Here is a 212,872-nt window from a genome sequence, read left to right on the forward strand (position 1 = left end):
AAATGTGGTACATGCTAAGTATAGCATATAGGTGATAACGATATGATAGGCTGCAGATCTGCAGGCTGAAAGAGCATAGCTTGTGCTCTGGAATATCGGATTTGCTCTCTGGCTATTATACTATCTTGTCTGGGAAGAGCTTCTAGTGGCTGCCAGTTTGTCAAGTCTTTTACACAGACAAGTATTTCCTCCTGTTCCTCCAGTATCAGAATTCTTCCTGTTTCTCCTATCTCCCTGGTTTTCCAAGACAAAAAGACCTGCATTTGCCCCAGATAGATAGGACCTCACACACGGTACATTTGGTCAGAGGACAGTAACAGATTTTCTGTTAATGGCATAATAATTCTGTAGCTGTGCAAGACTAGAGTAGAAGAGATCCCTGTACTTGAAGTGGGACATTCCTATCCCTCGGGTGAAAGGGTGTGAGGTGCTGAACCTCAGCAGTTCAGTTTGTCTTAAGCAGGTGACAATTGCTATGTCATGTTTGTAAAGCTTTTGTGACTCACTTCATTTTACTTTGGATAGTTGGTCTCACTGGGGAGGAGGAAGAGCCCGGGGACACTACAGTTGTTAGATCACATCATGAGTTTAGACACCTAATTTACAGGTCTAATTGCCTCCTGACAGTTAGGCGTCTGTCTTTAAAAGCCTTGGTTTGCGTCTTGGTTCAGGTCAGATGCCTGAAGTAGCCAATGGGAATAACGCATCCTGTCAGGGTCAATGAGAGTCTGAAGGGAACAGAAAACCGAAAATAATCTCTAAAGCATTTGTCGAAACTACTTCCATAACAGCTTGTGTATGTAGAATACCTACCAGAAAGGTCTAGCCTTTCTGGTTTTCATCCAGAGTGAGCTGTGAAAGCAGCTAGTGGCCTCATTCCCTCTCTTGTTACCTGCCTCAGTAAGTCCTAGGTGGCTGCTAGCTCACTTCATGTAAAATAAGCCAGTCTTGTACCTAGCTCCCATCTGTCAGGTAAGAAGAAAAAGCTTCTCAATCTGCTTTTGGACTTCTCTCTCCACTATCCACTGTGCTAGCACAACCAGCTCTGCTCTGAAAGGCTTTTACTTCTGACCAGAGGGAAACAAAACATAACTTTGTTCTTAGTTATGAACACTGTCCTTGTTTTTAGTAACGACTTTAGTTGTCATCTGGCATACTGGAAGTATTTGAAATGCTTACGTTATTTTCCTTAGATGATAGACAGCCTCCTTTTGAATCTCAGTGTTGTGATTTGGTCTTTAATTTCACTTTAAACTGAGACTTCTCTACTTCACAGTGTTCCTGTGAGACCAGCTCATAGTGTCCTACTCCAAAGAAATCTTCAATCTTCTGTCATGTTTTTACCACTATGTTCTTCAGAAACACAGCTTAGTCCATTAGACAGTGCACTTGCAGTCAAACCATACTAGTATGGTAATCCCAAGTGGAAAGAAGCCTGTGACTGGCCTGACATGATAATGATTGGAAAAAACAAGTTGCACTATAATGGCAAGGTGTAGTAGTAACTTGTGGAACGCACAGGAAGAAACACAGTAAATTCATCATTGCGTGAAGTCTTTCAGTTGAGCTTGGATGTCTGTATAAAAACTCTGCTAAAGTTTAGTTGCTCATAACTGGCTCTGATAAAGGTCACATACATAGCAGGAATAACTGTGTGCTGTGCAGGAATAACTTCTGCACTGCAAAAAATTCATGGTGAGATGAAAATTCTGAGGCCTTTTTTTAATAGATAAAGTCAAACTAGATGAATGTGTAGGTATCTTCTAGGCTTCAACTGTTACGGCAAAGGTGCTGTAAAATGTAAATAAAGGGGCTTTGTAGAGCTGATAGCTCACTGATGATCACTAGAGCTGCTCCACAAACTGCCTTATGCTATACTTCCTGACCTGATATAATGCTGTGTGTGTAGATGTGTCTAGGTCAGAGTGTCCACTCAGGTCAGGTACACTGGTACAGTTCTGAATCTTCCACTGGTGGCCATACTTTATCTAATGTAAATCTGAGCATATCTTGGCCCACTGTGTTCAGTGCAGACAGCAGAATTCAGAATCACATATAACTAAGGATATTATTAGGATTAACAAAATGTCCATTTTTTGTAACAAAAATAGGCTTAAGAAAAGAATAAATTATGTTGGGAGAAAAGAGGCCTGTGTTTCTCTGCCATGCATCACTCAAGCTATTTACAAATAACTATTTTGGATGTACCTATAATGCAAAATGTGTAAGTATTTCTGTGAAAGAGGTGGTAAGCAGCAATAGATGTGTGTTTAAGAAGCCTCTGCTTACAAATACAGTAGTGAATGAAAAAACAAAAACCTCTCTGTTAAGGAAGGTGAACCTTAACAGGTTCAGCAGGCCAGGCAGTAGTGATTGACAGAAGGACACAGAGCTCTTACTGCATGATGGCTGGAGATATCAGGCTTCTTCTTGCCTGGGAGCTACAAATATTATCTATAACTGAGATTAAAATGACAAAAGAAAGATGATACTACTTTTCCTTGCTAATGTTATCAAGACAAGTTGAATGAACTAAGCTGAGCAAACTAAGCAGCATGGCCTGTTGCGTAGTTATTTGTCTTACTCTGGCTGCTATTCCATCCTCGTGATATCTGCTTCTCTCATAGTTTAAGACTATAGGCTATTTATTTTGCAATACACAAACATCATCTCTATCATTTGTTCCTCAATAGCTGAGTCCAAAACATGTTACTGAGGTCCAGGCAGGAGGCAAGAACTTTTGACATGAGGCTTTCTCACTCATTCTGTCAGTCAGGATTTTGTATTCTGACTGCTTGACATTTACTGCTTTGCCATACTTGGAACAGAGTGTACTTGTTGGAAGGGGCAAGGGGCATTGGTCCTTTCCTTTATGCTCTCTGTGGGCCTGTTTTTCTATTTTTCCATGGTGACAGCAAGAGGAAATTGAAGCTAGGTGTAGTAAATATGGCTGATACGCTGGGAAACAGCTGTTGAGGAAAGAGTCATATATGGTGACAACATCTGGGTAGCGTACAAGGGTTTGACAAAAAAAGTAGCAATGAAAAGGCTTGAAAGGGGCTTCCATGCAGTCAAGAGAAACACCCTGGAAGCCCACTGCGCATGCTGTCAGTTTGCATTTTGACTGTACTGAAGGCAATGCAGAGTCAGAACGGAGCTGCTTCATCTCAAAGCTCAAGTACATGAATAAACACACAGCTTTTTAAGCTGACAGCTTCATGAATGGGAGGACAGCAGGAGGGTGAGGGACTGAATGAGTGCCCAATGCAATGTAAAAGGATGACACTGGATTTGAAAAGAATAATCAGGAGGTGAATAAGTTGTTCAGTAAAGGATAAAGTACAAGCTGGGTGAGGAATATTGATGTCTAAATACAGTCAGCATGTTGCCCTAGGGGACACTTTCTTCTTGACTTTTGAAAATAGCATCAGTGCTGACTGCAGCTGGAGTCTCACTTCTTGTAAATGACTTCAGTCATAACAGAATTAGTGTGACCACAGCTTCACAGTGCGTGAGATTATGGTTGTCATTTAAGAGGCTCCTATTGAGCATCCAGTACCCTTCACGGCTAAGTTAACCAGGTTTGCTGGACACCTATGGTTATTTTAATTAGCTCCACTTGTGAGCTAATTAAGTGAGTTTTTTACAGCTGCAGTGTGTTATGTTAACCAACTTGCTCTAAGAGCACAAGTTGGGTTCATTCTTAAAAAGGTGAGGAAGGCTTTGCTTTGGTGCCCTGCATTCCCTAGGAATGTTGTGGTGGTGGCCCCCTCCCACAGAACCTCTGGACTATATACATGTCTGCTGCTCAGGGTATTATTATCAACGCGCCTGTTCCCTACTGACTATAAATGTTACTGCCTCTTTGGAAAACGTAGCTTTGTTCTGCTCCTGAGCACTGTTCAAATTCTTCTAGTCCTTTAGCAGATTGACTGTTTACTTTGCTTTCCAGCCACAGCCCAGGAGTGAAAAGGGCAGAGCGAAGAGGCTAGGGAAGAAGGGGAAGCACTGCTTGTGTAGCATCTAGTGTAGAGCTGAAATCACTGTGCTGTTATGTGTTTCTATTGCTGCAGGAGGAAAATACAGGGAATTCCCTAGCTGACCTTGCTGGTACTTTATATATGAGAAAATGAGATATTTCCCAGCTGATATTACCACAGAAGCCTTTGGGAGACCTGCAGCATACCTCTTAGATGCAGTGGTGCCTGGAAGTGGGTGCAGGCAGGTAAACCAATGTTTTGGAGGCGGTTGCTAGCTCTTACACAGGACAGGCCTGGGTGAGATCAGGAAAGCACAAACTTATAAGGATTTCTCACTTGTTTTGGAGCAGTCTACAGACATCTGCTAGAAAGAGGATCTGCCTAGCACGATATTCTGTGTTGGGAAACACCCTGAGAGAGTGAGGGAAGGAGAGTGAGCAGGCAGGCACGCATGAAAGAGAAAGCAGATGAAAAGATACATGGTTTAAAGACAAATCAGTTTTGTCTCCTTTTTTTCTTTTATACATGGTCTTTTTTTATGTCTGGCTTGTTTGTCATGTAAGTGTAGCTTTGCTTATATTTTTTAAGCTATCTTTCATATCTTCATTTCATATTAAGAACAAAATGTTTGTATCTTCCAAGGAATTTAGGCACTTCACTTGGAAGGATATGGGTCATTTCTGCTAAAATTACTGTAAAATAATAAAAGGAGAGAGGGAAAAAAGGAGGTTTGTTTCTGCCAGGAAGAAAACTAGGAGGGCTGAATGTGCTTTTCATTCCATGCCTCTCCTGCAAAGCCCATTACTGTATATCTAGATCTAGTTTTGTTTGGTTTTACTCGTTCTACCACTAATGCTGTTATATGGGCACTCCTTGTATGTTGAGGAAAGTGCCTTTTGTTTGGGGCCTGAAGAGTTAAAAGATACTACCCTTGCAGGTCTGGGAAAAGAGGGGGGGGGGAAAGGGTCAATAATCCCTGCTGACTGCAAACCAGTTTGGCAGCCTTCACCCTACAAAGGCTGCTTTTCTTCAGTTTAACTTCTGAAAGACATTTGCATTCAGGCAATTGCTTTCCTCTGTTGTCATATCTGCTGCATAGCAAAACATTCAGTACTTCCCCATTTATATTGGTTCTTTACAGCAACTGTGGAAAAACACAGCCTTGACAACTAATTCCAATTCTAAAATTGGACAGAAATGCTGTCTGATAATCTCAACCAGGGATTGCTAAGAAGAGGTGGAAGGCTACTAGGTAGGATCCAAAGAAAAATTTCAGAGAAGCAGTGCAGTAAAGGGTTATATGATACTGCACACCTGTTCTTTATATTTCCCTTTTTTACAGTATCCAATGCACTGTGAGTGATCTTTATGTTTGAGCAGGAACCCTGTTTATGCCAAAGAGGTGTCAATGATATAAAAGTCAATTTTTAGCATATGTCATACTATGCAAATTACTTAGTAGGGAATGCTACATAAGTGCTCAGTTTCCTAAAAGTGGCATTAGCTTTAAAAGGAATGTGAATTACAGTATAGAGGCCTCTTAACTTCCAAACTCTGCAGATTACTTCATTAAACTGTCTGCAGGCACTGTAAGAAGCCCAGATCTGTGCTGAGATTACCTTTCTGTAAAAGATTCTGTGCCTTTTTTGAAGCAATCTGTTTCAGTTCATTTTCTAAGCCTATTTTTCATGGATTTCAGCAAATGCTGGGGAAGGGAAGAAATCACATTTTTATCATAATTCAGATGATCTTTTGCCAAATTTGGAGTCTCACTCATTTACAGCTCTGTAGGCCACTGATCTTGCATTTTATAAGCAGATATAAGTCTATTGGAGCTGCCACTGATTTCCTACAAGAAATACTTTAGACTGTTTTGCAGCATTTCAGTCATCTCTGAATGTAGTTTAGCCATCAGAAATTAATAATAATTAATAATGCAAATCTATAGGATTATGCTCTCTGGATCCTATTATTGGGAGCTAAGTCACAAATTCTTTTAAGGGATCCTGGCAAAGGTAGGAAAAAAAAAAAGTGCGTGCTGTAAATCACCAGCAATTTAAAATTAGAACCACCTTTTTTTTTTTTTTTTAAGAAAAATTCTAAAGGTCTCTGCACTTTTGCTTTTTTGTGCATTTTGATTTAAAGAGAACTAACACATTCCTTCCTCTAATTTATTGTTATGATACAGTATTCACCTCATTTTTAAGTGTGTGAATGGCATTTCTGGACAGTTATTTCCTTCCCCCCCCCACACACACACACTGACACTCATGTGGTTTGGTTATGTCAGACAGCAACTTTTTCTTGCTTAGAGCCTGTAGCTTTTAATAGAAATCAGGCAAGCTAGAGTTAGTGCAATTAGTTCAGCTAAGGGTTTGATTCACTCTCACAAGCTATACACCCCTGTAGTCTTAACACACAGTATCTAGAAGGAAGCTAGAGACTGTGGAAGATTCATCCTTAGTCCATCTTTTACTCATTTAGATCTTTGTTTTAAGCCATTTGGGGCATCTATCTGCCAGGCTAGCACTAGAACAGCAGGCAAGCTTGGTAGGGGAAGGCACTGGACCACATTAAGATCTAATCTGTTGTTTGCACTTATACTCAGCAGTTAAAATTTGTTAGCATGATCAGGTGTCAGAGCCCATAAAACTAAAAACAAATCAGATGCTATTTTTTTAAAAACTTCCATAATAAAGTTTATTATGTTAATATAATTAAAAATATTATAAAATATTAAAATATTCTGCATAGCAGAAAAATGATGCCAGGGCTTTAAACCCCCAGGTTTGTGCAAACAGTTTTTGTAAACATAAGTTGTCAAGTGTTCAAGTTCCATCCCAAAATACAGTAAGTTGCTACAAAAATAAGTTTGCTCACTGTCAAACATGGTTAAAAACCCAGGATGCTGGATTTCTTATATCTCTCTCATGCGTGCATACCTCTGTACAGTTAATGCTGTATTTATATCTGAAATGGGAAGGATTTCAGATAGTCCTTTAAAACTGGATTGAGAGGGATCTGGCTTAAGTTTTCCCTTCCAAAAGTTTTCACGATGCTCTTCCGGCAGAGTTCCTGCAAAGGCTGCACACGGACTTTGCGCAGGGGGGTAACCAGTACCTTCCTAGGGGAGCTTATGTAATGTTCCAGCAGCTTGAAAAGACAGTCAAAACTCTCTTTGCTGCCATCCAGGCTGAAGCGCCCAGTCTGAAAGTTTATTCGGATGCTGGTGGGCCCAGTCGCAGTCTTAACACTGATGGCAAAGAAGCAGTTCTTCTGCGTGCTGTCCCTGATGAGGAAGGTGCCCTCAGGCTCAGACTTCAGCTTCTCATGGGCAGCATTGACAGTCAGTGGTCCCCAGTAGAAGCCGCAGGCGTCCAGCAGGGTGCTCGCCCGCGTGATGCTACTGAAATCCGCCTGCGAGCGGAAGGTTCGGAAGTGCGTGTTGCTCTGCGCCTGCACAGTGCTAGGCCGGCCGGGGCCGTGGTAGACTCGAGCCTGTGAACGATCCCGTGCTGGAGGGTCAAGTAGACGTCTCGGGTCTGCTGCAACTGCATTATCTGCTGACACCTTGCTGTGCGCTACCATCCTACAGACTAGGCAAGCGGATGTGGTCTTCCATAGCGTCAGTGGCTACGGCGGGGCAGCTTTCCAGTGGCTATTCTGAAATACCAAAGAGACACAATGTTAGATCACCTGGAAGAAGCCACTGCAATATCTGAATGATCAAGTCTTCCATTCATATCCATTCTGACCATTATAAAATGATAAAATATTCATTTGCCAACCTACACAGGGCAAAAAAAAAAAAAATGCTCACTTTCTGACAAGATCAACAGTCTATTACTATTGCAAAATCCAAAGCTCCAAAAATATTCAGCAGGAATTATTAACCACATTAGCTGCAAAGGCTAATGTGATTTCCCTGCTACAAGCCATAGAAATGTATCAGCATTGAGAATGAGTCAAATGGCAGCATCATCTTATTGAGAAGTTATCTTGTACTCACTCCAACTGCTTTGCAAGTTTTTAGAGAACAAAGCAACAAGGTTTTAAGATCCAGTTACCAATATCCTTCCAGCTCCCTCTTTCCCTTCCCCCGACTCAACACAGATGTCTGAACTCAGAGAGCACAGTTGTTTGGTACCTTGTGTGAAAAGGCGAAAGTGGGTAAAGGAAACAAACCTGCAGCTGGGTGCAAGCTGCCAGATAACCAAGGATGAGAAGGTGACGTGAATAGGTGCCACTGTGCAATTACGTGCATCTTGGAAGGGCAGCCTGTTACATGGCCAGTTTACACAGCAATCCTGAAACTACTGTCTCTCCTCTAAATCTGAGGCTCTGTCATAAAAGGCAATTTCCTATTCCCCCAACTTTCCCTGGGGATAGCAATGCTACAACCTCAGTAGCTTACACAAATCAACCTCTATGAACCCTTAAGCATTACTCCTCCATCTTTCTCTTTTTGTATTACATGCACTTTAAGTGGCCCAATCTAAATTGCTTCCTATTGATATATCTTTCAGTACGAGGGACTAAATTCATCCCTCGTGTTACTTCAAAGGAATTAGCAGTGCTGCTCCAGGAATGAGTTTGGCCTGAAATGTCTACCTCTGACAGTGTGGTTCGATATGTCTCCGCTGGCTGCCCTGACCTTACTGGCAAGCATAGATTTTAGGATTTATCCCTATAGTCAGATATAGATCTGCAGCAGCAGCTTGTTGAGAAACCTTGAAGTATTCTCAGAAATGAATCTCTCAGCCATCTTATGGTTCAGAGTAACATGCTAATGCAGATTTCAAAGAAAGTACCTATCTGGATTCCTGTCTGTGCTAATTTAATGTGTTGACATTTGGTTTCACTTAAGGTCATATTACCTCCTGGAGTGGCAAATAGGTTTGTACAATCCTTATGCTAGCAAATAATAGGCTGAAAGTAGCACTGGGCTTTCTTTACCCAGCAGATGGAAACTGATGTCAGTTTTTCCAATTACTGGGCCAGGATTATTGCTCAGCATTGAAAGTATAAAAACAGAATTTCAGGGCATGCCGGCAAGAAAAAGCCACTAAGCTCGGGATCTGAGAATCGCAAGCTCCTCAGCCCAAGCCGTCCATGACCGAAGAGGAGCTGGCTGCGCCCGGCACACGCGGGCACGCCAGGCTCGGCGCCGGCGCCGCGGACGAGGCGCCTCGTCCCGCGGGAGCGGGGCCGGCGCTGCCCGCTCTGCCTCCCGTCCGCGGAGGCGAGCGGAGCCGCGCACAGCCACTGCTGCGGGTGCGCTCTGTTAGGCTTTCAGCTATTCTATACCAGGCGCGAAGGGCTCCGTCTTAAACAGGAATATAGAGCCGAAGGGGGAGGAGCGGGGAAAAAAAAAAAAAAAAAAAAAACTCAAAAAAGGCACCATGCTCTTGCACAGCAGGCAGGGCAGGCTCCGGAATCCGACCTCTCTCGCAGCTGCGGCGGGTGTCGGCGCACGCCGCGGCTTGCGAGGACCCCGTTAGCGAGAGAGCAGCCCTTACCTTCGCCCTCAGCGCCGCGGGTAGCGCCGTCGGCGGGGCGCGCTGCATGCAGGCGGGCCGGCGCGGCGCGGCTAGTGCTGGCCGCGGCTCGTGCTGGCCGCGGCGGGCGCCTGAGCATCCTCCGCGCGGGGGCCCTGCCTGGCGCCGGCGCTGCGCGGGGCTGCGCCGCGCCCGGGCGGCACCTCCAGCGCTCTGGGGCCGCTCATCGCCTCTGCTTTCTATTTAACGCGTTGGCAGCGCTTTTCTGCGCGCCGGCTCCTCCCCTGCTTTCTCCGAAAACACGTGGCCGCCGCTTCACTTTCGCTTTCCGAATGAGTCACGGCCGCGCCGCGCCGCGGCCCCGGCCCCGGCCCCGGCCCCGGCCCCGCTAGGGCTGTTGGTGCAGGGTCAGGCTGGAGCGGCAGGCGGTGCTGGCGGGGCAGGTGGGGCGCGGGCGGCTCCGGCCGCGGGGAGAGGCTGGAGGCAGAGCGAGCGGGCAGCCAGCGCGGGGCGTTTCGGCGTGAAGAGAGCTGCTCTCCTCAGGGCTGGCGCGGACGGGACAGGTGAGAGGGCTGCACGCGTGACTGTGAGGTGCCCGAGAAGGGGAGCAGGTTTAGAGGCACCACGATGGACTGTGTAGACTCTCAGTTGGTTTTCCAGTTCTCAAAGCAGAATTTCCGTGGGGTTTTCTACAAGGCAACCAGATTTAAAAGTAACTGTTCAGCCCTCCCCCGCCACCTCCAGCTGCTTTGGTGCAATCTTGAAAGAACTTGCCAGCAGCCAGGGCAGGAGGCTGGAGATGCTGCCCGGAGACAGACTGGCACATCTCTAGCACCAAACCCGTGTCGCCTGTGCTTCCTTAAGCAGGCGCCAGTGAAGTGTGTTTTCATCCCAAGAGGCTGTTTCTTGTAATAACCGACACCTGTTTAAAAGGCCAAGAAGTCTTTGTTCTGTCCTGCAGAAAGCCAAGTGCCCCACCGCGCTCCTCTTGCTGTAACTTGCCTTCTTAGGTGTGTGCAAGCAACACGGATACATCACGAAGTAGTCAGCTTTCTCCTTGGTCTAGAATCGGTACGGGGCATTTATGCCTTCCACAGCACGTGTGGTTCGGGATATGCAGTATGAAAGAATGGTTTCACAGTTAGGGTGCTTTAAATTATGAGTGTAAAGAGGATGGTTTTCCCCTTTAACAGTCAAAATGATGTTTTGTAACAGTGAAAAGGATATGTTTCTGTCAGACAGTTAAGGGATGGGCCAGAAAGGGCTTGTCCTTTCATCCTTTGGGATGAAACCGAGGGAATGTATTTCTGGCGCAGAGTGTGAACATTTCTTTCAAAATCCACTGTGTTCACAGACTGAATTAACCTCACGGTGACACAGTGCTGTGCAGTGCCGGCTGCCCGTGTCGGCTGTGCAGCTCTGGAAATTCTTGATGATGCGTCAGCCGCTGAGATTGGCCACTGCTGTCGGGTGAGGTACAGTTATCGGGAACTTGGAGACACTGAGCTAGGCAAGCATTTAAAGAATTGGCTTAGCAATTCCCTTCATTTGTACTCAAAAGTCTTTTTTAAAGAATTTCTGAGCAATTGGGCTTAATGCAGGATTTTCACGAGCAAGTGGGTGAGGGAAGCTCAGCTGCTTTTCTGTGTAAAACAAAAGCATTAGGGAATGGTGGAACTGAAACTTGCTTTAGAATTAGAGCGTGCAATAGCGAGCAACGTTTCTCCATTATTTGCTTTAGCATAATGAACGTCATGAAACTAGTAGATTTGAGGACTGCTTTGTATAAGGCGCTGTTCAGACATGAGGCAGAAATTCTCCATGTCCTTCAGGCCTTAAAGCCTATTCATGCAAGACAAAGGATTCCTCTTCCTTTCACCCTCCCAAAAAAAGAAAGATATGTGAAGTGCCTCAACTGTGTCACAATAAGATAAACCAGAGCCAAAAATACAGGTCAGATTTTCTAAATCCTAGACATGCCTAGGCATTCAGCCAAACTACCTTCCTGCTACTAGAGAATTTGATTCTCCCGTCGCCATGGCCTTGAGTATTATTATTTTCTGTCTGGGCAGAGTGGAGCACTTGCGAGCACCATAACGCAGCACAACATGACAAGTGTTTCTTAAGTGATGTTAAGGTTGGCTGCAGGTTGTCCTCTTGCCATATGACTCTTTCTACTGTAAGATCATGGGGGAAAGCTCCTCCTGGTGCACATGCAGATTGGCTACCAGGTGACCAGGAGTCGGTCCAAAAAGTCTTCTTCATTCAGCAGGAATATAATAATAATGTTTAGCTGCAAAGCTTTGGCACTTGGCAGAGATCAAGTGAGTAGGTGAGATTGTTGTCACGGGAGAGTGGTGGGAGTGAGCCTGGCAAGTGGACAGGGAAAGCCAACGGAATTAGGCTGCTGCTTACGAAGTTTGACATCATCGTTACATGAACTGCGAGGGGAATTGTCTGGAATTCTCCATAAGGGGCCTCAGAAAGGCTTGCCTGATAGAAATGGGGATTAATTGTAATTCGTGACAGAGACCAGTACAGCGGGTAAAGATTTTCCAGTAGGGAGAGTTAGCATCTCAGACTTGAGGACCCTAAAAGCTTTCTTTCTTGATGTGTCCTCAGTTTTTCTAATTACATTTCTTTTTGCAAAACCCCTCATCCTTCTAATTTCTTTCTTACCTCACTCCCTCTTCTTAAAACTCCCATAAGCTAGGTCTCAGAAAGAGGTTTGTGCCAGTGTTTAGCGATTGCTGCTATCCAGTAGAGGGCAGTGCGTAAATTCAGAGCAAGCACGGAGTTGTTGGGCAGCGTCAATGCAAGAGGAAGGTCTCCACAGTAAAGTTTGAAACCCTTCTGCAAATTCATATGAGTCTGGTGTATGTTCTTCACTTAACTCAGTGAGCAGTTATTACATGGAGGTGAGTTATTACATGTTACATTACACATTACCTTATGACATTAAGGTGAATTTGGTACTTATGAGAGCCTGTTTCATAAATAAAGCCTTCCTTGTGATGCTCTTCCACCTTCTTTTTTTTACCCCTCTTTGCAAAATATCATTTCACATAGAGAAACAAACCCTGTTCCCCTCCTTCACTGCTTATGGTCTCATAAAAGAAAGGCAAAGTTTGAGGAGAAAGAAGGGAACTGGGATGCACTATCCCTTACCCCTCTTTTCGTATGGCTGGAAAGTGGGCACTTCTGAGCAGATGGATCATATCAGCAAAGCTCCTAAGCTTCCCGTTAAGAAGAAACTCAGCTTGCCCTTTTTTTAATCGAAGCCCTTACCCCTATTTCATAAACATTGGCTTGGAAAATGAAAGAGAAATCAGAGGAATCTCCTGAAATTTCTGCAGCAGGAGCAAGACTTACTCACTGGTTAGAAATGGGGAATGGTTAGAGGGAAGAGTCACACCAGACAGCAGCTTGGGGGAAAAAAAAACATGGATCTGAAGATGGTTTTGAAGGTGGGGGAATATTATATCTGTATTGGTGATACATATGATATTTCCCTGGTTTGTTTTTGCTTTTAAAAAACATTCCTTACCATACTAGCACCAAGGTAATGCAGGCAGAGCTTCCCTTATTTATGCTCCAAGCCTTACTTCACCCCATGAAACCACCAAGGGTGAGGATCTTATGATACCACATATGGTATTTCCCGGTATAAATTCCCATATGGGACACTCCACACCCTACTGAATTCCCCCACCTCCCCCCAAAGGTAACAATCTTCTGAGGAAAAAAAAACCCTAAAAACATGAAACAATTAGAAAATCATCAGGCACTCCACATTTCAGCTTGACTCCTTATTTTTGAGAATTGAAGTAGGCACTGATTTCATTATGAAGCTGAATTAATCAGCATGCCAGTGTGTCATTGGAATAACATTTTGTTCAGAGTTTCATATAGCAAATGTAGGAATTAATATGTGAATGTTAAATCAGCTGAATTGTGTTATTTTTATAAAGTCACTTGTCACTGAGTAATTAACATCTTTTCCAAGCCTTGTAAATTGCTATTTTCTTTATTCAAGAATACTTTATGCTATTTTCCTTTATTCAGGTAAATAAGGTCACCTATGTTGTTATTAGTGTTTTGAGGTTAGGGCCTGACATGAGCTGGTGTTGTAAATGATAGCCCTTACATGAAAGGGCTCCTTATCTGAACTGACCAGATAAGCAGTACCTTTTTTAGATATGGGGAACTGAAGCACAGCGCGATTCAGTGATTTGCTTAGAGTCACAGTGAGAGAGTCTGCAGAAGGGCTAGGAACGGAACAGAGCTGAATTCAGGTCTTCAGAGCCCCATACTAGAAACTTAACCACAATACCATCCTTCCTGTTTTAGTGGGTTTTGTTTTCTTCTCCAGAATCTAAATTTTCATTTAAATGAAACCCCTGAAATCGGAATTCTTTGATTTTGCAAGTAAATTAGACACCACATTGTTTTTGAGTCTGCTTTCAGATGCACTGAAACCAGCAGCACCAAGATAAGTGTGAATGTCTGTCACCCGCCTTAACTAGGTATTAAGGTCAGAGCTTGAAGTATTTAAATGGGACGTGCTTGAAAGATGCAGCTCTTGCGGCTGGACATTTCCCTACCTGTCCCTTATCTGTCCACGTCTACATTAAGTGATGATAAAGCAAGCCTGATAAATACACCTTAATGCTTTTACTATTTTACTCCTAGGCAGAATGGCTATAAAAATGAGTTGCTTTACACTGATATTAAAGACTATGCCAGGTATCTCTGATGAATGATGTGTTTATTAGTTTCTCTGTGGCACAGATGCTGCTGCATAGATAAGTTATTATGCCAAGGGCAAAATATAGTTTGAGATGTCACTAATCCTTTACCAAGTGTTGAGTATTGCACTTAGAGGCAGATGAGGGCTAGCCAGTCAGTACAGAACTCGTAATTTATGTCTGGACTGGAATTTGTGCTGTTCTGCAGATATTGCTCAATTCAGATTCTATCCAGCTGTAGATGATAGAAGTTGGTATTTTTGCCTTCTGAAAAGGATTACTATGAATGTTAGTCATGAGAATGTGCACATATTTGCTAACTAGGATGACAAGCTATGGCTTTTCAAGTTAAACTGATGAAGCTTAACTAGCTACTGGAATTCATTAAGAGCTGAGCTTCTCTCTCTCCCATAAGTTCGTTTGAGTATTCCCGAGGAATTGTGTAGGAGAGAGAAACTGTTATGCTTCAAGGCATAAGTCATAAATGAACTGCCTGAGGCTATGAAGAAAGTTTCTTTCTAAACTGACTAGTCTGGAATTGTTTATTTAAAAAGATGCGAACTCCTTTGTCTAGAGCAGCTGATGTTGGCATCTTTGAGCCCAGACGAAACGGAGCTGCCTGGTCTTCAGTGGAAGCTCCCGTGTGGATATTAACTAAGCCAAATCAAGATTCATGTTAGTCTCCTGAATTCAAATGCTAAACCATTAACCATACAAAAATGCAGTTTGAGTTTTCTACATTTCAGTAGTTTAGACATCCTTCTTAGTAATTAGTTGAGTGGAAAAAAAAAAAAGAAAAAAAGAAAGGAAAGCCTCAACTGTTGGTAAAAGCACTGTGAGAGTGCAGCCTGCACTATGGTTTTTGTATGGATAGGAGGTCTGCATTGCCTGGTTTTGTGCATGTGCCTGCATGCTCCGCAACTGGGAGGACCTTTAGATCCCTCATGGTATCGTCGGTGCTAATGGCAGAGGTAGCAGCCTGCCTGTTGTACTAGAGAATCGCTGTTACAAATCTTGGACTGCATATTTTAAAGCAGAACTATGAAGGCAGTTTGGCTTCCAGATGCATTGACTGGACTGCACAGGTCTCCCTGCTGGCTGGAGGGCCACGTGTCTTGCATTTCAGAACTGGGCGCCAGTCTGACTGCAGTTTAGCTTCCAGGGCCCCAAGCGGGTCCCCTCTGAGCGAGGCAGCACGAGTGCCTTCACAGCACCTCTGCCTCCCCGCAACATGCTCCCTCACTGCTGAAGCAGCGTTCCCCGTTTCTTCAGTTCCCCCTCCTCACACCTCCCAGAAATTCAGATTACAAGCCCCCACCTGTGGAGGGGTGAAAAAAATTCTGAGTAGTGAAATTGAGTGGAGAACCGAACAAAACATCAGTTAATAATCCAAAAGACCTCTCATATCTTCATAAAACTGTTTAATGGTATCTTTACCATCTTCTTACGCTTTTCCATTGTTACAGTCGTTTTCTAGATCTCCCCTCTGCTGTCAATACTTGTTCAATTTGTGCCCTGCATTAGCTATGTGATTACAGATTTGGATTTGCTGCTGCAGGTGGGTGGTTTTGATGCCTTTTCTTGCACTCCCATGATCTCATCTATTCAACCACATGCAAATGATGAATGATGAGCTTCTGCTAAAGTAATTCAAAGCTTGTGGAATCAACGTCTGATGTGTTTCAGTCATAGGCATAATCAACACATTAGGAGGTTTTCTTATGGCTGGGGTGTGGTGAAACGAATGACTCAAAAATTCCCTTACCTTTGGTTTTCAGGCCACAGAAAGAGATTAAAATTCAGTCTGAATGTGACCAAATGGACCCAATCTCAACTTTATTTCTCTGAATATAGAGAGCCTCAACAGCCCAAATTAAAAGGAAAAAAAGGGGCTTGTTCCAAAAGTGAACAAGGACAGAAATAGTGCTGCAACAGGAGGCAGGAGTGACACAAAGAAAGCTGAAAGACTGGCATCTGATGGCATAGGGGGAGCAGCATCTTGCAGCTTCTCATCTAAATTTAGGTGGGAAATCATTTTTTTTTCACAATGCGCTGATACAGTTTCAGATGACTTGGATGGATTTTTAATACTAGAAATCAGCAAGAGTTAATCTGAATAAATCACTCTTAAATTTAGCCTTAAGAAAACATCTTTTGTGTTCTTTCCTATTGTAATATGTATTGACCTTCATATTCCTGCTGTGATTGCTATCCATCTTAAGTAATTGCCTGTTCTTTTTACAGTCAGATTCTAATCTCAAGATCATAAACCACCCAAGCTCTCTAATGATGATGAAATATTAAGGATCTAGGATTCTGCAATATCTAATGACTCATATACTCAGCAGATAGGAACTAGAGAACATTCATCTCTTATTCTACTCTACAGATTGATGCTATATAGATGTTATTATTGTCTTATGGCTTTGGCTAGTCCTATAACTTTTATCTACAAAGATCTAGGAAAGAACTAGGTAATATGAATTTAATCTCTTATTTTTTTGAAGTATTTAGTGCAAAATTAACTAGACTTCTGCTCTTCCCTTCTGTCCTGAAGATGGTAGGTCCACTCAGCAGTCTCTTTCAGGATAGAAATATTAACTGCACACTTGCCAAGAAAAAGGAAACAAAAAACTGATTGTTCCAGTAGAATGAATGGATTTTTCTTAAGACATTTTTCCCCTCCAGATTTATTGCAAACCCTGGCCAATTTTACATGTGAACTCAAGAAGCTGCATTTGGAGTGGGCTAGCTATCCCATGTTCCAACTCCAGCAGAATTTCTAGGAATTGGGAGAATACACTGACAATTTCTGACTTAAGATAGAAGTCCTTTTAAATGGAGACTTTTTGACAGCTGTAATTAAAGTGATAAATTGTAAACATCATCCAAAGATATTAAAGTATTCTCGAACGTTTGGAAGGATCTATATTAGTTAGATACAGACCTCGCCACACATGCTTTTGGATTAATTAAGAAGAAATATTACATTATGTAAAATTACTGCAGCTTAGCATGCAGGCCTTGATGTCCCCTATCAGTAAATTAAGTAATTGAGAATATGAAAGTGGGAAGAGTGCCCAGCTTGGAGGACTTTCTCTTGGAGTTCAGTAGACCTCTCACTGGATTCCTGCTGCCCAGAGATTTGATGAGTGTGATGACTCACTTTCAAAGGGCAGCTTTCTCCTCTGACGCTTTTAGAAACCTTTTGATCAGTTATCTTAAACTGTAAAGAAATGCTATGTTGCATTTCAATTGCAGATCTGTTTCAGTTAATAACAATGTCAAAATACTGGCGACATTCCTGATGATGAGCCTAGCACAAGTTTTAGGCTCTGTCACATACCTAAATTGACTTGAGCTTGTCAAGATGACCTTCAAAAATTTACTAAACATGTTAGTAGTGAAATGTGATGATTTCAAACCATAAATCATTCTAACACAAGCTTTACTCACAGAATAAGACTTTTGATAAGGTGACTGGAGCTACTCTTACAGCTGGAAAGTCTGGATTTGTACCTGTGTCTAGTTGTTGTTCCAGCTATCCTGTTCTGATTCAGTCTCTCATAACACGATTTTCGGTGGGGCTTGCTTACTGTCACTTTCCCCAGTGGTGCCCAAGAAGGGTGACCATTGTTTCCATGGCTTCCTGAGTTTACCTGTAAATAGAATGATTCATATTTTCCTGATGGTAGAGCCCTTTCAACATAAATTAAAGCCTTCAGGTGATTGCTGCTTTCATCTATATCCAAGTTGAAGCTACCCAATTAGATTTGTCTAATCACCAATTTAAAAATTCGGATGAACAGATGGGCAATAAATTCTAAAAAAAAAAAAAAAAAAAAAAAAAAAAAAAAGGAACAGATACACTTTTTCAGATGTTGAGTAATGGGTCTTTTTCCCTCAAGAATTTTTATGGGCAAACAGATGCTATTAAGCACCTAATACAATAATATCAAGAAATACCAATAAGCTGATGAATGTTTATTTAAATCCTGTGCTCTCTCTAATGATTACTGATACAAATAGAGTAGTAGTCTCACTAGGGAAAGATTAACACCCTAACAGGGGGTACGGATTTTCAAGTTAGTCAGTGAGGGCTCTGTCCCTTTATAGTGCTTATACAATGCTATTACTTACACACAGAAAAGGTGGATTATATTAAAAATACTCCAGTATCATCTGTACTCATTGCTTATGCTTTGGTCAGGAGGAAATCTTTAATGGGTTTATAATTATTTGCTAAAATTTGGAAGCAACTTCATCAGTTCCCCTTGAAAGGTTATAACAGTAGTAAAATGCCTGTGATCCTAGGATGTTTCTCAGGATTTTTTTCTCCTGGTTGAATGAGGTAAATATTTTACCCTGTAGTGTGCGTTGAGTCCCCCAAGAGAATTTGAAGAAGAGGGATAGTGTAGTGGTTATCACATCTGCTTTACGTGCTGAAGGTCCTGGGTTCAAGCACCAGTGGAACCAGCACCAGGAAATCTTTGGGAGGCTAGACTAGACGATCTCCAGAGGTCTTTTCCAACCTTACTGCTTCTGTGAATAGCAATGATTCTGTGAAGTTGCTGCGTGTGCTGTGGGACTGGCCAGTGGCCAAGCAGCTATGGAAGGAAGCAGGGTTGTGAGTCCAGCATCCAACTACTGGGGGTGATGGTTTGGGAAGGCTCCCCAAAGAGATGCACTTATCCTAGTGGAAAAGTAGGTTTGCACCCAGAATAGAGCAGTGGGGTTCAGATCTCAGCAATAAAAAAAGTCCTGTGTTCCCCTGGCAGCCGTGCTGGGGAAGCGGCTCCGAGGCCGGAGGAGGGCCTTGTCTGGTCCAAGCAGTGGAAAAAAACCAGTGTCCCCACGCATTGCTTGCTTACGGATCTATACTAAAAATAGCTCACCACTGATAAGTCTGCAGCATACAGCGGCATGGTGTGCCAGCAGGAAGGCACTTTTCACATGCTGCACTTTTTCCTCATCTATTTCTTTATGCAATTCAATAAAAAAACTTAATCAGATACACACACGCACACACACACAAAAGGCATTTACTTTCAGTGGCTCCGTTTATCATCAAAGTTGGTTCTATTTCCTGAAATTGGTTTCTGATCCCCCTGAAAGACTGTGGGCTTTTTTTTTTTTTTTTTTTTTTAAAAAAAAGTTAATTTCAGGGAAACTGAACAACATACGTGAAACTCTAAAATATCAACTGCACTGATAAACTGCGGTATGAAGAGTGTTGCTCATGTGACCTGCCTCCAGTTCCCTGAATTCCAGTGAATTCCCTGTTTCCACTAACAGGCAGTGGACAGATCGCAGTGTGGTTGGTTTCTGCTAGTCGTGTGCCAGCCTGCGGTTGTGGTGGTGGCAGAGGGGTAGGCGGAGAGATCTGGTGGGGAGGGAAACACTAGCCGCCTCCTTGAGACCTGGGAGGTAAAGTTATCGGTTTTACAACTTTTCACTCATTGAGTTGGGTCAAATCCCACATGAAACCTCTTCATGTGACAGACGCTGTGTGCAAAATACCGAGAACAGTAGAGCCTGCAAAGTTTTGGCATCTAGCTAGCGTCTTGTGATTCATTGAGCGATCGTTCTCTGTCCTGCGTGTGAGCTCGCAAGTGTGTGCCGGAGAGGAAACACTAGGGCTGAATCTGTCAGAAAGAAATGAGCCACAACCACAGCTTTGTGCAGCGTTAAAAAAAAAAAAAAGAAAGAAAGAAAGAAAGAAAGGAGAGAGAGAGAGAGAGAGAGAAAGCAATCTCCAGCATCCAAACCTGCTGACTTAGATTTTTCAGGCAATTATTGCTTTGTAGCAAAAGACTGACACATGCTGTTGGGCTGAGCTGGATACTTGTACTGGGTATTTGGAAACAGATTTAGGAGACTTCCCTCTGTCAACCTCACTCATGCATTAGCTTAGGGAGGCTGCGGGTGTAGCTGGCAGCTTCCCACAAGCCCCGGGGGCTGACTCTGATTTGCATAAACCTTTTTTGCATATTGTTATATACAGAGAGCAGTGGGTCCTACTGCGGCATATTCCCGTATTTATATGTCCGCCCAGAAGGTGAAATCCCAGCCGCTCTTCCCAGGTGCAGCAGCTCTGCAGATGGGCGCGTGGGGGAGACGAGGGGAGTAGGGAGACGCCACGCGGAGGGTCGGTTGGTCCTGTCAAGGTGCACTCCCTTGGTGTTGCTACTCCTAAGAGCGCTTCATGAAGGGAGACCAGTCCTGGACACTGTGCAGGAGAGTTTAGTGCAGGCACGAAGCTGTGCAGAGACCCCCACCATTGGTGCAGACAGTAATTACCCTGTTTCCTCTCCTGTTCTCTTCATTGGCAGTCCACACTTCAGTGTACTTCAGTGTAGCACATACTGTAGCTTTCCTCCTGACCTGCGCACAGGGCACACAGGCTGCAACAATGTTACGTGGCTACAAAGCCAAGAACTGAAAAATTGGGCAATATCAGATTTACATTTGCATATGCAACCTGGAATCTGCCCACTCACACATCTGTGCACTGAATGACACGAGGATGCTGGTGAAATGCGTGATCTTTACTCTTTTAAAAACTAAGACAAAATTTGCAGGAAGCAGCGAAGAAGGCCCTTTCTAACTTATAGGGGTTGGAATTTGCAAACAATAACCTTTTAAACCTAGTTTTATGTAGATAATTCTGTATTTTACAAAAAAGAAAGGTATAAAAGAAATTTTACTAGACTTCCAGCATGTTTTTGATATTAACTTGTTGCTTTAGTTATATTAATTACAGAGAAAGCTAATATGAAGCATGTGAGAGAGCAGGTCCCCAGGTGCTGAATTTAGACAGTCATGAGTTAAGGCAGGGTGGACAGGCAAAAGTATGGTCCTCCCACTTCCCCTCGATCCCTGAGCTCCTGCCTTACTTACTTGACTAATGGTGAGACACTGGAATCATTCACATTTTGAAAATAAACACTTTTATACTACTGCAGCTCTCCATGCTGGTAAGATATGCAATGACAACATACTAGTTTCTAAACAGATACAGTTCAGAGGTGCAAAAACTGCGTGCAGGCCAGTTATGACTCAGCCAAATGCAAGTAGATTGAGAAAAGGTAGTCTTGTGCTGGGGTGGAAGGATAGAAGAAGCAGTATTTCTGCCATCCACCAAAATTGAAGTGGCTATACAGAAACTCATGAAAATTCAACTGTGAAAGTATGAGGCCTTTCGGAAAGTGTCTCTGTGCAAGTGCATCCACAGCATCTACGCTGATAAAAATCATCTACTGAGCTGAGTCTAATGGCATAGTTGAAATGGAGCGCTAAATAAAGTGGTAGGCGGTTTCCTGCTAAAACTCCCTTGCATGTCCAAGAACCCACTGTGACTCAACTGTTGCAGTCACTGGGAACTCGGTGCAGACACCCTCTTCTAGTTGGGTATTTTTACTTCTCTTTTTGCACCATCTCAGGAGGGGCTCCATTCATCCCTAAAGGAACTAAATTGACAATATGACCCATTATTTTTGGTTGTCTTAAGGTAATGCTCGTAAGGTAGACCAACAGGACTGTTTGGACCTGGCAAAGAGTTTGATTGCTGGTGACCTTTGCCTGCAGAACAGTCTGTCATCTTGGATCTTTGTCAGACTTTCCCTTGGATGTTCTTGGGGCTTATCTTCTGACATACTTTATTGGGCTCTTACCTGTGCATCGTGGTGGCCTAGAAATCGCATTTTCAATGCTTTCATTTCATGTGCAACAAGACTCAAGCATGATTTTATTGTTATCTTAATGTATATGTGTGTGAATATGCGAAGTGGTAGGAGACAATCAAGTCTGGTTACAATCCATTTTCTAATGCAACTCCTGTTCCATGAAAGAACTAGCGTCTTTGGAAAGATTAATTGATGTAGAAGAAGCTGTGTCCTCAGAAAAGTAACAATGCCTATTAATTTTTAGGTCAGCAGCGTTTAAGCCCCACTTACCCTACAGTATTTGTTTTGAAGCTGTCAAATGCCATCTCCTTACTCCTGTGGGCTCATAATTTCAGTAAATCCTTCATCATGAAGGTAACGTTTTCCTTACCCAACCTTGAACCTCATTGGTAGTTGTCTCTCTGTGCCTAAAGTTCTATACCCATAAAGCTTTAATCTTGGCACTGGCAATTAATAACCAAATAAAGCTAGTGAGAGTTTCACAGGTTTCCAGGACCTGAGCTGAGATATTCTGGGATATTCTGTTCATTTTCCCTTTTTGTCCTGTGCTGTACGTATTCTGTTGCTTCTTTCTTTCATCTTTCATTTCTAGCCTGTCTCCTCTCCTGCAGTTCAGATTCTTTTTTCCCTATTCTTTTTTGTTGTACTCATCTTATGATAATCTTGGCTCATTCTTTCGTTCCTTCTTATATAACACTCCTGGAACTTCATTCCCATCTTCCTCTATGTGAATAAATCAGGCTTAAAACTTACTCTACACTTTGCTTTTCTCTGCTTTCCAGCCTGCTGTTTTCTAATCACTTCCTGTAAATTCTATTTAATATCTCTTTTAGTTTCAAGGTGTTCTCTGTCTTTTGCTTTCTCTCTGTCTCTGTGATATTAAACATACTATAGTCACTCTTATTCTGAGAATTAAGTCTGTCTTCTCCTCCAGAGTTTTCAGTTTAGCTTCTGACAGCTTATCTGTGGTTCCCTGTTAGTGAACTTCTTTTATGGGAAGTTCAGCCTCCTTGTATTTTGACTCAGGCCATTAACATCAAACTAGCTTCTTTTTTCTTTTTATCTTGTAAATTCCCATAAATACCCACCTTTCTCCTGCTTGCTCTTCCCCAGTCCTTTCCAGCACCCATGGGGCAGTGCTCTGCATGCGGCTCTTTCCCCTCAGACAAGGCCCCCCCCCACCCTTTCCTGCTCTCGCAGCTTTGGGCAGGGGAAGCTTTTGGCGAGCGTTGAAGCCTCCCCACTTCAGGAGCAGGAGCCAGGGTTTTTTCAGATGCGCCCCTGCAGTGGGATGCCCGGCGGCTGATGCTCGGAAGGAGCTCAGGGTGCTGCAGAGGCCGAGGGGAGCAGCAGCAGCACGGCTGAGGGCCCCGAGCGGCGAAGGAAGCCAGGAGCCAACCTGGGGCTGGCCTGGGCTGGCAGCCGGGCTGGGTTGCTCAGGGCGGCTGGTTCAGGGACGCATGGTGGAGGGCTGGATACTTTGTGAGGAGCTTTGAGGTGACAGAGGGGAGAGGCTATGGGGTGGGTTTGGAGAAGTGGGGAAACTGATATGGGGCCAGTGGAGCAGAAGAGCTGGGGAACTGAAAACTCCAGCGGGAAGCATTGGCCGTGTGATGTGGATGAGGGGCTTCACATGGAGGGCTGGGGGTTGCATCGGCAAGGGTAGGACCTTCACTGGGACCCTGCTGGGCAACTGAGCGCGCACCCGGGGTTGCTGCATTCCCTTCCTCCCTGTAAGCTGCTACAACCCTCACATTCCATCCTCCTCCTTCCATCAGAAATATGGTGCGCAGCCCATCCGTCTCCAACAGAAACTTTGACAACCTGATACCCACACTAAGCCATCGTTTTATTCCAACACGTGGCCACAATTCTCCTGCTCTTTCCCATGTGCTCCCTTCGAAGTGGTGCAGCAGGTGGCCCTCGCGCCCCCAGGCTCTGCCTCCCGCCAGCAGCTCGGTGGCATGGGAGGAGGGAGAGCAGCCGGGCCGGCGCGGGGCGCTGCCCGCCGCCCACGCGCACCACCACGCCTGCCGCATGGGCCGCCCTGAGTCATTTGCGCCTTCTGCTATATCTGACATGAATTTCGTTTTAACTTGCTGTGGGACCTCATTTTCAGTATTTCCTTCACCACAAACTGGAGCTATGGGGGTGAAAATAATTATGTCTGTCAGAATTGGTGGTAGCATTGGCCGCTCAGTCTCCGTGCGGATGAAGGGGTTGGCTTTGGATGAGCCCTGTGCAGTGGCGTTCCGGTGCCCGCACAGGGAGCATCGTGCCATTCGTCACAAGTAATAACGAAAGCAAGCATCCTCCCCAGCTAGTCAGCCGTGCTGCTGCCTGCATTTTTGTTTTGAGAGAGTGGAAACATAGCAGGGAAACAGTTCTTGGGGCACAAGTCCAATTCACCACGGATCAGAGGGATTACACCAGAGGACTAGCCAGCCCGTTTTAATTTCAGCAGAAAGCCGCAGCGTTCTTTTATCTTAACACCGTGAGCACCGTAACATTAACTTCAAACGCGCTTCTTTACAGCACCACCTTGCATGACACCCACTTGTTGGGTCTCGCCCATACTGTGAGGTTGCCGGTGGCTCTCGTGGCCATCCAGCTTTATGGTTGCTAGTTGAAACTACAAAGTGGCCTAAAATAAATGGCTAAGTGTGGTGTAAGCTCCCAGACCCACCTGTATGAGCTTTTGGGTACATAGACCTATGGTGGCTTGGAAAACTTTCCCCTGGGAGTTTATTTTCTTCTCTGTTTTTTCCCTTACATGTATTTAAGTAGTTTATAGGGACACGTTTAATAGGAAATACAACTCAGATTTTCAACGGAATTGGGAGCAAAACCTTTTTCACTTGTGCCCTGTGCCTGTCAGGTGTAACTGAAAGGGCTTTCAGCTGAAACAGAAAAGCCACACTGAGAAGTAAAGGAAACAGAGATAGAAGGAAGCTACTCAGTTTGAATTGTGACTGTTTATATTTGTAGCTCTAGTTTGTAGGAAGTTTTGTTTTTATGTATAATACTTTGCAAGTTCCTATAAAAGTCGGTTTAATTATAGTATTACTCAATTTCCAAAGAAATCGTTTCGTTTTCTGTTTAGAAAACTTAATGCCAAGCACCCTCTGCTGGATGGAAAAATTGTTTTCCCTTCCTGCTGAAGACATCTAGTAAAAGTGTTCCAGTTTATTATTATCTGTTATTATCTGCCATGAGCTGGGTTTTATAGAAAAGTTAGGATGATAGCTGAAAATATGTTCAAATTCCTAAATTTGAATGGATGTTCAGTCAGTTTCTTGAAGATATATCCCGTCACCCAATTATGTTGTCATCTAAGTTTTTCTCAGGAATGTCCAACCTCTTCACCCCAACTCTATCTCATATTGTTTCAGCTACATCTTTTGTCAGCGACCTCGTTGCATGCAACTAGGCTGTATTTGCGTAATGTCTATACAGAAAATAATCAAAATCTGAATCCAAGAAATACAAAAGGCTTTAAAAGGAAATTCAAACTTTGAAGATCTACTTCACATGTCTTTAAAGTATGACAAGGGAGGTTCGCTAGGGAAAAGACAATGCTAAGTGCTGTTCAAACTGTGCTTGTCATCTGTGCATGTCAAAGCCTTTTGCAGAGACAAGCTTTATTTTTACAGATTGGCAAACGGGCCCAGTGAAGAAAGACTCCACTAGCTAGGGCACTGAACTAGGATTACACAGACATGGATTTAAGCCCTGCTCTGAAGCAGCCTGCCTACTGACCTTGTACTAATTAATAAGGCTAAAAAACAAAAAAGAAGAAAGGTGCTGCAACACTGAGCATTCCCTCATGAAATTTTGAAACTTCTGAGACCCATGCAGGACCCATTTTTATGGGCCTCTGTGGGGCACACTGAGAGCTGAGTTTCTGTGAAAGGAAATCCAAAGTATCTGGCAAGCTATGCAAACAGCCAATGCGGAATTATTGTCTATAGAGGTATATCTAGAACTTTATCCTCCTCTTGAGCTTAAGCATGCTAATCAAAGTGTTAGAAGTGTTACGTTATTCAGAAATTGGTCTTTGAACAATGGCAGTCTTCAGTCTTTAAAAAATGGAGCGAGCTGAGAGTCACTGGGTAGCTGATGATCGCTTAGACAACCTCTTCAGTATATGAAAAACTGAGATGCGTGTCCCTTTTAGCATGGAGGTGTGTGTCAAACTTAGCTTCCTCCCTTTTCTGGAGGGTGTCCTAACCACTAAACAGAGCTTTCCTCTCGTGTACAGGGAGGGAGGAACATTCGTTAGCTCAGAGAGACTTGGCAGCTGAGCAGCTAGAGCTATTCCCCCCTCTGAGTGGGAAACACTGGTTTCTAGTGTCTCTTCTGAGTGCTCTTATATATTTTACATTAAACAGTTATTAGATGAACTACATAGGTGGTATTTTAAGCTATGCCAGAATTCAGTGCCTCATGTCTCTCAAATCAATGCCCCAAGCACCTCCTTGAGACCCCTCCTGTGCCAGGAAGGGATTTAAGCTTGAATTTCTCACATTCCCAAGTGATCTCACTGGTAAACTATTGCCTAAACCTGGACAGAATTGAAAAAGATGATGATACACCTTAAAAGTAAATGTCTCTAATGAAGTCTGAAAGGATGTGAATTTTTTTCAAAGCTCCATTTTTCATTCAGTTTGAATGATGACAATTGTCTATAAAAATCAAACTCAGGCAAAACTGAAGGAAGGAAAAACATGCTAAATTGGTGTTATATGTTAAAAAATACATTTTAAGGTAATTATATTTCAGGTGAAAATGTAAAATAATTAAAATTTCCCAGAATACACTGTAAATACAGCTTGTATTGTATCTTGGTAACATTTAATGAATATTTAATCTTGGCTGTAATTGCCAATAAATGCTAAAATTAACAAGAAGTTTGGACCTGAAAGAAGCCTAGTCTTAAGTTCTAGAGAAGTTAGAAAAGCAACCTTCAGTGCAGAATTTATGCCTAGTCTCTTCACTGAGCCAAGGCAAATGGGTAAATACAAGTAGTCTGAGTTTTCCCGTATGCAACATTTTGTTACTATGCCACATTTCCTGTCTACTGAAATGTGCAGCCGCATTGCCTCACAAGTTTAAGTGATCTGTTGCTTTGTAATTGCAGTGGAGTAAAAGCTGTTCCCTTTCTTTTTTATTGAAGAGGTTTTATTGCAGGCTATATGCACCTTGAAGGAAGAAGAAAAAAAAGCAGGAAGTAACTTTGGTCAGAGCAGTGAGTAATCAGAGACAGCTCTAACAGTAGGTTTTCTTTCTCCTGAGATACATTTGGCCTGAGGCATTTGGCCAAACTAGATAAATGTCTGAGCTCTCAAGATCTTCAAACCAGATGGCTCATCCCACTTTCACAGGAACCTCCTGCTTCTATGGTCAGAGCTATCCTGCTTCCGTGGAGGCTAACTTGTGCTGAAATGCACATTTATATGGAGCTGCAACACTAAGATAGGATTTTTGAGATATCAAGATGAGCTGCTCTATATTAATTTATAGCTTATGTAACAGTGTGAATGAAAACCAGCTGAATTAAAACCATGATGGAAACTCATCCTTCAGTATGTACCTGAATGACAGATGGCTATAGGGAAGGATTAAAGCATCTGTCCATAACTTTACTAATGAAACAATAAGCCAAGGCAGCAATAGATCATTCCCTACTCGTGTACCAGGAATTTAACTTGGCTTGTTGCAAGATCACAGACTATAAAATGTAGTTAGAGATCATTCAAACTATGACTTGCAAAACGCAAGGACTGCTTTGAACTCAGTAACAGAAACTTAATCTTTTCCCACTGTTCAGCAGTAAGAACATTACAGCCCACTAACAGCCTTTTTTATCAGTTAGTGACTTTACAAGCACTCTTTATCAACCTTACCAGTTTGCAACATTCAGTAGCTATGTGATTACAGAAGTTGTAGTGGAGGGAGTTCTGTTGGTTTAAAGCTGGGAAATGCAGCCTTTATGAGAAGGCAGTGCATCTATCTGTTTTACAAGTCACAAGATGAATGAGAAGGATTCGGCAACCACTTTCACTTCTGTTTCCTCTGGATGGAATTTTTATTTCCCCCAGCTGATTATGTGTCCAGCCAGAATTCATGGTAGTAGTATGACATTCATCAGAAAGAGAAGGGAAAGTAGACACAACCAAGAGGAGAGGGAACATTACTGAATACTTTCAGCTTTGAGTAAAATGTGTTGCTATATAAATGCACACTCCTATGATGGTGAACTTTAGGGATTTTCTTAATAAGGACTGTCCCTCCTAGTCTTGATTTTGCAAGTTACTTACAACTTTTACTTTGGCTGATACCAAGAAAAGCTTAAAGCACGTAGCATTTCTCAGAAGGCACTACAAACCTCTTAGACCAGAGCTCAAGACAGAAAAATGCATAGACTGAGAGAGAACAGTGCTTTTTTTGCAGGTAGCCTATGTTGTAATTTAACTGGACAGCCAAAGTATGCTGCATCTCACCTATATACCTGAATGTTTGATTTTACCAAGACAGGGGGAGCAGTGGAAATGGGAAGGAGTAACTGAGGCCAGCCTACTCCCATCTGAAAGATGTCTGCCCTGAACTAGGAATTCTTTTATCAATGTGGTTAACCGTAGTTAACCATCTTGGATGGAGGAAAACGAGGGCACCAGAGGATATTTTTGTCATCACCCAGATGTTCACTGATTTGGCAAAGATGAGTGAGAAAGCGAATGCATCACCTGAGAGAGTGTGGATACCATACCTGACCGGAGCTGCCACCTTTTGGGTCCTCTGGTGGGTCCTGGAGCACCTTGTGTTCAGGGGTGAACCAGCCCCCCCCCGAGCTCCTGACATGGGAGGACCTCCTCCAAGGTACCAAAATGCAGCCAAATTGGTGGGCTCCGTCAAACAATGGCCTGAACCAGAAGATCATAGTTCTCTTTCTCTTAAAATCTATGAAAACAATGAAAGCAATAATACCCAATCTGTTGGTAATGTTTGCTAGTAATCAGTTTGCTAGTGATCACTGTGTTACATTTTAAAAGACTACAGATAAGATCTGGTTCAAGTACAGAGATCTGTAGTCAAGAAAAAGAAACTGCTGTATCCCTTTCACTTTCACCTTGCAGTTTCCTGTAAATGAGGCTGTAACTGGCAACGGAGCTCCAGCGCTCCAGCCAGGTTTGCCTTGCAAATCCGAGATTGTGTGCTGGCCTTTTCCATTCTGAGGTGTCTATTTCTTGAAATTCATATCAGCTCAGACAGAGCCACGGATCTTCAAATGTCCCTGTACAGGACTGTAAATTATTTGAATTTAAGTGGTTGATGTTTGGGACATCAAAACTGCAAAGCTGAAAGCAAAAATGTGTGCATGTTTTTGTGCCTGCTGTGCACAACCACTTCATGTTATTTGACATTTCCATGAATCTTAAGAGACTGGCTATACTCCAGTCTCCTACATGGCTCTTAAATTATTCACAGTTCCTATTGTGGATACTGTTGGCTTTCATAGCAGTGTGCACCACTGCAAGCCTGTTCCTCAGGTTCTGAAAGTAAGGCCTGCTGGTTTTGTGCTTATCATTTTTTGCTGCTTTTCATGACAAGCCAGAAGCTTGCCAAGTTACTGGTTTCAATAATTTTGAATCCTTGAAGAAACATCCTGGTTTTTGATTGTCCTAGAATTTCAAGTCTAAGTTTTTTTGTTCGGTTTAAAAGACTGCTGTATAAAAAGCTACATTTAAAAATAGCTGTTAGGTTGCACAACTATGTATGTTTTAGCCATCCAGCAAAACAAAACTCAAAACATATTTTGAATGCCATTTACTAATAATTATTTACATTTATTCAGGTAATTTTTTGTATTACAGTCCTAATCACAAGCATAATAGAAAGGTCACATTACACATACATTAGAAGTGAATTTAATATTTTCCTTTGGAGTGGGTCCTTTTCACAATTATTTCTTATGTTCCTCTGATTCATTTTGTTTTCCTATTTAGTTCATAAGACAAGGTCTAGATTCTCACTGGAATGAGCTAATGAACATCTTTTAGCACTAGTAGACATATATTCCTTAACAGAAACTGAGTACCAGCCCCCAAATTCCTGTCTCTGGATAATGTATATAATACAGTACTTATGGATCAATTATCAGTGACAGTTGTTCAAGACCTAGAATGCTGGCAATGAAAAGCTAACCTTCATTCCATCAAGTTCATATTTGACCCTGCTTATTCTGGACTTAGTGGAAAGACATGATTCTTAATCAGTCTGGAGAGCTTCAGAAAAATGTTTAATATCTGTATACAGCATACAAACTAGGACTTAGGATTAAAATCACTTAAATCAAGAAATGGAGGCAATTTGCAACATTTTAATGTCAAAATATATCTTAAAATGTGACATTTCCACATGAATCATAGAGGTCTTCTAAGCTGAACTGATGAGATGTCTCCTAGTTGGCTCATGCAGAAGTGTGTGCTTTGATTTTTTTCTAATAAATCAAACCCAGAAAGAAGCCTGAGATTGTAAAAGCATATTTCAGCAATTATACATTATATCTTCTCATTTAGCAAGAATTCCCTGAGTTTATTTACCATTTTTTATCTTCCAGCAGACATACTGAGAGATACATGGGCCTTGTATAGCCCTATACACTAATGCAGCTTTCATCCAAAATTAACACTATTGTGTTATTACAACATTTGTTCATCCATGCCAGTAATCAAGTGGATGATCTGCTAATTATATCTCTTAAAGTAATAAATACATTCTAAATTTGTAACTACCTGCATTTTTGAACAATGCTTTACATGATATGCACCAAACATGTAAGGAAGTGAAAAACAAGCTAATATAGGCCCCAGTCCATCTGAATACATAAAAATATGCAAGGGGGTTTAATGAGTAGATTTAATCAAAAGTTTTACTGCTGTTTATTTCCTCGTTTTCATATTTGAGCTTTTCCAGTCATTCAGCTGTTCCTTCTAAATTCATGCTCTGCTTTCCTGCTACAGAGAAGTGCTGGACAAAGTCATGCCTTCAGCTTTGATGCTGTCTTTTGCTTTCTGAAGCTACACCAGTGCCTTTCTGGTCAGCACTGAGCAGCTCTCTTCGCAGACAAGGCCATTTCTGCTCTTCTTTCTAGTGCTACCCTTAACACTGGTGACTCAGGAGACAGTCACTTCTGTGTCCTTTCTATCAAGCATCCACAGGCAAGCATGTGGGCAAAATTTTAGTCAGAGGCTTTCATAGAAAATAAATACAGACGTTTTACATGGAGATTGTCTGATCTCAAAATAAAATGTGATTACTCTAAAAGGAGTTTATATAGTTCTCCTTTCCTTACCGTGTCTTGTGACTTAAATGATATTCCAAGTTGATGTTCTATAGATCACGTAAAAAATAGTTTTATTCAACAATTCAGGAAGGGAATATGGGTACAAAACATTGACTGAAGCATTTGTAGTAGTGAAGAATATTTACTTTTTATACAATTTCTCAGTGATTAGGAAAGAGAGAAATATGCCAGCTGATTGGTCTGCGTGACTGCTTGACCTGTAGCTGCCACCGTAGCTGCTATGTACTCAATGCCTGTCTGCTGAAGACTCTGCAAAATACTCCTTTGCATCACAGCAGAGATGTAGGCTTCCTCGTCTCTTGCTCCCTATGAGTCCTTGCAGGCTCACTTCCACCTTTCCTCCTCAAATAGCTTGATGTTTGTCTTAACCTTCCAAAAGTTTTTTCCTGAATTAATGTAGGTGTGTGCTGAGTGTGAGATTAGTATAAAATTCCTGAGTTATTTTACTAAAACTTTGAACTCCTTTTAATTCGGTTCTAATATTTTGTTAATTTTAAGTTAATTTGACTGATGGTGTTGTCATGGCTTCAGTTTAAACAACAGGAGGCTTATAGGGAGAGATTGTACTTTGGCTGGACCTGAAAAAGATGATGACTGCTTGCAAATTTGACTATTAGTAAAAGGTCTTACCTCTCTGTACTAACCACTATACATTTATTTCATGCATGTTAGAACAGATCTTGAATACAGCAGTGCTGATGCATGCTCTGAAATGAGTGCAACTCTTAATGGCCTTTATGTACTTTTTTCTAGTATTTGATGCCTCAGAATTTAATTTTTTGAAAATGAAATGCCATTCTTCTGCCTGCTCCTCTTTGGGAGAATGATTCTATTCTCACTGCCACTGGATAAACTGGATGCTGCTGATGCTAATCAAAGTACAGTTATGTAAAGCCAGCTGCAATCAAGGGAGTCTTGGTGCTTGTCTGTATCCCCCTATGCTGGTTACGGTGGCTCTTCTTGCTAGGCTTCTCCTAAACAACCAATTCTTGTATGAAGTGAAATGTAGCCAGAAAGCTTGACTCGCTAAAGCCTACTAGCTACTGGCTTCACTTCAGTCAATATGAAAGATTTAACATTTTGGATGCCATTCATATTTTCTGTTTAAAAAGAGTTCTTTTTTGTTGTTGTTGTTGCTGATACAGGAGTTTGAATCAGTTCATCTGGAAGCCAGCTTTACAGACTACATCCAGAGCAGCACAAACACTGGTAAAATAAATCTACGATTAATTCTCCTTTTTATTCCTTTAATTGTGTCATAGTTATATTCCATAGAACACAAATTTATTTCATTACATACCAGCATATGTATAGCGTGGAAAAGACTAAATAGGTGACTCCCACTTCTGCAGAAAGTGACTGGAGCTCTGTAAGCATTTCCTCTAAATATTCTCTGTAAACGGAATGAGTCAGCTAAGTTGCGGAGTATCTCACAGTTCTCACAGCCTGTAGGCTACCAGTATCTCAACAGTTCTCACAGCCTGTAGGCTACCATGTGGAAGGGGTGTATGGTAACTGAGAGGGACAAAGGAGGAAAGGGGCCTGAATGCTGCACTGGATATCATTCATGTCAGAGTTGGTTCATTTTACCTTAGAGTGACTTTCATAGTTTTGGTAGCCCATCATTTGATAGCTATTATTACTCTTACTGTTGTTATTATTACTTGTATTGCTCACTTTTACCTGCCTTGTTCAAGGAACTTTTAAAATTTCACTTATTCAGAGCTACCCTTTAACTAAAACTTTGGCAGGTTTCACCTGGAGCTTTCATGTTTCAACATATGACTTGCCAGGTTCCAAGTCTTTTAAAATGGCTGGCAGAACATACATACATAGCATCTATATGTCAGACTAATCAGTCCTGAAGCAGAAATTACATGGAGCAGAAGTTCAGATTAGGGAGGCAAATATGTCTGACTTTCATCCCATTAATTTCTATCTGTTAACCCATTAACTTAAAATAACGAATTAAAAATCAATGAAGAGAAAGCCAGAAAATTCCCCTGAAGGATGAGAATGTTTTCCCCAGATTTGGTGTGTCCACATTGCATCTTTTGTACGGTACACAACAAACACCAGGAAGCTACTGCATTTTGTAATCTTGTCATTGTTTTGTATAGTTCAGTATGTCTTGTGCAATGTAAGAAAATACACATAAACCAGGATGGAGCTCCTAAAGGAGAAACTTTGCAGTTCCTCATCTGTGCCACAGGCATTCCTCCAATTAAGTCTCAGATGGTTACCAGGAAAAGGAAGATGGTTTGTTTCAGATCCTTTTTCTCATTTAGAGTAATGCATTTTTATACAAATGCATTGTATAAAATCTTATCATGCTTCTGTCATACTTAGCTCCTATATGCTGCTTCCTTTTACTGCAGAAGGATATAAAAGATGCAGTCATGTTACTTCATTGTTTATTCTGTGACTGTGCGCAGCCAGTGTCTGCATGGGCTAATAATGCTTTGCAGGACCTCCCAGTAGGACGCAGAGGTGGAGGGCTGCAGGGCCTGGGTTCCTCATGCCCAAAGCCTTACAGTTTCAGGGTTGCCATGGAAAGCATTTCTCTAGTACCTGTTTTACATCTGTGGGCCTGTTTTGATCTGTGTATTTATCAGCTCCATTATATGCTTCATAGTTTTCCTTCAGTTCATCTGTGGAGCATCCAGGTAGTCCTGTTTCTAACACAAATATTCAAAAATGCTAAGTTCTTAATTACTTGGATTCCAAATCTAAAAAATAAAAAATAAACAAACAAAAAAGAAAGCCTGTCCAAAGTCTAGTTGGTGACTTTGGGGTATTAGGGAAGAGAAAGAAATAAACTCAAGGTGCTTTTCTGCACACATTAAACAGTGGGCTAGGACAGAGCTGTTTAAAAACTCTTTGGAGGTAGAGTGAAAGACTAAAAATCTCACAACTTTTGCCCAAGGCAAAGAAGGATTTCCTTATTGTGTAAAACCAGCCTTTTCCTTTTAGCAAAGATTGGGAACAGAGAATTGCTTTCATTTTAAGCAGTGCAGTCGGTTAAAAGTGAGAGGGTAACAAGGTATGAACTGGACAGAAAAGTGTTCATGGTGCTGCTTCTTTGGCAATAGCTTTTTGTGGAAATCTTGGGTCAAATTCTTTTCTAAGTTCACTTGACATCATACAAACAAAATTGCTGGAGTAAGTGAGGGAGAACTTGGCTCCTGCTACATATTGAACTATCTCATCTTATCCACACCTTGTCTGATTTTTTTTAAACTCCTGCCATAACTGCATCATCCTCTCTCAGGTGCATGTTAGTGAGAGAAATAATGTCCTTGAAGAGTGGTTCAAAGACTGGCACACATGGCAGTAGCTGGCAGAAGACTGCTCTCTTCTTTTTAATCTGCACAACCCGAAATCTCTCTCCAATCTGAATATGCACTCAAATTTAATCTAGTGTAATTTACAACTTGTCGCTGCCTCTCCCGACTATATGCTGAGTTTCCTCTGCTACCATTAGCTTGGGATATGTTCTCTGTAGGATCAGCTCCAGGAAACACTTTCTCTGGAGGTATCATAGTTTTCGCTTAGCTACAAAATGTGTCTCCACATTGACCCAGGCAGTACTTTGATAAGAACTTTGTAAATAGTTCAGTATAACAGCTTTTTACCAAAGAGAAAGGATTTTCTGGTTATGGGGAAAAAATGCTTGGTTTAGCTTACCATCACTTCTGCTCTTCTGACGTGATTTCTCTAGGGAAAATCTTTAAAAGGGACCTTCAGTCTCTCCTGCAGATTACACTCGCCTAGGGGTCTTGCCATCATCTACAAACTTAATGGTTTAATAAGGATTAGGGCTCTCCTATTATACAGTAACAAATAGAAATACAATACTTTTATCAATATTTGGCACATTTAATTTTTTTTTATGTGAAACGAAATATTGATGCTGTCAAGTCACTGTAGCTTAGGGGCATAAATTACAAATGTTCTCCTCCTGTAAGCCTAGCTCAAATTTTGCATTCATATACAGTAACTATCTAATGTCTTTCTATTCCTGTAAGCCATACAATTTGATTGCCAGATTACCTGATTCTGTATCGAAATGGCTGTGCTTGGATGTCAGTGTTTTTATTGTTATTACCAATATTAGCTTTTATCCTTACTGTAAATGGTAGCAAAAAGTTAACTGCTTCCTTACACTATAAAAGCAAACAGGGCCCATTTAGAGAATGTCTCTAAACAGAAAATCTCTATGGAAAAAAAAAAAAGATATTCTGAGTACACAATTCATAATATATGATGAGTGAGTAGGGGGAAAAAAGGATTTTGGATCTATTTTGCTGCCCGAAACAAACTTTTTTTTTTTTTTTTTTTTTTAATAAAGTAACTAGCTATTTTAAATAGAGCACAAAATCTGCTTTAAATAAGAATGATTGCAGGAATGTCAGTTCCATATGTATTTTTATTGATGTTAACCTTTGCATGTAACAAAAATGGTGAAACTGAAGAATCAGTTCCCTTGGTTTTCGTGATTCTGTTACTTTTCTTTGTTCCATTTGCCTGCCTTTCCATTAGCTTATTTCTTGGCTTATTTTCTAAATGAAATATCAACCCACCCACCCAAAGGAAACCACAGCATTTCAGGGATTTCAAATTGAGGCAAAGTGAATTAGCCTGTCTGTAATATAAACAGATGCAAAAGAAAACAAATGCTTAAAGGCCTTGGAATTAAAGGCGGTGCTTCCAGCCTGAGGGCTGCCCCTGCTTTCAGTGTGTTATGATCATGATTTCCATGTAAGTATATACAAAAAAAAAAAAAAAAAAAAAAAAATCTTGAAAGCATCGCTGAGAAAATCAGCATGCATATTAGCTTGCTCTTTTCTCATGAAACTAGAGGATTTAAATCAGCTAAACAGTAGATAATGGAAATGATTATTTTTCTTGCTAAGCAGTGAAGAAATGCCTTGAGAAAAGACCTTGGATGGCCCCAGCAGCCTTGGCGGAGGCGAGCTTTACACTAACGTAGCCTGGGCTGGGGGCAAGTCTCCAGGGAGTCTTCACGCAAACAAAGCTGAGACACAGCAAGGGAAATCTCCTGCTCAAACCAAGTCACTGAATCGGATTTATACTAGCTTTTGCGTGAAAAGGAGTAATTCCTGACTTAAATTAGGGTGAAATGTGAACCAGGTAGCATAAAACGCTGGAGAGGCTTTTAATAAAATAATCAGTGGAAAAGGGGTGTATGTTGGTCTGGAGATAGTTGTGAAGTAGTTGAATGAATTACAGATTGTTTATTCAGCAAGTCTCAAACTATGGCTACTGCAGTATCTACACATAGGTGGTTTGCTGGGAGCAGGTGAATTATCCAGTATTGGCTTTTCCTGTTTGTAATTTGCATCAAAGATTAGCTAACCTCTATTACTTCCTTATTTTTCCATAGAAGCAATTCTTGCTTTTAACAGAGAAAGTTAAGTAGATGAGCTGATTATGTGCATCAGTGCACAGTTCATAGGAAGGGAGTATCTGCGTTACTATCTCCTTTGATTAGATGCGTGCTTGCTGACTGAGCCTTTCACCAGTGCTGTCAGTGAGCAGCTCTGGCCACTGCCAGAAACGCCACCGAGCGTTTTACCGGGGAACGCTACCGTTTATGCGTAAATAAAAGCGAGCGAAGAGGATACCGTCAAATAACCACAACAAAGACAGCACTTTCCCTCTATTGACTTTAGGGTAACTCAGGAGACTGCGGCCCGGAGCCTTCCTCGCTGCGGCGCCGCTCCCGTGAGGCGGCGCGCGCGGCGACCGTTACGGCCGTTGGCGGCTGCTGGCGCCAACGACGTCTCGCGGGGCGGGGCGCGCGCCGCTCCCCGCCCTCCGCCCGCCCCCGGCGGCGGCAGCATGGCGGGCGAGGCGCTGGGGCCGCCCGTGGAGGCGCTGGGGCCGCCCGTGAAGGTGCTGGCTGCCCAGCTGCGGGGCGCCGAGCGGGGCGCCGGCGGGACGTGGCAGCTGGGCCGCGCGGAGGCGGGCCGGGCCCCGCTGCGCTTGCGGGCTGTGTGGATGCAGGGCACTGTGCTGGAGGTGGAGCGCGGCGGCGGCGGCTCGGCCCGGCTGGAGGACGCCAGCGGCACCTTCACGGTGCTGGGGGTGGAGGAGGTGCCCAAGGGGCGGCCCTGCCTCAGCGCAGGTACCGGCTGGCGGGAAGAGGCAGGGGACGCCGGGGGTCCCGGACGAGGCCCCCCCCCGGCGTTGTGGGGATCCCCCCGGAGGTATGCCCCCCCCCGGGCATTGGGGCCCCCTCGGCGTTGTGCCCCCCACCTCGGGTGTTGCAGGCCCTCCTTGCACATTGTGCGTCTCCCTCCCCAGGGAGGGAACGGGCCAAAAACGGGCCATTGAGGCCCCCACAGAGGCATGGGACGCCCCCCCCCATGTGGCACACACACAGATGTGGCATGCTTAGGGGGTGCAGGGACACAGATGCTTACACACACACACTGCAGTGTGTGCCCGGGGTGTGTAGGCACCCTTGCGCACACACTTGGGATGAGGATGGCTCAGGGAATTCTGTGCTCTCCATGGGGCAGGAGCGTACGAATGGGCACGGAGGTAGGTAGGGTGCCCTATGCGGGGTGCATGCATCTGTTCCATTTTGTAATAGGCGCTTGCACCACGCTTCTTGTGGATATGCCTACAGGCTGGAGGCAGGAGACTCCTATGGCCTGTGTGCCACTGGGAACATACATGCTGGGAATGCTCCTCCAGCTTCCTCTGTGCCTGTTGCACATGGTGAGCTTCTGGGGCCACACTGGGCTCGCACAGCTGCAGACAGGCTGTGCTCACAGGTAGCCCTTGCTCAGAGAGGCGGCATCCTGGAAAGGCCATGCTGCTGTAGTGGTGCTAGAGCGAGCAGCATGTGCTAGGGAAGGGGGACGTGTGGGTAGTTACTAGTAATGAGACTTGTGTTGTCCTCACATGTGAGCTATAGTAAGGGTAGGGCCTGTTCTCAGGTCTCCAAAGTGGCAGGAAAAGTTTAATTGAGCTGGAGTACTTAGCCTGCGTTGTGAGGCCGGGACCAGAGTTCGCCTTTCTTTTCTTCCTTCACCAGCGCTGTTAAGTGAAGTAAAATGGAGCAAGTTCTGGACTGCAGCATCCAAGGAGTTCAGATGCCAAATACTCACTTTCCTTAACTTTCAGTGGTCTAAATCCACTCTTTCTCCACTCCTGTAATATAAGGAGAAGCTGTTGGCTGTATGTAGAAAATCTACTATGTACTGATGCATTTGTGGGTGTTCACCTAAGATCAGTCTAGTACTTCCTATGTTACTTGGGCTTAGATGCTTCTGGGATAAATCCTCTGCATATATTTATGGGTAGGAGTTGTTTTCAGCCATATATATAATGATCGGTTAGAAGTAGAAAGGTTTGGTAGTCTGTAACATTATAAGTAAATATATGATAAACTAGTCTTAGCCACACAGATAACAACGTCTTTTCCTCAAATTTCGTGCTAAGCAGTCTTAGTTCCTTCTATGAGCTTTCTTGCAAATATTGACATCTTTACTTCCAACTATTTAACTACTTGTTTTTAAATATTTTGCATTCTTCCTTAAAAAAAGAAAGAAAGAAAATACACCAGTTAATTTCATGGTATTTTGTTTGTTTTTCAGGGAAGTATGTAATGGTGATGGGTCTGGTGAGGTCCTGCAATCCTGAACCTCTTCTTCGAGCAATAAAGATGACTGATCTTTCTGAAAATCCAGTGCATAAGAATATGTGGAGCCTTGAAGTAGAGGATTTGCACAGAGTCATGCCCTAGAAGCTTTTTCTTCTGCCCGAAAGAATTGGAAATGTGATTTTTTGCTTAGTTATTATGCAGAGAATTGGGCTGTTCTGAGTATATGTGGTTTCAAATGTAGACTGAGAATGATGGATTTTAAAAATATATAATGTCTGTTTAAAGAAAAATGGTATAACTAATTAGAGCCCAAACAACAACCACTTACCTTGGAGTAAACGTCAGAGAGAAGTCAGGCTCAGAGTTAGGCTGAGACCTGTGCACGGGTGGTAGTGTTCATGATGTCCATGTCCTGTTTCACAATCTCTTCTTATACCAGCAGATTAAATCATATTGCTCAAATAAACATTAATTTGCTTCATTCCAGGTAACATATCTGTGTTGCCATGAATATTACATGTTTTTACATATGTTGATGTTTCTAGGATCATGAGTTTAAACGTAGTCACTCTTACAGTGATGCATTCTTGGCAGCAAAAGCTGCACAGAACTTACTTACATTACGAGGGTGAACTTGATGGAACTATGTGAACTCGAACTACATGGAATGAAGGCAGAATGTGTTTGAGTCCATTTAGACTGTGGTTGGAAATAACTTGGTCCGTGTTTTTTCTTTCTGTAATAACCATGACAGTATCAGACTTGTAAGACAGGTGTCTGTTTCTGATTGTAGGCATAGCCTTGTATTAAATACCTGTCTGGTTTCTGTGTTTCTGAAATACTGAAAGTGGTACAATAATAACCCACGTGTTCCAGTGAAGTGAAATGAAGTGAAAAGATGTGATGCAGAATTCCTTGGAACAGGTCCTCCAGGTTCAAGATGCAAATACTTTTACCATCTCACAAAATAAGATTACCAAGTCTAAGTGCACTTCTCTATATGAACGTTTCCTTTCTTGTTCCAGTGTATGCTATTTTTAGTCATTTAAGTAGTTATTAAATTTATTTATTTTTACATTTTTTTTACCTCTTCCTGTAAAAAGTAATGCTATGAAATCAAAACAAGCTCTCTGGAAAAAAGCAGAACTGATATTACTCTTATTTTCCAAACATTATGTTTCTCTGAAGAGAATTTGAGTCCTAAGTAAAGCACTGCATTATCCACGTGGTATAACTTTGTAGTTTCGAAGAAGGAGATTAGCAATCCAGTTAGGATGTATATTAGCTCTTGCATATATGAAGGGAAAATTTCCTCTAATTCTGTCCTATACAATTAATTTAAGACAAGATTAGGGTAGTGATAATTACATTAAAATTGTGGGATTGTTTTCAGATCATATGGAAATTAATTACTATCTTTAAGTAGACCTTTAGGTGAGAGCTTTAAAGATTAAGTATTCATTTTTGGATTTTTTTTTTTAAACAGGTACAAATTTCCATCGTTGAGTTTAGCATTCCAAACCAGGCAACCTCTGAGGCAGATGTACAATGGAAATCCTGTGCTATGAGGCCTTGATGATGAGATGCCAAGACAAATGTACCTACAGAATTTTGACATTATGGTAGTATTGGGCAAAAATCTATTTGTGGATTCCTGTAGCCTTTCAGAAACAATCCATGCTGTCAGCATATTGGCTGACAACCATGTTTAGCTGGCAGTAGGTAGCTACTCTTCCATCTGAATGCTTCTCAGGCCAGGAACCTGAAGTTCATTCCAAACCAAGTTCACCTTGGCATGCATTCTAGCTAGGCAGGAAAATCCTGGAAATAAGAGCTAAAAGCCCTTTCGCATCTGTGGTGGTGTCAGTAAATCTACAGCAGAATTAACTATGGTTTATAGCCTTGTTATAGTTAGTTAATATACAAGGCAGCAGTTACAAGGCATGGATTAATCTGCTGTTAATCCATCTGGGAATGATGGCTATTCACATAATGCATCTTGAAAGTTATGTTTCCTGAGGGTTGATTAAATATTGCTGATTTGGATTTGTGGAGGATTTCTCTGCATCCTTTACCACATTCTGTTATCCAGAGGCTCATGCGTCAGTTAAACTTTGTGTGTTTGGGGTTTTTGTGTTTCGTTTTTTTTTTTTTAATTTTCCTGATCGGTTGTTAACATACCGGTCCAATGCTGTTACTTAACTGTAAACAAGATCTAGAGCTCTTCATTGTTTGATTTGGGGTGTTTCATAACTGTATTTCTATCCATATAAATCCAAACATAAATTCTGATTGCAACCGCTGGAAGATTTTGCATACTTGATCCGTCTGAAGCTATAAATGTTGTTTGGCAGTTGATCAGAAGAAATCTGTTGCTTAACTTCTAAAAGGTCTGCAATTACAAACAGTAGTGCAATAGCTTTTATTGTTTTAAAGCCAAGATTAGATGCTTTTATGACAGTTCACAGTAAAAAGTGCTTTTCTAGGAACTCAAAACTAAAACAAGTTCTTAGCAAAGCTGAATGTCTAGCTGCTAAATAAATGACTTCTAGCGATTTCTTGACTTGGAGTTTAACTGGGCTTTAGCTATTGAGCGGCTGATGATTAGGCTGTGTGTTGCTCTGATGGCACTTACATCACCTAGGTTTATGGCTATAACTGAAATGCCTAGTCTCTGGGTTTTGTCTCGGGTGGAGAGTGACAGGTTCGCTCTTGGCACAGCCTGTAACAGCTCTGTAAAGAAGCTGTTTGTTTGGAACTGCACTGCTTTTTCTGGGTGGTGTGGATTCTCCCTGTTCCCAGTCTCAAACCTGTGTCTCAAGCAGGGAGGTGCCGGTGTCAAAGCTTGGTCTTTCTTGCTCTAAAATGCTTGGTTGTTTGGACTTTTTGAAGAGGGTGGAAAAATGCCTATGGATTGCAGGAAGGCTTCTGTTTGCACTGCATCAACGGTTTGCGGTATAAACATTTGCATGGTATATGTAAACAGCTGTGAACCTTGTAGTATATGAGCTAAATAAAAGCAATGTTAATAGTGACTTGTAGGTACTAGAAATAACACTTGGAAAAGTGACTAACCACTGTATTCTCTTGCAAGGCTGGTTGCTATGCTGTGTGCCTGTGTGTGTGAACCATGATGGGCATGAGTTACAGACGCAGAAGTTCCTGGGTTCTGATGAGCCAGGATGCACGATCTGAGGAGCCACTTATATTGTCTACATATTAGTAGATCCTAACTATTGGGCTATTTCTTAAATCGATTTTTCTGCTTTCTCGTAAGATATAGTTTGTATACTGCATTACCTTTATTATTTGAAGCATAACTATTTCAGTCGTTTAGAGAGTGAGCTCTTGAGTCAAGCTGTCCTGAAACATGCAACATTATCGGTAGTTGCATGCTACAAGTTTGGTCCAGATAAAGCCAGGGTAGTGCAGCAAAAATGACTATTTCAAAGCACTGAAACTGAAGATTTGAACTGAGAAAGGACTCAGTCAAATTCTCCCATGGGAATCCTTCCTAGAGGATCATATCCATGAAGAATCCCAAGGAAATTTTATTTGGTTTAGGAGATGCTTTTTTTTTGCTCTATATATCTCTTGGCATGCTCGCCTGTAAGATTGTTGGCATTGAGAATGATAGCCAGTCTTCAGGGACTTACTTACTACTTACAGAATGTGTATTTGTATTTTTGCTTCCTCACATAATCATCTTCTCTCCTTAAAGACTTGTCTGGTGGTGTAAGTGCCCTTACCCTCTAGCTATCATCTTGATGCTGTTACTGCAGGGGTGTATTATTTCCATTTTTGAATTTCCACGTGATTGATTAAGCTGTACTTTGGATGGTTTGCTCGTTTCACTAGAGGTTTAACAAAGTTCATTTCAATAATTACTTGCTCTGTGACAAACTACTGCCTGTTTGTTGTTAGTTATTTATTTTAGGAAACAGGCATGAAAAATAGATTGCCTTTCTTACCATTAGCAGCAGAGGCCCTCTGGCATGTGAGGACTTGGCTGGTAAGGCAAAAGTGCAGGGTGGGAGGAGAGACAAAACAAAATCCCTTTTAAAGCCAAGCTTCTAATGCTCTATTCAAATTAGGAACAAGATACTGGAACACCCCTCCCTCCCCCCCCCCCCAAATCATTAATCTGTTAGTCCTGGTCTGTATAAATGGTGCTTTGTACGGGCTTTGGCTACCAGGTTAATGCAACGTTTATTGTTGATTTGGTTAGGTGGGTGCTTGCTTGGGGACATGAGGGATGGCGTTTTCCATTGAACTAGGTGCTGTCACCACCTGCTGGTCATTCAGCCACATTAATAAGTAAGTAAGTAATCTGTACCAACACTGACTAACACGGATCTGCTGTGAAGTTTGGGGACTAGATGTGGTATGGAGCGCCTGTTTGATTTTTTGCATCTCTTAATGGAGATCTAGACAAAACTTTCATTTGAATAATGGGATGGTTTAGAGGCCTCTACCAATAGCTGGACACAATATTTGTAATTTAAAGTGTTTATTGGTGTTTAAATGGCTGTTTAATCACCTGTGGTATTTTAAATGCAGTCTCTTGTGTGCCACAGTAATGCCAGACTCATCCAGCGCCCCAATAGCTGCCTTCAATTCAGTGTTACTGGCTGCAGTTAGCATATAAAACAAGCTCCGCTTCTCTTTTCCATATTTGCACTGCAATTAGCATTAGCAATGCTTCTCAGTGTCTTGCTCTATTTGTTGACATGTCACTTTGTCCTTGTAACTTACTTAACTGTCAAAAGTTCCCCCCCCACCCCAAAGGTGTTTGGAATGAATGAATGGATTTAGTTATTTATTTATTTCTCCCCAAGGGAAAAACAATTGTCTGATTGTATCAGTGACACTAGCCAGGCTCTGCAAGTGTTGCTATAACTTGCTTGTCTGCATGAAGCACCTGGGAATCTCGTATGCCAGCAGAGACATGAGGCTGTCCTAGAGCTTCATCTGCTGAGCGAAGGCTCCCATCTGAAGCACGCTGTAGGAGTTACTCTGTGGAATGGTTTCTCTGCTAACGTTGTGAGTTAATTTTTCTTCTTAGTGCATGCTGCTGCTTCTGGATATCTATGCTGTCTGTTTGCAACTGCTTTATATAATCACAGCTGGTGAAGTGATTATTAAAACATCCATGTAAGCGGTTGGACAAGCTGTAATCAAGAGGAACTGTTGCTACTAATTAGCACTGGGCGATTTTGCACATATTATGCATAGGAGAACCAACCTTGTGGGGCCTCTTCTGGAAAAGCAGAGGGGGGCTGTGTTTATGCTTTAAAGGCATAGCGCTTATCAAATCTGGTGCTTTTCTGGTCTGGCAGCTCCAGCCAGACTTGCGATTGGTAACTATTTGCAAATGTAGGTGCGGTCCAGGTTGTAGCCATGAGATAATGTGACAATGGATGACTTGGTTCTTACCTTTGGAATGCAGTAAATTAGTCTGTACTTATGGTACAAAACCAAATAGTAATCTGTACTGCCAAATGCTAGGAAAACTTAATACCCACTGGATGTTTTGGACTCTGTGTATGTGCCAGCATCGTGTTCTTTTTTGCATGCTGGGGCTTCAGCTGTAATACAAGGAAAGTGTCAGAGTGTGTTTAATTTTCTGCTATTAGCTTATGTTCACTGTACTGTGAACATACTAGTGCTGGAACCAGCAGCAGCATAGACAATGTTATGTGCCTAAAAGCAGCATACTCAAGATAACTGAGGCCAGCTGGTATTTCTGTCTCTATGCAGAGGAGTTTTTCATGAGAGCTCAGACACTTCTAATTCTGTAGATCAGGACAACTTTATTGTTACAAATTATCAGTAAAAATGCATACAGTGTAAAAACAAGGAAGTAAAATTATCAACACGTAACAGTTCAGAACTCTATTATTTCAATGTATGCATATTCTTATGCAAAGGTATGAAGGATTTTGTTATGTTAAATTTCTCTGAGGAATAAGCACATTCCTGGTACTGTGTGGGGAAAAGTGTGTCTCATTTATGCATTTTTTTTGATTAGTATACTTAAAATATGGAGAGTAACAGCTGAGACACTTTCACCTAAGGTATTTATAGATACACTACTGTAAGACTACCTTATGAGTAAGATAGGTATATGTCCTAACATATAAACTGACTTCTGAGAAGATAACAGCCTAAAGACATGAAGGAAGAATGTGAAACTGGTGAAGAGATACCAAGAAGGCTGTTTTTCTTAACGGTGTGCATACTGATAAGGGAAAAATCAACTAGGATAGAATAAGAAAACGATTAAATGCTTTATTTACATTTTTTAGCCATCTCATTCTTATCTTGGCCTGCCTACATATTGGGGCACTTCTTTGGAAAAAGGTCAGTTTCTCCAGAATTTACTGTTAAGTGAGTTTCAGTTCTGGAGAACAAGACAGCATTTTTGTGCAGGTTTAAAGGCAATATGCTGCTTTCACAAACCAGCCATTTACACTAATATGAGATGGAAAAGGTTTTTTTTTTTTGATCTTTCAAATGTACTCGTTATGGCTTAATGCTTGTGAGGAAGCAATCCTGCAACTGAATGGGAGAGGTTGTAGGGTATTTTTTTGTTTGTTTTTAAGTAGTTGATATTCTCCTGTTTGGTTTCTTTTGACTGATTACAGTTTCTTGTCATTGTACTGAAATCACTGCTCTGGTCTCACGGTTTTTCTGGGTGAAAAGCTTTCTTTCATATGCTTCATATTCATAGTCATAACACTTAAATTCATTAACAGTTGAACTGGTTTCTCTACTGTTGCTTCTAGCTGGTCTACCCAAATGGTTAGTTTATTTTGGATGCTGGAAGGGCTTTCATCTTCAGGGCTGGTATCTGCTATTCAGAATAAACTCAAACTGAAATGAAGAAGAGATGAAATCTAAGTAAGTGTTTAATAAGCTCTTAAAGGATTAAAAATAACAAGAGACATGTAGTACAAAGGAAATCTATAAAAGGGAAAAATAGTATCAGACATTATTATGACACTGTCACAAAGCTGGGGAAAAAAGTACTGCAGAATTTTAGCTGCAAGTATTATTGCTGTTAGTGTGGTTAACTGAGCTTGTGATCTTCTACAGTTCCAAAACCCTTTCCTCAGAAATGGGTAATGTAAACTAGAAGCATTAGTTGATTTCATTCTTGTTTGAAAGTATATAAATTTGAAAATACATGGATCTCATTTAAAATGAAAAAAGGTACAAAAATATGTTACTGTTCATATACTTTATATACAGTTTATATAATATGAATTGCTGATTATTATATGAAACCAAATAAATTATTCAGACAAAAAAAGATTGAAAACAAAAATGGTATCTGAAAAGTAGAATTCAAGAGGACAATTATTTTATACACTTCCAGTGCCTCTTCTACAAAGCTAATTAGGAGGAAATAAGAAAGTCATTAGGGAACATGAATCAGGGAGGTTATTGTGTCCCTCTGAGTGAATACCAGAAAGGATAAGAAAAACAGAGGAGGAGAAGGAGGAAGAATTCCAGGAATAGAATCATTTTTGCTTATGTCTATAGTGAGTTTTATTATCTGATTTCCTCATATGATACTGAGTAATAACCATACATGGTAATAGAGCAGTGCAAATATTCAGAAAAAGAAATGGAAAATTACCATTGAGGAGGAATTTCCACAGGGACAAAATTTCGGTTGCACAAGTGAACAAATGCTGCTGCTAAGCTGCAGGCAGCTTTCAACTCATTTGATTCACAGGTGTCATACAGACACATGCTGTAGAATGGTTCGGGGTCCACCTTAAATACAAAGCAGTTTTGTTTTGGTGTTTGGTATACAGAGTAAAAGTATGCCTCTCTTCTGCCCGCCAGACTCTCCCTTGACGTGAGAACAGAAAAATCTCACCAGTCAAGAACTGAAAAGGAGGTCTCAGTTCGTTTGTTGATTTTTTCCTGCCAACTCCCCCACCCCAGGTCTCCCTTGTTAAAATATTCACAGAGCATCTCAATTCACTAGCTGATTTTCAGGTTTTTACTTGTTTTTCCAAATTGTAGACTCATATGCTAAAGAGTATTGTGAAGTCATGCCACTATTTTGTAGCTCTCAGGGACCCTACTTTATGGTGATAGACACTTTTTTTTAGTTCTAGATTATTCTGATTAAAGTTATCTACAACTAAACTTTATCCTCTCAATAATTAATGCATACAGCTCTGAAATACGGTGTCTGGGCATTCAGATAGTTCACTGGTGACCCCAGTTATACTTACAACTTTGAAGCAGTTCCTAAGAAGAGAGTGAGCTTTTTCAAAAAGCACTTCACAGACACTTTGCTTAGCTGTCCTGGTACATGGCTGCACTTTCTTCTGTATGAGACTGCACTTGTTCACCTGAGAAAACAGAATCAAGCAACTTTTTTTTTAACATCACAGTGCACGCTCAAGAGTGAGACAGTTTGGAAGAAGATACCGGCAGCTCACTGCACTGCTCTGTGTAACATTTATTCATTAAGATTGAGAAGTGCCTTGCAGTCTTCATAAATGAAACAAAGTATCTGTCTTGCTTATAAATATTACATATTACAGACATTGTTTCCTTTTTCTATTGATTTTGTTATTCATTAAAGGATTTTGGTGGGTGGCTGCTGACACAGTAAGTAGTTGGCTTGCAATCTTTGAGTTTATAAATGATAAATTAAAGTTGTGCTTTTACTAGAACTTTCTGTTGGAGAAAAATTCTGTATATCCTTATTAGGACATTAATATGCAATATATAACAAGAAGGCTTTAAGAATAAAAACGTCCGTACAACTACAAGCATTTCTGGTAAATGAAATGTGAATGAATTTTGTTGTACATGGTTTAGGTCAGGTCCTTTACCTTTCCAGTTAAGAGCTAATAATAAGAAATATTAATAGAATCAGCAATAAGCAGCATTTGCTAAAGTTTGTTATGATTTATTTTGACTGAACACTGCTTTTAAGATGTTGTATCAGATCAGTTTTTTTTTTTTTTTTTTTAGATCAGTCATGTCTTTAGATGCCAAAGCACTGAATTTAGAAGACCTATTAGAAAAATGTAAACTCAAGTTACTGAAATGTAATTAAGGAAAAAATTTTAATTGCCAGTTTAACTTCCCACATAACCCTCTTCCTGAAGGGATCAGACATTTGCAAAGTTCCTTATTAACTTCATTTTGTACAGCAACTGGTTTTGTAACACTAGAACTTCACTGATTCTATTTGCAAGGTCAATTTATGATGTAGGCTAAATAGTAATAAACTCCCAGTAGTGACTTTCCAGTCTGAGTTTGTAATTCAATGCAAGATTACTCCTACAAGGCAGAAGGATTGACTGCTTTTACTTCAAGCTTAGATACTTGGCCAGATTTAACTTGATTGCTTTCTTACTTTCTGTAGTACATACATTTTGTGGTAAAAATTCTGTTCAGGAAAGACACTTGCAAGCATCCAGTTTATCAGCACAGGTGAATATACTGGCTATTTAAACTAGTAAACTATTTCTGGATTATCATCCCTTCCTACCTCTTTAGAAAAGTTTCTAAGACTTGGTAATAGTTCCTGACTTGGTACATTTGTATTTCTGGCCATTGCTTTAATGATGTATGACAACAGTACATTATCAGCAAGTCAATCTTCTTAATACTTTTTTTCTGAACAAGATATGACTGCAAGCAGCACAGAGTTCAGCTAGTGTCATCTATAAATTCTTCTTGGCGGTGCGCAGCACTGCGAAGATGCTGTGTGGCACACAATGAAATGTACTGCTCGATAGTGGAAGCACAGCCGTTAGGACATCAGCCACTTAAAGAAGGTCATCTGTGCCTCCCCCGCTTGTTTACGATGGTGAGTTTCTTAGGTATTACTTTTAATTGATTTTTATTTCTAGTACAACTTCTCCTTTGGTTCTTTGGTTCAGGTGATTGCATTTTACCACTAGATAGAATGAAAGAAGGTAGTAATGTATTAGAAGTTAATATCTGTAGCAATTAAGAAAGCTATACTAGCAGTCAGTCACATCACGATCCCATCCCATCGCTCACAAAAACATAATCTGGAAAATCACTAGATGCAACTCTCCAACAACAAGGAAGAGTACAAGAAACTTGAAGCTATCATCGTTCTTAGGTAAAGTACTGATTTTTTTCTTTGTAGTAAAGTTTCAAATTATGTTTCAAGGGATTTAGAGGAATAAATACTTATCATCAACACAGCTTGAAAGCACAGTAAGGTTACATTCTGAGTTTGTTCAACTGTATTCACCAACTGCTGTGTACATGTGCACATTTTTGTGTTTAGATTATCTTCCTGTGATTGATAAATTCCATTAATTAAGTTTTAGTGTCTCTGAAGCAAAGAAGCTTATAACATTACTGCTAATTTAAGATAGCTGTAAGAAGTCCTTTTATGCTACCTCATAACTGAATCAGTTACTGCTAACTCTCCAAAAAATCTTGGCACTCAGTGGTTTGTGGATGGAGAACAGAATGTGTGGATGAAAAGCAGAAAGACAAAAAAGTTGATTAAGAGGCTCAGCAGATCCAGCTACAACAAACAGCTCTGAGGATCGCTTTGAGAGCAGTCATGCAATAAAGTATGGCCTGGTGGACAGACATGAGGACTTGTCCAGGACTTAGAGGGACATAACCACATGCTTCCACATTCCAGAAAGAGGACTGTTTTTAGTAGGAATCTGTCACAGATGCTTGATTCCACCATCAGTTTCTCCTAATAGTAGAAACAACCCTTGTGCTGTTTCTAAGCTTACCACTTAGGCCAAAAATCCTTACTAACACCCTCAGGGAATTATTCTCGTTTTGCTTTTTGAAAAAATGTACAACTTTCTCCCTAGTTAAGGCAGGAAAACAAAGTATATAGAGTATGCAATATCTAGCTTTAATTCATCTAGGTAAGCCAAAATAGTAGGTCTCATGTTGTCCTTTGTGCTCCAGCACCATAGGTAACCTGCATGGAAAGAAGCCCCTCAGATTGTTACCTGCCAGCTCTGTGTGAATTCTTGTACGTTGTCAGTGAAGGAATGATTAGGAAGTATCCATTCATTCCTTGCTTCATTATCATTGGTACCAAAAAGCCCAGCTGAAATACCTGGAATGGAATTAAAATGAGGTAAGGTAGGAGTGGTCACAAGTAGACACAGGGAAATTTTAGATGCTATTTCTGGACTCTGATTATTCCTCGCAGCAGAGCTGAACTGTAAATCCAGAACAAGGAAACTATGCCCAGGCATACATTATGGATCTTTCTAAAACTGCAGGGGCAGTTGGTTGTTCATTTGTGTCTTCGGATGAGATAAATGAGTATATATTCTCTGCTAGATTCAGTGGTATGAGTTTTAGAACAGTTTGGGGCACTTAGAGCTGTTTCAAGCATACCAGAAAAAGCTGAAGCTTTTAGGCCTCAGTCTTTCATGTCTTTTTAGGTTTGACAAGCTAAATCTACTACACAGCAGTGATTCTCAGACAGGATTGAACTGACTGTATTACATCTATGCTCTAGTTCCAGCTGCTTTAGTGCATTGAAACTACAGTAATCTAGATAAACACTTGCTGCTCTTACGGGACTGCTGTATAATTGTGCTGTTTGACAATAACTGAGAACACATGGTGCCATTTCCCAGGTATGTATAAACAAAAGTGGGAAAAAGAAGTGAGGGACAACCCACATGATAGAACTAAAGGTGGTAGAATTCAGAGGTACAGAAAAAACAACTGCCAGCTGGCAAAGCTGCATGACTGATACTCACCATGGTGCCATCCAGCCAGAGTGACAGTACAGAGATCATACTGAAAGTCGCAAGAGATGGAAACTCCGTTCTGATCAGACATTTCTATTTTGTTGGTTTCACTCCTTGAATCAGTGGTATTCTTTTCAAGAGATCGATCCATTCCTTGGCAGTTCTGTTCCATAAAGGAGAAGTTATGTATCTTGGATATCTGTATTAAAATGAAAATGCAATTTCAAATATTCCAAGTATGCCACAGTGAAAGTTACTATTTCTGGTTATGAACTAGCTCAGTGTAGGTTTGCAGGTTGGCTCGTGTCAATTTTGCCCATCCCAGAGTTAGGGAATGAGAACTGGGTTATAGGATACCCTGAAAGAGCAGGGAAGCACAAAGCCTCCCAGATCTGCTGTGGTTATGGGTCCAGTTTATCCACTGTATTTTTGCTACTGCCATTCTCTTGGACCATGTAACAGGAAAGCTGAAAGGTTCATTGAGCTTCTCTTATTTTGAGGAAGTAGAGAGAAAAGCAGCAGCCCCTGAGTTACATTTTTTTTTTGGGGGGGGGAAGTTATTTTATGATATGTTACTAGGATTCACTTATTATAGTAAGTGAGCTGTTCTGATCTATGTTTGGAGTTTTTAATACTTTGAAGAATGCTTTTTTTGGGGGGGGGTCAAAGATAATTTCTGGTCTGGAAAGGAAGAATGTTTGACTGTTCCCTCTTACCTTCAGTCTTGGGTAGATATTGATCACAGTCTGGTTCATCTCCACATACAGTGATCTTGAGTTATTAATTTCCTGGTTTAGTATTACAGTGAAAGTATTGTGAACAAAATCCTTGGCAAGGAGCACACTGCACTTTGATTCCAAATCATAAATTTTTCCATCAAAAGTCACAAGATGCTTGTTCCCTATTAACATAGCATGATCTAGATAAAGATATTTCAAGGGAAACATCAGTGAACTGACCACAGAGCAGGAAGTGTTAGGCTACTACTCGCTTGCTGTAATATGAACAGCTACTGATTGGCTTATTCCTAAAATAATTTTCCAAGCTATCAGCACATTTTTAGTTAGTTATGAGTTGCTCTGCAACAGAAACTCCTCCAGAAAGGGAATAATCCAATAATTTATTTTCCATTGTAGATCAGCCTGAGTATCCTAAAACTTTGGGAAATATAAATCAGGATTCAAAGCTCCTCTTGATTTACAGTCATGTTACTTGATACTCTTTCCCACTGCCCCTAAATATACATTATACATTGCTATTCAGAAAAGAGTATGAGTATTAAGCGTCTCCAAAAAAATATCCTCTCAAACTAGATAATCTCACATAGTTACACTGCAAAAGCACTGCAGATATACTTTGACTATTTGGTCACTAGGAACTGCTCTCAGTGCCCTCCACTGTGTCTCCTTACTGGAAAGAAGCCATCAAGAATGTCTCTTTCTGGAAGGTCCATTATCTACAAAGTGACAGTTGGGACTGAGCACACTTAGCATTAGCAGTGCTCTTCAGGTAATACTGATTCTGAAGGGCTAAGCTTTCTCTCCCTGGTCCACAGCAGTAATTTCAGCAATTTCAAAGTGCGACAGCCTTCATGGCAAAACTCAGATATTTGGTGAGCCAAAAGGTATGACTGGCATTGAACAATGACACCAAACTACAAGAGGATATAAACAAGACAGATAAATTCCACCTGCTGGTTTCCAGCCTCAACATAGGGAAGTATAAAGTGTTCGAAAAGTTGAATTAATATTAACTAGAGTGTTTCTAACAGTCAGCTTTAACCAAAGTAGGACTATTCTACATATGATTACCATTTATAGGAAATACTAGAGATGAAGCTTATAGACAAATGACTAATTAGCAACCATCTTTATGAAACTACTATTTCAGATCAGCTTGTGGAATTTAGAACTAAGTAGAAATAGACTCCGCTACAAAACAACACTCTGAAAGGGCTTACGTTCAAAGGGACTCTCCATCATCCTCCGTTTGAATCTATAATACTCTGCAACTATGTTGATGTTATAGAGGTCTTTGAGAGGTCTCATTAGCTTTTCTTCAATGAGATAGTTAGTAATATTTGCCAGGTCCAGAGAGTGGTCTGCTTTAGGAAGTACTGGCAGTTTTACTGTCACTGAACAGTTCCTATGGAATACAAACAAAACAGCACATGCTCTTACCTGCTGAACTGATTCACAATACAGTTGCTATATTATTAGAAATGTGGAAGTGAAATATTCACCAGAACTGCAGTTTTGTTAGAGCTGCAAAATAAAGTTGTACCATGGCTAAGAGCTCAAAAAAAAAAAAAAACAAAAAAAAAAACAAAAAAAAAAAACAAAAAACCATGTCATGTACGGCCATGTTAATTACAGTTAGTGTTACTCTGCTGCTGAATATCTACTTCTGAAATGCAGGCTATCCTGATAGCTTACCAAAATGAACATTACAGTGTGAATGCTGTGTGCCAAAAGCAACGAATGGTTGCTGTCTGGAACAGAATAAAAATATGAGCATATCCATTTAGACCACTACACAGCAACAGAGTTCCTCCAAAAAATAAAAATTACCTAATTACCTGGCTGAAAAATGGTAAAGGTTGAGTAGGGACTTCCGTATCTTGCGCACAGCTCTAGAAAGTGTGGCTTCTGCCCACCTGAGCATCTGATGTGTGGTCTATCAAACAACAAGAAAAGCAGATTACAAAACTGACTCTTAAATGACCTTATAACAGAGTTCATACTTGACAGGGCGTTTTAATGCAACATTCAGCAAAACACCACTTTAGTCTCCCTTGCCTTTGACAACTGCCTGACAGGTACCATCTTGTCATTTAGAGGTTACCATCCAGATAGAGACATTAGTCACACAGTGGTTCTGTGCATCATGTAGTGCACACAAATACATCCTTCCTAAAATAACACTAAAGTGTACCAGTGCTTCACTGAACTAATGATGTACTCCACTAGCATGCAAAGGATTGAGATCTGTGTCAATATAAATTAGTGTCATGATAAATCTTTTAAGCTCCTCATTTCAACTAGAGGAGCCCAATCCTATTTGTACGCTATTAATTGTCATCACCATCCCTCCTGTCGGTGGAAGAAAAGCAGAAACTATGTGAATGACTGGTCGCTGCTGTTGTGATTTCAATTAGAACTAGCAAAGCAGCTCCTCTAGTTGGAAAAGTACTGCTGTCAAAACAGGTCAAATTTTTCAAGAGTAATATATTTGCTGTGCACATTATCTTTTATGTGGAAAAATTCATTTTCATTTAAAAATTATTGCAAGTATTTTTTTACTGATCTATGTTTTACCTGAGAGCACATGGGAGTATTTGGCTGTGCACAGCAGCACAGAATAGACAAAGCCTGAATTAGAAGCCCTCATGAATGGTCTTGGAAAAAAAGGAAAGGAAGCTAGTAGCATTAATTCCCGTCAAAGTACGCAGGGTAAAACAACACATTTGGTGTGAAATCTTAATAAAGGTTTCTATCCATTTCTCTAGCTAGGTCTATCTATAGATCTATCTATCTAGCTATCCAGAGTTCACAGCTGAGACTTGAATTTGTAGGCCTTTTTCTTTAAACCACAAAAAACGAAGCCATGATGTACAGATGTATACCAACCATATCCAGGCCTGCTTTCACAACCTGTATTGCCACCTGGATTGGTTCCATTAGCCAAACATCTTTCACAACCCTTGGCACAAATGCCTGGACTTTCTTCATGTACTCTTCTGTTTTCTCATGCCAAACCTCATCCAATGGCTTCAAGGTTATGTCATAGTAGGCACCCTTCAAAGTTGCTAATGGCTCTGAGGCAAAACACATTAGAGTTAAAAAAAAAAAAAAAAAAAAAAAAAAAAAAAAAAAAAAAAAAAACACCACTTTAGATAATGTTACAAAGATAATGTTACTTTTTTTTTTTTTTTCCCCTCCTCCTCTTCCTCCCAGTTTCCAGCATGAGTGAAGGACAGAAGCTTTATCTTCACGGAAGCTAGGCACATTTCACAGCTGTGCCTTTGGACACAGTGTTATGGAAAAAAATGAAACAGAGGCATTTAGCCACAGTTCTGATCCACTCAATGCCATCTACTAACTACATGTACAGTGCTGCTTTCTGAAATAAATGTAAAGAATGCTTTGTAATATGCTACCATTGGAGCTGCACAGCCCAGCCTGCACCTGACCAAGGAATAATGGGACAGTTTAGTCACAACTAATCTCAAACACAGTCAAACAACTAACTCTCATTTTTGGCAAGAATCTATTTGTAATCTGTGATGCAAAATCAGGTTTTACTCTTGCTGTGAGAATGGAAGGTAACTGCTAATTATAGTCAACCATATTTCTAAATGGTTTTCATATGGACTATAATCCATCTGAGTGGTGAATTACTGGCCACACTGTAACAGTGTGTGTGAAATCTGGCTAACAGAAACATTCAAAACTCAAGAATGGCTCTGAACAGCCCTTTGGAAAGAAACGCTTGCCTGGGAACTGTTAGCAGGAATGTTTCAGCATAGGAATCAGTGCTTTGTTCTCATCTGATGGAGCCCAGACTCCTAAGGCAAAGACAATTCCTCAATTATTTCATTAGAAGGGTAGTCACACTGAAGTTACTTAGAGGCTCACTGCATGAAAGTTCCCTCTCTGTAAATAGTAAGAGCTAAGAGTTTAGATCAACACTTTTTGCTAGATCAAAATAGAAACATTTATGTTGTTCAGCATCTTTTATACTCAGTTTGCTTTCTCCTGCGAACTCCTGATGGATTTTGCTTACTTTGCAATTCGTTCTGCATTTGCTGGACAATGTCTTGAATTTTATCCAGGTAAAGTGGGAGCTTGCTTCTCAATATCTGCCTGATTCCACTCTGCTTCCACACCTGTGCAACAGCTCTACCCACACTGTGGAGGAATCCTGCTGCTTCTTGCAAGGCTATCAAAGGCCAGCTAGCTGCTTCAAACAGGAAATCAACTTGCTGCATCTACAGTGGTGTCCAAACAAGAAGAAATATCAAAATATGTAGTGATCACAAACAGATCTTTACGATATGTTTTTCCTTTGACTTTGATTAGTTCTTCAAAGATGCCATGTTTTTACTCTAGAGCTCAAAACATTCCCATTATTCCTTGTTCTTTTTTGACTGATATTTAAATTGATACTGAGAACTATCAGCTTTACTATAAATAAAGGTAGGTTTGGTAACATCAGGTCTTTAAAAGCAGAGTTCACCTCAGGATTTGGTCAGAGGTACAGCATTTTTAATGTGCCTTTTGCCTATACATGAACTGCAGGTGAACAAAGGATTAACCATTTAAATGTCTGAGTAAATTAGACAACTTCATATAACATAAATGATTCGTAATTAACACTGGATGAGCATCTCATGGTGCTTGCACAGATGCTGTGTGATGCCACACTACTTTTCTAAAATGTTGACAGCAGACTGCTAATTACTTACTGATCTTCTGAGTCTCCAAACATATCCATCAAACTTCTTCATCTTTTCCAGCAGTCTGGCTTTTAAAAGGCTCCCAATTTCATTAAGTTTGTACTATAAGAAGATGAACAAAAATCTGGATTTTATGATTTAGAATTGCTTGTGCTGGGTCCAAAACACTGCTAGTTTACACTAGCTCAAATGCCAGCAAAGATCCCTGGTGACCTCCCATTTCTTGGGGGAAATGACCTTTGCATCATTCATTGGTTAGAAATGGGAACAGAAGAGTCTAAGGATGAAAGACTGTGAAAACCCTCCACCAGGGAGTGAATGTGTGGAACCCTATTAGAAGAAGTACAAGCACATTCCTGACTTCTAATCCTAGCTTTGTAACCAACATGGCAAATTACTACCCCTCTCACTCTACTTAATCTCTTTAGAGAACAGAAACTTTAGGAGAGGGTCCCATATTTTCTTAGCTGTCTAGGTGTGGCTGAACTTTTTAATTATCACTATAGTATCTTTTCATACTTGCTTGCTTTTCAAGCAAAAGATTAAGAATTGCAAAAATCCTCCTATTTCCCTGGTTACTCACCAAAACTCAAAAATGAAATCCATCTGGAAGGTGCTCCGTGAAACTTGTAAAAATTAAATAATATTCTGGAGAAGTCACACTGCAATTAGCTGCCACTGAAGGGTCTCACCTCAGCTTTAAGAATTGGATCCCCACAGCCATAAGCCAAGAAACTCAAGCTTCCATTGACAGCTGTTAGGGTCAGTTGTCCCATTTTTTCTTGCCTTTCACCATTAATGTTGAGATAGGTATTAACAGTAGCCATCTGTTGCCCATCGGTACAAGCACTGACTTCCATTCCTTCCTCCAAATCCCCTTGGAGAGTGAAAAAGAAATCTTAATTTACAGGAATAACAATAACAGACATTGTTTGAAAGTCCTTTTTAAAAATTACTTAGGTGTTCAGTTAGCGTCTGTAAGAGTTATGTGTCTGTAGAGAAAATCAAGAGGAGATAAATCAGAAAAAATAGATTAGCTTTGTTATTTGTTCTTTTCCATGTGGCTTGCAAATGCTTTAGAAATACAGGTTTACTACTGCACAGAAAACAGTGAATTAATAGAAGGCAAAATGATTGTCTAAGCTGCACAATTGGCAGGCTTTTCTTCTACTTCAGTGTTTCGCTGCTCTTAGTTGCTAAAGTTTCAATACCATAAATGAAAGCAAGCATTTTAGTCACTCACTCATTCATCACACACCTATCATAGTTGTGTGAACACTAATGAGTGTAAGCTGAAATGGCTGGAGAAGCGTCCACAGAATCTAGGTGTAGAGTTGAGTGAGATCATTCCTACAGCCTTCAGCAATTTACAAACTAATAGTCTTAATCTCATACAGATCACAAGACTGCAAGTAAGGACATGAGCCTGAGAGAAAGTCCACAGGCAGAAATGAAATGACAATCCATAATTGAACCTAGTACTGAGATCACTGCCAGAATGAGTTTGAGACAACTGTCATACCACCAAATCTGTGTGGTTTGCATGTAAATCTCAGGTAGTCAATAGGCAGGAGCACTTGTAAGAGCGGGTCTCACTTCCCCAACTTTAAGATGGCTAAATTTAAGTGATATGAATCCTGTCTCTGATCACCATCTGTTACAATCCTTATCTGACCAGTAATCATACAAAACTCTCTACCAAACTGACCTTTGTAACAATTTTTAAACTTCAGATTCACTGGTAGCATCATCCAAAAAGCCTTGAATCACCATGACACTGAGATACCTTGGCACTACAGTGTCTTTTCTCACAGAGCCTTTCCTCCTGCCTCTTCATATCAATGACAGCTCTAAAGGAGGTACCTACCTTTCAAATACCCCATGTAGTACTGAAGACATTCCTTTCCTTTAGAAGCAGCTACTTTTACTTTCTCTTTCTGATCAATAATCCCCTCCACCAGGATTTGGCTCTGAACAGCTGAGGAAGAAGTAGTTCCTGTCAGGCCCAGCCAAATATCTTCAAAAGCTTTTAACTGCAGCCATAAAGGAAAAACGCATTTATTCAAAGCCATCACACAGAATTAAAGCAGTCATATTCAGAGATGATGCCAGAAATATCAGTGCTTCCTACAGAAGGATAAGTGGGTGAAGGAGATGTTTTCCAGCACTTGTGCTCTATACAGGAGTCGCAGTGTTGAGAGAGGCATACTACTGAGAGAGGCATGAGCAGTAGGATGACTGGCTCAAGAGCTGAGTGACTAGGTAGCACAAGGGAATCACAGAAACAGCCAGGCTTGTGGACAGTCTTTTAATAGTAGCAATGAAAGAAATACAATCTAACAGTCAGTTCCCTAGGAAGCTATTAATTCATGCCATTCATTCCAAAACAAGAAATACACAAAGCCCAAGTAAAGCAACTCATACTTCTTTCATCTCCCTTCCTTTTAAGGAGAGAGGGGGAAAAATCCAGTACTTGTCTTATCCTGTAATGCTTGGGAATAACTGTTTAAATCTTCATTTTTTTTAAGGGACATTCTATTGTTTCAGTTAATTATGACTGACTGCCCACATTCCTTCTCATTAAGTTTGGATGGCATTGATCACACCACTCTTCCATCCCACTCTCATTGCCACCATCAGCTCCTCTACCTTACTCATTTCACAGGAAATTAAGAACAAAGGCAAAACAAAAGAACAGAGAGAAAAAGGAAGAGATTCATCTCTGTACATTCATCATTTCAGCTGTTCTGCGCCCTTTTCAGAATGGCCAGTTCTTTTTTTTTTTCTTTTTTTTTCTGGTAAATAACACTTTCTTTGAATCTCCTATTTTATTTCGCTTTATTTTTTGCTGTCGTGCCTTTACATGCCTCACCAGTTATGCTGAAGAAGGTGAGCTAGAAAAAGAGAGCCTCTGAAAAACTGCATATATCCCGTTGATAAATGGTTACTGCATCTGTCACTGAATTCTGCAGATAACTAATGGTGGTGCGTTCCTTTCTCTCTTGAACATACTGCATATACAATGAGTTACTGTTACTGTAAAAACAAATTTTCTACAGCAATCTGAAACATTTCCTTGTGTAGCCTGTACTTTCCTTGTTTTATAAGTCACTGCCTGCACCTGATCAGTTCAGAGACTAGATGGCAGTATGCCTTCAAAAGAAAAGAAAATGCTAACAAAGTAAGAAACTCACTTCAATCTCCACATAATAGTTCTTCATATCAGTTGTGCTCTTATTTTTTAAGGATACTGCAATCAACCCATCATGTTTTCCATGATGAGCAACGTGGAATCTGCTCTCTGATTGCAAAACAGTATCTCCTTTGTTGAGCTGATGTCTTCCAGAGAAAGTAATTACCTATATATGAAAAAAGGTGCTAAAACTTAATTCTTCCACAGAAACAAGCTCTGGACAAAATAGTAAGAGGTTCTATAAAGCTGTTGACACACTCTGTGGTTTAGCATAGCACATTCAGTAACTATAGCCTAAGACAAGATGAACAGGTGACCTACGATTATATTCTATTAAGACAAGTCAAATTAATTTTTCCTTATGCTTCTCAACTACTCTAGCCAGAATTCTGATACATGCCTTTGAACAAAAGGATTCAAGGAATACTGACGCACCTAATTTTAAAGTGACATGAATGTACATTTTTCCCATTAAACACAGGAAATAACATACCCTGATCTTGGAGAAAATTTTCATTAGCATCAGAATTTGGTTGCTCTTTCTCATTACTAAGAGGGCCCTGCCTGCTCTGACAGTAAACAAGACAGCCAACTGAGAGGAGTTTTAGCCACTTGGAACTGGAATGAGACCATGTTGGTTACCAGAACAAAGTTCTATGGTTCTTGTGAATATCTACATTAAACCCTTGGGTCAAATTTGCATATAAGGAAACTTGTGGAAGGGTCTTCAGTTTGTGTGTGTAATCTAAAAATAAATGGCAACTACAGGGTTACACTAAGGTTTGAATGTCCATGGCTATTAGCAGAACAGGCAAAAAAAGAGTAAAAACTTTTACCTAAAGGGAAAGGAAAGCACTTTTATTCACCTCTAATTTCCTTTCTGATCACCTTTGAGACTGTTTTGGTATTCTCCAGAAATATGAAATTAAAAGACCTTTGAGAGAGGAATAAAAAAGAAAGAACACGGAGGAAGTGGGAATGTTTACAACCATAACAGGGCCTATAGAAAAAGACGTAACAGTACAGTGCCAAATGTGATCTTTCTTCTCCAATCAATTGACATTGTTTATTTATATTTTTTTTAAGTCAGAGAAGAATGCAAATCCTTGTGAAAAGTTGCAGCTGAGAAAAACTCAGTGTCTAAACCAGTAATTAAATTAAATTTGAAATAGATTTAATACGTTCATGAGACACTTACAGTTGGGAGTTCGAAGCATCCAAAGTTAATATAATAGGCCAGCCAGGATGAGTAGTTTGTTTCTATTTTACCCAGGATATTCTGTTTAGTGCACAAAGTCAGGAAAATATTTTCCAAAGTGGCTTCTAACTGAAATGTATCAGGGTACAAGAATCTGTTTCTCTGCAATATACCAAGAAAATAAAGTTTAGATAAGACAGCAGAACCATAGACCCCTCCTGCCCCCCCCCCCCCCCCAGCTCTCAATTTCATCTTGTCCCCTGTAGCTTTAAGGTTTAAAGATAAAACTTCTACTTGGCAACTGTTACTGGGCCCCACTCTGCAGAGTCACCTCAAAGGTCTTGCAAATTTAAGGCAAAAATGAGGCTTCTATTTCATAACAACTTATTCATTCTTAATTATTCTACATTTATCTTTCTTCCTATGCAAAGAGAAATACATAAAAGGTCATCATCTGCAAAATGACATAGTGGTATTTCATAAAAGAAGGGGCTTTACAGAAGCTGTCTTAAAATCTATTCAAAATTGTATTTAATAAAGAAATTCACATCTATCAAGAACAGATTCTGTAAAAAAATAGGGTGAATTAGCAGATACAACAGCCTTTTTTTTTTACCTTGTAAGTCAAATTGTGTTTGAATTTTTTGTCATCCCAGTTCAGATCTAGATACTCATTGAACAACACTGCTGTTTGCTCCAGAGACGCACATGCATTAAAGTATCCCATACTTAATACTCTCTGAAGCTGGAAGAGGGTGGGAAAAAAGGACATACATATTAATAGTTTTCTAAAAAGTTAGTTCAGTATTATTAAATTTTTAAAGTATATTTATGTGCAAAAATACATCCTTGTGAAAACCACAGAAAGGTCTCTAAAAGACTGCATCAGTCTCTACAGAGAAACTTAAGAGATTGATGATTCTGTTCTTGAGGAGACTGCATCCTAAATACAAATGTATCTGGCAACATGAAGGAGAGTTCTTTAGGTTTTATTTTTCTTCCTCCAAAACAAGGGAAAAGAAGTTGTCAAGTAAAACGTTTTCCTATGATAACAGATAGAAAAAAAATTCCAATCTGCAAGTCTGAGGGACAGGAAGTTAGCTATACCCAACCCTTCTTAGAATCCAAGACTCATACCTGACCTGAAGAGAGCATCATACAAGCATCCCAGGCAGTGATATTCATCTCTGATTTATCTTCCAAGGTCAAAGTGATGTTAGCAGGCTGCCCACCATTCCACATGAGCTGCACCTAAAACCATAAGAAATGGGATTTCTCCAGTGAAGAAGGCACAGAAATAGCAGAACCTGCAGAATGTGCTAGCAGTTGCTGGATTAACATGCAAGTGTCTTGTCCCAGCAATGCAAATGCTACATTATATATACAATGTTCAGAAAGAAAATACTCTATATTCTTTGATTTTGAAGGCTAATTTCTGTAGTTCTTCTTCCTTTTTTCCCAATATATGCTTTGCAAGCATACCTGACAACTGTGTTTTAAAGCCTTTCTGGTTTCACACAGTATTTTCCCATTTGTGTTGCAAATTTCTATAAAGTCCTAAAATATAGTTTTGCGCTACATGAGGATCAAAGAATTTCCGGCCTTTTTTTTTTGTAGAACAGAAGTTTGTTCATCCCTTTGTGGACAGTACTGTCCTTACTAATTTCTGGGTAGATACCTGTGTTCTTCTGGCTTCTTACCACCCGAAGTGGGTCAGTGCTAAAAGTGCAAGCCAGATGTCATCATCTAACAACAATTTGTAGAGTTATGCTTGAGAAAAGCATATGCGAATGCTTAGAAAATAAACACTGCTGGTGTTTTGGACACCAGGAAATAGCAGCACTTGGTGTTCTTTAAATTTTCCAGATGATAATCCGGTTGTGTAGTTCTTCGGGATGAAAGGTACACTAGCAGTAAACACTGCATCACAGGTTAGTATCTTGCGCCCTTTCTCACTGTCTCACCTGCTGGTCGTACTTTCTGCCTCTTCTTCTCAAGAGGGAATTGACCTCCAGTTGCCTCAAACTGAAATTAAATGGGTGGGCAACAGCAGCTCTGCAGCTTATATGCTCTCTTCCAAACCTCAATGATGATGATGCTGATACCTGATCAATATCAACAGATGTAAAAATAACATGAGAAACCTCTCACATACTGACATTTACATGCAGCAAGATTTTTCTCTATCTTTTCCTCAAATGAAAAATGTGCTTAATGAAGTAATTTCTTAAAGAAGCTAGACAAATTAATGTTCAAATAAGGACATTCTTGCTACTTGAATTTCCCATATGGCTACAGCTTGAAGCAAAACTTCCATCTATCTTTTACTAAGATTGTGAACCATGCCAAAGTTTCATGAGACTTAATTTTGCTCCCATCTTCAGGCACTTTCAGGAGCTCTACTGCTGCAGAGCACTTAGTCAAAGCATGCTAAGTTTAAGCACAAGAACAAACATTTGCAGAATCAGGAATTAAATTTTATAATGCTGCTGGAAGGTATTATATGTCACTTGAAAATGACTGCCTACATTTTAATGTAAATAGTTATGTTTACTATTTCTAAGTCAAATTTTGAATTATAGCACTTTGTAAACAAAGTATTTAAGGAAGTCAGATTCTTTTCAGAGGTAAAGTTATGTTTCTCTATGATCAACACATTTTATGCATTACCTTTTCTTTCATTCAGAAAATAATGTAGTATTTCACCAGGGTGCTGTTTAGAGCCTTCGTACTCCTGTATTTCATACATATATTTAAAGTAGGCACCATTTGTTACAAGTCAGTGAGCTCACCAGTTTGATCACATTCGAAAATCACTTTAACCAAAGTTTTCCTAAGTCTACCTGCATTTTTATTATTTTTATTTTAAAATAATAATGCTTACTTACTTAAAAAAAAAGTTTTCCTGTAACATCAGTTTTTTGCCAAAGGTATTATTTTCACTGACAAAGGAGAATGAAAAAAAGAAAGGCAAAAGAGCTTTGATTAAATCAGTAATGCAACAATGTTGAAAATGCTTAGCGCTTGTCTGTGTCACTCTTCCATGTGGGTGCATACAGCATGTATCCATGCAAGAAGTAAGTTCTTCATGCACATCAGCCTCACACTAGTGTCAGTGCGTGTAATTCAAAGTCCTGCTATGAATTCCTTAGAACTTGCTCTGCTGCCTTAAATTTTATTTCTTTTTCCCAGTCTGTTTTAAACAGACCGTTCTTTTTTTTATGCTGTTCTTTCCATCTGCTTTCAAATGCTGCCTTTTTAGAGCCCTTCACAGGGCAGAGAATGTCCATAATTCAGTGCTCTGAACCGTATGTATTTAGCTGCTTTTGGCTACGCAGCAGCATGTGGGGTTGCTGCATGCAAAGTAGTATGGCATTAATAATACTTCCAACAAGAATATGCACTGCTTATCTTTCATAGTCATCGTATCCTATGCATCCAAGAGAGAGGACATTTTGCCTCCTACTTCAGTTCCTTGACTTGCTTAACGCCTTTAAAAGAAAAACACCACTGGACAGTTACCATAATTGTCCTGACATACATTTCTTTTGAGCTGCCATACCTACCTGGTCTTTGTCATTCCAGACAAGAGTTAGATCATCCTGGTGACTCTGTGCTGAATGCTCCATATATATGCTGAGCCTGGTATGCCAAGGGAAAGGGATGGAGAGAGGATGGAAAAGCTCCACTAGAAGGAAAAAAAAATCTAAGTTTGACTGCTCATTTTCTGATAAAGAGAAAGGCACAGGACTTGCTCGCACCAGGAGCAGGGCAACAGTTGGTTCCCAGAGAGCAAGAATGTAGTATGTCTTGGCTTTCACACACACACGCACAACCACACCAACACACATAAGACTTTAGTGTGCTGACTTCTGCTGAAGAAATGCAGCGGGAAAAAGAAGAGTTCTCTACTTACCAGTAAATCACTGTTTACATGCAATAATCGAAAGATCTGTCTACACCTAAAGAAACCTGCAACAAGAATAGCCAGGGAAGTCGTCTTTATGAAGCTTAAACAACCTTAGACTGGAAGAGGGATGTTTTAACACTCTTGAAAAGTAAGTGCACTTATTTTCTATATTTTCAGATAACAGCCTCAGCATAAAGGTTTAGAACCTCAAGACAGCAGCAAGCATGGCCAGTGCTCCCTGCAGCTCCCAGCTATACTAAGGTAACAGAATTTACTATAGTTTCTGAAAAAAGTCTCAGAACCAGCAGAGAGCAAAACAACAAAAATTAAATTTAAATTAGGAGAAAAAAAGAAAAACAGAGAAACAAAAATGAAATACTTTGACTCTCCAAATTCAAAAGGTCAATATTCAGAAAAAAATGGCAGGTGGGATGTGCCTCTTTATACTTATTTTAAGCTTTACATGCCATGTCCACAAAGCACAAATGGCATTTTTAACAGCCAAAGTTCACAGTGAATTTGAAGCAAATAAGATCTTATAAGGACTGGACTGAAACCACTTGAATATGCATTTTAAAATCAGATTTATGTGGCTCTGTTTATTTTATAGTTTGCTATCAGCACTTGCAAGAGAGTTTAGAAACCTACCACTAACTTTATGTCCTCCAGGTAACTTTGGGAAGAATCCACTGTAGGTGCCTGTTACCTTTACCTCTTTGCCATCCCAAAGAGCAATATGTCTCAGTATACGTGTCCCATTACTTTTTTGGTAAACTGTCATGAACATGAGCTGCCTTGGAAGACTTTTTAACTGAAAATAAAAGAAGGGAAACACATTAAATCCTAAATCTTCTGAAAAGTTTAAAATCTAAATGCGTAATTTTGGTACTGTGCACTCTTAAGTGTTCCATCTATAGAAATGCATGTATAAAGCTCTAATACAATGACACCCTAATGCTTAACTGAAGCATGCAATCACTGCTTTTGTATAAGCAGCCATGCGTTTCTCTTTGCCTTCATTTCTACAGAAAGTCATCTGCTCAAAGAATGGAAAGCAAAAGGCAGAGTATGCTCTTTACAATATTTGGCTTCATTTATTATGTATTTGGTTCTGTAGCTCACTGAGTAGTATTATAATATTCTCCTTACTACAGCAACAGCACCAGCATTAAAGAAAAATCCAGTATACATTACAAATGATAATAGATATTGTTACCTCTTTTCTTCCTTATTTATAAAGAAAAGTATGTGGCAACTGCATAATAAAATTTCACAGTAGCTCAGTTTTTAATACATTATTTTCCTCTATTTCCTATATATTTATGTATACAATGCTCTGTCTATAAAAGCACACACAAATATCAAACAACAGTTAATGCTGCTGGACACCCAACTAATCAACATTCAAAAAGTTTGGTCCTGCTACTGGAGAAATCAAGGGCAAAGCACCTAATAGGCAGCTGGAGCTGGATTTGACCTTCATGGTTTGGCAGCATCCTGAATACTGCCTCTCACAGCTTGACTTTTGCCATTTGAGCTGATGGTACCAACCTGAGGCATTGTGTGCATCATTTCAATGATGGTAGTATAGCTAGTCCCAATAAAACTCAGCTTAGTTGTAAAATTGAAATCTTTTTTTTCCATCCTGAGGAAGAATTTGCCTTCTGCTTCACTTGCATCATAATTTACCTTTTGAAGTTCCCATTTAATTAAAAATGAGAGAAAGAGAGAAAGAGAGCACATAAGAAATGCATTTGTTTGTATGAGCACTTACTGCAGGCCTAACAGTGTGCTGCATTTGACTGACAAATGACCCCATTCATCTTCCTTGCCCAACCTTCCTTCTGTATACTGCTCCACCACACAAAGTGACTATCCAGAACTGTCTTCTACCCAGTCCCTCTTTACTTAGTACCTAGAATAATTAAACACATCCTTGGAATGACTCTAATAGATCTCATTATTTATGTAGATGCACTGAAGTAGAGTCAAATAGAACAAATCCCCTGCAGTAGCTTCTGAATGCTAGCAACTCTGGAAAGCATCAACATCCTCAACAGCAACACCAAGATCAGAGCTGCTAGTACTGGAAATAATGCAGCTCAACTTCTACAGTATTAGGTGAGGCTAATGTGTAGTGATGTATGCAATGGATAACTTGCACATAGTTACCTTGGAAGAAAGTCCTGCTGCACTGGGGAAGTACTGTAGAAAAAAGGGAAGATTCTGGAAGGCTTTTAAAATCAGCTCTTCACTAAAGGGAAGAAACATATTGTTTGTTCAGCAATATTTCAGAAACTCCACTCTCACTGACAACGTAAGTTCAGCTCAGTAGTTTCCAAGCCTCCACTCTATGGAGTTACAAACAGCAGCTCCTTCCTCTGAACATTTGCTTAACCAGCTCAGGCTTTTGCATGCCCACATGCAGAGGCAAAGGAGACCGAACAGCAGCGCCCTCTCTGACCTCAGTGGAAAGTCTGTCTATGTATTCCTAGGATAGCATGTGGCCCACTAGGTCAGAAAGTACTCAGACTATCATAGTAGACACCTCCGATTTTTAGAAGCAAGATTTGTATTTTGGAATCTATAACTTCACACACATTGTAATGGTTTCCATGTTTAGAATTCACAATTATTAGATATTTTAACAGAATTTGAAAGACTTTTCATGCAATGATCTTTTGCTGTATCTTATTTATGAAGTATCCAAAATACCCTTTCAAGTGTATAACTCTGAAAATATCACACATCTTAAACACCTTTAAAAGCCTACAATTTTGCGTATACTCTATCCAGTCTTTCTGTTTAGACATACGTTATTGAATAGTAATACCTTTGAAATAAATAATTATTGAAAAGTATTCATCCTTCCTTAAACAATCCCCCAAACTTTCAGAATACAGAAAGAATCAGGAAAATTAGCACAGTAGGTACAGCCATACTTATAGCAATTTAGAAAGTTGAATGTCCCTCCATTCTTTTCACATGGGTCAACTGTGCTAAAAGTACATGATTGGATTTAAACACCTGTATGGAATTAAGGCACTTTCTTACGTACTTGGATGGCTCAGACCTTGAGTTTTCTAGATCCTTTCACTGTCCTATGGCATAGTCCAGTAGAGGCAGGCAAAAAGACAACCATACCCGAAACTGCTGGGGGCAAGACAGGAAGCTTTTGCAGCTCTTCACAGATTTCCTCCAGTACACAGACTGTGTGACATGACTGTGCGCTTAATCAAGGATTTAGTAGCTGATTCACCAGTGCTTTGGCAAAGAAAAAATAACTTCTTCCATACAATCTCAGCAGCCTAGTGATATTTTTACAATGTTGAAAATGACCCTCTTACCCTTGCTGGTCATTTTTCCTATTGATGGTTAAGGAAAAGCTTGTGTTTTGTTCACTTGTCAGCCACAGAGCTCCTGTAATTTCATTTTCAGTCAGGACTTCATGAATTGCCATCTGTGGGGGAGGAAAAAAGTCACAGGCCATAGCTTCTACCCAGCATCTCACCTAACTTGAGCCCAATTACTTGACTGACTAAAAACCACCATTTTGACTGAAGTTTATCTTCCAGACAGACATGCCTTCTAGACTTAATCCAAAAGCATCAACAGATATCCTTTTTTTTTTTTTCTGTGAGTGTGTTTCCATAGCTACTCAGTTACACTGCTGTCAAATATTAGCCATACTTTCAATGTGTCCTTGTCTGGTTTAAGTCTAGAGCCCCTAGAGTCTCCCGCACTAAATTAAAGAGCCATTTAATACCTACTATTCTCTTTCATACGCTGTATTGAAATCACCTTTCCTCTGCTTTTTGATAAAATTGAGCTGCACAAATCTTCCAGTCTAAGGTATCTTCTTATTCCCACAGCTGCTGGCTCATCAGGTTTTATCCTGAAACTGCTAAACAAGCCCTCTAGGAGCATGAGCATCCTCTCCCACTTAGACATCAACACGTTGTGTTTACCAAAGTCAGTGGGAACAGTGGTCTTAAGCCCCATGCTAACATTCATACCTTGCACTTGAGTAACAGAATTATCATCTCTAGTCTGTTTTTCTCATTGGAACATTTAGAGGATAAAAAGACATTTCACCAAAGACTAAGGTAGGAGAACTAGGGGGTTGTATGTCATTTTTTTCCAATAAAATACTGACATTAAATATTCATTTCAAACACTGACACATAATTTGCAGGTTTAACAGTGATCTAATATTTATTTTCAGAAGAGTCTACCTTTATGCTTGTATCCTAGCTACAAATCCTCTTATTTCAAGAAAAGATAATAAATGACTTGGATGTGCTGTCCTGTGTACTACCTGCCAAGAGAGAATGAGATATTTCAACTAATACTTCTTCCCAAGAGATGAACAGGTGCAACCTTTGTTGACCCCACTGCATATTTTGGGAATACAAAATAGTTCTGTTTATTAGACTGTATGCATTGAGAGACAGTGAAGCAAAACTTTTGACATGTACTTTACAAATGGTTTAACCAAGCCATGAAGGAAAGCTGTTTTCTACCAAAAGTCCTTTCTACTTTACTAGCAACCTGTACCAGCTAGTAAACGACCATCAGAACTCACAGTAAATGAGCTCCTTTCTGAAGTGATTAACCATGAGAAAACAGAGATTTCAGAAACATCCTGAATTTGCTCAGAAACAGACCATTAGCTGTATACTTAAGTTAAACAAAGATACACTAAGCCAACTGCCCTCTCATCTACACTTGTATAAACCCAGTATAATTTCACTGGAGATCCTAATAGAACTATTGCATATTGTAATTTGGCTGACATCTATAACCAAAGCACAACAAAACATCTGTGGTTTATTACCTTAAAGAAGAAGGGAAGTCCCAGATGCCTGAGAAGTGATATTGAATGCTTCACCTCTGCCATGAATTCAAATGTACCATACAGTTCAAAGTCTGCATCAACATCCATATTCACAGTTATATCTTTGTCATCATACTGGACTTCACAGGTAGTCTTGGCTTTGTTTTCTAAATGGAAACGACAAAATGGGGCCAGTCTGTAGGGTCTTTTATAAGGCATTTCAATACTGCTTGCATCAAACCAAAACCTCAACTGAAAAATCAAAAATGAAATTCAAAATCTCATTCAAGTTGACATAGTTGCAGTCTGTTGTTTTAAGAGTTGAAGTAAAATTCAGGACTTTTTGGATATCCTTGAATATATCAAGCCTTGAGTTAACAGAGCGTTTGTACTCATGTATAACTGTTAAGTGACAAGTCAGTTCCTGACAGTAGTGTTCTGTGCTAGATGCTCAGAACGTCATAGCCATTTCCTCTAGAGAGGAATTCTGAGCCTCTTTCAACCTCTAACGACTCCCTCAGTCTCAGTGACAGCAACCAAGACTGCTCAAACAACATGACTTAAGGCCTTCCTTCACATTTTGCTACCAACTTTCCATATCTGAAAAAGGAAAAAATACAGATTGGTAAGAAATAAAAATAAGACAGAAGATCTGACACCCAAAAAATTGTTAGGGAGAAGACAAAGTCATGGGTGTGTAAATGGTCATACACTGACTACTTCAGTGGCTGTCCTGAAACACGACCAGTAAGCGCTTATTAAGCCTTTGCTTTTGATGCAGGTACCATCCTAATATATCCTTTGAGAAGCATCAGTGTCCATCATGTCACCATTTCTGTTGCTGGGGCATCCTTATTAAGCCCCATCAGGAGATCATGTTACTGATAAATTACCACTCTTTTATAGTCTGTCAGAAACTTTTCAAGGTACCACACTGGTAAACGGTATTGGTGGATTTTGAGACTTCTGTGGTTTTTTTATGATACAAATCAAAGCATGCCATGAACCAGATTAAGCACTTGCTCAATATTTGCCAGACAATGGACAAATGTATGAGTAAATATAGTTAGCTTTAAAGAACATGCACATACACACAGAAAGCGACGATCTTATCTTTCATATCTTTAACTCCTGCAAAATTATTTAAAATTATTTTCAATAACCACTTAAAATTACACTGGGATTCACACTTTTTATGCTCTATAACAAGTTTCATTGTGTGATGCTGAACTACACAGTTCCTTAGTTCGTGCAGCTAAGTATCCTGGGGATCACCTATTTTAGTAGGTGTCATAACTCAAAAAAATCTTTTCTGAAACCTAACTAACAACATACGAAGTATAAGAATGACAGTTTTATTTGCAGACAATGAAAAATTGTTCCTTTTAAAGTACTACCAGCAAAGCTTAGCAAATCAGTTTGTAGCTGTTAAAGAAACAGCTGAAACATCCTCACAGAGCTAGTACGTAACAGGAACTGCAAAAGGAACAGCACGTACCTACCTAATTTCTGTAAACTCAGAATCAGATTGATTGTCTTAGGGTAGCCAGATGCCTGTAACGTCTCGCTGTTATGTACACTTTGGCAAAAAATTTCTATTTGGTTACCAATATAATAAGAGTTTATTATGTATGTGACTGATGTTTCTCCAGCTGCAATGCGCATACGTCTTTCTCGAGTAGCATTTCTTCCTTGAAAAAACACATCTATCTAAAACAAGACAGGAAGATTTATGGCTTTGAAATACCATTTAAGTACTATTTAATTTCAAAACAGATGACAAATGGAAATGAGTTTTCTCTAGTCTATGCTTATTTCAAAAATCCATCCATTAACAAAAAAACTTAGCCTTTCATAATTCATCTCTGACTTTCTAATTTCAAATCCAGAATGGAATGGATCAGAATGGAACGACGTCATTCAAAAATTAGGCAGTTAATAAATTCTTAGTATTTTAGTAGGTGATGTTTTAGCCATCCATTGTTTGTAAATATCAGGAGAAAACTTCATCTTTCATTCTCTACCTTACACAATGGTAGTCCTTATTCAAGTTATGGGCTGTTACACTATAAAAAAGGACAGTAATTTTCATTTTCTTAAAAATAAAAAACTACCTGTAAAGATGTTGGTACTCTGGCTTGTCGCAACCATGGCCAAGTATGCTGAAAATTCCCAGTTATGTCAGTACTTGTTTCAGACTTCTGGATTTGTCCTTCAAGAACCATCAGGTAATCACCATAATGCACTTTAATATTTAAATGCTTGATTGCTTTCAGGTTCAAGATAGTCTGTGTGATACAATGATAATTTGTGAAAGGGCACCTTTGTAAAAAGAAAAACTATTGTTATTCAGAGTTCTTTCTTTGGTTTGGGGTGTTTCAGCTCAAAGATGTGTAAATGAAGGTCCAGTAAAAACTTGTGTCATATTATTTTGTAACATAACACAGTTAGTGTTGAAGAAAGCTCCCATTTTTTTTTAATTTCCACAATTTAACAAGTATTCTCCAGTATGTCCTTACCTTAACCCTATTCAGGTGGATAAATGGTTAATAAAGAGCTAATGTTGTGCTGTAGGCTTGTATTTGTCAAATATATAAATATGCTAGACAATCATTCTGAATGTAAACCCTGAAATTTTAATACCATTTTAATAGCATTCACCTCCATCTAGTTGATAGCATGGCACACTGCAGACCTATCAGACAGACTAGGTATATTAGCTAAAATGCACTGCCCCCCTTGCGCAACACATACGGCAAAAGCTCAGGTGTGGCCTTGGCTCTCCACAGATCAGCAGCCAACCTGCAGCCTGCTCTTCCTATAAAACTTCTGGTTCAAGAAGCTATTCCCTGAATCTCTCAAGAATAAATCTAGCTTCTGGGCTCCTCTCCACCTTGAATTTTAGATAAGAAAAAAAAAAAAAGAGGGGAGAGGGTAAACAGAGAGAGAAAAGGAGCAGGAAGGGGAAAAAAAAAGGAAAAAAGATAGTAACTGTCATTAAACCAGGAGCAGACATTCTGACTTATGTATATTGGGAAGATATCTGAATTCACAAAAACCTTATTCCATCAAGAGCCTAAGCAGCAACCTGCTTGACCACCTCAGTACCTCCCTTAGAGGCTGTCTTCCCCAACTTCTTGCTGCTTCCGATGGGTTACAGAGGTCAAGAATATAATCTGCATGGCAAGAAAGCAACTGGTTTGTCACTGTCCAGTAGAGAGTGACATTTCATTTTACCACTGAAACATGTTATCCCAGATCATTCAAATACACGTGTACATGTAGGTACAGTCTGCAAATATCCCAGACCATTCATCTGCACAGAAAACTACAGTTAAAAGTCTTGCACATCCAAAATGGGACTGCAGTGGACTTTCATAATGAATAGTCCACCATACTTCAAATTATGCAGAAGGACAGAAGACACCGCTGCTCTTTGTGGCAATTGAAATAAAGGTATGGAAGGCCCAACTTAGAGCACAGATAAGGAACAGCATAGGACTGGAGAAGATTATGAATGAGAAAGCAGCTGAGACTGTGTATCAATTCAGACACCTTAATCAGAAGAAAGGCACGTTATTGAACATTAGCTCGTATTTTAAATTGTGAAGAACAAACTTTGCTGCTTGTACCTGCTAGGTCAGGTAGAAAATAATTTGTGGTTATGGTTTGCTTTATTTTGGCAGCGTTTAACAGCATCAAGCTTTTTTTCCTGTGTAAATCTTGACTTTTAAGTGAAGCAAAATTGTAAGGCAACTTTGAAGTCTGCGCTGTGACTTGATGCGAGATGGTATAACACAAGTGAAAACATGAGAAAGATGCCAAAGTTAACAACTGAATGAGTAGAATTCTACTTACTTTGACAAGGAGACAACAATTTCTCCTACATAACAAGCGCTGTACAAAGTCCTATCTATACCCTCTGTTCTTTCCCATTCAACTTCTACAGTTTCTGCTTGTTTAATGGCTTGTTTCTAGACCACATGCCCATCTCCTCTGTCATTGTTTGATAACTTACCTGCAACTCAATCCTGTCTTCTATTTGCAGCGTCTTCAGTGCTTCTATGTTATGAGTAAGTTTGTAGCTAAGAGATATACTATCCAACTTCCGGACAAGGCTCAGTTCTTCTGTAATCTGTTTAGTCCAAATAAAATATGACAGAGCTCAACTGTGACATCTCTCTGATATTGACACTGTTCTGATTAACTTTAGGTACTGTTTCTATCACATTAAATTACTAAAACTTCAAAAAACGTGACGTACACAAAAGTTAGTTCTTCACTACACATCTCTGTACTGTAAAAGGGAGTATGCCGCACCAAGGGAAGATACTTGAAAAGTACAGGTTTGATACAGTTTACAAATGGAAATCACAGATCACTGTTGCTAACAAATTTGTTGCTAGAAGGGATTATGCAGTAGGAGTGATTGAAAGATACATGAGAGTTGGTAGTTCAGTACCCGTAAGGCCTGTCCAACACTCAGTGAAATCAAAGAAAGTCAATTCTTAACCGGACTAGGTACCAGTTTGGGGTGATGACTTGGTGAAATTTCTGCTGAATTTCACACCCTTAATAAATTAGACTTTTTGTTTTAAGACTCTTGATTGATTTCCACACTGAAGACATTTCTTCAATGGTCTCATGCAATTCTGCACTGAGCATGTGTACACAGCACACAGTTCAGTTAGTCTTATCCTTCTTTTAATTAAGGCCTTTAAAACCAAACCAACACCCGCACAGTACTCCTATAAGGGCCTCATGGCTATTCCAAATGGAAAAACAACGATTACCAAATCCATTAGCTCGCTCTAATCTCTCTCTCACATCTTACTAATACAGAGGAGACTTACTTGCTTGTTGTTCACCGAGAACTGAATAAATTTTTTATAGAGGTCATCATTTTTTTCTGATACCACATCAACTGATGTCCTTGTAGGAATGCCAATGTCAGTGGCTCCTTGAATGTTATGGGCTAGTACTGCATCCAGCTCCTGTCTTTCCTGTTAATATTTCATAACACATACAGCAGTGTGTGTGTAGATCCCAAAGCTTGCAGCCACACACAGTTTGAACAGAAACTCAGCAAATCCATCTATCCTAAATTAAAACTAATACATTAACTAAAATTTAAACTAACTAAATTAAAACTAATTAAATCCAATTGCACTGAATTTAGTGGAGTTACATCATGGGAAAAAGTAGAAAATAATCAAGCATAGGACAGACAGGATACAAAGCACATCTTTCAGCCAGAAGCAAAAATGTGCAACTGTCTCCTTCTGGTGGCAACAGACAGCTGGCAGGTGTCTGTTTTCTACAGCATGGAAATACCCAGAAATTACCCGCTATGGCAAGCAAGTGAACACTGAACATGAAGAAGCTACTTCTGCATGTACTCTTTCTTTCTGCACGGATAACAAGAGAAGTCAAATTTGTAATTGGCAATAGGAGAGCAAGAGACTCAAAGCCTTTGTTGTGGTGTTGTCCTAATAAAGAAACAAACAGCAGTGCCTCACTTAATCACTGCCTGCTAGTTTGCTCTGTAAATCACAGAAATTGCTCTGTAACCCACAATTTTTTCTTTATGTGCATTGCTATACACTTCCATGGTGACTGAATTGCATTATATTGATAGGATCTGTAGTATATCGAGCAAAATCAGCATTTGTGCTTTTGGATGTCATATTATGTTTGCCATGTAATATACTGAACACCAAATAGTACAAAATAAAAAAAAATACATGCATACCAAGAACAGAACAAGGAAATGATTCAAGAAGTGCCACGGTCTGTATCCTATTATCCTATAAATCTGTTTTACTACACATTACAGGTGCCACATTCTCAAAGATCTATCTTTTATTCTGGCATTTATTATTAAAGCTTATCTATTTGTTCCCAGTAAAATAGTTTACAGTATGTCACCCAGCACTTCATACACTCATTCTAACAATCTGTAAGATACTTACATCAGTGGCTTTTAGTATAAGGAGTCCTTGCAATTTATTTTCATCAGCAATGATCAACACCTGTGAATCTATGTTCGTTTTATCTATCAAAACATAGCCTGAACCATCAATTTTTACTGGTGCTCCAGCATCCTGCAGAAATGGAAAGAAAAGAAAACTTCTACATTTATCCACAAATATGCTTATTTATGCACAAATATGCAAATATACAGCTGAAAATTGTATTGCTAGTAAGTAGCTATAATAGCATCTGGTTATAAAACTAGCATATCAGGCAGGATGTCCATATAATGTTTCATGAGATTATTTTCTGAAAGTTTATACAATTTTTCTCTTTTGCATTTTAAAGTTGTCTGACGTATTTTTGATGTATCGGTCAGCATAAATAGAACATAGGCTAACTTGGCAGCTTTTCTTGCCTAACTGAAGAGCCAATTAATTTGCTACGCTTTGCATTGCTCCAGTGATGCAAGGCATCCACAAACCCTGAGAAACCAGACAGTAAGGGTAGGTTTATTACAGCAGTTTTATTCTGTAAGAGTCTTCTCTTTGTATATTCAGTTATATCCTGACTCATACATTGAACAGATCATTCTGTGATAACACCTCTCTAAACTTTCCCCATACACACGTCTCCTGTCCTTTCCATCTTCTGCCTATATAGCAGTGACTGGTGGGATGTGAAGAAGCCTAGGCTCAATGATACAAGCAGTTCAGACAGCAATATAGATTTTCAGTAAGATTCAGTGCTCAATTAAGGTAAATTTACAACTGCTATTTCAGGAAATTCTGCTGCAGAAATTCTACCCTTCGCCCATTTACTGTTAGGCCTGGAAAAATAAACTACCAGGCAAGAACTAAGGTAAGAACTGTCATCTTTCTCTCCTCCATTAGGGGGTAAAAAAAGTGCAGCATGTCACACCACCCGAAAGAGGTCTCAGCACACCACCTTTCGTTACTTGGAGAGCTTTGAAACCAGTCTTGCTCCCCAGCTCACAGAGCTCCTCCCAGGCACCTGCACTACGGTTTCCTTCGGAGATGAGGACTCCCAGGACCACCACAGCCAACCAGGTGTCCCAACTGTCCCAGAGCCACAGCTTCATTTCCTTTGCTTTAAATAGAAATGAGACTGTGCTGCAGATGACAGATCATTTCTGTGTTGCTTATCAGATCTTTCTCCACAGAGCTCCAGAGACTTGTTTTCTTTTCCTTTTCTGAACAGTGCTATTATTTCATTACTCTTCATATCGATTGCAATTCAGACTTCAAGTCTGTAGCAAGATCCCACCAGACCCAGAAGCTAAATCTCATTAATGGAACTGGAAATGTTACCTCATGGTGCATGAACAGGCAATATATATGATAGGGTTCAGCTCTGGGGCAACTGTGTAGACAGTATGTGCAAGAATTGTCATTGAGAAAAGGCTCATCAGTCCAAACCAGCTCGTTTGAAATGTCATTTTTGTTTTTTCAGTCAAATCCCCCAGATATTTCTGAACTCAGGTTGTACAGGAAATTGTAATTGCTGTTTAATGCTGCCTTTCTCTGTATTTTAAGTAATGTTTTTCTTACATTACGTATCAGTTTGTTAGCAATTTCAATTTTCTGTAAGGCTGAATGGAAATTTCCTGAAATGAAGATTATCCATTTAAATTATATTTTCATTTTGTTTCACAGTTTGCTTGATGTATTTTTAAACTATTTTGTGGTTTGTCAGAACAGCTGAGAAATTGCAATTGCAGTTCCCAAAGAGAGCTCTGAATACACATTATCTCTGAAGATTAAAGCTCAGCAGATTTCTCAACTGGCCCTTTTAAAGAATACATCAAAATACTTCACAGTAATCCCACTTGAATAGTACAGACTGGTACAAGTCCACTGACCTCAGGTATTGATTTGGCTTATACCATATAACAGTACATTGAATGACTGGCTCCAAATGTAAGATACAACATAAAAAAGAAGAGAACACTTTTCTAAGATCTGACTGCTACCATCGAAATCATCAGACTATTTTCTTTTGACTTCAGTAGATGTAATGGTAAGATCCCAGTTTAGAATTAAACATAGCATGTCAAGAGTAAAGCAAAAGATTCTTTCAAATACCTGAATTGTTTGGCATTTGTTTTCTATAAACATTTTCCACTGAAGCTTCTTTTCAGAGTAGAAATCCCCGTTCATCTGAAGCTCACAAGCACCTAAACTCAATCCTATGTCAATATGATACTTTAACTCCTTTCGTGCCATGACAGATAGCTTATTTTCCCTTGGAATTTCTTTCAGTTGAGGGAATTCATGTCTGAATTGAACTTCAAGAGTCATCTTTGGCTTGCACTCTGTTCTTACTTCGAGATGGGCAACCTTGCCATCTGTTTCAAGGACGCAGAGAAGTCCTGCTTGGCAGCTGTCTTTCTGAATATATCCTGTGAGCCGTGACTGAGCTGGAATACCGAGATCCTAGCAAGATATTTAAAAAACCCTTTAGATTATACATACACATTGAGAGGTTTTCTTCACCTCTTAGCACATGCGAAATGAGATTTTATGCTACATCAGCAAACACAGGGCCTGCAGTCTCAGCACTGCCATTTTTCTCTCTCCCAGCAGCAAGGTGGCAATTTTGCCTGAATAATGCTTGAGAGAAGATTTTAGGACTGCCCTACAGAATTTACAGCTTCTTTTCCTATAAGAACTTTTAAGTTTACAAAACACGAAACCTGTATTTCTTCAGAATGGCAACGATTATTGAACATTGTTTGCTTCATTCAGACCGCACCTATCTTAATTTTCAGAATACACGAAGCCCCCCAAAATAATAGCCTCAACAGACTTTCTTGTAGCTGATGGTCTGAGGAAATGTGGGGTTTTTTGGTAAAATATTAAAAATTCAAGCCTGCCTTGTGTAGCATTCTAAATGAAATGTTACCTCCCTTTTTTTTCAAAATATTTGTGAAAACACTGAAAATTTTATTATTTTTTGCATTTCAGTGGTTTTCATGACGGATGACAACACAATCACGCACATTTTCCTGTCATTTTTATATTATCTTGTAGTTGAAGAAATTAAAATTGAGAAGTTAAATGGAAAAAGAAATGCATACGAACATCTGGAAATAACCCCAAACTCACAGAAGTCGTTCCCTCTAATGAAGCAAGTGAAATTAGACAGGAAAATAAAGCAAATTTCACAGCTTCTACTTTGATAAAATGAAAGAAAATACTTTTTGAGAAATGTTTCAAACTAAAACCTGCTGATGAGCCATAGAACAGCAAGGGCAGTCTCAGTTTGCCAAGATGACAACCAGCAGGGACTTTAAAACTAATCTCAGTCTATACTAACATCTGTGAACCACAAGATCCGTACTGTCTGCTGTAAGACACCTATCAGTAGAGTGACCGTCTAAAACTCAACATGGTTATTTTAGCTAAATCCCCACAAGGCCTTCATTTTTCTCAAATCTTTCTTTAAAAGCCTCAAATAACTACCTGTAGATGTTGACACAATGTTTCTGTTTCCAGTGTCCATTCAGCTTTATTCTGAATACAGAGACCTCCTCTAGCCTTAAGGTTGCATTTGCCAACCTGCAGCGACAAAACACCTTTAGTGGTGGCGTCTGTGGCTGCAGAGAACAGGACAGAGTTTTCAAAAGGCAGCCCAAGCTCCTCAAGCCAGGGAACTGAATGCCTTAGTATTCCTTGGAATGTGTAATCATGCTCACAGGAAGTGTCTATCTGCGTATTAGCTGTTTTGTCATCACATTGGAGGTTCATCAATAAGCCAATGTTGCAGATGTTCTGTTTGAATGAGCCCTCAAAGGCTACTGCATGAGGCAGTCCCACCGTCTGCAACAGAAAAGATTATACTATTTAAAGTACATAAGGTTAAACAATTGTCTTCCTAATTTGTTTTGAACAAAGCATTTCTTCTTTCAGAACCTATATACTTTTGGAAAGGACCACTTGAGACAGCTTGTTTCACAGAGTAATCAGAAATGATCCTGAGAATAAACTGTATGAAAAAATATCCTAGAAAATCCTTTTAATAAAAACCACAGAAAGAAAAAATTTTAATCCCAAAGGAAATCTCCAAAGTTTCAAACAGAAAGGATTCACTTTTCATTAGATTTTAGGACCAAATATTATTTTATTAAAAAAATTAAGGCATTAAGCAACTATTTTATGGCTACAGCAGTAATGTGTCACATTATTACTCCAATTTTGCATTTTAAGTATCGTATTTTTGCAAATGTTTTGACTTGTTGATCTGGCAGAACCCCTTTAATAATGAAAAATATCCTTACCATAAATAAAACTGCCAGGACAGAGTCCTCTGTGACTCATAGTGATAAGAAATACAAAGACTATGGTATCACATAGAAAACCATCTAGACTGTTACCTCTAGACTGACACACTTGTTTCTAACAGTAAGTATCCATTCTGTATCCGTTTCGTTGCTTGCCAGGCTCACTTCTCCATCCGCTTTTAAACTGCAGTGTCCAAGGACAATCTCAAGCATGCCTTTATACTTGTCACTTCTCATGGCTGACACCTTCACTTGGTTCTCTTTGGCAACACCCAGAGACTGAAGCTGGGGCAAGGAATGCTTAAAGTCAAGCTCCAAATGAGGCTGCAGGTTGAATGTGGCATAGAGTTGCAGGTAGGCAAATATCTCATTAAAAGAAACGTGTCCGAAGAACTTGACAGTAGAGTTGCCAGTAAACATTGACCCATTCAGTAAAACTTTTGCTGGAGACTGTAAAATTACAGAAAAATTGTTGTCAGGCTTGCTCCTCTGTCAGGCCACATACTGTTTTTAGAATCATTTCCCTACTGCAATAACATGCTTATTCTCAAAAAAAATTTGAATAAACAAATAAATTGCTACTATGAGTGCAAGAGGAAAAACATTTAGTATCCATCCTATATATGCATAAATGCCTACAGAAACGGAGAGAAGAGCCCAAAATCTTCTTTTGTAGTTCTATAATAAAAACAACAGCAACTGCCCCCAACTGTTAAAACTATTACTAATAATAAAAAAGCAACTGCTATTGCTTTTATTATCACCACTTTTCTTTTTCCTATACACAAATAGAGCTCTAGCATGTGAATGTGTTAAATTCCCCACAGACTTCAGCAGGAAGGACCAGTGTTATGTAGACTGGACCCACATTACATGAGGGAACTGGAATCTATTTGTGTTTTTTGCCACTGAAACGTATTTGAGAATTGCAATCACTAGCATTACTGCTTGTTTAAAGACAAACAGTGATCTTCTCTAATGTCACTCACAGGAAATATGTTTTTACATTCTTGAGAAAACGTCAGATTATAAGGTTTATCTTTCTGGAACAGTTCAAGTGTCACAGGGACTTTCACAAACAAATGATTAGTAAGAAAGAGCAGGAAATTGATTAAGTAAATCATGCAATTGATACTGACAACACTGGAAAAAAAACACCACCAGCATCAAACTTACACTAAGTTAATATGGCTCAGTGGCTAGTTCCAGTCAAATTTTTTTTTTTTTTTTTTTTTTTTTGCATAAGTAGTCCGCATTTTCAATTTGACTGACTTTCCAACCATAGCATAGTTAATGTACATCTACAGGGAAATCATATTCTAGAAACTAACTGTCCATCAGTTTGTGTATTTATGGAACAGACAAGATTCCCAGCTTGCGCCTCCTATGCTCCCATGTCCAGGTCATTTCAGGTTGGTTGCACAACAGCAAAACAAGATCATTTATACTGAGTTCAAGTCTAACTGGCAGAAGATGCAGTTTGGAGGCGTCAGTTAAGGAAAGTGTTTGCCTTTGGTCTCATGTAACCTGTTATCTCATGGGATCATTAGTTTTAGACTAGGTGCAAACTCTTTCATTGAGCACTGAATCAATCCAACTTGCCTACTTGTTGTAGGACATGTGAATACCACCTTTAAAATTGCACCTGTTGGGCCTGTAAACACCTCTTAGCTGTGCTTATGTTTTGCACTTGGTGCATAGTTGTGCATTAAGGATGTAAATCCGTATCACCCAAATACAAGTTTGGCTGAAAGTTCACACTCAGAATAAAAATTCTATTGCCTGCTAGTGAAACTGAATGCTACCTTCCTCATGAACTTGTCTTGTTTTTGATGTACAAGCAATTTGATTCAGTTGAATTTGGAGATATTAATGGAGTGAAAATATCTGAAGATTTGTACACAATTTCCTGCAAATTCAAACTCATTTCTACATCTCTGCCACCTTGCAGTAGAGTCCCTCAGTGGTAATTAAGATAGTATGCTGTCGACAGCAAAGTTTAAGAACAAAGTCTGTACCTCATAATGATGACTTGCAATGTCTCCATTGCAAAGGCCAGAAAATTGTTTGTAGATGGATTCTCCACTGCAAGTAATCTGTTGGCGTATTAACATAGCACATTCAAGACATGGAAAAAAGCAGATGACTAAAATAAAAAATAAAGATCTAAATGGCTGCTTTCAAGAGAAAGAGCAGGAAAGTGTTAAAATATAGCCTTAAGTTTAAAGGTTAGAGATCAGTCTCAAAAAGATTAAAAAAATTTTAGTGGATCTGAGGCCAAATCATGTCTCTAGTCTTACATTATTATCCAAAATATTATCAGGATAAACAAAGAGAAGAATAGGTTCAAACAGTAGGAAAATGTCACTTGCTAGACAGATTTCTGATGCTCTAGCTTTTGATTTAGGCAGGAGACAGTGGTACTTCCTATGTTTAACACAGGATCAGCATCTGCTGTCACAAGTAGATGCTCTGCATTTTAAATGTCATCAGCTGTGCCCAGTGCTGCAGACTGCTAAGTCCCTGGGGATGGCTGCTGGCTGTACAAAAACTACTGCCATTATTATCCATTCTCCAGTTTATATTACTGCACCCAAAACCAGCTAACTTTTCCACCTGCAAACCCCATTTGAGCAAGATGGAAAACAACTGTACATTATCATGGCTGGACAAGCACCCTTTTGGATATGCACTCTCCAGTTTCATGCCATACATGTTTGCTACCTGCCACGTTTTGTTTATCAATAAAGAGCAGGTTTTCAAGCAGTTTCTAGGTTTTCTGTGCCGGTCTTGTTTCGAAAAAAATCTCTCCCTTTTGATCTCCTAGCTTGCTCTCAAGATGCTAATTTGAACAATTGAGAATGAAGAAAGTGACGTCAAATACATCATATAATAGGATTTCTGCTAACCTGTATGGCCTGTGGGACAATGCTTATCAGTGCTCCTATATCATGATTAAGTGACAGTGAAATTTCCATAGCACCAATAGTGGTTTTCTTCTCTATTTTGACTTTGAACTGTTCCTCCTCCATCATGGTTGTTATACCTGCAGCAATCCCCTTGCTGAAATTCTGAGTAAAAAAGAAGCCAAATAAAGGAAAGACACAAATGACAATCTCCCAGTTACAGTTAGTAAAGGCAGAATCTGTTTCATAATGCTGGAACCTGACACCCTGAGTCACAGCAGCAGCACTAGTAGAAGAGAAGTGCAAATTTTTCAATGTGGCTTCATTTCAAAGACATATTTTCCTGTCATGCTAGACCTCCTGAATGCTCTGTACCAACACTGGACCAGCAAACATGATCAATGATGTTCCTGTGCTTTGAGATTTCCAAAGAGAAAGCTATGTTAAACATTCCTTGGCTATTTAGCAGATATCCAAGGGATGATACTGTAACTAGCAAAATCAAGTACAAGACACAACACAGTGCCTAGGCTCACGGACACTTAGATTTCATATGCTAAGCCTGCCTGTCCGTTTCTCATTTACTGAGGAAAAATAAAATTGGACAAGACTACCATCCTTAACTGGTAAGGCGCTTAATTTAAATCAGAACTGAATGCAGCATCTTTTTTAGTCTAGATTTAGTTCCAAGACTTCAGACAACTGGCACATGGTACAACTAGAAGCCACAAAGACACCTTTCTTTTGTATAGCCGTTTAGCGCATCTCAAAAATGCAGCCACCTTTTGAGTGAAGTGCATCCTGCGACAGCAAAGAAGAATAACCTAAAGAGATGAGAAATAGTTCTGTCGGAAATTAAATAATCACAGGCAGAACTTTTCTTACCTGGTAATAGCCAGCTGCTTCCACAATGAAGGGGATTCCAAGTTTCTTTATCTTTGAGTTGTTATGCTGTAAACTCACAGATAGCTGGGATTTAGGATGTTCTACAGACAGTCTCTGACCTTCAAACACAGCAGTAATCCTTTCACTGCCAGTCTGTAAGGCTATGGTAATGGTGTGATTTGCTGTGACATGGTCACACATGGCAATGAAAATGCCATCCAAGGGCAATCCTAACAACAGGGAAGGAAGTAAAATCAAGACAATGATATTGCTGGGTTGCCACTGTCTGTAAAATACATAAAAGTGACAGATTAAAGAGAGTGCTTCTATCACTTTTTATAACAGGAGACAGCACTTTCTGCTGTGTACTTACAGAAGCGAGAACATTTCCTACTACATGAAAATCATTAAGAATGACTTAAATTAACTGTCATATGCATCATGGAAGTCAAAGATTATTCCTTTCTTAATAAAGGATATATGGCAGTGTGTATTGTGTGCAACTCCAGCAATCGGCTGTTAGAAAGTTTCAAAACAGACTTCTTAGATCCAACGGAACAAAAGGCAATTTGCCCATCTAAAATTATTGATAACTTCAGTTCACAGAAGCCCTTGGTTTTGCTTATGAAAAAAACACTTGGAATATTTTACTCTTCAGAGTGACTTATTCAATGACATTCAAGAAATGTTTCAATTATGGTCCAAATCAAAAAAAGGTATAAAAATATGCTCAGAGAAACTGATCAGCATGCACTGATCAATATGCAGAGATAAAGATGTACAAGAGAAAAATAATTTATTTTGAAGCAGTTCAAGTATTTTTAAAATAGTTCTGAATCCATTGTATTGTATTGTCTTAATGATATTAAAATGAATGTTGCTGAAGTTAAGACCAGATCATATTGTGTTCTGGTGTGAGCAAATGCACCTTCCACAGGTCTGTACCCGTTTAGACAAATTCACCCCTATTTTGTTACACCGTATGTTGATCAAGTCAGAGTTTTCTTCATACCTGCATTTTTTAAAGAGCTGATATTATGTGTGAAAGTCCCACTGACTCTGATGTATTCATGACTCATGACACTGGAAAAATCTACAGAAAGGACTTTCTCATCCACCAGGAAACTAGCTAAACCTCTTTTGATCTCTTTACTCAGCTCCAGATGTCCTTTCAGTCTTGCCTCCATTGGCATTGCCTTACTGCCATTCTGAAACATAGCAAAAGTGACACTGTGTACGCTGGAATTCCCAAACGCATTTCTGTTCCTGAGATGGAGTCCATACAGTGCTTTGTTGATCATCACATTGATATTACCTGTAATAGTCAAAAATGATTACTGCAGAGAGTCATTTGGGACAGAAATGACCAGGATTTGATGAACAACATACAAATTAATCATTAATTTAATACTAGGAAGAAGTATATGCATTTCCACTGATTATAATAGATAATTTTGCCTAATCCAGATAGAAAATTGGTTCATTGTTTACAGAACAGTCTCTCTTAACTAGAAGTGCCTGTGCTGAGAACAAACTAAATAATAGCATTTACGGCAGCTGTTTCTTTTTATTTTCCAAGTTGTTTGTGCCTTTAGACCAGGACTAAGTATAGTGCACTGTCTTCTGAAGGCAAATTTACAGAGGGATTATGACCTTCCACAAAGGCTCCCTGTACTACTCCAGGATCACAGAATTGGTAAGGTTGGAAGGGACCTCCGGAGATCATCTAGTCCAACCCTCAAACGAGTGGCCTGTAAAAGGATCGAACCCATGACCTTGGCATTATTAGCCCCACGCTCTAACCAACTGAGCTAAACCTAACCCCCATAAACCATCCCTTGGAGCTCAGAAGTGACATGCTCTACTCCATGGAGCCACTCGCAAAGGCAAGCTCCTCGAATATGCTGCCACCCCACATTTCAGAAGGCTTGCATAAGAAACAAAAAAAACACCAGTTATTTTCCTCGATCAAAAAACTAACAAATAAAAGATGCACCTGCAATGAAAATGGTAGCTTACTCAAATATGTCTTTACCCCAGTGATCAATGGCTCGTCTGGCAGACTAAACGCATCCTTTTGTATTAAATGCACTTCTGAAAGGAATACACTATGATTAAAAAGCCTCCTTGGATAGCTGAAGAATTAGCAGCAAAAAACAAAGTAAAAAAGTACCATCATGTATGTTGCTTTTGCACTTCAGTAATCCATTCAGAGAAAGAAGCTGAGGTATAGCCTTTAATCCAGTAAATGTGTGTTGGACTTTTCCATTTATGGACAAGCCAAGACCATCTTTCTGCTCTCTGGCTCCCATGAAATCCACATGAAGCCTATTTTCATTCAGCTTTATTTCAGAAGATATCAAAAGACTAAAAAGAGAGAAAAACTGCCAGTAAAGTCATCTTAGCATCGCTGAATTCATGTTAGTCTCGCTGTCAACCTGCAGCAAAATCATCCCATTTATTTGGTAATGTTCAGCTTGCATTTAGACAAAAGAGAAGGAGATTTTTACCAGAGATCTGTACAGTAAGAGGAGACTTTTGCCTAAATGAGAAAAAGTTAGTCATCAGAAGTCTAGCACATACAGCTGGGAGAAATCAGAAAAGAAAAAAGGTCAGACTATCTGAGACTCACTGTTTCTGCTCACATTGCACCCAGAGTAGTTTCTAGGGTGATTGTTTCTGCAGCTACCTGAGAGCTTATGTTTGGATGGTTCTTCTGCACCTGTTTCTGTTACTATGCACTGTTAGTCAGGAACAGGATGTCAGAAGAAATGGATGCACTCCAATGACTTCTATATAAGGAATGGCTAAGGGAAGGGATCTTTGGAGACTGTCCAGTCCACCCCACCCCACCCAAAACAGGGTCAGCTAGAGTGAGTTACTCAAGACTGTGTCTGGTAAGGCTTTGAGTATCTCTAAGGATGGAGACTCTACAGTCTCTCTGGGCAACCTGTTCCAGTGTTTGGTCACCCTTACAGTAAGAAAGTTTTATTTTTTATGTTTAAACAGAATTCTTACATTTCAATTTGTGACCAAGTGTCTCCTTTGCTGCAGATACTTGTGTTAGAGAAGAATAAGGAACAAAGTCTATAAAGTGGCAAGTTCCATTTAAATGACAAGGGCTTAAACTTTAAAATGTTATAAAGCAGTGAAGATTTAGTATCTTAAAAAAAAATAAGAGAGTGTATTTTGAAGGTAAAATAAGGGTTTTCTAAACTAAGCATGGTAGGCCCAACTTTCCTCTCACACCTGTTAACTAAGATTTTCACTTCTCTACCTCAATGGAAACATTTTGCCCATTAACTGGAACTGCATTGACTCCGGTTCTGTCAAGAATGCCTGATGGAGGAAAGCGATCACTCTAACAACTCTGGCATTCCTCCTCTTTTCATTGTTCGTATCAACCTCCAGCATCAGCACATTCCTTCCACTAGAATGAATGTAGAGAGATCCATTGAGGTTGCTCTCACCATAACTCTTCAAGGCTGCTTGGACCTACACACAGAGAAAATAAGAACAGGATATTAATAATCTCAAAACATAAGGTAAAATAGTGAAACATCAGTTTGAGGAATAAGATTATAGACAATGATGAGGATATTGTGAACCCACTAGGAAACTTAAATTTTATTATTACAAATAAAATGAATCAATTTTTTGCCTCAGATAGGATCTCTTTTCCTGGCTGCTGATGAATCGCTCATTTGAAATGCTCCTAAAAATAATTTACTGAACAAATACTCTCAAAATTTCAGTTTCCCCAGGCAAACACTGTTAGATTTTCACAACTGCACACTTACATCCAATAAACAAGCCAGCAGAATGTTTGATAAACTCCTAAGAAACAATGTTTAAACATCTTTAGTGTCATTCACTTCACAGAAACCTATTTGCCAGATGCTTTTCTTTCCTTGGCTAGGAAAATGCATTTGTATTTAAGTGGAAAAATTTAAAAAAAAAGAAAAGATTTTCTAATCCATATTATTATCTTCAGCACCCACTCCTGGGACACTGGATACACCACAAACTAGAGGGGCAGTATGAACTTAAAATCTTGACAATACATCACTGCCAGTGATAAATGAAATCACAGCCATTAGAGACTGAACAGACCTGCCAGATCACATAATCCAGCCCTTTGCAACATGGGATAAAGCTAATCCTAGAGAAAGAGCCTTTTGAATTGGTAATAAAGGCTAAAGACAAAACATGATTTTGCCTAGAAGTTCATCACCAAGATAGAGCTTTCAACAACTACACTGGTGAATTATTTTCCATGAGAAAATCCTTTTTTCTGCATCACACATAGGGAGCTGGGATGCATGCTATGCAATAGGACATTCCTGTATTTACAGCTTCAAGACCACGTATTTCTCCAGAACAAGACAAAAGGGAAATGCGACAATAAAACACTGTTCTAAATTACTGCATGAAGGAGGCACCTTGTTTTGATTATCCAGAACAGACAAAAATGAATGAATACATTTAACTCTTCTCAGAATTTTTAAAACTTTACCATTATTCTTCAGTGTAAAAGAAGAGAATTACAATCAAAATGCAACTCCCCTTTCTCTCCAAAATTCAAAATGTTTCCCCAAAACCCAAATGAACCACATCGTTCATTACACTAGCAGAATCAAGGAATATAAATTTCTAAAAAAATGAGCAGGCACAGAAGTAATCCAGCTAGCATGTTATTCATCATCCTTCTTTTCCTAGATCCAATTCATGGTTTTTCTATCCTCTTTTATAAATAGGTTGACTGAAAACAACCTTCTCAAAGTCCTGAAATAAGGTTTCAACTCATATGCACCTCAGCTGTAACTGCATTCAGGCCAAGAGTCAAGACCTTCAAATCTTATTCTAAAGCACTGGTTATATGGTTGGTCCAACCCAGTGGCTTCAAACAGCTCTGCCAAAGCCAGCCTATTTGTACCACGACTGGGAACAGCAGAGTGGTGCATTCAAACAGCCATCTCTCCAAAGCAAAAGGACATGTTCAGAGGTTAAATGATCTGTTCATGCTAGAACACTCCAAATCTCAAAAGATTCAACTCAAATGGTTAACATTATGGCTGCTAAACTGAAGAACCATGCTGAAAAAAAATTCACTTTATTTTGTTAACTGATTAAGAGATCATGGACTGATTGCTATTGTACTTTCAAGAGGTGGCTCCAGTTAATTACTCAGAATAACTGGATAGTTAAGTTCCTTAAGATATGTCTATGTTTTGCTCAATCAATAAAGGTATAATTATACTGAATGTATAGGTAGAAAGAGAGTATATCCCAGCTAATTTTAATTTAATAGCTTTTACGTGAAGGACTGTGGAAAATTTCAACTGATAAGAATACATAAACACATAAGAAAATCCAAAATGTGTTTTTCATCCTTTCAGCTGAACTCTAAAATGTTCAAGAAAAGTTATTCTGCTAAAATGATGAACTATGTTGAATTTCAAGTATAATTTTACCTGAGTTTCAGTGATTTTTTTCCCCAAAGTTTTCTGAATTTCACAGCCAAAACACAAGCCACCTACTCCAAGTGCATACAGCCATCTACCCAGAAAAACTCTATTCATAAAAAGTTAACTGCCACCCCAACAATTTTGTCCTCTCCACCACCCTCACTGGATTCCCTACAAGTTGAACAACTTTATAGTATATACATACATCTGTTCCTCCACTACACCTTGAAAGTGGTTCCACAGTAACTTACAGTACAAAGTTGAACTGCTTTCAGGGTGAAATGCATGTCTAATGTATACAGTAAGTAAGAGACAGCACATGGATCTTCAGGAATAGTTTTTATAATGGCTCTCCAAACAAGACAGAATTTCACCACTAATGGACAGGAGTCTTCGACACGGAGTGATGAACTGCCGAAGCACAACCTCATGCAATGAGACTGCAATAATCAGGGAACTGACCTGTGACGAATCGTTGCTGTTGAAGATGGCTTTTGCATTTACACTGTAGTCAATATCTTCCAGTTTGGTTTGCCTAGAAAACAGCTCCCCACTTAGGGCCACTGCTTGTGGAAACACAAGCTATTTGATAAAGCAAAATGTAGAAATAATCAGTGCATTCATATCAATTGCTTCATGTTATTTGCTGTCTGAACTTTCAGCATAAGGTGAGGAATGTTTAAAAGCAAACATGCATCAAAGTTTATCGAAGGCAATGCTGAAAACGTATGAAAAAAAATGATCAATGTTTTTCTTACAAGACAGTACTGATACTGATTGTTATTTGGTCTACAGTGATATGCAGGAACCTTTGTCCCCATGCAGATTTTACTGAATAGGCAGTTTGCAGGCACAGAACAATTATAGTTCTAAATGCAGAGCAGAAAAACAGTCACCAAGACATGAGGATCAGAACAACATAAATGAAGACAGACACAGAGAAACTGTTCTCTGAAAAGGAAGAAGGTAGTTCTTTTTCTGCACATCCTAAATCCTAAAATAAAGACCAGTTTCAGCATCAATAATACCTGGAATGAATGAGTCACATCCACATATAAAAGGTGTCTGAAATCTGCCTTACTGGATTTGTCCTGGTATCTTCCTACAAAGCTAAGAACATCTTCCTTATTGACTTTCAAGGTAGTTTCAACTTCCTTCTTCACCTATGTGTTAAAAATGTGAGTTAGTGGACTGCATTGAGTATTAACCCTATGTATTATGACAGATGAGAAAAACCATTGCAGTTGAGAAATATTACATTGTGGCTCAGAATGAAAAATAAGCAAAGTAGAAAGAAGAAAATTTGGTAAGAAAGATAAATAGATAGGTAAGGATTAGATCTCTAAATCCTTTGCAAAGCTTCTTATAATAATAATAGTAATAATATTTAACATTAATTCAAAGAGGACTTTGCTTGCAGCATTCACCTGGTGAGAACTAAAGACCTATGAGCAATCTAGGTCCAAAAGACAACAAACTGTAGATCTATACAGACAGGTAATGAATCTCTCTTTCTAAATTAAATTTAACAGGAAATTTACTCACAGTTTGGTGACTTCGAGTTAAAATGCATATTTCAACATTTTGGGGGAGCCACCTGAAGTTATAAGGATGAGCTAAACCAGCACAAATCTAAAAGAGTTTAAAGAATAGAGGAAATACAAAAAACATAAGATATGTACAGTAAATTACTCATTTTCTGTTTTTTTTTTTTTTTTTTTTTTTTTTTGGGGGGTATGCCAGGTTAAACAGAACTCATCCATCAGGTATTACTCACACAGGGGTTTTCAGGTTGGTAGCCAAGTGTGAAAGTTTGAACTGATTCCTCTAGTCCATTTATCAAAATTTTTGTCTCCAAAAAGTAGTGCTTTTGCTTTTTGTCAACAGTAAATGTCTCCTGGAAAAGGAAACTCTGTGGATTGAGCAGTTCAAATGGATGCCTGGAACAAAATAAGGAATGAACAAAATGTTCATTGTTTATAGACAACGATGAAGAGAAAACATGTATAGTTCAGCTGAAACTTCAAAACTTTCAATTGCAGATGTGATTAGGGTGTCAGGTACTGAAGCAAAGCATGTAGAACAAGGATCTGTGAGAACTTAATAGAGTGTAATTACAGCTCCATACAAATTACACACATTTACCAGAATTTCTCATGAAAAGTTTCCATCCTGGATTGAGAAAAGGCTATATCATGGGAGAGAGTGACCCTCTAAAATTCTAACGTGCGGACCTAATACATACACTTTACATACCTTCATGGCCAAAATTTCATTTCAAATAGGGACAGTATGTCCAAATACTTAGCACAGCTTTGAAAATCTCAGCTGGCAAGTACATTTTCTGTTGTCTGCACAAGCATGATGATAATTCTATGCAACATATGTTCAGCTAGTAAGTAGCAAACTGCTCAGAGAACTATGTAAGTGCAACATTTTATAGACTTTATGAAATACTTCTCTGCGTTTACTTAGATGCCTATAAAAAATGCAGTAACATTTATAATCACACATTGGCCTGCATTTATGCATGTTAGGATATCTGCCATAGCTCTTCATTTTTCATTCATATACTTCTCTCATATTGGAAAGGCATCTCAGTGTTTCTTTAGCTATCTCCAAGATGCAGAGTAGCTCCTAAAGGAATCTTTGCACTCCTGTTGTCCTTACTATGTCTTAATGACAAGATCTCCCAGTGATGTTCTGGATTTCTCAGATCTGATGATGCTTTTCTAAGGAGGCCTTCAAGTTGTGTTTTTAAAATGAGTCATGAAAGGAGAAATTTCTGGTAGCCAATATCTAGAAGCAAGTATCAAGGTGCATATTAAATTTAGGCCAAAACTTTCTTCAGAGATGGAAAAAGGGCTACTGAACCTGAAATGGAGAGTTCCACGTTTCTGATAGAGCATCTTCTCCTTCTTCAGCTCTTCTATCTGACCTTCAAAGTGTAGCATGACAGGCAGACTTCTATAGTCAGTCCATATAGCCTTCACAGAAAAGTTTGGTTTTTTAGGCTGCAGTCCAAATCATGTGACCAGAAGAAGAAAAGACACTTAAATCAAATTTATTGGATTCATATTCAGGAATGTCAATATAAAAGCCACATAGTTCAGCAGGCTACAGTGAGGCTGTCACTTCATACAAAAGCGCCTTTCTCCTCCAAGTTCAGAATTCTCATCTCAATTTACATAGGATTAAAAGTGACATTAGTAGTAAACCACTGACTTCAGCAGAAAATGATCAGAAAAATGCCCTATAATGTATAATTCCAGTTTAAACTGGAACAGTTGCAGTATAAAAAAGCTCTGGTACACACCACGTTTAAACACAAAAACTGGTGTTTTGGGTTTAAATAGAATACTGTCACTACAAAAATACTGTTTTTTGTTTTATTTAATACATGCTACAAGGAACTGACCAAAGTAATTGACCAAAGCATCTCTGGATGGCAAACTGTTGATCCGGTCATGTGCTGCAGACACTAAGCAAAGTAGAAATTATTTTAAGCACTACAATAGATAACAAGGAATGCAGAGGCTTAAATAACATATAAAACCCGCCTGTTACTATGCAAACTTGCAGGCAAAATATGCCAATTCCCCAAGACATTTGGCAGAATCTTCCAGGTCTGTCATATATGATCATCAAAATACAAGTAATCACACCTACAGTTCTCTTTCTATCCACGTATTACCTCTTTGCCTCTCCTCCCTGCGTGTCTATCTGTAGCTGGCCTCCTAAACAGGTGAGAGGGACTCACAACACTGCACAATGTTGCTGATCTTTTTTTTAAAATGAACTTCATTTTATTTTGCAGGTTGTCGAAACAGACAGAAATACAAGGAGTACTAGAGGTGTTTAAGCCTGGACACTAGCAATGACATCTCAGGAAGGTGGCAGACCTAAGAAATGTAATCCAAAATCAGAGTACATTTGTACTTCTTTCTTACCACTGGCAGATTCTGATAGCTGGCTGTGAAGTTAAATTCCTGTTTTGCACTCTCTATCTTAAAGCAGAGAAATTTGGCTCGTTCATTATTCTCCAAAAGAATCTCACTCTTCACAAGCTGATTCCACAGAGATATCACTTCACTATAGCTATGTAGAACATTCCTCCCAAGATGATTAAATGTGGATGCCTGAAAAACAAAGAGGAACATGCTACTCTGGCTCAGTTGGGACAGAGAGAATCCTATTCCCCTAACAGCACATTACAGAGGTGTAGACACAAACGTTTATCACATTGCTTAACGCACAGCAGTTGTGACAAGTTCAGGATAAAATCTGTATTTAATGGCACAGTCTAACAGAAATTAGGAAAAATTTTAGAATCTATAGACTCAGGGTACACAGATTCCATCCAATGGATATTTAATCATTTTATAAAATGTTCCACATTGTTTCCAACAGAAAAGGCAGAAAACTACACATTGAGACCCTACTATTGAAGGTTCTCACAGAGGACTGCGGGAGACTGGAATCACTCTCTATGAGAGTCAAAACAAAACAGATAACCTTTCATTTTTCAAGACTATCTCCTAACCACTGAACTATCTTGCGTTCTACCAGGCAACAAACTTACCATTTCTCCTACTGAATCTGTGCATTTTGTATAGATATTGGTATATTCACTGGAACAAAAAGTAACAGCAAGAACATCTATGTGGCAAAGGTGTTCTGTGAGACTGCAGCTCTAATATTTATGGAACTCCAAATAGCCATGCAGGATTTTTCACTAAGGTGGCCGGATCAAGAGGGAACATGTACAATGAGTTCACTGTGACAGCCTGTTAGACAGGATACTCTCCAGGCAGAGGTGGGTTTCATTCACCTCAGGCAGAGGATGCCTTTGAGTGTAATGTTTAAACTAAAGTGAATGCTGTAATCACTAGGCTCTTAATTAAGAAGTTTGGCTACTGCTCTTCACATTTCTTAAACAAAAGCAAAGTCACAAAACTCAGTTGTTTCACATCACTGACTAACAAATTTTAAACATTTCTTAGGTGCGGGTCTACTTTTCCTACTTCTCCAAGAAACTTTCAGCACAAATTCAGAACTTTAAGAAGTTAGTTATTGTACACATCTAGGGAGGACTCTCAAATCATGTATTTGTGTTCTGTGCAAGAAAGGATGAACTCCTGTTCCAGAGAGAGACACAGCTAGTGGCCCTAACTTTTTTTAAAGTCAATAAATAGACCCTGATTGCTGACATGCCAAGGCAGGCCCCACAGGAAGCCAGCACAGAGGAAGAATAGCATATTGTTCAAGCTCAGGAAACAGATGAACATGGGCATTATAAGATACTCTCTTACACGTTAGCACACAGTGCAAGAGTTTCTCAAACAAGCTGCTTCACAGAGTATGCTGAACAAGTGTTACTGCATATAACGACAGTTCCGTTAGGTATCTATCACAAAGCTGTACCTGCAAGAAAGCATCATATTACTAACCTGCAGATATGTGGTAGCTGGGGTGTAAATATAAATTTTCCCTTCTTTTTCATTGCCTTGATCTTTACAGAATAGCTCCACTACAAGATTCTTAACAGAGACCATTTTCCGGGCTGTCAGCTCCATAGTCAATAAATAAGCAGAACGCTGAGGCTGAGTTAGTTTGTGCGTTGCATACAGATACAGCCATGGCGTGTCCATATTTAATCCACCTGGAAAGAATACGTATTAAATGTAGAGATAAGCCACATAGCTTGTAACTCTGCAACAAAGCTGATAAGAAGCTGGGCTTTCGGAATGAGAGTAAAATGCCACTACCAGCCTATTTTCCTCCACTAGCCAAAATCTCCAGATGGTATGTAATGAAATAAATACTGTGAACCAGTGTAACATTTCATAGTGCAATCCATTGGAAGGTTCCTAATGAATGGAAATGTATAAACCCAGTACTTATACGGCACCAGCAGAGAGTTCTACTCTGCAAGAAAATATAAAATCTTACTTGAACTCTGATTCTACTTTATTCCCATGATTACAGCAATGATCTTATCAAAGCTATTTAGACATATGCCAACTTAGAAATTCAATTCTGCAATACATACTTTTTGGAAAAGATTTGTAGGTTATTTTGGGAACTAGTTTCTAGACAGCTCAGAATGCTTATGTCTGACAAGCTGTTAAAACTCCACCAGTGGACATTGATTTAGCAAATTATGTCGATCACACATTGCAATATGATCCAGTAACTCACTCATGAATATTTTATGACAGAGACTCAAAAAGTTATCTCCAGATTTTTAAAACTTCAGAATTAATTCAACCCTAGTTCATTTCACCTGAACAAGCAGAAAAATATAAGAGTGAATTCAGTCCACTGTATCAAGCTACTTATTTTGTATTAATAAGGATCCAAGTTTGCACACAGTAGCTTTGAAAAATTCTGATTTATGCAGCATGTAATCCGCTGAAGTATAAAATGGAAGCAGTACTCAATCCATCTTAAACATTAAATTCCAGAAATCTGATTTTTGGCACACTTAAAGTAACTAAACCCCTATTTGAGAAAGAATTCTAAAAATATAAAACCTAATAATAAAGGCCTACTTCCTGCTGTACTTTTTGAAGCAAAGCTCTATGATAAATGCAAATTTTAAATATATCCATATATATCAACAGGTGTTTAATTTATAGCTTAAGATATGCCATATGCCATTAGTATTCCATTTCCTAGTGTTCTTAAAACAAACTTGATCACTCTTTCTACAGTAAAGAATGTTTTAAAACATGGCTCACTTCATGGTCAGTTGTCTCAGTCAAAAGCTAGTAGAACAATGCTGGACTGTATTAGGAGCATGACCATCAGACAGAGAGTTATTCCCCTCTGTACAGCACAAGTAAGGCTACACCTGCAGCACTGAATCTAGTTTTGGACCACCCAGATCAGACTGGATGGTGAGAAACTGAAGAGGTTCCAGCCAAGGAACTCTGTGATGACCAAGGGCCTACAGACAGGACATATGATAAGAGGGGAGGGAGCTGGGCTTGTTTAGTCTAGCAAAGGCGTGAGGGTGGATCTAATTGCCTACAGCTACTTGGAGGCAAACACCACAGATAAGGAACACGAACTCTTCAACAGTGACAGACAAACTGCCACCACTTGCACTTTGAGAAGCTAAGGAGCACTGGAATGGGTTAGCCAGACAGGCTGTGAAAGGCTGCCATCCTTGGCAATTTTCAAGACTTAGCTAGACAAAACAGATGTGTAGCAGATGTGACAGACTGTTAACAACAGTCCTGCTTTGAGCAGGAAGTTGGTCTAGAGATTTCCAGGGTCTCTGCCAACCAGTATTTCTATGATTCTATGACTTCCATATACAACTACTTCATAAAATCCCAACAGCTTCTTTGCATGACTACTTTGCAAATCAACGGCTTGAAATGATTTGTGGTACTTCACCTTCCCACTTCTTAAGGTCATTTCTGGATGCATCTTTCCACTGCAGTCCAGCCACAAAAGGCATGTGGTTATTACACTGCACCTTAAAGTTGGTGCTGCTCTGTGAATAACCCTGAGAATTGTGTGAGTGCTGCAGCTGGGTTCTGTAATTCACCTGCTTTTCCAGGACTTGAACAGCAAACTAGAAGACAAGTGAAACAAATTTAAATAAAAAATTGGCCATCTAAGGTAACACACACATATAGAAGTACGAAGGTCACTACTAGTGCCTCTGCTTTGTGCACTTGACATTTGCCTTACTGCTTTTCCTGCATGCTGACCAATTACAGATTAGCGTTTCTTTAATACGCATTTGTTAGATCCTCTGGAGATTTAAAAGGGAAAATTTCCACTGATTTTTGGACTATTTACTTGGTTAAAAAAATAATTACAATAATTCTAGGTCTCTCTGTGATGGGATCACAGATAAATTCTATACTTACAGGTGCTCCTTATAGAAATATCATGATGACAACTCACCTCAGAAAGTAAATACCTATTTTAAGACAGTAACAGATAAGATCTGTAACTTCTAAGAAATAACATAAAAGTTTACATGCATTTCTGTTAGACTCCTTTACAGTTAAAACAAAGAATCACACGATATGCTATTTTAAATCATTATTTTCTTTGAGAGTCCATATAACACGCTTCAAAAGAAAGCATAAACTCTCTCTCTCTCTGGTGCTTTTAATTATGCTCTATTATATTGTAAATCTTTTTTTCTGATCCAGGATAAAAATCATTTTACAATTGCAAAAAAATGGGAACAGGTCTTACCTAAAGTAGTATGGAATTGTGATACCTAAACTACCTTTCATCTAAATACTGTAATATTCTGAGTAATTACATCATGCACCTCCCTTCAGCATCATGTGAGCAAAGCAATCTTTGCAATGACTAGAAATAACCATGCATAAACTGAGCAAACAGTGCAGGGAACTCAGATCACATTACACCCAAACCTCTTCTAGTGTTTGAAAAGTCCACCTACTCACTTTCTGCTGTTCTTTTTAAACGTCATTTATATTTATGTGTTTGGGTAAGACCGTCCTTAACTCTTAAGCTCATCACATCTATGTATCTGCCTTATATTATTAATACATGGCATAAGTAGAAAAAAGAAGTCTTATTAAGATAATTCATCTCAAATTTTTCCTAGTTTTTTCTGTTAAATCTTTGAAATGAAGGTCCTACTCTTTAGCAACCATGATTACCTCCATGAAATAGTTGACCAGAAACGAACTGGAACTATTCTTAAACGCTTGGCTGATCAGAACTTTTTTCTTGTTGTTTATTTCATCCCAGTGTTTCCCATAGTTCACTTCCAGCTGGGAGGAAAGGCAAGATGCACTCGCTTCATGTTTCAGGTGAACCTAAGAACAAAAATCCATCTTCCTTCTCTGTGCCATATCTTCTCTTTCATTCACTGCTATTAACTGACTGTAGAAATATCCCTAAATAGCAAGCAGGACTAAAGCAGGAAGAGTTGCAAATTTTGCAGTAAAATAATCAGAAGATATAAATTCAGTGTACAAAGCCCAAAACATTTAATCATTGCACTGTTAGTCAAATTACTTTTCTCCAAAGCTAAGGCAACTGCATATAGGTGCTCCTCACAGACTGTTCCCCAAGAATCCCCAAGCAGCTGCACAGTCTGGCAAGGTTTTGCTTAATGGGAAATCTTAACACTTTTTGGCTTCAGTCCAACTTGGACCAAAAGCAAATCTGAAAGGATACAGAATTTCCCTCTAACTCAGAAACTTATTTCTCATCCAGTTCTGTATTCTACAGCAAACATTCAATATTAAAGGTGATCTGTGTTTAGAACAAACTTTGTTAAATTAGTAAAAAGGAAGAAATTTTAAACAGGTCTGCTTTCCTCTGCATTTGAGAGGCACACAATTGAGATTTTTAAGACCATCTCCAAATCTGAACCAGAAAACTAATACAAAACTAAGTAAAATGCCTTATTTTCTACAGATACGACTTCTAATGCTAAACACAGAAGAGAGAACTTTTTAGTTACAAGAAGTCCAGAACAATTAAATGCACTCCTAAACTCGTTAATACTATTACTTTATACAAAACATTCTCATAAACACTGCAGAAATTAGGTGAGTTGACACATTAAAAAATGTCATCGCTGGAGAGTCTGATGACTTACAGTAATGGAGGGCACAAATCATCAAATTGACTCGATCTCTTTGTTTACACAGCAGCACAGGAGATCAATACAAAAAAAGAAAATGAAAAGATCAATCCAAAAATGACATTTTGTTCTGTTGAAGCCCCTCAGAAAAGTACACAAGTGATTTGTCAATATCTCTACCTTGTGATTATAGGTTGGGGTCCGTGTACAGTGAAATTCATGCCCAATATCCAGTCTGTGTACTTCATGTGCACCAGTCTCCTCTTTAATCTTCTGCCTTGTACTACATTCATGATAAATTGCATCTCCTGTTTAAGTTAAAGCACAAAGTTATCTGTTTACATTATTCAAATGTAAACTATCAAAATGTCAATAGTACAAATCTAGAGTTGTTTTCAAGATTTCTCTTTTTCAAAAACATTAAAGCTGGATTCTTCTATTTCTACAGACATATACTTGTTCTTTTATCCTAAGAATCCAAAGATATGCACACATTTACTGAAGCTGCATTTAAGAACAGTGAGTTTGTATTTGTTTGATAAGTGAGTTACACCTATGAAAATGAAAATGCTGCCAGTCAGAAACAAACGATAATTTGGTATTTAATTCATGCAAAAGGATTGGCAGTACTTCACCATCACTGTTGTGACTCCTTCCCAGATTCAAGTACTGGTTCCAATAACTGTTTAACCACCAAAGGGGAAGGACAAGTATCGTGAGTTTGAGTGCATGAAAGACATTAAAAGGACTGAGCACTCAACTTACAGCCAAAATCTTCATGAAGGATGTTTTGCAGTCTAAAGGTACTGACTAAAGTTTGTTAAAACTGATACCAATGGTGGTACAACTGCAGCACCATGAAGTGCAGCTCAACAGCTGTCCTCAATGTCTATCCAAGATCTAGACACACTCCACAGACTCAAAGCTGCTGTCAAAACAGTTTCTGCTACTTGAACCTATTTGCCAGCTAGCTGTCTAACCTAATGGTAATCAGTAACTTTGCAATGCTGACTAGAGACATACTTTAGAGGGAAAACAATTCATAAAAATTAGGAAAAAATAGGCTAGGCATTAAAATTTTGATTTTTTTCCATAAGTTGCACTAGAAATGAAAATCTTAAGTTAGATCCACATTATAATCTCTACTCTAAGAGTTCAGGTCTGTGTTTATTTCATTGTCAAATAAAATCTAAAATTGTTTCCAAGTTTAGGAAATTGAAAACAGCTGGTCCAACTTGAGAACAGAATGAAAATGATCCAAATATTTGGGCTGATAGTGTTTACAAAAATCTAAGGGTCTGCTTATGTTTACTCTGCCAAATTTCCAGATTGTTTCACTCGCTTTTTCCACAGAAAAAAAAAAATAGGAGAGGCTTTAAGTTTATTATTTAAATGGAATTTTACCTGGATAAAGTAAAAGTGTTATAAATTAATCATGGTCAACTTTTACAGCTTTTTAGGGTCTCACAACATTTGAAGATTTTCTGTTACCATTCAGCTCCTGACATCATGATAGTACACGAGAACCTCAGCTTTCATTAAAAACAAACCAAAATCAGTAACAAAATGCTGGCCCTCATAGTCACTGAGAAAAGTTTAAAATAATGAATCTGAAGTTTTAACCGCTGAATGTAATTAATTATTTACTTTTTAATCCCCTAATTTTAAAAATGGAATTATTTTTGACAACTTTAGGCAGCATAGTTGCCAAACCTGACATATATCAAGATCTGACCTAAGTTCTAGGAACACAACTGCAAAATAACTTTTCTTATATTCAAGCATAATTTATGACTGTTTCAAATAGAAATAATACCTTAACATTTATGTCTAAGATATTCTAATCGGTGTGCCATTTTTAGCAAAATGATGGGTCATACCTATACTGGTTTAAGAAAATTCATATTGGTATATATGTTCACTGAATGTGCAATATACCTAACACAATCACTCAGTACTGCTCACAGTGACGAGCTACTACAAATATTCAGTACATTCATAGTGTTCACAGTACTGATGTTCGTCTGCTTTGTCTAATAAAATTAATGTAAAGTTTACAGGTTATAGCTGGTTCAATACAGCCAATTATTTTCTGGAAACATTCTCTCATGTTTTTAAGTGAATATATGCACTTGATCATCTTGCATAAACATCTGGGAACATGAATTAATTAGGAGAAATTCATATTGAAATAGCAAACTTTAAATATGTTGGACATATTTGTGATAATACATTCAAAAATATATTTTTAATACATGGTTTCAAAGAACAAAATTTATCCAAGTGAAAGAAAAACTCAATCTAGGTATCAGACCACACGGCTTAAAAATGGTGTGAAATCTGTCCTGTTAAGAGAGGGTCCTGGACATACAGGCAAGTAACTTGCAGAAAAATCTGAGACAAAACGTTTTCACTTTTCCTCATTTTCACTGTACCTGGGAATCCATATTTTATCCTCAAAGCATGTGACCACAAGCTCTCATGTTGCTGGAGAAGACTGATGACATGAGCTCCAAGAATACCTGGAAGGTAAGTCTCCCCTTCAAGTGAGTACTGCCTCAGCTTATCAAGCTTCTTCTCCAGAAATACTATGAAAAGAGTAGAACAGAGCATGCAGTGATAGAACACAAAATTCTTTTACTAACATTGGTTCGCAAAAGAAGTACTCCAGTAAGCAAAAAGCAAATGTGACCAGTCTCATCCTATCTAACTGAGGAACCCCCTGTAGTTTTGGTAAGCTTCCTGTACAGAAAACGAGTAAGTCTTATTCTGCCTACTTACACAGCCTGTACAGACCGTATTTCTAATGGACAGCTCAGATACTGCCTGTAGTACTGAAATTAATCTAGCCAGAAGTCGCTCCTTAAAGAGACCTAATTTTAATGGACTGATCCTTTTAATAACTATAGAGATGACAGATGCAGAGATTTACAACTTTTACATTCAGCCGATAAAGATGTGGCCTTTGCAAAGGAGAAACTGATGCAGCCCAGTTCTCAGGGGATATGTGTTTGAATCAAACCAACATCGTTTTTGGATGCAGTCACTAGCACTCCATGTGGAAGTTAAGGATGAAGAAGGAATTTCACAAAAAGATCTCCCAAGATACAAAACTGGCAATTGGCACTCCTGAAAAGTTCGATTTGAAAACATTGTGGAGTCTTACAACCTAGTAATGTCTTTGCCACAGGAGATCACAGTAAGAAATATTAAGGAAAAAACAGAGAGCCTTAGTCTTACATCACTAATTTATTCTACTGTAGTAATTTACCTTTTAATAAAATGATGTACATAAATGGTAAAGCCCTCTTTCTGATACTTTGTCTCTTACATTTTCCTGTTACTGTATCTGTGAAGAAAAAACTAACTACAAGATTTTCAGAACAGGTCTTAGGAGAAGCTTAGCTACATATTTGTCTCTCTGTTCTGTACTAACAAAATTTAACAACAAAAAATATTAAAAATATTGTAATTTCTTCTGGTTAGATGACTCCTTACAAATTATTTCCTCCATCCTGTTCAAGAGTAATTAAAAACATACGTTTATTTTATAATGTATAGTATAACTTCCATTAGAAATAATATGTATTTCAGAATAACTTATCAAGAACAATCATTTAAAAAAGCGGTCTTATTGATTTGTAAGGGATTCTAGAAACACATGTCCAAAATGAGGCAACCTTAAAATAGCCTCCAATCTTCTGAGACCTTCAGAACTTACATTTATTAGGTAAATATTTATTGTCCTCTAACCTGAAAGAAATGCAGCATCCTTCAATAAATTATTCAGGGATACAGAAAAAGCTATCTTCTTGCCAAGTTGTTTAGTGATGTTTCCTGACAGAATAATAGGGCTGCTTTGTCTTACCAGCTTTACCTCCAGCTGGGTCATGTATCTCTGCTCTCCACTTAGTACGTGGAAATCTGTCATTCCCTAAAAACAAAAAAAATAAAACAAAACAACCACACTAAACCCCAAACAAATAAACAAAAGCAAACCCCAAACTACTGAGCAATGCAAGTTGCTTACGTTTTGAGAAAACAATACTATAGACACGGGCACTTTGGGAATGAAACAAGAAAAACACTTTTTCTAATCACCTCCCCCAGAAAAACCCATAAAACTTTCTGTTAACAAATAAAGGGGAGAGAGGATGGCTTTATTTTTCCGATTATATAAAAACCACAGTGATGTGAGATGATGACTTCCTTCATCTCCTGCTGATTTCCACAGTGATTAACATCACAAAAAATATTACAACACTGGGCCAAAAAGTTACATTGTGTTATTGAAAACACTGTCTGTCTAGTAAGGAACTAGATTTAGGTTGGACTAGATGAGTCTGTATGACTCTAGATGAGTCAAATACAACACTCTGCAAAGCTAAGCAGTGTTTGGATTTGTCATCACACTGAATAGAAGAAACATCCAAAATACCTTAGCTGAAATACTACTCTAGAAAAAAAAATGTTGAATACTGTGCTCACAGTAGTAAAATGCAGTGTGTTTGAAAATGATTGACTTTGGATGCCCACAGAAGACATGCCAACCTGCTACTGGTTTCAGACAAGTAATGAACAAATTTTTAAGTCCTGGAACAGAAAAAAATCTCAGTAAAGTTTCAGTGATATATGTCAACATGAATTTTTGTTTGCTTTTTCATTTCAGAGATTAGATATTGGCATATTCTTGCTTATTCTCCAGTGCTTTAAGAAAATGGTTTCTGTAACAAACAGTATCTTGGAGGTTCTTCTACCTATGGAGTTCACAGAAGTGCAGAAACTAAGCCTGTGCTTAGTCAGTTATTACATATGGACAGACTACAAGTCTGAAACTGAGTCACACTGAAAGTGTGTGACTATGAATGTACGTAAGCCAAAGTCCACAGCAGTTAATGTTACCTTCTCTATTAACTTAGCACTGGAACCAACTCAAAAGCTTCAAGTACATCTGAATATAATAAAATTCCTTAAGATTACATGCAGATGCCACATCTTAAATCTTTTAAGAGGTAGCAATTTAGATTCAAATACATATTGGCAGATCATCTCAAAATAACTAATAAAGAGAGCTGATAACTTCTCTGATGGATTATTCACACAGAAACTTTTCAACGCGTGTACCTCACTGGCTTTCTTTTGGGATTGCCTGCATGTTCTTTTATTTGAGTATTCACTCTAGTATGAGAACTCTTGGAGTGAAAAACATACCTTAATGTAGTATATATCTTGGTCATCTACTATCAGCTCCAGGTATCCTATCCAAGAATTTTTTGAAAACTCAATATTCCCTTAGAAAAAATAAAAATGTTTATTTCTTCTTAGACATACATAATTCAGTAATGCTCAGTAAAAACGTATCCCCAAATGCTTGTCAACATTTCTGTGAACAATATATTTGCAGAGTAAAAACATAATAAACAAATGAAAAAAAAAAGTGGAATAAAGTTTGCAAAGCAGTTAAAGTGTCATCAGCATACATATCTCACTCTTAAAGGATGAGCACAGTAATGCAGAAGAGGCAACCAAGCCATCTCCAACAAACCAGCTTCATTCTGGAATTGATTTACATAGATCTGTGCCAAAGCTCACAAGGTGTGTTGTGCTGTGTTGAGATGTTTCATGAGCTCAGAACACTTTGCACCTCAGATCTTTGCACAATGTAGGTAAATCTTCCATATAATCCATTTTGAAAATAACTGGGATCAAGAAAAACATTTCTGGAGGGAAAAATTCTCTATTTGTGATTTGGCAAAATACATAAAACAAATAAGCAAACAAAATCAGTCTGACTTTGTTAGACAATACATTTTTATATTAATCTAGATACTTTGACCTTCATGTCAAAGAAGCTCAGATTTGTTGTGTACACTGTTATCATACACATATTATCAACTTATATTTCATCAATGTGTTTGTTGATTTTATTTTCTATATTTTACTGTGATTGAAATGTTATTTTCAATTACAATGCACAGTAATATCATAAACGTTACTCTAATTGATTTGGCAACAAGTGATTTCCTATTGTAACTAGGAGAATACAGCAAAATAAAAATTCAGTAAGAGTAAGGCCATTCCAGTATTATGTAAAAGATTACAGAACAATCCATCATGTTTCTTATCCTTAACTTCATATATACTGTTAACAACTTTCCGCTTTGTTCCAAGTTTATGAATAACATACTGAACCTCTGACCACGCAAAACAGTAAGTTTTAACCAGGATGCAAATACCATTGGGAGCAGGTGTCACCTAAAGCAGTAAATTGAAATTTTAACTGCTTTAAATTGAATTGAACTGAAATACATTGGCATTTCTCTGTTAACGCCAGTAACTTCTCCTGACTGACATTAACGCTTAATCTGGTTCTTAGTTGCAAAAACCTACCATCTATCTCTATTTTTTTCCCTGGTTGTATAAATTTGATTCTGAATTTCTTCTGTGGGACATTAAAATTTAGGTCAACACCAACATCCCTTTTCAAGTCTGACTTTGGAGTTCCAATGAAGAAGTGAAGGATAACTTCATTTGGGACCCAAGAACCCTCCTGAAAAAAAAGAAAGGATAATGACATTTGTGATGGGCACAGAATTTGCAAAACAGAGTCTGTCAGATTGAATTATATCACATGATCACAATCATCTTCATTGTTATCATTTTTTTTTCACATCTCTGCTTTTAGAACTTTACAGTAACCAACTTCTATTTCTCCTATTCTCAAGCTGTATTTTCCATTCCCTGTCTAATGCTTGTGTTGTGAAATTCTGCTTGAACATGTGGAATGTTACAGCAGATTGAACTAGTCTTGAAATTATGCTGAATCCTGCCAAAATTTGGGCAAATTCAGATCACACTTCCAGTTATAAATGTCAACTCTACAGTTCAGGCCTAAGTCACAAGAATTTTCAGCAATTTTCTTTAAGGTTCAACACTTCACAGTTCTTTCTTTAAGGTTTTACACTCTCCCATAAAAGCCAATGTTTCTCATGAGCCAGGAGATTATAACATTACAATATTAATCTTTGAATTCAAATTGTAAGTTTAAACAAAGTTCTCAGCTATATGCCAAACAGAGACAAGTCAAAGTGAAGTGCATCAGTTTCATCTAAGTAAATGACTTGATATTCCCATATATATCTTGTATATGGATAATATTTACCCACTATCAGTATCAGTGATTTTTTTTTGTATATCTTTTCCCATTTCAATAAGAATGGAAATAGTAACAACAATGTAGACCTTGCAAATTAGCAAAGATGAATATACAGTACTGAGACACATTACTCTCTCATCAGTTTAAGTAAACTAAAAAAAATTACCAAAGCCAAAATAAAGCATGGCATATTGAAGAATTACCTGAGCAATATAATTATATGCAGCTTCCACAAGGTACTGCTGCAGGCCTCTGTCTTTCTTAGTTAATGTGACAGCCACTCTTAGAGGTCCAGTAAAGGGGAAAGGCAAACCACTGGCTGAGTCAGGATACAGCATTTCAGAACACAACTGCCAGCCAATAATCTTGGACACTAGTGGAACATAACAGTTAGACATCCAGAAAGCACAATGAAAACATACAAACCACACAATGAGCAATAAGGACTCTTCAAAAGCAATATGAAACCAGAAAAAAATTATTTTGTAAAACAATCTCTGTTGTGGTTTAGACCTACCCCCCTAATTCAGAAAGATCAAACTTTCTAAGATAAATATGATACTTAGTCTTACCTTCCTCCTTAGTGCAATATCTAGTTTCTGTGTGGTCTTGGAAGACATCAACATCTTCTGTCCATTCCATCATTCTAGAGTAGAGTTTAGAGCTACAACCAAGAATTTCAAATACTCACTTTAAAACAATTATGCTAAAGCCACGGCAAGTTTAAACAAAGATCTCAGTGATATGCCATCCATTTCCAAACGAGAAATACAAGAAAAGTGAGGTTCTACTAAAGGTCACTCTACAGTTCTATTAATCAATATTGATTTTTATCCACAATTTCCATGTTTAATCTGTCACTGTCATGATATGGTTCCACAATGCTTTACAGTTAGCTATAGATCTCTGTTCTAAGCAAGTCCAAGGACCATGTTATTGGCCCCTTATGGGAGCAAAAGGGCTAGAAAACAGTTTCTACTGACAGTCTCCTGCTCAAACAATGTAAAATACAGGTTTGTAATTATTTTGATAACCAAGCTTAGAACCTTTTCTGTCATTTCCATGAAGATTAAGGCCTTTTGCATCAGAACACTGGCAGTTTTCCCACACACAAAAGGACCAAAGACTAGTAGAGGGGATTCAGGATCCACTACAAAAAGAGATTCAAACTTCTGTGATAGCCTGTCACCACCTCTGTCAAATTGTCCTTTCGTCTTTAAACTGTAGTAGTTGTACACTGTATGTGCTCAGGTTACAGTTATCAGACCCATGATCTAGTATTACGGATACAGAGAGCAAAATATGTTGACCCCATTTTTAGGGGGAAAAAAAAAAAGCCTGATGTCAATCCTAAAGATAAGTAACCACAGCTACAAATAACATCAATTGTAAAATGATTTAAGAATGCAAAAAACACACTGGGCCTATGATATGAATCAGTACACTGAAACATATAATTTAATGTAATTAACATCTTGTTAAAATGAATAAAGAAAAATGGCTTAGTTTGGCATTTATTCTTTAAAAGATGAGTGGTCTGTCATCCAGAGAATTACATCACGAGGTCTCCCCGAATCCCCAAAGGAATGGACAATTTAAACATTAAGTTCACAGTCTTTTAGCTCTTTTTTCCTGAACTGCGTATTCCACAATACTGCAGTGTACCAAATCGAGAGAAATACCAAGCAGCAACGATCCATATACTGCAAACACTTCATTAATCCATTGTCATGTCTAAGAGGCATGTGGTTTACAGTATGTCATTGCACTGATTATCTCAGGGCTTTCTACTTGGACTTCTATCACATCCAGAAGCGCAAAGAAAAGAGAAAGCCAGCAGAAATAAAAGCTAAAAAGCCCAGCTTGCGTTAACACAAGCAATTTGTCTGCTTAACATCTGACAGTTGTTGAGGTTGTATTTTACACTAAAAGTTTTAACTAACATTGGAGAATCTAAGTAAAAATTCACTAGAAGGATATGAGCACACATCTTCAGTTCTGTAGTCCGAATTACTTACTCTACTCTTTTGCCATTCTGTATCTGGTTTTGCTAAATACTACCTGTAGAAGCAGTACTAAGTTTTTATTCCATCACTTTAATATCCTGAACATTAAATTAAATATCCTTCAAACATTAAATTCCAGAAACAGCACTGACATTCAGTAGGGAAAAACAGGGGAATGTGAAAAATTCACTTATGCCTTTTATTGTCAGGTTTTGATTTGACCATTTCACTTCACTGGAAGGCTACATTTTTGGTAAAAGAATGTAAAATGCACAGAATGATTTCCACTTCCTTTTCCTGAGAATGGCAGTTTTGGACTATGAATTAGTTTGAAAGAGTTTGTTTCCTGACAAAATATTTCTGCACTATTAACAAGTCTACCATTTAAGCTCTGATTCAAGGTTATTATGGTTACTTATCTGCAGGGAGATGTCCTTGCTTCATCTTACCTGAAATTAATTATCTCCATATATTCTTCTGGAGTGTTCAAAAAAACTTTCAGCTCTTTCCCTTTCTTAACCTGGATTCCACCATCAAGACTAGTAGATGTCCTCACTCCTGTTTCCCAGCTTAGGCCAGCTTTTCCCAGAGTCCCCACAGTTCCCATTTGGACAGAAATCTGGATAAATGCACTGTTGAAAGAAGCAGATAAACACACTTCTAGGAAAAGCACTTTCTTTTTAAAGCATTTGATTTAAATGATAAGTTTCTTACCCTCTTGAATAAACACATAGCATTTGATGCTGCACAAACTATACTAACTTCAAAATCATGATGAATATTTTGTTTCAGGCACTCACTGAAAACATTCTACATATATAGATACACACTTTTTAACATTAACTATTGCAAAACTAAAGCGTTATGAAAGATGTCCTGAGTAATGGATTTGAACCCAAACTTCAGCAGGGAATATTAGGAAAGGGAACCAAGTGACCTTATGTAAGTTCATCTCTAGTAAGATTGCGCTTAGCAAAGGTTAGTAAACAATTCAGTATGTGTAAAAAGCTACTATAGCCAGGTAAGGAAACACAGGGTTAAATCATCAGCTGGTTTGTGGATTCATAACTGCATCTCTGATCCTGAAAAAAATCCAAAAAGTGGCATCCCTGTAATAGGTAAAGCAATTCAAAAGATCATCTGCGTGCAAATATTGAGGAAGTTGACTTAGGGATAGGAGAGAGTGGTCAGCTTAGAAGTAGGACTAGAAAGCACAGCAATGTAGAGTTTAAAATCAAACAGACAGGATAGGAAACGGCTACTTTCTTTGCAGCACAGCAACCATTCAGCAATATAAGCCTGATGACTTATGAGTTCCTCAGGAAGTTCCTAACTGATAACGGATGTCCACACAGAACTTGCATATCAGGAATTGTTGCTTAATGACAGTAATATGTGGAAGTGTCACACACATTGGAGCAGTTAATTACCTTGGCTTGATATATCCGTTCACAAAGAAATTTGACCGTTGTTTGAAATTCACATTCCCTTTGATTTTTATGTTGGTTGCTGCTGAGGCATTGACAGCCAGTTGAACAGGAAAGCCTGAAATTGCTGGAAACTGCAATTCTTCAGTGGCTAAACTCAGTCTTTTATTAAACTGAACCTCTTGCCCCTGTGGTAAAAATTACAAAAAAGAAAACAAACAAACAAAACATACATATGGAATTATTTTGCATAATAAAGCTACCATGCAAGAACTTTTTCCAGACATTTTTGCAGGGCAAAATTATGCACTGTATTTCTCTTCCCTCAATGTATTTTTAACTGAGCTGGTTTTGGAATAAGGAAGAAAGCAGCCCAAAGCCTGTGTCTGACCAGGACATCAGCTCAGATACCAGTCCTTTCCTAGATAACAAACAGAATTATTTTGCACTTAAGCATGGACACTTTCGAATGAGGAAAAGCAAGAGATAAGAACCATCAGACAACAGACCAAGTCCTTGCCTCATAAACGTTAATGCTATTCCAAGTACATTTTACCAAATGCTGTTTATCTCCAATACATACTAGAGTCTTTCAAACTTTTTTTTAGAAAACGAATAAACAATATTCTGTATCTTCTACATGTCAGAAAGTAAATTCTCAAAAAGGTTCCTTTTACCTTCAGAAGTTTGACAGCCAGCTCAGATAGACTTAAAAAATAATGTTTCATTTGTTTTCTTGAATCTGCACAATCCAAAAACCTAAATTCATTTCCAAAGATCTTTACGCTTAGCTCACATTTCAGCTCCTTCTTCCTCACCATTTTCTCAGTGAACTGATATGTGGTAAAGAAATAAATCAGGAAGAATTATGCTTACATTAAACTCCTTTCAGACCCGTAAAAAACAATTCATCAGCTATGTTATTAGCAAGCAGTTATCAGGTTCGCCTTTATACATATTTCAAGCCCATTTAAGATCTGGATTAGTGCCCACCCAAGATCTGGATTAGTGCCCATCCTTTACACCTAAATTTCAGCTCCATACCACACAAGTTGGCTTTCATTTTACACAGGTAATCTGTATTCCTAAAATGACTCAGGAAAACGCTAACTGTTGCTGTACACCCACAAACAGATGAAGCCTTGAAAAATATAGGGGAATACAATTTGCACCATTACACCATTATGAGCACCATGGTTGCTAAGCAAACTGTAAAGAGGCAAAACTTAAATTTTCGCTGCTTAAGAATCCATACAAGAGTATCACGAGACATGAGTTTGCACTCTAACAAGAAACAGATGAAAAAAGATGAATCCTAAGAAGAAATGTGGCCTAAGACAAGAAAAAAAAAATCATGGCTCTCAACTTTTGTAGGTAATATTTCAACAGTTAAAATCAATTCCCACAAATTCCCTGTCACATACATGGAACATAGCTCCTGGCAACATTAGTCTGTCCATCGGTCAATGCAAAAAGGGTTAACATTTGACAGCAAATCTGGGAAACCAGATCACAAACAACATGACTGAGAAACTAAACATCAAGCAGCTGTTTACAGTGCCACAGAAGTCAACAGACAAAAGGACATCACTGGCAAGAGTATGAGTGCTCAAAATAATGGGAGGAACCCCAAAATACTGGCAACACGTTCCCCTGGCTGAGAGGCACTGTTTTGAGACAAAGCTTTCTGAAAAAAAGGAATTTCAACTCTTTGTGGCTTTGTATTTTTTGCAGCTGTTAAGTTCTGTGTAAATGAGCAGAAAAAGTTATGTATGCTTTCTGCAACAAAGTCATGATAATATAGAGCAATAACCAATGCTAGACGGAGCCCTAAGGTTAATTGGGAAACATCACAAATTTTTCCAAGATCTACATAACCATTTACCTTCTTCACTAACCCACTCATCTTATTATACTTTCTACCAGGACAATTCTGGTTAGCTCTTCTCAACTTTGGCTTGCCAGCCTTGGACACAAGATGATCACCATGGCTGTACCGCTTTGAAGTGAGCTTCCACTGCTTGACCTTTCCTACTGTCTTCACTGGGTTTTCTGATTTGTGCTTTCTTTCATCAGTGTTTGCAAAAAAATAGTCACTGAAAGTAGCAGATTTTTGCCCAAAAATCTTCTGCATGAGAACTTCTGCATTCTCTAACCGTACACCAACCTAGAGGAAACAATACAGTGTTCAAATTTAAACTAAAAATACATCAAGTTTGGCAACCTGAAGGTTTCTGTAGGAACAAGGATTTACCACACAAGATTACAGCGGTCCGTAAAGTTTAGTATCCTACTCCACATAGCATCCAATACTGGATGTTTCAGTATTAACTCTTTTACTGTAGTTTGTTGATTATGTGAAGCTCAGCATAAAAGAAAAATCCTTTCTTAATCTCGTAACAATTCATTTACACCATAAGGGATAGCTTAGTTTAGCATATTACAAACAGTATTTTGGTTGCATAGCAAGAATGCCCTTATTTTAAGCTCCCGGAACAAGATTCTCTTTGCAAATTCACCTAAGATACTATTACTAGTATGTATGAATTAGGCGGTCAAATATACAGCACTGAAAAACTGTTTTTTCTGTTTACTACCCCTAAACTTAACTTGAGATCTGAAGGTTACATTAAATTTTTCTTCTGCATACGCACTTTTATCTGCAATAAAGATTCCACATTTCAAACGCTGTCTTCTTTTACAGTTGAGCTATTCAAGGTACAACTAGAGGCACAATTAAAGAAGACTAGGTTGAAAGCAGACCATTTTCTCAAACATGGGACAGTCAGTGGGACTGAAACTGTGAGTTCAGTCAGCTATGTATGACTCTCTCTCGTATTAAAGGAGTAGTGCACCAAGCCAGTTCTGTTTCCACTGAACACAAGTGAAAGTATCTTGCTGACTTAAACAGGAGCTAGACCAGGGTTCTCAGAATGTAGCCACACTGAACTTTATTTTTATTTGAACCAGCAACTACAGTTGAATACAATTCACTTGGCTAGTCCTTTGTGCTGTCAGAGTGAAAGTGATTTTAATTCGAATTTGCCCACTGAAGAAAGGAGTCTTCTTGTAAATCTGAAGGCAACTTTGCAATGGTAGTGAAAAGCATACCTCTGTAAACAGACTGTAATGGGACATTTCCTTCTACTTCAATCCACCAAATCTCCTTTGAACAGTGGAATTAAAAAAAAAATTCCCAGAACTTGCCTCCAGTAGATTGATAGCCTGCCCCATAAGATGAACTGTCAAGTTTGTCACGACTGATCGTGGTAGAAAAGATGCAGGAGAAAAGACCACTGATGTTTCCATATTTGCACCTGCACCAGCTGCAACATAAATATCTCATGTCAGTCCTTCGGAGTTCAGCTGTTCTCATACACTTTTCAAATCCCATCACTCTTTGTGAAATTACAACTCTGCCCATTAAGAAAATGGTGAATAAAACATTAAGCCAGAAGGGGATATTATTTAACTTTTTAATACAACAAAGACTTTAACATAATTACTAGAAAGCATATTATCTCATTAACACAAAAAAAGAGCACTTACAACACATCAGAAGAAAAAAACCACACCCCAATCCCCTGTTGCTGCAAAAGAAATTCACTATGGAAGGAATCAAAATTTGGTGTTCATAAAAATTTTTAAAAATAATTGTTTCTTATTTCCAACTCTCACAAAACACAAGTTGAAAGTTATCTGGCTTGCTGGAGTTACTTTTGATACTCTCCAATAAAGATCAGACTAGAAACAAGCCTGCATTGCATAGTTATTTTCTATTAAGTCATAAAAATTAAAATTCTCCACTGCAAGATAAGATGTGAAGGACCAGAAAAGCCATGTGGGTTCTTAATAATGCATATTCTACAAAGCATAAAGTTCTAGAATTCCACATACCTGTGTGGAATGTGACATCTGAATATGAGGAGTATTTCCATGCTTCCCAGTCAACATCTTTGCTAAGGATGTCATCAGGAATAGAATCACGAAAGTGCTCCTTCAGAGGATCATTTGTCTCCATGAGCTCGGAGAGATGACTCCGAACAAAAGAGCCCACTTAAATTAGACAAAGAAAAGTATTTGAAAATCAGAGAAAAATTTAAAATAATTTTAAAAAATCTTCTTAGAAGAATTTTCTATGCACTCAAAGGAGTGCTTCAAATAAAGATACAATAATACACAAATTAGAGGCAGGCTGTGCAGTGGAAACAATTTAGGAGTTTAGGTTTTACATTAAAGTAACAGAGAGGAATCTAGTACTTCAACTCCAAGTAACCCATGACCAAGAAGTCCTTCTGTTATACCATTCCTTGCAAAGAAAAGACTTCAAAATATCAGAACTGCAATATCAAGCACTAAAAATTCTCAGAACGTGAAAGCTTCATCAATCTAGTTATTCTTCAGTTTGGCTCAATCAAAGGAAAAGCTAGCCATAGCACAAATCCATTGCACAGACCCCTACTTTTAAGAAAAGAACGTGATTCCAAGAAGTGGTAGTAAGCTACTGCCTTCTGAGGCACTGCCTATTCTCACAGGAGGGGCATTTCACACTGAGCCCCACAGTGCTGATCCCTGCTTGTCCAAACGAGATCTGCAGATCTCACCACTCCTCACTTCTGGCCTGCACACCTTGTTTTCCTTCACAATGCGAGAAGGATAAGAACAGGAATGATAAACCCTATAGTCTCATCCCACAGTAAAGCTGACATACTGCAGGAAGCTGACCTGGATGACGTAAGTGGCACTCTCAAGTGCCAAGCATATAATGTGGAAAAGCTACTATATAATACTGACTTTGGCACATCACACACAGCAAAGTAATTATGGGCACTGCTAAAGCTGTGTTCTACTGCACTAGGTGCAGTCTAGGGCTATAGACAGCATAAGCAAAGTCAAATCCTATTACATAGGTTGTCCAGCTACCATACCTGGACTGGGATCTGAAGGTGATCCTAACAAAACTTGCATCTCATGGAGTTCGGTGATTCCAAAGGATATACAGCTAGAATGCAAGGGATTGTAAGGGCTAGGCTCTAATAATTTCTAAAGAATGTGAGTGAGTTCAGTAATTCTTCAGATTCTTAGAACTTGATCAGAACTGGAGATATTTCATAGAGCCTTAGATATGTCTTTTACTGTAAGACTCTCACATTTGCCAAATTTCAAGTCCCTTCTTCAAAGAATAGAATTCTTCAAAAATTTGTTTTAAACCTTCATTTTGGCAGCATTTCTCATTGTGTTATTGAAAATCTCTGATCTAGTATACTGAAATATTTTTTTAAAAGTAAGTCTAGGATAGACAGCAAGCACATGAAAATCTTATAATTGACAGTTAAAGACTATAAGGAACCATAAACAAAGCCTTTTATCAGCAAGTATTCAGCAACTTTAAACATAGACAGTTCTACTAATCAGATCCTCTACATAAATTTTGGCATATGATTACCAGCTCTCTTGAGGCTTACTAATGGACACGGAATTACAGAGAGAAAAGAGCAAACTGGCAATAAAGACTCAAAACTCTATACATACAGCAAATAAACCATTCTAATACACAGTGCAGAATCTTTCTGCACTATGTAGCACATGTGGATTTCCAAACTTGTCTTCAAACAAAAACCACATACTGTTACACTGTTGTGTTCCAAAATTAATATTCCTGCAAGACAATGTGTCGAGTCATGACTTGGCTGCATATGTGCTGCACCGTGAGGGGTCAACACATTCCATATGTTTAGAATCTACTTCTCAGAAACTTATTCCCCCTCGAAGATAACAAATGCTACGCTCCAGTGCTAATTCAATGCACATACCATTAATACTGACATAAATTTCTCTTTCACAAAAAAAAATTTTTTTCATATTACTTTTTATGAACAAGGTAAATAAAAATTAGTATGTGCTGTATGCCTTGAAGAGTACCTGTTACTCAGAAGTCTATTATCACAGAATCAGCAAGGTTGGAAGGGACCTCAGGAGATCATCTAGTCCAACCTCCCTGCTCAGAAGGGTCACCGAGAGCATGATAGACAGGGCTGCATCCAGGAGGGCCTTGAAGATCTCCAGAGAAGGAGACTCCACCACCTCTCTGGGTGACCTGTTCCAATGCTCCATCACTCTCACAGTGAAAAAATTCCCCCTCACATTCAGACAGAACTTCCTGTGCTTCAATTTCTTCCCATTGCCTCTTGTCCTATCACGTGGGACAGCTGAAAAGAGTTTGTCCCAATCCCCTTGACACCCTCCCTTCCGGTACTTGTAGACATTGATCAGATCCCCCCTCAGCCTTCTCTTCCCCAGGCTGAAGAGGCCCAGCTCTTGCAGCCGTTCCTCACAGGGCAGGTGCTCCAGCCTCTGATCATCTTTGTAGCCTATGCTGGACTCTCTCCAGTAGCTCCATGTCTCTCCTGTACTGGGGAGCCCAGAACTGGACGCAGTACGCAAGATGAGGCCTCCCCAGGGCTGAGTAGAGGGGCAGGATCACCTCCCTCAACCTGCTGGCAACACTCTTCCTAATGCACCCCAGGAGACCATTGGCCTTCTTGGCTACAAGGGCACATTGCTGGCTCATGGTCAACTTGTCATCCACCAGCACTCCCAGGTCTTTCTCTGCAGAGCTGCTCTTAGGTGATACATAAACTCAAGACAAAGGAATGAAAATACCAAAATTCAGGGATAGTGCATTAAATTGAAAGCTTTAAGATTTCAGTAGTTACTTGCTAACCTTGACTGGATGTTTCCTTTTGCAAAGTCTTTTGTACTTGTTTAAATAACTCTTCACTTGGACATTGCATTGCTATATAGTAAGAAGCAATCCTTATTTCCACTTCATCACTGGTTGCTTGATATAGCTGAACTAATACAGCATTCTAAGAGAAAAAGAAAGATAAAAAGTTATAAAAAAAAAAAAGAAGAGAAGGATTATGGTATTTACTCCCCTAAAATACCTCATGTATGCATTTCAGAGTATAACTGGGTTTTCACCTCTGAAAAAGATAGTCATTGTTATAATTACACTGCCAAAGTCACTTCATGCAACTTGTTTAAAAAGAACGGCTATGTTTATTCCTGGTCTCAAACAGAAGGTAGGACTGTAGCAAATTCCTTCTGTTCAATACTTCACCAGTATCAACAAGTATGGATTTTTTGGTGACGTGCCCAGAATTAAGGCATCAGGGACTGACAAACGTTGTATTAATAACATTTCTATTAGCATTTAATACTTCCTACTACAGTCAGTGCATTAGTTTAGTATCTCACATACTAAAGGATGATGATAATGTGTATGACAACACATATACCTCAGATTTTCAACAGGTCTAAAAAGCAACATGGAACTTCATAACCACAGAACAAACAGCTTATGCTATGCTGGAATTAAATTGAAGAAAGCAAGTCATAGAAAATGCTTTTCTAAGTGCAAGTGCATGCAAGTGCTGTGGAAACTCCTTGCTTTTCTGAAGCAGGACTGCCACCTTTGCCCAGAGTAGCACTCCTGACTTTGCCATTGTTTTTAATATTAAGTTATTTAAGTAACTTGTTTGTGTTTTCTTCTTCCAAACTGTTAACAAAATATCCCAACTATGACAGTGTACTGCCAATCAGAGCAAGCTTCTCATATTAAATACTTAGCATTTCAGAGAGGGATACAGGAGAACAGACTACTGGAAAGATCAAGTACTGTGGGGTTTTAGCCACAACCCACACGGTCATAAGCCACACAACTCAAGGAACTTTTTTTAAAAAAAAGTGATAAGCTTTATCTAAGGGACTGGGTGTCTTAGCCCAGCTACTACAAAGTGTGTTAGGGTGCTACCAACCTTTCCAATAGCAAAAGAGCTCCGCTGGAAGTCACACTTAACACTTGATTCTTATTTGTTTGCATGTTTCATAACTATTCCAGAAAGTTCAAACTCTGGGACAGAACCAGGAAGCCATCAGTCACCTCCTGGCAAGAAATTTCTTACCCTGACAGAACAGGGAATGCGCCTGAATGCCTGTATAGCAGCTAGACGAATTTCAACAGGATTACTTTTCAGGGAAGCACAAAAACTCAAAACTGGAGTTAGTGAAGCTGCTGCCAGTCCCGCATTTCCAATAGCTTTTAACACTAGTTGCATCTGTAAACACAAAGCAAAGTGGAATCGTAAATTAACCACATCTTGTCAGCTGTACATAAAGTCTTATTGTGTTCAGGCATTTTGTCAAAATTCTTTCAAAATTCTCTGCTTATTGGGAGATTCCACTGCAGCTATACACAGCTACACAGTGCCTTTAGTGTACAGACAATGAATGAACATGGATTGTATGAACATGGATTGCTGTTTAAATGTCAAGTAACATTTGTGAGTGAAATCGGGCTTAGTCTTAATGGATTACAAAATCATTAAAACACCTGCATTTCAGTGGAAAAGTAGAAGTCAAATTTGATGTACAGTAGTTTTTCAAATGCTTTAACATTTTGTCCCTTTTGATCACAGAGAGTTTGACCTTTTCAGTGATCCAACGTGGAGTTCTAGACACAATGACTGATTCAAAATAATAATTCATCAACAGATGTCATAATGTTACCACAGTTTTCTTCTTTCCCACAGTTAAAGACGAAGCTTTGATTTCAACACTTCTCTTGAAAATTGTACTCTACATCCATCTTTAGAAACTTAAAAAGACTGTTTTAATTTTCAAAATATTTCTTTCTAAGAACTCAGTAGAGAGCAGTGAGGCATTTCTGAGACATGAGGCCATTCACCAGTGCTGAGGTGCCTTCTTCTGATGGAGAACACAGACTTTGAAAGATAACTCTGTTTCCATCTTTTTCTAATGAGAGTCATGTATCCCCAAAACATGCAAAAACCTTGGTCTACCAGAATGGGCTAGAAAACTTCATACAGCACACAGAAATTACAATTCTACAGTGAATAGGGGAAGGCAAAAAAAGTTCAGGAATGAAATTTTTATATTAAAAGTTCGTTTGAGATTCCCAATACATAAAATTTATGTTTTAAGTTATTCTTCAATAAATAGTGGAAGAATTAAGAGTGAACACACTGCTCAGACTCTATGAAGAAAAGTACAAATCTCGTATATCTGTCCGTACACTGGAATACATGAAATAAACCTAGCTCCTGGGCTCTAACTATGCTATCTGGTACACCAACAGGAGGTATTCTATATTCTAAGCACGGAAAGGATTAAGTAGATCATTAAACAAAAAATACGAAGATTTTTTTCCAGTAGTGAGTAGCAGTTAAAAATTAAAAATCCCAGAACTGTGGTAGGAATTACTCCTAATCCAAGAAATGGATCATCCAGAGCAACTAAGATAGCACGATTTTCCTCTCTCACTAGGCCTTCCAATACCGTGGCTTATTTACAGCCAGAAACAGCAGAACTCAGCAGAACGCATTAGATGGTGATACCATACCTACCTCTAATTGTACATGATTATCATCAACCAAAGAAATAGGGAGTATCAGCAAACTGTCATTCCATAGGGGAGAGAGAAGTCTGTTCTTTTAAACTCCAAGTTCATGAAGTTTGCTTCATCAAAGAAAAGATGCAGGACTTCCTCAATTAACACCATATAACAAAAACATCCACACTAATAGGTCAGAAATACTTGCTGAATTGTAAAATTTTATGCCCATCCTATCAAATAGTATTCATTAAAATACTTTTATTCATAGTTTTCTGCATATTTACTGAACATTTTCATCAAAGAAGTTCAAAGAAGATCATAAAGTAAGAATAGAAGCTAGCACAGAAGAGTAAAGCATTATGCCACATGCTTCTCTACCACTAATACCTGCTTGAGTCCTTCTGAATCTTGCACAGTGCAGTTTCCTCCCAGAAATTCACTAAGAGTTCTCATCACACTCTGCACAGCAGGCACACCATCACAGGATTGGTGAGCTGAACAAAACCTATGTACAAGAGCAGTTACTCCTAAGAAGGAGCTCTGGCTTGCTTCCGGTGACTGCAGCAAAGGCTGTAAACAAACAAAAAACCAGGCTGTTCTCAAAAAGGTCATCCTCACAATTACTGTAACACACTTAATAGAAAATAAATATATCAGAAGACTTGCATACTAAAAATTCAATCTCAAAAAAGCGTATTTTCAAACAGCACTTGAAGGAGGCCAGTCCTGAGGAGAAATGGCTGAAAATTCTTCCACCTTCATATGTATATATGAGGACTAAAAGGGTGTCAGCATCATACAGATCTCAGTTCCTTCTACAGAAAATCATGCCTTGCATGATTAAGAAGGAGTGTAAAAATTAATCTAAACTATTTTCCAGAATGCTCAGAAGGAGAAGTGTGACATGTAAGCAGTCTAGAGAAGTTTAGAAAAGGATGCAAAAGTTAGCATACACATTCTTCCTAAACATGTAAAGAGTTCTTCATGAAGATTCCCACAAAGAAATATGTATTTATACATAACATTCTTATACTACTTTTAAAGAATCAGTAGATAACTAAAATTATTTGTGATTGTTAACTATCTAGACCAACAGTAGAGTATTCGAAATTGTCTACAACATCTACCAACATGCTTATATTCGTAAGCAGAACATGCTCTTGAAACTGATAACCTACTTACAGCATTCATAAATGATAGATTTGGCTTTTACAAACTATTACTTATGGACTTTCAATAATGAATATATCTTTTTCAAGGTCCAGTCTTGTAACTGTACTCAACAGTAATGATCAAGCACTATGCTTGAGTGCATAGAACTTGTAACATTCAAACCTGTTGTACAGATACCCTGGACTTATCCTTGGAATTAGCCAGAAATTCTGTTTCTATTTGGATGAAAACATTAATATTTAAGGTATCATTTCTGTTTCATATCAGATGCAAATTTGGGAATAATTTCACACATCTTTAAATTTTAATGAGAGGGGCACGGAGGAAATAGGAAAGCATAAATTTATTGTAGAACTAGATGTGTCATTTAATACATATTTTTATAGTGTTTTATACTTTACATTAGTTCACATTTCATCTGTAGCAGTACAAGCAAAATGCGTTGTTAATAGACACATCTTACCCCATAGTCAGACACTTTGTCTCTCCTCAAACAGTTTGGGAGATGATGACAATAAATAAGCTCCACCTGGCAAAACCTTCTTTTACTCACGACAATCAAATTCACACACACCTGCCCTTGAACTTCAAAACTAACTCCAGAACAGTCTCTGGAGCCCAGGGGGTAGTTCAGATTTTTTTTTTTTTTAATCTCTATGTTGCAAATATAAGTCAAGTTCCAGTGAACAAATGATACTGCATCCTCTTTTGGAACTGAAGTTAAATAAGCCATTTTTTTTCACCTCCACATTGTTCAAGCTACCTATACACCTGGGGTTTTGTATAAATCTGCAAAAAAGATTAGTATTATAAAATACAAAAATTATGACCGTGCCAGATTTACTGATAAATTAAAGAACTGGTCTGCTCACAGCAAGAGACTCAATCATGCCAGAAGTGGGCTTGGGAATGAATGAAAATGACCAAAGGAAAGATTCTACTCTGTCTTCCTCAACTTCTCCAGAGGCTATAATTTCTTTCATTAGGAGAACACACGCCTCTGTAGCACACGATGGAAGAGCATCTATTAGAGGCTGCCTGTAACACAAGAACAAAAGTACATTAAATCTAACATGAGCAGTATTCCCAAGAATTAAACAGAAAACATACTGAGGTTGGGCTTCTTTCAAACTAAATAAAAGCCCATCACAACAGTAAATACCAGATTCCATAGAAATTAGCAAAAGCCCATCACAACAATAAATACCAGATTCCATAGAAATTAGCATTATCCTTTGGTTCAGCAGCCTTATGCAAAAACACGCAATGGGATGAAGTATTTTGATATTTCAAGAAATCTGGGGAACAAGACTTTCAAAAAAATATTCAACTCCTTTCTCTGAAAATGAAGCCAAAAGATGTCCCAAGTCAAGCTTCTAAAGATCAAGATACCTTAAATTACTAATTTTTTTTTATTTCGCCAACAACAAATGAAAGTATTAAAACCCAATTAACTTATTTTCACTTCCTGTGCTGTTTTAGATTTTACCTAAGTGGGAAGGATACACTAGCATGACAAACAATACACATTTCAATCCTTAAGAGTCCCTCTGTAAACCTTCTGCACCTTCCTTCTATATTGGTAGATGAATATATTTATGTTAACTAGGAAGCAGTTAAGCTAAACAGGATAAAAAAACTTGTAGCAGAATAAGAGACTTTACTCTGTCTTGAGTTAAATTAGTCTGAAATTAAAATGGAAAGAGGCAGACTATTTTAGATTTTCTCTAATACTTAAGAAAATTAACATGAATATTGGCCAACAGGTGAGAATAAACTTTACTCAAAACAAAATTTGCTGGTTTTGTGCTAGGTAAAATTTAAAACATTGTTACAAACACAAAGCTTGGCATTAAATAAATTTCAAATGAGCTGATGACATTTTATATTGAAATCAAATAAAAAGTTTGTCTGTTTGTTTACAATTTCCAAGATTGTGATTTTGGAGAGAGAAAAAAATCCTACTGTACTTAATAACACTGAATTGGCATTTCTGAAAGAGTCAAAACCTTGAATCAGGACTATTCCTGTCTGCAGAGAAGCAGGGCCTGTGATTTTAAAAATCACAGTTCCACGATCACTATAAAGCAATCTAAATTTAGGCTGCTACTGAAAGACATGGTTCTACCACTTCCATACTCTCAGGCAGGTATTTCTCTCTTTTCCCCTGCCAAAAATAAATATATGCTATCATAATCAAATCGGAACCACTTCCCTCTTTTTCTTTTCTTTTGGCAGGTTTAGATTCCAGTTAGATCCATCAGCCAACTCAATTCATCCCATTCTCGATTTCTTAAGAGAGACACGGTAAAAATACAGTGGGGCAATGAGCACCTCTTTACACTATCAGCTATCACATTGTAGGATCAATTTTCCTCCAGTTTCGCTCTCAGAATTCTGCCTCACAAGCACCATCATGAATATCAAAGTACAGAAGGCAGAAGAGGGAACCATGAGTAGCAGTACAAAACTAGCAGTGGGAACAAGAAGCAAGGGACTGGCAGGAAACAGGAGTACAGGGGGACTGATAGTCAACAGGACCATTTTTTGCAGAACCAGCTAGCTTTAGGCCATCTTAGTTGCATCACCAGAACACAATCCAACTGCTAAAGGTGCAGCCTTAGTACTAAAGGTATCAATTCAGGTAGGCTTTTTCAGAACAAATTGCAGTAGATACTCAGAACAGCAGCCCTGATTCACATCTAAGCCATGATTCAAGTTTCCTGATAACATTGTTCCAGAAACAGAAAATCTGTCTGTGGGAAAAGGCATGAGACAGAAAAGTCAATTTTGCATGCAACGTTAATTCAGTAAGGGGAGAATAGGAGAGTATCATCCTTCTGTCACATCCTTCTGCACATTTAAGATGTGCAATGCATCATCTTAAAGTGTTCCAACTTTAAATCCATCTTAAAATACATAACACCAGAACACTTGCATTGTTTTTTCCCATGTCCAAATGTTCAAAGTATTACTCTATAAAATATTTACAAAGCATTTATTTCCTACAGTTTTTTAAAAAACTACAGTTGCCAAAGGGCCTTACCAGTTATCTCTGCATTTAAATGAAGATCTTCGCCACAGTGCTTTTAAGGCCTTAAGAGAAAGATGTCGAAGTTCAAACACCAGAGTCATGAAAATGTCTGCAGTCTATAAAAGAGCACAACAACAAAGGTAATACTACAGCTGTAAGTTTAAACACCAGAGTCATGAAAATGTCTGCAGTCTATAAAAGAGCACAACAACAAAGGTAATACTACAGCTGTGCAGAAAACCAGCTTTAGAGAACAACAAGGGACTCTGGGTTATACCAGCTTTGCCACTGATTTGCAATGTAACCTGAAAGTAAAACCTCCTCTCTTCCCTGTACCACCATCTTTCTCTCCCCTTTTATTTCTCTTCAGGCAACAAACATGTAAGGACAAGAACTTTCACTGAGGCTGTCTGTCAGTCCATCATGCAGCAATGCGCAGTGACCCCAAGACACACCATTTTGATACAAACGAATGATAAGGAACAATACATTGTGGTTGTAATTTGGAAGAGAAAGCTCTCACCTCTTCTACATTTGCACAGCAAGATCCTTATCCACCACTAGAACTGCTGACACAAGCTTAGCACAAAAAGAACACAGATCAAGCATAATTTTACATTACTCTTGAGTTTACAACATCATTTAACTGAGGCATGGCCAACATTAAAAGTTTTGCTTGCACAGCAGTCATACTGTGTGAAAATATCCCATTTTAATGAGAAAAAGCCCAAGTATACCTGCTCTAATGTCTGCAGTGAAGTCCTTCAACTAGCATAAGATTACTAAAAACCACAGCAGCAAAAGAGCTGCTCCTCCTGGCTAAGCTGCATTACTACATACAGCTACTATTTTACCAGCAGTGTATTATCCCACACACTTTGCAGCACAAAGAAATGCTTATTCACAAGCTGCCCCTTGCTCTTCTCATGTGAAACAGACAAGACTGAAGAACTATTCAGGGTTATTTTATTCAGAAAAAATGTAACTTCAAATATTCCACTTAACCTGAATAATTCCATTTTAATAATTTATTTGCATGTGCATGGTTGGAAAGCAGTGTAATTTGGAGCTAACCTGTACAAGACTTCGCAGTGAAGAAGAAAAATAAAAAAAATCTTTAACTTACATGTCAGTATCAGTTTTCTATCAGTTGAAACTGGTATTTTTCACGAATTTCTGACTCAAAGTACTTTTAGATGTATATTCCATTATCACCAATAATTCTCTGAAACCTCACACCAGAAATAAAATTAATCAAATATTCTGCATTTTACTAGGGTTTTTAGTTATTTTTATAATATATTATACTTAGTTAAACTCTTGTTTAATGTAGCCTTTTCTTGCTCATAGCGCATATTAAGGAAATGAGTATATGAGTTCACTGAACGTTATCAAGGACAGAAGCCTTTCTACTTTTATGAAGTACAAGCCTGCCAATTTATTCCCAAATCAAACCAGGCCCTGTATTACATCTGTCCTCTGCTGAAAAATGTTTCCTTCTTTTCTTAAATTATTTTCATTTAGTAGAAGCCTTTGGTAGGAACAGTATTTTAAAGGCTAAATAATAGATAGATATGTTCTTCTGTGATCTTATTCATAGTTCCAGAAATTGAGAGATAGGTACCGTTACCTGAAAAATCAGCAGAACGTTAAATACAGTAGCCTGTATGTTCATTTATAATGCTTTAATCATGTTCTACTTCATACAGATTAACTTAAATTATTTACTTCAGATGTGAAAGGTTTAGAAGCAAGACTACTACAGAAAACATTTTTCATCACATAAAAAACATACAAACAAACTCTAATTCCACTAAGTCAGAGTGCCAAAGGCCTGGGAATAGATCTAATTTGGCTTCTTGACCTTCCTTCCCAGAGCTGCTTCCATAAACAAAGAAAAGTTGGAATAATCTAGTGCTAGCATCTGATTTTCAATTAAGACCACCAAGATGCTTTCACTAAAAAGAAGCTGTCTTTCAGTAAGAAGATGGAGTAATTTCTTATTATGTTCAGTTTGCCAGACCAAGAGAATCATTTTTTAGATCTAAGAGAAACATCGTTTATGTTTTGTTCTTCTGGGACTTTTGTTTAGCAATATTACACTGATTTGATCAGAATAAAATTTATTTTCACATATGAAGCCCTAGTAACTAGAGTTTAACTCGGATAACATTTACAGTTTCATAGCTAAATTTTATCTTGATACACATGTATTCCAGCATTAGCTTTACGGTCTGAAAATAACATCCAAACCCTGACCATCATGGAGCTAAGGAAGCAGACTAGATTTTATGGTCTGCAAAACATTCAGAGATTTGTATTTAATTAAGTTCTAAAGCATTTATAAAACTCAGGCCTTTTGTACCTTTCTGCAGACACAAATGCACCGTGGCCCTGAGTATGTGCACATTCTCGTGGCAGTCACTGCTGCTGGTACAGAATGTGTTGTGTCCAGCTGAGGTGGCTTCTAAGCTGTACGCCAGAGCAAAGTTCTTGATATAATTTCCAGATTGATATATTTCCAAATGATATAATTTTAGCCTGTAGATTAGCATCATTGTGCTTCACAACTGCTCACTAGACAAACTCCTGTCTAATAGCTCAGTATAAAATTTAGCAGGGAAACAGCTATTTTTATTTCACAGTAATAATAAAACTTCCAAACGAACTGCCTGGTGTAGTGGGCTATTTTTACTTTTAAGGTAAGTTGCACTGAAGCCAGGCTGTCAGTTAAACAATAACCTCATTGCAAACTCCTTTATTTGTATTTTGAAAGTGACAAACGATACGCAAACTTGGCTTCCATTCCGATTACCATTTATTCCCTGAATAAAACATAAAAAAGCATGACTTTTATTCTAGATAGAAGCTTGTTCTTCCTTTTATCTGTAGTTTTATTGTAACTGTGGAAAAAAGTAGTAAAATATTTCCTAATAAGTGTTTCTATTTATAATATATATAAGTACTTACCCTTTGAAAGCTTGACACGTTACTTGCTGCTAAGTATGAGCTCATATAATCACAAGGGAAGTTGCTTTGAAAATGTGTTTAATGAACACATTTACATTTGATTACTAATGTACATTCTCAAAGAGTGTACAAGGCCTCCTATCCAATGAATTTAATACAACTCTTTGAAATTACATAATTCCCCTCCATGCTAACTGCAGTTTACTAACAGTAAACAGTTTACTAACATACTAACAGTTTTCAGCTGTCCGATTTCTTTTTTTCATCAGTACGTATGTTAAAGAACTATCAGTTTCCCTGAAGACCAAGTCTGCACTAGACGGAGGCAATACATTCCTCGAACTCTACTGCTTGACCAACTATGGTTATTCTCTCCCTCCCATGACATCAATTTCCTACCTTCTGTTCCTCAACAGTTCTTTCTTACTTTGGGTTCTTACCTTTCCAATTAACCGTATTTCAGCCTCGATTTTGGATACTGAGATAAGAGGGGCTATGTCAAACGTGAGGACAGAAAGTACACCAGCAAAAAGGTCTTATGTAACAGACAAGAAGAAAAAGACAAAGGAAAGCATTGCATATAAAAATCTTCAAATCACAAAATTAGAATAATTATTCCATACTTATATAGCAGAAAACTACAAACTACTTTTTCCCTTGGGTGGCTTTCAGTAGGCTCAGTTCATTGTCCAATGGCATGAGTATCAGTACAGCAGAAGATATCAGAATCATGTGGTTGGGGGCAGGAAGGCCAGGACTTCAGGAGTCCTGATTTAGATCAGGTCGTGCTGCTGTTGCTTGCCAGATGACAGCACATATGTATTGCTGTCGGCATTTTGGAATGTCACATTTTCAGAAGGTATTCATAAGAAACTTCAGAGAAAAGCAGCAATATAAGATAGGGGACAAGGCAGAATTGGTTACTTACAACGAAAGATTATTTTAAAGTCATTTCTCTAAGTGATACATATTAGGTTATGTGATTAAACGCTCATCTTCAGAAACAGAAAAGAGCAGAGAAGAATAATGACAAGCAGAGGAGCCCCAACAAGTTTATCAGAGAAAACAAAGCACCTTGACCTGTGTCTTCCAGGATTACTTCTGGTGAGCAATCAGCACACTGTCCAAGTTAAGTCAACAGGAGAGGCTCTTTGGATCACTTTACAGACCAAGAGGAGTTACTGCATATAGTGATACAGGACTCATTATGGGATGCAGTGGAAAAGCACTTGGGGATTGTACAAGACTTACTGTAGGATATTTAGGAGAAGAACCAGTTCCTGGAGAGATCCACTGTGTGCGTGTGTGTGTGTGCAAGCAGGTCTGAGTATTAACAGAGTGGGCTGTGGGCCTCAAGATGTCTTTCGTTCAGATGTCAGCAACTGGGGAGATCTGGCATCTGGGAGCCAGCTAGTAGCTAGACTGAGTGTCTAAGACCAGCTACTGAAGGGATCCATATTGTGTATGTGTGTATATACATTTTCCACTAATAGGCTTTCATCCTGATCAACCAGAGAGGGGAACGGGTTGAAGCCACTGCTGCTTGTGAGTGCGCTTATTTACTGGCCAGATCTAGGAAGACAGAGGTGAGGCTGCTCTGCTGAAACTCCATCAGGCTACCAGATTTGGCAACCCCTAAAAAAAAAGGTGAGGAAATACACGCTGATAGTCCACCAATGCAAGAATCTCATAAACCAAAGGGGGCAGAGGTTATCCGGACAAGTACCCAAGTACTGTAACAGTGAATGACAACATGGGCGGTCACATTTCAGCTTTTCAATATCTTTCTTGAAAAAAAACTGTTATACTATGGAATAGTCTGCTGATGAAAGCAGCAACAGCTCTGCTGCATGGAATACTCAAAGCACAATAGCTGCACAGTAAGATGAAACTGCGCTGGTCATGAATCAAATTAAGTGACTCAGCAGCTCATTCTCAATATTCAATTCTCCAATTCACATTAGGCAAAGTCATATAGAAAAAAGAATAGTTTAATTTCAGAAAGTAGAATTATTGATGTAACTACAATTATCTTTATTCACCTTGAAAATCAGAACAGTCTCCTTACCCAGGAAAAAATCTGTTATGCTCTCTACAGCAGAAAGTTAGAAACATATAAAACATAACATCTCAACTGGCAGTGACTAGCAAGCCCATGGAATGTTTTATCCAAAAAACAAGCAATGAGAATAGAGTATGTCCTAAAGGTCAGCTCTTTTGAGTCAGACTGGATTACAGTACAGCTGGGCAGAGTGAATCTGACATACCCTTGCCCAAGCTGCCCCTGCTTAATGAATACAGAGTCAGGTTCACCAGAGGTATCAATCTACCAAAATCCATCCAGCCAAAGGTAAATTAAATCCCCAGCAGAAGCTATGTGACAGCCTTCCTTCAAATCTCTCTCAAGTGAGGATCACTTCCCATCACTTTGACCACTCTTTGTCAATATGCTGCTTGTTCACTTAATGGTCCACTTGCTAATCTGTATCTACATTGAAATTCAATCCTGTCTCGTAACATCATTAGAAAACTAAACAACTTTGCTTCCTTTGGAATGACACAGTCTCCACCCCTCTTTTCTCCACTGTTCACTGTTTTGTGTTGGGGATTTTCCTTTCGATTTATTCTTATTTTTGTGTTCCAAATAAAACGCATAATCTTGCCTCACTCAGAGCCAGACAATAAGGGGACAAACAAGCTATAAATGTCTAATAGCAGAGCTGTCTCCCGGGCAACACGGTGGGCATTCCCACAGCTCCTACCCAAAGGACACATTATTGGTTGGAATGAGGGATAATACAGATCCTCTTTGAAATGTCTTGTCACACAGAAGGAACGCCCTGGAACTATGGAAACAGCTAACTACCTATTGAATCTTGTGCTGGGACAGGCATATGATGAATAATTCACCTCCTCCCTTTTAGGCAGTGGCACAGACAGCAGCCACTTGTGTTAATCTCAGCAATTTACAAAACAAATTTCCCACACAGGAAGGCAGTGGGCCTCTCTGGAGACAGAAGTCACATCCCACTGTTATGGGGGGGGGGGATACTATTTAACATAGTCAGAATATAACAGATCCCTGATCTGACTTCCCAGTAATGACTGGAAGGAATGGAAGGAATATACAGAGTTACTTAGGACCAGTTCCTGCTGACTCTTAGAACTGGACCTTTGCTACATTGTCATATAACTACCAACAGAGAAAGGACATGGAGCCATTACCCTTTGACATGCCTAAGAACAAATCCATGAGGAAGAACAGTGAAAGATCACAAGACACAAGAGATGTACATTATATTTAACAATATCTTTTTGGACTCTTTCAACTTCATTTCAAGATTAAGGAAGATTTTTTTAAATATTAAGCAAACCACATAGCCAGCAGTTCATGACAATTTTAAATGCTAATGTAAATATTCACCTTGAGCTTTACCTACATAATGCACAAAAGAGACATATCTTTCTGCTTTCCCTTCCTTTATTCCAAATAGCTTGGAATAAAGATTGACAGCCTGATTCACAATAACAGAACTTGGAGACATTTGAACTTATTATGCATAAATTCTATCTTACAAAATATTTCAGCTTTTAAGCTTTTTAACTAATAGATATTTTGGAAAATAATACAAGAAGATTTTTTTAATACCTATGTATTAAGTTGATAGTAAGGATTGTTATAATTTACCAGTCTGCCTTCTCTACTTCCAAAAAAACTCATTTAGAAGGGATAAATTCTACTGCATTGACTACAACATACCACGAATCTATCAATGCTTTGAAGTTATGTAGCATCACAGTTTTCAATAATTAACAACAAAAAAGTGATTACCATTTATACTCTAAGAATGATTTAGTATTGTCTTACATGCTTATAACATTGTCACCTTAAGATCTCAAATATAGTCCCTGTCCTTCCTGTTACAGCCAATGCTATAATCTGAAAAGTATTTATAACTGAATAAAGTAGTACATGCTCCACAAATGAGAATAGCACCTACGGTTTTATGACGATTAAACTATATATTCATAAAGTTTACTGCCTCAAAGTGTCTGAACTTCTCTCACACAAACAAAATAGCTACTCCTTCAAAATATTCCAAATAAAAGAGACCATCACTAATCTAATCAGCAGGATGGACAATATGTACGAGGTAGGGTACGGTTTATGTACATTACAGCTAAAGATAAAGTAAAAATAGGCAGTTAAATCATATGGATTCACATGGATCATATTTTCAGAAAGGTAGTATGTACAGAAAGCAGGTATGTAACTCAAAAAGGTACAGAGAAAGAAGCTGGTCAGCTAGTGAGTCAGAGAGTATTTTATTTATTTTTTCAAATTATTTCTAAACATTTTGATCCACCTAGTCAATTAACAAGTGATCTCCATAATTTTGTGGCTACAATATGTACCAGCTTATCTCCTTCCTTCTGTTACTGTATTCTTTTTACTTCTGTTACTCCCTCTTTCTCTTGCTGTATCATAGACTGTAGGATTACCAGAGAAAGGATCTTTTTTGTACAATGCTTATATATTGGACTCCAGGATACCAGAAGGAAAGTCTAGACCTCCTAAATCTCAGGTGAGGACCCATCTCTCCCCTCAAGGCTTTGTTGCTATGGATTACAAAATGATAATGAAGAGATGACAATAACAACATCACCGTGATTTTAAACATGTCCAGCTGGAAGCCACCCTATCTGTGTAGGAGAACTCTCAGAGCACAAAGGACATCATTAGGAAACTAAGGTTGCATGAAAAAGCTTACCTCCAGTCTCACACTATGCGCTAAGCAGAGCTTCTGCACTAATTCAGTCACTTCATCTACAGTGAATTGTCTCTCAGTTTGTTCCCTTTCATATAGCATGTTGGTCACATACAGATCCTCGGAATCCACTGAAAAGAAATATAAGCAGAAATTAGATATCTGGTTGCTAGCCATTTGCTATGGCTAACATCAAATAATAGGGAAAAGTTATTCTCTCAGGATTTATTTTTACATATAAGAATCACTCTAGTATCAGTAGAACCAGGGAATGAATGAATAAATATGCTTGCAGTCAGGCTGAATTTGAGAATGCTGCCTAAAAGCAAATGTGGTCTGGAAGAAAGAGTCAGAGAAACAAAACAAAGATGCACATGATGAAAATGTCATTTTATATCAATACGCCTATAGCAATGGTCCTACCACCCTTTCTAATGGTTTATCACCCTTTCTAATTTAATTTAATTACTCATCCAGTCCCACACTTCCAAACTACCAAATATTCAATAGGAGATTTAGGTGCCAAGAAAAATAAATGGTTGGGCTCTTAATTTCTTCATGAGGAAGAATCTTGTCATCTTACATCAGTATAACAAAAAGCATTACAGAAATTAGGATTTTCCTTTAAAAAGGTGAATTTATAGGCATATATACATAAATAAAATGTTTCTCAAAGTTTAGAGCTCAATTTTTAAACTTTTTCTCAAACAAGCTTCACATTAATATTAGTAAATTTCTTCTCCTAAGCAGACACAGAGTGAAGAGGGAGCAAAAAGTGAAACAGTTCTCAGACATGACATACTCATTAGAATGCCATTAGGACTTAAAATTATTTGGGCCCCATTTGTTAACAAACCAGGAAATGTCCACAGACAATTGCATATAAGATGGCCAGATTCAGTGAGTAAAAAGACACAGAGAAAAGGCTGTCTATTCAGGAAATCTATGACTTTTGGAGATCCACTCAGCTTACAGAGCCTCAACTTCCCAAAGAAAGGCCACTGTCAGTAGCCCAGCCTGTACAAACATATTTAAACACATGAAAGGAAATATCTGGCACGAAAAGAGTTCTCACAGGCAAGACACAGTCCCAAGATTTTTCTAGGAGATTATTTTAGTTTGCCTTGTGTTACCTTTCTTGTACAGTGTCTCTGCTTCTACCTGAAAGAGTTTCAGTGAAGATTGTGTTTTTGTCTTTGCCCCACTTCCCTTCTTAGAGAATGGCATAACAAGGTTGGATTCTGTACATTTGGCTTCTGCCAGGATTCCATCCTTAAAGCTCTGAATGCATTCCAGTTCAGAAGACAGGATCTGCTGCTCAGACTGAGAGGGACAAATATTTCAGGGCAAGCCTTAACATCCATGTCAATCTGCCCAATGCTTGCTTTCCCAATTTCATGGAGGATTACAGTTATGTGACACAGTGAATTCTCCTATCTAGACCTTTGATAGCCTCTGCAGCATTAAGGTTAATACATTCATTATTTTCAGTCTATGCTATCCTTTACCGAAATGCAACTGTTACCAACTTTCAGTGTTAAATGGCCTCAAATGATTTCAGTCTGCAAAGCACCAGGGTTAAGCAGGTCTTTTTGGTCAGCAGAAAGCTGAGAACAACAAAACACTGGTAAATGATGACAAGCTAGTACAATACAAGTAAGTTTCACCTAATAAAAATGGCATAAGATACAAACATTGACTGTATTTGACATAAACAGTGGAAAACTAAGTTTTGCTTTTAGAAAAGTTTACATCTTTCCAAAGTTTTCTAAAAATAAAATGCTTACTTTGCATGGGAGTTTTTCTCTCAACCACGTCTCTCTAACCCTCCTTTTATTCTCTAATTTTACTTTTAGTTTACCACTAAAGGCATAATACATTTAAATGACAGGGTTTAATCCAAGCGCCTAACAATGTGTTGCATTTATACTGTAGTTCATCTAGTATTATGCAAATTCACATTAAAAAAAGACGTTCAGTGACTAAAAGGCATTACATGGACAATAACATTCACCATTTCATTGCTAAAGATTCAAGTTTGGGCAGACACAATAAATGTAATTGAGCATGTAAGACTATTTAAAATGTTTTCACTTATATTATCAAGAATGTTCCCACTAGCAGAAGCACGACAGGAATTGCAAACCTGGTACTTAGATCATTCAAAGAAACTAGAAGAACCTGTAGAAGAATCGGCATCATTCCTAAACACTTACTGACTGAGGAAGAGCAACAGACTGCACAGAAGTAAAACCAGAATACCGATGAGAGCAGAGGTTTAAGTCCCTTGTCTTGACAAGAATAGGCCCTTTTCGCTGATACTTGGTTGGGCATATTCCCAGAATATCCATCTAGTAACAAATATAAAATGTTAAATCATACAGGAATACACACAACACAAGTAGGTATTATGAACTATCACAATGAACTAAAATTATTGCTCTGGTGTAACAACAATGGCACAGAGAACTAAGTCTCCCTTGCAGGTAACTGGCTTTGCCACAAAAAACAGGGCAAGGCCTGTCATTTAAAAGATGGTCAAATTTTGTAAGATTCAGGGTTTGCTTGTTTGTTTTTTAAACTTCATTCTGTTATTCTGAGTCAGATCATTTACAAACATACACTTTTCCATTTCTTATTTTCTAAGTTACAAGGGAAGTCTTAACTCGGAAAAGCATTTCTACACAGAAAAAAATGTAATTGCATATGGATGTCCCAAGTGTTATTGAGAAACATCTATTTAAAAACTAGTGTGTAGCTGTAGCATGAGAATGAGGGTGCACATGACATCGATGGTTACTGCTCTTCACAATAGGATAAGAACAGCCCTTGAGATATCTCAGGTACAATCATACAAACGTGGACAGCAGTGGCATACTCTGGACTATTCTTTCAGTGTAACATAGCAGAACTTGAGCTTAAGTTTTCAAAACAGAATGTTTCAAGAGCTTTGAGAAGCCTGATTTTAAAGCCTCCTGGAATTGATGAAAAAAGTGGTACTTCAATGGCTATACTATCAGTCCCTTTATGATTATTGTTCCTTTTCAGAGGTAAAATTCAAGCTCTAGTGTTCTAACATCTCTCAGAAAACCCTGCAGTACTCAGCTCTCCGCCAAGTAACAAAGTAGTGGTTTCCAATTCCCAACAAGAATGCAAATTACAGGTGAATTAACAACATTTTCTGTAAAATGCAATCAGACCATCATAGACTACTGACTAGTCACCAAGCAGCAATAATTTTCAGTTACTTTAAAATAGACTTAATAAACCAAGGGCTAACAGCCACCCCTGAGTATGACCCTACCAACACTCTCACCTCTTCAATGATTCCACCAGCAGTAGATGCTTGTGATGTCTGCAGGATACTAAGAATACCTCGCTTAATGTTCAGCGCCCAAGTCTGTTCACTCCTTACAGGACAGAGCTTTAGAATTTTCCCATCATAGAAAGAAAAGTGAAGAGGATGCTGTTCTAGTATTTCTCTGCAATAAAACAGTTTGTTTCTTGCTTCAAACAAAGGCTTCAAGGCAGTTTACTACATTAAACTTAGATTTTTATGATCAGAATTACTCCCTCACAATGGATCTGTTTTATTCTGTATCTGTTCTTTTTAACAAGCCTCTACTCTTCATTAATTCATCCGGACTCTAAAATCCTTTTAAAAAAGATCATCAAGGTGATCAGCATCTTCTACATAATTATACCACTTAGTTAGGCCAACTCCTGGGAAACTCTTTACAAGTAACTATATTACAAGAGAGACATGGAGCTACTGGAGAGAGTCCAGCATACGGCTACAAAGATGATCAGAGAGCTGCAGTACCTGCCCTATGAGGAACATCTGCGAGAGCTGGGCCTCTTCAGCCTGGGGAAGAGAAGATTGAGGGGGGATCTTACCAATGTGTACAAGTACCTGAAGGGAGGGTGTCAAGGGGACTGGGGTAAACTCTTTTCAGTTGTCCCACGTGACAGGACAAGAGGCAATGGGAAGAAATTGAAGCACAGGAAGTTCTGTCTGAATGTGAGGGGGAATTTCTTCCCTGTGAGAGTGACAGAGCACTGGAACAGGCTGCCCAGAGAGGTGGTGGAGTCTCCTTCTCTGGAGATCTTCAAGGCCGGCCCGGATGCAACCCTGTCTAACATGCTGTAGGTGACCCTGCTGAGCAGGGAGGTTGGACTAGATGATCTCCGGAGGTCCCTTCCAACCTTACTGATTCTGTGATTTTATGATTAAACTAGATTTTTTGCCTTTAACAGAGTGACTCCATTTAATAAGAAAGCTTTTTTATGATTCAGGGTGCCTTAAGCTTTGATAAATATATCTCAGTTGCATGTTTCTCTAATGTTCCTCTTCAGCTTTGGTATACACAAGAACAACTGCTTTCCGATCAATCTGTGGCTAATATTTTCCTTCTTTACTAGGTATATATACTGGGCCTCCATCTAGATGTTATCCCTCACTCCCCATCATCACTTTACTCTTTGTCCCAGTAATTTTGCCTATTGAAAGTACAGAGTTCTATTTTCGCAAGAGACCACATTTTACACTGATTTTCATTCTTAATGTAATGTATTTTGATCATAAGGAATTCCTTTAAAAGGGGGAAATAAGTCACTGAAAGGAAGGAAAAGAATTTTACAATAGCCCAAAGATCTGTTCCAATAAAGAGAGATACACAGGTCATCTGCACATTAACTGTGGAGCTAACTATTTGTCTTATCAATGCGGGGATAAAGATAATGTAAGAGAAAAAACATTTTTAATGCACCAACACCTGCATGAAGTCCTTGCTGAAGAAGAGACTGCACATCAGATAAGGGTTTCTGTACTCCTAGGCAACTGTGCTTGCTTCTGTTACTATCTGTGGAAATTACATGCCTGTTCACAGGACAAGCTAGACCACAGTGTATTCACAATAGGCTGAGGCAAATGCTAATAAGGTTTGCTGGTCTGAATAATCATTTTCAATAGTCAAGCTTCACTGAATGCTTTCTTTGCTACCTCTACTCTTGGCCTTTCTACAGAAAACAAGACACAAATATCCTTACTTCTATGAAAATCCTACAAAAAACTTTGTAGAGGAAGATGTGTCTGTAATAGCAAATGATCTGAACAGCACCATTCATACTGTGGAACACAAAGCTTTTCTTGATGAATACAAAAAGCAATGCATTTAGTCCAGACTTGCTCTTTCTGACTCTCTGAATTGAGTCAACTACCTTAGTTCTCATTGTTGTTTAAAGGCTGAGAATCTAAGTGGCAGGACAAAGAGGGAGGTTACCAGGCTCAGCTTAGCCAGACAACAGAACTGCTTTTTTTGATGACCCAAGAAGCATCAAATCTCTGGGAAAAATAACAGACCTCCACAGTTTGAAGAGACCTTTCTGTATAAGCATCTTCACAAGTGTTTATACCTTTGCAAGTCATAACACACTGGCTGTTATGAATGAACTCATAAAAAAACAAGAACATAAAAGGGTGAAGTTGGCATTAGAAAAATAAATGCAACTTAAATGTCTTGGAAGAAAAAAGAGCCTTTTGCATTCAGAGGAATAAAGTCTCCCTCAAAACAAAACCTTTTGAAATGGACTTTCAAAATCCAAGAGTCCATATAAGTAACAACAGCAACTCAGATAACTCATAAGCTATCCATATACACAGTTAGCCAGCTAGATACCTGAGAATTTGTAACAAAAAATCATTTTAATTGTCTATTCTCTGAATGTTTTCACATATAAAAGGGATGAAAACTATATTCAAAAAAAATCTGACCAAAAGTCCTCATTTTGTTCATGGTGCTCCTTGATCCTTTTTCAACAAAAAACTGAAAACTAAACAGAGTAAAAAACATATAGTAAATGGTACTGAAGTGCTGCTAAACCATATAGCTTCAAAAAATCCAAGAACTAAGTGAGATTAGAAGTTTTTCTACCTTAAACTGTCCATTTCCTTCAAGGATTCCTCTCTGGAAGCAAGAGTTTTCTTGATTTGTACATCTTGCATCTAGAAACGAAGATTATAGAGCAACAAATATCACTCTCAAGAGGAACTTGTAAACTGTCACAGAAGTACATGTAACTAGAAGAACGGACTATGAAAAAAGCCTTAGCGTTGCAATCAACACAGCCCCAAAGGCCCAAGTCACATCCAGCCACCAAAGGCCCAGGATACACATCTGAGACTATTTCTACATAATTTCTTCTATGAAGAATTATTAAATGCATTCTATATCCCTTTCATTTTCAAGCCAACATTATCTGCTCTGGGGGAAAGTAAGAAAGTAAGTGTTCTGGCTGAAGAAAGGTCCCTTCTATAGAAGTGGAAAAGCACACGCACTACCATGTTGGTAGAATTTTGAGACTAACACTGGTACAAACGCCCAGTGCTCAGTAGACATTTCATAGCTTAGTCTTACTGAATTCAGAGGAGAAAATGTATGTTTGAGTTTATTACAGAATTTCCTAAGGTACTTGTAATTTGGCTGGCTGTGCTCAAGAAGAAATGTTCTCAAATTAAAAAGCAAGAATGGTGACTGCCTCCTGCAATACAGACTGCAACTGCTGTTCATTTTTCTCCTTATATATATATATATGTGTGTGTGTGTATATGTGTGTGTGTGTGTGTGTGTGTTTAATAAAGACAAGCATCCAATTGCGTATTCTTTTGTCAATTTTAGGAGGCCTAAACTTAAAGAGCTAGAAAATGGGGAGTCTGGCCACCAACACTGCAAGGTAGCAGAGGGCATGATTAAGTCTGAAGATGGTTTACCCAAACTCTCGCCTTTCATGTAAAATCATGGGACCACTAGCCAGTCAATTCTAGCTATACGGCTATGTTACACAAGTAACCATCCTATTTTTTGTTGGCCTTGTATATATGTGAATACATGTATACACACCCTTCACATCTCTGCTGCACAGAACCCATTAACGAGTCCCTCTGTTAACCTGAAGAAAAGCTATGGCAGATAAGAGTTTATTTTTCATGCTCCACCTGCTAGGTGCTCAATCCGACTCACAGCAGGGCTCACCCCCAAAAATGGTCTGTAATTCAAAACTGGCCTCTTGCTCTGTCAATGGGACAGAGATTTCCCATCAAAAATGAAGCACTACAAAACTGAATTTTATACTATGCTAGGTATGGTATCAATCCAACAGCTCCCAGAAGTCACTCAAGTTCTCTTTAAAAGCTTTGCTATTTTTAATTTACTGCTACAGATATGAAAATGCTTAAAAATAAATCAAAATCCTTTTGAAGGGATTAGCTTCATCTCCAGTTCTGCTCTACACATGACAGAACACTGGAACAGCTGTTCCATTTAGGAAAAGAAATGATTTATCTGCCCTTTAAAATAGGCTAATACTTACACTTAATTTGAAGCTGTGTAGCATCCAAGCAATTCTGCAACTATAAGAATGAGTCCCAGAATTTAACTGTCTTTTAAATATAAGAAAAGGAAGTATTTTAAATATCCTAAAGAAAGACACAGCTCCAGGTCAGCTCATTCCCATTGCTCAAATGTTATGACAATACTCACTTTCAAAACCATCTGGCACCTCCCCAAAGCCACAATGGTCACTGTGCTCTCCAGAGATACACCACTGCTTTTGTAAATGCTTCCCTGCAGGAATGTGGTAGTGACTGTTGAATACCTGTAGCTGTATCTGGCTCCTTTGGGGAAGTACAATGCACTGTGTCCTAGGAAACATACAACAAAAACATTTTTTGTAGTCTATTAGAAAACAAAAGCTTTCTTTTCTCTATTTCTTCTATATTTAATAGGGATCATTGAACTGCAGAGAAGGGAAAATTCAATGAAAATATTCTCCCTTGCCTCAGGGAAGGCACACCTGGAAAAAATAACCACTGTGGCTTCCATGATGTCAAGCTTCCTTTTCTCTGCCTCACAGCAGCATTGAGACACTTAAGAACTTTCAAATGATGAAACCATGCAGAGACGGAACGACATTAAGCAAGCAAAGGGTCTCTGAGCAACACTATCTGAGTAGGCAGCTAAGAGGTCAGGATGAGATCTCCTCAAAAGCAGAATGCTCTAAACCCTCAGTCTCTTACACTGAAAACTGCACATTCAGGCACCTGATGACAATGTAAAAGAGAAGCCTAAGTCACACACCGCACCTCAAGCTAGTTTAACCAAACCTTTCCAGGTCAGTCCACTACCCAGTGCTTCTGTCTGTTCCTCCCTTTACAAGTTTTGTGCCTGCCCATTGAAGGAGAAGTCTTCATGCCTGTCTCAGTGTGGAAGGAGCTAACACTGCATACTAGAAGAGAGACATTCATACATAGCTGGCTTTTGTGCTGCATTAGTTTAATGGCTTGTTTAGCTTTAACGTTTATGAGAGTTCACAGAATGTGAACTTGAGGCAAGTTTGTGCAAGGCAAAGCTCAGCAGAACTCCTCAGCAGATCACTTTACAGTCAAACCCAGCTCAGACATAAGTGACATTCTTCTAATAACACAACATCCTTGCTGAAGAGGAGTAGGATTTCAAATCCCTCCCTCTTTATCACAGACAAGGCCTGAATACCATCTTGTTTTACTCACCTACACACTCTGCAAAACAGGAAGCTCCATGCCTTAAACTCTCCAAGGATCCTGCAACAACAGGTAAGATTACTGAAGGGCATTGAAAATTTGCATGAAAATACTATGAAGTATTAAAAAGCAGGCATGTATAGTTATCCTGAGGGCTATAATGTCAGAGCAAGTCACAGAGATCATATCCAACAGCTTGGTGTTAAGACTCACCTTTGCATTTGTTACAAATGATTCTTATCTATTCTGTATTACTAGAGAGACTATTTGCCCTAATGTGATGTCTACAAACAGTTTCAAGAGCAAGAACCTGGGGGTTGCAAGTTCCCGTCAAAGGAGCCCATCACAGCATTCAGAGTTGGATTCCTTCGTAGCCCACTCTGGAGTGAAGGACAGATAAGGCCCACAGTTACTGTTTCAGTCAATATGCACTGAAATGTGGGTTTTTTTATGTAGACATATTTATCATTTCTCTTTCCTCTTCTTTTCCATTTTCTGCCCTAACGACACAAAAAGCTCACAGAAGAGAGAAAACTAGGATATTACCCACCATTCGTGAAGCTCTCCTTCATAAAAGAGAATTATTAGTGCATAATAACTTATTTTTTTAAAAAAAATCAAAAAGACAAATCAAAATGGTTGAAGCAAAAAATGAGTCTTTTATACACTCTGTCTTGGTTCTCAGAATATCCAAATAAATTCCATAAACTCATAGGATTAGGTAAACTTCCTAATTTCTATGTTACTGTTTTCCAAATTTCATTCATTCCACATCCCTCCTAACCAAAAAGATAACTGTAATCAAGTTTTCTGATTATATCTAAGTTAGAAGGAGTACAAATTCAGACAGGTTAAACCAGCAGTGAATACATCTGTTGTGATTAATGCACCATAACGTTCAGGAGGCAGTTATCTTGTAGTGATGAAGTCCTAATTCACTGACAGAAATAAACAACATGGACATAAAATAGAGGCAGGGGAAGCAGCCTGCATAATTTATTTTCACAACCTCTTTCTAAAAACTTTGTAACACTAATCTTCCTTGTAATTCCATAGCTTTCATATAGGTAGAAATGGACATAAAATTGGGGGTAAAAAAGTAAGATTTTAGGTATTCTCTTTATACAGAAACATCTTAAAGACAACTATTTAGAAGCTAAACATCATTTTTGTTCAGAGTTAAGACATGTGAACACACAAAAGGTCAGTGCAATTCTACCATCCTCTTCTTCCCTTTGTCACTCACTAGCCTTAGCTATTTAATGAGCTGTTCCAGGTAGAAACCAAAGCCTGGCCCAAAAAATTCATGAGAGTTTTGCTACTGAGTACACTGCGACTAGACTTTGTTCTCATTGCTTTCCCTACATCTGTACCATACACAGCACGTACGCAAGTGTACATGCCATTGTACACTTATTAGGAATGGAAATGCAGTAATATCATGGATTATCAAAGAAAAGGAAAGAAATCAAGGCCCTCATTCCCCCACTCCTGCATATTCTCATCAGCGTTTAAACTAAGTGAGGTTCTGCTTTATGCAAAGGCAAATGATGCCTGCTTAATTAGGGATTCTTAATCAAAAAAAACCCACACATTTTATATGCCCTATTTCACATACTTCATATACATACTTTACTATGGGCTTTTAAATCAATTTGTTACAATCAGGGAAAATTTCTGTTTAGCTGAGATTTTTACTGCATGTGGCCATTCAAGATATCAGAAGTATCATTTAAAGCAGAACAGGAACAAAGCTTTACTGGTGAAGGAAATCTTTTCCAGCACCAGCAGACTAAGGAACAAACCCTTAAACATCACAAGTCAAGGCTGGACATTGTTCAAGACATCCTTTAACACGGGAGAGTCTGTTCTCCAGCATGACTTGCATTTCACTGGGAGAGCAGGGAGGTTAAGGGGCTGCAGGACACACCTACCCCCAGAGGTAGATCCGCTCCAGCCAGGCATAGCGGCAGTGTGAGGCACAGCCAGGCTGCTGAACACACAGCCTCCGCTTCCCTTCTCTGCTCAGTGCACACACATCTACTCTGGAAGCTACTGCAAGTTTCACATGAATGCTCTGACACTAAATGACCTTAAAAAAGCCTGGCAGAATTACATTCATCTAATTACATTCAAGCACTACTAGAGGACGTACAAGTACTTGATGAACTGGAAAAAAAATGTTTTCATAGACAAACTGGGCAATAGTGAAATTCAAGGGTCTCTAATTCCTGTGCAATCACAGCAATTGCCTGTACAAGCACAATGTTTTGCCATTCAAGGGGCTAGTCTGATACAAACCAGACTTCAGCACACACAAAAAAAACAGGTCACTAAAACCCCAAGAGATCCTTTTCACCTCTGGAAAATGCACAGATACGATGTTGAAGACTGGCCTAGCAGTCTCATTCTCTTGGGAACGTCTGTGACAAACTTGAGCTGAATTATAGGAATACTCAGAAAGAAGCCCTACGACAGGCGCACACAGCCGCCTCCTTCCAGGACCCGAGCTCCTAGCATCCTCTGGCACTCACCTCAACAACTTAACCCTAGAAATCAACAGGAATGTGCACACTGCAAAAACTGTCAAATCAGCTGCTCATATCTACTGCTGTGTTATACAAGGAACAGCCAAAATCAAACATATGATATTGCTGCACTTCAAATATATGGCACTTGCATGTATCATAGGGAAAGATTATTTTACTTTATTAATACCTTTAACAAAAGATGTTATTAATTAGTACTAATAAAAGCATTCAGCCCTAACTTGCTATTATTTATAGATCTTTCTTTGAAATAACTTCCTCCGGTAAGAAGATCCATAATAAGTACAATCACCTCCCCTCAAATCTATGGTATGTTATATGCTAATAAACCTTCATGTTCAGCCGTAACTAAGCATCTCCATATTCCTTAGTGCTGCCACCCATTGGAGACAAAAGGTAAGAGTGCCTACTGTTCTGCTTCTGTGCTTTTAGATATTTTGTATGCACCATACATCTGAAGGAAATGCTTTTGTCAAAATATTGCATTTAAAAACACACATTAGCATTACTTGACTGAAGTCGTATTTTCCATTCTCTTGATTCCTTTTTTTTAAAAACTTCAGAAAGGAATGCACTGGTTTTGGAATGAAAATAAGAAAACATTTGTTCCTTCAGCACCCACTCAAATCCATATATATTTTAATTTCCAAATAAAATTTTAAGTTTCTGGAGGACAGAATCATATTTCCCCAAAAAACATTTTACTTCCACATCTATATTTCTCTCCCACTAAATACACTTTTTTATTTTGCAGAATTAATTCTCTGTGTGGAAGTTACTATTTGACTTAAAAAAGTGTGAAGGAACACGTTATTTTCAAGCAAAGTTGATCCCAGTGCTAAAGATATCTGCAAAATCAGAAGCTTTTCTGGTAATCCAGAGTCCAGATCACACAGCGTAAGAAAAAGATCACTAGGCTATTAATTTTCTATGAATACACCTATCTATACACAAAAGCATACAGGCATTAACTTCTGAATTCCAGCTGCACTGCATTTGAACAAAAAGAACTCATAATCTCCTTGGAAAAAAATCATCTGGAAATAGCTAATGCATCAGGGAAGAAAATGGCTATTTACCTTCCCTCTCTTCTTTTAAATGGTAGAAAAAGTTAGTGGTAAGTTAATGGCCTTTACAGACAAGAAGTCAGTATTATCTTATTCAAAAACTTTGAAATAAATGGTAAACAAATTTTGAAAAATCCTTTCTGTTATGCAGATTTTTAAGATGTTCCCCACCTGTCTTCAGCACCAGATTCAAGAGCACTCTCAGCTCCTGTGTGGACACCCTGAAAGCTGTGGTCTGGATTTTTAAATGTGCTTATCACAGACAGACACTATGGTAGGCTGAACTTCCGAGAATCAGCACTTTGTTAAGGTAGTCTAAATTTAGAGTTTCTGCTCTTTGATTTGCTCTTAAGTTTAAAATTTTCTTCTATCATTTATTTTTGCTTTAGAAGCAGTACGCATGTGATTTCTTTTCAGATGACAAGAGTAGCATTTTCATGAACTTTTCACTTTTTCAAGAACCCTTCATGTTCCAATACCAGCGAGCACAATTTCAGAATACCAGATTATCACAAATATTTTACATGTTATTTTCAAGTAAGATAACGAATTAACTGGCATTATCTCACTGTTTCTGCTGCCTTCTCCAGTAATGTTGAAGGAAGATGCATTATCTACTGCACTCGTTTAAATGCAGGGTGCCTTCCCAACTGCCAATGTGCAAACCAGGAAGCTCAGTAAAGCAAACTGCTATGCCATGCTGAAAACCAAGACCAAGTTGCAACAAGAATTACTGCAGACCTACAAGCTGTTAACATAACTTACAACATCGCAGATGTTTTGCTAGTGAGATCATTCCTGTGCAGAAATATTTTACATTAAGAGATAAGCATCTTAGCAGAGGAAAAAGTTTCTTCTACTTACTCCCTGAAGCTCCTGTCACAATGACACAGAATAAAATGACTGAATGCAGCCCCATGACCATCAAAATCACCCCCTCAGGCCAGAAGTTAACAAAATCACATTAGTTCTCCTCTCCAAGGCACCTCTGAGGAAGGCAGTGAAAGAAAACTACTTTCACAAAGCAGGAGCTCCTTATCTCAAATCCCCTCTCCCAGACAGGGGAGGGGCTCAGGCAAGGGAGTCGGGTGGGGGGGGGGGAGGTGGGGAGGGTGCACAGCTATAATAAGGGAGAGAGGCAGATAAACAGGCAGAAACATCTCATTCAAGCTCTGACTGCATTTCATCCCTGTTGCCCTTATACAGAGAGAAAAAGAGAGTGAAGAAGTGTGTGCATTATTAACCTATCAGAAATTAACCAAGAATTCAGTGAAAAATAATGGAGTGCCACAAGATAACAAATGACCAGAACAATCTCATGCAGGGTTAGTAAGGTTAGAAGTACAGCAGGGAAAAAGGAAGGCAGAGAGGGAGAGAGAAACAGACAGACAGACACCACTCTAACATGTATTTCCTGCTGATTCACTAAAAAGCACAGAAGATGAGGGCACAAACTTTAGGGCTGAAAGAAGTGTTGCCAAGAGAAAAGAGGTTCACAGGGTGCAGCCCACCCATTCAACCGAAGTCTCACATTCAAGAGGTCTCAAAGCTTGCCTAAAAAAAATCGACAAAAACATTAAACTACAGTCCATCTAGTAGCAATCAAGCTTTTACAACCTGTCAAACATATGTCTTCCAGGGTTCACTGAACTTCCGGTAAAGGGCTTCCCTTCCATTCCTGCTTGAGCACATCTTGCTATCTATCTCCTACTTGTGCATTCTTATAGATCTTCCTGGGTACTTGTCACTTCCCTTCCCCAACAACCTATTCCCATGTTTATCCTTAACACAAATAGGATCTCTGAACACCTATGTCACAGAGGCATCGTCAAATGCAGCTACTCAGGCACTCTGAGATCATCTCTGCTTCGGACGCACAAAGATTTACTTTCTCCCCCTGTTACACCTAACTTCTAACCACAAGCCGCTGGTTTAACAAGACGCACAAACATAAATCACAGATAACAGTCCCAGTCACTGGTGCCACACTCCCGAACTAGTCTGTGCTATCACAGCTTCTCAATATACTTTGCATAAAACAATGACCAAAGGTCAGAAGGAGAGAAAAACATGTCTAAAAAAACGATAAAAAATTGCATGATAACAGACAGATTCCTTTAGCAAAACTCAAGATCTATCAAATCTACACAAGGTTTTGGGATGCCTCAGGCTTGCAGTACATACACAAATCAACAGTACTGCACATTATGCCCAATCATGTAGCAAGACAGGGGAAATAAGCATCTTCCTAAGAGGTTAAACAGGCATTTCACTAAGAAAATTGGTCTCTTCTGAACAGCTTTCAGAAAGGACTGATGGTGTTTAATAACACCCACGTTTTAATGATTTAAGAGAAATTCTTAGCTACAGATATCAGCATTTCTATCACTGCTTCTACAGTAACAACACATTCATGCAAAAATAAAGCATTTACAATGGAGGGTGTGTCATGGAAGAAGAGTTCTCACTAAGGATTAGCAAACAAACTTTCTGAAAAGATTCAAGACTGGAGCAACAGAGTTTTCACTAGTAAATAGTGGACATTATTGCAAACAGTTACACATACACTTAATTTTAAGCACAAGTAATCCTGTTAAATGTAAAGGCTAAAATAAATGCAGACACAAAACACAAACAAATGGAGTCAAGAGAATCTGAAATGTTTGTAAGAACAGAGTGGTAGCTATTTAGAAGTGACCAGTGATCTTTGGACACCTGAGAACAGGACAGGTCCAGTTTCAGACATCACTCGGGGATCCAATATCCAGCATGTAGCTGCATTTCTCCCCTTCTGATACCAAACTGAGCATCAAAGTCAGTAATAAGTAACACTGTGAGCCACAGACTGAATACTGACATAGAAGATCCATTAAAAATAACAGATATTGCTACTTTCTACATAAAACATTAATTGTTTTTGAATTAAACAGAACTACACTTCAATAGATTACAACTCAGAGTCAAGTTGTAATCAGTTCAGGTCTCTGAAGTAAGGTTTGACATTCATAATCTTTTTTAGGCTCTGATCCCAAGGTAAATTCAAAGCAGACAGAACTGCTAGAACTCATCAATGTCAAAGGGCTCAACAGCAGGGCAGAGGTCAAGAATTTGGGGTTTGTTAGAGGTGATTATGTTTTTGAAAAGAGAGTTCAGTGTTACCTGTAACTTCCTTTAATTTCCATTGTGTTCCAATTGACTTGCTCTGATTTTTCAGTTAAAACTGCAAACCACACTTTCCAAAAAAAATCAAACTTGCATGTTAAGTTTCAGCTCTGGGGTTCCCATTCTTAGTGAATAAACTATATTTAAAAAAGGAAAGAAAAATACATTGTTACAGATGTATGAGCATACACAAATATTTTTATATCTGAGTTTGTTTCCCTTTTTATCTTCAGTTTCATAAAACTACTAATAATTTTATATATATATATATACATATATATATATAATCATTAACAAAACTGAGGCTTTTTTGTCAAATACATTCCAAACAACTTTTCTCAGTATATCACAGACTTTGGCCCTGCACACTTAAACATCACAATTAAGAATTAAACATTGGATTTACATCAGAATAATTCATGCATGAAAAAGCCAAATCTTTAAGATAAAACATGTATCATTAGTATTCTGTACTTCATTAGCTTCTTTCATTCAAGTGGATTGATACGTACAGGATTCAGTCCAAAACTGAAAAATAAGCCCAATGTCTTTCAAATACATTTTTCTACCTCCCAAAATTACCACTTTCTTAAAGCAACAAGTATTCCCCTCAAAACAAACAAAAAAGCTCCTAAAGAGAAATTTCCAATACAGTGCTTTCCCAAATAATTTACTCCTACTTTTTAAAATGCTCAGGAAAATTAGAAAAAAGTCCTGCAAATACATTAGTTTAACGACACTCAGGAGACTTGTGCTGGCAGCAAGTTTCAGAAAAGTATTCATTTTAAAGGTTATTATACTCAAGGTTATAAAATGAATTGAAAGCAAAATACTATCTCATACAAAATGAAATAAGGATGTACATGAACACTGACAACAAACAGTAAATAACTGATTTTCATTTCAATAAATAACATACGTACAATATTTTCAATATCCCTGATGAAGTCTGAGCAGCTTAGTGGTTATCGCAGTGAATTTTGAAAGAGTTATCTCAAGGCTGTTTCTTCTTCAAAATGACAGTGGGAACAGGCCACTTAATTCCTCTACTACTTCTACATCTGAAAAGTCTACACTGCAATCGCAAGAAATCTGAGGTTTAATAGACTAGTAAAGTCTTTTCTGTAAAGGTCCTGTGAGCTTTCTTTAAATTATTAAAGCATTTGCATTTAAGTCAAAGAATCAAAAGCAAAATGTGGCCCTTGGTCCTGGCTCCACAAGCGCTGCGGCAGGGATGGCCTCACGGCCCACGAGCTCCATGGGTTTTCCTGACACCCCTGGCACTACACACCTCCAAGTCTAGCCCAAGGGCAGAGGTTTAGGGAGCCCACTTAAAAAACATACCAGTCCTTGAAATCCCACACGTGTGCTTTTCTAACCACTCAGTGTCACAGTGGGTTTAAGTATTTCTGGACCTTACTGTAAAATGTTTACAAAAACGAACCACATTCTGTCAGAGCCACCCCACAAGCTGGTGGTGTGGGGAGGGAGGAGGCAGGGAAACTATCCCCGAGACAGGCAGCAGGCCAGAAAATCTTCAGAAGTAAAATAAAAAAACAGAACTTGAGGCAAAAAATAATCTTAAAAAAGTGATTTCACTAAACGAAAATAAAACCGAATATAGGTAGCACTTCTAAATATTTACACTTTTCAGAGCGTCTACCAAGACTAACTATGTTAAAAAAAGCACCCTTGCCGCGGCCGCCTCGCGCCGCCTCGCGCCGCCTCGCGCCGCCTCGCGCCGCCTCGCGCCGCCTCGCGCCGCCTCGCGCCGCCTCGCGCCGCCTCGCGCCGCCTCGCGCCGCCTCGCGCCGCCTCGCGCCGCCTCGCGCCGCCTCGCGCCGCCTCGCGCCGCCTCGCGCCGCCTCGCGCCGCCTCGCGCCGCCTCGCGCCGCCTGCTGGCGGGAGGGAGCCGCGCCGCCTGCTCCCGCTCCTCCCTCCCGCCGCCCGCCCGCCCGTCTCCTCCGTGACTGGAGGCGCCTCCGAGCGCGGCGACGCTGCCTGTGTCGCCCCGGCTCTGCCCCGGGGGGCTTCGCCCCGTCTCCCAACTGCTCCGCTGGAGCCAAGGCAGCGAGGGGTGGAACTGCAGAGCAGGGGTACGCGGCCTTTGCACTGCTGTTACTGGGTCACAGAAGAGGCTACCCTAGGTTTACTGCTGACAGACACGCTCTCGACCCAGGGCTACAGACTCTCCGGGAAGGCAGGAGATGCATAGGCCTTAGGCTAGCAGAAGGAAAAAACCTCTCACATCCATAAGAAGGATGATACTGGTGTTTCCCGTCAGAAGATTGAAGGCTGCAGGCCATAAGGAGCTTCCCTACAGCTCCAAACATGCACACACATACCAACACACACACATGTATAAATACCAACGAGTTGTATGAAGCAAAACAAAACTGCCTATTTTTAATGTCTCCAAACCACAGCCACCTGTTCAAACAGACACTAGATTTTCCGATTGTTAAAAACAATTATTCATGAGAATTAAAAAAAAAAAAAAGGTATAAGGAGCTCTTCTGAAATTGGCAGCCTTTACCATATATGTTTTAGTGCCCTGGTTGGAGACAGTAATAAAACACTTGCAAATCAAGTATAGAAAGAAACTGCACGTTACGCAAGACAGCATTCACCTCACAAACAAAAACAACAACAAAAAAAGAATTTTAAGTTAATGAATTTATATCACATTTATAAAATCCTGCAAAGGTTAATTTGCCAGAAGACACAATCCACTTGAACTATATACTTCAAGTGTACACACATTTGTCATAGTACTTGCAATTAAAATTTTTATTACTAAATTTTATTACTAGTTTTTATTACTAGCACATTCACTTATTAATCTTTTGTTGCTCAGTTTTGAGGAGTAATTAACTGCTTTAGAGCACACTAATCACAATTTCTTCCAAAGAGTCTGTGTGGGTAGGCAGATAGAAGTGCTTTCACAAACACTTCAATAAATAGCTTTTTAAAACCATTCTGCTCTTAGCGCAACAACTCCCTTCTTGTAGGCTATCAGCTGGGTACTTATTTGTTTTAGCAGTTCCTGATCCTTCTTTCATGACAAAACAAGTTTCATTTCCTTCTGGCTCACATGCCATCAGAATTAACTAAATCTGAACGCTGGGCAAGTTCTGTTGGTTAAAAATAGAAGTAATGGAAATAACACAGTCAGAGGAACAGAAAGCTAGTCAATAATAAAGGCAGTGGTAGGGGAAGGCTTCAACTGATCTCGCCATGTGAGGCTGGAGGAGTTCAGACATCCATGCCCCTTACGGATTTGTGGAAACAGTATGAGCTCAAAGTCAGTATGCCACTGCTGTATGTGTAAACAGAGGAAAAACACAACTCAAATGGCTTATTAAGCAACATTTTAGTTAATTTGTTGATAAAACTCAGTGCACTGTAACAAGGTTGTAGGAGACACTAACCTTGCCATCCTGTATTTTCTGCATCTCAGTAAGAAAAATTGCTGAAGCATATTGCTTCAATCTACCCCAAAACAAAACAAAACAAAAAATAAACATGAAGTTAACCTTACATGATTAATAGGGATTGTTTCCCACTGAACATTATATTTAATAATGATTTTCTCCCTACTCGTCACCAGTAAGCAAGTACAGCTGTATCTATACGGGATTTGCTTGTATTCTAACTGAAAATTTTACCCAAAGGAGTTCCAGGCATTTTTCAATGAAAAAATTTAAGGAATCTAAATTACAGGAAAATAGCATTATCATTCTCTCAATCATAAAATAAATTTGAGATATAAACATGTCAGTAATTTTTATATCACTTCCACTACTCTTTTGGGGGTCATTAACAATTCCACGAAGACTGAAAATACATTTTGCTGAAGTGTCATTGGTAGCCACAGCTTGGATCTCTTCACTTTAGCCCCAAAGACAAGAAGCTTTCAGGGGCAACAGCTCCTTCTCCCACTTTCTACAGAGCTGCTGACTGCCACTGCACGCCCCCACTTTCTTGCTTCGACACTTCCCTGGGGAGAGGGAACGGTGCGGGCAGGGGCATGTGCTGAGATGACACAGAGTCATCCCAGCACTCAGGCAGCAGAAGGAAGCAGAAAGCACGAAACGTGGAGCACTGCATGGAGAGATGACAGGGCAAGGCGGGGGCAGGAGGCACAGGACCCAAATACCTCAGTGGCTCAGGACCTCAGGTACCATTTGGGTAGGGGACATGTTCAGAACAGAAATATTTGTAAGGACCATCAGGACATCAGCCATCACGTTAACGCTCTGTTTTCTTACCTCAGTATCTGCACTGAGCTGAAATGTCCTGTGCTTGTTGCATGAAGTACTGCTAAAAGACAGTTTAGAAACTACTTTGGGAAGCCATACTAGGGAAAAAAAAATCCTGCTTCCACAGAGACCAAGATATTCTAACATTTTCAAATGCAGTTCTGTGTGTAAGCAGCATATCTGTAGTCGAGAGAATGCCATTTATCAGAGACCTGGTCCAAGTAAGACATAGAAAAGTTTCACTCTACAATTACATTTCTTGACTTAATTTTTTAATATGTCAATCATTCATATATTTGGAAACATTCTGTTAACAGATTTTCCAATTTTAAGCATTAGATACAAAAGATAATTTTTATTCTAAATACAACCATTTTTAAAAAATAAACAGTAACTTCAACATAATCAAAAAGTATTTTCACAGTTACAGCCTGCATTTATCTATCTATAAAAAGTTTAACAAAACAAGTTATTTTGGCACATCCCATAGATAATTTTATACACGTAAAAGAACAAAATATAGGCTTTGTATTTATGGAAATTTAAGACACAAAAAGTTTTGGCAGATTGCTTAATTAGATGGAGTAGCCACCCACATTACATGTCTTATGGTCCATAAAGGAGTTAAAAGAGATGGAAGAGACTGTGCCTATAAAACAAAAAAAATCCCACATAATTATTTACTGTCAGTGTTCTTTCTGCATTGTGGTGCTATCAACTCAGATTTTCCAAGCATCACTTTGTAAAGAACAGGGAGTTAAGGGAATAATGATTTGAAGACTTACTCACCAAATGCACCAAATGTCCAAAGCAGACAACTAAGGCTGCAGAAAGAACTTAAAATCCTCTCATCAAGCAAGAAAAAGTTTAGAAACACTACATGCTTCATTGTTTCTTTCTGTCTTGCTCTGACAATAAACTGGCAAACAGTACATTTGTGAAAGCCAGAAGGAAAAAAGTACTGCTTTAGAGCAATGCATATGACCTTCATAAATTAGGATCAGTGCCTGTTTCATCAGAGTAGAAAAAGCCTCTCAGCCTGTCAATAATATGATCTCTGCATTTAAAACTGGATTGCAGCTTCAGACCTCTTATCTTGCAAAACATCCCACAGCAACTGACCCACACAAACCTCCCAATGTAAATTCTGTCTACTACAGAGAGACATCGGATCAGAAACTTCTTCCAAATACACACAGAAGTTCTTAAAACCGCTTGCAGACCGACCCACAAAAAGCAGCTGTTTAGAACAATTAAGTAACAGCATCAGCTCTAGAAGTGTGTATTTGTGATACAGAGGAGTCCTGAATTTCAAACATTAAGTGTTGAAAGACTTTACAAATGTTAACTTAGGCCAAATACATACAGAAGGCACATTTGGCAAGAACAATAAATGCAGTGTTTATTTATATATTTGTGTTTATTTTAGAGTTTTACCTTTACACAAATTAATACAGTGTTAGAATCATAGCCTATGTCTAAACACCTGACTGCATTTTCTAGACAGGTATCATTCAACACATCAAGATGGTATTTGGACCTGGCCTGCTGTTTATATGTCATGTTGAAATACTTCAGCCTTCAGAGCCTCATTCCTTAATTTTTGTGATTGATGTCTTAAATGAATTTATCCAAGTTAAGTTTCTGAAAGCAAAATTTATCTTTCATTTAGAAAAATCAGAGTACAAGTCTAAATAATCATCAGAAATTCCTTAACAAACATGTTACCTTAACAAAAAAATAGCAATTCATAAATGGATCAACAAGTAAAAGTACAGTTCCTGTATTTGTGTTTTGCAGGCAAAATTCTAGCCTTAAGAAAAGGCTGAGGTTTGTTTATAATCTATCAGTTGACTTGTGTAAATGTAAAAGGAAGCCTTTCAATGCTATCAGAATTTCCCCTGGGGCAAGGGAAGAGGGAACTTTTCACAGACTTATAAATCAAGAGTAAAAAGAAATGTGAAAAAAAATGTCTGTAAAAAACTCCTGCATGAACATCTTTATTACAAAGTGGAGATATGACTAGACTCAAAACTGGCAAGGAAATTTAGATACTAGATGGAAACACCATTGGCACAATAACCTGAATTAACTATTTGGTAAAGCTGCCTCCAAGAAGGAACAAACCTCAGGGTTTAGTCCTCTTTCACTGAAAAAACGTGAAAGTGAATTTCAGTGCTCGTAAGAGGTGCCCAATTGATAACACTGTGAACAAATTGCTTCTTTTGCCAAAGAGGGGTGCCTGTCTCGGAGGCGAGCAATCTCCTGTCAGTTTGTTATCAGTGCTGTTGTAAAGGCATCACCACCAAGCATGAGCCTGTCAGCATCTCCATGGAAGTTCTCCTCTTGGTCTGTGCTGAAGCTGTGAGCAAGCACACCAGTGTGCAGCATGACTGGGATAACATTAACTGGACCAATGTCATCAACCTGTTTTGCATAAAGCAGAAAGGGACATTTGGTCGCTACCAACTGGTGCTGAACTAAGTGGCCCATAAAGATTATAAGATTATGTATCTTTTTTATAGACCTAAGTCAGAGTTCCCTTTAGAATTTCTTATTCAAATATCTAGCAATACACATTTTTTTTTTTTGATTGAGTCCAATGACAGGATGACAGAAGTCTCCATCAAGTTTCAGAAAGGGCTTAGCAGAGGTGCTAATAAACCTCAGCAATCAATCTGTATCAATAATCTAAACACTGCCTACAAACGCTTGTAAGAACCAACTAATGCTTTGCAGTTTGGACAGGAGTGATCCACATCCCGGAGAGCATCAATGCAAAATGGAATTAAGCAGCAACCAGCTATACACCTGCAAAGATAAAATATACTATTTTATGACTTCTTACAAATCACAAGAAGGTAAAATGTATTTCCTATAGAAGTTCTCTGCAAAACTTAAATCATGAAGCTTTAGGGAGAACACACATGGCTTGGGGGCCTTCATTCGACTGTCCTAGAGCTGCATCAATGTCCTGTAGGAGTTGAGCAGATGTGGGCTACTCAAACCATAAGGTCAGGTCCCAGACAGAATGTGAAAGCAACAAAGCCTTGAAACTATCAGATCCTTATTACTCCAGGATCTAGAAAAGATAATAGGAGAAATATAAAGTGCAAATGTGAATCAGCTTACCCCAGCAGGCAGAGGCCACCACATGATAGCCAAGCCAGCGCTCCCGAAGTGTATGAAAGATGCGTCACTATCATCTTGTTACAGGAAGGGCAGCACATCTGAACCGGGCGGTCATAAAATACTACTGGTTGCTGCACATACACAGTCTGAACTGTAACTGAGCAAAGAAACAGTCTTTATCAATGTGTAACTAAGGAAGAAAGGAGAGTTAATCAGCATTCTCTGAACTAGACTCAGCCATTACTCTGAAATACTTGAGGATCAAGGCAATGAAATAAACAATGATCAAGACAAATTACCATGAAATTTCCTAATGGAGGAACACATTTAAGAGAAAGTCTGTGTTAAAAACTGCAGAAAGCCAAATGTTGTTACTGACACTAGCATACATTCAAGGCACCACAAGACTTGATTCACCTTATTCCCTTCAAAACTATTATCGGTGATTGGGCGACACTTGTAAGTCATGATCCCTAGATTTCTGCACAGCATCTGTTATAGCCACTTGATGCCTCTTCAATGTGAGGTTCTGCACAGTATTTCAGGCTTACCAGGGTTAGGCACTGGCCCAGGCTGTACAATGTATGGAGGAGGGTTCATTCCCTTTGCATTTGGTCTTTGCCCAGGTTCTGGAGCAGGATAAGGGTGAGAATAGTTAACATTGATTCCTGTTGTCTCCTCGTAAGAAGGCGGTGCAGATGGGCCAGGGAAGCCACTAGGAGCAGACATTGTATCTAAAACACAGTGGAGATAAAGGCATAACAAAATATTTGTTTAGGAAAAGTGACAACTAAATAGGCTGCATACAGACAGAGTGCAAGAAGACAACTAGATTAAAATACATATTTACCCACAAAAATGTATTGACTATTTTGTTTCTTAAATATAAATCTTGATTTTTTTGTTGTTACTTCCTACTGTCCTGGTCACAGGACAGAAAAAAACCCCAACCAACCAACAACCCCCACCCACCCACCCACACATATTTTCCCACAACCACTCCTTGCTGAAAATGCTGTAATAGTGAGACTAGGCATCTTTACTAGTATAGGAAGAAGCTAACTTGCAGTCTCTGCTAGCTCTCCAAAAACCGTAATTCAGATCCTCCAGCTCCCCTCAAAAAAGCAAAAACTATCAAGGATCACACAGTGGTTGACAAGTCACAGGAGTGTGAAGAGATGAGGGGGGGGGTGAAGCTCAAATATTTAAAACAGAATATTTATTTCTGCTGTGATCTGAAATGAAGAAATATTTATACTGAAGAAAAAAGAAACCCCAAACAAATAAGCAGATCAACACAATTCAAAGCTGTTAGAATCCTCAAATATGTATTGTATCTCTCAAATATGTCTAAGTGTTGCCTTTACAATGAGACTGTTAATGTAACTTTCTTCCATTAATTATCGTATTATTTCATTATAGAATATAAGAATAGCAACCCCTGCTCTTTCCCAAAGTAGAAAGACATGATTGCAATTTCAATTCACATTTCCCCTCTTTCTGCATACCTACCAACTTCCTATATTCACCTCAACAGCTTTGTTCACTCTGTCATGATATCAGTGCTAATTCAGAATCTCCCTTTACCTCCTCCTAAGGACTATCAAACAGCTCCAAATTAGAACCACACTCCATTTTCTTTTGCTCCATGCTTCATTACTCTGTATACATTTAGGTCTTTCCATTCAACAGTATCTGGGATGAGCAACATGTATTTGGAACATTAATTCTATATGCTTATGATAATGCAGAAGCTATAATTAACTAGTACAAATAAAAGGAACAAGAGAAATAGCATGGATGAGTGAAAAAAAAAAGTTAAAAAATAAAAAATATACATACAATAATACAGCACTACTCACAAAGCTTGCTGCTTTCTCTCCTTGGTATTGATAATCCTGTCAAGTGTTGCTAAGTTTTGATACAAATATTCTTATATTGAAGAGTTAAAACAGTGGCTAAAACAAATGCTTTACTGAATAGAATTAAATACATTGATGGCCAGTAATAATTAATCATTGGTAAATGTTCCTCTTCCCCTCTCTTCCTCCACTCTTTTTTCCTTTTTAAAATAGCAGTGAAGGGGTTCTTTCATTAAGGCAGCTTGCTGGATACATGCACTGTCTTTGTGCAAGGTCTTCTAGACACCAGCCTAACGATTCTTCCCGAAGACCTTAACTTTTCATATTGCAGCTAGGGACAGCACCAAAGGGCAAGTAACAGGTTTAAACATAATCAAATCAGCTAACTCAAACGCCATATGCTTCAAAAACTATTTGCAAGATTAACAGCCCAATTTCTTTTACTACATTATATAAAAATGACATCTCATTCCCCCTGAAAATTGAAATACCAAGGGACATAGCTGAGTACTGATACCAGCTGATTCAAAGCTGAACATTCAAGACTTAAGTTCAGACTCAGTTTAACTCACTCGGCCAAAATCAATGAACAATCATTTTCTCTGAAGCTATGCTGTGGATTTTTAAAAACCCAAAAATGTGCTGCAGGGAGGCAGCCCAACATGCTGTTTCACTACATGAAAGGACGAACAAAGTAAAATTGATGAATCCCTGAAAAGATTGACATTGCTTATCAAGAGCTTGCTGCCTTTCTGGCCCTGCAGACAAGAAAGGGGAAAAATTCTCAACAAAAAACCTGGCAAACTCTTAAGCTGTTAAAATGCCTTTGGGGAACTTGGTTTCTGAGAAAAAGGAAAATCACGCACTCTTTCCCACAGAAGTCAATACACAGTTACAACAGGCTGTGGAAGAAAAAGCCATAAGCCAATGGAGTAACTGTGTTGTACAATAACCTACTGCACAATAGTTTTCACACACAGTGACGTAAAGAATCCTTTTACTTTTTAAGAATGATTACTTTGCAATAACAAAATCTCTGGTAAAGTAATCTGTTGCAAAGTTAAGTATCTATGACCACCTTTATCCAGTACATCTCATTTCATTCTATTTACGCATGTAGATGAAGTCCAAACTTTGCTGTTATCAGCAAAATTTAATACTTAATATCACAGTTCTAACTATTAATTGCATCAGCAAGACTCATCCCAGGTAAGAATCTAGCATTCTGTGTACAGATCTGCATATAAAATGAACCAAAAGAACAAGTACGGAGTTTTTTCACTGCATATTCTTAAAGACCACCTTCTCACAGAAATGTCTTGATATTTAAGAACAACAACCCTAAAGCCAAACCATTCCACACTTCTGAATTGACTCATGGAATCCTACTATTAGTGAACGATGGAAGTACTGCCTAACAAGCCCCTTTTTCTTTTGGTCTCCTAAAACCTGGCCTTTTGTACCACCTAAAATGCGACCCTCTTTCCATCTATCACACAATAAACCCCTATCTTCTTCACTCAGAAAAACATGAATTGATTATTTAGGCAGCAGGACTGCAGAGAAGGATCCAGGAGATCTATCAGATCAGAAGCTGAATATAAGCTGACAGTGTCACGAAAATGGCAAGCACCACACAGGGATTCTTAAGGAAAAATAGTACCTGTAAGAGAGCTAAAAGAGTTCTTCCTGTATCATAAAGCCCCCATGGGAGTATGGGAGCATCATATCTAAGAAACAAATAGGTGAAGAGATTCCAAAGAACTGCAACAAGAACAGTTGAACAGGCTAGAAAACAGGACTTCTGAGAAAAAGCCGAAGATTAACTTCTTTAGTTTAAAGGAGAGAACGAAAAGAATAATGAGGAGAGACATCAAATACATAAAAGGCAAAAGTACTGAATAAACTTCTCTGAGTAAACTGCTGGCAGCACAAAGAGTAGGACGATTAAGTTACAGAAAGAAAATTTTAAAATACTTTTTTTTTCTCCTAATGGCTAATAGCAAGGTTATTTAAGCATTGGATAAATTGGATAGGGAATTGTGGAGCCTCTAGTGCTGAAGGTTTTAAGAGCAGTTACATATGTCAGAAACGACGTATGTATGTAATTGGGCATAAGGGGATTAAAGAAACACTTGGCATCCCTTCCAGCTGTATTTTCTGCTATTTCAGCGCTATGTTTTAAAAATAAATGCAACTTCTTTTAATTTTAAACACGTAATTACTTCAGTGTACACTGTTCCAGAAGTTAGATGCTTGACCTTCTGAAGAAATTAAGGCCCAACCCCGAACAAATTGCTTGTAAACCAAACCTCCACCCTCAGATTTCATGGCAATACAGGGTCTAGAACTAACTGAAAAATCAATTTCAGCTATACAAAACCAACCAGGGTTATAAAAAAGTTCTGGAGTATCCAAGTAATCTGAGCTTCAGGTAAGATGGTAAATGCAGGAAGCTGATATGGTAACAAGCATGAACCTAAAGAAAGATTAGATAGTAACATAAACAAAACTCAGAAGGACACTCTAAAAGGGATTTTCAGTATTTTATTTTAGCCTAGGCTAGACTTGCAGCTTGGATCAATAATTATGTGATATCAATGTGCAGCAGTGCTACAAACTGCATAGAAGTGATTGAGATACCCTGAATGAGAGAAATATCAGGTTGAAGGTTAAGTGCAAATGTGTAAGTGTGGCTGACAAGTCAAGAACTTCAACTACTGCTCAAAAAAATCAAAATGTGTTAACAGAGCATAATTCATTAAGTTGAAAGGAAACCTATGACACGACAATATCTCAGTGTCTGCATCCAGTGGTATCTGGCTGAACCAATGTATTTAGAACAAATGCACCTACCAGAAGAGCAAGTTTACTGAATGAACTTCTCTAACAGCAGCAAAAAGCCCTGGAAAGATAAAGAGACACAAACTTCATATTACGAAAATCTAATCTAATAAAAACCAAAAAATCAAAAGCAGAAAAAACCTCTGGGAAGTTGATTTCTTAAGGCCATATGAACAAGTAAAGAGCAACAGTAGGGGAAAACAGAACCTGACAAGTCATTTTACCGAGTACAGCACTGCCTATTGATTAACCAGAGCTGAATCCAGGAATTTCAGGGTGGTTCTTTTGACTTCAAGCAGGGGAAAGCCATCAAACAAAAAAAACCCCAAAATCCCAAGTAAGCAAAATAGTTGATATTTTTAGTAGTTGATTATGCCATAAGAGAAACCAAACATTAAAATACTACACCAGGAATAAAAATTCTATATCAGGAATCAAATAAAATTCTAACCCAAGAATAAAAAATTCTAAAAAAAATTCTGGTATAGAATTAAAATCCTATACCAGGAATTGACATAAGGAGTAAGCAAGGACAGCTACACAAGACTGACATGCCAAAAGCTACACGTGGATTAAAACAGCAGTAGAGTCAAGCAGTTCAGTTGCTCTCATAAGCTGTCTTAATCTATTAGAATTTTTTTATTTCATATTTTCATATTAATGAAATAATTTGTTTTCTACTCAAGTAGTTTCAAAACTCCAACTGTCCTGAAAAATCCCACTAATGACTGCAACTCAATGTGATCCTTAATTAAATACAGCATAACCAGTACTATACTGCCTGCAGCCAACTGCTGAATTTGAAACTGCAAAATTTCAACAGATCAGTTTAACTCAAAAGCTCACAAAACCACTTTATTTTCTAACTGTGAGAACCAGCATAAGGTAACTTACTTTGTTATCTAAAAACTAATAACATATTTAGCCATCAGAAGTAATACATTCTTCACAGTTATTCATGCATTTTATAAAAAAGATTTGTTTGAAACTTGAATATTTGAAAAAGTTAAGTGTTAAAAGAGTTAAAGAGTTTAATGAATTACCCATTTTAGGTGCACCAAGGTATAAGAAAGATAAATATGCCTCTTACTGGTAAACAAAAGCTGACTATAGTAGTTTAGTTAGTAAGTTTTAGAAATTAGTGAATTGATCAGGGAGTCCAAAGCTCTGCACAAGTCCTAAAAAAGTCTCAGAAAAACTTCACTGTTAAAATACTGGAAAGGTAGTATAGCATATCAAAGCTGGGTGACATTTTATAAAAATAGATCAGCTTTGCAAAAGATTTCAAATTTCACAAGCAGACTAAATTGAGTGATTTAGCTATTTTCCAGATTTTTTGAATTGCTGCCACTCTGTACAGCATCCTTTTCTGGACCTCTCAACTATAGCAACAATTTGCAGGTGTCTAAGAGACACACCTCTTGCAAACTTCCTAACAAGAATATGAAAAATTGGGAGTATCCCCCAGGATTTAACACCTCACAGTCATCAGTTCTAGGAGTAAAGCACTTTCATCCAACCTTGTCTGTTTCATGTGAAACTAAAGCACTTCTCTTCATTTGATTAAGTACATTTACTTTATAAAAACAGATTATAAATACAAAGTAAAAATATAAACATAGTTATATTACTTTTTCACATGACAATAAAAACATTTCAGTAAGATTTTTGTCAAATAAAAAGTTTACAGACACTTGTAATCTGAGTCAACTAAAACTAATACCAAACATGTCCCAAGTCAATGATTTCAAATAAAAACAAAGTTGCAAAGTTTTCGAGAAGTCTGTATTTTATCTGAGATAGCATTCTCTCTCTGAATAACCTAATCTCTAAGCCTTCTCTTTCGAAGAATGAGAAGAAAAATTTGACTCTGAGTTAGCTTAAAACATGATTCATTATATTCCATTATTCTCACAAGTATCAGGAAAGTCAAGTGTACCACAAAGTCATCTACAAGTTGCATATATGCAAGTAGAAAACATCAAAACAAGCTCAAAGAAGAATATGCAAACACTGCAAGACCAAAGACCAGGTGCTCTTTCACTCTGACACGTGAGAAGTTTCCATTTACATCTGGAAGTTTCAGATCCAAATGCCACTACATAAGGAGAAGTGAGCAATTCTAGCTTCTGTACCCAGGCTCTCACCACTCTTTTGCTTGCAGCTTCTGAAAGTGCCTGTGATAAAACAAATACCACTGGCTTTAGCTACCCACCCCATTCCATTCTTCTGCTCCTAGTCAAAGCCTCTTGTGTTTCAGGTGCACAGTAAGGCAGCTGCTGACTCACTGTGCCCAGGAGGGAAAACACCAGCTTCCCCCGCCACATTTTTCCTTTCATTCATTCTCTCAAGCGAAAGAATCACAGATAATTAAAGCCATTTGCGCTACTCCCAGTCATAAGCATATACTGAAGCAAAGCAACCTCCCAGTTCCTCCCTTTCTACACATACCTATTGTTCTACGTACAGAGTAAAGTTGGCATAAAAGGAGTGAAAAAGTTGGTAAAAGCTACACCGTTCATAAGCCACTCTATTCAAACGAAACCAGCTCATTAGATTAGTTACTTATGTTTGCTGGAGACCAGGAAGGTGAGTAACAAATCCCAGAGACAGATTGATGCATGGATACCCTCCATTCCAACAGAGAATACTGTGCATGGCTCTTTATCACTTTTATAACTGTACTAAGGGCACATGGATTCTGGGGAACAGAAACCTTTTAAAACTGTTGAACACCGAGCAAACCTAAATAGCATGTACAAGTTTTTGCTTATAAATTTCAGTTTATTTCAATGCCCTTTCCCCCATGTCAATTCCTAAACTATAAACCCATATAGCAATTTGAAACCACAAGCAGGGTTTGTATTCCCTCTGCCCCCCAAAAATTCTCTCTCTACCCATAACTGATTTAAATACAGTAAGGAAATTTGTAGGATACCTCAAAAAAAAAAAGCGCAACACCAAGCTAAATTTTCCTTTTATCTTGCTATTGGAGAAAGTAATTCCAGTGCATCAGAACTTTCCTGGACACTCATGTGAGGAACTTGCTAACCAAGGATTCATTATAAAGCCAAGATTCTTACAGCTTTCCATCACAGGCTCAATGATTTACACCTGAAGAAAATCAGCCAGGATACAAATTTGACTTGGAACTAAAATCAGACTTAGAGGCAGCTGTATACTGCAGTAGGGTTTATCAGGGTTATGTCTCATCAAAAAGTGCTGTCCCATAATATTTAGGTAATGAATTAAACGTTAGGTTGTGACCTACATAGGTTTTAAAATATATATGCAGCTTTCCCTAGTACATCTTCCCACAACAGAGGTAAAAAGCTGGGCAGTTTCTTCAGAGTACTAATTCAAATGGCAAATTGTAAGATCTAGTGTAGATGTGGAAGACAGCAATCTTACTCCGACCTTCTTCATCAAGGTGTATGCAGGCTTTACAGGAAAAATAAAGAAGAATGTATGTTTGTAACAGTCCAGAAACTACATAGGTTTTACTTAACATGCCTGAAACAATAACAGGTTGCCCTGTGATAACCTATTCATGCTACATCTGCCAGATAATATACATTTATGTATTAGTTTATGTCATTCTCTTACCTAGGAAGGGAAATGTACTCAAGGCTCCCTTCCCTGAAGGGGGCAAATTTACCAGGGGCTATTCTTGGTGTCTTGCTCCCAAATACAAAGAGATGGAAAAAGCCACAGAGCTGCAGCTCTGTGTTTCCCTTCCCTCCTCCCATTCAGTTCATGACGGGGCTCAGACAGAGTCAGTCTGGCTCCACTCCTTTCACTTATCTCCACCTAACAATAAATAATTCATAGTTTGGTGTTTAACTATTGAATATTGAATTGAACTAATCATTAACACTTCAAATCATAGAACGTATTCCCCATCTTAGCAGAGATTTTTTGATCATGCCCTGGTCACTTTATTAAGATAATGTAGTATAAAATTGCAGCTTTTTTCTGAAGACAGGATGAAAACGTGTATTCTAAGAACAGAGAGGGTTTTTTTAGTTTTTTTTTTGTTTTTTTTTTTTTAGTTTTTTTTTGCACAAGGACAGAGACAGAACTGGAAGAGGGGAAATCAAAAGCAGAAAGACAGGTCAAATCACTCATTAGCCTACCATTAGAGATGAAGCATTAGGCAACCTTTTTTTTTTTTTTTTTTTAAATCTCAGCTGGTGTTCTGACCTATACAACAGCCTAGTAGAAAGGGATTCCATAGAAGTATTCAGACAACAGTAACATCACCTCAAGGGTAACTGTGGTTAGAAAACATTTCTGCCTCTTATTATCAGTAGGGCTGTGCAGCTCCTAAACTAACACACCACGTGAACTTATCTGCAGAAAAATAGGCGCAGAACAGTGCTGCCGCTGAGAAGCTAGAGGAAACAAACTGTAGTGTGATCCCGCTCCCTGTCCAGTCAAATCGGAGGCTTCTACCTATTTCTAATGTAGTATAAAGTACCGGTTTTACTGAAAACAGAAGAGTGAATATACTACCTTACAAAACAATTTTCTGCATTTGCATCCTCCCTTAGCCACACAGGTACAGTTCCAAAAGGCTAGTCTTGCTTTTAAGTAAGCCCCCTTGAAATTCAATATAGTTATGTCTGTATTTGCTTAAAGTATTTTTGAAGTTGGAACATCAATATTAAGAAAATACATTCTAATTTAAACTAAAATTTGTATGTCGGCTATAAGAAACCTTTATGAAAGAAACATTTAGTTAGCTATAGGAAAGTTTGAACTCACTATTCTGGCTGTGTACCACTACAGAGTGAGTTCTCAGCAGTATCCGTTCGCTGGCCGCACAATAGTGTAATTACTAGCGTACAAGGATGGATGACAAGAACATTCATGTGCAGACTCACAAGTAGATCACAAAAACAGACCCAACATCTCCTCCCATCTGTTTCTACTTTCACAGAATGTCATTCCAAAACTCAGAATCAACACATATGCACTCTCAGCAAGAAGAGCATAGTTTGTTAAAAGAATGTATTAGGATGACTTGGAAAAAAGTAAAAAAATTATTTTTATCTTCCACTGTAAGGAATGTTGCTGAATGTGTGTTTATCTGAATGCATTACATCTGTTTGCTTTTTAGAGTCTTTACTGTCATGAAACAAAGCACCAGCAAAGATGCCATGCAAAAACAATACGGGTAGTAAAATGAAGTAAGCCAGTTTACATCTACTTATCCGCATGAAGAAGAATGTGGTAAGGTAATTAAGAACAGCGTACTTCTTGGAGGACCATCAAAACTGAATGTTTTATTAAATTTCTTAACAGTTTTGATTTTATTTCAGGACTTCTAATAAGTATTTGTTGAATCCAATGAAACAAGTCATGTGCAATGTCATTCATGTTTTTGCTGCAAGATAGTAGATCTTAGAGCAGGGACATACTAGCTTCTAAACATGATGAAGAAAGATATAGTGCTGGGAACTCCCTGACGGGAATAGCATAGGAGAAATGGGGCTGGAAGGAGGCTGTACAGCAGCATGGAGTACAAGGCAACTCAGGTGAGGAAGGGTGCAAGTGCCACACAGCAAAAAAAGCAGAAGAGGCATATGGCTGCCAGGAGCATGGTAGCCAGATCACCGTCTCCCCACCATTGCCACCAGACCCTGAAAGCTCACAGCTTGTTTGAGAAGCTCCTGACAGACACTGGACTCCTTCTGCTCCTTCTCCAGCCCCGCCACCTTCTCCTGGATGTAATCTCCTTCACACACCTCCTCACGCCACTCCCCAGGGTTACTCCAGAAACGTACATACCCCAAGGGGAAAGACATTACATAAGCAGCTCTCAAAGCCCAGAGGGCAGCACAGACTGCACTTTGGGGACAAGGGGTGAAAAAGAAACAAGGAAAAAAATGTTTGGCACCAAAAAAGAGAAGTTGGCTTGCTTATTGTTACACATTTGTTACCAGGGCAGCAAGTTGCTGGCTATACACCAGTGTACCAACTGACCTAAATCTAGGGAAGCACCCACTAGGAATGCCTGCACAATCTACAGTGACGCACAAAAAGGCAAAGAATGGATTATTCAGAAGGAAGTAGAACTATGACTGGACAGTATTTATGAGAAGAAAACAAAAGACATGACAGATGAGCCAGATAACTAACACAGAATTTCGCCATAGGAACTGTAGCTGGTTGTACGTAACTCCATAACAAGAAAGTAGAAAATGCAGAGCCAAAACAGAATACAAAGGGCCCTGAAAATTTTGATCTACATTGGTCCAAAACAGACGACTGGTCCAAATGACCTCCAGAGATCCCTTCTAACCTAAATTACTCTCTAATAATACAGAAAACAGAAGTTAGGTCGCTCTACTAGAAAAGAATTACAAAAGCCCAGTCTTGTTTTTACCCATACATTAAAGACTAAATAACTAAAAATACTAACTAAATTACGACAGAACTGATGCAAGAGCAGAATCCAGTCTTCAAATATAAGGAAAACAAACTCAGTTTGCTTTAAGAACTTCCTCACTGAGGACTGTTCTCAAGAAAACTGCTTTAACTTTTGGGCTGCCCCATTGCTGCCAGCTCGGTTGCAAGCAGGTCGGTGAGGCTCTAATTCATTCCAATGCACACAGCCCAGCTGCAACAAGAGCAGCTATAACAGCTGTTAAATATTCCTTCTGCCCCAAGTACTTTTGTAAACTTAGCGAAATGCAGATTCTGGACCAGTATTTTGATACAAAAAAGAAGCTCCGTTCTGTTAGCAGACCTGACTTCTTGCCATACTTCACAAAGCATAATGCAAATAACACAGGACTTTCAAACCATTTTAAGATAAGTTTGATTTTCGTGCTTCACTATTTTCTGCAAGATGCTCTGGAAACTCAATTTGTCATGGTTAGAAACTCTGTAGCAAGTTTTAACTTTAGCTCATAAGCAAATAAATTGCATCTGTATTATTCTGCAAGTAGTTCTTTGACTATTTATATATCTTAATATTTATCCCATATACTTCTCGAGTAACTCCTTGACTAGAGTATGCAGCTGTTGACTCCTGTTTGATAAATGTGTGTGTTTTATAGGGTCCTTACTGCCTCCTCACTCCTCTTATCTTCATCTGCCTGTGTCCACAGTGCTGCACTCCAAGACCACCTGTCATTTTTTTTTTATACACTATGAGGTAGTGCTTGAGCAATAATCCAACAGTTATCACATACTGCCAAAAGAGTGAGCAGGGAGCTCACAGTTCTGCAGCCTATCACCCTCAGCATCTCTGCAGTTACACAGGTCAATTCCCGTGCTGAAGTTACTAACTATACTTACTTTTCTTATCATATCTACCACCTACACGTCTACATCCCAAGAGGAAGAAAAAATAAAATTGTTGCTGGTTCCTGCTCTATTAAACTATTTATTCAGATCTGCCTTCCAGCCTCAGTCCAAAATCTCTCCATGAAACCCTCAATGACAAGCCTAAAGCTCTACACGCACATCTTCAGATTGCAAACTATGAGGAAAATAAAAGCTATGGTGAAAAAAAAAAAAAAAAATCTAAGCAACAGAAACAAGTTCACTTGTAATCCACAACTGCATTTCTCTAACCAAAGACAATTCCTGTATTTCCACTGTCATTCTTCAAATTTTTATACCAGGCCTCAGGAAGCATCTCTTGATTTTTCACCTTTTCCAACCTTGTCTCTCATGTCAAAAAGCCCTTTCAACAACTGAAAGATGCCTGAAGAGAACTTAGCAGCTGCCAAAGAAAAAACAAACAGAACTTCAGGTTTATGTATTACTTGACTAGTGCTGGAGAGTCTGACAATTAACACGAGGTATATGCAAGACTTACAGCACAAGCTTCCTTCACATTACAGCAGTCTCTTCTTCCTTCTTAGAATGCAGAAAAAGAAAAATCTCTGAAATACTGCTGGTTGCCTTGCTTATAAGGCATAGCTTTCAGCAGGACTTCAGCAAAACCCATAAAAAAAATTCTGTGAAGAACTTGTCATGAGCCTGTTCACTGCTCTAGCTTACACAGTATTAATGAACTAATCTGCATTGGAATCATAGTAATGTATCTGTAAACATTACTAATATTTATGCATCAGTACCCTCGGTGTTCCCATTAGAGCAAGCAGAAATGCAGAAAGGCCAGTTAGAAACAGAGTTTGGTATCTAGTCCCATTTGGAACTTGAAGCAGTAGTGTAGCTAGGACAGACGGTGGTCCTAGCACAGACGGATAAACGTGGCCACAGGCATACTGTATGCACAAACAGCAGTTGTGGTAAACCGTAATTTTCCTGAAGACAGGCATAGTTCCTGGCTCTTTCACAGTATTATCATACTAGCACTACAACTTGGACAAGTAGAAGAAAGGGAAAAAGAAAGCAATCAAGATGACTAAATTCAGTAGGTTTTTGGAAAAACTCGTATTTTCAAATTTCAATATTTGGAATACAAATATTCCAAAGCTACATTTTTAAAAGCCACTGAGTTCCTGTTTTCTTCTTCAAAAAAGAAAAAATCCCCTGGTGACTAAAACACAGACTTGAATGCTTATCTGCCCTTAACTACAGTCTTCTGCTGTACAGACAGTGTAAAATTGAAGACAATAATCATCTCCGCTTTACTGAAGAACAATTTCTAAAAAAAATCTACACCCTTTAGTACAATTCAAAATGATAACTAGCCAAGGTCATAATTTCCAGGACAAACAGTTCTAGTCTTGATACGATATTTATGTTCAGTACTTATTTTAAAATGATGTTACATTTTTCATTTCTTGCCACTGGTTTTGGACAGCTGGTTCTATTTAAAAAGGACTAGATTATTCTGATTTTTTAAGGCATACAAACAAGTCTCAGGTCCTCAGCATGCCTGGCAGCATCACTAGCATCACAACCACCTCTCTTCTGCCTTTTTTGTTTTCCAGAGAAGTTCTGATTCTGAAGCACAGGTGACTTTATCTGTATCAAGTGCCATAGAAAGCAATGGCACAAAAATAAAACCAAGCATCAGTCCCTTTAAGTTACCAATCAAAACAGAAGTTCTTCAAGAAAGCCCAAAATAACATGAGGATAACAAAGCAAAGTCTTCACAATATTCAATATTGTGGAGGCAAACCCCAACTTACTTTTAAACAGAATTTTGCTACTGTCCCTTCTGCTTTAAATATCAACTTCTAACAGCTATTTAAACTATTACTGTATATACCCAAAGCAAATATACATCTCAGTCCTGAGTGGTACGTAAAGTTTAGCCTGAGGACAGGGGAGAGAGAAAGTAGTAACCTACCTATCTACTTGGTATAAAAAGAGAACCAGGAAAGAATAGCTTGCCAAAGCAGATTTCCTAACACAGACTGGCCAAGAAAATATGTTGTTGTCTTTCCCTCACTCTTTATCTCTTGCTAAGATTTGGCATGATTTAACCTGTTTGTACAATTCCTGCTCAGCTGTCTTCCCTAGAAATACCAGACTGCTCTTCAACATCACCGATAATTACAGGCGCTCGGCTCCCAGCAGAGTTTAAGGTAACTGCTGTTCAGCAGCACCTGAAATTTAACATAGACTGAAGTGGGGGGTTGTTGGTGGGGTTTTTTTGTTGTTTTTTTTTGTTTGTTTTTTGACTCTTTTTTTTAAAAAACTATCAGGCAGGATATAGAGGTTTATCAGTGCCCTCAGGATTTTTTCAGTGTAGCAATGACCCGGTATTTGTTCAAGCAATCATCTTAGTTACCTGAACTCAGGATAGTAACTTTCTTCTTCGTTACCAATCTGCTGAGAGAAGTTAGGTTGAAGTTGTGAAAATTTCTGAGAAGTTTGTGGAACAATAAAACTCCGTAATAAATAAATAAATCAATAATTTTCTACATGATTATTTCAACAAAACAACCGATTCCGTAGGGGCCATAAAGGGGTTTACACTGGCAGAATAGGAACTGCACTATGCGATCTGTTCTCCATAGCAGGAAAGGTTACAGACATTTAATACGTTACGTTACTACCGAGTAATCAACTCAGAATAACCCTGCGACTGGCTTAACCGCTGCTCCTGGCCGGGCTGGAAACTCCAGCTTCGGTGGGGCAGGACAGCGAGGTTCGGGGTAAAACCGCTCCGAGGCTCGGTCCGGGAGGAAAGGGGCACCGCCGCGCAGCCCCCGCGCAGCCGCGGCCCGACGCGAAGGGAAGGGAAGGGAAGGTCCGGCCCGGCCCGACCCGGCCCGGCCCGGCCCCCCCGGGCGCTCCCGCCCGCCGCCGCAGCTCCGGGCCTGCCCCGGCCCGTGCCCCGGCCGCCCCCCGCCGGGGTCGGGCCCGGAGCGGAGCGGAGCGGCCGGGCTGCGAGGTCCCCCGCACCCTTACCGCCCTCCGCGCTCCTCCGCTGGCCCCTCGAGTGCCGGCCGACGCCGCCGGGCTCGCACCGTCCCGTCCCGTCCCCTCCCTCCGCTTTCCCCTCCCCTTCCCCGAAGGGCTGGCGCGGAGCGGCGGCGGGGAGGGGAGCCGCCGCCGGCGGCCCCGCCGCGGGGCAGAGCGGCGGGGGAAGCGGCTCGGCCGCGCCGGGAAGCCGCGCTAGCGGCAGCTGCAAGACAGGCAGCCTTGCCGTTCTCACCGAGGGGCTTATACCTAGGTTTATCCCATAAAAAAGGCCTTCAGCTTTACCTGTAATCAGCAAAACCAGACTCCACATGTCCTAGCACTGGTGAAAAAAATCCTTCCCCTAATTCTGCAGCATGCTGGATATTACCAACATCAGTTATGTCAGACAACTCTGGATGCAACAAAATGTAAAGAAAATGTTTGAAGAAACCTCCAAGCTAGTGATTTTCAAACAGTTTCCTTACAGGCTATTAATCAGATTCAGTCCGGAAACTCTATCGTGAGTATATCACTCCTTCCCCTGTCCAATCTAACTCAAAAATATGTACCAAGATAAAATGAAAAATGAATTACTGGCTAGATCCATAAAAGGAACTGAAGTACTACCTGACTTGCTGTAATTTAAATGAACCAGTTGACAAGACCTGTCATTTAAGTGCTTTAATCTACTCTGGACTGGAAGGAGTTAGGCAGCATTCACGTTCCCAGAGGGCCAGTAGTCTCCAGAACGCAGACAGCAAGGGGGGCAGGCCCAGCAGCGGTGCCAAGTTACACCTTCTGAGTGCAAGTATCTAAACTGTTAGAAGTCCTGTTTTGGTGTTTAAACCCCTTTTTGGACTTAGCCCTAAGAAACACGTATAAAGCCAGTCTCAAACCCATCTCAAAACCAGGATTCAAATGTCATCAAACAAAAGGTGGTCTTATTCCAAAGAGCAGTAAATCCAACAGTAAACTCCACAATCAGATTAGTCCACTGAATTGTTTACAGGTATAGTCACAATTGTCATCAGCTGTTAAAATAAGTGTGCTCTGACGGTATGAATACTCCTGACCCACTACTTCTGAAATCTAGGTGACATCTTTGAATCAGCAGCAGTTAAGTACTTACTCTTAGTTAGCATCTGAACCAGAACGTAGAACCTGACTTAGACGTGAGTAACTCAGATATTATGACATTTTTCTCAGAAGCAGAATATGAATAATTTTAGCTTTGGTGCTCTGGTTTAACTAAAATTGAAGTAATTGTTTTCTTTGTAACCAATTTCCCTGCCGCAGGTGGAGGTAAACAGTTTAGAGTCCACAGGAGAGAGAAATCACCACTGAACAGATTATCCTTGGGAAATAAGACATGACCTTCAGCTGAAGAAATTCTTTTCTTAATTAAATATATTTATAAAATTTAAAGAGCAACATCCTTAAAAAAAAAAAGTCATAACAGAAGGAAAAGGCCACAATGCAATTTTGGAATCTCATAACTGAAAGAGAGAGCTCCCTGCTTCTGGTGGCATGACGTGCTGAACAGCCTGACCCTCTCTGTTGGGCTGTCCTGCTTGTCACCACCCCACTCATTTGTAGGCAACTGAATTATCCAAGAAGTACTTCAGCATGGAAACATACATGTACATTGTATGTCTTGTCATCACACTAATTGCACATATTTTATTACAGGACACCAGTAGATGTCAGTTTAACCCCAAAAATAAATGTGGAATGCCTCTGCATACATGGTTTTGCTTTTACTACAGTAAGTTTCCACCAAAAAAAAACAAATGAAGTTTAGAAGTTGATGTACATTTGAAAACCTGTTAGCCAGATTTTACACACTGTAATGTGCCCTCAATCTTCAAAATAAGAAACAAGATTTAATCTTTTCCTGCCTGAAAAGCGCAGGAACTGCACACATACAGATCCTTTTGCAGTCATTTTGCAAATACTCATTTGTTGTGGCTGGAAGAGATTTTCCATGAGTTTTAATCATTTCAGTAATGCTAGACATTTAAGGAAAGTTGTGCTAGAATGCAGTTGCAGATAAGTAATCAATGCAAGTCCACAGAATTACAGACAAAACAGGAAGATGACATTGAGTCAAATAATCTAAATGAATGTTTTTCAGTGTTGCCATGGCTGACTCAAGTTGCAAAGCAAACACAATAAGCATTGCAACACAATGTGAACAGTTAGTATAAGAAAAACACAGCCAGTCAATCTGGTGTTGTAATTGCTGTTCAATATACTGACCTACAGAAAGCAAAAATATAAGCCACTGTAAAGTTTGGTTTGCATAATATAAATATTTTAAGAGAGAAACAGCTTTAGTGCCATCTAGAAATTTAACACCGAAGATAGCAAATATTTTGGAAGATTTTCATTCAAAGTAATGCAATAACTAACAGCAATTTCAAACAATCACTCCTAAATCATTCATTGCTGCAAGTATCAATTGGTTGAAGAAAACCTACTTCAGTGTCCCGAGGGCAAGAACTTCCAGATGGGATCAATACCGATGATGAACAAATTACTTACACTTACAATGTCAGATGATATGGTCAGCACTTAATCAGACTCAGTGTCTACCAAGGGCTGCCTGAGAATGCAGGATGTAATTGTGTAGACAAATCTCAAGGTAAGGTGCTCTGCTACTGTAATTAAGCTACTAGAGCTACTGACTTTGTTAATTCTAAATCTTTTCTATGAATTCTTAAACTTAATTCTCTTTAATGTACTTTTGTGCATAACTGATATAAATACTCTCCAGTTTTGTTAACATTTTAGGTAATTATTAAAATGAGGCAACGTAACTTCTTCCCATCTTGCCCTTTTTTCCCCTCTGTTAGCAGATACTGTTCTGCAAGGTTTGTTACTGTGAAAGAATGTGGACAAAAAAATGAGTCAGGGAAAAAGGAAAAAAAAACCCACTTATATCCACATTTTCTCTCTTCTAAAAGCATTCTCCAGACTATAAAATGAATTAATCTTACTCTGAATACAGACAAGTACGCCTTGGAAAGCTGTTCTCTCCCCAAGACTGCAAACAGAGCAGAATTGTCCCAAAGTGGCTAGAGAAAAAGAAAAGAAAAACAGATCTCCAAAATGCTGTTCATGGTTCTGCCCCTCTGTTCTGTTAACTCGAGAAAAATGTGGTTAACAGTTTCCCCTTCACAGGTACCGTGAAGCATAAAATAGAGCATGAAATAGTAGGGTGCTACACATTAACTATTTTGGTAGTAGAATTCTTCAGAATTTTGAACATTCAGAATAGACCTAGCCAGAACTAGATCTTCTAATTACCAGAACAGTTCTTGAGCTTGAAGGCAGTATCTACAAAAATAGTCCCAGTCTTTCTTCTTGTATTACTTATTTAGATGAGGCTTCTGAAAAAGTAGTCCAATATAGCAGGAACTAAACACCAGCTTAAAAAAAATAATCTAAAAGTTAACCTGCATGCAACTCATTAGGTATCTCCATATTACACTTCAAAGTTGCCAAGATGTTTCCAGCGTCACATGCAGGCTGAGAAGTGTCCTGGCTTGAAATGCTAATATGGTATTGGTGATTTATGGTGATTTAGAAACAAGGTAGCCATGATTCCTGCTGAATATTGCCTACACTCCTACACTGTGTCCTTTCTTGGTTGCATGTAGACCTTTATTAATAGGCTTTGGTTAGGATAGCAGAAATCAATATGTTGGTATTAATAAGGTGCTAATTGTTGCTTTGTCCAAGTAATTAAATGATTTGCAAATTATTTGGAACATACATATATAAACAAATATTTCCTGCTATTGCTTTACTCTGTAGATAAATACTGATTCACCATGTTTTTCATTATGTGTGTGTATGTATATATGTGTATTTATATACACACACATTTTGCATATGAGTATAGTGCAGCATATACTGAATCAATCTTTCCCAAACAAAGCTTCAGAAAATTTGGGCTGCCCTGCTAATAAGCCATTATGGGCTTCAGGGAATCAATTATCCCTTCCCTCAGCTACAGGGTATTCAGTACAAATTCGGTCTACTGACCTGAATTAACCAGCAGTTTGTAAAATAGCAAGTTGCTTTTCCAAATCCATTAAACAACACATTGAATCTCATGACCAATACCACTGATTCATTTTGCTTCCAAATGTCTGTGAAAATAAGTAAAATGAAAATTTTTTAGAAACCTTATTTGAATCAAAATCAATTCTCCTTATGTGATTAAGGACATGGAAGTAGAATTTGAAGTGACTGAGTTTCATAACAGGACTTCTCTATTCACATAAACATTTGCATTCTGGGTGGTTTTGGTCAGGAAGGAAAAGGATAGTGTCATTGTGTTTTGTTTTTAACTACGTACCCATTTAGGCCAGAACAAAGGCATAGTGGTTTGATTAAAAAGAGAGATTGGGACAGCATATTAGGTGATTTAGTAAGTACTAACATATTTCAACCAACTGCTTCATAAGTCAAGTTAATGAGGGACAGGCAAAGGCTCTGTTTTGATTGAAGGAATAGTGTTTCCATGTAATATTTCTGTCTACTCTAAACAACTCAGTTAACTTCAGTGCTAAAGAGATTCATTTCAACTGGAGTTAACCAGAGTGCCCAACTCAAGCTAAACTTACCAGGAATGGATCGCTGCATTCCCACCACTGCTCTTGCTCACGGTCACAGCCAGCCCAGATCGACTCTCTGCTGTCTCCTTTCCTATGACATCTATGATGCAAAGTGCTCTTCCCTGACAGACTAGCTCTCAAATCAGAATCAGCCTTGCTCAGCTGGGTCATCCTGGCAAGAATTCCTTGATAAGGATCAAAATTACTATGTAAAAATTAAAGTAAACTGATTTTCTTTATAAGCTTGTGTTTTCTGTCTCTACTTGTACGCCTGCTTTTTCCAAACTGTACTAATGACCCACTACATTATTTTTTTTTCCAAACTACTTATTAAGAAGTCCATAGCTAAAAGTATAATAAACCAAAAATACCCCTTACTATCTTTCCATATGTCAGCAGAAAAAGCTCCTAGCATAAAAAGTAAACAAATACAGGGAGTTCATTACTCATACTGTAAATTCATTATTCATCAAGAAATGTTTGTTCTTGTTATTAAAAGCATTTAAAGTCTTAAAGTTTCATACATTACCTCTCCTTACCTTATCTCTTAATCACTGTTTCTCCCAAATTTGTTTACCACAAACAGTTTTCCTTTTGAATTAATAAAAAAAAATCCTTTTTGTTTAGCTAAAAACCAGAGTTCATATTATTCCTGAATTTCTATGCTCAGCTCAACCAACTCTATAACAGATAAGTGGTAGAAAGTCAAAGACAGAATGACAGTAAGAGTTAAACCTACACATTTAAAATGAAGTAACTGAAGTCCTGTAACACAGAGATTAATTCATTCCATTGCTCTCACCACAAAATGGTGTGTGCTGGGGGGCGGAGGGGAGTTAAATACAAAACTTTCTAAGTTCAACAAAAACTTTGCTACCAGGAATAAAGTTTTCTTAATGCAGCCTGCTATTCCACCTGTAATAAAATACAAACCAGTCCCATTCTGAAAATGTAACTGTGCTCTTGTTGAGCTCAGAGCTTAACAGTTTTACTACCTTCAAAACCTTTTCTACAGTTCAACTTTCTTGTTGTATTGCACAGACAGCTTCAGTTTTAGTCTCTAAGCTACTTCTAACAACATGTGTATAAAAATATCTACAACAGTTAAAATAAAGCTTCCTCTCATGTAATACTACAGAAGTTATAATCACAAAATGCTTCAAAACTAAAGAAAAAAACCCAATAATTAACAACTTACAGAGAAAGTTGCTAACGCCGATGAGCCTCCTGCATTGTTTGTGCTCGAGCGCATCAGCCCTGCTCAATAGGAGCAGCTCTGCTGGCACCGACCGGGGCGGTTAAGGAGCAGGCTGACAGCACAGGCGCTAACTCCTTTTGGAAGTACAGTGCAGTCTGTGTAGAGCACGAGCAGTGTGTGGGCTGGGGCTGCCAGGAAGTGGGTTACTCTAACTGCCAGCTTCCAGACACTTAGCTTATTTTTGAAAAACTGTGATAGGGAGCTTTGAAATGTTGGTTTGGGTGTTAATAACTTCTTTCAACTTAAATTAGCCCTGAATAAACACTAACAGTGTGACAGTAAGGGAGAAAAATAATACGCATAAATACAGCCTCCCTTTCAGAAACTACTTCATCAAGAGAAATACCTCATGACTGACAGCATCATTGCTTAGATCCATGTAGCAAAGTACAGCTGCTGCTCCAAACCAGTACAGAACTGGGGGGGGGGGGACATGCAGACTCAGTATGACAGCTAAGTAATGGTTTCAAGTCCGCTCTCAGACACATTTTCTTAACTAAAACCATCTTCTGTCTTGGTTCCCATTTTCTTCCAATTTCTTTTACACTTCCCCTGGCAGGGTTTTTTCTCTAGGACTGGGAGCAGGGGGAAGGTGCTTGAAGTTAATGAGAAGAAAACAGTAAACTCTCTAAAAGTTTTGAACTTCAGTTGAGTTTTAGCTGCCAAAAATGGTATTCTTAGCCTAAGCCTGCCCTCAACCATTCCCGCTCCTCCAGAGGGTCAGCAAGCCCTCCCCCATGGCCGGGCCCACACCCGAGCTGCCCGCTCGCTCGCCCCTCTGGTTGCCTCGGTCCGGGCCGCCGCTGCTCCGCAGGCGGTCTCCTCGGCCAGGGCCTGCCGCCACACGCAGCCGCTCCGGGCTGCTGCCCGACACACTGTGGCAGGGCACGCGGGGCACTCGGAGGTTTTCCCGGCTGCTGCTCTTCCATCTACTTGAGACTGCGGTTGCCCATTTTCCTCTGCTGGCAGCCGGTAGCGAGGGAGTCGCCCTGCCTCACAGCCTAGCTGTGAGCCAGGCAGGTTTGGGGAGGTGAAATTATTTTCTCCTTTTATTAAGGGAAAAGGCATTCTTTTTCCTGTATGTTGGTAATATGTGGGGTAATATGCTCATTGAGGACTCAAATATTAACGTATTTACTATATGAAACAGAAATAATGTATCTGCTCTGAATGATGCGGCACAAACTGCAAATGACCCTCCAGGATTGCAACTGGTTGATAGAATCGGTAAATTAATCCAAAGCTAAATATTAACACTGCACTTCTTTTAGTAGTGTTTTCTGCTTAATTACTATCTCCCATAGTGTTATCTTATCATCATAACAGCTAATTACAGCTGCCAAATTGCAAAATTCTCCTTCACTTCTAAGAGACTTTGGGAACAAATCTCAGTGTTTGCTAGGAAATGAAAGAGAAGGATGTCGCTGCACGAGAATCATGTTGCTGGTTTCATTGTTAGTCAGACAGAAGAGATGGGAAGTCCTGTGATGTGACTTGGCATCTGGCATCTCCTTTTCCTGTTAAAAAAAAAATGTAATTTGAAAACAAGTGATGCTGAACATGCTGGATTGAGTAAGGTTGCATTCTGCTGTTGACTTAACTCTGAGGCCTTGCTCACAGAAGAAGGTTACAGATATTAAAATTCAATTTAAATAAAAATAAAGTATTATCCAATCTAGTTAAATTAGTGGAAATCACTTCATAGATACTTATTTCATTACTACAGATCGTCTCACTGCACTTCAGCTATTACAGATACTCATGGTTACACATTAAAAGCTGCCTCAGGCTTGTTTCAAAAATGAATTTCAGTATGATTTGGGCTGCTTGAAAATTTTACTTATTCTAAGTTATAGATGTCCACATACTTTTTTGTACTGCTCTAATTGCTCAAAACTTACAATTTGAATGAGTGTGAACAGCTTGTTACTGATTACAATCAGAATTGTTACTGTTGGAGCTCCAACACACCAAATTAGAGCATTAGACCTCCATCACACACAGATTCTTCCTTCTGAAGAAGTAAAGCCCCCAAGTACTTCTGCGTGAAAACTTTACAAATGTCTCCACTCTTCAGTCTGTAGTAGGAGTGGCTGTTGCATAACCAGGCACCTTTCATTCCTGTAGTTTCCCCTCTTTCTGCAGTCTCCTCCACAGTTGCTTGCCTCCTTTTCAGTAACATCATTTCATCTTGTTGAGAGTGTTAGTCATGCTAATTGGTTCTTCTTTGGTTCTAACTTTTTTTTTCTTTCCTCTTATCATTAAAACTGAATGTATTGGATCTAATGGGGGCTAGAAGAGCAGTGAGTAGTTCATTCCTTACTGTCCTTGCAGTGGTCACAGCATTTTAATTCTGGATTCACTTCTCCCCTTGTTCTTTCATTTAAAAACCAGGATTTAAACACCTCTTTCACCACTTAAATACCGATGATGGGAATGATGAGGCAAATTCAGCCTAGGTCATTTCAGCATAAATCGGTCTCTGCTTATGCTAAAGGCACTACTGCAGATTTACAATGGCATCAAAGAACTTGGCTTTACATTGTTTCACACACTTCCCAGACTCCTCTTTTTTATTAATAGCAGCTGATCTTTTGCAGTCTTCCCTCAATGTATTGTAAGACTGGTATGGACTTTATAAAAGACAAAAAAGCCTTTTAATTACATAGTATACAGCCTATCATAAGAAACAAAAATGCCTTTGTCTTATAAACTCTCCCTGTTCGCATATTTGCCTTATGGAAGCGGAGGTCAAATGTACATTTGATTTATAGGTAGACTTTCCTCCCAGAGCCTGCCTGAATTGTTTACAAAGGCAAGTCCCTCTCTTAAAAGTAGAAATCATGTTTAAGGCTGAGTTGCAGCCAAAGCTTACAAGACCAAGGTAATTGGGGAGCTCTGTTTCCCTTTCTTGCTTAGCAGGCCTTGCAGGACCCATGCAGGGCAACAGCTGCCTGCCCACTGCCACAGCCAGGAGCTGTTACAGAATGAGGGTCAGATCATCATGGAGTTCAGAGCTGAATGCAGGGAGCAAATGAGTACTTGTTTGATAAATGTCTTCTGCCACTAGCAAATAGTTAAATAACTTACCCAATGGCAGTCTTAAACAGCCCTTGTCAAACAAAAACATAGGACATAGGAGCGAACAAAGCATTTTCCCCAGTTGCAGTATGTATACAGAAGATTTGTACTTTACCAAAGATGGCAGGAAAGAGGAAATACACTAGCAGGTCTGACTAAAGTAACAGGCATATCAGAGTAGGTCCAGTATCAGGCAAAGGTCTGAAAAAGATCTAAAAGTGCAACATAGAATGATCAAAGATCAACGTAATTCAACTATGACACACCCGATGATAGGATCATAAATTGGGAAGTGAGCAAACTGTGTCTTTCTCCAGTATTAATAAATATTGTGTATGTTCCTTAAACTTCAAAGAATTTCCTCCCAAACCTTGAAGAATCCTTTATGCAGGATCCAGAGCACCTGGAAAATTTTGAAATTGAAGGGAAACATATAAGTGTAAATTATTTCCCTTATTAATGGCTTTGCTATTCATGATCTCTCACCTCATATCCACTGTACTTAATTTCCATAAGCACCATTAGATTTTTTGGCAGAAAAAAACCATGAAGAAAAAGGACAGCAGCATAAAGTAGGAGATGTGGAGGAAATGGGGTAACTTTCAAAAACGCTTCAGTAGGAGCTTTAAGCTTTTCTACCTCACATCCAGAAAGCGTATTAAAATGTAGGAAAAGTAGTGAATAAATACATAATGTGCTAATTTTGCTCCTCACCTGCAGTGAGACCTTTAAACTCTTCTACCTTATATCCCAAAAGCATATTAAAATGTAGGGAAAATTATAATAATATAGTTATATTATATTATTAAAAATATATATCTAAATATCTATATATAGCTATTTAGATATCTCTCTCCATATATATATATATCTAAATATATATATATCTAACTATATACTGTTTTAATTTTTCTCCTCATCATATATCCTATCTTCTATTGGGCCAGAAAGAAGTCTGAAGCTAAATGATAAGCTTCATTCATAGTGCCAAGATCCTAATGAGCTGCATTCCCAGCTTGCTGAATGAGAACAAGATTCCTTTCGCATAGAAAATACCGGAGAGTGGAGAGCAGAGCAAGGAAGATGTGACGCTCAATTCATCCCGCCAACAGTGGCAGAAAGATTGCATGAGCTGTAGTGCTGGCAGAGGAATCAGAAGGCAGTGGAAAAAGCAACTTTGTTTCACTCACAAAAGAGGCCATTACAGTCACAGAAGACTCACAAGCAAGGGTTAGACATCCCCACACCGACTGTACAATACTCCATTCATTCCTGTTGGAAAAACCAAACTACTTTCACCCAGACACAAAACAAAACCTGGATTCCTTACAATAAAGTTTAGGGTATCCCTACATCGTTGTACAGCTGACAAAAAACTTTGAAGTTCAAAAGTGACATATCTTTTATTTTGTTGATGAAATGTAGAAACATTTTACTTCCTGTATAAAATTCTGTGTTATCTAAACCCACAGACAACCAGCAGAAGACTACAGGAAAAGCTAGGATCTGTCACTTTTATGCGAAAGCCCTAGAAAGAAGAGTTGAGGAATAGCATCCACAGAAATTAAAAATGAATGATGGCTTTTGTCTTGCTGTCTTTTATGAATGGACTTTTCAGTACGATAGAACTATGGTCTTCCTGAATCCATGACCCATGCATGCATCCAGTGCTTCTATAAAACTTAACACTGTGGTTTTAGATCCATGAGGATTCTCATATATGGGCTTGCTTCCATATGCAAACAACCTATTATGTTACCAACCTGCAGATAATATTATTTTGAAAAACCTAATATTCAGAATGAACAGATAAAAGCAATGACTCCATTAGCCTCTGGTAAGATATTCTGGCTCCCTCAGTTTACAACCCCTCAGCCGGACAGTTCTGAATGTACAAACCCATACAGCTTAACAAACAAACAAACATGTAATTTATGGAACAGTTTTGCACATGTACTCACAATTTCTTACAATTTCTTTCAAATAAGAACTGTCTTATTTTTTTTACCACTAGGCAACTTGGCCGGGAAAATACTGGAAACACACTGTGGATATTTCATAAGACCACTGCAGGGAGTAGAGGTAGCAGTATCTACTGCCTAGAGGATCCTAAAACAAGAGATGCCCATCAGTGTGAACGAGCTGCCATTTTCCTCTTTCCCCAAAGGCCTGCAAATCCATTTCCAACAGAGCTTGCAGGCTGCAGCAAGAAAACCTCTAGGAATCCTTTTGAAGATGGCCATGTCTGGTTTATAAAAAGCTTTCTGTACCACTTTGTTTACACAGAAAAGTGAATTAACTTGGATTAGCATTAAATTATGGACTATGCTAATATTGCAGCCCCTGCTGGAAAACCCTCATTGTGCAGTTCAGTTGCTAATCAGGTTTTCAGTTTAATAAAATCATTTCTATTTAATGTTAATCACATTTGCAATTTGCTGCTGACAGAGTTTCTAACTATTGTTAGAAGGGGCTTTCTGGACACCGGGGAACCATATATTCAGTTCTTGGTCTGATACTACTTTTTGTGCTCCATCATACAATGGACTGCTTAAATAATTATTTTTAAATCATCCTGTGACAAATACATCTCTCTTCTGATAATGGTGCATTTGAATTAAGAATTTCTTACACTTTGTCCTCGAGAATGTAAGACAAAAGCAGCAATTAGTTGTGAAATCCTACTAAAGATTTGCTTAAAATACCAAATGCCATCCTTACCAGACTTGGTGACACTTGATGCACTAACAGAGAATCTATATTCAGGCTTTGGATACTAAATTGGTTCTGTTTCAACAATATAGCTTCCATTTTATTTTTTCCAGACTGGTGGTTTACCACAAACATATAGTTGTACATAATCAATCTTTTGAAACCAGTGTGAACACAGAGATTTCTATAGGATTGTTAGCTCAGCCTATTTAATTCCATCTTACATACAAATATCTGAGTAAATTAAAATTTATTTATAAAAGAGCCTTAAACCTCTTTATGAAGATAGAGAATGTCCTGTGACTAATTCAAAACGGTTTTGCTCCTAATTATTGCAAAGGTCTCACTCACTCCCTCTCTCCGAATAATTTTAATTTCATCCTTAACTGCACCTACTCGGTACCTATGCTTTAGTCAGAACTGTAAGGTCCTTGCTTCGCACCACTGAAATCAATGAAATTGTGTACTGGATTAGGTTCCCAATCATCAATATTTGTTGAAGAGAGCAGCTAGGGAGAAGTACAGTTGCTGCTGACTACCAGTAACCTATTTCACATAGGAAGAGTAAAAGCATTCCTTCTCCATTTAAGGCATCAAAACCATCGCTGCCTTACTGATACGGAAGTTAGTGAGCTGCAGAATGTTATTTCCCCATTTCTGTCAGTTCCAAACTTAGCCCTAACCTTTAGCTGACAAATGAGGTCTTGCAGCTCCTGGCCATACTCCCCATGACTTTGCTCAGGTCTTCAACTTGATACTATAATGGGAAGAGTATTAGCAATGAGATGCTATCTGCAAAGATACCGGAGACAGTCGGTATCAGAGAATTTTGTTCAATTTTGCTTTGAAAAAATAACTGAAGAACCTACGTTCTCTGCACTTTGCTGTTTGACATACGTAGATATCAGCCTATCCTTTTTTCTAATTTATTGCCTTGCAAGAGGCTTTAGAAGCCTCTTAGTAAGTATAGCTGAAGTTGACAGATTTTTCTCTCTCTTTTAATTCCGTTTTATTCTGATAAAGTACTTTCAGTGCTTGTCAGAAGGAGAAAAGTCCTCACACACCGAAAACCACTAAAAATGCAGAACAGAATGCTAATGTCTTAAAGAGATACACAAAATCTTTTGAGCGCAGATGCTCTTATATTGCATTGAGAAAGCTGCCAGTTTCTTATACTTTAAAAGCTACTTCCTTGCCACATAACTACTCAGGATTCTTTCTCTTACAAAGTAAGCCAAATTTACAGTTACTGCCAGTATCAGAGTTGCTAACAGAAAGATGCAGCTACGCACACTGTCCTTTCAGCAACCCCCAATACTGGAGTCCTGCACAGTGAATCTAGATGGGTCCAGGGTAATCAGCGGTACCGGAACTGGCTGTGCTTCCAGATTTCACCCCAGTGGATTCTAATATGAAAATGGGGGGTGGGAGGCACCATTACTGTTCTTAAGATGTAAACCCAAAGGTACGGCTTACTGCATTTTTGAATGGTCACCATTTATTTAAGTAAAAAAGGAAAGAGGAAACAAAACAAATTAATTGTGAGCTTCATTTAAAATACACTGTGAAAAAAAAACCTAAGTCAACGGCATAGGAACTCCATTTTAAATTGATATTAGACATCAAAATATTGGAGAAAGTCATGACTGGAAGAAGGCAGTTTGTAAGAATCTTTAAGATCCCATGACCAGGTAGAATCCTTTTTAAAAAGTCTTTGGATTCGTTGCAAAAGCTCCTCTGCCACACAAAATATTATGTAGTGATGATACTATCTTTCACTTCAGGAAGATGATGTTACAAAATCTAAAAATCCTGAACAGGAGTTACAACACAAGTCTTTTCTGTCAAATCTTAAATTATGTAAACAGACAGCAGTTGGTAGGGAATGGTACAACACAACACCACCGTTTCCATCTGCTTGTATTGTATAAGGCTTCTATTCCCTTATAGCTATTCTCTTCTGTATCATGAAAGAGTTTATCATTTAAACACACCCTTCAAAGAAAACACAGGAGCATGTAAGAAGCTCAGCAAGTAGGTTCACTATTTGCAGAGTTAAAGATAGGCTACCATACCCCTTGGTTACCATAGGACCTTGAAAGGCTTTTTTTTAAAAAAGTGGAAAATTTGAAATGTGAGTTCATCTTGGATATATGCAATTTTCTTATGAAGTAGTAAAGTGATATGCTGATGAAGAGAAGGCAGAAGAAATATAGCTGACATTCCATTAGAAACGGGGTGGATCTCTGTAACTTTGAGCACTTCTCTCATGCTCCTTCGTCCATCCCCACATTTGAAAGACAAAGATGTGCCCCTGTTGAAGGGCTGGCAGAATCAAACCTCTGCAAAGCTTTTGACCAGATAGCAGTCACTGAAGATGAGTATCTCCTCTTGGCTTCCTGCATGCATCGACCTTTAGCTTCACAATAATTCAGCTTCAGTTAGGGCAGCAGATAGGGGAAGTGACAGTTAAAATCTCAGTCTGCTCAAGTCCTGTCAAGGTCACACAGCATGACAACCTCAGGGGACTCTCTGGTTTGGATTTTCATCTCTCCCCTTCCTTCCACTGGATGAAAGCACAGAAAGAGAAGAGTCCTAGTTTAGTACCACCATTCATACACCCTACAGCTCTCTCAATTTGAAAATGCTGACCATGCAGCTCTGCTGTTCCCCCTGCCCTGTCTGTCAAGCCAATTTTTGATAGACTAATGAGCACACGGCCAACTTTTCTCCCTTCTGTCCTCTCCTCCATCATTCATACAGCATCTGGTTTCACAGTAACCAGAATAAGCACACACATTCTTATGCAGTCTTGTAATGAAAATCAGTAATGTGATAATTTTGGTGTATCAATTCAGCTATTACTAAACCTTTTCCCTTAAATATCTGAAGAGATAGCTGCAGCAGAATGCATTTGTACTGCATGCTCTTGTGTTTTTGTTTTGCCTACTGTTGTCTGATCCTAACATAGATGGCACTAAATTCATTGAATATTGAGAAAAGCTTTTTCCTACTGGGATGACAGAAGTCTCATTTCCAGTGCAAGTTTAATACACTCTATAGTCTGAAGAAGAGCTGTTTGCATTTTCTTGCAGATCTCATCCAGATTTCAGCCCCGAGGCTGAACTCACCACCCAGAGCATGACCAAGGAAGTTTATCTGACAGTCTCCTGCTTGGGTTCTTTAGTGCTTTTTTGTGCTGTAGAAATAAGCTACAACACTACATAAATGGCATATATTTGCCATATATTTGTTTGTAGCCAATATTTATTTTCCTGGGAGGAGAATGGTATCCTGTAGCAGTTTCCTATGGCTTATGCAATATGATCATATTGGCACAAAATTTTTGGAAAATGACCCAAACCCATCATATTACAGTATGTTTCCCTACCCCAATATTCCATGTAATTAATCACTCTCTTTGCCATCAAAAATACACACAGACACTACGGCACTCATGACAGAGACATTCATGAAGCTTAGATGTGCTGTGGAATATGTAAATATCACTCAATCTGAATTCTTTACTCCTGGTAAATCATAAAACTATTGAAACTCAGGTGGGAAGAAAGTAAAAAGGAAGGATTTTCTCTTTGCATATGACAACCCCAGAAATTGTAATTAGGCTCTCCTATAGGAAAGAAAAGAACAAAACAGGAAAAATAATCGATGCTAGTACTTTAGGATGCATCAGTGACTGGCCTATAATACATATAAAAGGTGTATATATGGATATTTATACACACACACACACACACATATATACATACACATATTCACAGACAGTGTAGCTGTGCCTTAGTTTTGTTACTGCTAATGTAGCAAAACCGAGGCACAGTTATGTTGTCAGAACTCAGGTATCCCAGTTATCCCCATTGTATACATGTTAATTTTCCCTAGTTCCAGTCCTAGGTCCCTCTGTGAGAAACTCAGGTGTGAAATAAAAGACATTTATTTTTACTTGGCTCCAACGTGTGGACAGAAAAGATGTGAGGACACCAACTGGCTGACCGTCAAGGCTTATTTGTGATACAGAACACAAAAACCAAAGTCAGACTACTCCCTTTAACTCACATCAAACATTGTAATTCACTCTACAATGCAAAATCTATGTCAGCTCCACAGCTACAAGTTTAAGAGGTTACTTTATTAAAAATAATAGTAAAAAATGTAAGTTCTAATATTAAATGCCTACACAAAGGCTTAGATCTGTAGTTAGAGCAGTAAAATAATTTATCCTAATGCACTAGTATTAAGGAACCACAGTTTCCACTACAGCTAATACTTAATAGACATATGAAATTCTTGGCTTGGAGTGCTTATACTGCAAATACTAGCTTGGATTCCCTTGTCCCACTGTCTCCAATCCAACTGGCAGCATGAATTCTCACATAAAAAAACCCTTATGCAAAAAATTGTAACAAAAGAAGTAATGTTGTTGTATCCAATTTTACAGAAAGATACAGAATCTACTAGTCAACAAGCACATTTAGTCAGGCAGTCACTTAAACAATGTGGAGCTCCAGTACTGGAAGTTATTATTATTCCTTTATTTTTATTCTGTCAGGATATTCAAGCCAAAACAGATCACAAAAATCTGCATGACTTGTGTCATTACCCATAGCTTTATTCAGGGAAATCAAATTTTTGATCTCTGCATGGGCAATGAACACTCTGTCCATTTTTTTTTTCTGATAAATTATAGGGGGGTAATTTAGCAGCAAATGTTCACTGCCTAAAATAACACAAAAGAAATAGATCTAAGAATCTTTTATCATCTGTTATTAGGAGAGAAACTGTCTTCTTTTTACTGCGTCTTACCACCTAGGGGATAATGGTTAAGGACTTCAAGGTATGTTTATATCTTAGAGTGAGGCATGTGCTGCAGTGCTTTCTCAAACCTGCAGTAAGCTTTTAGCTCCCCAATACCTGGAAATTTGTGCCCAAGCAATCTGGAATGTATGAATATGAGAATTTTCTACTCCACAACTTTCCAAAATTCTTCTGGTACATGCGACGTGGAAGTGCAACAACTTTCTCCTGCACATATTGTTCATTACTATTAATGTGAGAGATGGTTAATTTCCACCATTTCTCATGAAATCCACTTCTGCATGTGGATTTTGTATTAATTATAAAGACTGGTAATTGATTCAAACCAGTTGTTTTCTGCTGCTGGTGTGTGTGGTATCAATTTCATACACACCACACAAGAATTGCAGATCATTAGCGATAATATTTAAACAACTTTTATTCAGATACAAGTGAGAGCTGTGGTAAACTCAAGTTAGAGAACAAATCTGCCTGGAAGAACAGCAGGTAGATAAAACTTGTAGCCATTACAAAATCTGCTTCAGTCAGACCCAGTGTTAGGCCTGGTTTGTTTACACGGGCTAGACTCTTGTGAAGGGCAGGAGCTGGGAACAGGCATCAGAGCTTGCAGATACACCAGTACGCACCAGTACGCACCGAGCCCCGCTGGTGGCCGCCGGCCGGAGGAGCCGTCCAGGGGAGGCCAAGAGCAACGCTGCAGTCACCCGGGGCTGAGCACAGCCAGCTAGGTGCTCACGCAGCCAAAGGATACGTGGATTAAAATGACCCAGCTGCGAGATACTCCCACGAGTAAGTAGCAAGGAAATCTGAGGAAACCTGGTGTAACTCAGGCTCCTAAAGGAAGCCTAAACTAACTGTGCAAGTGGTACAAATTCTTTTCACAAAACCTAACTTCAAACAAGCACAGAGGCAATTTGATACTGTTCTTGCAGATACTAAAGTAAATCACGTGATTTTTATTCCTTCTAGATTTGAGAGCTACAGAATATAACTTCATTTTATAACTCAGTTCATTTAATTGATCTATGCCTGGTCTCTGCTACGGAATCACAATTTGGGGCAGATATCAAAGTTAGGCCAGATAGTTCAGATCACTGGGGCTTAATCTGTCTCCTCATTTATTCCTGTGCCTTCCTACAATATGTAGGAAAACACTTTTGTTTATTCCAAAATCTTAATTATACAATTACCAGCTTGTTTCGATATAAGCAAAGTTGATATTACAGTAGTAACAGGAACTGCAAAACAGCTGTTTTGTCTTTTCAAAATTGCATTAAAAGTTTTTCTGAAGATTATCCTTTGGAAACAAGATTAGTCACATGAGTATGTCTTTGGGGGAATAGATCCCACAATCAAAACTTTCTCTCATAGAGTAAAAATTTCAATGATGCTAAATTATTCCAAGTTACATGTTATTCATCTTTCTTTGGAACCGTAGACCGGCTAGTAAGTCATCACTAAGTAAGCCATTTATGATTACAGATTGGCTTAAGACTAATGAAAAATAAATAAAACAGCTATTATTAATTTGAGTAACAGGAATTAGACTCCTAGATTTTCTTATTCCTATACTGGAATCAGCTTCAAGTGAATGCCGTACACTCAATGTATTTTTGCGATCAGAAATATTTTTTGCCCAGAATCTGTGGCTCACTTGGGCTGCAGGATTCTGGGCGAAAGACTCCAGGATACAGCAGACTGAATGACTGATTACCTTCAGGTGACAGTGTGCGTGTGTATGGCTGTGTGTATGTGTGGGTACTGGTACCTAAAGAGCAAGAGAAAAAACTCTAGACAAACAAGTTACCTGCCAAAAATGCAGCTGGAAGTGACTGAATAGTTTCAGTCAAAAAAAGGAAAGAAAAACTGGGGGGGAAAATAACACAACTTTTAGGTTTGTAATATCTAAACAGTATTTTATAAAACTTTAAAGTATGGAAGAGACTTTAATAGAACAAATATCGATGACTGTCAAAGACATTTTCCCCAAAATATTCATTTGATTTCCACAAAAAAATTAAACTGTTAATGTAGATTTAGTCTGTAACTCTGTTCTGAAATGCATCATGTTGTCATGCTTTCTTTCTAAAGAGTTTTCACAAAAATAAAAAAGTTTGCTTAGAGTACACTTGATTACGAATTGGCAACTTTTAAAAGCTACAACCTTACTGACTAAGAGTGACTAGGTGAACATTTAGCAGCTTTTCACAAATAGTGATTTCCTCCTAGGACATCCTTCTCCCTAGCCCAACTCAATTTTGCCTCAGTCAGACCTAAAAAACCTCGAACACAGTCTGGCTAGTCTTGTTCAAATGAATATTGAAAATCAAGCATCTAATTTCTATACTGGAACACTGCTTTTTCCACTGCCTCAAGCCTGCTGCCATCCCTGGCTTATGTAAGCCATGCTAGTTCTGAGGTTCTGCTTCATCACAAATGCTGCAGCAGCCAGAAGCTCATGGTTCTTGCTGCTGTTGTGAAGGTAGTTTATGAAGAAGAGAGTAAGTAGATAACAGCCATTCAAATTATAAAGTCACTTTGATGTGACTACTCTGCTTTATTAAGAAAGCACCAGAGCCACCACTTTGACTACAAGATGATATTTTTTTCTAAAACCATTCTTGATCATTATGCAAAAAAACCCCATCAGCTGCCCTTTCCTACCAGCTGTTGAAGGCAAGATGAGAAAGCACTAATTTATTTTCAAATGATCTATGTATCATAAATATTTAGAAGAGAAATAAAGCACTGGTCTCTAGGCACTCACTTTATGTTTCTCTATTAAAAGCTTCTAATATTATTCTTAATAATTTATGCATTCTACAGTGCTAATATACTGATTCTATGATTCATATGTCTGAAAGTGCGTCCTTCTGCAAAGGTACTTTTAACTTTTGTAAAATTAGGGGTTTTATTTCTGGAAGTTTGGGCATACCTCAGTTTCTTCTGTGGTATACTCTGAAAGTAATCTAGTTAAGACTTTTCAGAATATTGGTTATTCACAGTACATGCTTCTATATTCCACACATATTCTCCAAAACATTTATTTCTAAGGGGCTGATATGAAGGCTGAAAAATAACCCTTTCCATCACTGGCTTTCTGATAGAATGTCACTCTGACTAATTGCTTAGTCTTGTATATAGGAAGCAGATATTTCTGGGTCCCATAATCTCTGCAGTAACTCCTAAAATGTTGTGCATATATAGGAAGAAACAACAAACTCAAAAGGCAGAATATCTCAATAGTCAGCTGAAGAGCTGACATCAGAACTTAGCTATTTCGATTTTGGACACTGTGACAATAGGCTGCTTATGCCATCGTTGCACAGGCCAGAGAGTAAAGATATGCAGGACAGAGTAGAAAAAATAATCAGTCTTTTAGCTGAACAGATAATCCTTAGGCAGTCAGTTTGACTGCAGTGTATATACACCAATCCATGCTTATAAGGTATTGCAGACTTGGGCTAGTTCCTGTACCACTTACTATTTAATTTCAAGAATCATATTTTGCAATTAGTTGCTTTATGCAATTTGTTGAGTGCAAATAATACTTCTCTGCAAAGGGAAAAGGGACATTAGGAAAGGTTGAGGACAAACAATTACAACTCAGATTAAATAGTTTCTTCCTAAATATCTTGAACTGACGGCAGTAATTTTTAAGACAGTTGTTTTACTCAATCTGAAATTGGCTATTTCGAAGCACAAACAAATCATAAGAATTTTATTTGAAAGCAAATGCTGAATATTTTTTTTCCTGGCTTTACATTTTTCTCCTCAAAATAGTAGATTAAAAGAAACAAGTAAAAACATATTTTTCTCCACATAGATGTGGCATCCAAAGTGGCATTCATTACATACAGATGCTATGTGAGATGGCTGTATCAAAATTCAATAAGCTAAAGTTTTAAATGGACATAGACCCAGAAAAGTGAAGCATATCCTTTGAGCAATGGGACATTTTCCAGTGTTACATGTAATTATCCCATCTGCATGTGTGCATATGCACCCATTATATGAAGAAGATTGAAATGATCAGCAGAAGAGCTATTACTGGTAAGGACCTATCCAATGTAGAGTGAAAAATGTCTAATACAGACTCTGTCAAGATTATTTGATCTGCTGAATTCCTATAAAGGTTTATTCATGTAAGTAAAGCAATGCCGAAAAGCTGGTTATTCTAAGCTGAGAGTTTGCATGTTATCCTTCTCAGGAGGGGAGGCATACTTTCACATCTTTTGTTCATCTCTTGTGAGATATCACTATTTGCTTCTCATGATGAATTTAGTTGCCACCTAAAATTCATGAATAGCTAGGACTTTATCTTTCTCCTATCACATGAGCAATGATCTTCACGCCAGCTGAGAATATAAATGTACCTGTCTCAAGATGATTACTATTTATATCATATAAACAACAACCTGGCCATGACAGTTCGGGGGCAAAAATCTTGTTAATGTCAAACAACTCAATACCGTAGAGTGCAGCCACCACTTTTGATGTATATTCATCATTTATAAAAGTTCTGTCTGAAATCTGAAATTAAGCATGGGTTCACACTGATCACGGACAGTTAGATCTGAGCCAAACACTGCTCTCCTCTCTTCAAGCTAGCTGTGTGCTGTTCAAGAGTGTGCATTTACCTGTACTTCAGGCATACTGATTACACTGTGACCCAAAATAGCCTCTAAATATTTCATATAGTTTTGCATGGGCTTTCAAAGCATAGATCTATTCTTTATCTCCCTTGGCAAGTTTCAAAGTCCATTTGGGGAGCATTTGCACCAGAAGCACCATCATAGGTCACATGTTCTTCCAAATTAACCTGCTAAAGGAATACATAACCTAATGTTCACCATTTAAAAAACTGAGGTTTCATTTAAATTAAAATGTACTTTTTAAATTTTGTTAATGGAAAAATGTTGTATATTTGAACATTATTTTGGTTATTTTGAAAATCTACATAGAAGTACTTTTGCTCTAGGTATAATATAGCAGGCTTCATTTTTAATCTTCCTTCCACATCTGGAAAAATGAGATCTCATAAATGAAGCTTCAACAGCCTTAGCAGAACTCTGGGGACCTTTAGCAACAAATGGCCAAGTTGCTTAAAAGGGTCAAGTATCCTCAGTCACATCATAAATCACAAGTAAAAAATTAAGACACTGTCCCTTTAGGCATGAACTGGAAAACACCGCAGGGCTGGTGTTATTTTCCACAGAAGGAAAACTACACAGTGATAGCACCAAAAATATATTTCAAGCTTTCTCTTTCCTTTAAGAGATTTTAGACTTCTTTTTATATAACAAAAATAGAACAAATATATTGATTATACTGCCCAGTCCTCTCTCTGGTACTGAACTTCTGATTCCCATATAAAGTAGTGCCAGGCAAGGTTCTGGGCACCTTCCTCAGATTGAAAACTTTTTTATCAAGTGAATGAAGCGAAAAGTGAGACTCGATTCTGCAAGCTGGGATATTTTAAGCAGTGGATGTGGAGAGGAAAGAGAATAAATTTATTATCATAGCCTTTGAAAGGCTAAAGTGACATAACATAGGCTTAAAAATGTTTTGTAGCTAAATTAATCTGCACCTATATTTTACATAGTTTTTTGTTTTCCCTGAATTTTTTAAGGTTAGTCTGGTAAGCAATGCATTTCACAGCAAAGCTAATTCTTTTACATTTGCAGAATTCAAACTTGCATGAAGCTGAGGACTTTTCTAGGAATCCCATGGAAAAGGCAGACTTTCTCATGTGTCACAGGGATAACATCTCTGCAGTAGACTCCATTGTTTCCCCTCCTTTGTCCTGCACTCTACTCCACACCATCAAATTTTAAGACAGTGATAAGTGTGTTCAATCACAGCCTGGTTAATAACATTTCAGATTTGTTCTTTCTCCATATTAATGCAGATGGTATTTATAGTTCTGATCTGACCTGAAAGACTGAGAGAGATGCTTTGCACAAAATCTGTCAGCTCTAATATAGCACATCAAAAGAGAGTCTTCCTTCCCAAATTTATAAAATTATACATAATATCTAGGTATAGCTTCTCCCTATATATGCATGTGAATCATTTTGCTGTGAAAATACCAGCATCTGTTGAGACTGCAAAATTGAAGTTTTGTTTGTAACTAGTCTAGACAAAATTAATCTTTTCAGCCGAAGGATAATATGACAATAGCAGTAAATCTAAGCATTAGGAACCAAGTACTTTGTCTTTGGGCAGTTACAGAATTTTAGATGCACGAAAAGTACAAGTACATGTTCCTACTGGTCTGGACTTTTCAATACAAGTATCTACATCTGGGTTTACAAATTATATGGAAAACAGTGGAGAGGGAAAAAAACAGTTAATTTTTGAAATGTTTAATTCAAAAAGGCAAAGTCATTACTATTGGATTTAAAAGTATTTTATCCCCTGAAAAACTAACAGAATTATAAACTATGCTTGAAATTTGCCTTATGTATTATTGGTTTATCTTCAATAAAGTATGAATTTCCAAAGGCCTGTGAACCATTATAGTGTGGTTTAATTAAAAATCTCTCCATTGATTCAAGTGCATGAAATTGTACGTAACATTATATCTGTAATTGGTAGAGCCAGTATGGTTTGACCTACCATCCCTGTATAGGGCAGATGGAACACAACCAAAAAGCACATTAGAACAACACAGCTCAATAAATATTGGATTCCAAGTTCAATACAGTTTCACTGTTCCAGTATGTAGTCTTAACAAAATAGAAATTTAATCATATTAAAAACAAATAAAATGATGCATTCTGAAGGGGAACATTTTACAAATATACTCTGTTCCACTGGGAATCAAATCTACGATCTTCACAACTATTTAGAAGGTATTTTTTCTCTAATATCCCTATTTTATAATTCCTGCAGTCAGGACTATAATAACAAAGAGTTGATCGATATAATGCATTTATTCAGATCTGCTGGCCATAAAGGAATTAGTGAGTGTTTTGGAGCTTAGAATAAATAAGATTATTCACATCTTAAATTTCTTAGTCATAACAACATGGCCCTGTAGAATGCCTATGAGGTCAGCATTTCAGTTTGAAGACATATTCTTAAGATATGGAAGGAGCATCAGGAAAATATTTTTTGCAGTTACTGATAGACCTGCACAAAAATACCTTTTATATTTCATGCTTCTGTTTTGTGCTTTGCCCTTTGCAACTTTCATCTGAAAGTTTGGAAATAAATACGCTAGTTTATTTTTAAAAGAGCACTTTGCACATTTCTAATTGCTGCATAAACAAACACACTAGCTGATTAACACCTTAAAATAACTTCAGAAAAGAACAGTTAGACAATCTGAGTTAAACTAAACCCATATGTGATCATACATAAAAGTTGTTAGGGGCAGAATGAGAAGTCCTGTTCTGACTCTGTGTTAGCCAAGAGCTAGGCCTTTCAACAGAACTGGATTTCCTTGCCACTTCCCACACTTACAAGAGAGTCAAAATATCACATTGCTGCATAAAAAATATTTTTTTACAGTTATTTGTGAATATGGTCCATTTAAATCATATTTCTCAAAATATTTAGTAAGAGACTTGTTGACTGGATAATGTGCAAACAAACTACTACTCGTTCAAATGTAGTGACCTATTTCCACTTTTATTTCAGGGCCTAAGGCAGGATTATAATGTTGTAGCAACAACATGCTATGAGCAACAATCTTTCTCCTCTGCCAGGATAGCTTTGCTTCTTTTGCCAGCTTGAATGTTTGGACTTTCAAAGGTCATGACTTTTATCCCAGAAGCAAACTTTGTTGCTTCTTACTTCTCTGTTTCTGAGGAAATCTATTACTTCTCATATCATTTTCGGTCTTACTCATCAGGGTATTAACTTGTTCTAACTGCATGTTAGAGGATGGACTGGCCATTACAGGGCTGGAAAGACTCAGACCACAGATTCCCTGTGCACCTCAGAACAGACCATTGCCCAAGCCTTAGCTCCTTATAAATATGTAGCAGAATGTTTTTTCTTTTATCTTAAAGGTGATTTTTTCTGCCTATGCAAGAAACTTTTGGATAACAAATGGATTCCATTTGTTTGTACAGAGAAGGAGAAGAGGAAATTCCATCTCTTTTAGGACCGTCTAGACTTATAATAATAATTGTTAATGTGTATTCCTGACTGAGTCATACTTGATTTGCATAAGAACTGCTCCACTCCATTATGTCCCAGACAAATTCCTTCTACCTACCTGTACCTACCCATTGACTGCAGCAGTTAAAGTATGTTCATAAAGATTCTGCCATCAACTGATTAAAATTCATTTCAGCCTGGCAGCCTTAGCAGATCCAGATACATTATTCTTTGAGAACTTCTTGAATGAAGCCAGATTCATCCCCAGTATTATTCCACTGTCTTAACTGAAGTCACAATTTGGGTCAAAGTTTAGCTGAACTGAAAAGCATACTTCTAACAAGAATTGAAGAAAAACATTCACGATTTATACTGACTCAAAAACAGACAGTGGGAAGGTTCACATTACGAGGAAGTTTCATATCTCCTCTTTGATTTGGATACGTATGGGCACTTATTAGATTTACAGAGGTTTTGCAATCAAGTAGTAATGGAAATCAGCTGTCTTGCCACTTCTATCTCTGCTTAAATGCTATATAGATGCCATTGTAAAAGTAGATTAAATAACTGTTCTTTAAAACTTTTGAACTTCGAGAGTATTTGTGCTTAGGAAAAATGTTGCTGTTAGAACCTCAGATCCTTATCATACTTGCTTTCAGGGCATTTTGAGAACAGAATTTTTTAAAAGAATGCCACATTGAACCTCTCATTACCATATTTTCCTGTAGAAAAACAGTGTCCAGAGAAATATTCTTAGAAGACTCAGATCAGAAAAAAACCCACAGACATTCTGAGATCTAGTGGATTTTTTTTAGCCAAGACCTTCCTGGTCATGATTTCATAGTTGTAAAATTTTCATTCTGATGACAGTGTGCTCATTGCAAAGCAGCAGCTTTTCCTAGGGCAGATCAGCTCCACATGAAGACTTTTTTGCTGGTAAATAAGCTAACACACACTTTCCTCAATATTCCTTGCACACCAGCGTTAATGCTTGGATATTCAAAGCCCACATGCTGCCCTTATTCCCTTCAGCAAGCACTGTTTCAGCCTCAGAAGAAACTGCATAGTATTTAATATGCATCAATAAAATAATGAAATTGATTAATGACATGTAGGGAAATCTGTAGATTTTTCCCTCTGACAACTCGTACCTTTTCTAGACTGACTTGTGCACATTGATTTTTTTTTCTGTGTAATCAATTTCATTTTAAATTGCTTCTAGCAATTATTTTGCTGCTATAGGAGCGCCACAGTTGCTCTGTGCTACACTGGTGTGCAGTTCATCTGACTATTTATTCAGCTTCTCCTGTTAAGCCCATGACATTGAAATCACCTCAGTCTGAATGTACTCATTTCTCTTACTTCCTTTGTCTTACCCTTGCATACAGGCACTAAACAAACTTCCCATGCACGGTAGTCTTACTACATTCTGGACCTTTCTTGGTTTATTTATGAGCTTTTCTTTACATCTGATTTTCCCTTTACACATTAAGAAATCATTTCACAATTAATCATCTTTCCCTAGCTTTATATAAATTTAAGTTCAGCTGTTTTTTTTTCTTTCACTCTAAAGAGTTCTTGCCTTCTCTATCGCCTGTTAATAATAATAATAATAAAAACCTCTAAGTACTTTATTTTCTTTGAAACCACTACATAATCTGGATGAAAATGGTGAAAATGTTCAGAAGATATTGGGGTGACAAGGCAGGGGAGCACAGACAAATATAAAAAGTGTGATTGCACACAGATTGTTTTCACAAAAAAACAGGCTAAAATTCCACGATATTTTGTTGTTTGAAGTGAGAGAAACAGGTAGCCAGAGTAGGGAATCTATAACTCCCACAGCTTTTCACCAGTACAGCTGAGTTCTGCTCTGCCATTACTTTTCTCGAACTAAGCAGGAAAGCTTCTTTAGAGAAATTATTATTTCTTCTGTCAACAGAACAGTTATTTTGAATTGTAGCATCTTTTGCAAAAGTGATTGACCAATCAAAGCAACAAAGGGGAACATTTTCCTGGTACATTTGGGGGAGCAATACAAAAGGAAACAATGGTCCGTGGCAAGAGCAGCCTAGTATCTTCGGAAGACCTGGCCACTTCACTCACTCGACCACGGGAATAAACAGAACTACGTTTTTCAGACAGGAGTCTCAAGCAGGAGTCCCACGCCATTACTGGAGCTTCTGGAGCTAGTGAAGAAGCTCAGCTTCCTATGTGCAAGGAGCTCCTTCTTTGCCACCACACACTGTAGCATGTGGCTGCACTATGAAAATTCTTAGTGTAATTCTCCGTAGAGGAGAAATAGGAGAAAGAATGAATGACTTTGACAGCACCTAGTGCCTAATGAATTCTTGGAAGATACTTAATTACTGTGGCCCTGAGAACCACAGAAGTTAAACAGATGAGACAAACAGCATTTCTTATATTCTGATTCTGATTACCCTATGGATAATGCTAGAAACTGTGAAGATTCTCTGATATTTTACCTTGAATTTTCAGAGTTTCCTTCAGCAGGAATCCATCAGGCTTAGTTCTTTTCACAATATTTCACAGCTTTAAATATATGTATTTTTTTACTATGTTTCACACTATTTCCCTTTGTGGTCTCATATACTATAATTGCGACAGTTGTTTCACAGTTTAAAAACAGACATGATTTGAGACAGGTCTCTTATGAAAAAACAGCAAGAAGCTGGACCCAACTCTAATATGAAGCAGCTCCATTTGAGCCAACAAAGCTGTGTTAGCTCAGAAAACATTTTTTCTAGCCCACCATTTCTACCCTGCCACTGAAGGAGACCAAACTATACAGGGAACAGAACCTCACAGCCAACAGCTACCTTCAAGATAGAAAAATTATATTTCTTCTGAAAGAAAGAGGAAGCAAGCCCTATAAAAACATGTTTGTGTTTAACTTTCATAGCACTGAGAACAAATGTGATTTTTCCATCACGGTCAAACATCAATATCATTACAGATAGGGAATTGGAGAGCTTATGTGTATAAAAAGAACAATTGAAAAAAAAAACACACTTATTTGTTTCAGGTTTAGGGTCGGCCAGTCGCATTTAGTGGACAAAGGAAATTAACGTACTTTTCAAGTGCTTAGGAAAGACGAAAGGAGCCTTGCCGTACGCTAATTTATAGGTCTTATCCATGGCTTGCATTCTGTTTTCAGGGGAATCCCTTGGTAAGAGCTATATATTGGATATGTGCATGTGAGGTAAAAAGGAATACAAAAAACAACACGAACTTTTCACCATAGTAAAGCTACCACTGCATTAAAAGATACTTGAGGCCTGTATCTAAACCACTGTCATATTCAGGTCAATGTTAAATTTGCTTCAATGAGTTTCTTCAAAGATAGGACAAAGCCCTAAAAAATCTTCCTTCTGTAAGTTTCCAAGCCTGTAAATGATGCTTTTACATGCTCTTTCATTTGCAAAAGGAGATCCCAAATCTTCAGAAGACCATTGTCTCAATTAATCCAACAAGGTTATCTTACTACCTCAAAAATGATTTTCTTGTAGATTCTATTGCCTCCATGTATGTTTTAGACATAAATAAGCCTGCACTGGCTAAAAAAGCATATATAAAAATGTTAGTGAGATGTAAATAATCACCCAACTCCTGTCAAAAGGAATAAGGAAAATAAGTCACAGATCTACTTCACTAATATTTCACAGAGCTAAAATGTGTGCTTGAAAGAGACATATCTAAGTTTACCTTAAGCTCCTTCCTACTGACACTAGTTCAGTACAAAGTAATCTGGAAGCTGCTTTCAACTCCAGCATCATTACATAACTGGTGATAAACTAAGTTTGTCTAGGATAGAAATAAATAGTAGCCCTAAATTAAGCTGTTCACTGGGTGAGTACCTACCAGTGACCCAACTGAGAGGTAGCAAATGGATGTCTTGTATGCTTTGTTCTCCACATCTAACGCAAACGATCAGTACAACACACACTGAGTGTTTCATCACTGCTCTGAGGCAAAGTTCTTTTTCCCGATGAACGCACAATTCCACCTGAGCTCAACAGACAAATGTGATTTTCTTTTGTTATGAACCTTGTCTGGGAACTCCCTACAGAATGTACAGTCTTGATTTCTGCAACATGACAAGCCTGAATGCTTAGGAAAGTAAATGCTAACATAAACAGAAAAGAAACTCAAAGCTGAGACTTTCTTTTTGGGGAGCTGAGGGAAATATGACTTATTTTATTTTCATCACAGTTATTCAAATGATGTAAATACAAAGAACAGTGAAATTTGTATGATTCTAAAACGTGCAATAGGATTCGAAATGAACAGAGTCAGATTACTATCATGGGGAATGAACTTGTGCACTGTTGTGCCTAACAGATATGGCAGACTCCTGACTTTGAAAGAAGAAACACAGCAGTTATGTGCTAGATTAAAAATGATTTATTTACAGCTCTGCAGCTTTGAACTTCCTGACTCTCTTTGAACTGCCAATTTTCAAAATGCTTTCCAGAGTGCTATATTCATTCAGGCTATTTATTCTCTTTGCACTGAATATCAAGTGTAAAAATACTTTGACTTTGCCCAGAAACTTGCCTCTGATGGGAGCAGTGGGCACAAAGGAGCTGTAGAACTGTTTGAAAGGGTCTGCGCAAACCAGAGAAATGCCAAAAGGCCACTTCAGACATTTCTGCAGCCATTTCATCCTGGCAAGCCCAAAGAAAAGCCAGTTGAGGAATCTTAAATTCAAACTTTCCTATCTATCTTTCTCTTCATGTGCAGAACTGTTTTTTCTCTCTGCCACTCACTAGTCTAGTTGCCCCCACACACAGTCCCTATGAAGTGTGTATATCTTAACCACTGTTTTTTCCCAAATTTATCCACCTGTTGCTAGTTTGTAGCCTATAAATCCTTTGGAGTAGGGACTGTATGTACTGCACAATTCGTACAGCACTTAGCACAATGGAGAACCAACCTGGTTAATGCTACTTCAGTTTAACTTTTTACATACATTATGTAAACTTAGTACTTGAGATTTCAGAGTTAATTCTTTTCTAATCCAAAAGTCACTTTCTCCAATTAAATAGCTAAAATTACTTCTTGAAACTGAAATCTTGAGCATATTTCACATAAATTTGAATACAGTTTCTATAAAAATCAGTAAGTTTCTCTATAATTTGCATTCTCTCCTTGGCACTTCTGTAAAATACTTGCTTGCAGGCTACAATCATTTTTGATTGCCTCTGCCTATTCTAGTCATATTTATTTTTAAGGGAAACATGGGACCATATAAGCTTGGACTAATACTGTTTGGCTCCAGACGCATACCCAGTTAGCTTCACTAGCAGTAACTCCCCCAAGTAGTTGTGCTGAATTTCATAGTTCACACGCACAGTCCAGGAAGTCCATATTCTGTTATAATTATTTATGTTGGATGTTGAAAATATTTTGATTTTTTAAAGTTGGTGCTTATATTTTTTCTGTCTACAATCTGTCAGAAAATTTCACAAAATTGGTATAAAGTTCTCAGAATTTATCCTTCATACAAGAAAGGTGATTTTCTCTCTGGGTAGATAGCTCACTTGGCTGTATCACAGTACATTCTTTTGCTTGGGAAACATATAATCCAGAGAATGACAGGATGTAAGAAATTTCTACTAATCACAATTAGAGTAACCTGGAATATCTAGCTCTCATATTAAAATATTGAGCACACTACTGAATATTTTGAGGATTAAAAAAAAAAAAAAAAAAAAAAAAAAAGAACAATGTGATGGTACTGAATGTAACAGTTTTTTTCTAGTGCAATGGGAAAAGATGTTACTGGAAGGCAAATAAATGAAATCAGAGCCAGAACTGTTGGAGGCAGTTTCTGTCTCTGACCTACACTTTATCATGTCTAATGCCTAACACTGGATAATTATATCAATATAACAGTGTTTCATTAAGTTTATAACTTGATCTTTATATACTATGAGTAACCTGATCATAAATATATATAAAAAAAAAAATCTTACTAAATAAAGTTTAGAAGAAAATACAATAGATGTAATATCAAAGATTTAGATTAAAATTCAAATTCACCTCCTCAGCTGCCTACAATAACTGACCAAATTTCATAGGCATTTAATAGCTCCTTAAAAAAAATAAGAACTAATTTATTTTAAATATGACAGTATGAGATGATTTGTCCAAAGAATTAGTGTCACAGTTTAACAACATTAAAACCTTTCATAATACATGAAAATTGCTATGAAATAAATATTTAAAATTTAACATTGGCTACCAGGTTCCCAAAATTACCCTCAGTTCCACATGGAAAGTCTTGCTAAGATCACAGTGTGTTTTGCATATGCGGTGAATTTATCCTTATTGATGATGAACATTGAAATAAAAAGGAATAAGGCTGAACACATAAGTTCTTCCCAAGATTATTTAGGGAGAGTCATATACTGATTCCTCGCGTTCTTATCTACCAGAGTATCACAGACAGATGGATCCCCATTCAGTGAGATAAAGTCTTGAAAAGTGAGGGTTTATAAAAGGGATATTTCTGACCATGCCATTCATTTGCACTTCAGTTTCCTTTCACAAAATACCTCATTTCGGATTAAATATGTCTTATTTTGGACTTACAACCATGTTTAACTGCAAAATTCTGTAGTAAAAAGCTAAGAATTTTCTCTCTGCATAGACCCTAAAGGAAGTAAAAGAAACTGAGCTACTGTCATACTGTAATAATCCCTTCAAAAGAGAATAAAAGCTAGCTAGTGTTGTAGCTTTCTGTTGAATTGTACCTAGAGCCACAGAGTTCTGCTGCATTTAATAAAATCATAATAGAAACAGTATGAACTAGCTTTTCTTGTTTAGAGTTTCCTAACAAAATTTTGCTGTCTCTTCCCCGTAGAACAGAGGATTGAATGGTAAATAACATCCCTTGGCTTATGTAATGCACTTAAGTGTCTCATATCTTGATGTAGAAATATTAATATATTGCATGTTCACACGCAGATGGTACTATGAATATATGACTATGTTTTAAAGCCATGAAAATCATCTTCCCAAGTTAAAAGATGAAGTAAACTTACATGTTATAGTAATGAACAACTGCGGAAGACTCTGAATTGATTCCCATGTGGCTCTAATTCAGTTTCACATATTAGACAACCATGGTGTCTGCATCATTCTTATTCCAAACACAAAAAAGCACATATATTGCATAGCTTAAGCTACTGCTTTTGAATGTCTCCATGTTTAGTCATATGTAGTAGTCAGCATCTTATTTGCTTAATTTATCATAATAAAAGACTGGACAAACTAGTACACGGTACAGGTATAGAGAGATAAGCATTACATATTTCAAACACTTCCTGTAGCAAAGAGCATTATGGAGCTACAATCCCATTTCCCCAAGAGTCAGTCCACACATCTTGTAGTAATTATCTCTTCTGCGTAAGTTAGAGAGCTTAATAATTCCTTAGAGCAATATAGTTTTATTAAAATTTTCTGAAACTCTTGTGAAAAATCCAAGCTACCAAATAGCTAAAACTACTTTAAGTTTAGCACATAAAAAGGGAAGTGTTAATGTGTGTCTGCTAGTGATTAGAAAAAAAAAAAGACCCACAATTCATGCTGTCACCAGCTATTTTTAGATAGAGATTTAAGACCTGGTACACTCAATAAAGCAGAAAGACTGAATCATTTCCATAGATAATGAATCTCAGTGAATCTCACCTGCCTTTAGAGAGGTCAGCAGCAATCAACCCAGCACATTTAACATGGACAGTGCAGGCTTCTTCCACTAAAGTCAAACCAGAGTGCATGCTGTTACAGTCAACAGAGCCAGATTATAAAAGGAGACTCAGGACTGCTGATTGCAGGAGTTGAAAAATCATGAGATCTTAAACAGAAAATGGGGAATTTTAAAAGTTGTAATTCATTTTAATTTTTCATTCATCCACAGGCATCAACAGATTTTCTTTCCTCCTTTCCAGCTTTCTTTAAAAATTGTAAGATTTTAAAACTTGCTTTTGATTTACTAACTAATCTGAGTTTTAAAGGTATATTAAATGTTGCAAGAGTGGCAACAATCAGCAAGAAATTTGTATGGCTGAGTCTTTATATCCAAACAGAGTCTAAATAATTTGGTATAAATCCAAAAGCATTCCTAAACCAGAGTGCAACCCATGCAAATTCAGGTATTTTTCTGGTAGCACCCACAAAAAAGAACTCTTAAATGCATTCTGGTACCAAAAATGGAGGCAAGATTCTGCTCTCAGCTCTGCCCAGACAGACCTGCTTATTAGTTCCAGTCATGTCAGATGAGTAATGGAAGTTTGCCCCTGCAGAGCATACCTTTTACCTAGCTTTATTTAATTGTACTTTTCATTGGAGTTTCAATCTCCTGCTACCTGTAAACTATTAATAATCTCAGCTTTTTCTTTTTTTTTTTTTTTTTTTTTTTTTGCCTTTTCTTCTGTATTTGTTTTCTGAAAAGGAATCCAAGCAAATGACCAACTCCAAGCAAGTATGGCCAGCAGTCAGTAATGCAGGCCTGGAAAGGAAGCCAAAAAGAAGTTAAGCCGTAGATAAGGAGAGCAACAACTTGTTAGTTGCCTCAGTGTCTGTGAAGGGTCATACAGAAGGCTCATATCCCATCAAAATGTGTCATATGTCCTGTAGATTAGAGGGAAATAATTCTACTTAATGGTTATCACCAAGGCCTTGTTGCTGTCACAGTAATAACTTTGTTTGCTTTGAAAATATATACTAAAAAACAGCAGATGTATCACATATCTAGTAAGTGATGTGTGAGCATCTGTTACAGTTCCCAGACCCTAGCACCTGGTGGATCCCAAAGAGCACTATACTTAGTGCTGTGATAGCTTCTCCTCTCTAACCCTTTCATTCCTGGCTATGTCATCATTTCAAACACTGCTGAAGCACAGATGTTGCTCAAAATAACTGAGTTATTTCAAGTTCCTGTAGTAGAAGAGGGCTCAAGCTTTCCACAGAGAAGATTGGACCTCCAATTCCTGGCACAAACTACAGAAATGCTAACTGGTATGGAGGTGGCAACTGAGAATCTAGTGTTGAGCTATATTATGTAAAAAGCCCAGTCATCATCTATATTTGTATGGGTCACACCATACACAGTCTTTCTTTTGTTAGGCAATATGCTTACCTACATTTTTCAACAGAAAATTAAAGCACGGAAATAAATACCCATGAGATTCAGTGGCAGTTAGGCACCTAAATATCTGTGGGGTAATGAAATACTTCAGTGACCGTGTCCGAGGTCACACTAAGACAGAATGGGGAAATAGGCCTTCCTTCCCTCCTTGCCAGTGTCTGAAGTTAAGGGTACGCTGTGTTTCTACACATTCGTGTTATGGTAAAGTTCTCCTTATAAAAGACTTACTGCCACTAAAGATAACTACAACCATCTAAAATGCTGACTTAGCTAATTATGGTAGAAACACATTCTGACGCTCACAGAAAAGAGAGTTTGAACGCAGAGTCCATTTACTGTTCAACTGGTGCCAAAACTCACTGCTCTGCCAGTTTTTACTGTGAACAGAGGATGTGCCTGGCTCAACTCAGCCCACTGCACTGCTAGCTTAGAAAAAAAAAAAAGAATATAAGTGTTCAGTTTTAACAGAGCCTGAATGTGACTGGGAACCGTTATGTTGCGTGGCTCCTAGGCAGGAAACTGTACCAAGGCCTACTGCACACAGCTAATGGCAAGCAGGAGCTGTTTCCACTGTAACTCCAACTGTATTCACATATTTTAAAAAACAAACAAGAAAATTTAATCTTGACACCTACCAAAACTTGTGAAGAGTTTTCACAATCCTGCTGTCAGTCTTCAGAATGTGCGACAAGCACTATTTCAGTTAAAAACATTGCAGGCAAAGATTCCACTTTTCTCACCTTTTTGACACATGCAAAATTATTTACAAGGAAAAAAAGTCAACTTATTCCAGGGAATGCCTGTATTGGAACAGAAGTGCTTCTGCCAGGAATATATAGGTCTGCAGAGAAGATAACCAATGCAAAGAAAAATCAGTTTAAAGAATGAACAAATAAACTTTGTAAAGGTTACCAGGCCATGCCAACACATGCCTGCATAGATTCTGGTGAGATCTTTGATTAACATGCAGGAAAACATGACTGAAACAGATAAGCAGTGGAAATAGTTTCATCGCTAGGCTAGCAGTGACATTTGATAGCAGTGGTTTGTTGTGACTTTTTTCTTCAGAAGGGTTACCTTTCTAGGCCCAAATCTGCCTATTGTGTGAGAAATGTTGTGACTGTAGCCTTAAATAGGGCTGCACATGTTATACATCATTAACACTATAGATAGATGACTATCAATCAAGAAAACTATTCTGGTTGCAAATATGTAAGATAAGAATTTCCAGATAAATGTTAGATATGAGATCTCTTCCTAAGCACAACAGAATTAGGAGACACTGTAATACACAATGGTATAACCAAAATAATCATTTTAATCTGGAATAGCAAGATATAAACACAGTATTGCTAGTTTTCTGCAATGTAATTTCTTTTGCTTGTAAAATAATTAAAAATTTTACACGGAGAAAATCAACTTTTTGCATAGAAGGCAAGGTATTTTTTTAGGTAAATAAAGGTTATATAGAAGGCTTTCCTAATATAAGTGCAATTTGAGTTTATTTTACATTTTAGAGCAAAAGTGAAAAAGTTGTTGTATTATATTCCAAAAACCAGTTCATTTCTTTAGTCTCAAAGACAAATAGAAAATCTAAGCAACAAAAATTAAGAAAATACTACTGAAAGGAACTCCAGAGTCATCAAAATATAGCCTCTTGCTGTCCAAATAACTGTGTTATACAACCCCATTCACAAGTGTTGAATTCAGCTTAAAGCTACTTAGTTTGTTTGTTCTCATTTTTCTATTTAGCCCTTATTAAAAAATAAGCAATGCAGTTCCCCCTCTCTATTTACCTCCTAAATAAACAATCTCAATAAAAAAGTAGTAATTATATGAAAGTGACATTATCTAACATAAAAAACATAAGACATAACATAAAATGTGACTTCTGCTGAATCAGAATAAAATGTCTTCAGTAGTTTATTATTTTGGGACTGGACCACTGCTACTAATAGATCAGTTATTTAAAAGCACAGGTTACTTCACCACATACTTGAGTGACAAATACTTGAATCTCCTTGAATATGTAAACACTAACACACAGTATGGCTGAATGTGACATGACATGCAGAGGAGGTTGCAATATGTATGTGTGTGTGTATATATATATATATGTATGTATGTATGTATGTATGTATATCACCATATACTGAGTAGTAGTCCCTGCTCAGGAACAATGAGTGTTATTTTTACACAAAGTTAAGGAGAATTCATCTAGGTTAGAAACCCAAAGCAGGAATGATAAGTGAACATTGCAGTTTGAAAAAATATGGCAAGGTCTGAGAACTTAATTTTCCTATTGGTGCAACTGAATGATTCTCCCTCTGCAAGTCACTGATGGAGGACTACCTCTGGCAGACATTTGACAGAATGTTAAATGGAGTGCGCTGTCCACCTGGTCAGAGGGCTACAGGATTTGTTCTGTTGCCCAGCACTCTAGGATCCCAGGACTGTGAATGCTACACATTATCAAAGTGACTCAAAATGACTTATTACCCCAAAAGAAAAGGAAAAGGCCAGGAAGGAAAAGCCCAGCAGAGAAGACTATGGCCATCTAGAAGGCTGGCCCTTCCTGTTCTCCCTTACTTGCCATTCTGTTTCCTCTTAGCCTCTAGTGATGATACCCAATTTGACAAGGACAGTGAGAAACACACAAGTTCTACTTAAAACTTTGAGGTAGTTCAGTTGCATGAGTCCAATGCATAGATTCTGACAAGGTCTGAGTTTTAGCTAAGGACATGACTGTGATGGAAGACTGAGCTGAAACAAATCAATGCACATTAACTTTGTAAATTTAGTTTTCCTGAGCACCCTATCACAGACTAGCTCATCCTAACTGCGAGAGGCAGCATGTGGGAGCTCTTGATATGGCCTGACCATACATAACGAGACTAGGGCTGGTAATTAAACTCCCATGAGCACAACATATGATGATGTAGTTGACTGTGGAAGACTAGGAACCATTAGGACTCAGCATAAAAACTAATAGTAAGAGGAGATTCAGTAGGCCTAGCTGTCTGTGACTTGATATGCCCTAACCAACTGCCTTGTCTGGTGCCTTCCTATCACACAATAAGCACTTTCCTACTCTTGGCACATCTGTCCTGAGGATATCTACAGATGACAGTCTGGATGTCAGATTTCCACTTGCAAGGTTTTTTTTGTATGAACTTAGCAGTAAGAAACCTGCCTCTTTAGAATGATCTGTTTACATTTCAGCCCAGCACTGTAAAAAGGAAGATATCAGTTGTGTCTAGGAGGCTTTCTAGTGCCTTTAAATTAGCTGGAATCCTGGTCTATGTGCTGTGTTGGGTCTGTGATAATCTTTTGTGTCACTTCCAATTTGATTCTTTTTATAACCGCCTGTCAGAGTCTGGCTGCCAGTTCTGCTGCTAGCTTAAGTACTAAATGTAAAACCATTAGGTTCCTAAGTGTCTCTAGATAATACATCGATTTCTATTCCAAATAGTACTTGCTTTTGTTTGTTTAAAAAAAAACAAAAAAAAACTAATAGCATTAGAATGGCTGAATAGCTGTATAATACAGCTTTCTCCATAGTTTCTTTGGGGTTTTTCACATCTCTGAACTACATCGCTTGCCAGTCTGGAGTTCGCAACCATGTTCTCTAGCCTTTTGACCTCTTTTGACCACTTCATTCCTATCAACCATCTGAGCACATTCTGGATCTCTCTGCTACGGCTGTTGATCTGTATTTAGTAAATAATGTCCTGTTAATCAGAAACCACATGACTTGGTCATATACCAGAGGAACCATGGTAACAGACCACTTCAGGCCTGTCTGTATCACAGCAGGCAGGAAAACCCACTCCATCAAAGTTACTAATTTAGGTTTCTCTGCTGTATCATTCAAGAGTCATAGCCAGGTTAGGTCCATCCTTGAAACAGGCACATGAACAACAATTGACTGAAGGTGTTCTGCACTATTATCTAGGTTTCAGTAAATATTAGCAATCTGAATAATAGACTGAAAAGCATTCTAGGCTACTAATATTGTCTAAGCCATACATGTTGCCATGCAGCTTATCTGGTATTTTTCTATAATTCAGCAAACAGAAATAACCTGATATTACTTAAAATGGAAATACAAAACACAACTAACTGCACCTGATCAGAGTTCCACCCAAACATCTGATGAGAAATAAGCTCTATAGGAAACCATACACTGCATAAAGCAAAACTGTTCACAAATATAACTGCTGACATTTGTAATTTCAACTTGGTAACATCTTTCATATCTGAACATACACAAGGTTTGTTGTTTTTTCTGTTCCAAAAATGTGTACCAAGTGCCAACAGACTGTTTCTAGAATCACTTCATATCCAATGTCCTATACCTATACTTTCACAATCTTGCCATAGTAGTGATGCCCCTATAAGTCAAATGGAAAAGGATTATCATGCTTGGCATATCTGCACAAATTGCTGGGACGGTACCAAGGGTCACTGTTTCCCTGTGCTACATGTTCTCCTTTAACTTTTTTAAGCATCTTCCTAGTACTTCAGATTCCCTGTTCTCTGTTTCCCTGCTAGTATCACCACAGAGCTCCTGATTCTTTACAGGCTGAAAGGAACTAAAAGAACTTACCTGTATTCACAAATTTCTGCTCTCTCCAGCAGCATCATTCCCCTTATGTTCTATTACTTGATTTCCAATATTCTATGAGCCCCAGTACAACAGATTGCCTTTGCTAGCATTCAGCCAGTGCCATAGGCCAGCTGCTAGCATGGTAATAACCACTGTGTCTCACTCTGAAGAGGTCCATATTATCCTTCTGCTTCATTACATATAGTAATGACAACTAATAATAGCAGAGAAAATTAAAAGGAAAGTCAATTGTAGAAAGTCAAACCTCTTCAAGTGACACAGGGTTGTCTAAAATGGAGAGCACATAGAGAGCACAGGTAGAGTACAAGAGTTATCTAGGAAAGAAATAGCAATAAAATAAACGTTTTCATTGTTTTTGAAGTATAACAGAGGTTTCAATGTAATAAAGTGATCTGATTTCTTACAGCAATTAGTATCAGCTTCACAGAATGTGCACTTCTAGTTTTGGAATCCTGAGACATGGGGAGAAAAAAAGCCCAAATATTTTCTACAAAAGTAGCAGTTCAGGTAATAACTGCTGATTGAAGATCTCACTGTAAGGAATACTTTTGGTTTTCATTCTAGATAAAAAATGAAATGCAATGTTATTTGAAAGTCTTGAGCACTCATCCTGTAGAATCTTGCACTGCAAGGCACTTCGTATTTTAAGAAAGATATCTTGTCATTAATGACTAATGTCTAGTGGGTAATCCTGCAGCACAGTCCCTTTATCTGACAGGACTGCACTGATGGATGACTTGCAGCAAGATTACCCTACCGTGGTTGCTAGGTGGCAAATGTAGTGCCTAGAAAACATTTGATATTGACAGCTACTGTAAACTGTTGTTGGGAACAGCCTTACCAGTGCATTAATTCTACTGCAATATAGGATTTTCTAAACTAAAGCTATTCAAAACAAAAATATGGTAAAAATCAAATTTACATTGAACTTTTGACATATACAACTTAACCCATATTTATTAAAAGATATAAAAATAGAATTCTACAAAAGCTAACTGTTCTGCTCCTTGTCCACAGATCACGCCTGAATTACAGGCATTCAGAATTCTGCTTTCCCTGAACTTTGTGGGGAGCTGGCACTACTACTTTCAGCTTTCTGACTTCCTTCAAGTGATGTGGTCCTCTATACAGTGACCTGTGCATCAGCTACAACCACTAACCTCCATTTAGCCCTGCCCTCCTTAAGTCCCCCCTACCACTATCTAATCTGGTTACAGAACACAAGTGATAGTTACCACATAATAAAAGTAATATGAGAGTGAAGGAAAGGGCAGATAAGCACAGAAAAATTAAGCTGTAGGAATTAAAAGAAAGAAGAAAGAATGAAGGCCTTTGCATACCCAACGGCAGAACATCCAGTGGCTCAGCTTACAGTATAGTGAGTAATTACTGATAGTCAGGAAGTTAATCTGAGTACCTTGATTGTAAATAAAATATTTACTCATAATCATACTATTGGGTTTAATAATCTTTCCTACTAATAAATAAAATAGTTACTTCATATATTAAATATTGCCTATGTTAAATTTTCTGATTGTTCTCATGCAATATTCCTGTCCTGTGTTTCACAGGTTGTAGACTGCTTTACAATTGGATTTTTTATACCTGGAAAGAGCAAGGAGATACTCTGTAAAACTATGCAGACCATGAAGACCAAACTCTTGCTGATTTAATCACACCTATTTTTGCAGTCCTTTACTTTCATACTAAGAAGCAAGTCAGAAGCTGATTGCAGGCTGTTTTTTTCCTACAAAAAAAGGGATTGCCGCGTCAGAGTAAAAGCATACTCTGGGCCACACTGTTGATAACAGAAAGTACTAGGAAGGTACCAGGTTTATGAAGACGGGGTAAAGGCTGCTACCACAGGAACATAAAATATATGGTTTTCTTCCAAGGATATTGGAAACGCACTAAAGTAAAAATTTAGAGGCTCTGCCTCCAATCTTGGAATAGGGAATAGCTTTGTTGCATATCTTTGTGGCTAAATTAAACTGAAGAAAACGCTGAAAGACTCTCTTGCTGACAGACTTGGTTTCCAAATGTATATGGAAGAATGTATTTTTCAATATAACACCATTACCTGTAGTATCAAGCAAACGCTGTTCTTGCAAAGTGAAAATTTTATTACATTCATGTATCTTTCAATTAGAAATCTGTCACCTCTCATATCTATTACAGACATTTCCTGTAGCCTAATTACAAAGCAATATTTTATTTCTCCAAAAATCCACATGATTTAATTTTAAAAATAATTTTTTGATTCAAACTAACAGCCTGGAACGATGGGAAACTGTCTATATACACCAAGATGTAGCAAGTGAATCTGAGATGGTGGCCTTCTCTCAGTAGGCTTCATACATCTGCCATAAAGTTTTATGAATCACTGCTGCAGAAAGGAAAGGCCAAGGTACAAATGTCTCTGTACTTGTTGAGATGCCTTAAGATGCAAAACTAGCCTCCAAAGCATGGGACATAGCAAAAGACAAGTTTCTCTTTGTGCATATTTTGAGGCAGTGGAATCTAAATGAATAGGAGGTAGATAGCTGTGTTGTAGCAAAACAAAGGTAAGACTTTTCTGTGTCAATAAGATGTATAGCACTGCTTTCTTCTTTCTAATTATCCTCCATGTAATTACATACAAGAGCTGCTCTTTCAAGTCAGAAGGCAAGGCATGCAAGCAGAAATACTTCTTGTCCCTATCCCTTCTGAAGCCTGCAGCTAAGCTTATGCTCAAATGGGTTTTAAACAATCCTTTCCTCCTGGCTGTTTTAAGTATGATTCAGTCTACTATCATCATGAAGAACCACTTACAACACTAAATAGAATAAGAGAATCCAACATTGCCTTTACTGCTGTGACATAAGAACTATCTTCTGAGAACTTTAAGTAAATATGGTATTCCCGAAGGTGGAATTAATGCTGAAGAGAACTGATTTTATTACTCAGATATATAGTGAGTCTATTCTCATATGAATCTTAAAAATCCTTTTACACTTTAAGTCATAACAAAATGAGAGCAAGACACAGTGTGGACATGAAACTACAAATAAAAATACAAATGGATATTCAGGACTGCAAAGGGTAACCAATGATCTTATTTTGTAATGACTACGCAGATCACTAACAAAAATAAAACAACAGACATGCTCTTTCTCATATTCTCAAGGACATCAATTGCCTTCACTCGCTAGTCACTGAATAGCAAACTCATGGTAGAACCTAAAATCATGCTATTAGTTGAACCTGTGGCAATCTCATTAACCTTCTTTCTTTCCTAGAAAACCATCAGTTTCCTTCACTACTCAGCCTTTGGCCTCAGAGTTTATCCACTTGCTATCTCATGCACTAAAGCTGCAATAACAACATGTCTTAGCTTTGCAGACATGAAAAAAAAGTCTCAAGTTTAGTGGACAAGCCACAGCAAAGCAAACATAAGCAGCCAACTTTTTAAAATACTGAAGAGGCCAACAATATGTTGTGTATTAAACAGCAGAATGCTTTAAAACAACAACAAACCTGGGACTTTCAGCCACAGTAAGAGCTGAGCTTCAGTAATGAGCTCAGCCTCATTAGTGACTGATAATAAAAACCAGCAGATGCATTCCTAAGCTCAGCAATATGGGAAGCTGGTAGGTTTTCAAAGCAGAAGGATGCAAGAACATGATCTGCCCTGGTGGAGGAAATAAGTCTTGCCATAGTATTACCTTGTGAGTTTTGTATTTGAAAATTAAACAATGATCTGAACAGATTATTCATATACTTTTATTTCTTTCCAGGTATAGAGCTGGATTCCATTGCCTTCTGATAGGTGAAATAAGAAAGGATAAAAATTACTTGCCCAAGCTCCTGGAGGGATTCAGGTTTGGTCCCTTTTTCTTCTTGATACATATGATCTATTGTAATCACAAACATGCTCTCCAGTGGGCCTGTAAAATAAAGGTGTAAGGTGTAAGTTGTAACTTGTATCTCCTTGAATAGATACAGTTGTGTTTTGTCCTCTTTAAGAATCTCTTGCAGACTTAAAGACACATAAGAAAGTGCTCTGTGGAACAGTCTGTCTCCCTGTTGTACTTTCTAGAGTGCAAAAATGATTGCTAAAGGTATTTTGCACCAAGGAGAGCTACAAAACATCAGAGAATTGATCAGGCACAATAAATCCAGTGAAAGAGCACGTCTGTTGTCTTTCCAAGTGGGAATAGAGGAAATAAGTGTTTTATTTTGCTAGTAGTAACAGCGAACAGAAGTAACATAACGTATGTCCCTAACTAAAAGAACAAGCACTGAGAACAGCCATTCAAAATCCAACAGATAATGGAAATACAAGGAGTATATTTAGTGTAATCAACAGAAGGAAACTCTGAAAGAGGTAGATTTAAAAAGGCCAAGGTTAACTATCTGAAGTTGAGGGACATGATGTGAATTTGCAACAGCAGAAACAATTTCTCCCAAACAAAATAAAATACAGATAAATCTTAATCTGATCATGAATTTCTCCAACATTGGTATAGTCCCTGAAAGGAAATCAAAGAATCACTGTAATTAGTAACACTTAAAATCAGCATTGCTAGAAACTATGCTGGGGTAAGGTTAGCTCTAGCAAAAAAATCAGGTTGACTGTGACAATGATTATAACTGATTATATATATATATATATATATATTCTGCATATAATTTGCAGTGAGGTCAACAAGTATATGTAATGGTTTAAATTGAATGCAGTAATATCAAAGTGTAAAAGCAGGGAGGTATGCTTAAGTGATGGTATAAAATTAGAAAATAGTTCAATCTGCATATGATAGGAATATAGAAAATACTTTTATCTGAGACAAATGTTTAGTGTTTTGCTAAGAAGAGAAAATTATTTCCTATACAAGCAGGTTGTATGTTCATAACTTTTAATTACTTGTGCATAGCTAAGGTAATAAATGAATAAGAGGAAACTCAGTTTCTCATTACTACCACAGCTGAAAAGCATACTACTTGATTGCTTTAACTGAGTCTGCCTGTATGCTTTACAAGTTCCTGGTAAAATATTAAATGGGGTTCTTTGTGCTCTCCAGTTGTGAGGATCAGGGGGTTCCTAGAGCCCTGTCCTAGCTATAAACCTTGAGCATTAACTGGGCCAAAGTAAGAGGAGAAGGTTTTAAGCAGTTCTGAAGGATTACTAGATCTGTACTTTCTTCATAGTAGACTGGAAATTTCTCATGCTATAACTCTGTACAGATCAAGCAACCCATTAGCAAAGATAAGAAACTGATGTGAATGAATCTGCTTTGTGTTCTGTGTGAGTTACTAAATTTGGATTAAAAATCACTGAAAAAAGTTTTCAAGGACAAAAAGCTTTCAAACTATGCTGAAAGAGATTGCTGGGCTTCTCTTAAGGCTTTGAGCTGTACTATTACTGGATGTCTTTTACCAGTCATCTTTGTCGTAATTGCATTCACGCTTTTTGTAGAAAAGGGTATGACCTTTCTCACTAAAGTGGAAGCGTTCCTAATAGGGACACTCATATCACACAGTGGAGCATACATCTGTGGTTATGAATGTAAAACAGGCATCTCCATAGAGATTCAAGTATCTAAATGGGATTTAAACATCTTATTAAAGCCCTACCCCTAGAGCATACCTCTGCGTCTGTTCAGGTGACAGAAAGATTAGTTACTGTCACGGCCAATACTACTCTGTCAGATCAGCCAGACCATTAGTTATTAATAGTGTAAGTAAATCCCTGTCAGTGCTGGGTCTTGTGTCTTCTTTTTTAAAAAAAATAAATAGTGTAAAAAAAAAAAAAAAAAAAAAAAAAAAAAAAAAAAAAAAAAAGAACTATGAGAAGGCATGCTTAGGGCAGCATGTACAAGCAGCTTCTCTGCTAATGCTCCAGACTGGCTAATTAGGATTCAGGAGCAGTCTAGCATTACCTAGACTGTAATTTTAGGAAGGCCTACTAAGACATCAAACTGCATGAATGGAGCTGTAGAGCTTCCAGGCAAAAATGTGTCCTATCTAGACAGCTATGAGAGTAGAGATCAGGCATCGGCTCTATCTGTTTGGGTACTGGGCAGTATTTAGCTTGCCATTCAGTGAGAATGGGAGACGAACAACGCTCCCGAGACTGTGACAAACCCATGGTGGATGGAGGGCTATTGCTGGGAACAACTACTTTTCCTCACTAGAAAACTGTGCGTGATATTAGACCTGGATCTGAATATCGTAATATGGATGCTTTTGTAAGCACAAAGTACACGGTAATTTTTGTACTGTTAGGGTCTATTCCTTCAATGTTTCCTTTGCTGGAAAACTCTTAAGACTTTA

At 38.5% G+C, this 212,872-nt stretch overlaps 4 protein-coding genes across 11 annotated transcripts; 1 reads left to right on the forward strand and 3 right to left on the reverse strand.

Moving 5' to 3' along the window:
• Positions 1-6,741: 6,741 nt before the first annotated feature.
• SOCS1 (suppressor of cytokine signaling 1) lies at positions 6,742-9,581 on the reverse strand. The gene is made up of 2 exons (XM_062588443.1): positions 9,500-9,581; positions 6,742-7,643 (listed from the first exon to the last, which is right to left on the reverse strand). Exon 2 carries the CDS (start codon positions 7,566-7,568, stop codon positions 6,945-6,947), a length of 624 nt encoding a protein of 207 aa, XP_062444427.1. The 5' UTR covers positions 7,569-7,643; positions 9,500-9,581; the 3' UTR covers positions 6,742-6,944.
• A 27,543-nt stretch (positions 9,582-37,124) lies between these two features.
• On the forward strand, positions 37,125-39,756 carry RMI2 (RecQ mediated genome instability 2). Its single transcript, XM_062588817.1, has 2 exons — positions 37,125-37,429; positions 38,910-39,756. The coding sequence occupies exons 1-2, from the start codon at positions 37,144-37,146 to the stop codon at positions 39,056-39,058; spliced, it is 435 nt and encodes a 144-aa protein (XP_062444801.1). The 5' UTR covers positions 37,125-37,143; the 3' UTR covers positions 39,059-39,756.
• Positions 39,757-45,404: 5,648 nt separating this feature from the next.
• LOC134147453 (uncharacterized) lies at positions 45,405-140,880 on the reverse strand. Its single transcript, XM_062588600.1, has 70 exons — positions 140,850-140,880; positions 138,925-138,975; positions 137,897-138,057; positions 136,292-136,362; positions 133,675-133,840; positions 132,575-132,709; positions 131,492-131,681; positions 130,362-130,489; positions 122,632-122,735; positions 120,458-120,623; positions 118,800-118,982; positions 116,962-117,114; positions 115,719-115,863; positions 112,892-113,050; positions 112,202-112,320; positions 110,880-111,161; positions 109,672-109,827; positions 108,998-109,182; positions 108,017-108,199; positions 106,134-106,225; positions 105,765-105,934; positions 104,796-104,955; positions 103,617-103,696; positions 102,159-102,339; positions 100,841-100,993; positions 98,586-98,713; positions 97,471-97,629; positions 96,215-96,395; positions 94,258-94,469; positions 92,758-92,946; positions 91,682-91,821; positions 90,585-90,747; positions 90,299-90,439; positions 89,836-89,970; positions 89,270-89,389; positions 86,617-86,834; positions 85,513-85,706; positions 84,352-84,654; positions 83,340-83,569; positions 82,458-82,619; positions 79,642-79,998; positions 78,731-79,087; positions 77,351-77,701; positions 75,245-75,376; positions 74,126-74,275; positions 73,291-73,407; positions 71,387-71,560; positions 70,775-70,982; positions 69,273-69,439; positions 65,987-66,124; positions 65,084-65,246; positions 64,092-64,213; positions 62,490-62,630; positions 61,663-61,776; positions 61,142-61,270; positions 60,526-60,687; positions 59,329-59,493; positions 58,002-58,167; positions 56,827-57,011; positions 56,144-56,236; positions 55,462-55,666; positions 54,306-54,493; positions 53,255-53,352; positions 52,637-52,821; positions 51,393-51,595; positions 50,686-50,875; positions 49,918-50,027; positions 47,173-47,292; positions 46,563-46,702; positions 45,405-45,793 (listed from the first exon to the last, which is right to left on the reverse strand). Exons 1-70 carry the CDS (start codon positions 140,878-140,880, stop codon positions 45,778-45,780), a joined length of 11,325 nt encoding a protein of 3,774 aa, XP_062444584.1. The 3' UTR covers positions 45,405-45,777.
• A 10,451-nt stretch (positions 140,881-151,331) lies between these two features.
• On the reverse strand, positions 151,332-174,038 carry LITAF (lipopolysaccharide induced TNF factor). 8 transcript variants are annotated; one of them, XM_062588033.1, is made up of 6 exons: positions 173,958-174,020; positions 172,769-172,944; positions 157,806-157,854; positions 153,639-153,821; positions 153,088-153,244; positions 151,332-152,766 (listed from the first exon to the last, which is right to left on the reverse strand). In XM_062588033.1, the coding sequence occupies exons 4-6, from the start codon at positions 153,814-153,816 to the stop codon at positions 152,658-152,660; spliced, it is 444 nt and encodes a 147-aa protein (XP_062444017.1). In that variant the 5' UTR covers positions 153,817-153,821; positions 157,806-157,854; positions 172,769-172,944; positions 173,958-174,020; the 3' UTR covers positions 151,332-152,657. The 8 variants fall into 8 exon arrangements, with proteins under 8 accessions (XP_062444017.1, XP_062444019.1, XP_062444011.1 ...); XM_062588035.1 differs by lacking the exons at positions 172,769-172,944; positions 173,958-174,020 and adding exons at positions 167,518-167,555; positions 168,141-168,208; XM_062588027.1 differs by lacking the exon at positions 157,806-157,854.
• Between the last annotated feature and the right edge of the window lie 38,834 nt (positions 174,039-212,872).

This window comes from Rhea pennata, chromosome 15, assembly GCF_028389875.1.
Source record: "Rhea pennata isolate bPtePen1 chromosome 15, bPtePen1.pri, whole genome shotgun sequence".
Classification (NCBI taxonomy): domain Eukaryota; kingdom Metazoa; phylum Chordata; class Aves; order Rheiformes; family Rheidae; genus Rhea; species Rhea pennata.

Bases quoted from the DNA above. Each gene is read 5' to 3' on its own strand.
- SOCS1 (XM_062588443.1), bottom strand. From the start codon at position 7,568: ATGGTAGCGCACAGCAAGGTGTCAGCAGATAATGCAGTTGCAGCAGAC.
- RMI2 (XM_062588817.1), top strand. From the start codon at position 37,144: ATGGCGGGCGAGGCGCTGGGGCCGCCCGTGGAGGCGCTGGGGCCGCCC. The intron at 37,430-38,909 runs GTACCGGCTGGC...TTTGTTTTTCAG, and splicing joins GCGGCCCTGCCTCAGCGCAG to GGAAGTATGTAATGGTGATG.
- LOC134147453 (XM_062588600.1), bottom strand. From the start codon at position 140,880: ATGCCTGGCTGGAGCGGATCTACCTCTGGGG. The intron at 83,570-84,351 runs GTATGAAGAAAA...CCCTGTTGTTAG, and splicing joins CAGCTCTTTAAAAAATGCAG to GATTGCCCTTGGATGGCATT. The intron at 64,214-65,083 runs GTAGGTTTCTAA...TTTTCCTTCTAG, and splicing joins TGGAGGACATAAAGTTAGTG to TGGAGCTTTTCCATCCTCTC.
- LITAF (XM_062588027.1), bottom strand. The intron at 153,245-153,638 runs GTAAGCCTGAAA...TTCTTTGCTCAG, and splicing joins TGGGCCAGTGCCTAACCCTG to TTACAGTTCAGACTGTGTAT. The intron at 152,767-153,087 runs GTAAGCTGATTC...TTATCTTTGCAG, and splicing joins GGTGGCCTCTGCCTGCTGGG to GTGTATAGCTGGTTGCTGCT.